The 243,793-nt window shown below is 45.8% G+C and overlaps 3 protein-coding genes and 1 pseudogene across 8 annotated transcripts in view; 2 read left to right on the plus strand and 2 right to left on the minus strand.

The window, feature by feature from the left end:
• The window catches only part of fer1l4 (fer-1 like family member 4), a 320,348-nt gene extending 219,523 nt beyond the window's left edge, over nt 1-100,825 (minus strand). Inside the window, exons 1-15 of one of the 2 annotated variants that reach the window (XM_068000123.1) lie at nt 100,337-100,825; nt 81,495-81,550; nt 61,449-61,537; nt 60,253-60,352; nt 51,393-51,484; nt 50,803-50,844; nt 49,496-49,645; nt 47,639-47,696; nt 46,402-46,533; nt 20,141-20,203; nt 19,612-19,696; nt 18,417-18,576; nt 12,892-13,075; nt 6,756-6,942; nt 2,252-2,622 (exon numbers count right to left, since the gene is read on the minus strand). In XM_068000123.1, coding sequence (XP_067856224.1) covers nt 2,252-2,622; nt 6,756-6,942; nt 12,892-13,075; nt 18,417-18,576; nt 19,612-19,696; nt 20,141-20,203; nt 46,402-46,533; nt 47,639-47,696; nt 49,496-49,645; nt 50,803-50,844; nt 51,393-51,484; nt 60,253-60,352; nt 61,449-61,537; nt 81,495-81,550; nt 100,337-100,415 — 1,848 coding nt within the window. In that variant the 5' untranslated portion in view covers nt 100,416-100,825. Of the gene's footprint in view, nt 1-2,251; nt 2,623-6,755; nt 6,943-12,891; nt 13,076-18,416; nt 18,577-19,611; nt 19,697-20,140; nt 20,204-46,401; nt 46,534-47,638; nt 47,697-49,495; nt 49,646-50,802; nt 50,845-51,392; nt 51,485-60,252; nt 60,353-61,448; nt 61,538-76,424; nt 76,501-81,494; nt 81,551-100,336 lie in introns of those variants that run through there. The other variant, XM_068000124.1, reaches the window with a different exon arrangement.
• Nucleotides 100,826-118,835: 18,010 nt separating this feature from the next.
• On the minus strand, nt 118,836-161,984 carry tubd1 (tubulin, delta 1). 5 transcript variants are annotated; one of them, XM_068000128.1, is made up of 9 exons: nt 161,876-161,982; nt 145,781-145,981; nt 143,609-143,756; nt 142,821-143,037; nt 141,133-141,364; nt 139,617-139,781; nt 126,677-126,817; nt 125,586-125,769; nt 118,836-119,195 (listed from the first exon to the last, which is right to left on the minus strand). In XM_068000128.1, the coding sequence occupies exons 2-9, from the start codon at nt 145,959-145,961 to the stop codon at nt 119,087-119,089; spliced, it is 1,377 nt and encodes a 458-aa protein (XP_067856229.1). In that variant the 5' UTR covers nt 145,962-145,981; nt 161,876-161,982; the 3' UTR covers nt 118,836-119,086. The 5 variants fall into 5 exon arrangements, with proteins under 5 accessions (XP_067856229.1, XP_067856227.1, XP_067856228.1 ...); XM_068000126.1 differs by having other exon boundaries at nt 143,609-143,759; XM_068000127.1 differs by having other exon boundaries at nt 143,609-143,759; nt 145,781-145,999; nt 161,876-161,975.
• Nucleotides 161,985-162,078: 94 nt separating this feature from the next.
• Nucleotides 162,079-243,199, plus strand: LOC137335052 (short transient receptor potential channel 4-associated protein-like). The gene is made up of 19 exons (XM_068000125.1): nt 162,079-162,230; nt 176,066-176,197; nt 185,400-185,516; nt 187,551-187,608; nt 194,636-194,691; nt 196,001-196,129; nt 199,143-199,344; nt 199,837-200,028; nt 203,035-203,177; nt 207,998-208,126; nt 211,697-211,755; nt 212,616-212,717; nt 218,391-218,474; nt 219,217-219,307; nt 222,910-223,050; nt 228,745-228,856; nt 230,133-230,245; nt 231,855-232,061; nt 238,178-243,199. Exons 1-19 carry the CDS (start codon nt 162,105-162,107, stop codon nt 238,313-238,315), a joined length of 2,331 nt encoding a protein of 776 aa, XP_067856226.1. The 5' UTR covers nt 162,079-162,104; the 3' UTR covers nt 238,316-243,199.
• LOC137335392 (zinc finger protein 436-like) lies at nt 205,934-206,817 on the plus strand (annotated as a pseudogene).
• Nucleotides 243,200-243,793: the final 594 nt, after the last annotated feature.

Raw genomic sequence — 243,793 nt, forward strand, 5'->3', positions numbered from 1 at the left:
AAAAAGTTCTTTCTCAAATCCCCTCTAAACCTCCCGCCTTTTACCTTGAATCTATGTCCCCTTGTTATAGAACCATCAACGAAGGGAAAAAGCTCCTTAGTATCCATCCTATCTGTGCCCCTCATAATTTTGTACACCTCAATCATGTCCCCTCTCAGCCTCCTCTGCTCCAAGGAAAACAAACCCAATCTTCCCAATCTCTCTTCATAGCTGAAGCGCTCCAGCCCTGGTAACATCCTGGTGAATCTCCTCTGCACCCTCTCCAAAGCGATCACATCCTTCCTGTAGTGTGGCGACCAGAACTGCACACAGTACTCCAGCTGTGGCCTAACCAGTGTTTTATACAGCTCCTATCCACTCTATCTAGGCCCCTCGTAATTTTATACCCCTCAATTAAATCACCCCTCAGCCTCCTTTGTTCCAACAAAAACAACCTCAGCCTATCCAATCATTGCTCATAGCTAAAATTCTCCAGTCCTGGCAACGTCCTCATAAATCTCCTCTGTACCCCCTCTGGTGCAATCACATCTTTCCTGTAATGTGGTGACCAGAACTGTACACAGTACTCAAGCTGTGGCCTAACCAACAGTTCTAGCATAACCTCCCTGCTCTTATATTCTATGCCTCAGCTAATAAAGGAAAGTATTCCATATGCCTTCTTAACCACCTTATCTATCTGTCCTGCTACCTTCATGGATCTGTGGACATAAACTCCATGGTCCCTTTGTTCCTCTACACCTCTCAGTATCCTCCCATTTATTGTGTGTTCCCTTGCCTTGTTTGCCCTCCCCAAATGCATTACCTCACACTTCTCCAGATTGAATTCCATTTGCCACTTTTCTGCCCACCTGTCCAGACCATTGATATCTTCCTGCAGTCGACAGCTTTCCTCCCCACTATCACCCACACGGCCAATTTTTGTATCATCTGCAAACTTCTTAATCATGCCCCCTACATTTTAGTCTAAATCATTGATTATATACCACAAAAAGCAAGGGACCTAGTACTGAGCCTTGAGGAACCCCACTGGAAGCAGCCTTCCAGTCGCAAAAACACCCGTCGACCGTTACCCTTTGCTTCCTGCCACTGAACCAATTTTGGATCCAACTTGCTACTTTCCCTTGGATCCCATGGGCTTTTACTTATTTGACCAGAAATCATATGGGCCCTGTCAAAAACCTTGCTAAAATCCATGTTGACTACACTCAAATACACTATCTTCATCAACCCTCCTTGTTACCTCCTCAAAAAATTCAGTCAGACACGACCTTCCCTTAATGAATCCGTGCCATGCTATGAGTTTCTATGACTCTAGTTCCCGAATTTGTTTCTTTTACTGTGTGTGTATTAATATTGCATTGCTGTTTGTGAGCCCACTCCTTATCACTGAAAAGGACTGAGAGCTCTAACAGCCAGGGGAAGCATTATTAAGAGCAGTGAAGGCAACTGATTTTTGGGTATTAAAAAATCAAAACCATGTAAAGCATAAAACGTTGAACTTTACATGAGATTGCTGACAGGAAGAATTATGCACCCCACCGTATTCAAGGAGCTGTCATGTGCAGCCCTCCCTGTTCCCACACCCCCTTACAAAAGCATAACCTCCAACTCACCACAAGTGACTTGTGGGGAGATCTGCTAGTTTGCCTAATGTACATTGACAGCTGATATTGCCCTCGAAAGAGTCCAGAGATGACTAACAAAGATGATTAAAGGCATAAGAAACTTATGAGGAAGGATTAAGGAAGTTGGAATTTTCTTTGGAAAGGAGGTTTTGAGACGACCTTAAAGATTTTTTTATGAAGGGAACTGACAACTTGACTATTGGTTCAGGGACACAGAACCATAGAACCATAGTAAAGATACAGCACAGAAGGTGATAATTCAGGAGTTCGGAATAAGAAGGAAGTTAGCCAGAACTTTATCAGTGAAAGGGTAATCGACTTGTGAAATAAGTTACCTGGGAAGGGACACAATATAAATGGGTTCAAGAGGCAACTAGATGGGTTTCTAGAAAGGACTGAGGGAGATAGTTAGAAGGTGGGCAGATTGGTTATTCTATGGAAAAGAGACAAGCTTGATGGGCCTAATGGCCTTCTCCTGTTCCTAAACGTTCTTGCATTTTTACTGGGTCACCCAATAGTGAATGTCAAAAAACAGACCAACCATAAACCGGTGTGAATGTAAGGCATATTAATTACATCCTTGAACAGAAAAATATCACATCAGGTTTCTTTTCTACTAAACTGACCTCTGGGACTGGGTGAATTTCTTCAACATCTATCTCCACTGCATTAGGCTGCTCTTGAGGATTAGTACCATCTTCATCTTCATTTTGACTGCTGCTCTCCTCTTTAGCCTTCGACTTGGATTTGGATTTCTTGCTTTTTTTTTTCAGTGTGAATTTGCTGAAGGCGCTCTTTCTATTTTTGCCATTTTTGTTTTGAATGGCTGAAATTGAGCTGAAAACATCCACCGTCACTGCCATAAGTATTCGTCCTCTGTAAAATATCCCCTCTCCCAGACCCTCATTCAGGTTCCTGTGAGCATCCCTTAGCACAGAGTTCTGTGGTGATCCATAGAGGTGAACCCATGCTGGGCCAAAGGTTGGATGGAATCCAGCTGAAAAATAAAGATAAATGTAACCTGGGGAGCGTGGTTATCAGTGAAGTGAATAAACTTGGTTATCAGTGAGCTCAATACACTTGGTTATCAGGGAAGTGAATACACTTGGTTATCAGGGAAGTGAATACACTTGGTTATAAGACCATAAGAGATAGGAGCAGGAGTAGGCCATTCGGCCCATCGAGCCTGCTCCACCATTTAGTGAGATCATGGCTGATTTTTACCTCAACTTCACTTTCCCGCCCTTTCCCCATATCCTTTGACTCCCTTGCTCATCAAAAATGTGTCTAACTCAGCCTTGAATGTATTCAATGACTCAGCCTCCACAGCTTTTTGGGGTAAACAATTCCAAAGATTCACGACCCTCTGGGAGAAGAAATTCCTCCTCATTTCCGTCTTAAACAGGCGACCCCTTATTCTGAGACTATGTCCCCTCGTTTTAGATTCCCCCATGAGGGGTAACATCCACTCAGCATCTACCCTATCGAGTCCCCTCAGAATCTTGTATGTTTCAATAAGATCTCCTCTCATTCTTCTAAACTCCAATGAGTAGAGACCCAACCTGTTCAATCTTTCCTCATAAGACAACCCTTCCATACCCGGAATCAACCCAGTGAACCTTCTCTGAACCGCCTCCAATGCAAGTATGTCCTTCCTTAAATAAGGGCACCAGAACTGTACGCAGTACTCCAGGTGTGGTCTCACCAGCACTCTGTACAGTTGTAGCATGACTTCCCTGCTTTTATACTCCATCCCCCTAGAAATAAAGGCCAATATTCCATTTGCCTTCCGGATTACCTGCTGCACCTGTATGTTGACTTTTTGTGTTTCATGTATGAGGACACCCAGATCCCTCTGTACCGCAGCATTTTGTAGTATTTCTCCATTCAAATAATATTTTGCTTTTTTATTTTTCCTCCCAAAGTGGGCGACTTCACATTTTCCCACATTATATTCCATCTGCCAAATTTTTGCCCATTCTCTTAACCTGTCAATATCCCTTTGCAGACACTTTGTGTCCTCATCACAACTTGCTTTTCCACCTATCTTTGAATCATCAGCAAATTTGGCCACAAGACACTCTGTTCCTTCATCCAAGTCATTGATATATATTGTAAATAGTTGAGGCCCCTGCACTGAGCCCTGCGGCACCCCACTAGTTACAGATTGCCATTTTGAAAATGACCCTTTTATCCCGACTCTTGTTTTCTGTTAGTTAGCCAATCCTCTATCCATGCCAGTATATTACCCCCAACACCATGAGCTCTTATCTTGTGCAGTAATCTTTTATGTGGCACCTTATCAAATGCCTTTTGGAAATCCAAATATACTGCATCCATTGGTTCCCCTTTATCCACCCTGCCCGTTACTTCCTCAAAGAACTCTAATAAATTTGTCAGACATGATTTCCCCTTCATAAAACCATGTTGACTCTCCTTGATTGTATTATGAGTCGCCAAATGTCCTGCTACTACTTCCTTAATAATGGATTCTAGCATTTTCCCAATGTCAGATGTTCGGCTAACTGCTCTATAGTTACCTGCTTTCTGTCTCACTCCCTTCTTGAATAGGGGTGTTACGTTTGTGGTTTTCCAATCCGCTGGGACCTTTCCAGAATCTAGTGAATTCTGGAAGATTACAATCAATGCCTCCAATAAATCTGTAGCCATTTCCTTTAAGACCCTCGGATGCAAGCCATCAGGTCCAGGGGACTTGTCAGCCTTTAAACCCATTAGTTTACCTAGTACTTTTTCTCTAGTGATAGTGATTGTTTTTAGTTCCTCCCTTCCTTTTGCCCCTTGATTTTTTCCTATTATTGGTATATTATTAGTGTCTTCTACTGTGAAGACAGGTGCAAAATATCTGTTCAATTCCTCTGCCATTTCCTTATTTTCCATTATTATTTCCCCAGTCTCATCCTCTAAGGGACCAATGTTTACTTTTGCTACCCTCTTCCTTTTTATATACTTGTCGAAGCTTTTACTGTCAGTTTTTATATTTCTTGCTAGTTTACTCTCATAATTTATTTTCTCCCTCTTTATTATTCTTTTAGTCATCCTTTGCTGGTTTTTAAAGGTTTCCCAATCTTTGGGCTTACCAGTAATCTTTGCCATGTTGTATGCTTTTTCTTTTAACCTGATACCATCCTTGACTTCCTTAGTTAGCCATGGTTGGTTCACCCTTTTTGTGGAGTCTTTCCTCCTCACAGGGATATATTTTTGTTGCGAGTCACAAAATATCTTTTTAAATGTTTGCCACTGCTTATCCACCATCATACCATCTAATCTGTTTACCCAGTCCACTTTAGCCAATTCTGCCCTCATTCCTTTATAATTGCCCTTATTTAAGTTTAATACAATAGTTTCAGACCCAAGATCCTCGGTCTCAGACTGGAAGTGAAATTCTATCATATTATGATCACTGTTTCCCAAGGGATCCTTTACTTTGAGATCGTTAATTAATCCTGTTTCGTTACCCATTACCAGATCCAAAATGGCCTGTTCCCTGGTTGGTTCCCCGACGTATTGATCTCAGAAATAGTCCCTAATACCCTCTATGAACTCCTCCTCAGGGCTATTTTTGCCAATTTGATTTGTCCAATCTATGTGAAAGTTAAAATCGCCCATGATTATTGCATTACCTTTTTTACAAGCCCCCCTTATTTCCTGATTTATATTTTGCCCTACAGTGTAGCTACTGTTAGGGGGCCTATATACTACTCCCACCAGTGATTTCTTTCCCTTGCTATTTCTTACCTCCACCCAAATTGATTCGACATCTTGATCTTCTGAGCCAAGATCATTTCTCACTATTATACCAATTTCATCCTTTATTAACAGAGCTACCCCACCTCCTTTACCGTTTCTCCTATCCTTCCGAAATGTTAAATAACCCTGAATATTTAACTCCCAACCTTGGTCACCTTGCAACCACGTCTCTGTAATGGCCACGAGATCATACCCATTTGTTTCTATTTGCGCCGTCAATTCATCTATCTTATTACGAATGCTGCGCGCATTCAGATAAAGAACCTTTAATTTTGTTTTTTTACCATTCTTTCCTACCCCGGTCCCATTTGCTAGTGCACTCTTATGTTTGTACGCTCTGTCCCTTCCTGACACATTCTGTTTATCATTACCCTCATCACTTTCCTGTACTACTTCCTTGTCTTTTCTCTTTATCAATCTAAACTTTGCCCCACCTGAGCCCTCCCCCACTCTATTTAGTTTATCAGTGAAGTGAATACACTTTACTAACAAGAAGTTGCATTGAGAATTTTTTTTCCATTGCGAAATGGAGTGAAGACCATGGTGCAAGACACCATGAAGGTTGAAAAGTGTAGGAGAGGAGGTGAGGAAAATCGAAGTGATGGTTCAGTGATGTCAAGCTTGGTTTAAAAAGCTCATAGATTGGAGAAAGGAAAGCATTCCACAGTTCAAGTCCTGGGGAACAGAGTTGGGATCAGAGATGGTACTCTGGTCTTCTTTCTAATACAGTGAGGATACAAGGAGAAGGAAGAGTGTGGAAAGCAGTGTATTTGCAGCTTACAAAGAGGAGCCTAAGAAGAATAAGAAAGGAAAGTTTAGAGGAGTAATGGCCGCAGTTTTGGTCATTTTAACCTAACCCACCATGTGGGAAACTGACAGGATTAGATCGGCTGCCCGTCCATCACCCCGCCCGTCCATCACCCCGCCCGTCCATCACCCCGCCCGTCCATCACCCCGCCCGTCCATCACCCCGCCCGTCCATCACCCCGCCCGTCCATCACCCCGCCCGTTTTATACACTGCCCAATTACTTTCCATTGAAGTCAGTGGCAGCTGATCTGATTGCATCAGTTTCCTGCCTGGCAGGTTGGGTTAAAATTACCCCCAGTATCATTTATAAAATAGAGAACGACAGGAAAATCTGGAACAAAGAGAGAGGTTGGAGGCTAGAGAAGAATCATAGAGCTTTTCTTGAATGATGCCAAGCTTTTTCTTGTATCCTCTCTAGAAACATCATAGAGGTTACAGAGAAGCTCATAATCCAGATTGTCTAATGTTCACAACCAGAAGAGGATGCACTGAGAAATTTAAGTGAATTTGGAAAACTGAATGTAGAGGGGAGAAGAAACCCCTTTGATCTCACCATTAACCCCAGGATCGGATATTTGCTGCAAATTGATGAAATGAGTTGCTATAGCAACATCATTAATGTTAGCATCATCGATGACTTGAACTTTGATACGTTGAGCAAGTGAGGGAAACATCTCAATGAAAGTGATTTGTTCATTCCATACAGGTTTGGTCGTGTTGCTTTCCACTGATGTCTCTCCCTATTAATGAAAGAAAACCATTACTTACAACAAGGGGTCAATGTCACTCAGTGTGGTGAATTTCCCAAAGAACAGACTACGTCGAACTCCCCAGGTGGCTGAGTGGGTGAATTCTTTTTTTTATTTGTTCATGGGATGTGGGCCTCGCTGGCGAGGCCAGCATTTATTGCCCATCCCTAATTACCCTTGAGAAGGTGGTGGTGAGCCGCCTTCTTGAACCGCTGCAGTCCATGTGGTGAAGGTTCTCCCACAGTGCTGTTAGGAAGGGAGTTCCAGGATTTTGACCCAGCGACGATGAAGGAACGGCGATATATTTCCAAGTCAGGATGGTGTGTGACTTGGAGGGGAACGTGCAGGTGGTGTTGTTCCTATGTGCCTGCTGCTGTTGTCCTTCTAGGTGGTAGAGGTCGCGGGTTTGGGAGGTGCTGTCGAAGAAGCCTTGGTGAGTTGCTGCAGTGCATCCTGTGGATGGTACACACTGCAGCCACGGGGCGCCGGTGGTGAAGGGAGTGAATGTTTAGGGTGGTAGATGGGGTGCCAATCAAGCGGGCTGCTTTGTCCTGGATGGTGTCGAGCTTCTTGAGTGTTGTTGGAGCTGCACTCATCCAGGCAAGTGGAGAGTATTCCATCACACTCCTGACTTGTGCCTTGTAGATGGTGGAAAGGCTTTGGGGAGTCAGGAGGTGAGTCACTCACCGCAGAATACCCAGCCTCTGACCTGCTCTTGTAGCCGCAGTATTTATATGGCTGGTCCAGTTAAGTTTCTGGTCAATGGTGACCCCCAGGATGTTGATGGTGGGGGATTCGGCGATGGTAATGCCGTTGAATGTCAAGGGGAGATGGTCAGACTCTCTCTTGTTGGAGATAGTCATTGCCCGGCACTTGTCTGGCGCGAATGTTACTTGCCACTTATGAGCTCAAGCCTGGATGTTGTCCAGGTCTTGCTGCATGCGGGCTCGGACTGCTTCATTATTTGAGGGGTTGCGAATGGAACTGAACACTGTGCAATCATCAGCGAACATCCCCATTTCTGACCTTATGATGGAGGGAAGGTCATTGATGAAGCATTGCATACTGAACGATACGGACTAGGAACCTTCATGTTCATCCACTTATTTGTACTGAGTGAGCTGATTTGGAACATCAGGTGGCTGATGCAGTTGGGCTCAGCACCTCTCGGCTAGGGAGAGCTAAAAAAATTTTCAGCCAGGATGCATCAGCCAGGATGCATCAGCCAGGGGTCATCAGCCAGGGGTCATCAGCCAGGGGTCATCAGCCAGGATGCATCAGCCAGCGGTCATCAGCCAGGATGCATCAGCCAGGGGTCATCAGCCAGGATGCATCAGCCAGGGGTCATCAGCCAGCGGTCATCAGCCAGGATGCATCAGCCAGGGGTCATCAGCCAGGGGTCATCAGCCAGGGGTCATCAGCCAGGGGTCCCGCTCCTGATTTCCATCCAGTGATCACTGTTGACTGATGTCCGTGTTTGACAGGATCAAGCTTGGCTGTGAACCCCCTGCATTGGGCAACGTACACTGTCAGGATTCAATTATGAATACTTGGGCCCCAGACCATGCAGCCATACCCCAGCATGACTCTGCACTTTCAGGAGGGGAGGAGAAAAAGGGAAGAAAGAGCAGACAGGTCAAAACAGGTTTAAAAAATTAAAAATTACAAAATGAGGGAAAGTCTGTGTTTTTTATATTTTTTAAATATAAAAATGATCTAAATGTATTTATGTGAGATTACTATTTACTAAAATCCTGGAGAAATTGTATAATGGTTCAACAATCAGTGCCCTGGTGAATAATAAATTAATCCCGTTACCGTGGAAGGGACAACACTCTCTCTCCAACCTCCCCACAGGATAATGAGTATGAAACTGTGGGGCAGGGAATGAGACACATACGGTATAAATAACAAAAAATTATTTGTACTTAGAATCAAAGAATCTTACAGCACAGGAGGCCATTCGGCCCCTCGTGCCTGCGCCGGCTCTTTGAAAGAGCGAAACAATTAGTCCCACTTCCTTGCTCTTTTCCCATATCCCTGCAAATTTTCCCTTTTCCCTTTTGAAAAGTGAATCTGCATCCACCACCCTTTCAGGCAGTGCATTCCAGATCATCACAACTCGCTGCATGAAAAAATTCTCATCTCTCTCCTGGTTCTTTTGCCAATTATCTTAAATCTGTGTCCTCTGGTTATCGACCCTCCCTATTTACTCTATCGTAATTTTGAACACTTCTATAAATTTCCCCTTAACCTTCTCTGCTCTAAGGAGAACAATCCCAGCTTTTCCAGTCTCTCCACAGAACTGAAGTCCCTCATCCCTGGTATCATTCTGGTAAATCTCCACTGCACCCTCTCCAAGGCCTTGAGACATTGTGCCCAGAATTGGAGAACAGTACTCCAGCTGAGGCCTAACTTAGTCCCCCTTTTTGGTGAATAAAACTACTTTATAACAATAGAAATTGTGGAATGAAGCAAAGTCACACACAAGGTTTTATCTGTTCAATGGAGTCAAGGCTTGTTCCCTTAGATTGGAAGGTAGCTCACATAGCTCAAAAAACAGAACAAATCAGGAGCAGGAAGCTATAGGCCCATCAGACTGACATCAATCATTGGGAAGATGCTTGAAGGGATCTTAAACCGATGCTCTTTATGATCATTGGGAAAGAGAAGGGGCCATTAGAGATACTCAACATGGCTTCCAGAAAAGGTCATGTCTTACAAACTTGCTTGAATTTTTTGAAGAAGTTAGTAAATTAGTAGATTAAGGTAATCTGGATGACACTGTCTACTTGGATTTTCAGAGAGCATTTGATAAGGTATCTCACACTAGGTTACTTCAAAAGATAGAATCTTGTGGTATTAGAAGGAATTTGATACACTGGATTAGGAATTGGCTCCAAAGCTGCAGGCAGAAAGTTGTCGTCAATGGTTGTGGATCAGCCAGGAGGCAGATTACTAACGGTGTCCACCAGGGACTCGTGTTAGGCCCATTACTTTTTCATTAACGACTTGGACAGCAGTGTTGGCATTTAACCCAGACAAATTCAGTGTGATGCATGTAGGCCAGACCAACATAGAACATACTTACCATTTACAGGGAACAGTACTGAAAGCAGTTGAGAGAGAAAAGGACCGAGGTGTTTATTGAGTTGTATTAATAGAACTATTCAATACAAGTCAAAGAACACCACTCTGTTCTTATACAGGTCCTTGGTTAGACCACATCTAGAGTACTGCACCCAGTTTCGGTCCTCTCTTAGTTACTCAGATAGACTTAGAGTTTGGTCTACTTACTTTACAGCAACGTAGACTTAGAGGTATGTAAAATAATGAAAGGGCTGGATTGCATCCCTATTGATAGATTATTCCAGTTTGACAGATTGGGGAGGACCAGGGGACATGCATTTAAACGACACAAGAGTAGAATCATAGAATCAGAGAAGTTTACAACATGGAAACAGGCCCTTCAGCCCAACATGTCCATGTCGCCCAGTTTATACCACTAAGCTAGTCCCAATTGCCTGCACTTGGCCCATATCCCTCTGTACCCATCTTACCCATGTAACTGTCCAAATGCTTTTTAAAAGACAAAATTGTACCCGCCTCTACTACTGCCTCTGGCAGCTCGTTCCAGACACTCACCACCCTTTGAGTGAAAAAATTGCCCCTCTGGACCCTTTTGTATCTCTCCCCTCTCACCTTAAATCTATGCCCCCTCGTTATAGACTCCCCTACCTTTGGGAAAAGATTTTGACTATCTACCTTATCTCTGCCCCTCATTATTTTATAGACTTCTATAAGATCACCCCTAAACCTCCTACTCTTCAGGGAAAAAAGTCTCAGTCTATCCAACCTCTCCCTGTAAGTCAAACCATCAAGTCCCGGTAGCATCCTAGTAAATCTTTTCTGCACTCTTTCTAGTTTAATAATATCCTTTCTATAATAGGGTGACCAGAACTGTACACAGTATTCCAAGTGTGGCCTTACTAATGTCTTGTACAACTTCAATAAGACATCCCAACTCCTGTATTCAATGTTCTGACCAATGAAACCAAGCATGCCGAATGCCTTCTTCACCACCCTATCCACCTGTGACTCCACTTTCAAGGAGCTATGAACCTGTACTCCTAGATCTCTTTGTTCTATAACTCTCCCCAACGCCCTACCATTAACGGAGTAGGTCCTGGCCCGATTCGATCTACCAAATGCATCACCTCACATTTATCTAAATTAAACTCCATCTGCCATTCATCGGCCCACTGGCCCAATTTATCAAGATCCCGCTGCAAGTAGGAATAGACTGGATGTTGGGCGGTTGTCTTTTCCCAGAGAGTAGTGAACCTTTAGAATGTGTTGCCGGCTGGCCTGGTGCATGCTGATTCTGCACACCTTCAAAAGGGAGCTGGACAGTTTCTTGGCAAAGGCAGAGACCACATTTTATAAAAGGCAGGTGGTTTAACAGTTGACATGCATATGGTCCACATGGTCTCCTGGAATGGTTTCCATCGCCTGAGCAGGTTGGAGAGGAATTTTCCAGATTTTTTTTCCCTTTTTGGCCCTGGGTTTCCTTTTCTGCTTTTTTACCTCTCCCAGGAGATGACATGGTTGCTGAGGGGTAGGAAGGGTCAAGTCATGTTGCTCCATGGGGCAGGCTTGATGGACCAGCTGGTCTTTTCCTGTCCAAGATTTTTATATGTTCATATCTTATGACAACGTGACAAGTAATAAGGAAAGCAGATAATAAGGCAGCCGATAGAAATCATATAAAGGTTACAGCAAGGAAGGAGGCCATTCGGTCCATCGAGTCCGTGCCAGATCTATGCAAGATCAATCCTGCTAGTCCCACTCCCCCGCCCTTTCCCCGTAGCCCTGCAATTTTTTTTCCTTTCAAATACTTATCCAGTTCCCTTTTGAAGGCCATGATTGAATCTGCCTCCACCACCCCCTCGGGCAGTGCATTCCAGATCCTAACCACTCACTGCGTAAAAAAGTTTTTCCTCATATCACCTTTGATCCTTTTGCCAATCACCTTAAATCTATGTCTTCTGGTTCTTGACCCTTCTGCCAATGAGAACAGTTTCTCTCCATCTACTCTGTCTAGACCCTTCATGATTTTGAATACATCGATCAAATCTCCTCGCAACCTTCTCTGTTCCAAGGAGAACAACCCCAGCTTCTCCAGTCTATCCACGTAACTAAAGTTCCTCATCCCTGGAATCATTCTGGTAAATCTCTTCTGCACCCTCTCTAAGGCCTTCACATCTTTCCTAAAGTGCGGTGCCCAGAACTGGACACAATACTCCAGTTGTGGCCGAACCAGTGTTTTATAAAGGTTCAGCATGACTTCCATACTTTTATACTCTATTCCTCTATTTATAAAGCCCAGGATCCCGTATGCTTTTTTAAACCGCATTCTCAACCTGCCCTGCTACCTTCAATGATTTGTGCACATATACCCCCAGATCTCTCTGTTCCTGCACCCACTTTAGAATCGTACCCTTTACTTTATATTGCTTTACTTTATATTGCTTCTCGTCGTTCTTCCTACTGAAATGTATCACTTCGCATTTTTCTGCGTTAAATTTCATCTGCCATGTGAGCACCCATTCCACCAGCCTGTCTATATCCTCTTGAAGTCTATCACTATCCTCCTCACTGTTCACTACCCTTCCCAGTTTTGTGTCATCTGCAAATTTTGAAATTGTGCCCTGTACACCCAAGTCCAAGTCATTAATATGTATCAAGAAAAGCAGTGGTCCCAGCACCGACCCCTGGGGAACACCATTGTACACCTCCCTCCAGTCTGAAAAACAACCATTCACCACTACTCTCTGTTTCCTGTCCCTTTGCCAATTCTGTATCCATAGATAACATAGTTTCTCAGAGTGGAACCTAACATTCTCATTTTTACAATAAGAATACATTTAATTTCTTTACCTGCTGTCCTGCAAAGGTGACCTGGATGTAAGGATCAATGAAAACTTTGTGCTCTCCCAGAATTTTTGAAAAACTCCCCATGATTCCTGAGTTCATGCTGGGGAGGTCCTCTGCCTTATAAACCTTGATGTAGAACTTTGCCCAAGATCTCTCAGCTGGCACTTGTTTTGGAAGCAGGAGATTCCTACAATCATAGAATCATAGAATGGTTACAACACAGGAGGCCATTCGGCCCATCAAGCCCATGCAGGCAGGAAGGAAGGGGAGGTGGGGTGGCTATGTTAATAAAGGAAGGAATCACTGTAATACAGAGAAATGATATTGGGACAAAGCATCAAGATAATGAAACAGTTTGGGTGGAGATAAGGAATAATAAGGGAAAAAAAACATTAGTGGGCGTAGTATATAGGCCTCCTAATAGTTGCAACTCTGCTGGAAGAAGTATTAATCAGGAGATAGTCGGGGCATGTAATAAGGGATATTGATAGATTAGGTGAATGGGCAAAACTGTGGCAAATGGAATTCAATGTAGACAAATGTGAGGTCATCCACTTTGGATCAAAAAAGGATAGAACAGGGTACTTTCTAAATGGTAAAAATTAAGAACAGTGGATGTCCAAAGGGACCCAGGGGTTCAGGTACATAGATCACTGAAGTGTCATGAACAGGTGCAGAAAATAATCAATAAGGCTAATGGAATGCTGGCCTTTATATCTAGAGGACTGGAGTACAAGGGGGCAGAAGTTATGCTGCAGCTATACAAAACCCTGCTTAGACCGCACCTGGAGTACTGTAAACAGTTCTGGGCACCGCACCTTCGGAAGGACATATTGGCCTTGGAGGGAGTGCAGCGTAGGTTTACTAGAATGATACCCGGACTTCAAGACTTAAGTTACAAGGAGAGATTACATAAATTGGGGTTGTATTCTCTGGAGTTTAGAAGGTTAAGGGGTGATCTGATCGAAGTTTATAAGATATTAAGGGGAACGGATAGGGTGGATAGAGAGAAACTATTTCCGCTGGTTGGGGATTTTAGGAGTAGGGGGCACAGTCTAAAAATTAGAGCCAGACCTTTCAGGAGCGAGATTAGAAAACATTTCTACACACAAAAGGTGGTAGAAGTTTGGAACTCTCTTCCGCAAATGGCAATTGATACTAGCTCAATTGCTAAATTTAAATCTGAGATAGATAGCTTTTTGGCAACCAAAGGTATTAAGGGATATGGGCCAAAGGCAGGTATATGGAGTTAGATCACAGATCAGCCATGATCTTATCAAATGGCGGAACAGGCACGAGGGGCTGAATGGCCTACTCCTGTTCCTATGTTCCTATGTTTTGGGGCACTTTTTACATTAGATGTGCCTTAAATATGTAAGTTATTGTTGCAACTAAAAAAGAGCATAATATAAAGAGGCACTACTCAAACTGCACACAGATGTCTCGCTGATCAGCAATATTTCATTGAACTGTCTGACAAAATAATCCAGTGTGAGGTAAGAGAATGTGAACAACAAGCAGACCAGTTGCTTGAGCTTATTGCCTCCTGGTTGGAAGGTAACCTTGAAGAACTCAGCTGGCAAAGAAATAGATGCCTTTAGAATGAGGATGACTTTGATTCCCAGCTGCTACCCAGGTAATTATCACAGATCCCAACTAGTAACTTCCTGTTGTACACATACAAAACTGATCTTTTAAAGATTTCACTCTCGGTTTCCGAAACATTTGCTCTGCTTGATGAGCAGTTCCACGGGTATTATATCGAGTTCCATCGAAACTACAGCACAGAAACAGGCCATTCAGCCCAACAGGTCCATGCTGGTGTTTATGCTCCACACGAGCCTCCTCCCTCCCTACTTCATCTCACCCTATCAGCATATCCTTCTATTCCTTTCGCCCTCATGTGCTTATCTCATTTCTCCTTAAATGCATCTATGCAATTCACCTCAACTACTCCTTTTGGTAGCGAGTTCCACATTCTACCTGCTGTTTGGATTAGCATCTGTCTTATGTTTATGACCTCTAGTTCTGGTCTCCCTCACAAGTGGGAACATTTTCTCTACGTCCACCCTATCAAACCTTTTCGTTACCTTAAAGAGCTCTATCAGGTCACCCCTCAGCCTTCTCTTTACTAGAGAAAAGAATCCCAGCCTGTTCAGCCTTTCCTGATAAGTATATCCTCTCAGTTCTGGTATCATCCTTATGACTCTTTTTTGCACCTTCTCCAGTGCCTCTATGGAGACCAGAACTGTGCACAGTATTCCAAGTGTGGTCTAACCAAGGTTCTATACAAGTTTATCATAACTTCTCTGCTTTTCAATTCTATGCCTCTAGAAATGAACCCCAGAGCTTGGTTTGCTTTTTTATGGCCTTTTCAACTTGCACCACTACTTTTAGTGATTTGTGTATCTGTACCCCCAGATCTCTCTGTTCCTCTACCCCATTCAGACTCTTATTATCCAAACAGTATGTGGCCTCCTTATTCTTCCTACCAAAATGCACCACCTCACACTTATCTATATTGAAATTCATTTGCCAATCACATGCCCATTCTGCAAGTTTATTAATGTCCTCCTGCATTTTGACACATTCTTCCTTTGTATTAACTACACCCCCCAATTTGGTGTCGTCCCCAAATTTTGAAATTGTACTTCCGATTCCTGAATCCAAATCGTTAATGTAAATTGTGAAAAAAGTGGACCCAGCACTGATCCCTGTGGAACACCACTTCCCACCTTTTGCCAGTCCGAGTAACTATCTTTAACCCCTAACCTCTGTTTGTGTAGCCAACTTGCTACCCATTCTGCTACCTGTCCCCTGACTCCACTTGCTCTGACCTTAGTCATGAGTCTACTCTGCGGTATGAAAATCCAAATATATTACATCTACTGCATTACCCTTGTCTACTCTTTCTGTTACTTCTTCAAAGAATTCAATAAGGTTGATCAACCATGACCTTGCCTTCTGAAATCCGTGCTGACTGTTCTTTATTATATTTTCATTCTCTAGATGTTTTTCTATTACATCTTTGGGTAAAGATTCCATTATCTTTCTTGCCACCGACATTAAGCTAATTGGTCTATAGTTCCCTGGACTGGTTCTATCTCCTTTTTAAATATAGGAATCACATTAACTGTCCACCAGGCCTCTGGCACGACTCCCTTTTCTAATGAATTTTTTATATATGTAATAGTGCTTCTGCTATCTCCTCTCTAGCTTCTTTTACTATGCACGGAAGGAATCCATCCAGACCAGGGGTTTTATCCTCTCTAAGTTTGATTAGTTTATCAATTATCTCCCCCCTTTCTATCTTAAATGTTTTTATATCTTTTTTGATCTCTTCTTCCAATGTCACGCCCACCTTGTTAGTCTCCCCGGTAAATACTGAGGCAAAGGAACTATTCAATATTTCTGCCATTTCACTGTCATAACTGAGAGTTTATCTTGTGTATCCCATAGTGGCCCTATCACTATCCCGATACTTCTTTTGTTATTTGTGTGTCTGTAGAATACTTCACTATTTCTTTTTATATTCTTTGATAATTTAATTTCATAGTTTCTCTTTGCTTTCCTAATTGTTTTTTTGACTTTTTTCCCTAACCTATTTCTAACCCTTTTGTCATCCTCTCCTTTATCGTCTACGTACTTACTGAATGCCTTTTTCTTTAGTTCCAATTTTACCCTTCTCTCTTTATTCATCCATAGTGTTTCATTATTGGTTAGTTTGTTATTGCTTTTTAGAGGAATATATTTCTCCTGATCTCTATTGTTCACCGTTTTAAATATTTCCCACTGCTCTTCGATCTCTCTGTCTGTCAAAATGTTTTTGCAGTTATTTTCCCTTGTTCCATTCTTATCCCCTTACATAAGCCTTTGTCTTACTTATGTCTTCCTCAATCATATTTTAAACCTTATTATGAGGCTATTGCCCAGATGTTCCCCTACACTTACTTCTCTTCTCTGCTCAGGTTCATTTCCCATTATTGGATCCAGCAGTGATTCCTCTCTTGTTGGGCTTCTCATATACTGGATAATAAAGGAGTCCTGTACACACTGTAAAAACTCCATTCCCTTTTCTCCTTTCTCTACCTCTTCTTGTCAGCTGATTTGGGGGGAGTTGAAATCTGCCATGATTATTATTCGATGTTTTTTACTCATTTCATAGATTTGCCGACATATTTCATCCTGCACTTTCCTTCCACTATTGGGTGGCCTGTAGACTATCCCTATTAACGTGACCGATCCCTTCTTATCATTTGTCTCAATCCATATGGATTTTGTTTCTATCTTAATGTTACTTATGTCCCTTTTCCTATTGCCATTATGTTGTCTCTAATTAGTACAGCTACCCCACCCCCCCTTCTTCCTTCCATATCCTTTCTAAATACATTATGTCCTGTAATATTTAACAGCCAATCCTGTTCTTTATGTAGCCATGTTTCAGTTATCCCGACTACATCCGACTGCTCGCAATAAATTATTGCCTTCAGTTCCCCCATTTTGTTTCAGATGCTGTGCACATTGCTGTACAGGCAATTTAGTTTGTTTTTAATAATTGTTCCCCTCACTTTATTTTTAACAGTCGTTTTGTACTCATGTTCTATAACTATATCTGTTCCCAAACTGTTTATGTTACGCTGCATTATTCCTAACCTTATTCCCAACCCTTATTCCTAACCTTGGTCTGACCTTTACTCTCATCTCCTATTTCTTTTTTCTTCAGCCGTATGTTATTTTCACCAGATCCCTCCCCGTCTTACTAGTTTAAAGTCCTATTGACAGCCCTAGTTATCCTTTCCGCTAGGACACTGGTCCCACCCCGGTTCAAGTGGAGCCCGTCCAATGGTACAGCTCCTTCCCGACCCAGTCCTGGTGCCAGTGTCCTATGAAATGAGCTGCTCTCTGCTATCTCACCCAGTCGCTGTTCTTTTGTGATACTACACATTGAATGGCAGCAATTTAAACAACTGTCCGAGACATCGCAGCAGAGCCAATCTCTTCCTGACCCAATGTGGCCACATATCCACTTTCCAACGGAGGCCACTGGATAGTGGTCAGGAGTCGTGACTCTAGCTAATTTTGCCATCGCTAGCTGTGGGGCACTGAGGCCAATTCTAGCACCGCAGTTGCTGCCCTGGCTGAGGTCAGCACAATCCATGGGGATCAGATCTGAGGAGCTCCTGGCCGTATTGTTTAGTGGGACACTGCATGGTGTTGTTAATAATCAAGCCAACAGAGGGAGCCTCATAGATTCGTCTCCAGCAGGTTCACCATGATTTGATGGGCTGTTGATTTCATAGACTCTTACAGCACAGATGGAGGTTACATGGCCCATCATGCCTGTGCCAGCTCTTTGAAAGAGCTATTCAATTAGTCCCTGCTCTGCCCCCAGAGCCCTGCAAATTTTTTCTTTTCAAGTATTTATCCAATTCCCTTTTGAAAGTTATTATTGAATCTGCTTCCACCGCCCTTTCAGGCAGTGCATTCCAGATCATAACAATTGGATTCACCTTCCAGTTTTTACTTACTTTTCAATGTCTTCTTCCTGACTGCTGATGGCACTGGGAATACTCCCCTGTAAATCTCCTTTCCCCATCACAGTAATCGTGCACTTTACAAAACCCTTGATGCCACCTTTAGTGTCTTTCGGATCAGTCAATGTTGCCCATTTTTGAAAGAACCTGTGATCTGAAAAAAGAGAGAATATTTAATAATTTTCTGATGGCATTTATTAATAAAAGAAAATAGCAGCAAAACATATGGGTTTGATGTGTGATCTGATTAACATTAAAGTGATCATTTGCCTTTCAGCGAGTGTGGGAGTGAGCAACCAAAATAATTCCAGATACCAGGAATTTAAGTTGAAAAAGTTGAGTTTGCAAAAGGGAGACTTTTTGATGACCTCATTGAAGGTTTCAAAATTATGGAATGGATTAAGAAAATGTATTGAAGTAAGCTGTTCACTGTGGTGAAGAGGAAGTTAGGAATAAGAAGCAAGAGAATGTAATGGAGATTTATAGATCGAATACTGGGTACAGAAAAGGTAAGAGAGTTTGTGGGGAAACTATATAAATATAGATATATATATCTCTATCCATATATCTCTCTCTCTCTAAATATATATGTGCAGTATGGATGATGCCAGGGGCTCCTGATAATTCAAATTCATTTCTTGCGCTAAAACAAATTAGAATTATCCAATCATTTGAATTAAGCAATGCAAATGACACAGCAAATGGGAATTTTGTGCTAAAATGGTTTATCAGATAATTTCAATTAAACAACTATGAATTAAGGGGAACATAACTGTACTACATCACTGGACTTAGACCAAGAATTGTAATATTTAACTGGCAAGACCAGAGTTATACTCCAAGCTGTGTCCAGTTGTTTGCATGTGTCCTTACACACATCTGCAGAGATCCATTCCCCAGTAGCTGTTGAGAGAAAATCAGCAGTAGTGTGTTTCCTTGTTATACCGACTCGATGTAAGTTTATGAAATGCACAGGAGGCCCAGTTACTTACAGAATTGAGTAACACTGAAAGGACATTTATAAAGAAAAAGTGATTCAATATGTGTCTGCATCTGCCAATTTTCAGGATATGAGCTAGTTTCCTGCAAATAGTGTTGGTAAAGATTGTGACATCCTAGTGTCTGAGTGTGTTGGATGAGATTAGTGAAACACTGATCACTGATGCACAGATAAGGTGAACCTAGTTACCAGGCTGCTGATAAACGGTCCCTGCATCGATCTTGAATGTTCCCAGCTGAACTCCGGTGAATGGGATTTTTTTTACATGAATAACCTGGAGGACAAATAAAATGAGGCATTTAACCAATTTGTGTTATCACCGTTTCTTATCGGAATTCATTCTTTCACAGGACCCCTAAGATGTGGAACTCCTCGCCTCCCTCCACTCCGCCTTTTGTACGATATCCTATCCATCAGATTTACTCTACTCTTAGTTTTGCAACCAATGGCCCTGGAATTGTACCCAAGTGACTGAGTCAATCCCTTTAGGGAAGGGGAGAAGGCTGGATAAACCATTGCGTAACTCCACTTTTCCAAGGTCCAAAATCAAAACTACACCAGTAGGTACCAAAGTGTGTTGAGTACAGTGGACTGTATCAGGTGACTTCCCTTTTGCAGAAATCTTAAATCAAAATCAAAAATCGAAATATTGGTTTAGTCCTTGAATAATTAAATACTATCCAAATACTTCAATTGTTAATAACAATTTCATACTTACAATAATTTCAATAATTTTATCAAACAAGACTGCTGGTGGCTCTTGGAATTCAAAGACAAAATGCTAGGAAGGAAAGAGACACAATACATTATTGTAATGTAGTTTGACGTATTCCACACCACCTTTTGTACAATATCCCATCCATCAGATTTACTCTACTCTTAGTTTTGCAACAGATGCAATCAGTTACGGTTATATGATCGATACCAATGAGAATAGCAATCACCCGTCTAGAAAACCTACTGTCACCCCCCATCCCCATCAAAGCATCCAAAAGTTTTTAAATAATTCCAGGATTTTTGTCTCCATTCCCTACCTGGAAATCCATTCCAAGAGAAGAACAGTCTCTGACTGAAGGAGGTCCTCACACAGTCCTAAATTTCCCATCCAGCTATTACACTGTGACCTATTGCGATCCTGACAGTGATATTTTCAGAACTGGTGCGACTTGAAAGGACGGGACCAAGGACACGGACCCAAGGAAGAGAATGCGGTGGAAAAAATTCTGGCCAAATTCAAATCCCAACAATACTGACAGGTACACACATCAAATCAGTGACCCCGATAATACGGTCCATTACACACCTCAAATCAGTGACCCCGATAATACGGTCCATTACACACCTCAAATCAGTGACCCCGATAATACGGTCCATTACACACCTCAAATCAGTGACCCCGATAATACGGTCCATTACACACCTCAAATCAGTGACCCTGATAATACGGTCCATTACACACCTCAAATCAGTGACCCCGATAATATGGTCCATTACACACCTCAAATCAGTGACCCTGATAATACAGTCCATTACACACCTCAAATCAGTGACCCCGATAATACGGTCCATTACACACCTCAAATCAGTGACCCTGATAATACGGTCCATTACACACCTCAAATCAGTGACCCCGATAATATGGTCCATTACACACCTCAAATCAGTGACCCTGATAATACAGTCCATTACACACCCCAAATCAGTGACCCTGATAATACGGTCCTTAACACACCCCAAATCAATGACCCCGATAATACGGTCCATTACACATCACAAATCAGTGACCCCGATAATACGGTCCTTAACACACCTCAAATCAGTGACCCCGATAATACGGTCCATTACACACCTCAAATCAGTGACCCCGATAATATGGTCCATTAGACACCTCAAATCAGTGACCCCGATAATATGGTCCATTACACACCTCAAATCAGTGACCCTGATAATACAGTCCATTACACACCTCAAATCAGTGACCCCGATAATACGGTCCATTACACACCTCAAATCAGTGACCCCGATAATATGGTCCATTACACACCTCAAATCAGTGACCCTGATAATACAGTCCATTACACACCTCAAATCAGTGACCCCGATAATACGGTCCATTACACGCCATAAATCAGTGACCCCGATAATACGGTCCATTACACGCCATAAATCAGTGATCCCGATAATACGGGCCATTAAACTCCATTTTTAGAAACGGTAATCTGGGACAGAATTAACAGTCACTTGGACGAGTGTGGATTGATTAGGGAAAGCCAGCACGGATTTGTTAAAGGCAAATCATATTTAACTAATCTGATAGAGTTTTTTTATGAGGTAACAGTGAGGGTAGATGAGGGCAATGCAGTTGATGTGGTTTATATGGACTTTCAAAAGGCATTTGATAGAGAGCCGCACGGTGGGCTTATCATCAAGATTGCGGGCCATGGAATGAAGGGGGCAGTAGCAACATGGATACAGAATTGGCTAAGTGACAGGAAACAGAGAGTAGTGGTGAACGGTTGTTTTTCGGAGTGGAGGGAGGTGTACAGTGATGTTCCCCAGGGGTCAGTGCTGGGACCACTGCTTTTCTTGATATATATTACTGACTTGGACTTGGGTGTACAGGGCACAATTTCAAAATTTGCAGATGACACAAAACTTGGAAGGGTAGTGAACAGTGAGGAGGATAGTGATAGACTTCAAGAGGATATAGACAGGCTGGTGGAATGGGTGGACACGAGGCAGATGAAATTTAACACAGCGAAGTGATATATTTCGGTAGGAAGAACGAGGAGAGGCAATATAAAGGGCACAGTTCTAAAAGGGGTACAGGAACAGAGAGACCTGGGGGTATATGTGCACAAATTGTTGAAGGTGGCAGGGCAGGTTGAGAAAGTGGTTAAAAAAGCATACGGGATCCTGGGCTTTATAAATAGGAACAAGGAACACACCCACCAGCTCAACAAACTGATCAAGACCTTCGATCCAGACCTTCAAAGCATCCTACGTGATCTCATCCCACGTACTCCCCGCGTGGGAGACTTCTACTGCCTCCCAAAGATACACAAAGCCAACACACCCGGACGTCCTATCGTATCAGGCAACGGAACCCTGTGTGAGAACCTCTCTGGATACGTCGAGGGCATCCTGAAACCCATCGTACAGGGAACCCCCAGCTTCTGTCGCGACACTACAGACTTCCTACAAAAACTCAGCACCCACGGACCAGTTGAACCAGGAACACTTCTCACCACGATGGACGTCTCGGCACTCTACACCAGTATCCCCCACGATGACGGCATCACTGCGACAGCATCAATACTCAACACCAACAACAGCCAATCTCCAGACGCCATCCTACAACTCATCCGCTTCATCCTGGATCACAATGTCTTCACCTTCGACAACCAGTTCTTTACCCAAACACACGGAACAGCCATGGGGACCAAATTCGCACCCCAATACGCGAACATTTTCATGCACAAGTTCGAGCAGAACTTCTTCACTGCACAGGACCTCCAACCAACGCTATACACCAGATACATCGACGACATTTTCTTCCTATGGACCCACGGCGAGGAATCACTAAAGAGACTACACGATAACATCAACAAGTTCCATCCCACCATCAAGCTCACCATGGACTACTCCTCAGAATCGGTTTCTTTCTTGGACACACGAATCTCCATCAAAGACGGGCACCTCAGCACCTCATCCAACCGCAAGCCCACGGACAACCTCACGATGCTCCACTTTTCCAGCTTCCACCCTAACCACGTCAAAGAGTCCATCCCCTATGGACAGGCCCTGCGAATACACAGGGTCTGCTCAGACGAGGAGGAACGCGATGGACACCTACAGACACTGAAAGACGCCCTCGTAAGAACGGGATATAACGCTCGACTCGTCGATCGACAGTTCCGACGGGCCACAGCGAAAAATCGCATAGACCTCCTCAGAAGACTAACACGGGACGCAACCAACAGAGTACCCTTCGTCGTCCAGTTCTTCCCCGGAGCGGAGAAACTACGCTATGTTCTCCGCAGCCTTCAACATGTCATCAATGACGACGAACACCTCGCTATGGCCATCCCCACACCTCCACTACTCGCCTTTAAACAGCCACCCAACCTCAAACAGACTATCGTTCGCAGCAAATTACCCAGCTTTCAGGAGAACAGCATCCATGACACCACACAACCCTGCCACGGCAACCTCTGCAAGCCATGCCAGATCATCGACACAGACACCACCATCACACGAGAGGACACGACCCACCAGGTACATGGTTCATACTCCTGTGACTCGGCCAACGTTGTCTACCTCATATGTTGCAGGAAAGGATGCCCCAGAGCATGGTACATTGGCGAGACCATGCAGACACTGCGACAACGGATGAACGGACACCGCGCAACAATCGCCAGACAGGAAGGTTCCCTCCCAGTCAGGGAACACTTCAGTAGTCAAGGACATTCAGCCACCGATCTTCGGGTAAGCGTTCTCCAAGGCGGCCTTCGAGACACACAACGCAAAATCATCGAGCAGAAATTGATAGCCAAGTTCCGCACCCATGAGGACGGCCTCAACCGGGATCTTGGTTTCATGTCACGCTACACATAACCCCACCAGTGGGAAAAAGTTATCTGTTTTTAACACAACGGGTCATTTGCTGTCTTTCTCTTCCTTTCGGATGTTTCTCTCCCTCTCTCTCTCTGTTTTGTGTTCTGGCCGTTTGTGTATTCGGTGGTCCTGTAGGTAACATCACTCTGTCTGAACACTTTGATTGCCTTGACAACGGGCAGTTGGAAAGATTATCTGTAATCACCAGGTATTGTTCTGAATATAAATGCGGTAACCTTCCATGGAATCCCACACTCGCTCACCCGACGAAGGAGAAAGCCTCCGAAAGCTTGTGATTTTTAAATAAAACAGTTGGACTATAACCTGGTGTTGGAAGATTCCTTACATTTATAAATAGAGGCATAGAGTACATAAGTATGGAAGTCATGATGAACCTTTACAAAACACTGGTTTGGCCACAACTGGAGTATTGTGTCCAGTTCTGGGCACCACACTTTAGGACAGATGTGAAGGCCTTAGAGAGGGTGCAGAAGAGATTTACTTGAATGAATCCAGGGATGAGGGGCTTTAGTTACGTGGATAGACTGGAGAAGCTGGGGTTGTTCTCCTTGGAACAGAGAAGGTTGTGAGGAGATTTGATCGAGGTATTCAAAATCATGAAGGGTCTAGACAGAGTAGATAGAGAGAAACTGTTCCCATTGGCGGAAGGTTCAAGAACCAGAGGATATAGATTTAAGGTGATTGGCAAAAGAACCAAAGGTGACATGAGGAAAAACTTTTTAACACAGCGAGTGGTTAGGATCTGGAATGCACTGCCCGAGGGGGTGGTGGAGGCAGATTCAATCGTGGCCTTCAAAAGGGAACTGGTTAAGCATTTAAAAGGAAAAAATTTTCAGGGCTATGGGGATAGGGCGGGGGAGGGCTCTTGCATCAAGCCGGTGCTGTAACCTCTCTATGATTCTATGATTAATCAGTGACCCCAACAACACTGTCCGTTAACCTCCATAAATCAGTGACCTCAATAATACTGTCCATTACACACCATGTATCAGTGACCCCAATAATACTGTCCATTAAACCCCATAAATCAGTGACCCCAATAATACTGTCCGTTAGACACCATGATTCAGAGATCCTGATAATACAATCCGTTAAACCCCATTAATCAGTGTCCCAGATAATACTGTCCATTACACAACATGAATCAGTGACCCCGATAATACTGTCCGTTACACACTGATTTATGGTGTGTAATGGGGGTTAACGGTCAGTGTTTTTGCGACTGGAAGGCTGTTTCCAGTGGGGTGCCGCAGGGCTCGGTACTCGGTCCTTTGCTTTTTGTGGTATACATTAACGATTTGGACTTAAACGTAGGGGGCATGATTAAGAAATTTGCGGATGACACAAAGATAGGCCGTGTGGTTGATAGTGAGGAGGAAAGATGTAGACTGCAGGAAGATATCCATGGACTGGTCAGATGGTTATGGGAGGTTAGGGAGGAAATTGCGGGTCCCCTAGCAGAGATATTTGAATCATCGACAGCTACAGGTGAGGTGCCTGAAGATTGGAGGGTAGCAAATGTTGTGCCTTTGTTTAAGAAGGGCGGCAGGGAAAAGCCTGGGAACTACAGACCGGTGAGCCTGACATCTGTAGTGGGTAAGTTGTTAGAGGGTATTCTGAGGGACAGGATCTACAGGCATTTGGAGAGGCAGGGACTGATTAGGAACAGTCAGCATGGTTTTGTGAGAGGAAAATCATGTCTCACGAATTTGATTGAGTTTTTTGAAGGGGTAACCAAGAAGATAGATGAGGGCTGTGCAGTAGACGTGGTCTACATGGACTTCAGCAAAGCCTTTGACAAGGTACCGCATGGTAGGTTGTTACATAAGGTTAAATCTCACGGGATCCAAGGTGAGGTAGCCAATTGGATACAAAATTGGCTTGACGACAGAAGACAGAGGGTGGTTGTAGAGGGTTGTTTTTCAAACTGGAGGCCTGTGACCAGCGGTGTGCCTCAGGGATCGGTGCTGGGTCCGCTGTTATTTGTTATTTATATTAATGATTTGGATGAGAATTTAGGAGGCATGGTTAGTAAGTTTGCAGATGACACCAAGATTGGTGGCATTGTGGACAGTGAAGAAGGTTATCTCGGATTGCAACGGGATCTTGATAAATTGGGCCAGTGGGCCGATGAATGGCAGATGGAGTTTAATTTAGATAAATGTGAGGTGATGCATTTTGGTAGATCGAATCGGGCCAGGACCTACTCCGTTAATGGTAGGGCGTTGGGGAAAGTTATAGAACAAAGAGATCTAGGAGTACAGGTTCATAGCTCCTTGAAAGTGGAGTCACAGGTGGATAGGGTGGTGAAGAAGGCATTCGGCATGCTTGGTTTCATTGGTCAGAACATTGAATACAGGAGTTGGGATGTCTTGTTGAAGTTGTACAAGACATTAGGAAGGCCACACTTGGAATACTGTGTACAGTTCTGGTCACCCTATTATCGAAAGGATATTATTAAACTAGAAAGAGTGCAGAAAAGATTTACTAGGATGCTACCGGGACTTGATGGTTTGACTTATAGGGAGAGGTTAGATAGACTGGGACTTTTTTCCCTGGAGAGTAGGAGGTTAAGGGGAGATCTTATAGAAGTCTATAAAATAATGAGGGGCATAGATAAGGTAGATAGTCAAAATCTTTTCCCAAAGGTAGGGGAGTCTATAACGAGGGGGCATAGATTTAAGGTGAGAGGGGAGAGATACAAAAGGGTCCAGAGGGGCAATTTTTTCACTCAAAGGGTGGTGAGTGTCTGGAACGAGCTGCCAGAGGCAGTAGTAGAGGCGGGTACAATTTTGTCTTTTAAAAAGCATTTGGACAGTTACATGGGTAAGGTGGATATAGAGGGATATGGGCCAAGTGCAGGCAATTGGGACTAGCTTAGTGGTATAAACTGGCGACATGGACATGTTGGGCCGAAGGGCCTGTTTCCATGTTGTAACTTCTATGATTCTATGGGCAGAAACGTGGCAAATGGAATTCATTCCGAAGAAGTGTGAGGTAATGGATTTGGGGAGAGCAAACAAGGCAAGGGAATACACAATAAATGGGAGGATACTGAGAGGTGTAGAGGGAGTGAGGGACCTTGGAGTGCATGTCCACAGATCCCTGAAGGTAGCAGGACAGGTAGATAAGGTGGTTAAGAAGGCATATGGAATGCTTTCCTTTATTAGTTGAGGCATAGAATATAAAAGCAGGGAGGTTATGCTGGAACTGTATAAAACACTCGTTAGGCGACAGCTTGAATACTGGGTACAGTTCTGGTCACCACATTACAGGAAGGATGTAATTGCACTAGAGAGGGTGCAGAGGAGATTTACGAGGATGTTGCCAAGACTAGAGAATTTTAGCTATGATGACAGATTGGATAGGCTGGGGTTGTTTTCCTTGGAACAGAGGAGGCTGAGGGGTGATTTGATTGAGGTGTACAAAATTATGAGGGGCCCAGATAGAATGGATAGGAAGGACCTATTTCCCTTAGTGGAGGGATCAATAACCAGGGGGCATAGATTTAAAATGATTGGTAGAAGGATTAGAGTGGAAATGAAGAAAGCTTTTTTCACCCAGAGGGTGGTGGGGTCTGGAACTCACTGCCTGAGAGGGTGGGAGAGGCAGAAACCCTCAACTCATTTAAAAAATACCTGGATGTGCACCTGAAGAGCCGTGACCTGCAGGGCTACGGACCAAATGTGGGAAAGTGGGATTAGGCTGGGTGGCTCGTTTCTCAGCCAGCGCAGACACGATGGGCCGAATGGCCTCCTTCTGTGCCGTAAATTTTCTCTGATTTTATGATTTTAAACCCCTTTAATCAGTGACCCCGGTAATACTGTCCGGTACACATCATAAATCAGTGACCCCGGTAATACGGTCGGTTAAACTCCGTAAATTTGTGATTTCGGCAATATTGTCTGTTACACACCATAAATCAGTGACCCCGATAATCATAGAATCATAGGGGGGGTAAACTGGGCTGTGTAGCACCCATTGTTTCGGTGTTACACGGCCTCTCCAACATCCAAGATGGCCTCTTGGATACGCACGCACGTTTCCAGGGCGACGTGCGCCAGACTCCATCTTGGTATAGGAGTTAATGCATGCGCAAATACCAAACACCTGAAGCATGTAAAGTACAGAGAAAATGGATTCCATCAGATTGCAACGCTGATTTAAAGTGATGGACACCATTTTGGGATTTAATGCTCAGCTCAACGTACAGTCTTAACCGCGACCATCTGAATGTGTCTTAGAGTGTCTGGAGGACCCCCCACCAGCGCTATTTAAAGGACCATGCAGGATTTACAGGTTAGTGGCTGAATTATTGCTTACGGCTGCCAAGACATTTGTAACTGTTTTTAGAGGTCTCCTAGACTTGAATGCTCAGGACGTGCAGGAGTGAAGTTAGGAAATGCTTCGACATGCAAAGGGTGGGAGACATTTGGAACGCTCTTCTGCAAACGGCAGTTGATGCTAGCTCACTTGTGAATTCTAAATCTGAGATTGATAGATTTAATTGAACCAAGGGTATTATGGGATATGGAGCTAAGGTGGGTATATGGAGTTAGGTCACAGGTCCATCATGATCTCATTGAATGGCAGAACAGGCTCGAGGGGCTGAATGCCACGGCCACTTGCTGCCTCCTGATATGCGCCACCTTCTCCTGCAAGAAAGCAGGACATGTGACTGGATGATGTACCTCTCATGGTTGAATAGCTGCCAGTGTGTGGCCTGTGAGTTGTGGGTGGGCAGCTTGCAACAGTGGTAAAGTATAAGGGTGAGAGGAAGCATCTGATTGGAAGAGTTGAGTACTGATGGAAAGAGTTTATTGGTATGTGGGTGATGGGGGTTGTCGTGCGTGGAGCAGTTGGTAGGAGATGCCACTTGACAGTTGACCTCACTCACCTTGACCACTCATGTCAAAGCATTGAACTTCTTCCTGCACTGAGTCCATGTTCATGATGCTGCTCCCCTGGCATTGACTTCGTCCCCCGCTGCCTCCCACTGCCTTTTGAGTATATGTCTGGAGGGCCTCTTGCCCCCCCACTCCGCCCCCCCCTCCTGGGGATATTGGATGCCCCTCCTTCTGTCCACCTCTTGCATCAAAGCCTCTAGTGCATCAGCAGAGAACCTTGGTGCATGCACTCTCACAGGCCTGGTACAACCTCAGATCGGCAGATTGGTGACGTCTGGCATGCAGATTGGAGGATGTAGGATTTAGTAGTGGGCAATCTTTATTCAAAGTTTTAACATAACTCATCAGTTTGTAAACAAAGGAATGGGAGCTGCATCTGTGCTTTACGTGTGTGATGTCTGATCTCCGTTCCAGACTCTGTGCAGACAGCAGACAGTTATTTTCAGCAAATAACAGGTACCAGCTACCTTTAAGAGATTTTTAAGAGACAGCCTGCCTTCAAGAGATTGGGGCTACCCCTGTTGGTGGAAAGTGCAAATTGCATTGAATCCTCGTGTCGACGCTAATTCGGAATGCTGCTTGCGGGTAAGTCCTCAGGCCTCATGAAAGTCTCGGGGCCATTGAGTGCAGGGAAATTGCGGATCGCGCTATCCGCACCCCTTAATAGGCCCTATCCAATCTTTCCCTCATACAATCGTAGAAAGTTACTGCATAGAAAGAGGCCATTCAGTCCATTGTGTCCGTGCCGGCGAAATAAACAGCTATCCAGCTTAATCCCACTTTCCAGCACTTGGTCCATAGCCCTGTAGGTTACAGCACTTCAAGAGCACATCCAAGTACTTTTTAAATGAGTTGAGGGTTTCTGCCTCTACCACCCTTTCAGGCAGTGAATTCCAGACCCCCACCACCCTCTGGGGAAAAAATTTCTCCTCAACTCCCCTCTCATCCTTCTGCCAATTACTTTAAATCTATGCCCCCTGGTCACTAACCCCTTTGCTAAGGGAAATAGGTCCTTCCTATCCACTCTATCTAGTCCCATCATCATTTTATACACCTCAATTAAATCTCCCTTCAGCCTCCTTTGTTCCAAAGAAAACAACCCCAGCCTATCCAATCTTTTCTCATAGCTAAACTTCTCCAGCCCTGATGACATCCTCATAAATCTCCTCTGTATCCTCTCTGGTGCAATCACATCTTTCCTGTAATGTGGTGACCAGAACTGTGCGCAGTACTCAAGCTGTGGCCTAACCAGTGTTTTATACAGTTCCAGCATAACCTCCCTGCTCTTATATTCTATGCCTTCTTAACCACCTTATCTACCTGACCTGCTACCTTCAGGGATCTGTTCCTCTACACCTCTCAGTATCCTCCCATTTATTGTGTATTCCCTTGCCTTGTTTGTCCTCCTCAAATGCATCACCTCACACTTCTCTGGATTGAACTCCATTTGCCACTTTTCTGCCCTCCTGACCAGTCCATTGATATCTTCCTGCAGTCTACAGCTTTCCTCCTCACTATCGACCACACGGCCAATTTTTATATCATCTGCAAACTTCTTGATCATGCCCCTCACATTCAAGTCCAAATCATTAATATATACCACAAAAAGCAAGGGACCGAGTACTGAGCCCTGAGGAACCCCACTGGAAACAAGTTGCAAAGTCGCAAAAACACCTGTCGACCATTACCCTTTGCTTCCTGCCACTGAGCCAATTTTGGATCCAACTTGTCACTTTCCCTTGGATCCCATGGGCTTTTACTTTTTTGACCAGTCTGCCATGTGGGACCTTGTCAAAAGCCTTGCTAAAATCCATGTAGACTACATCAAATGCACTACCCTCATCGACCCTCCTTGTTACCTCCTCAAAAAATTCAATCAAATTAGTCAGACACGACCTTCCCTTAACAAATCCATGCTGACTGTCCTTGATTACTCCGTGCCTTTCTAAATGACGATTTTGCTGTCCCTCAGAATTGATTCCAATAATTTGCCCACCACCGAGGTTAGACTGACTGGCCTGTAATTACTCGGTCTGTCCTTTTCTCCCTTTTTAAATAATGGTACAATGTTAGCAGTCCTCCAATCCTCCGGCACCACGCCTGTATCCAGTGAGGATTGGAAAATGATGGTCAGAGCCTCTGCTATTTCCTCCCTTGTTTCTTTTAACAGCCTGGGATACATTTCATCCGGCCCTGGCGATTTATCTACTTTCAAAGATGCTAATCCCCTTAATACTTCCTCTCTCACTAAGTTTATCCCATCCAATTTTTCACACTCCTCCTCCTTAACTACAACCTCTGCATCATCCCCCTCTTTTGTGAAGGCAGACGCAAAGTATTCATTAAGAACCAAACCCACATCATCCACCTCCACACACAGGTTACCTTTTTGGTCTCTAATGGGCCCTACTCTTTCCTTAGTTATCCTCTTGCTCTTAATGTATTTATAAAACATCTTTGGGTTTTCCTTAATTTTACTTGCCAGTATTTGTTTTCACAATATTGTCCTTAAACCCCATTCATCAGTGACCCCAATAATACTATCCGTAACACACCATAAATCAGTGAACCAGATAATACTGTCCGTTAAACACGATTAATCAGTGATCCCAATAATACTGTTCGTTTTGCATGATAAATCAGTGACCCCGATAATACTGTCCATTACACCCCATAAATCAGTGACCCCAATAATACTGTCCATTACACCCCATAAATCAGTGACCCCAATAATACTGTCCATTACACCCCATAAATCAGTGACCCCAATAATACTGTCCATTACACCCCATAAATCAGTGACCCCGATAATACTGTCCATTACACACCTTAAATCAATGACCCCAATAATACTGTCCATTACACCCCATAAATCAGTGACCCCAATAATACTGTCCATTACACCCCATAAATCAGTGACCCCGATAATACTGTCCATTACACACCTTAAATCAATGACCCCAATAATACTGTCCATTACACCCCATAAATCAATGACCCCAATAATACTGTCCATTACACCCCATAAATCAGTGACCCCGATAATACTGTCCATTACACACCTTAAATCAATGACCCCAATAATACTGTCCATTACACCCCATAAATCAGTGACCCCAATAATACTGTCCATTACACCCCATAAATCAGTGACCCCGATAATACTGTCCATTACACCCCATAAATCAATGACCCCAATAATACTGTCCATTACACACCTTAAATCAGTGACCCCAATAATACTGTCCATTACACCCCATAAATCAGTGACCCCAATAATACTGTCCATTACATCCCATAAATCAGTGACCCCAATAATAGAGCACGATTTTAAAAGCAACATCCGGGTGCGTTGGGGGCGGGCGGCGGAGGGGAAGGAATCCCAGCTCCAACCCACCGAAAAACGCACATAACCCAGGGTCATCTGGGCGCGCGCGCCGTTCCCGAACCTGGAGGTTCCGCTGGCAATTAAAGCTGGCGGGACGATATTTAAAGCAGCAATTCAAGTACTTAAAGTACTTGAAATGTGCATAAATGCAATTAACCATGATTTCAATACTGCCTCAAGGTATTTCCCGCGCAGTGTGAAACACGCCTTGGGAACGTCGGCGGGTTGCAGCCGGCAACCATTTGGATATTTAAATCCCTGTTTCACAGATGGGAATGAAAGGTCAGTTATTGCAGCAGGGCACTCAGTTCTCTCAGACAAACTTTTGGCTGGGCGATCTTTGTGTTTAGACTGAAAATTCTTGATTTCCACTCAGAATTGTTCTGTTTACACATATTTACCTACTTTTTGGACCCCCTCAAACCGACAACATCAGGATGGGGGGTGTGACGCCTGCATTCACCAATACATCCAAGGACGAAGAACATCACCATCCTCGCCAGGCACAGCGTGCACCTCCGCCACTTGGAGCTCCACAACACAGTGCTGCACAAGAGCATAGAGGAGAACAGAGAGAGCGATCTCACAGGAGGCACTACCCTCGTCAGAGGGTCTACAGACCGAGGCTCAGCTTCCTGGACCTCTCTGAGGAGCAGAGCATTCGGAGGCTGAGAGTAAGTCGCCAGGTGGTTGCAGACATCTGCAGCCTCCTTCATGCCGAGCTGCTCCTGGCTGGGCCTAGTGGCATCGCATTTCCCATTGCAGTTAAAGTGACTGCTGCCCTCAACTTCTTCACCTCCAGATCATTCCAGGGCGTCATCAGGGACGTCGCAGGGGCCTCTCAATGGTTTGTTTCACAGGGCGACACACTATATCAACTTCCCCATGGATGACCTCAGCCAGGCGGAGAGGGCAGTGGGTTTCCACTCTGTGGCTGGCTTCCCACGAGTACAGGGTGCAATCGATTGCACCCATATAGCAATCCGAGCACCTCCACACGAGCCAGGACTATTCATCAACAGAAAGGGCTTTCACTCCAACGTGCAGCTCATTTGTGACCACTGGAAAAAGTTTCTTCACGTGTGTGCGAGATTTCCTGGCAGCTGCCATGATTCATTCATTCTGAGGGAATCCAACATCCCGGCCCATTTCCACGCACCAAACGGCCTTAAGGGCTGGCTCCTCGGAGTCAAGGGACAAGGGCTACCCCCGGCACACGTGAGGAACCCCATCAGCGAGGTACAGCATCGATACAACAACAGTCACATCGCCACCTGGTTTGTAATTGAACATGCGATAGGACTGCTGAAGATGCGATTTCGATGCCTCGATCGTTCTGTGGGCGAGCTTCAATACACACCATCGAGAGTGGGTCGCATTATCGTCATCTGTTGTGTCCTGCACAACATGGCGCAATAGAGAGGGTTACTGGTTGATGAGGCTCCATGCCCTCATCCAGCATCCATATCTGCCATGAACATTGAGGAGCAGGAGGAGGAGGAGGAGGAGGAGGAGGAGGAGCCCATTCGCAGAGCTGCTCGTGAGGCCAGGCAGTCACTAATATTTGAACGATTCTCATAGGGAGGTCACAAAGTGAGAATAGTCCAGTCCTCAGACCACCTGGAAAGACCAGCGCCAACACCAGCCCCCCCACAGCACAAAACAGTCCTGCAATTACACATACACCCAATGTAAACTCACCCACTGGGTGGCATCAAGTGTCGCCGTTCATGATATAGCGCACGAAAGGGCGCTTTCACAAAAGGCAGTCAAGAATGGGCAAGACGTGTCAGTAGTGGTGAGAATGATAACATTTAATGTGAAGTTAACATAAACCAAATATAAATGAAAAACATGACAGTCTGTAGACACCTTGTGCATACCCTTGGTGATTACAAAACCTTTGACTTCCTCTTCCTACAACTTCTACGTGGTGCATCCCCTGTGGTTGCAGCAGATGTAGTGGCAGGTTGCTCGTGTTCATGCCCTGGCTGCTTAGATGCTTTTGGCCTATGACCTCTGGGTTCTGGAGCCCATGAGGGCCCCTCCAAAAGACTGCTCCACCTGCACCTGTGCAGGGGCAGACTCGGCCACCTGGAGAGGGGGCAGCATTGCGGGTACTGGTTGAGAGGGGGGCAATGGGTGAGACGTGGGGGCGCTTTGAGTGGCGTCCCCACTTCCATGACCCCTTTTGCCATCATCCCTCTCCTGGGCCAGGCCCACATCACTCCTACCACCCTGCTGGACAACAGTTTGGAGGACATGTGTGAGGCCTTGTAAGGGTAATGCTAGTGTATCTGTCTGCCTGTCCAAGGCAGCAGAATGTAGTTCACCCTGAGTCCGCACAGTCTTTGTCAGGACCTTAATGTGAGCCGTGCTTGAAGCTCAATGGAAGCTGCCATTCTCTCCATCACAGACATTCCCGCACTTACCTGTGTCACCAATCCACTAGCGATGGAATTGGACTCCTCCATCCTCCCGCTATAGTGGTGAGTGTGCATGGCACATTTTCTACTCCCTCGCAAAGTTGCTCTTGTACCTCTATCATTCTCCTTCTCAAGGATGGTCCCTGGGGTTCAGCATCTGTGCCAAGCTGAGCAGAGCCTGGAGAGGAGTGCTCCCACTGACACGGACTCTCCACCGCTGCCCCTGCCACCAATGTCTGCTCGTGCTCACTTGTGTGTGTTGATTTACCAGGTGACAACCCAATTAACTCTCTAACAGGACCCACCAAGGTGCGAGTATCTGCGCTGGTGCATGGCTCACCCAGATGTGATGGTGCGCCTCAGAGGCAGGGAGCTCCTCTGAGGAATCACCCTCGACCACATCTTCAGTCCGTGACGCCCCTGGACGAGAACATACAGCAATATTAATAATCAGTGCAGAAGTAACGTTGTGATGAGCATTCTGAGGTGTGCAACAGATCAATCATTGATGACGTTAATCCATGTTGTGTGTGAGGGATGTTAAAGTTCTTTTACCAGACGTTTGCGGGGTGCCAGTCTAGCATCCCTTACGGCCAGGCACTCCACCATCTAGCTTATCTGTAATGCCTCCTCCTCCTCCGCCTTTGTGAGGGTCATGATTTGTGGAGGCCACACTCCAGTCCTCATCCTCTCCCTCTGCGCTCTCTTCTCTGACAAGGGGATGTTAATTGTATCATGTGATTTATATCAATTGGTGTTAATTGTATTCAGGTGGTGTGTGTCGATTGGAGACTCTCTTGTTTCCTTTTTATATGCGAGTTTATCGAGGGTGTGGTGTGTGTGTAAGAGGTATCTCTGTGAATAAAGACCAGGCTCCAGTATTCTATCCTTCACCACCTGGCTATCAATTTATAACAGGGGAGAAAGTACAGACGTGTGAGTGAGTGAGTGAGTGAGTGAGGGTGAAGTGGTCACCTGATGGAGGCATTGCTTTGGGTCAGGATAACAATGAATGAGATGCATCAGAGGGTGACTATCAGACAGACTGATCACATTGGATCAGGATTGGGGTGAGTGGGTGAGGTGGGTGCACAAATTGGGGGGTGAGGAAGTGCACAGAAAGTGAAGGTGACTTGACACTGAGCCTTAAGTGGGTGTGAGGAGTGATGTGATGAGTGGGCGTCACAGGGCAGTGTGAAGGGTGGGTGGGTTGGTGGGTGGGTGGGTGGGTGGGTGGGTGGAATGTTCACCACAGAATGCAGGTCAATCAGTAACGGTACTCACCTTTCCTGACCTGGTTAGGTCATTAAATCTCTTTCTGCATTGCAGCCATGACCGGGGCATCATGCTTCTGATGCTGACCTGTTCTGCCACCTCCTGCCCCACCTTCTTTGTGACAGCACCTGGTTTCTTACTCCTGTGTGGTGGATAAAGCACCTCCCTCCTGCTTCTCACTGCGCCCAGCAATGTCTCCAGGGCGGCAGCGCGAACCTGGGTGCTGGCTTGGCTCGGGAATGTTGCAAAGTGACTTCAGCCTCTGTTCTCCTACAAAATGCATTGTTGGAGTGGCCCTTTAAATAGTGGGCTTTAAACGTGTCATGCGGGCGCACAGTCCGCCCGCCGTGCAGCTTGACGGCACGAAACCCGGAAATTCAGTTAAATGGCTTCAACTGAGTCGCGATCGCTCGGGAAACCGCATGATATTTTTCTCCCTGTTCCCAACCCAATTATTGAACTCCCCCCCACTAAGATCCCGCATCCTAGTTAAAATTTAGGCCCAGAAATCAATGACCTCCATAATACTGTCCGTTACACCCCATAAATCAGTGACCCCGATAATACTGTCCATTACTCCCCATTAATCAGTGACCCCGATAATACTGTCCATTACACCCCATAAATCAATGACCCCGATAATACTCTCCATTACTCCCCATTAATCAGTGACCCCGATAATACTGTCCGTTACACCCCATAAATCAGTGACCCCGATAATACTGTCCATTACTCCCCATTAATCAGTGACCCCGATAATACTGTCCATTACACCCCATGGGCACGATTTTAACATTGAAAAATGGGTGAGGTGGGGTGGGGTGGGGTGGGGTGGGGTGGGGGGGCACCCAAAATCACAACCATTTCAGACCCGCTCCCAACCCACCCCTAACCCGCCATTTCTGGTTTTCATCGGGGCGGGACAAGGGGGCAGGCGACCAACTCGCTCCCAGGAGGCAGGTTGGTCACTAAAATCTTTTAAGGAGGCTGAGGACCTCCATTTTTGCAGGTTTTACAATTTCAACCCCTGGGGGCCGGGATTCCCAGCCTCCTTCTTCACGCCAAGTGAGAGGAGACGAGAATGCCTGAAACTGCAGGTAAGTTGCTCACAGGCTCACTGTGGGCCCGGAGGAGCAGGAGTGCTTCCCCCAGGCCCAACAAGCCTACCTGCAACGACTCCCCAACGATCACAGATCCCCCCTCAACGATCGCGGACCCCTGCGGTGACCCCTGCGGTGACCCCCCCCCAACGATCGCGGACCCCTGCAGTAACCCCCCACAACGATCGCGGACCCCTGCAGTAACCCCCCACAACGATCGTGGACCCCTGCGGTGACCCCTGCGGTGACCCCCCCAACAATCGTGGACCCCCGATTCCAACACACCCCTCCGTGACTGACCCCCGATCCTTCACCCATGACTGACTCCCCCTTGTGTCCACCCATGCCTGCCCCTCCCCATCCATACAATCAAAGACTTACCTGAAGATGTCCTCTCCCTGGCTGCTCTCCCGTCCAACTGAGGCCAGCCTGTCAATCAGGCCGGCCTATTGGACGGCAAACTGACAAAAAAAAGACGCCCTTATGCCAAAATCACAAGGAGGTCCGGGAAAACCATACTTCCGGGTTTCCCAACAGGAGCTCCCCCCGTCTTCCTGGCTCCAGGTTAAATTCTGAGGGATAGTATGAATCGTCATTTAGAAAGGCACGGATTAATCAAGGACAGTCAACATGGGTTCGTGTCTGACTAACTTGATTGAATTTTTTGAGGAGGTAAGGAGGACGGTCGATGGGACTAGTGCGTTTGATGTAGTCTACATGGATTTTAGAAGGGCTTTTGACAAGGTCCCATGTGGCAGACTGGTCAGGAAAGGAAAAACCCATGGGATCCATGGGAAAATGGCAAGTTGGATCCTAAATTGGCTCAGTGGCAGGAAACAAAGGTTAATGGTCGATGGGTGTTTTTGTGACTGGAAAGCTTTTTGCAGTGGGGTTCCGCAGGGCTCAGTACTGGGTCCCTTGTTTTTTGTGGTTTCTATCCATGATTTAGACTTAAATGTAGGGGGCATGATTAAGAAGCTTGCAAATGATACAAAAATTGTCCCTGCGGTTAATAGTGAGGAGGAAAGCTGTAGGCTGCAGGAAGAGATCAATGGATATCAGGCCTGACTCATCTGAGCCACAAACTGTAGAAATACAGGGGCCTGTTGGTGCAACAGCACGAAGTGCAGCAGGAAAGAGTGAGGCAGCTGCGAGTTTGGTGAGTGTGGGAGTTCGGGGAAGTGGGGGAAGGAGGTGCTGCTTTTCCCAACTTTTTCCACAGAGCGGTGGCAGACCTGAGTGGCAGAAGACTGAGAGTCGGGATAAAAGCAGCAGCAGACCTGCAACAAGAGAAAACTACTGTGCGACATCACAGGTGAGGCAGGAGAGTCCGAGAGGTGAGCACAGTATAAAAGGAGAGACCGAGAGTGGGAGAAGAGTCTGAGAGGTGAACGCAGTGTAAATCTAAGGCAAGTCATGGCAGCACAGCTCGCACCTGTGATATGCTCCTCCTGCACTATGTGGGAAGTCATGGACACTACAGGTGTCCCTGGCGACCATGTGTGCAGGGAGTGTGTCCAGCTGCAGCTACTGGCTAACCGCATTTCGGAGCTGGAGCTGCGGGTGGATTCACTGTGGAGCATCCGCGATGCTGAGATTATCGTGGATAGCACGTTCAGTGAGGTGGTCACACCACAGGTAAAGATTACGCAGGCAGAAAGGAAATGGGTGACTGCCAGACAGAGTAAAAGGACTAGGCAGGTAGAGCAGGAGTCCCCTGGGGCCATCTCCCTCTCAAACAGATATTCTGCTTTGGATACTGTTGGGGGAGATGGCTTATCAGGGGAAAGCAGCAAGAGCCAGGTTCGGGGCACCACGGGTGGCTCTGCTGCACAGGAGGGGAGGAAGAAGAGTGGCAGGGCTATAGTGATAGGGGATTCAATTGCAAGGGGAACATATAGGCGTTTCTATGGCCGCAAACGTGACTCCAGGATGGTATGTTGCCTCCCTGGTGCTAGGGTCAAGGATGTCACGGAGCGGCTGCAGGGCATTCTGGAGGGGGAGGGTGAACAGCCAGTAGTCGTGGTCCATATCGGTACCAACGACATAGGTAAAAAAAGGGATGAGGTCCTGCAAGGTGAATTTAAGGAGTTAGGAGATAAATTAAAAAGCAGGACCTCAAAGGTAGTGATCTCAGGATTACTACCAGTGCCACGTGCTAGTGAGTATAGGAACAGGAGAATAGACAGGATGAATGCATGGCTGCAGGGATGGTGTAGGAGGGAGGGATTTAGATTCCTGGGACATTGGGACCGGTTCTGGAGAAGGTGGGACCTGTACAAGCGGGACGGGTTACACCCGAGCAGGACTGGGACCAATGTCCTCGCGGGGGTGTTTGCTAGTGCTGTTGGGGAAGGTTTAAACTAGAGTGGCAGGGGGATGGGAACCTGAGCGGGGAGTCAGAAGGGAGTAAAGTTGAGAGCAGCAAGAGAGGGGAAAACCCAGGGGAAATCTACAATACAAATAGTACAAACAGTTGTTCAAGAACAAGTGAAAGGGAAAAGCGTAGAGCAGCAGAAAGAAAGTGTACTTTAGACACTTCAGATAAAGTGAAAACTAGAAGGCGTAAGGCGATTAACCCAGCATCAAAGCTGAAGGTCAGGCTAGGGTGTGTGGCCCAACTAAGAGTTCGATATACAAATGCACGGAGTATAAGGAATAAATTAAATGAACTACAGGTACAAATTCAAATTGGAGGGTATGACATGATAGCTATTACTGAGATATGGCTGCAGGATGGTCAGGATTGGGAACTAAATATACCGGGTTATAAGGTCTACAGGAGAGATGGGGAAAATGGAAGAGGGGGAGGAGTAGCCTTCCTGATTAGAGATGAAATCACTTCAATGATAAAGGAGGATATAACGAGAGGTAAGCAGCCAATAGAGACCTTATGGGTTGAATTGAGAAATAGGAAAGGATCTAAGACTATAGTGGGAGTTGTGTATAGGAGCCCTGGCAGCAGCTCTGAAGTGCTAGATTGTATAAATGCAGAGATTAGACAAGCGTGTAAGAAAGGCATAGTGGTCTTAATGGGGGACTTTAACCTTCACATAGATTGGGAAAAGCAGACTAGCAACTGTCAGAAAGGTAGTGAATTTCTTGAGTGTGTTCGGGATAGTTTTCTACAGCAGTATGTCCTAGAGGCAACAAGGGGGCAAGCCATACCAGATTTAGTAATGAGTAATCAACCATATTTAGTTAACAGCTTAACTGTACGTGAACATCTATCCAACAGCGATCATAACATGATCGAGTTCAAGGTAGTGTTTGAAAGGGAAAAAAGTGAGTCAGCTGCTAAGATTCCAGACTTGGGTAAGGCCGACTTCAATGGGAGGAGACAGAGACTGTCCACAGTAAACTGGGCAAATCTGTTAATGGGTAAAACGACTGATGATCAGTGGGAAATGTTTAAAGAAACATTTAACGTGATACAGAATCGGTTTATACCCGAGGGGCAAGAACTCTACTTGCCAAAAAAAACAGCCATGGACAACTAAAGAGGTAAGGGACAGTATAAGACATAAGGAAAGGGCATACAAAAAGGCAAAAAATGGCACAGATCCTGGCGAATGGGAAAGATACAAAGATCAACAAAGGGTCACAAAACAGATAGTAAGAGCTACAAAAAGAGAGTATGAAAAGAAACTTGCAAGGGATATCAAAACCAATACGAAGAACTTTTATAGTTATATTAGGAAAAAGAGGGTGGTCAGGAGCAGTGTTGCCCCCTGAAAAACTGAAAGTGGGGATATTGTCATTGACAATGGGGAAATGGCGGACATGTTGAACAATTACTTTGCGTCAGTATTTACAGTCAAAAAAGAGGATAGCATGCCGGAAATCCCAAGAAAACTAATATTGAATCGGGGACAGGGACTCAATTAAATTAATATATGTAAAGCAACAGTAATGAAGAAAATAATAGCACTAAAGAGTGACAAATCCCCAGGACCAGATAGTTTCCATCCCAGGGTTTTAAAGGAAGTAGGTGAGCACATTGCAGATGCCCTAATTATAATCTTTCAAAGTTCTCTAGATTCAGGAACTGTCCCTCTGGATTGGAAAATTGCACATGTCACTCTGCTTTTTAAGAAAGGAGAGCGAGGGAAACCAGGGAATTATAGACCAGTTAGCCTAACATCTGTTGTGGGGAAAATGCTGGAGTCTATAATTAAGGATAGGGTGACTGAACACCTCGAGAATTTTCAGTTAATCAGAGAGAGCCAGCATGGATTTGTGAAAGGTAGGTCGTGCCTGACAAACCTGATTGAATTTTTTGAAGAGGTGACTAAAGTAGTGGACAGGGGAATGTCAATGGATGTTATTTATATGGACTTGCAGGAGGCATTTGATAAGGTCCCACATAAGAGACTGTTAGCTAAGATAGAAGCCCATAGAATCGAGGGAAAAGTACGGATTTGGTTAGGAAGTTGGCTGAGCGAAAGGCGACAGAGAGTAGGGATAATGGGTAGGTATTCACATTGGCAGGATGTGACTAGTGGAGTCCCGCAGGGATCTGTCTTGGGGCCTCAATTATTCACAATATTTATTAACAACTTAGATGAAGGCATAGAAAGTCTCATATCTAAGTTTGCCGATGACACAAAGTGTGGTGGCATTGTAAGCAGTGGAGATGAAAACATAAAATTACAAAGCGATATTGATAGATTAGGCGAATGGGCAAAACTGTGGCAAATGGAATTCAATGTAGACAAATGTGAGGTCATCCACTTTGGATCAAAAAAGAATAGAACAGGGTACTTTCTAAATGGTAAAAAGTTAAAAACAGTGGATGTCCAAAGAGACCTCGGGGTTCAGGTACATAGATCATTGAAGTGTCATGAACAGGTGCAGAAAATAATCAATAAGGCTAATGGAATGCTGGCCTTTATATCTAGAGGACTGGAGTACAAGGGGGCAGAAGTTATGCTGCAGCTATACAAAACCCTGGTTAGACCGCACCTGGAGTACTGTGAGCAGTTCTGGGCACCGCACCTTCGGAAGGACATATTGACCTTGGAGGGAGTGCGGCGTAGGTTTACTAGAATGATACCCGGACTTCAAGGGTTAAGTTACGAGGAGAGATTACACAAATTGGGGTTGTATTCTCTGGAGTTTCGAAGGTTAAGGGGTGATCTGATCGAAGTTTATCAGATATTAAGGGGAACGGATAGGGTGGATAGAGAGAAACTATTTCCGCTGGTTGGGGATTTTTGGAGTCGGGGGCACAGTCTAAAAATTAGAGCCAGACCTTTCAGGAGCGAGATTAGAAAACATTTCTACACACAAAAGGTGGTAGAAGTTTGGAACTCTCTTCCGCAAACGGCAATTGATACTAGCTCAATTGCTAAATTTAAATCTGAGATAGATAGCTTTTTGGCAATCAAAGGTATTAAGGGATATGGGCCAAAGGCAGGTATATGGAGTTAAATCACAGATCAGCCATGATCTTATCAAATGGCGGAGCAGGCACGAGGGGCTGAATGGCCTACTCCTGTTCCTATGTTCCTATGTTCCAATGGATTGGTCAGGTGGGCAGAAAAGTGGCAAATGAAATTCAATCCAGAGAAGTGTGAGGTGATGCATTTGGGGAGGGCAAACAAGGCAAGAGAATACACAATAAATGGGAGAATACTGAGAGGTGCAGAGGAACAGAGGGACCTTGGAGTGCATGTCCACAGATTACTGAAGATAGCAGGACAGGTAGATAAGTTGGTTTAGAGGGCATATGGGATACTTTCCTTTATTAGCCGAGGCATAGAATATAAGAGCAGGGAGGTTTATGCTAGAACTATATAAAACACTGGTTAGGCCACAGCTCGAGATTTTTTTTGTTAGTTTATGGGACGTGGGCGTCACTGGCGAGGCCGGCATTTATTGCCCATCCCTAATTGCCCTTGAGAAGGTGGTGGTGAGCCGCCTTCTTGAACCGCTGCAGTCCGTGTGGTGAAGGTTCTCCCACAGTGCTGTTCGGAAGGGAGTTCCAGGATTTTGACCCAGCGACAATGAAGGAACAGCGATATATTTCCAAGTCGGGATGGTGTGTGACTTGGAGGGGAACGTGCAGGTGGTGTTGTTCCCATGTAACTGGTCAATGATGACCCACAGGATGTTGATGGTGGGGGATTCGGTGATGGTAATGCAGTTGAATGTCAAGGGGAGGTGGTTACTCTCTCTTGTTGGAGATGTTCATTGCCTGGCACTTGTCTAGCGCGAATGTTACTTGCCACTTATCAGCCCAAGCCTAGATGTTGTCCAGGTCTTGCTGTATGCGGGCTCGGACTGCTTCATTGTTTGAGGGGTTGCGAATGGAACTGAACACTGTGCAATCATCAGCGAACATCCCCATTTCTGACCTTATGATGGAGGGAAGGTCATTGATGAAGCAGCTGAAGATGGTTGGGCCTAGGACACTGCCCTGAGAAACTCCTGCAGCAATGCCCTGGGGCTGAGATGATTGGCCTCCAACAACCACTACCATCTTCCTTTGTGCTAGGTATGACTCCAGCCACTGGAGAGTTTTCTCCCTAATTCCCATTGACTTCAATTTTACTAGGGCTCCTTGGTGCCACACTCGGTCAAATGCTGCCTTGATGTCAAGGGCAGTCACTCTCACCTCACCTCTGGAATTCAGCTCTTTTGTCCATGTTTCAACCAAGGCTGTAATGAGGTCTGGAGCCGAGTGGTCCTGGCGGAACCCAAACTGAGCATCGGTGAGCAGGTTATTGGTGAGTAAGTGCCGCTTGATAGCACTGTCGACGACACCTTCCATCACTTTGCTGATGATTGAGAGTAGACTGCTAGAGTACTGCATAAAGTTCTGGTCATCACATTACAGGAAAGATGTAATTGCACTGGAGAGGGTACAGAGGAGATTTACGAGGATGTTGCCAGGACTGGAGAATTTTAGCTTTGAGGAAAGATTGGACAGGCTGGGGTTGTTTTCTTTGGAACAGAGGAGGCTGAGGGGAGATTTAATTGAGATGTGTAAAATTATGAGGGACCTGGATAGAGTGGATAGGAAGGACCTATTCCCCTTAGCAGAGAGGTCAATAACCAGGGGGCATAGATTTAAAGTAATTGGTGGAAGGATTAGAGGGGAGCTGAGGAGAAATTTTTTCACCCAGTGGGTGGTGGGGGTCTGGAACTCACTGCCTGAGAGGGTGGGAGAGGCAGAAACCCTCAACTCATTTAAAAAGTACCTGGATGAGCACCTTGAAGTGCCGAAACCCACAGGGCTACGGACCAAGAGCTGGAGAGTGGGATTAAGCCGGATCGCTCTTTTTTCGGCCGGCACGGACACGATGGGCCGAATGGCCTCCTCTGTGCCGTAACTTTCTATGATTCTATAAAATTTCGGCCCATAAATCAGTGATCCCAATAATACTGTCCATTACACCCCACAAATCACAGGTCCCGATAATACTGTCCGTTACACCCCGTAAATCAGTGATCCCGATAATACTGTCCGTTACACCCCATAAATCACAGGTCCCGATAATACTGTCCGTTACACCCCATAAATCACAGGTCCCGATAATACTGTCCGTTACACCCCATAAATCACAGGTCCCGATAATACTGTCCGTTACACCCCGTAAATCAGTGATCCCGATAATACTGTCCGTTACACCCCATAAATCACAGGTCCCGATAATACTGTCCGTTACACCCCATAAATCACAGGTCCCGATAATACTGTCCGTTACACCCCATAAATCACAGGTCCCGATAATACTGTCCGTTACACCCCATAAATCACAGGTCCCGATAATACTGTCCGTTACACCCCATAAATCACAGGTCCTGATAATACTGTCCGTTACACCCCGTAAATCACAGGTCCCGATAATACTGTCCGTTACACCCCGTAAATCACAGGTCCTGATAATACTGTCCGTTGCACCCCGTAAATCACAGGTCCCGATAATACTGTCCGTTACACCCCATAAATCACAGGTCCCGATAATACTGTCCGTTGCACCCCATAAATCACAGGTCCCGATAATACTGTCCGTTACACCCCATAAATCACAGGTCCCGATAATACTGTCCGTTGCACCCCATAAATCACAGGTCCCGATAATACTGTCCGTTACACCCCATAAATCACAGGTCCCGATAATACTGTCCGTTACACCCCGTAAATCAGTGATCCCGATAATACTGTCCGTTACACCCCATAAATCACAGGTCCCGATAATACTGTCCGTTACACCCCATAAATCACAGGTCCCGATAATACTGTCCGTTACACCCCATAAATCACAGGTCCCGATAATACTGTCCGTTACACCCCATAAATCACAGGTCCCGATAATACTGTCCGTTACACCCCATAAATCACAGGTCCTGATAATACTGTCCGTTACACCCCGTAAATCACAGGTCCCGATAATACTGTCCGTTACACCCCGTAAATCACAGGTCCTGATAATACTGTCCGTTGCACCCCGTAAATCACAGGTCCCGATAATACTGTCCGTTACACCCCATAAATCACAGGTCCCGATAATACTGTCCGTTACACCCCATAAATCACAGGTCCCGATAATACTGTCCGTTGCACCCCATAAATCACAGGTCCCGATAATACTGTCCGTTGCACCCCGTAAATCACAGGTCCCGATAATACTGTCCGTTACACCCCATAAATCACAGGTCCCGATAATACTGTCCGTTACACCCCATAAATCACAGGTCCCGATAATACTGTCCGTTGCACCCCATAAATCACAGGTCCCGATAATACTGTCCGTTACACCCCGTAAATCACAGGTCCCGATAATACTGTCCGTTACACCCCATAAATCACAGGTCCCGATAATACTGTCCGTTACACCCCATAAATCACAGGTCCTGATAATACTGTCCGTTACACCCCATAAATCACAGGTCCTGATAATACTGTCCGTTACACCCCATAAATCACAGGTCCTGATAATACTGTCCGTTACACCCCGTAAATCACAGGTCCCGATAATACTGTCCGTTGCACCCCATACGAACATAAGAAATAGGAACAGGAGTAGGCCATCCGGCCCCTCGAGCCTGCTCCGCCATTCAACAAGATCATGGCTGATCTTCTACCTCAACGGCATTTCCCATCGATCAGCAACCCTTCTAACTCTCTCCGAGCAATGCCATGAGATGAAATATTGTTTAGCAGCAAAATGTCAGAAATGATTCTGTTGGTTGAAGAGTTATTCTACTTACTGACGGTTAGGAATTGGCGGATTTACCTCATTATAAAATGGGCAGTTGGTAGATTTCTGGGTTGCTGTGTGTTTCTTTTCATCTCCAACCTTCACATAAACGGCTGGGTCGATGTTAACTCCAATTAACTTTTGTGCCCCGAGTATGTTGACAGTTACCTGCAAGAGGTAACAAAACCATCAGTTTTTCCCTCCACATTTCTCACCTCCGTTTCAAGCTGGGGATATTTCTATGTGATTCTGCAGTTCCCCAAAGTGTCATTATTGATTAGTGAGTCTAGACAGAGTGCGTGACAAACTATTTGACCATGGGGGCCATGACAGCTGAGGCTAATTCAGTCCTCAACCAACATCGAGAACAAACATTAAGCAGCAGGAGTCGGTAAATAATGATCAGCGGAGACCCCTCGCTAATTCCAGAGCTCATGACCCCAGCTCTGATCAGCTAATTTATCCCAGACTGCAGATTGAATCCAGATCTTCCTGTTCCTGATCAGAATCCCTTTTGTTAAGTATACACTTGGCACTCAAATACAAAAACAGCACGTGGCCCATCACTAAACTCAGCTTCTAGGAGGTGTCAATTTCTTGATTATTTCAACTTAAAGTGACATTTTTCTCATGAAAAATTGCTTGTGAAGCCTTTATTTTTGTTTGAGCACCGAGAGCAAGGAGATAATTAAATAGGCTGAAATGAAGGAGGCCCTTTTGGCCTTCCACAATGCCAATACTCCATCATCTCCCATTAAAGCTCTAACCTCCACTAGAACCAAACAGGCCAACAGCACTCAGTTTAACATCTCACCCACAGAGCAGCACCTGTGAGCAGCAACTCTCCCTCGGGATTACACTGCAATCTCAGCCTCAGTTATCGACTCAACTCCTGGGCGGGATTCAAACTCACAATCTTCTGACCCAGAGGCAAGTGTGAGCCTCTCACTGGGCCCAGCTGACAACGATATTTCATTTTAATCATAATGATGTCATGCACATGTGACAGTGATGTAAATCCTGTTAAAACACATCATCGTGTCATGTATTTTAGAATAAAATTTGTCACTTTCTTGTGCTCTTTTTCACTGCCCCTTTAATACATTTGTCATATAACGTGTGGTGACAGCATGCTGAGAGCAGTAACAGGCGTGACGGAGTGGAGAACACATCATGTGATCCTGGGCTGGAGTCGGTGCTTTCTCTGTGTGACATCCCCGGTCCTGTAACCCAGCTCTAAATTGATATTTAGTCCCAGTCTATTGCTCATTACCTGGAAATTCTGTATTCTGGGTGTATCCAACTCTGCCTTGGAGAAAAACCTGCAGCGACTGTGAACAGAAATATTGAAATATTAAGTTTAGTAGTTGAGGAAGATTATTGTGGAGTAAAGTGCAAACGAGGAAAGACTAATTGAAGTCTTCAGGCACGGACACAGACTCTGAATAAGATTCTAAATCTCCTGAAGGGAGGGAAAGCTTCCACGTGAAATCTGGATTTCTCCCAGATTCTCAAGAACAAAAGCTCCAAGAATCAAATTAAAATCTCACCAATTCCAACTCGACCATCTCCCAATTACAGCCGGATAGACAGAACCAAGACTTCAAACCTTATCTCTTACAATGCAGCTCAGCTCTTTCTCACTGCTGCAAAGTAAATCAGTGACCCCGATAATACTGTCCATTACACCCCATTAATCAGTGACCCCAATAATACTCTCCATTACACCCCATAAATCAGTGACCCCGATAATACTGTCCATTACACCCCATAAATCAGTGACCCCGATAATGCTGTCCATTACACCCCATAAATCAGTGACCCCAATAATACTGTCCATTACACCCCATAAATCAGTGACCCCGATAATGCTGTACATTACACCCCATAAATCAGTGACCCCGATAATGCTGTCCATTACACCCCATAAATCAGTGACCCCGATAATGCTGTCCATTACACCCCATAAATCAGTGACCCCAATAATACTCTCCATTACACCCCATAAATCAGTGACCCCAATAATGCTGTGCATTACACCCCATAAATCAGTGACCCCGATAATACTCTCCATTACACCCCATAAATCAGTGACCCCAATAATGCTGTGCATTACACCCCATAAATCAGTGACCCCAATAATACTCTCCATTACACCCCATAAATCAGTGACCCCAATAATACTCTCCATTACACCCCATAAATCAGTGATTCCAATAATGCTGTCCATTACACCCCATAAATCAGTGACCCCAATAATACTGTCCATTACACCCCATAAATCAGTGACCCCAATAATACTGTCCATTACACACCTTAAATCAGTGACCCCGATAATACTGTCCGTTACACCCCATAAATCAGTGACCCCAATAATACTGTCCGTTACACCCCATAAATCAGTGACCTCGATAATACTGTCCATTACACACCTTAAATCAGTGACCCCGATAATACTGTCCATTACACACCTTAAATCAGTGACCCCAATAATACTGTCCGTTACACCCCATAAATCAGTGACCTCGATAATACTGTCCATTACACACCTTAAATCAGTGACCCCGATAATACTGTCCGTTACACCCCATAAATCAGTGACCCCGATAATACTGTCCGTTACACCCCATAAATCAGTGACCCCAATAATACTGTCTATTATACACCATTGCGAAAATAAGGAGCAGGAAACGAGTGCGACTCCTACACGCCGACTTCCGAGTTTCACACGGACGCATCTGGGTGCGCACACCGTTACCGAACCCGGAAGTCCCGCCGGCAATTAAAGCCGGCGGGCTGATACTTAAAACTGTCATTAAGGTACTTAAACTTGTTAAAGTAGTTCATTTTATTGTGATTTAGGCTGGGGACGTATTTTAATTCTGCTTCAGTATGTTTCCCGTGCTGTCTGAAACACTCCATGCTGTCGGAGCTGGCAGCCATTTGGATATTTAAATGGCTGTTTGACAGATGGGGATAAAAGGTCAGTTATTGCAGCAGGGACTCAGTTCTCTCAGACAAACTTTTGGCTCATTCATCTCACAGCTGTTTGTGGGACCTTTCTGTACATTAATAATCGCTGCACTACAGGAGTGATATTAATGCAAGTCTTTCTCTGCTCATCATTCACCTTTTCTGTGGAGTGAAAGACACAGAACTGATATCGACTTCAGAAATATCAATATCATCATCATCCTCGTTGTCATCATCATTCACTAACTTCCGCCCGAGCACTCTCATCTTTGTATCCAACTGTTCCGCTTTCTCCAGTTCAATAGGGCTGCAAAAAAATGAAAAACAAGCACAGTTTCTGATTAATTCAGCATTTTTATTGAATAATAGCCCAACAGTGTTGGAAATCTTTATCTGGGTGTCCCTGAAGACTTTAATTCCAGTCACTCTAAAGCAGTGGACACAGAGATGGTTACAGTAGGACAGGGATTAAACATAATGCAATAAACTGGAGAACTTAAATTGATGCAACAGTGTAAAGAACAAAGAGGGGGAGGAATTCCCAAAATGCGTGAAAGAGCCCAGAAGCCCACAGGCCTCACACCAGCCAGAGCCCAGAGCCCAGAGCCCAGAGGCCTCACACCAGCCAGAGCCCACAGGCCCACAGGCCTCACACCAGCCAGAGCCCACAGGCCCACAGGCCTCACACCAGCCAGAGCCCAGAGGCCCACAGGCCTCACACCAGCCAGAGCCCAGAGGCCCACAGGCCTCACACCAGCCAGAGCCCAGAGGCCCACAGGCCTCACACCAGCCAGAGCCCACAGGCCCACAGGCCTCACACCAGCCAGAGCCCAGGGCCCACAGGCCTCACACCAGCCAGAGCCCAGAGGCCCCATTTGTTCTCATTCTGCTTCACAATAAAGTTCTTCAGGATATTTGGATTAGATTGCCACTCTGTGGTTAATACCTCTGCCTGTAACAGGAGTCATTTAATGTGTATTTATATTCAAATTCCATAGAATAAATTATAATTTGATAATTTTTTGTAATTTACATAATATACATAAAATTGGACAGTTTTCAAGAACAGAGAGGGGAGGTTCAAAGTGTGTATAAGCATCTGCAGCCAAACAGTGCATCAGAAAGTTCTGGCCCAACTTCACAAACTCTTTCACACTGCACACGCAGATAACCATGCACACACAGTGAATGTTTTTGGAATGTTGCACAAATTAATCTTAAATGTTAGAAATCTACATTCCATTGTGAAGAGTTGCCCTTAGTCCTGAGCCCTGAGACTTGCTCCTTCCCCGACCCGCTCCCGTTCTGGAATCAGCAAAAAGTCCCCCCTCAGATCGTGTAACTGAAGTGATTTGATCTCATTCTGAGAGCAGTGCATAAATTAGAGGGTTATGTGGGAAATACTGTACTTTAGGAGATGATTTTTATACTGTTTCTTGAAAAAAGAACCAAGGAACCACTTACTCAACAGATCTGTAACCGTCATTTTGGATAATCAGAGCTTCCCTGTGAAAAGAAAAAAATCCATCAGAAGAGAAACACATTTTAATTAAGTAATAATTATCCGACATTGATAAATCTAACCTTTTTTGAAGCCAATGGCAAGGCCCACAGCACTAAACGGCCTGTAGTTCTGCGCTTATTTGAAATCCCACTCAGAGAGGGGCTGAGTAACAAACTGCCCAGGGGAGGGGGGTGAGACTAATTGGATAGGTCTTTCGAAGAGCCGTTATAGGCACAATTCTATTGGTCCCTGGTGTGGCAGGTGGAACCTCTTCTGAGTTTGATTCTGAGGCAAATTGTTACAGCAGATTAGAGTAACTGTACTTTCTGTCCGTATCTGGCTTCATGCTTTCAGAGTGGAATAAAATTCCTGTTTCCAGCTGTTCAGTCTCTCCCCTCGATAAGCACCGACGTTCATTCGAACCCCCATTCCCCCATTAAACCATAAAGAAAGAAGTAACGTTACTGGAATGGATCTGAAGGCTGAGCCCTTGGCTGTGCTTTGCCTACTCGTGAACATTCAGCAGTTTCTCATCATGTGCTTCACTGACCTGTCACTTATATCAACCACAAAGTCATTTTCTGTCCATGTTCCCACAGCTCCCTCGACCGGCTGATATCGGATCTCCAACTCCACCAATATCTGAAATCAGACAGGCGTTACATAAAAAATAATTTATTGCCTTCTACTCAGCTTGGCCCAGCTGGTGCACTTTCAGCTCAGAGTCAGAGCATGGGATTCAAACTCCACACTAGGCTGATGCTTCAGTACTGAGGAAACGCAGCAATGCCGCAGATCAGGTGAAACAAAGGACCCTCTGCCTGTTCTGGTGGATTTTAAAGGTCTCATGGCAATTCAACACTCCTCCCCCAACCTAGCCATTCAGGTTCTGCCAGAACCACTTGGCTCATCACAGCCTTGACCAGATATGGACACAAGAGCTGAATGCCACAGGAGAGGGGAGAGTAGCTGCTGTCACGTCAAGGCAGCATTTGACTCAGTGTGGCATCAAGGAGCCCAAGCAAAACGGAGCATCGTGGCAGTTGAAGAGAAAACCCTTCAGTGGTTGGACTCGGACCTGCCACAAAGGAAGATGGTTATGACGGTTGGGGGTCAATGATTGCAGTTCCTTAGGGCAGCGTGCTTGGCCCAACCATTTGTGACTCTCGATTAGGAGGGCCCAGGTTTGATCCCTGGCCTGTGCCAAGTTACAGATTCCAGAGGGAAAGCACTACAATTAGTCCCATTGGCCTTGGTCCAGGGAAGGGAAAATCACCAGTTAGTTGGAAAGTGCGTGTGTACATGCTGGATTGAGCTGCAATCCTCCACATGGGTAAACAAGGCATCGGTGCTCACTGTCAAACTCACTGATGAAGAACATCCATTTGAACAAGGAACTGGTGTCTGTCAGTGCCCATGGAACCATAACCCAGCACGCTGCAGCGTGAGGGAAAAAAAGGGCATTACATTTTGGTTGTTGACTGATTCTTTCATTAAGTTGGTGTAAAGTAGATAAGTCACCCGGTCTGGATTGCAAAGGCAGTCTGGAGGATGAGTTCATGGAATGCATTCGAGACAGTTTCCAAGAACAATACGTCATGGAACCAATCAGGGAACAGGCTATTTTGGATCTCGTATTGTGTAATGAGACAGGTTTAATTAGTAATCTCACAGTAAAGGATTCTCTGGGGAAGAGTGATCATAATATAATAGAATTGCACATTGAGTTTGAGAGTGATGTACTTAAGACCGAAACTAGAGTCTTTAACTTAAATAAAGCCAATTACATAGGTATGAGGGGTGAGTTGGCTAACATAGATTGGGAAATTAGATTAAAAGGTATGATAGTAGATAAGCAATGGCAAACATTTAAAGAAATATTTCAATATTTTCAACAAATATACATTCCACTGAGAAATAAAAACTCCACGGGAAAAGTGATTCATCCGTGGCTAACTAAAGAAGTTAAGGATAGTATGAGATTACAAGAAGAGGCCTGTAATGTTGCGAAGAAGAGTAGTAAGGCTGAGGATTGGGAGAGTTTTAGAAAGCAGAAAAGGACGAGCAAAAAATTGATAAAAAGGGAGGAAATAAAATATGAGAGTAAACCAGCAAGAAATATAAAAACAGATTGTAAGAGCTTCCACAGTATGTCAAAAGGAAGAAAGTAGCAAAAGTAAATGCTGGTCCCTTAGAGGCTGAGACAGGAGAAATTATAATGGGGAATCAGGAAATGGCAGCTGGTATCTGTCTTCACAATAAAAGGCACAAAAAGCATACCAGAAATAGTGAGGAACCAAGGGGCTAATGAGAGTGAGGAACTTAAAGTAATTAATATCAGTAGAGAAAAAATACTAGAGAAACTAATGAGACTAAAAGCTGAAAAATCCTCTGGACCTGACGGCCTACATCCTAGGGTTCTAAAAGAGGTGGCTGCAGAGATAGTGGATGCATTGGTTATGAGCTTCCAAAATTCCCTAGATTCTAGAAGATCCCAGCAGATTGGAAGGTAGCAAATGCAAAATTGGCTAAGAGGCAGGAAACAGAGAGTAGTGGTGAACGGTTGTTTTTCGGACAGGAGGGAGGTGTACAGTGGTGTTCCCCAGGGGTCAGTGCTGGGACCACTGTTTTTCTTGATATATATTAATGACTTGGACTTGGGTGTACAGGGCACAATTTCAAAATTTGCAGCTGACACAAAACCTGGAAGTGTAGTAAATAATGAGGAGGATAGTGATAGACTTCAAGAGGACATTGACAGGCTGATGGAATGGGCAGATACATGGTAGATGAAATTTAATGCAGAGAAGTGCAAAGTGATGCATTTTGGCAGGAAGAATGAAGAGAGGCAATATAAACAATTCTAAAGGGGTTGCAGGAACAGAGAGACCTGGGGGTAAATTAGCACAAATTTTTGAAGGTGGCAGGGCAGGTTGATAATGCTGTTTAAAAAGAATGGGATCCTCGGCTTTATAAATAGAGGCATAGAGTACAGAATCAAGGAAGTTGTGATGAACCTTTAAAAAACACTGGCTCGGCCACAACTGGAGTATTGTGTCCAATTCTGGACACTGCACTTTAGGAAGGAAGTGAAGGCCTTAGAGAGGGTGCAGAAGAGATTTACTAGAATGGTTCCAGGGATGAGGGACTTCAGTTATGTGGTTAGACTGAGAAGCTGGGGTTGTTCCCCTTAGAACAGAAAAGGTTGAGAGGAGATTTGATAGAAGTGTTCAAAATTATGAAGGGTTTAAATAAAGTAAATAAAGAGAAACTGTTTCCATTGGCAGAAGCATCGAGAACCAGAGGACACAGATTTAAGGTGATTGGCAAAAGAACCAAAGGCAACATGAGGAAAACTTTTTTACACAGCGAGTAGTTATGATCGGGAATACACTGCCTGAAAGGGCGGTGGAAGCAGATTCAATAGTAACGTTCAAAAGGGAATTGAATAAATACTTGAAGGGAAAAAATTTGAAGGCTACGGGAAAAGAGCGAGGGAATGAGGCACAGAGAAGGGTGTCCAGTTATTGGAGGGGATATAGAGAAGACTATTCAGTTATTTGAAGGGGTACAGAAAAGAGTATTCAATTATTGGAGGGGGACAGAGAAGGACATTCAGTTATTGGAGGGTGTACACACAAGAATATTTTGTTATTTGATGGGATATAGGGAAGGGTATTCAATTATTGGAGGGGTACAGAGAAGGACTTCAGTTATTGGAGGGGTACAGAGAAGGACATTCAGTTATTGGAGGGGTACAGAGAAGGACATTCAGTTATTGGAGGGGTACAGAGAAGGACATTCAGTTATTGGAGGGGGACAGAGAAGGGTATTCAGTTATTGGAGGGGTACAGAGAAGGCTATTCCAGGTCTGTATATTTGAGTGGATTCTCCTCCCTTATTTCCATTCCGCCCACCCCCATGATATCATGAAGTTAGGCTTCAGTGAGACTGGGAATTGGGACAACAAACTTTGTGACACTGCCCATTTATGAAAACTGGTAAAAACTGTTCAACAGCTTCAAAATAGCTGACAACCCAAAACAGCCTTGAATGTCGGCCTATCTTGTGTATCAGGGAACAGTGCATGAAATGCCTGCCTCAGCTAACAGTGCTTAAAAATGTAAAACTCAGGAGAAGGAATGGCCCTGAGACACCGTATGTACAGCCCTAAGTCCCTTCAACATACGTAAGCTTCTGCAGCAATTCAAATGCATTTTTTCTTTGAAGCATGTTGAATATGTTAATTCTGAAAGAATCTGGAAACAAGCAAAAAAATCCCAATCAGATACCTCAGCTGAACTCATTATTTGTGCTGTATTTTTAACTACTGTCATAGCAATAAGTTGCTATAACACCGCGCAACAATCGCCAAACAGGAGGGTTCCCTCCCAGTCGGGGAACACTTCAGCAGTCATGGACATTCATCCACCGACCTTCGGGTAAGCGTACTCCAAGGCCGCCTTCGAGACACACGACAACGCAAAATCGTCGAGCAGAAATTGATAGCCAAGTTCCGCACCCATGAGGACGGCCTCAACCGGGATCTTGGGTTCATGTCACGCTACACGTTACCCCACCAGCGAACAAATGTTATCTATTTTTAATATAATGGGTCATTTGCTGGCTCTCTCTGCCTTCCGGATGTTTCTGCCTCTCTCTGTGTTTTTTTCTCTGTTTTTTTTCCCTGTTTGTTTTTTTGTTGAATGTGTATTCGGGGGTTCTGCAGGTGACACCTCTCTGTCTGAACACGGTGATTGCCTTGGCAACGGGCAGTTGCAGGGGCAGTCTGTAAACACCATGTATTGTTCTATATGTATAAATGCGTAGGCTTCAAGGAGCTCTTGAAACATTTGCCTGAGGAAGGAGGAAATCTCCGAAAGCTTGTGAATTTAAAATAAAATTGCTGGACTATAACTTGGTGTTGTAAAATTGTTTACAATTGTCAACCCCAGTCCATCACCGGCATCTCCACATCATGACTACCATCGACACCACAAACTGCCGGCTCACAGTGGAAAGGATATCCAAGAAGATCGCGCATTTAGACACAGACATCAAGTTTTTACAGAGCTGCAAGAAAGCAGACAAGATCCCGAAAGGACTCCAGATCACGAACCCACTCAAGTCCACATACAACTCGGATTACGCTGAGAGACTCTGCCGCCGTACCTCTCGCACACTCCGCAACCATCTCGTACACCAACTCTACAGCAGACGCCACAACCTCGAAACCAAGATAGAGTCCATACTCTCAACCTGTACTCAGGACACAGCAGACCAGCTACGTTATACCGCCAAACAGACGAGGCAACGGAACTACGCTGCCTACATGAAAACCAAGAGCAGGAAGCTTGAGAAACTCGGCATCACCACCAGCAACGACCAAGCTTCCCCTGGTACCACGGTTGCAACCACAGGGAAGTCTATTGTCAATTTATCCGACCACACCCTTCAACCAGACGAAATCGAAGTTCTCAGCCGAGGGCTCAATTTCTGCCCCACTACCAAAATGGACCCCACTAGTCTCGCGGCGGACACAGAGGAATTCATCAGGAGAATGAGGCTCCGGGAATTCTACCACAAACCCCAAGATTTCAGCAGCGAACCCAATGAGACAATCGACGATCCGGAACAGCAGACAGAGGGATCCGCGGTACAGCAACCGAAGAGGAAAGAGTCAAACTGGACTCCTCCGGAGGGTCGCTGCCCTCAGCTGGACATGTATGCTCAAGCTGTCAGGAAATGCGTCAATGCCAGATTCATCAGCCGCACTCAGAAGACAGTCCAGAATGTCACCCGAGCACAACGCAACGCCATCAACGCTCTCAAGACCAACCGCAACATCGTCATCAAACCAGCGGACAAAGGAGGAGCCATAGTCATACAGAACAGAACAGACTATTGCAAAGAAGCATACCGACAACTGGACAACCAGGAACACTACAGACGGTTACCTGCAGATCCGACCAAAGAACACACCCACCAGCTCAACAAACTGATCAAGACCTTCGATCCAGACCTTCAAAGCATCCTACGCATTCTCATCCCACGTAATCCCCGCGTGGGAGACTTCTACTGCCTCCCAAAGATACACAAAGCCAACACACCCGGACGTCCCATCGTATCAGGCAACGGAACCCTGTGTGAGAACCTCTCTGGATACATCGAGGGCATCCTGAAACCCATCGTACAGGGAACCCCCAGCTTCTGTCGCGACACTACAGACTTCCTACAAAAACTCAGTACCCACGGACCAGTTGAACCAGGAACACTTCTCACCACGATGGACGTCTCGGCACTATACACCAGTATCCCCCACGATGACGGCATCGCTGCGACAGCATCAATACTCAACACCAACAACAGCCAATCTCCGGAAGCCATCCTACAACTCATCCGCTTCATCCTGGATCACAATGTCTTCACCTTCGATAACCAGTTCTTTACCCAAACACACGGAACAGCCATGGGGACCAAATTCGCACCCCAATACGCCAACATTTTCATGCACAAGTTCGAGCAGGACTTCTTCACTGCACAAGACCTCCAACCAACACTATACACCAGATACATCGACGACATTTTCTTTCTATGGACCCACGGCAAGGAATCACTAAAGAGACTACACGATAACATCAACAAGTTCCATCCCACCATCAAGCTCACCATGGACTACTCCTCAGAATCAGTTTCTTTCTTGGACACACGAATCTCCATCAAAGACGGGCACCTCAGCACCTCACTCTACCGCAAGCCCACAGACAACCTCACGATGCTCCACTTTTCCAGCTTCCACCCTAACCACGTCAAAGAGGCCATCCCCTATGGACAGGCCCTGCGAATACACAGGGTCTGCTCAGACGAGGAGGAACGCGATGGACACCTACAGACGCTGAAAGACGCCCTAGTAAGAACGGGATATGACGCTCGACTCATCGATCGACAGTTCCGACGGGCCACAGCAAAAAATCGCATAGACCTCCTCAGGAGACTAACACGGGACGCAACCAACAGAGTACCCTTTGTCGTCCAGTACTTCCCCGGAGCGGAGAAACTACGCCATGTTCTCCGCAGCCTTCAACATGTCATCAATGAGGACAAACACCTCGCTATGGCCATCCCCACACCTCCACTACTCGCCTTTAAACAGCCACCCAACCTCAAACAGACCATCGTTCGCAGCAAACTACCTAGCTTTCAAGAGAACAGCGTCCACGACGCCACACAACCCTGCCACGGTAACCTCTGCAAGACATGCCAGATCATCGACACAGATACCACCATCACACGAGAGGACACCACCCACCAGGTGCATGGTTCATACTCCTGTGACTCGGCCAACGTTGTCTACCTCATACGTTGCAGGAAAGGATGCCCCAGAGCATGGTACATTGGCGAGACCATGCAGACGCTGCGACAACGGATGAACGGACACCGCGCAACAATCGCCAAACAGGAGGGTTCCCTCCCAGTCGGGGAACACTTCAGCAGTCATGGACATTCATCCACCGACCTTCGGGTAAGCGTACTCCAAGGCGGCCTTCGAGACACACGACAACGCAAAATCGTCGAGCAGAAATTGATAGCCAAGTTCCGCACCCATGAGGACGGCCTCAACCGGGATCTTGGGTTCATGTCACGCTACACGTTACCCCACCAGCGAACAAATGTTATCTGTTTTTAATATAATGGGTCATTTGCTGGCTCTCTCTGCCTTCCGGATGTTTCTGCCTCTCTCTGTGTTTTTTTTCTCTGTTTTTTTTCCCTGTTTGTTTTTTTGTTGAATGTGTATTCGGGGGTTCTGCAGGTGACACCTCTCTGTCTGAACACGGTGATTGCCTTGGCAACAGGCAGTTGCAGGGGCAGTCTGTAAACACCATGTATTGTTCTATATGTATAAATGTGTAGGCTTCAAGGAGATCCTGAAACATTTGCCTGAGGAAGGAGGAAATCTCCGAAAGCTTGTGAATTTAAAATAAAATTGCTGGACTATAACTTGGTGTTGTAAAATTGTTTACAATAAGCAATAAGTTGCTAAGTGAATGTGCTTACTCATTATTGGCTGACCTTCTTAATTTTTGAGTCAAACAGGTTTTACGTACATGTGGTGTGTTTGTTTTTTTCTCAGTGCTAACGTTGCTGCTTTTTGCCAAGTCCAAAAGCCCAGACACAGGGCAGGATGGGGGTGGGATCATTGTTTGGGTCTCCATGTTTTCTTGGCTGATGATGAAAATTCATTGCAAACCTTGAATAGGTCAAGATAATGACTAACCGGGCTATAAACCAAGAGGTTCCCGTGCTCAACCTGCAGTTTGTGCAGAGTTAGTTAATCTGTGCTGCACTACAATGTGCTGGGGAGGGCGTAGAAACAGCTCTGGTTCACACAAAGAATGCCCATGTGGGCAGGACACTGGATTGTACCTGATGTCCATGGAACTGTATCCTAGTAACGAGCAAGGAGTCAGGGGTGAAGAGGTGAGGAGAAAATAAAAACTGGCAGAAAGAAAAATGGAAAGGGAATAAAAACTATAAAAAACAGAAAACATTACCAGCCATCAATAACAGAAAACATTACCAGCCATCAATAACAGAAAACATTAATAACCAACTTCCCAAGACACAAAAATAGATTGAAAACCTGAACTTCTATTTTAACAATACACTTCTCGCTTATATTTCAGAAATTTCCAGAAAACCCACTAAAAAGCTGCACTGTTGAGGAACCCTACTGCCCCGAGTGAAGGCGATGTAACACCTGCTGACCGAATTCCCATCGATTGTCAGGAAGCAGAACAATGACTCCACACCATACATAAAGGCCACAGAGAGACTACTGAAGATTCTCAGATTAAACTGCAAATTGTTTACTGTCACACTGCTTAAGGAAGTCATCTCCAAATATGATGTCACAACATTTTAAGCTCAGCAATTCCTTCATATTTCTCCATCTAGAAATATGATTTTATAGCTTTTCTGGTTCTCAGTGAGTGAGCACACAGGGTTAATCCGAGCTGCACAGACCAAGATCATCGCAAATTCAATCCCTAATCTCTGCTGTAGGGGAGCTACAATTGGCCACAGTGCCCCTGGGCTATGGAGGGGGAATTAGAGAGACCTTCCCCTCCTGCTCACTTTGCAGTCCCCTAACCATAAAGTGTATGTGTTTGGACGTTAGGCAGGGCTCAGCTGGGATGCTGCCAACCACTGAATATCCACCAGTTCTCATTCTCTGGTTCTCCATGATCATTTGGAAAAAATTGGATACAAAAATCACTATTCATCTATTCTCCTGCTCATTGCCTCAATTATTGACCATCAGACACAGACACACATACAAACACACACACACAAACACACACACACACACACACACACAAACACACAAACACACAAACACAAGTACTTACATCCGTCAGAGAATTCTTCTTGTCAACCAGAACTTCCCTGAGAACTAATCGCCCAGTTTTAGTCACTTGTTGAAGGCTGATGTGTAAGTAACCCAGCAGCCTATAAAAAGGGAAAAATTGTATGAATTAATTTGCTCTTTTACCTTGTTCATTATCTCCTCTTCTGGCTTTGATGACATTCTTTGTTTGTGTCTTTATCAAATGTTCATAAATTGCATTTTCCAGCAAGTCACTGGAAATCATTTTGGAGGTTGTGACAAGACCATTAACATTGATTTCTTTCCATATGGAAACGTTCCCCCATGGAGCAGGAAGCCTGTGCCTTTCTTCCCTGTTCTCTTAGCCCAGAGGCATGAGGAGCCCCTGCCCTGCCCTCCCCTGATAGGAAATGATCTGACTCAGGAGAAACCAAGAATTGAACCTGGAACCAATTCTGTTAAGTGTGGCTCATGACCAAATCAGCTGGTGAGTGGTGGTGAGCAAGAGCAATGGCGGAGACACTGACTGCATAACTGGCTAATAGGACAACTGTGAGACTCTTAATTCAAAGCTTGGCAGAGGTGATGTACCCCCTACATTCAGCTCTCGATTACCTTTCCATTTATCAAACGTTTTAAGAAATGCTAAAAATTCTCTCGCTTCCTTGTTTCTCAGTGAAACAAGTACATTTAAGCAATACAGTCCACTCTTATTTCAAACTTGCTTAACTTGAATTATCTGTTAATTTGAATATTTTCAAGCAACTCGTGCTGTTTTATTTAAATTGCTCAATTCAAATTACCAGATAATTCAAATATTTCACAAGTAAAAATTAACAGGAGTGGAGCATAGTAGAAAATCAATAAATCATTAACCATATTGCAAGTATTGGAAATGCTGGAACAATCTGGTTTTAAATTATATTTACAAGGTGAAATAGGCCCTTTGCCCACTCAAACTCATTGTTGCAGAATACCAACCCCACCATTCCCATTACAACATTTAACATCCTCCTCAACAAAAAGATAGGAGCTTAACTGAACAGCATTCCCTGACCAGAGTATCAGGCCTACCTAACACAACAAAATCCTGGTGCTAAGCACAAACCAAAGCCTTCCAGCTCAGAGAGAAGAGTGTGACCAACTGAGCCAAGCTGACTTCCCTCCATTTGCTGAGGACCTTCTTTCAGGTGCAGACCTTGACCTTTCTACACACACCTGTTACTGAAGAGCTTGCTGTAGTTGTAGACTTTGATCTCGAGCATCTCTTCCATAATGTCCCTTCCATAATGAGGCCAGCGGAATTCCTGCAACAGAGACGTACATTTATGTATATCTGAAACAATTTTGAATTCAGCACAGCACAATATAAAACCTAAATGTAACCAATCAATGGTTTGGGAATTTTATTTTTTATTTAATATTTCAGCGGGTACAATTTTGTCTTTTAAAAAGCATTTGGACAGTTACATGGGTAAGATGGGTATAGAGGGATATGGGCCAAGTGCAGGCAATTGGGACTAGCTTAGTGGTATAAACTGGGCAACATGGACATGTTGGGCCGAAGGGCCTGTTTCCATGTTGTAAACTTCTATGATCCTATGATTCTATGATTCTATGATTCAATGCGAAAGCAAGCCTGCCATCTTGGTTTTCTCTTGTCTCCAAGTCCTGGGTGATTACAGACCATGTGCTTCAAACTGCCTGGACGACATAGAAGTATAAGATTTTTTTACATTAGTGCATAATTTCATCTAGTTCCAGGACTGATCTCCAGGCACCATCTCCTGTTTTGCATTCGGAGTGGGGAGCCAATCTCCATAAGTGTCTGGGCTTTGCTTTTATCCTGAGCTCTACACAGAGCACATGGCAAGTATCAGCTCCTCATATTTACATTAATAAACCTGCCTGTCTCAGAACCCTGACAGCAGAACATAGGTAATAGGTCAATGATGGAGGAGTCAGTCTCATTCACCCTATGGATTTTAGCACTCGTAATTCTGAAGCTTTCCTGCTTATTGATTAATATTTTTGACTGGCCAAATATACTGATCTGTTGGAATGAGATAATATTGTTTTTGAGTTCTATCAATCCAACACTTTATAACAGCACTCCTGGTTCCTGGTCAATCTTTCACCAAGATTTACCTCAGTGTAGCTTTAAAGTCAATGCAGTCTTAACCCCACGACCCCCCAACTCTCCCAGGACACCACACAGTCACTCAATGCCCCATCTCAGCCAGTGAGCTTCAGTTGGCAATAAAAAGCTTCCAATTGGGACATGCCTCAGGTCGGTGGTTATCGTGCTGAGTTCCACAAGGTCCTGCTGCTGGCACTCACTCCCCTCCCACTGAAACTCCTATACTATGTACTGGAGGCAAAGGCCCTCCCAGACACTATCAGGCCAGCCACAATCACACCAATACGTGGAAGGATATAAATATATCTAAGTACAAAAGACCCTGCCCAGTGCTCACTCTCTAGCCCTGGGTCGCTCCTCACTGCTGACTATACTGCAATGACCAGGGACTTGGCCTCCAAGCCGGTTGCAGTCATCCTTGGGCTTGACCACAAAGACCAAACAGGCTCCATACAGGGCTATGTCTCAAGGGATACAGCAGCCGCTCGGTGTGGCAAGCACTGTAATCCCAAAACAGCAGGGGGATTCAGTCTCCCAAATTTCAGACACTATTGCTGGGCAGCTCAGACCCAAGTGTTTGGGTTGAACATAACCCAAACCTTGCATCGTAAGTCTGCAGCTCTCCCCACCCCCCCCACTTACACCCTCAGAGGAGATCATTAGCAAGCTGAAACACCCTGTCATTGCAAAACTCTCTCAGCCTGGAGACAGCCCTTTGCCTCCCCAAAGATCCCACATATATATATATATATATGTGTGGGTGTGTTTGGGGGTGTGTGTGTATATGTGTTTGCATGTGTGTGTGTGTGTGTATATGTGTTTGCATGTGTGTGTGTGTGTGTGTGTATATGTATTTGCATGTGGGGGTGTGTATGTATGTGTGTACGTGTGTGTGTGGGTGTATGTGTTTGCATGTGGGGGTGTGTATGTATGTGTGTACGTGTGTGTGTGTGGGTGTGTGTGTATATGTGTTTGCATGTGTGTGTGTGTGTATATGTATTTGCATGTGGGGGTGTGTATGTATGTGTGTACGTGTGTGTGTGTGGGTGTATGTGTTTGCATGTGGGGGTGTGTATGTATGTGTGTACGTGTGTGTGTGTGGGTGTGTGTGTATATGTGTTTGCATGTGGGTGTGTGTGTGTGTGTGTGTGTCTCTATATAAGAGTCCCCACCCAAAACACCAACTCCTCTGTTCTGTCCACAGGTGCCAGACTTGCTGAATGTTTCCAGCACTTTCTGTTTCAGTTTCAATTGTAATTTATAAATGTTGCCTTGTTTGGGTTAATTTATATTGAAAAAAATACTCTGCTTCTGGGCTGTACAAAGCGTGTTGCTCCCAAACCACAAATCGCAATTCGCTCGTGAAGCTGTTCACAGACTGATCCTAAACTGGCAGTTTGGGGAGGGGCTGAGTGTCCAGACTTTATCTCTGTTGTATCATAGTAGGTTCAACACAGAAGGAGGCCATTCGGCCCATCGTGCCTGTGCCGGCTCTTTGAAAGCTATCCAATTAATCCCACTCCCCCTGCTCTTTCTCCATTGCTCTGTAATTTTTTCACTTCAAGTATTTATCCAATTCCCTTTTGAAAGTTATTATTGAATCTGCTTCCACCGCCCTTTCAGGCAGCGCATTCCAGATCTTAACAACTCGCTGCGTAAAAAAATGTTTCCTCGTGTTGTCTCTGGTTCTTTTGCAGATCACCTTCAATTTGTATCCTCTGGTTACGGACCCTTCTGTCACTGGATACAGTTTTTCCTTACTCTATTAAAACGTGTTGTTTTGATAGAGTATGTTTATCAGCTAAGGAGGAGGAGGAGTGTGAAATATTGGACGGGATAAACACAGTGAAAGAGGAAGTATTATTAGAATCATAGAAAGGTTACATTAAGGGGTTTGGCATCTTAAAAGTAGATAAATTGCCAGGCCCGGATGAAATGTATCCCAGGCTGTTACGAGAAGCAAGGGAGGAAATAGCGGAGGCTCTGACCATCATTTTCCAATCCTCCCTGGCTACAGGCATGGTGCTGGAGGATTGGAGGACTGCTAATGTTGTACCGTTGTTTAAAAAGGAAGAAAGAGACAGTCCGAGTAATTATAGGCCAGTCAGTCTAACCTCGGTAGTGGGCAAATTATTGGAATCAATTCTGAGGGACAGTATAAATCGTCATTTAGAAAGGCACAGATTAATCAAGGACAGTCGACATGGATTTGTTAAGGAAAGGTCGTGTCTGACGAAGTTGTTTGGATTTTTTGAGGAGGTAACGAGGAGGGTTGATGAGGGTAATGCGTTTAGCGTAATGTACATGGATTTTAGCAAGGCTTTTGACAAGGTTCCACATGGCACACTGAGTCAAAAAAGTAAAAGTCCATGGGATCCAAGGGAATGTGGCAAGTTGAATCTAAAATTGGCAGGAAGCAAAGGGTAATGATCGACAGGTGTTTATGCAACTGGAAGGCTGTTTCCAGTGGGGTTCCGCAAGGCTCAGTACTCGGTCCCTTGCTTTTTGTGGCATATATTAATGATTTGGACTTGAATGTGGGGGGCTTGATCAAGCAGTTTGCAGATGATACAAAAATTGGCTGTGTGATTGATAGTGAGGAGGAAAGCTGTAGACTGCAGGAAGATATCAATGGACTGGTCAGATGGGCAGAAAAGTGGCAAATGGAGTTCAATCCGGAGAAGTGTGAGGTAATGCATTTGAGGAGGACAAACAAGGCAAGGGAATACACAATAAATGGGAGGATACTGAGAGGTGTAGAGGAACAAAGGGACATTGGAGTGCATGTCCACAGATCCTTGATGGTAGCAGGAGAGGTAGATAAGATGGTTAAAAAGGCATTTTTAAAAATTTGTTCATGGGATGTGGGCGTCACTGGCGAGGCCGGCATTTCTTGCCCATCCCTAATTACCCTCGAGAAGGTGGTGGTGAGCCGCCTTCTTGAACCGCTGTAGTCCGTGTGGTGAAGGTTCTCCCACAGTGCTGTTAGGAAGGGAGTTCCAGGATTTTGACCCAGCGACGATGAAGGAACGGCGATATATTTCCAAGTCGGGATGGTGTGAGACTTGGAGGGGAACGTGCAGGTGGTGTTGTTCCCATGTACCTGCTGCTCTTGTCCTTCTAGGTGGCAGAGGTCGTGGGTTTGGGAGGTGCTGACGAAGAAGCCTTGGTGAGTTGCTGCAGTGCATCCTGTGGATGGTACACACTGCAGCCATTGTGCACCGGTGGTGAAGGGAGTGAATGTTTAGGGTGGTGGATGGGGTGCCAATTAAGCGGGCTGCTTTGTTCTGGATGGTGTCGAGCTTCTTGAGTGTTGTTGGAGCTGCACTCATCCAGGCAAGTGCAGAGTATTCCATCACACTCCTGACTTGTGCCTTGTAGATGGTGGAAAGGCTTTGGGGAGTCAGGAGGTGAGTCACTCGCCGCAGAATACCCAGTCTCTGACCTGCTTTTGTAGCAACAGTATTTATATGGCTGGTCCAGTTAAGTTTCTGGTCAATGGTGACCTCCAGGATGTTGATGAGGGATTTGGCGATGGTAATGCCGTTGAATGTCAAGGGGAGGTGGTTAGACCCTCTCTTGTTGGAGATGTTCATTGCCTGGCACTTGTCTGGCACGAATGTTCCTTGCCACTTACAAGCCCAAGCTTGGAAGTTGTCCAGGTCTTGCTGCATGCGGGCTCGGACTGCTTCATTTTCTGAGGGGTTGCGAATGGAACTGAACACTGTGCAATCATCAGCGAACATCCCCATTTCTGACCTTATGATGGAGGGAAGGTCATTGATGAAGCAGCTGAAGATGGCTGGGCCTAGGACACTGCCCTGAGGAACTCCTGCAGCAATGTCCTGGGGCTGTGATGATAGGCCTCCAACAACCACTACCATCTTCCTTTGTGCTGGGTATGACTCCAGCCACTGGAAAGTTTTCCCCCTGATTCCCATTGACTTCAATTTTACTAGGGCTCCTTGGTGCCATACTCGGTCAAATGCTGCCTTGATGTCAAGGGCAGTCACTCTCACCTCACCTCTGGAATTCAGCTACTTTGTCCATGTTTGGACCAAGGCTGTAATGAGGTCTGGAGCCGAGTGGTCCTGGCGGAACCCAAACTGAACATCGGTGAGCAGGTTATTGGTGAGTAAATGCCACTTAATAGCACTGTCGACGACACCTTCCATCACTTTGCTGATGATTGAGAGTAGACTGATGGGGCAGTAATTGGCCGGATTGGATTTGTCCTGCTTTTTGTGGACAGGACATACCTGGGCAATTTCCCACATTGTCAGGTAGATGCCAGTGTTGTAGCTGTACTGGAACAGCTTGGCTAGAGGCGCAGCTAGTTCTGGAGCACAAGTCTTCAGCACTACAGCCGGGATGTTGTTGGGGCCCATAGCCTTTGCTGTATCCAGTGCACTCAGACGTTTCTTGATATCACGTGGAGTGAATCGAATTGGCTGAAGACTGGCTTCTGTGATGGTGGGGATATCGGGAGGAGGCTGAGATGGATCATCCACTCGGCACTTCTGGCTGAAGATGGTTGCAAACGCTTCAGCCTTGTCTTTTGCACTCACGTGCTGAACTCCGCCATCGTTGAGAATGGGGATGTTTGCAGAGCCTCCTCCTCCCGTTAGTTGTTTAACTGTCCACCACCATTCACGACTGGATGTGGCAGGACTGTGGAACTTTGATCTGATCCGTTGGTTGTGGAATCGCTGAGCTCTGTCTATAGCATGTTGCTTCCGCTGTTTAGCATGCATGTAGTCCTGAGTTGTAGCTTCACCAGGTTGGCACCTCATTTTTAGGTACGCCTGGTGCTGCTCCTGGCATGCTCTTCTACACTCCCCATTGAACCAGGGTTGATCCCCTGGCTTGTTGGTAATGGTAGAGTGAGGAATATGCCGGGCCATGAGGTTACAGATTGTGCTGGAATACAATTCTGCTGCTGTTGATGGCCCACAGCGCCTCATGGATGCTGCTAGATCTGTCCTGAATCTATCCCATTTAGCACGGTGGTAGTGCCACACAACACGTTGGATGGTGTCCTCAGTGTGAAGACGGGACTGCGTCTCCACGAGGACTGTGCGGTGGTCACTCCTACCAATACTGTCATGGACAGATGCATCTGCGACAGGTAGATTGGTGAGGACGAGGTCAAGTAGGTTTTTCCCTCTTGTTGGTTTGCTCACCACCTGCTGCAGGCCCAGTCTGGCAGCCATGTCCTTCAGGACTCGGCCAGCTCGGTCAGTAGTGGCACTACCAAGCCACTCTTGGTGATGGACACTGAAGTCCCCCACCCAGAGTATATTCTGTGCCCTTGCTACCCTCAGTGCTTCCTCCAAGTGGTGTTCAATATGGAGGAGGACTGATTCATCAGCTGAGGGAGGACGGTAGGTGGTAATCAGCAGGAGGTTTCCTTGCCCATGTTTGACCTGATGCCATAAGATTTCATGGGGTCCAGAGTCATAGAGTCATAGAGTCATACAGCACGGATAGAGGCCCTTCGGCCCATCGTGTCCGCGCCGGCCATCAGCCCTGTCTACTCTAATCCCATATTCCAGCATTTGGTCCGTAGCCTTGTATGCTATGGCATTTCAAGTGCTCATCCAAATGCTTCTTGAATGTTGTGAGGGTTCCTGCCTCCACAACCCTTTCAGGCAGTGAGTTCCAGACTCCAACCACCCTCTGGGTGAAAAAGTTCTTTCTCAAATCCCCTTTAAACCTCCCGCCTTTTACCTTGAATCTATGTCCCCTTGTTATAGAACCCTCAACGAAGGGAAAAAGCTCCTTAGTATCCATCCTATCTGTGCCCCTCATAATTTTGTACACCTCAATCATGTCCCCCCTCAGCCTCCTCTGCTCCAAGGAAAACAAACCCAATCTTCCCAGTCTCTCTTCATAGCTGAAGCGCTCCAGCCCTGGTAACATCCTGGTGAATCTCCTCTGCACCCCCTCCAAAGCGATCACATCCTTCCTGTAGTGTGGCGACCAGAACTGCACACAGTACTCCAGCTGTGGCCTAACCAGTGTTTTATACAGCTCCATCATAATCTCCTTGCTCTTATATTCTATGCCTCGGCTGAGAAAGGCAAGTATCCCATATGCCTTCTTTACCACCTTATCTACCTGTTCCGCCGCCTTCAGGGATCTGTGAACTTGCACACCAAGATCCCTCTGACACTCTGTCTTGCCTAGGGTCCTCCCATTCATTGTGTATTCCCTTGCCTTGTTAGTCCCTCCAAAGTGCATCACCTCGCACTTTTCCGGGTTAAATTCCATTTGCCACTGTTCCGCCCATCTGACCAACCCATCTATATCGTCCTGCAGACTGAGGCTATCCTCCTCACTATTTACCACCCTACCAATCTTTGTATCATCAGCGAACTTACTGATCATACCTTTTACATTCATATCCAAGTCATTAATGTAGACCACAAACAGCAAGGGACCCAGCACCGACCCCTGTGGTACCCCACTGGCCACAGGCTTCCAGTCACAAAAACAACCTTCGACCATCACCCTCAATGTTGAGAACTCCCAGGGGCACTCCCTTCTGACTGTATATCACTGTTCTGTCACCCCTGGTGGGTCTGTCCTGCCAGTGGCACAGGACATACCCAGGGATGGTGATGGAAGAGTCTGGGACGTTGGCTGAAAGGTTCGGATGGTTCTGTGATTCTGTGTGGTTCAAAAGGCATACGGAATACTTTCCTTTATTCGTCGAGGCACAGAATATAAGAGCAGGGAGGTTATGCTAGAACTGTATAAAACACTGGTTAGGCCACAACTTGAGTACTGGGTACAGTTCTGGTCACCACATTACAGGAAAGATGTGATTGCACTAGAGAGGGTACAGAGGAGATTTACGAGAATGTTGCCAGGACTGGAGAATTTTAGCGATGAGGAAAGATTGGATCGGCTGGGGTTGTTTTCTTTGGAACAGAGGAGGCTGAGGGGAGATTTAATTGAGGTGTGCAAAATTATGACGGGACTAAATAGAGTGGATAGGAAGGACCTATTTCCCTTAGCAGAGGGGTCAGTGACCAGGGGGCATAGATTTAAGGTGATTGGCAGAAGGATTAGAGGGGAGCTGAGGAGAAACTTTTTCACCCAGAGGGTGGTGGGGGTCAGGAACTCACTGCCTGAGAGGGTGGTAGAGGCAGAAACCCTCAACTCATTTAAAAAGTACTTGGATATGCTCTTGAAGCGCTGTAACCTACAGGGCTACGGACCAAGTGCTGGAAAGTGGGATTAAGCTGGATAGGTGTTTTTCGGCCGGCATGGATACGATGGGCTAAATGGCCTCCTTCTGTGCCATAACTTTCTATGATTCTATGAAAACCATTTATGGTTTTGAACACCTCTATTAAATCTCCCCATAACCTCCTCTATTCTAAGGAGAAAAACCCCAGCTTCTCCAGTCTCTCCACATAATTGAAGTCCCTCATCTCTGCTACATGCTGGTAAATCTCTTCTGCACCCTCTCTAAGGACTTGACATCTTTTCTAAAGTACAGTGCCCAGAATTGAGCACAATGCTCCGGCTGAGGCCTAACCAGTGTTTCGTAAAGGTTTAGTCTTAGTTTGTTTGTATTCTCTTTACTTTATTCCAACTGAGCCAAGCTGACACTTGCCTGTCGCTTCGCTCACACGACTGAACTCCTTAAATGTAACCCAGCCGCAGTCACCCTGACCAGCCACTGGGTGTCACAGGAGGATGAGAAGCAACTCACAGCAGATCAGAGCAGCTGAACTTTGTTTAAATAAGACGAGTGTGACTGGAGATCTCTGCTGAATGAGTGTTGTGGAAAATTCACCTGAGGAAGGAGGAAGCCTCCGAAAGCTTGTGAATTTCAAATAAAATTGTTGGACTATAACTTGGTGTTGTAAAATTGTTTACAATTGTCAACCCCAGTCCATCACCGGCATCTCCACATCATCTGCTGAATGAGGCAGGACCCTGTTCACTGCTCTGGACTGGATGTCAATTCTTTCATTAACTACGGGCATAGTTGCTGACTCCTGCTTCTGAATCCACGTGTAAATGCCTTTAAGTCTGTTGAGCAAGCTGATCTCAACTGGAATGGCAATACAGATAATTGAATGAGCTTCAGCACCCTGGGCTAGGGCGAGAATTAGGGTCAGGGCCCATGCTTGTGATCACTACCCAATGAACCTGGCTGGAAAAGTGGACCTGTGCACAGGAGCAGGCTTGACTGTGATACTCCCCTTCTCAAGGCCCAAACAAGGACTCAGTGTCTAGGCTCAGGCATTGAGTGTTCTTAATTGAACATGGTGTCAGTTGGCAGGCCCACTCCCACAGCACCTGTCAGTGAAGGCGAGTCAGGACCCCCAGGAAAGAAGGGAAGGAAATTGGGAAAATAAGAGGCTTATCACATGACATCTTCCAAGGCCCAATATACTCTTTTGAAAGTAAGGTGCTGCCACCTTAGAGTGTGACCATGACATTGATCTGAATACAGTCAAGAAAGAAAATACTTGCATTTGTCACAACCTTAGGAAGTCCTAAAAAATCATGGGGGACTTTAATCTTCATACAGACTGGACAAATCAAATTGGCAAAGGCAGTCTGGAGGACGAGTTCATGAAATGTATTCGAGACAGTTTCCTAGAACAATACGTCATGGAATCAATCAGGGAATAGGCTATTTTGGATCTCGTATTGTGTAATGAGACAGGTTTAATTAGTAATCTCACAGTAAAGAATCCTCTAGGGAAGAGTGATCATAATATGATAGAATTTCACATTGAGTTTGAGAGTGACGTACTTAAGACCAAAACTAGAGTCTGAACCTTAAATAAAGCCAATTACATAGGTATGAGGGGTGAGTTGGCTAACATAGATTGGGAAATTAGATTAAAAGGTATGATAGTAGATAAGCAATGGCAAACATTTAAAGAAATATTTCAATATTTTCAACGAATATACATTCCACTGAGAAATAAAAACTCCATTGGAAAAGTGATTCATCCGTGGCTAACTAAAGATGTTAAGGATAGAATGAGATTACAAGAAGAGGCCTGTAATGTTGCAAAAAAGAGTAGTAAGGCTGAGGATTGGGAGAGTTTTAGAAACCAGCAAAGGATGACCAAAAATTGATTAAAAGGGAGAAAATAGAAAACAAAAGTAAACTAGCAAGAAATATTAAAACGGATTGTAAGAGCTTCTACAAATATGTAAAAAGAAAGAAAGTAGCAAAAGTAAATGCTGGTCCCTTAGAGGCTGAGACAGGAGAGATTATAATGGGGAATCAGGAAATAGCAGAGACGTTAAACAAATATTTTGTATCTGTCTTCACAATAAAAGACACAAAAAGCATACCAGAAATAGTGGAGAGCCAAGGGGCTAATGAGAGCGAGGAACTTAAAGTAGTTAACATTATTGGGAAAAAGTACTAGAGAAATTAATGGGAATAAAAGCCAACAAATCCCCTGGACCTGACGGCCTACATCCTAGGGTTCTAAAATAGGTGGCTGCAGAGATAGTGGATGCATTGGTTATGAGCTTCCAAAATTCCCTAGATTCTAGAAGATCCCAGCAGATTGGAAGGTAGCAAATGCAAAATTGGCTAAGAGGCAGGAAACAGAGACTAGTGGTGAACGGTTGTTTTTCGGACTGGAGGGAGGTGTACAGTGGTGTTCCCCAGGGGTCAGTGCTGGGACCACTGCCTTTCTCGATATATATTAATGACTTGGACTTGGGTGTACAGGGCACAATTTCAAAATTTGCAGTTGACACAAAACTTGGAAGTATAGTAAACAGTGAGGAGGATAGTGATAGACTTCAAGAGGATATAGACAGGCTGGTGGAATGGGCAGACACGTGGTAGATGAAATTTAATGCACAGAAGTGCAAAGTGATGCATTTTGGCAGGAAGAATGAGGAGAGTCAATATAAACTAAATGTTACAATTCTAAAAGGTTGCAGGAACAGAGTGACCTCGGGGTATGTGTGCATAAACCTTTGAAGAGGGCAGGTTGATAATGCAGTTTAAAAAAAAACATAAGGGATCCTGGGCTTTATAAATAGAGGCATTGAGTACAAAAGCAAGGAAGTTATGATGAGCCTTTATAAAACACTGGTTCGGCCACAACTGGAGTATTGTGTCCAATTCTGGGCACCGCACTTTAGGAAGGATGTGAAGGCCTTAGAGAGGGTGCAGAAAAGATTTACTAGAATAGTTCCAGGGAAGAGGGACTTTAGTTACGTGGATAGACTGGAGAAGCTGGGGTTGTTCTCCTTAGAGCAGAGAAGGTTGAGAGGAGATTTGATAGAAATGTTCAAAATCATGAAGGGTTTAAATAAAGTAAATAAAAAGAAACTGTTCCCATTGGTGGAAGGGTCGAGAACCAGAGGGCATAGATTTAAGGTGATTGGCAAAAGAACCAAAGACAACACGAGAAAAACTTTTTTACGCAGCAAATAGTTATGATCTGGAACGCGCTGCCTGAAAAGGCGGTGGAAGCTGATTCAATCGTGGCTTTCAAAAGGGAATTGGATAAATACTTGAAGGGAAAAAAATTGCAGGGCTACGGGGAAAGAGCAGGGGGAATGGGACTAACTGGATTGCTCTTACAGAGAGCTGTCACTGGCTCGATGGGCCGAATGGCCTCCTTCTGTGCTGTAACCATTCTATGATCCTATGGTTCTATGTTGAATTGCCGTTCTATTTCTATGACTATTTCCCAGCCTGCTCATTTTCTTCAGGTGAGAGCACTTTGTGTTTGTTGATTTCTTTTAGTCGGGGGGGCCAGAAAATCCAGTTAGCAAATGGCCTCTTGATGGGGTTCTGTTAATGCTACTTGCTTGCTTGGTCTATTGGGAGCTGCCCTTGTATGGTACAGGAAGGCACTCTCGTCCTCCACCCTGTGTAGCAATGATCCATTCCTCCATGAAGCTGCTTAGCCAAGGTCAGGGAGCTCGCTCCCTCGGGACACTTGAATGCAAGAACCCGTCAGAATTGGGGTGTAAACTCAGGACACAAACGTTGGAGTCCAACACCCTCAACGCTGTAGCTAGGCTGTACCCTCAAAAAAAACAGAACCATTCTTCCATTGTCCAATATCAAGTTATTGATCAGCCATCAGTTCCTCGGCTTAATGCTGGCAAGGTTGAAGCCAGCCTGTGCGGCTCACACCAGAAACTGCACTATCTCTTTGACCACACTTTCGGTCATTTACCCTCACTCCTGCACAGGGACTGTTTTGTCTTCCCCCGTCCAAATTTGCAGAGGATATCAGATCGCGAGCAGTAGCAAATGATGAATATCAATGCACACAAATTCAAAAAGATCTCGACAAGCTCGAACAGTGGACGGAGAAATGGCAGATGCAATTTAATACAGAGAAATGTACGGTTATGAGATTTAGCAGAGGGAAGGTTATAGAATCATAGAATCATAGAAGTTTACAACATGGAAACAGGCCCTTCGGCCCAACATGTCCATGTTGCCCAGTTTATACCACTAAGCTAGTCCCAGTTGCCTGCACTTGGCCCATATCCCTCGATACCCATCTTCCCCATGTAACTGTCCAAATGCTTTTTAAAAGACAAAATTGTACCCGCCTCTACTACTGCCTCTGGCAGCTCGTTCCAGACACTCACCACCCTTTGAGTGAAAAAATTGCCCCTCTGGACCCTTTTGTATCTCTCCCCTCTCACCTTAAATGATGTGGATTATGTGCTAAATGAGAATTTACTTGAGATATGGGAGCAGGAGAGAGCTCTTGGGGTTTTAGTGGACAGGTCACTTAAACCATCATCACAATGTTCCCAGGCTGTTAGGGCAAATAGAATGTTGGGATGTATAGCTAGGGGTCTAATATGAATCCAGAGTGGTCATTTTAAAATTGTATTTGGCCCTGTGAGACCACATCTGGAGAACTGCGGCAGTTTTGGTCTCCCTGTTTCATAACGGATATTCAATTGTTGGACAGGGCAGAGATGGGTATCCAGTTATTTGAAGGGGTACAGAGAAGAGTATTCAGTTATTGGAGGGGTACAGAGAAGGACATTCAGTTATTGGAGGGTGTACACACAAGAATATTTTGTTATTTGATGGGATATAGAGAAGGATATTCAGTCATTGGAGGGGTACAGAGAAGGGTATTCAGTCATTGGAGGGGGACAGAGAAGGCTATTCCAGGTCTGTATATTTGAGTGGATTCTCCTCCCTAATTTCCATTCCGCCCACCCCCATGATATCATGAAGTTAGGCTTCAGTGAGACTGTGAATTGGGACAACAAACTTTGTGACACTGCCCATTTATGAAAACTGGTAAAAACTGTTCAACAGCTTCAAAATAGCTGACAACCCAAAACAGCCTTGAATGTCGGCCTATCTTGTGTATCAGGGAACAGTGCATGAAATGCCTGCCTCAGCTAACAGTGCTTAAAAATGTAAAGCTCAGGAGAAGGAATGGCCCTGAGACACCGTATGTACAGCCCTAAGTCCCTTCAACATACGTAAGCTTCTGCAGCAATTCAAATGCATTTTTTCTTTGAAGCATGTTGAATATGTTAATTCTGAAAGAATCTGGAAACAAGCAAAAAAATCCCAATCAGATACCTCAGCTGAACTCATTATTTGTGCTGTATTTTTAACTACTGTCATAGCAATAAGTTGCTAAGTGAATGTTGGCTGACCTTCTTAATTTTTGAGTCAAACAGGTTTTACGTACATGTGGTGTGTTTGTTTTTTTCCCAGTGCTAACGTTGCTGCTTTTTGCCAAGTCCAAAAGCCCAGACACAGGGCAGGATGGGGGTGGGATCATTGTTTGGGTCTCCATGTTTTCTTGGCTGATGATGAAAATTCATTGCAAACCTTGAATAGGTCAAGATAATGACTAACCGGGCTATAAACCAAGAGGTTCCCGTGCTCAACCTGCAGTTTGTGCAGAGTTAGTTAATCTGTGCTGCACTACAATGTGCTGGGGAGGGCGTAGAAACAGCTCTGGTTCACACAAAGAATGCCCATGTGGGCAGGACACTGGATTGTACCTGGTGTCCATGGAGCTGTATCCTAGTAACGAGCAAGGAGTCAGGGGTGAAGAGGTGAGGAGAAAATAAAAACTGGCAGAAAGAAAAATGGAAAGGGAATAAAAACTATAAAAAACAGAAAACATTACCAGCCATCAATAACAGAAAACATTAATAACCAACTTCCCAAGACACAAAAATAGATTGAAAACCTGAACTTCTATTTTAACAATACACTTCTCGCTTATATTTCAGAAATTTCCAGAAAACCCACTAAAAAGCTGCACTGTTGAGGAACCCTACTGCCCCGAGTGAAGGCGATGTAACACCTGCTGACCGAATTCCCATCGATTGTCAGGAAGCAGAACAATGACTCCACACCATACATAAAGGCCACAGAGAGACTACTGAAGATTCTCAGATTAAACTGCAAATTGTTTACTGTCACACTGCTTAAGGAAGTCATCTCCAAATATGATGTCACAACATTTTAAGCTCAGCAATTCCTTCATATTTCTCCATCTAGAAATATGATTTTATAGCTTTTCTGGTTCTCAGTGAGTGAGCACACAGGGTTAATCCGAGCTGCACAGACCAAGATCATCGCAAATTCAATCCCTAATCTCTGCTGTAGGGGAGCTACAATTGGCCACAGTGCCCCTGGGCTATGGAGGGGGAATTAGAGAGACCTTCCCCTCCTGCTCACTTTGCAGTCCCCTAACCATAAAGTGTATGTGTTTGGACGTTAGGCAGGGCTCAGCTGGGATGCTGCCAACCACTGAATATCCACCAGTTCTCATTCTCTGGTTCTCCATGATCATTTGGAAAAAATTGGATACAAAAATCACTATTCATCTATTCTCCTGCTCATTGCCTCAATTATTGACCATCAGACACAGACACACACACACACACACAAACACACACAAACACAAACACACACACATACAAACACACACACATACAAACACACACACATACAAACACACACACATACAAACACACACACATACAAACACACACACAAACAAACACACATACACACACACACAGGCACTTACATCCGTCAGAGAATTCTTCTTGTCAACCAGAACTTCCCTGAGAACTAATCGCCCAGTTTTAGTCACCTGTTGAAGACTGATGGATTTCAGTTGCATGGATAGACTGGAGAAGCTGGGGTTGTTCTCCTTAGAGCAGAGAAAGTTAGGAGATTTGATCGAGGTGTTCAAAATCATGAGGGGTCCAGACAGTAGATAGAGAGAAACTCCTGCCATTGTTGGAAGAGTTGAGAACCAGAGGTCACAGATTTAAGGTGATGGCAAAAGAACCAAAGGTGACATGAGGAAAAACGTTTTTACGCAGTGAGTGGTTAGGATCTGGAATGCACTGCCCGAGGGGGTGGTGGAGGCAGATTCAATCACGCCTTTCGAAAGGAAATTGGATAAGTAGTTGAAGGAGAAACTCTGCAGGGCTACGGGGAAAGGGCGGGGGAGTGGGACTAACTGGATTGCTCTTGCAAAGAGCCAGCGCTGGCTCGACAGGCCAAATGGCCTTCTTCTGTGCTGCAGCCATTCTATGATTCTATGTTGGCCTTTATTGCAAAGGGGTTGGAGTACAAGAGTAAGGAAGTCTTACTACAATTGTACAGGGCTTTGTTGAGACGTCACCTGGAGTACTGTGTACAGTTTTGGTCTCCTTATCTAAGGAAGGAGATACTTGCCTTAGACGCGGTGCAGCAAAAGTTCACCAGATTAATTCCTGGGATGAGAGAATTGTCCTACGAGGAGAGATTGAGTAGAATGGGCCTTTACTCTCTGGAGCTTAGAAGAATGAGAGGTGACCTCATTGAAACATATAAGATTCTGAGGGGGCTTGACAGGGTGGATGCTGAAAGGTTATTTCCCCGGCTAGAGAGTCTAGAACTGGAGGGCATAGTCTCAGGATAAGGGGTCGGCCATTTAAGACTGAGATGAGGATGAATTTTTTCACTCAGAGGGTTGTGAATCTTTGGAATTCTCCACCCCAGAGGGCTGTGGATGCTGAGTCGTTGAATATGTTCAAGGCTGAGATAGATAGATTTATGGACTCAAGGGGAATCAAGGGATATGGAGAGCGGGCGGGAAAGTGGAGTTGAGGTCGAAGATCACCCATGATCTTATTGAATGGCGGAGCAGGCTCGAGGGGTCGAATGGCCTACTCCTGCTCCTATTTCTGATGTTCTTATGTCCCAAAGCGCTTTACAGCTAGTGAATTAATTCTGAAGTGTGGTCACTGTTGTAATGTAGAGAAACATGGCAGCCAATTTGTGCACAGCAAGATCCCACAAGAGCAAATAAGATATTGATCAGTTAATCTGTTTTGGGATATTGGTAAATATTGGCCAGGACGAATAGTGCCATGGGGTCTTTGACATCCACCTGAGAAGGCAGACAGGGACTCGGTTTAACGTTTCACCCGAAAGATTGATTTTGAGCAGAAACTGTGACATTTTTAAAAATATGATTCAGTCACAGACTTTAACCTTTTCACCAGTTTTGCACAACTACACAGACATCTAATATTTGTGACGTGGTTCTCTGATACAATAGCTGATGGTTTCCACCCACTTTGCTCAAGGTGGGGCAGTCTCTACTCTGTAAACAACTGCACCAATTTAATAGCAAAACTCCCAAACTCGAGGACAAACTCTGCTCTGAGGTTCATTGCTAATTTACAGAATGAATTCTGCAGCACATTCTGCCTGTTATGACTCACTTGCTGAGCCTCTCCCTACCACACCTGCATAAAGCTCTCAACACCTCTCCCATGTTTGATTAACTGTTGGGATTTAGAGAGGTTCTAAAGGTATGTGCACAAATCCAAAATGATAAGAGAAAAAAAAGGTTAAAATACTTTTGGTGAATTTTTGAGATGTTAACACAGGAAAGTATAACACCTTCCTATTTCAGGCACCCATCAAACTTCCTCATCTGTGCCCTAATAGATGACCACAACCTTTTATATGTGTTGTTTCCATTATCCATACCTGCGCTCCGTGTGGTCGTTCTGAATGAGATTGTCAGTTTAGATCCAACTATCACCAAATCACGGAGTAGGCCACTGCCCTTCCTCATTTCACCTCGCACACGTGCAGTGAGATCCGGAACAGACTTCAACCTAAATCTTAGTGGTGACCCCACTACACTATCCAATGCCAGAAGGCTAATACGTGTTATGAGTGACTCTTTTGCTGTTGGCAGTACTCTTGCACGATGCAGAGGATACTTCACATCTGCTCTACATGATCCATGGGTTGATAACCTCTACAGTAAATCACTACTGTTAAATCAATCACTTTCTACCACACACACGTAATTTCCTTAATGAACGTAGATAGTCACTGAATTCCTATCTGTTTACACACTGATTAACTGACAATAGCATTACACCAACTGGAAGGATGGGCCCGAATTCTTCCTCATAACTAAATGCGTCATCAAAATGTCGCTTGACCGACAACATCCCAAGGGCCAGGACCTGTGGGGCCGTTGGGGGAAGCGAGGGGCAGGCCATAATTCAGCTACTTTGCTGGAGAGAGGTGGGTTAAGATGGAATTCAGATGGTGGGTTATCAATCACCCCATCCCCCACATGGCCCATGATGTTTATTTTAATTAATTCTTCTTTTGAGGGGGTGCAGGAGGGCTGTTCCATTGGCTCAGAACTTAAATGTACCACCTGATGTGTCACTAAACTGTAAAGACCAGAACGGTGGCAGGTTTAACCCCAGTAGTGATAGGCCCTCGGCTCAGGAGAAGAAAAGGACATTCCGGGTGCCCACTCCTGATCACAATCCATTCACTCACTCTTGACCACAATCCACTCACTCACTCCCGCTCCTGGTCACTGTCCAGTGACTCCCGCTCCTGGTCACTGTCCAGTGACTCCCGCTCCTGGTCACTGTCCAGTGACTCCCGCTCCTGGTCACTGTCCAGTGACTCCCGCTGGGAAATGCATTTTTGAGAATTTTAAGTTGAGCTGGGATGCTCTGCCGATACTGACAGTCTAAGCTTGCGTTCAGTGTCAGCCAGGTTCGTGCCTGAGGAGTAATGTATTAACCCACTGTGTTACCATGTCCTTCACCCAGTAGGGCAGTTGCAAGCTAGGGAGAGAGTAGGGCCTCTTAAGGATCAACAAGGTCATCTATGTGCGGAACCACAAGAGATGGGTGAGATCCTAAATGAATATTTCACATCGGTATTTACGGTTGAGAAAGGCATGGATGTTAGGGAACTTGGGGAAATAAGTAGTGATGTCTTGAGGAGTGTACATATTACAGAGAGGGAGGTGCTGGAAGTCTTAATGCGCTTCAAGGTAGATAAATCTCCGGGACCTGATGAAATGTATCCCAGGACGTTACGGGAGGTTAGGGAGGAAATTGCGGGTCCCCTAGCAGAGATATTTGAATCATCGACAGCTACAGGTGAGGTGCCTGAAGATTGGAGGGTAGCAAATGTTGTGCCTTTGTTTAAGAAGGGCGGCAGGGAAAAGCCTGGGAACTACAGACCGGTGAGCCTGACATCTGTAGTGGGTAAGTTGTTAGAGGGTATTCTGAGAGATAGGATCTACAGGCATTTGGAGAGGCAGGGACTAATTAGGAACAGTCAGCATGGTTTTGTGAGAGGAAAATCATGTCTCACGAATTTAATTGAGTTTTTTGAAGGGGTAACCAAGAAGATAGATGAGGGCTGTGCAGTAGACGTGGTCTACATGGACGTTAGCAAAGCCTTTGACAAGGTACCGCATGGTAGGTTGTTACATAAGGTTAAATCTCACGGGATCCAAGGTGAGGTAGCCAATTGGATACAAAATTGGATCGACGACAGAAGACAGAGGGTGGTTGTAGAGGGTTGTTTTTCAAACTGGAGGCCTGTGACCAGCGGTGTGCCTCAGGGATCGGTGCTGGGTCCGCTGTTATTTATTATTTATATTAATGATTTGGATGAGAATTTAGGAGGCATGGTTAGTAAGTTTGCAGATGACACCAAGATTGGTGGCATTGTGGACAGTGAAGAAGGTTATCTAGGATTGCAACGGGATCTTGATAAATTGGGCCAGTGGGCCGATGAATGGCAGATGGAGTTTAATTTAGATAAATGTGAGGTGATGCATTTTGGTAGATCGAATCGGGCCAGGACCTACTCCGTTAATGGTAGGGCGTTGGGGAGAGTTATAGAACAAAGAGATCTAGGAGTACAGGTTCATAGCTCCTTGAAAGTGGAGTCACAGGTGGATAGGGTGGTGAAGAAGGCATTCGGCATGCTTGGTTTCATTGGTCAGAACATTGAATTCAGGAGTTGGGATGTCTTGTTGAAGTTGTACAAGACATTAGTAAGGCCACACTTGGAATACTGTGTACAGTTCTGGTCACCCTATTATAGAAAGGATATTATTAAACTAGAAAGAGTGCAGAAAAGATTTACTAGGATGCTACCGGGACTTGATGGTTTGTCTTATAGGGAGAGGTTGGATAGACTGAGACTTTTTTCCCTGAAGAGTAGGAGGTTTAGGGGTGATCTTATAGAAGTCTATAAAATAATGAGGGGCAGAGATAAGGTCGATAGTCAAAATCTTTTCCCAAAGGTAGGGGAGTCTATAACAAGGGGGCATAGATTTAAGGTGAGAGGGGAGAGATACAAAAGGGTCCAGAGGGGCAATTTTTTCACTCAAAGGGTGGTGAGTGTCTGGAACGAGCTGCCAGAGGCAGTAGTAGAGGCAGGTACAATTTTGTCTTTTAAAAAGCATTTGGCAGTTACATGGGTAAGATGGGTATAGAGGGATATGGCCAAGTGCAGGCAATTGGGACTAGCTTAGTGGTATAAACTGGGCGACATGGACATGTTGGGCCGAAGGGCCTGTTTCCATGTTGTAAACTTCTATTCTATTCTAAGCTGTAGGTTTTTGTTGCATTCATTTTGTTATCCAAACAGGGCCCAAGGCAAAAGCAGTTTGGGACCATGTGATCACTCACTGTCGTGCAATAGTTGGTTGTCAGGTGGAACATACCCATGGGTTAAATGTTGTTTTACTGGAATCTGTGGGTAACATCTGTGATGGATGAAAAAGCCTTAACGTGAATGTTTAGAGTCTTACCTCATTGAAGACGGCCTCATATTCACATTGTACTTTTCTAGTCGAGTGTGTGAAACCTGATAACAGATTAAGGAAACCATTTTTACTTTCCACATCAGTAATGACAATGTTTATCCAGTCCATCAAATTAGGTTATTCTAAGAAATGAACATATATCTATCTTTATCTTATTGAAACATGGGAATTGCTCGTCGAAAAAAGACCACAGTCCGTTTAGTTTGCCTTCTACCATCTTGGTAGTCGCATGATACAATAATAATGGAGTTGTTGACTAATCATAGCTATCAATCTGTATCAATGAGTCTACAACAGATTGTGTTTAGCTAACTTGATTGAGTTTTTTGATGAGGTAACAGAGAGGGTTGATGAGGGCAATGCAGTTGATGTGCACATGGACTTTCAAAAGGCGTTTGATAAAGTGCCACATAATAGGCTTGTCAGCAAAATTGAAGCCCATGGAATAAAGGGGGCAGTGGCAGCATGGATACAAAATTGGCTAAGTGACAGGAAACAGAGAGTTGTGGTGAACGGTTGTTTTTCGGACTGGAGGGCGGTGTACAGTGGTGTTCCCCAGAGGTCGGTACTGGGACCACTGCTTTTCTTGATATATATTAATGACTTGGACTTGGGTGCACAGGGCACAATTTCAAAATTTGCAGATGACTCTGGTAGATAATGTGGTTAAGAAGGCACATGGGATACTTTCCTTTATTAGCCAAAGCACAGAATATAAGAGCAGGGAGGTTATGCTAAAACTGTATAAAACACTGGTTAGGCCACAGCTTGAGTACTGGGTACAGTTCTGGTCACCACATTACAGGAAAGATGTGATTGCACTAGGGAGGATACAGAGGAGATTTATGAGGCTGTTGCCAGGACTGGAGAATTTTAGCTATGAGGAAAGATTAGAACAGAGGAGGCTGAGGGAAGATTTAATTGAGGTATATAAAATTATGAGGGACCTAGATAGAGTGGATAGGAAGGACCTATTTCCCTTAGCAGAGAGGTCAATAACCAGGGGGCATCGATTTAAGGTAATTGGTAGAAGGATTAGAGGGGAGCTGAGGAGAATTATTTTTACCCAGAGGGTGGTGGGGGTCTGGAACTCACTGCCTGAGAGGGTGGGAGAGGCAGAAACCCTCAACTCATTTAAAAAGTACTTGGATGTGCACTTAAAGTGCCGCGACCTATAAGGCTACAGACCAAGTGCTGGAAAGTGGGATTAGGCTGCATAGCTCTTTTTCGGCCGGCACAGACACGATGGGCTGAATGGCCTCCTTCCGTGCCATAAATTTCTATGATTTTTTATGAAAACTTAGAAGTGTAGTAAACAGTGAGGAGGATAGTGATAGACTTCAAGAGGACATAGACAGGTTGGTGGAATGGGCAGACACATGGCAGAATGAGGAGAGGCAATATAAACTAAATGGTACAATTCTAAAGGGGATGCAGGGACAGAGATCTGGGGGTATATATGCAAATATCTTTGAAGGTGGCAGGACAGGCTGTGAAACTGGTTGAAAAAGCATACGGGATCCTGGGCTTTATAAATAGAAGCATCGAGTACAAAAGCAAGGAACTAATGATGAACCTTTATAAAACACTTGTTCGGCCGCAACTGGAGTATTGTGTCCAATTCTGGGCACCGCACTTTAGGATGGATGTGAAGGCCTTAGAAAGGGTGCAGAAAAGGTTTACTGGAATGGTTCCAGGGATGAGGGACTTCAGTTATGTGGATAGACTGGAGAAGCTGGGATTGTTCTCCTTGGAGCAGCGGAGGTTAAGAGATTTGATAGAAGTGTTCAAAATCATGAATTCCCATTAGCAGAGGGGTCGAGAACCAGAGGATAGAGATTTAAAGTGATTGGCAAAAGAACCAAAGGCAACATAAGGAAAAACTTTTTTAAACAGCGAGTGGTTATGATCTGGAATGCGCTGCCTGAAAGGGTGGTGAAAGCAGATTCAATCGTGGCTTTCAAAAAGGAACTGGTTAAGTACTTGAAGGGAAAAAATTTGCAGAGCTACGGGGAAAGAGCGGGGGAATGGGACTAGCTGGTTTACTCTTCCAAAGAGCCGGCATGGACTCAATGGGCCAAATGGCCTCCTTCTATGCTGTAACCATTCTGCATTCTAAACACAATTTTCCTTTAACAAATCCGTGCTGACTTTCATTTATTAGTCCATCCTTTTCCAAGTGCTAATCAATTTTGTCTCGAATTATTGTCTCTAAAAGTTTCTCCACTGTCGACATTAGGCTGACTGGCCTGTAATTGCTGGGTTTATCCCTCTCCCCTTTTTTGATCAGGGGTGTAACATTTGCAATCGCCCAGTCCTCCAGCACCGTCCCCATATCTAAGGAGGATTGGAAGATGGGCCAGAGCCTCTTCAATTTCTACCCTTACTCCCCTCAGTAACCGAGGATGCATCCCATCCGGACCGAGCGACTTTTCTACTTTGAGTACTGCCAATCTTTTAAGTACCCTCCTCTTTAACAATTTTTATCCAATCCAATATCGCTACTACCTCTTATTCTGGTTGCTCTCTTCTGTATCCTCTCAATAGCTGCAATATCCTTTTTTTACTGTGGCAACAAGAACTGTACACAGTATTCTAAATGAGGTCACACCAATAATTAATAAAGTGCAGGATTATCTCAGTATTTCAGCATAATATTTGACCTTTTAATACATCCCAAAATATCTGACTTGTTTTACTCACCAACACCGAGCATGGTTGCCATAGATCTCGTTCATTTTCCATGCACATTATTTTCTTTCAACTTAACTAATAGTCACTTCCTAGATTTTTTGTCCCCATGTGAAGCTTTTTACATTTCTCTGCACTAAATTTCATCTGCCAGCTCTCTGCCCAATTCTGAAGAGTATTCAAATCCTCCAGTAGTTTTTCCTGTTCAGTTTTCCACCAGAAGCTCTTACATCTGCACGCACTTCCTGTCTATAAAACCTACTTCTTTTTGTCACACTTTTGTGTCAATTGTTTGCACTTATAAATTGCTATGTCCACAGGTATAATGGGAACCTCCTTATAAATGCATCACCTTGTAATTGTACAATCTGGTCACTGGGTGATATTGTATTATCTTTTCCCCACAAATTGCTCAAAATGCTTTCTGAAAATTTTTCATCTGAAAATATTTGGTTTGCCATTTTTTTGTCAGAAAATGAAAGTTCTAGTGCCCAAAATAAGGGTTTAAACTAAATAAAACATTTAAAAATTATATATTTCACAATAACATGATTAAATTTACTCATTAAATTGTCTTTTGTATTTTTTAATGCCTTCATCAAAGTTTTTACTTGAAAGCCTCAGCCTCTCCCAAAAACCTGGGCTTGGACTTAATATTTTTGCCCAAATCTGCGCTGCTCTGAGTTTAACTTTGGTTGTGCAGTGTACCCAATCTCTCAGGCTACCTCAGTGCCATTCAGTCAGTTGTACTGATGGAATATTCTTCATTCGGTTTAACCAGTTTCTGCTCAATTGTTTCTCAAAATTATTTGAAGATAACCTAGGGGACAAATTCAAAAGCTTTATTTAGATAAAGTTTATGAGTGTGTTTTTTTTTGAGAGAGGCAGTGTGTGTGTTTTGTGTGTGTGAGCAAAGGAACAGGAGGCCATTCAGCCCCTCGAGTCTGCTCCACCACTCAATTCAATCATGGCTGATCTGCACCTTAACTCCATTTACCTGACTTTGCTCCAAATTCCTTGAAACCCTTACCCAACAAAAATCTATCGATCTCTCATGAAAATTTCAATTGGCCCCCAGCGTCCACAGCCTTTTATAGGAGAGTGTTCCAGATTTCCACTACCCTTTGTGTGAAAAACGCTTCCTGATTTCACGCCTAAATGGCCTGTGTGTAACAGACAGAAGGAGATACATAGCTAGAGAGGGGCCAGACACAAAGTGTGCCTTTCCTTATATTTTTTTTAAGTTTAATATTTAAAGCAAACAAAGCCTCTTTGAGGGAAACTAAAAAGGAGGAGAGGAGACAAAGGGTAGGACTGATACAGGATGAAGATGAGGAGACCTTTGGTTTCTCACTACCTGTTCATGAGAGAGCAATTGGGAGTTGGGGAAGACGATTAAGGGCGTGGTGAGTGAGAGATGAGTGGGAGGGAGAGGAGGATATAAGAACAGAGGAGATAGTTTCAAAGCGAAAGGTGGGGTAGGGATGGGAGGGAGGGGTGGAAGGGCAGGTGGTAGTACATAGAAATACATAGAAATTACAACACAGAAACAGGCCATTCGGCCCATCCAGTCTATGTTGATGTTTACCCTCCACGTAAGCAAATAATTCTAATTACATTTACCACCCTGTTCCCACATCCTCCAACCCCTTTTCCTTCATCCACCTCTCCAGTCTAATCTTGAATGATGACCTAGTTTCTGCCTCAGCCCTGGAAGTGAATTCCACGGCCTCACAACTCTCCCTGTGAAGAAGTTTCTCCTTCCCTCTGTTCTAAATCTCTTACATTTAATCTTGTACTTAAGGCCCTTCATTCTAGACCCTCAACTACTGGGAACAATCTGCTTCTATCTACTCTGACCCATCCTTTCATCATTTTAAACACTTATAGAAGCATAGAATCATACAGCACAGAAGGGGGCCATTCAGCCCATCATGCCTGTGCTGGCTCTTTGAAAGAGATATCCAATAAGTCCTACTATCCTGTTCTTTCCTCATAGCCCTGTATTTTTTTCCCTTCAAGTATTTATCCAATTCCCTTTTGAAAGTTATTATTGAATCTGCTTCCACCGCCCTTTCAGGCACTGCATTCCAGATCATAACAACTCGCTGCGTTAAAAAATTTCTCCTCATCTCCCACATGGTTCTATTGCCAATTACCTTAAATCTGTGTCCTCTGGTTACTGACACAGCTGCCAGTGGAAACTGTTTCTCCTTATTTATTCTATCAAAATTTTGAACTCTATTAAATCTCTCTTTAACCTTCTCTTCTCTAAGGAGAACAATCCCAATTTCTCCAGTCTCTCCAAATAACTGAAGTTTTTCATTCCCAGCATCATTCTAGTAAATCTCCTCTGCACCCTCTCCAAAGCCTTGACATCCTTCCTAAAGTCTGGTGCCCAGAATTGAACACAATTCTCCAGCTGAGGCCTAACCAGTGATTTATAAAGGTTTAGCATAACTTCCCTGCTTTTGTACTCTATGCCTCTATATATAAAGCTGAGGATCCCTTTTGCCACCTTCAAAGATTTGTGTGCACACACCCCCAGGACTCTCGGTTCTTGCACCCACTTTAAAATTTACCATTTAGTTTATATTGCCTCTCCTCATTCTTCCTACCAAAATGCATCTCTTCTCTGCATTAAATTTCATCTGCCATGTATCTGCCCCTTTCACCAATCTGTCTATGTCCTCCTGAAGTCTGTTACCATCCTCTGCTTTGTTTACTACATTTACCCTCTATACCCAAGTCCAGGTCATTAATATATATCAAAAAGAGCAGTGGTCCTAATACCGACACCTGGGGAACACCACTGTATACTTCCCTCCAGTCTGAAAAACAACCGTTCACCACTACTCTATTATATCGCCCCATAATCTGTTAAGCTAACGAAAAAAAAAATGTTGTCTTTCTTCATATTGGTATTTCCTCATACCGGGTAGCATCCTATAGTGTGGAGTCCAGTGTTGCACACAGTCCTCTAACTGAGTCCTTATTAAGGTTTTATACAGACTCATCGTGACCTCTTGGCTTTTATATTCTATACCTCGTGATAAAATCTAGAATGTTATTAGTTTTTTTATGGCCTTATCAACTTGAGGTGCTGCCTTTAATGTCCTGTAAACCTGTCCCCCCAAATCCCCCTGCTCTCCCACACACCGAGCCTACTCCCATTCACAGTATTATTGTAGCTTTCTTTGGCCTTCTAAAGACTTAACTACACTTCCTATTTTGGCATCATCTGAAAATTTAAACAGGCTCTCGCTGGGCCTATATCCAAATCTTTTAGTGCACAGTGACCAGAAGTGGCCCCAGAACACAGCCCTGTGGGACACCACTGCTCACTTCCAACCTCTCTGAGAAACTGCCCTTAACTCCAACACTCTGTTTTCTTGATTCTAACCAACTTTTAACCCAATTTGCTATCAACAACAACAACTTGCATTTATACAGCGTCTTTAATGTAGTAAAACTTCCCAAGTCGCTTCACAGGAGCGTTATCAAACAGGGCCTTGGTGAGACCACACCTGGAGTATTGTGTGCAGTTTTGGTCTTCTTACCTAAGAAAGGATATACTTGCCATAGAGGGAGTGCAGCGAAGGTTCACCAGACTGATCCCTGGGATGGCAGGACTGTCATATGAGGAGAGATTGGGTCGACTCGGCCTGTATTCACTAGAGTTTAGAAGAATGAGGGAGGGTCTCATTGAAACATATAAAATTCTGACAGGGCTAGACAGACTGGATGCAGCAAGGATGTTTCCCTGGCTGGAGCATCTAGAACAAGAGGTCACAGTCTCAGGATACGGGGTAGGACATTTAGGACTGAGATGAGGAGAAATTTCTTCACTCAGAGGGTGGTGAACCTGTGGAATTCTCTACCACAGAAGGCTGTGGAGGCCAAGTCACTGAATATATTTAAGAAGGAGCTAGAAAGATTTCTAGACACAAAAGGCATCAAGGGGTATGGGGAGAGAGCGGGAATATGGTATTGAGATAGAGGATCAGCCATGATCATACTGAATGGCGGAGCAGGCTCGAAGGGCCGAATGGCCTACTCCTGCTCTTAGTTTCTATGTTTCTATGCAAAATTTGACACTGAGCCACATAGGGAGATATTAGGAAAGGTGACCAAAAGCTTGGTCAAAGAGGTAGGTTTTAAGGAGTGTCTTAAAGGAGGAGAGAGAGGTGGATAGACAGAGAGGTTTAGGGAGGGAATTCCAGAGCTTAGGGCCTAGGCAGCTGAAGGCACGGCCGTCAATGGTGCAGTGATTAAAATCTTCCCCTAATTCCAAACCCCTTAATCTTTTCCAGTAATGTCCCATGTGGGAACTTGTCAAAGGCTTTCCTAAAGTCCATGTTGAAGGGTTTTGGACTTTTCAATGTGGAATTTTAAAACCAGTTTTCAAGAAAACTAAAAGGATGGGCTAGAAACCCTGGATTAGTTGCAAATAGATTTTCTATTTGGATAGAACACAGAACTGTTACAAGACAGCATGCTGGGAAGCTTGGCCAAGTTTGAAAGGTATTAGTATTACTTCAGACTATTGAAAGCTGACTGAGATGATGTACTTTTGCAGAGATAAGGAGCGAGGTTGAAGATAAGACAGCAGCCTAGCTAGGTCTTGAAAGACTGTGAGAAACTGGCATACAGATTAGCAAACTGCTTTTGCATCAGAGAAAGAGAATAGAAAACTACCAGCTGCTTGTTTTGCCACCGAGCAGCCATTTTGAGTCAGATCAGAGACAGATCAGAAAAACAACAAGAACAATGTCAACGAAGGATTAACCCCTCAGTCTCCCGCAACAGAAGAATTTGATCATTCTGAGTTTCCAGATGTACTGCTGACTAGGTTGTAAGCAAGTTTATCTGTAAAACTATTGAGTTTTTAAAAAAGTTTAAAGCCTTGGTTGATCTTATTTCTGGATTACCCTAAAGAGTAAAGAGACAGTTAAAACCCCACAATGTCCACAACATCCACAGCACTTCTACCATCTCTCTTACCTCCTCAAACAATTCTATCAAGTTTGTCAAGCACGATCGTCCCTTTTGAACTCTGACCTGACTATTTCTAACTATTTTATCTTTATTTAGATGTGTGGTAATTTTATCTTTATTGAAAGACTCTATGATTTCCCCTCCCACAGATGTTAAGCTATCTGTCCTGTAATTACCCGGAATGGCTCTGTCTCCCTTTGTATAAATGGGACTACATTGGCCTCCAGTCCTCCGACTCACATCCACACCGAGTTCAGCCTGAAATAAAAAGGCTGATTTTTACTGCTGGTGGGAGTAGGCTCGGTGTGTGGGAGAGCAGGGGGATTTGGGGGGACAAGTTCACAGGACATTAAAGGCAACACCTCAAGTTGATAAGGCCATCAAAAAAACTAATAACATTCTAGATTTTATCACACGAGGTATAGAATATAAAAGCCAGGAGGTAACGATGAGTCTGTATAAAACCTTAATAAGGGCTCAGTTAGAGGACTGTGTGCAACACTGGACTCCACACTATAGGATGCTACCCGGTATGAGGAAATACGAGGAACCCAGCGCAGGAGTTGGAGGTTCACCAGATTTTAACTGCCGGATCTCATTTGAATGCGATTGGTCAGCTGTCTGGCTGTTTAGGTATCCATGTACACGAATCACTAAAAGCTAGTGGAGAGGTACAAAAAGGCTTATTTTTCATTCGTTGATGGGATGTGGGCGTCGCTGGCGAGGCCGGCATTTATTGCCCATCCCTAATTGCCCCTTGAGAAGGTGGTGGTGAGCCGCCTTCTTGAACCGCTGCAGTCCGTGTGGTGAAGGTTCTCCCACAGTGCTGTTAGGAAGGGAGTTCCAGGATTTTGACCCAGCAACGATGAAGGAACGGCGATATATTTCCAAGTCGGGATGGTGTGTGACTTGGAGGGGAACGTGCAGGTGGTGTTGTTCCCATGTGCCTGCTGCTCTTGTCCTTCTAGGTGGTAGAGGTCGCGGGTTTGGAAGGTGCTGTCAAAGCAGCCTTGGCAAGTTGCTGCAGTACATCCTGTGGATGGTACACACTGCAGCCACTGTGCGCTGGTGGTGAAGGGAGTGAATGTTTAGGGTGGTGAATGGGGTGCCAATTAAGCGGGCTGCTTTGTCCTGGATGGTATTGAGCTTCTTGAGTGTTGCAGGAGCTGCACTCATCCAGGCAAGTGGAGAGTATTCCATCACACTCCTGACTTGTGCCTTGTAGATGGTGGAAAGGCTTTGGGGAGTCAGGAGGTGAGTCACTTGCCGCAGAATACCCTGCCTCTGGCCTGCTCTTGTAGCCACAGTATTTATGTGGCTGGTCTAGTTAAGTTTCTGGTCAATGGTGACCCCCAGGATGTTTATGGTGGGGGATTCGGCAATGGTAATGCCATTGAATGTCAAGGGGAGGTGGTTAGACTCTCTCTTGTTGGAGATGGTCATTGCCTGGCACTTATCTGGTGCGAATGTTACTTGCCACTTATGAGCCCAAGCCTGGATGTTGTCCAGGTCTTGCTGCATGCGGGCTCGGACTGCTTCATTATTTGAGGGGTTGCAAATGGAACTCAACACTGTGCAATCATCAACGAACATCCCCATTTCTGACTTATGATGGAGGGAAGGTTATTGATGAAGCAGCTGAAGATGGTTGGGCCTAGGACACTGCCCTGAGGAACTCCTGCAGCAATGTCCTGGGGCTGAGATGATTGGCCTCCAACAACCACTACCATCTTCCTTTGTGCTAGGTATGACTCCAGCCACTGGAGAGTTTTCCCCGATTCCCATTGACTTCAATTTTACTAGGGCTCCTTGGTGCCACACTCGGTCAAATGCTGCCTTGATGTCAAGGGCAGTCACTCTCACCTCACCTCTGGAATTCAGCTCTTTTGTCCATGTTTGAACCAAGGCTGTAATGAGGTCTGGAGCCGAGTGGTCCTGGCGGAACCCAAACTGAGCATCGGTGAGCAGGTTATTGGTGAGTAAGTGCCGCTTGATAGCACTGTCGACGACACCTTCCATCACTTTGCTGATGATTGAGAGTAGACTGATGGGGCGGTAATTGGCCGGATTGGATTTGTCCTGCTTTTTGTGGACAGGACATACCTGGGCAATTTTCCACATTGTCGGGTAGACAGTGTTGTAGCTGTACTGGAACAGCTTGGCTGGAGGCGCAGCTAGTTCTGGAGCACAAGTCTTCAGCACTACAGCCGGGATGTTGTTGGGGCCCATAGCCTTTGCTGTATCCAGTGCACTCAGCCGTTTCTTGATATCACGTGGAATGAATCAAATTGGCTGAAGACTGGCTTCTGTGATGGTGGGGATATCGGGAGGAGGCCGAGATGGATCATCCACTCGGCACTTCTGACTGAAGATGGTTGCAAATGCTTCAGCCTTGTCTTTTGCACTCACGTGCTGGACTCCGCCATCATTGAGGATGGGGATGTTTACAGAGCCTCCTCCTCCCGTTAGTTGTTTAATTGTCCACCACCATTCACGACTGGATGTGGCAGGACTGCAGAGCTTTGATCTGATCCGTTGGTTGTGGAATCGCTTAGCTCTGTCTATAATATGTTGCTTCCGCTGTTTAGCATGCATGTAGTCCTGAGTTGTAGCTTCACCAGGTTGGCACCTCATTTTTAGGTACACCTGGTGCTGCTCCTGGCATGCTCTTCTACACTCCTCATTGAACCATGGTTGATCTCCTGGCTTGTTGGTAATGGTAGAGTGAGGAATATGCCGGGCCATGAGGTTACAGATTGTGCTGGAATACAATTCTGCTGCTGCTGATGGCCCACAGCGCCTCATGGATGCCCAGTTTTGAGCTGCCAGATCTGTTCTGAATCTATCCCATTTAGCACGGTGGTAGTGCCACACAACACGTTGGATGGTGTCCTCAGTGCGAAGACGGGATTTCATCTCCACGAGGATTGTGCGGTGGTCACTCCTACCAATACTGTCATGAACAGATGCATTTGCGACAGGTAGGTTGGTGAGGACGAGGTCAAGTAAGTTTTTCCCTCATGTTGGTTCGCTCACCACTTGCCGCAGGCCCAGTCTGGCAGCTATGTCATTCAGGACTCGGCCAGCTCGGTCAGTAGTGGTGCTACCGAGCCACTCTTGGTGATGGACATTGAAGTCCCCCACCCAGAGTACATTCTGTGCCCTTGCTACCCTCAGTGCTTCCTCCAAGTGGTGTTCAACATGGAGGAGGACTGATTCATCAGCTGAGGGAGGACGGTAGGTGGTAATCAGCAGGAGGTTTCCTTGCCCATGTTTGACCTGATGCCATGAAGTTCAGAGTCAATGTTGAGGACTCCCAGGGCCACTCCCTCCTGACATATCACTGTACCGCCACCTCTGGTGGGTCTGTCCTGCCGGTGGGACAGGACATACCCAGGGATGGTGATGGAAGAGTCTGGGACGTTGGCTGAAAGGTATGATTCTGTGAGTATGGCTATGTCAGGCTGTTGCTTGACTAGTCTGTGGGACAGCTCTCCCAATTTTGGCACAAGTCCCCGGATGTTAGTGAGGAGGACTTTGCAGGGTCGACTGGGCTTGGTGTTTTGCCGTTGTCGTGTCCAGTGCCTAGTAATCCAATGCCGGGTGGTCCGTCCGGTTTTATTCTTATTATGACTTTTTTTAGTGAGATTTTACAACTGAGTGGCTTGCTAGGCCATTTCAGAGGGTGATTAAGAATCAACCACATTGCTGTGGGTGTGGAGTCACATATAGGCCAGACCGGGTAAGGACGGCAGGTTTCCTTCCCTAAAAGGCATTTGTGAAGCAGATGGGTTTTTACAACAATCTGGTAGTTTCACGGCCACCATTACTGATACTAGTATTTTAATTCCAGATTTTTATTTTAATTAATTGAATTAATCGGCTAATCACAGAATTTAAGAGAATGATGTGTGAGGAAAGATTGGTGATCCTGGGTCTTCCAAAATTCCATAGATTCTAGAACGGTCCCAGCAGATTGGAAGGTAGCAAATGTAACCTCACTTTTCAAGAAAGGAGGGAAAGAGAAAACAGGAAACTACAGGCCAGTTAGCCTGACATCAGTCATCTTGAAAATGCTACAATCCATTATTAAGGAAGTGGTAACAAGGTACTTAGAAAATCATAATCTGATTAGGCAGAGTCAACAAGGTCTTGTGAAAGGAAAATTGTCTTTGACAAATCTATTAGAGTTTTTTGAGGATGTAACTAGCAGGGTGGAGAAAGGGAGAAAGAGAAACCAGTGGATGTCGTATATTTGGATTTTCAAAAGGCATTCAATAAGGTGCCACATAAAAGGTTGTTACACAAGGTAAGGGCTCATGGGGTTGAGGGTGATATATTAGCATGGATAGAGGATTGGTTAATGGACAGAAAACAGAGAGTAGAGATAAACAGGTCATTTTTAGGCTGGCAGGCTGTAACTAATGGGGTGCTGCAAGGATCAGTTCTTGGGCCTCAGCTAGTTACATAAGAAACATAAGAAATAGGAGCAGGAGCAGACCATACGGCCCCTCGAGTCTGCTCTGCCATTCAATCAGATCATGGCTGATCTTCAACCTCTTAACTCCACTTTCCCCCCCCACCCCGATCCCCATATCTCTTCATTCCCTCAGAGTCCAAAAGTCTATCAAATCTCAGTCTTGAATATACTCAACGACTGACCATCCACTGGCCTCTGGGGGAGAGAATTCCAACGATTCACGACCCTGAGTGAATAAATTCCTCCTCATCTCAGTCCTAAATGTCCGACCCCTTATCCTGAGACCATGTCCCCTAGTTCTAATTAATTACAATCTATATTAGTGACTTAGATGAAGGGACTGAGTGTAATGTATCCAAGTTTGCTGATGATACAAAGCCAGGTGGGAAAGCAAGCTGTGAGGAGGACACAAAGGGCTTGATTTTCGCGTCGGGTTACCTGCGGGTTTCCAGCGGGGGGGCCCCGAAAATCCCGATATCCGGTCACGTGACCGGATCGCGCCGAAATCCCGGCCACTTCCGGGTACCGCGCTGACGTGCGGGGCTGCGCGCGCAAGCCCCGCTGGTGGGAATCCCGCAGGCAATTAAAGCCAGCGGGGTTCCACTTGAGTGTACTTAACTTGCTCGTTGAGGTCAGTTAATGAGCTGAAGCAGCTGTCAAAAGAGGAAGTGTGGGATTTTAGGTTCAAGGCAGTGAGTTTCACACACTGGGGGAAACAGTCTCTCTCCAACCAGGCGTGTTGCAGCCAGCAGCGTGTGGCAGGTGCCAAGGTGCACTCCACGGGGGAGAGCCCTCACCCACGCAGGAGGCCACCGCGTCACATAGGGCAACCCGTGCCCTCCACCACCCCCCGCAAAGCCAGAGGACAGACCGACACGAAACCGCAGCCCCAGTCCGAGGAACCACCCACCTACCCTGCACAACCCCTCAGACCAACACCTGCCAGATGGGTGGTGCGTGGACACCCTCGGAGGACGAACAGCATGACCAGCCCCAGCAGCCTCGCAGTCCACGCCGTCCGCCGCAGAGACGTGGATCCCCCCAACACGGTGTTGTTGCACGCCCACCTGCACAGCAGGAGGGAGGGCTACCGCAGAGAGAGACGCATCGCAGAGGGCACTACCCTCGCCACAGGGTCCACAGACCGAGGCGCAGCTCCCCGGACCTCTCCGAGCAGCAGTGCACAGGGAGGCGCAGATTCGCTCGACATGTAGTTGTGGAGATCTGCAGGCTCTTTCATGCCAAGCTGCTCCTGGCTGGCCACAGCACCAACTGCTTACCTGTCGCTGTCAAAGTCACCACTGCCCTCAACAACTTCTCCTCCGCATCCTTCCAGGGTGCAGCCGGCTACACCGCCGATGTCTCTCAGTCGTCTGCGCGGAAGAGCCCTGCAAATACACCTGCACCTACTCTGCAGTAACACGATGGGTGGCATCAGTGGTGGGTCCTCATAGTGATACCCAGGAGCGGGCATTATTGGACACAACGGACAGGATTCGCCGAGACATGGCAGTGGTGGTGCCAATATAATGTGTGCTGTTTGTTGCTCTGAAATTCAATATAGGTAACACCCAGGACAAACCCTCAGACACCCTTGTGCACCCCCTTCATGCTCACGACACGTTTGCCTTACGCTGCCTACTGCACATATGTGATGCATGCCCTGTGGCTGCAGCACAGGTGGTGGCAGGTTGAGTGAGGCTGGCCGTGAGGGAGATGCACGAGAGGGTGAGTATGGGATGGAGCAATGAGATTGTATGAGGATTGGGTTGCGTGTTAGTGGCAGGATGAGTACTGGCGAGGTGAGTAGGTGGAGGTAAGATGAGGATGGGGTTTGAGTGGGTATGAAGGGTGATGTGACAGAGTAGTGTTGGCGGTGCCGAAGGAGATGTGGAGTGGGGGCAGTGTTGTGGCAGACGGAGTGTAGGGGAAAGACTTCGTGTTCTCACTGTGGCTGACCTACTGCGGTCATTGCAGTGCCTCCTGCACTGTATGCAGGTGGGCGATATGTTGGTGGCGCAGGTGACCCCCTCTGCCACCTCGAGCCAGGCCTTCTTGGTGGCAGAGGCAGGCCGCTTCCTCCCGCCCGCCGGGGGGAAGATCTGTGTCCTCCCCCTCCTCCTCACCCCATCTGATGATACCTGGGGTGAGGCATCATTAAACTGGGAGCAGCCTTCCCCCTGGGCTGCTCCATGCTGCAATTTGTTCCATTGGTTGCAGCATCTGTCAGTGGAGGACTGCCCCTTTAACTAGAGAGCCTCCAGCTGACAGATCGTACTGCGCATGCGCAGCCCGCCCGACGCACAGACCAGCAGCGTGGACCCCAGGGGAGCAGGTAATTGATTCCTATTAGTGTGTTGCCTGCTACGATCGCGCGGGCAACCCACTAATTTCGCCGAGCGTGTTGACCACGCTCCCGGAGGACCACCCGCTGGGAACCCGCAGGCCTGCTAAATTCGAGCCCAAAGAGTCTGCAAAGGGATATAGACAGATTAAGTGAGTGGGCAAGAAGATGACAGATGGAATATAACGTGGGGAATTGTGAGGTTATTCACTTTGGTAGGAAGAATAGAAAAACAGAATATTTTTTAATTGTGAGAAACTATTAAATGTTGGTGTTCAGGGGGATTTGGGTGTCCTCATACAAGAAACACAGAAAGTTAGCATGCAGGTTCAGCAAGCAATTAGAAAGGCAAATGTTGTCCTTTATTGCAAGGGGGTTGGAGTACAAGAGTAAGGAAGTTTTGCTACAATTGTACAGGGCTTTGGTGATACTATACCTGCAGTACTGTGTATAGTTTTGGCCACCTTATCTAAGAAAGGATATATTTGCCTTGGAGGTGGTTCACTAAATTGATTCTTGGGATGAGAGAGTTGTCCTATGAGGAGAAATTGAGTAGAATGGGCCTATACTCTCTGGAGTTTAGAAGAATGAGAGGTGATCTCATTGAAACATATAAGATTCTGAGGGGGCTTGACAGGGTAGATGCTGAGAGCTTGTTTCCCCTGACTGGAGAGTCTAGAACTAGGGGGCATAGCCTCAGGATAAAGGGTCGGCCATTTAAGACTGAGATGAGGAGGAATTTCTTCACTCAGAGGGTTGTGAATCTTTGGAATTCTCTACCCCAGGGGGCTGTGGATGCTCAGTCATTGAGTATATTCAAGGTTGAGATCGATAGATTTTTGGACTCAAGGGGAATCAAGGGATCTGGGGATCGGGTGGGAAAGTGGAGTTGAGGTCGAAGATAGCCAAAATCTGATTGAATGGCGGAGCAGGCTCGAGGGGCCATATGGCCTACTCCTGCTCCTATTTCTTATGTTCTTATTTTTTAATTATTCGTTCATGGGATGTGGGCGTCGCTGGTGAGGCCGGCATTTATTGCCCTTGAGAAGGTCTTTTCTCTGTTGAGAAGAGAACACTGAGAGGGAATATGATAGAAGTGTTTAAAATTATGGACAAATTGGATCCCAAAAAGGTTTACTGCTTTTCTGCCATGTACAGAAATTAAGCACAAGGGGTCATATTTACAAATTATGGACAACAAAATAAAGTAGGAAATGCAGGAGGAAGTTTTTTACTGAAAGGGCGGTGAGTATGCGGAACAGATTACTGGCACGAGGTGGGGGGAGGGAGAACAAGAAACATTATTGGGTTTCAAGAAGGATTGAGGTTGGTTCTTGTCAACAAATGGAATTGAAGGTTATTAGAAATGCAGCAAGGGAACACTGCGGATAGATGGGCCAATGGTGTGCTCCTTTCTGAAAGTGTTACCAAGTAATGTAGTTTTGAAATAGAAATGTGTAAGAGAATGAGCCAGAAAGAGAAAAAACATGACAGGTTGTACTGATTAACCGTTGTAGCTTCTAATATACTGTAAACTTCAGTTAGTGCATTAAAGTGAGAGTCCGAAAGATTGTCCTTCTTCATCCCAATGAGTTATTTAAAAAACACAAATGAGTTAAATCTTGAAAGCAAACAAATTCTCTAATTATTACCTGTGTTTTGTTGATAACAGAGAGAGAAAGAATGAGAATGAGAGAGATAGACAGGCAGATAGACAGAAAGGAGAATGAGGCAGACAGAGACAGAGATAGACTGCCAGGGAGCAATCAAAAAGTGCCAAATTTAATGTTTGTAAAGTGGATGCAGATATAAACCTGCTGGTCCTGACAGCATTCACCCGGGTGCTCAGAGAGATGAGAGCTACTCTAAGTGAGCCCCTTGCTTCTATATTTAACAGCTCGCTAGGGTCAGCGATTGTTCCCAGTTATTGGAGGGAGGCTCATGTTCTGCTAATTATCAAAAAGGGAAAAAGTCCGTACTAGGAAATTAAATGCTCTTTGCTTGACTTTGATTATAGGCAACTTGCTAGAATGGGTCATTCTAGCAAGTTAGAGATAACCAGGGGAGAGTTACATTAGCATAGAACCAGGTTAGGTGTCAGGATGTTTTCCTTTCACAGAGGGCCCTGACCCTTTGGAACAAGTTGTCGGTTGGTGGTGGGTGCAGGTTCACTGCAGCTTCAAAGGGGCGTGCTGAGACTGATTTCATTGCGTGAAAACATAGGTGGGCTGTTGCATGATGTGCCTTATGATCACTGTGCTTCCTGGAACGTGTTTTGATTGCCTTGGAGAGGAATTTTCTCGAAAATGTTCCCTCCTGAATTGTCCTAGTTAATCTGGTTTGTGCCTCTCCCAGTAGATGGTGGGGGCTGGTGGGGAGAGTTGGGGCTTTTGATGCTCAGTCCCAACATGACTGGATGGGACTGACTCTGTGGACCAGCTCGTCTTTTTCCTGTCTCATTTTGATCTGTTTGTAAGTATGTCCAAGTTAATGGACAATAAATTTAAAACAAAGATAATTTAGGATTTTGTTAATTACATTTGGTAAATGTTTGGAATTATCTGTCAGGTAGGGTATTAGAGGCAAAGACATTGGGCCCATTCAAAATGCAGCTGAATTTCGAAGGGGAGAGTTAGAGTACTAGCAGGGTGGGCTTTGATGGGCCAGATGGCCTTTTTTCATCTTATACTTTTCTTTGGTTCTTCTGTCTGGCTTATTGACTTCCAGAGCCAAAAAATAAAAGGGACAAGGACAGAATGAGACACTGCAGCAACTACACAGTAAATATTAGAACAATGGCTGTTGGAGGCCAATCATCTCAGCCCCAGGACATTGCTGCAGGAGTTCCTCAGGGCAGTGTCCTAGGCACAACCATCTTCAGATGCTTCATCAATGACCTTCCCTCCATCATAAGGTCAGAAATGGGGATGTTCGCTGATGATTGCACAGTGTTGAGTTCCATTTGCAACCCCTCAGATAATGAAGCAGTCTGAGCCCACATGCAGCACGACCTGGACAACATCCAGGCTTGGGCTGATATGTGGCAAGTAACATTCGCGCCAGACAAGTGCCAGACAATGACCATCTCCAACAAGAGAGAGTCTAACCACCTCCCCTTGACATTCAATGGCATTACCATCACCGAAACCCCCACAATCAACATCCTGGGGGTCACCATTGACCAGAAACTTAACTGGACCAGCCATATAAATACTGTGGCTACAAGAGCAGGTCAGACACTGGGTATTCTCTGGACTCCCCATAGCCTTTCCACCATCTACAAGGCACAAGTCAGGAGTGTGATGGAATACTCTCCCCTTGCCTGGATGAGTGCAGCTCCTGCAACACTCAAGAAGCTCGACACCATCCAGGACAAAGCAGCCCGCTTGATTGGCACCCCATCCACCACCCTAAACATTCACTCCCTTCACCACCGGCGCACAGTGGCTGCAGTGTGTACCATCCACAGGATGCACTGCAGCAACTCGCCAAGGCTTCTTCGACAGCACCTCCCAAACCTGCGACCTCTACCACCTAGAAGGACAACAGCAGCAGGCACATGGGAACAACACCACCTGCACGTTCCCCTCCAAGTCACACACCATCCCGACTTGGAAATATATCGCCGTTCCTTCATTGTTGCTGGGTCAAAATCCTGGAACTCCCTTCCTAACAGCACTGTGGGAGAACCTTCACCACATGGACTGCAGCAGTGCAAGAAGGCGGCTCACCACCACCTTCTCAAGGGCAATTAGGGATGGGCAATAAATGCCGGCCTCGCCAGTGACGCCCACATCCCATGAATGAATTTTTAAAAATTACTGAGCTACCAAACAGTAAAGGCAGAGGATCTGTGTTTAAAGCCTTCCTTGTGCCAAGTCTGCTAGTTACAGTCAGCTATGATAGTGTTGCTGAAACTAGGGAAACTCAGGAGCCCTGCTGAAAAATGGTTGTGTTTGGATGTAAGGCGGGGCTGGATCAGGGCTCATGACCAAATAGCCGTGTGTGAGGAATAGAAGTGAATTCCCCAGGAAAAAAACCTCAAAAATTAATCTAACTTCATCCCGCAAAGAATCTTGAATAATGTCTAAAATAATGTACCTTTCCCAATCTTCTTGTGGATATAATGGTGTGTTAAAATAGATGTGCGACTGGGGCCGAGGCGGATTCACACTTTATCGAGCAGGTGCCTCGCAGCCCAGCAGTGGGGATCAGTCTGTCACCATCCCCAGATAAATCGCAGCCTCCCCAACACACAAACAACAAGCTCATCAAAACATCATTAAAAACCAGGCAGTAAGAGCAGACCCTTACCTCGGAATGTGACCTGAATATGTCTGTCATATTTCCCGCTGAGGTTAGAAATCTTCTTCAGAAACAGAGTCAGAGACATGCTGATAAACAGGTTTCAAACAAACTCCGCGGCCAGACTTTTAAAAGTTGTTATTTCTGTTCCCAAAGTGCAGATATTGTTCTTCTTCCCATTCTCAGGGAACTCCAGGATAGTTTGTGTCCCCGAATCCTGTCCCGGTCCCGAGTGCTGGGATCTGACTGGATTGGAACCTGTTGCTTTTCTGGACCGAGCTGTTCTCTTTACAACAACTTGCTCGACCAGATTTTTTTTTGATCAGTCAAAACTCCCACGCCCAATTCAACAACTTCAGAAAAACAGATGTGGCGTTTCCGCTCTTCGTCCAGAAGTGGAGAAATATTAACAAGGTAAGTGATTACATATAAATATATATATCTTAAGTTGTCATTCTTTCACATACAAAACCAGCTACACAAATAATTCTCAGTTTCAAATCTTACACATCACTAACTATTCATGCAATTACTTGAAACCATCTGACCAGAAACTATACTTAACCAACTCCTATCCAGCAGTCACCAGCTTGGTTTCCTGGTAACCAAAATATGCTGCGAATTTGGCCCAGCCCCACATGACTGCAAGCTATTGTTCCTGAATGTGAACTGCACTCAGTAAATCATTAAGTTCAGTAAAGGATGTTTATCACATTCCACCCGTACTTGCTACAGAAATGACAAAGTACTATTAAGGTGGAGATTCCTTTATCCCCATCCCTTCTATATGTTTTTAACAGCCATTTGTTTAGGAAAGTATTATGATAAATAGAAAAGATTGGGTGATGCAATGGATTTGCATAACTGCCCTTTTACCTCTGGCAGGGAGATTTAAATCCAACCTATGTTAACGGGAGTCTGGGGGTTCTAGGGGTTCGCTGCAGTCTCTGCCCAGTGTGTATGGGATCACTCCATGAAACTGGCCCCAATTTGATACAATCTGGAACCTTCATAGAATCATAGAAAGTTTTTTTTATTCGTTCATGGGATGTGGGCGTCGCTGGCGAGGCCGGCATTTATTGCCCATCCCTAATTGCCCTTGAGAAGGTGGTGGTGAGCCGCCTTCTTGCACTGCTGCAGTCCGTGTGGTGAAGGTTCTCCCACAATGCTGTTAGGAAGGGAGTTCCAGGATTTTGACCCAGCGACGATGAAGGCACAGAACGAGACCATTCGGCCCAGCATGTCCGTGCAGGCCAAAAAGAGAGCTTTCCAGCTTAATCCCACTTTCCAGCACTTCCGTCATCATGTTATACCTCGATTAAATCTCCCCATAGCCTTCTTTGATCCAAAGAAAACAAACCCAGCCTATTCAATCTTTCCTCATAGCTAAAATTCTCCAGTCCTGGCAACATCCTCATAAATCTCCTCTGTACCCTCTCTAGTGCAATCACATCTTTCCTGTAATGTGGTGACCAGAACTGTACACAGTACTCAAGCTGTGGCCTAACTAGTGTTTTATACAATTCTAGCATAACCTCCCTGCTCTTATATTCTATGCCTCGGCTAATAAAGGAAAGTATCCCGTATGCCTTTTTAACCACCTTATCTACCTGTCCTGCTACCTCCAGGGATCTGTGGACATGCACTCCAAGGTCTCTTTGCTCCTCTTAGTATCCTCCCATTTATTGTGTATTCCCTTGCCTTGTTTGCCCTCCTCAAATGCATTACCTCACACTTCTCCGGATTGAATTCCATTTGCCACTTTTCTGCCCACCTGACCAGTCCATTGATATCTTCCTGCAGTCTACAGCTTTCCTCCTCACTATCAACCACAGGGCCAATTTTCGTATCATCTGCAAACTTTTAATCATGCCCCCCACATTCAAGTCTAAATCATTAATATATACCACAAAAAGCAAGGGACCCAGTACTGAGCCCTGCGGAACCCCACTGGAAACAGTCATCCAGTCACAAAAGCACCCGTCAACCATTACCCTTTGCTTCTTGCCACTGAGCCAATTGTGGATCCAACTAGCCACTTTCTCTTGAATCCCATGGGCTTTTACTTTTTTGACCCAGTCTGCCAAGTCAAAAGCCTTGCTAAAATCCATGTAGACTACATCAAACGCGTTACCCTCATCGACCCTCCTTGTTCCCTCCTCAAAAAATTCAATCAAGTTAGTCAGACACGACCTTCCCTTCACAAATCCATGTTGACTGTCTTTGATTACTCCGTGCCTTTCTAAATAACGATTTATGCTGTCCCTCAGAATTGATTCCAATGATTTGCCCACCACCGAGGTTAGACTGATTGGCTTGTAATTACTCGGACTATCTTTTTCTCCCTTTTTAAACAACGGTGCATCGTCAATCAGAGACCAGCTGTTAACAAAAATGAGAGCGGATGGAATTGGTAGCAACCTATTGACATGGGTAGGGAATTGGTTAGGAGGTAGAGTAGGGATAATGGGTATGTACTCAAATTGGCAGGATGTGACTAGTGGTGAGCCTCAGGGGTCTGTATTGGGGCCTCAGCTTTTCACTATATTCATAAATGACTTGGATGAAGGAATAGAGAGCCATATATCTAAGTTTGCTGACGACACCAAGTTAGGTGGCAGTAAATAATGTGGATGGGAGCAGAAAGTTGCAAAGGGACATTGAAAGATTAAATGAGTGAGCAAAACTGTGGCAGATGGAGTTGAATGTGGCAAAGTGTGAGGTCATCCACTTTGGACCGAAGAAGCTTAGATCAGATGGGTCCAAGTACAGAAATCACTAAAAACTATTGGACAGATACAAAAAATAATTAAAAAGGCTAATGGAAGAGGGCTGGAAGACAAAGGAGGGAAGTAATGGTTCAGTTGTACAGAGCTCCGGTCAGGCGCCATCTGGAGATACTGCATTCAGTTCTGGGCACCGCAGCTCAGGAAGGATATATTGGCCTTGGAGGGGGTGCAACACAGATTCACCAGAATGATACCGGGGTTAACAGGGTTAAATTATGAGGACAGGTTACATAGACTAGGCTGGTATTCCGTTGAGTATAGAAGATTATGGGGTGATCAAATTGAGGTCTATAAGATGATTAAAGGAATTAATAGGGTAGATGGAGAGAAACTATTTCCTCTAATGGGGGAGTCCAGGACAAGGAGGCTTAATCTTAAAATTAGAAACCACAAGCTTTCGGAGGCTTCCTCCTTCCTCAGGTGAATGTGGAAATTCACCTAAGGAAGGAGGAAGCCTCCGAAAGCTTGTGGATTTTAAAATAAAGTTGTTGGACTATAACTTGGTGTTGTAAAATTGTTTAAAATTGTCTACCCCAGTCCATCACCGGCATCTCCACAACACACTTAAAATTAGAGCCAGGCAATTCAGGGGTGATGTCAGGAAGCACTTCTTCACACAAAGGGGAGTGGGAATCTGGAACTCTCTCCCCCAAAAAGCTGTTGAGGCTGGGGGTCAATTGAAAATTTCAAAACTGAGATCGATAGATTTTTTGTTGGGTAAGGGGATTAAGGGTTAGGGAACCAAGGCGGGTAAATGGAGTTACGGTACAGATCAACCATGACTGAACAGGCTCGAGGGGCTGAATGGCCTCTTCCTGTTCCTATGTTCCAATTGGTGCAGCAGATGCTCCTGCAAGGTTAGGCCAAGGCACAGAGGATAGCACACAGCCAACCCACGCTGTACCTGGATACAAATGTGGGAAAGTGATTACAGCACTGACATCCCTTTATTTACCACACAATGATTAAACATGTAATGAACAGATCTGTGGTGAGGAGCAGCCAGTCACCACCAGTGATTCTTCACCCCGTTCTGCTGTCTGTGGCTAGAATGGTATTTTATTAAAATATGCTGGTACTAGATAATGTTGAGTTACAAACAGTATTTCACATCCAGCTAAACTTGTGCTGCTGTTCACTCTGCTCCTTACCAGCGGCACTGTGTTTCTGTTGGAGGGAGACCAGAGGGACCAATACAGAGGCACACTGTATCGAGGCACTTTATCCAAATGGCAAATCAGATCATTAGTAAAGTGGATAAAGCCAATCAGGAGTCATTCCCTTTCCTGCATGTGACCCCAGCCCTGCGTCACAAATACCCACTCCCCCCTCCAATACATCGCATTCCCCAATACCCACTCCCCCACTAATACATCCCATTCCCCAATACCCACTCCCCCCACTAATACATCCCATTCCCAAATACCCACTCCCCCCACTAATACATCCCATTCCCAAATACCCACTCCCCCCACTAATACATCCCATTCCCAAATACCCACTCCCCCCACTAATACATCCCATTCACCAATATCCACTCCCCCACTAATACATCCCATTCCCAAATACCCACTCCCCCACTAATACATCCCATTCCCAAATACCCACTCCCCCACTAATACATCCCATTCCCAAATACCCACTCCCTCCACTAATACATCCCATTTCCCAATGCCCACTCCCCCCACTAATACATCCCATTCCCCAATACCCACTCCCCACACCAATACATCCCATTCCCCAATACCCACTCCCTGACTAATACATCCCATTCCCCAGTACCCACTTGCCCCACTAATACATCCCATTCACCAATCCCACTCCCCCCACTAATACATCCCATTCCCAAATATCCACTCCCCCACTAATAAATCCCATTCCCCAATACCCACTCCCCCACTAATACATCCCATTCCCCAACACCCACTCCCCCCACCAATACATCCCATTCCCCAATACCCACTCCCCACACCAATACATCCCATTCCCCAATACCCACTCCCCGACTAATACATCCCATTCCCCAGTACCCACTTGCCCCACTAATACATCCCATTCACCAATCCCACTCCCCCCACTAATACATCCCATTCCCAAATATCCACTCCCCCACTAATAAATCCCATTCCCCAATACCCACTCCCCCACTAATACATCCCATTCCCCAATACCCACTCCCCCCACTAATACATCCACATTCCCCAATACCCACTCCCCCCACTAATACATCCCATTCCCAAATACCCACTCCCCCCACTAATACATCCCATTCACCAATCCCACTCCCCCCACTAATACATCCCATTCCCAAATACCCACTCCCCCCACTAATACATCCCATTCACCAATCCCACTCCCCCCACTAATACATCCCATTCCCAAATACCCACTCCCCCCACTAATACATCCCATTCCCCAATATCCACTCCCCCACTAATACATCCCATTCCCAAATACCCACTCCCCCCACTAATACATCCCATTCCCCAATATCCACTCCCCCACTAATACATCCCATTCCCCAATATCCACTCCCCCACTAATACATCCCATTCCCCAATACCCACTCCCCCCACTAATACATCCCATTCCCCAATATCCACTCCCCCACTAATACATCCCATTCCCCAATACCCACTCCCCCCACTAATACATCCCATTCCCCAATATCCACTCCCCGACTAATACATCCCATTCCCCAGTACCCACTTGCCCCACTAATACATCCCATTCCCCAATACCCACTCCCTCCACTAATACATCCCATTCCCCAATACCCACTCCCCACACCAATACATCCCATTCCCCAACACCCACTCCCCCCACCAATACATCCCATTCCCCAATACCCACTCCCCCCACTAATACATCCACATTCCCCAATACCCACTCCCCCCACTAATACATCCCATTCCCAAATACTCACTCCCCCCACTAATACATCCCATTCCCAAATACCCACTCCCCCCACTAATACATCCCATTCACCAATCCCACTCCCCCCACTAATACATCCCATTCCCAAATACCCACTCCCCCCACTAATACATCCCATTCACCAATCCCACTCCCCCACTAATACATCCCATTCCCAAATACCCACTCCCCCCACTAATACATCCCATTCACCAATCCCACTCCCCCACTAATACATCCCATTCCCAAATACCCACTCCCCCCATTAATACATCCCATTCACCAATCCCACTCCCCCACTAATACATCCCATTCCCAAATACCCACTCCCCCCACTAATACATCCCATTCCCAAATACTCACTCCCCCACTAATACATCCCATTCACCAATCCCACTCCCCCACTAATACATCCCATTCCCAAATACCCACTCCCCCCACTAATACATCCCATTCACCAATCCCACTCCCCCACTAATACATCCCATTCCCAAATACCCACTCCCCCCACTAATACATCCCATTCACCAATCCCACTCCCCCACTAATACATCCCATTCCCAAATACCCACTCCCCCCACTAATACATCCCATTCCCAAATACCCACTCCCCCACTAATACATCCCATTCCCCAATATCCACTCCCCCACTAATACATCCCATTCCCCAATATCCACTCCCCCCACTAATACATCCCATTCCCCAATATCCACTCCCCCCACTAATACATCCACATTCCCCAATACCCACTCCCCCCACTAATACATCCCATTCCCCAATACCCACTCCCCACACCAATACATCCCATTCCCCAATACCCACTCCCCCCACTAATACATCCCATTCCCCAATACCCACTCCCCGACTAATACATCCCATTCCCCAGTACCCACTTGCCCCACTAATACATCCCATTCACCAATCCCACTCCCCCCACTAATACATCCCATTCCCAAATATCCACTCCCCCACTAATAAATCCCATTCCCCAATACCCACTCCCCCCACCAATACATCCCATTCCCAAATACCCACTCCCCCCACCAATACATCCCATTCCCCAATACCCACTCCCCCCACTAATACATCCCATTCCCAAATACTCACTCCCCCCACTAATACATCCCATTCACCAATCCCACTCCCCCCACTAATACATCCCATTCCCAAATACCCACTCCCCCCACTAATACATCCCATTCCCAAATACTCACTCCCCCACTAATACATCCCATTCACCAATCCCACTCCCCCACTAATACATCCCATTCCCCAATACCCACTCCCCCCACTAATACATCCCATTCCCCAATACCCACTCCCCCCACTAATACATCCCATTCCCAAATACCCACTCCCCCACTAATACATCCCATTCCCCAATATCCACTCCCCCACTAATACATCCCATTCCCCAATATCCACTCCCCCACTAATACATCCCATTCCCCAATATCCACTCCCCCCACTAATACATCCCATTCCCCAATATCCACTCCCCCACTAATACATCCCATTCCCCAATATCCACTCCCCCACTAATACATCCCATTCCCCAATATCCACTCCCCCCACTAATACATCCCATTCCCCAATACCCACTCCCTCCACCAATACATCCCATTCCCAAATACTCACTCCCCCCACTAATACATCCCATTCCCAAATACCCACTCCCCCCACTAATACATCCCATTCCCCAATATCCACTCCCCCACTAATACATCCCATTCCCCAACACCCACTCCCCCCACTAATACATCCCATTCCCAAATACCCACTCCCCCCACTAATACATCCCATTCCCAAATACCCACTCCCCCACTAATACATCCCATTCCCCAATATCCACTCCCCCCACCAATACATCCCATTCCCAAATACTCACTCCCCCCACTAATACATCCCATTCCCAAATACCCACTCCCCCCACTAATACATCCCATTCCCCAATATCCACTCCCCCCACCAATACATCCCATTCCCAAATACCCACTCCCCCCACTAATACATCCCATTCACCAATCCCACTCCCCCACTAATACATCCAATTCCCAAATACCCACTCCCCCCACTAATACATCCCATTCACCAATCCCACTCCCCCCACTAATACATCCCATTCCCAAATACCCACTCCCCCCACTAATACATCCCATTCCCAAATACCCACTCCCCCCACTAATACATCCCATTCACCAATCCCACTCCCCCACTAATACATCCCATTCCCAAATACCCACTCCCCCCACTAATACATCCCATTCCCAAATACCCACTCCCCCCACTAATACATCCCATTCACCAATCCCACTCCCCCACTAATACATCCCATTCCCCAATATCCACTCCCCCACTAATACATCCCATTCCCAAATACCCACTCCCCCCACTAATACATCCCATTCCCAAATACCCACTCCCCCCACTAATACATCCCATTCCCCAATATCCACTCCCCCACTAATACATCCCATTCCCAAATACCCACTCCCCCCACTAATACATCCCATTCCCCAATATCCACTCCCCCACCAATACATCCCATTCCCCAATATCCACTCCCCCACTAATACATCCCATTCCCCAATACCCACTCCCCCCACTAATACATCCCATTCCCCAATATCCACTCCCCCACTAATACATCCCATTCCCAAATACCCACTCCCCCCACTAATACATCCCATTCCCAAATACCCACTCCCCCCACTAATACATCCCATTCCCCAATATCCACTCCCCCACTAATACATCCCATTCCCCAATATCCACTCCCCCACTAATACATCCCATTCCCAAATACCCACTCCCCCCACTAATACATCCCATTCCCCAATACCCACTCCCTCCACCAATACATCCCATTCCCCAATATCCACTCCCCCACTAATACATCCCATTCCCCAATACCCACTCCCCCCACCAATACATCCCATTCCCCAATACCCACTCCCTCCACCAATACATCCCATTCCCCAATACCCACTCCCCCACTAATACATCCCATTCCCCAATACCCACTCCCCCACTAATACATCCCATTCCCCAATACCCACTCCCCCCACTAATACATCCCATTCCCCAATACCCACTCCCCCCACTATCAGAACCACATTCCCCAATACCTAGTGGTTATGTTGGTGGACTAGTAATCCAGAGGCCTGGATTAATAATCTGGAGTCATAAGTTCAAATCCTGCCACAGCAGCTGGGGAATTTAATTTCAGGTAATTAAATAAAACCTGGATTAAAAAGCTGGTGTCAGTAATGGTGACTATGAAACTACTGGATTGTTGTAAAAACCCATCTGGTTTATTAATGTCCTTTAGGGAAGGAAACCTGGCCCTATGTGACTCCAGATCCACAGCAATGTGGTTGATTTTTAACTGCCCTCTGAAATGGTTGAAGAAGGTGGTTCATGACCACCTTCTCAAGGGCAATTAGGGATAGGCAATAAATGCTGGCCTTGCCAGCAAGGCCCACATCCTGTGACTGAATAAAAAAAAATCATATCCCCTTGTAGCCTTTCTAATCTTTTACTCCCTCTTCATTTCTTCACTCAGCCTAAATTTCTTTTATATTATTAACCCTAGGTTTTTCATATGCCACTTTTTTTCAATCTCATTTTAATTTCTCTACACATCAAAAGGAATTCCCGCTTTGGCTGCACCTTTCCTCTGGTGGGACTAGAGAAAGAACTTGCATTTATATGGCGCTTTCCACGACCTCAGGACGTCCCAAAGAGCTTTACAGCAAATTAAAGTCAGCATGGATTTGTTAAAGGAAAACTGTATTTGACTAACTTAATTGAGTTCTTTGATGAAGTAACGGAGACGGTTGATGAGGGGAGTGCGGTTGATGTGTATATGGACTTTCTAAAGGCATTTGATAAAGTGCCATGTAATAGACTTGCAAGCAAAATTAAAGCCCACGGGATTAAAAAGGGACAGTGGCTGCATGGATTCAAAATTGGCTGGGGGAGAGAAAACTGAGTAGTGGTGAATGGTTGTTTTTCAGACTGGAGGCGACAGTGGTGTTCCCCAGGGGTCAGTATTGGGACCACTGCTCTTTTTGATATATATTAATGACCTGGACTTGGGTATACAGGACACAATTTCAAAGTTTGCAGATGACATGAAACTCGGGAATGTAGTAAACAGTGAGGAGGGCATCTCCCAGTTCTGATAAAAGGTCTTCGACCTGAAACGTTAACTTAATTTCTTTCTCCACAGATGCTGCCTCACTTGCTGAGCTTTTCCAGCATTTTCTGTTTTTATTTCGAAGACAGACAGACTGGTGAAATGAACAGATCCATGGCAGATGAAATTTAACGCTGTGAAGTGATACATTTTGGTGGGAAGAATGAGGAGAGGCAATATAAATTAAATGGTACAATTTTCAAGGGGATACAGGAAGAGAGAGACCTGGGGGTACACAAATCTTTGAAAATGGCAGGACAAGTTGATAAGGGCTGTTAAAAAAGCATATGGGATCCTGGGCTTTATTAATAGAGGCATAGAGTACAAAAGCAAGGAAGCTCTGCTAAATCTTTATAAAACACTGGTTAGGCCTTAGCTGGAGTGTTGTGTTCAAATTTGGGCACCACACTTTAGGAAGGATGTCAAAGTCTTAGAAAGCATACAGATGAGATTTACTAGAATGGTGCCAGGAATGAGGGACTTGTTTTTTTAATTCATTCATGGGATGTGGGCATCGCTGGCAAGGCCAGCATTTACTGTCTATCCCTAATTGCCCTTGAGAAAGTGGTGGTGAGTCGCCTTCTTGAACTACTGCAGTCCGTGTGGTTCAAGAAGGCGACTCGCCACCGTGTCCATAGTGCTGTTAGGCAGGGAGTTCCAGGATTTTGACCGAGTGATGATGAAGGAAGGGCGATATATTTCCAAGTCAACATGGTGGTGTTCCCATAGACCTGCTGCCTTTGTCCTTCTAGGTGGTAGAGGTCGCGGGTTTGGAAGATGCTTGGCGAGTTGCTGCAGTGCATCTTGTAGATGACTTCAGCCACTGGAGAGTTTTCCCCGTGATTCCCATTGACTTCAATTTTACTAGGGCTCCTTGATGCTCCATTCAGTCAAATGCTGCCTTGATGTCAAGGACAGTCACTCTTATGTAGTCTTAGGGCAGTTATGTGGAGAGACTGGGGTTGTTCTCCTTAGAGCAGAGAAGATTAAGAGGAGATTTGATAGGGTTAGGGTTAGGGTTAACCCTGACACGGTAGTTTTGTTAAGCAAAGTGATTACTTATTTAATGAGTCAAAGAGCACATAGCATGAAGCAACTCAATCAATACGTGGATTACTCTACCTGATAACATAATGAGTGGTTCGCAATGTTTTAATGATTTAAAAAGGGAGTACATAAGCAAGCATGAAGCAAAGTTAGCAAGTAGCACATACAACCGTTATAAAGCATCAAGACATCCATCTAGGTCTAGACAAAAGGTGTTGATCACTGTGGTAACAGGTGATGTGCTGAATGATGCGCCAGGATTCTTTAGTAACATAGGAACAGGAGTAGGCCATTCAGCCCCTCGTGCCTGCTCTGCCATTTGATAAGATCATGGCTGATCTGTGATCTAACTCCATATACCTGCCTTTGGCCCATATCCCTTAATACCTTTGGTTTCCAAAAAGCTATCTATCTCACATTTAAACTTAGCAATTGAGCTAGTATCAATTTCTGTTTGCGGAAGAGAGTTCCAAACTTCTACCACCCTTTGTGTGCAGAAATGCTTTCGAATCTCGCTCCTGAAAGGTCTGGCTCTAATTTTTAGACTGTGCCCCCTACTCCTAGAATCCCCAACCAGCGGAAATAGTTTCTCTCTATCCACCCTATCCGTTCCCCTTAATATCTTATAAACTTCGATCAGATCACCCCTTAATCTTCGAAACTCCAGAGAATACAACCCCAATTTGTGTAATCTCTCCTCGTAACTTAACCCTTGAAGTCCGGGTATCATTCTAGTAAACCTACGCCGCACTCCCTCCAAGGCCAATATGTCCTTCCAAAGGTGCGGTGCCCAGAACTGCTCACAGTACTCCAGGTGCGGTCCAACCAGGGTTTTGTATAGTTGCAGCATAACTTCTGCCCCCTTGTACTCTAGTCCTCTAGATATAAAGGCCAGCATTCCATTAGCCTTATTGATTATTTTCTGCACCTGTTCATGACACTTCAATGATCTATGTACCTGAACCCCTAAGTCCATTTGGACATCCACTGTTTATAATTTTTACCATTTAGAAAGTACCCTGTTCTATCCTTTTCTGATCCAAAGTGGATGACCTCACATGAGTAATGAACCAGATTTAGTTAACGGCTTAACACTACACGAACATCTATCCAATAGTGATCATAACATGATCGAGTTCAATGTAGTGTTTGAAAGGGAAAAAAGTGAATCAGCTGCTAAGATTCTAGACTTGGGCAAGGCCGACTTCAATGGGATGAGACAGAGACTGTCCACAGTAAACTGGGCAAATCTGTTAATGGGTAAAACGACTGATGATCAGTGGGAAATGTTTAAAGAAACATTTAACGTGATACAGAACCGGTTTATACCCCTGAGGGGCAAGAACTCTACTTGCCAAAAAAAAACAGCCATGGACAACTAAAAAGGTAAGGGACAGTATAAGACATAAGGAAAGGGCATACAAAAAGGCAAAAAATGGCACAGATCCTGGCGAATGGGAAAGATACAAAGATCAACAAAGGGTCACAAAACAGATAGTAAGAGCTACAAAAAGAGAGTATGAAACGAAACTTGCAAGGGATATCAAAACCAATACGAAGAACTTTTATAGTTATATTAGGAAAAAGAGGGTGGTCAGGAGCAGCGTTGGCCCCTTAAAAACTGAAAGTGGGGATATTGTCATTGACAATGGGGAAATGGCGGACATGTTGAACAATTACTTTGCGTCAGTATTTACAGTAGAAAAAGAGGATAGCATGCCGGAAATCCCAAGAAAACTAATATTGAATCGGGGACAGGGACTCAATAAAATTAACATAAGTAAAACAACAGTAATGAAGAAAATAATAGCACCAAAGAGTGACAAAGCCCCAGGACCAGATGGTTTCCATCCCAGGGTTTTAAAGGAAGTAGGTGAGCACATTGCAGATGCCCTAACTATAACCTTCCAAAGTTCTCTAGATTCAGGAACTGTCCCTCTAGATTGGAAAATTGCACATGTCACTCCGCTTTTTAAAAAGGAGAGAGGGGGAAACCAGGGAATTATAGACCAGTTAGCCTAACATCTGTTGTGGGGAAAATGCTAGTGTCTATAATTAAGAATAGGGTGACTAACTGAAAATTCTCGAGATGTTCAATCAGAGAAAGCCAGCATGGATTTGTGAAAGGTAGGTCGTGCCTGACAAACCTGATTGAATTTTTTGAAGAGGTGACTAAAGTAGTGGACAGGGGAATGTCAATGGATGTTATTTATATGGACTTCCAGAAGGCATTTGATAAGGTAGCACATAAGAGACTGTTAGCTAAGATAGAAGCCCATGGAATCGAGGGAAAAGTACGGACTTGGTTAGGAAATTGGCTGAGCGAAAGGCAACAGAGAGTAGGGATAATGGGAAGGTACTCACATTGGCAGGATGTGACTAGTGGAGTCCCGCAGGGATCTGTCTTGGGGCCTCAATTATTCACAATATTCATTAACAACTTAGATGAAGGCATAGAAAGTCTCATATCTAAGTTTGCCGATGACACAAAGATTGGTGGCATTGTAAGCAGTGTAGATGAAAACATAAAATTACAAAGCAATATTGATAGATTAGGTGAATGGGCAAAATTGTGGCAAATGGAATTCAATGTAGACAAATGTGAGGTCATCCACTTTGGATCAAAAAAGGATAGAACAAGGTACTTTCTAAATGGTAAAAAGTTTAAAACAGTGGATGTCCAAAGGGACTTAGGGGTTCAGGTACATAGATAATTGAAGTGTCATGAACAGGTGCAGAAAATAATCAGTAAGGCTAATGGAATGTTGTCCTTTATATCTGGAGGACTGGAGTACAAGGGGGCAGAAGTTATGCTGCAGCTATACAAAACCCTGGTTAGACCGCACCTGGAGTATTGTGAGCAGTTCTGGGCACCGCACCTTCGGAAGGACATATTGGCCTTGGAGGGAGTGCAGCGGAGGTTTACTAGAATGATTCCCGGACTTCAAGGGTTAAGTTACGAGGAGAGATTACACAAATTGGGTGAATGGGCAAAATTGTTGTATTCTCTAGAGTTTAGAAGGTTAAGGGGTGATCTGATCGAAGTTTATAAGATATTAAGGGGAACTGATAGGTTGGATAGGGAGAAACTATTTCCGCTGGTTGGGGATTCTAGGAGTAGGGGGCACAGTCTAAAAATTAGAGCCAGACCTTTCAGGAGCGAGATTAGAAAACATTTCTACACACAAAGAGTTGTAGTAGTTCGGAACTCTCTTCCGCAAACGGCAATTGATGCTCGCTCAATTGCTAAATTTAAATCTGAAAGATAGCTTTTTGGCAACCAAAGGTATTAAGGGATATGGGCCAAAGGCAGGTACATGGAGTTAGATCACACATCAGCCATGATCTTATCAAATGGCGGAGCAGGCTCGAGGGTCTGAATGGCCTACTCCTGTTCCTATTTGCCTACATTGAATTCCATTTGCCACAGTTTTGCCCATTCACCTAATCTATCAATATCGCTTTGTAATTTTATGTTTTCATCTACACTGCTTACAATGCCACCAATCTTTGTGTCATCGGCAAACTTAGATATGAGACTTTCTATGCCTTCATCTAAGTCGTTAATAAATATTGTGAATAATTGAGGCCCCAAGACAGATCCCTGCAGGACTCCATTACTCATATCCTGCCAATGTGAGTACCTACCCATTATCCCTACTCTGTCGCCTTTCGCTCAGCCAACTTCCTAACCAAGTCCGTACTTTTCCCTCGATTCCATGGCTTCTATCTTAGCTAACAGTCTCTTATGTGGGACTTTATCAAATGCCTTCTGGAAGTCCATATAAATAACATCCATTGACATTCCCCTGTCCACTACTTTCGTCATCTCTTCAAAAAATTCAATCAGGTTTGTCAGGCACGACCTACCTTTCACAAATCCATGCTGGCTCGCTCTGATTAACTGAAAATTCTCGAGGTGTTCAGTCACCCTATCCTTAATTATAGACTCCAGCATTTTCCCCACAACAGATGTTAGGCTAACTGGTCTACAATTCCCTGGTTTCCCTCTCTCTCCTTTCTTAAAAATTGTGTGACGTGCAATTTTCCAATCCAGAGGGACAGTTCCTGAATTTAGTTTGCCTCTTCGTTCCAGTTCAGTGAAGTATTGAAGTTCTGTGTTTTCTCATCAAGGTTTGTCTTTTTGTCAAAGTGCGGAAGCAAAGTATCAGAATGCTCATCGTCAGAGCAGCTCATACTGCAGTGATTGCCCATCACCAGCTCACATCGGCCCGACACTGGCCCACAGCAGCCCATCACCAGCTTGTCACTGGCTTACAATGGGCTGGAGGGGGAGTCAGTTTCACAACTGGAACAGTTTGCCAAAACCCTTCACAAAGGGGCCTGAATTAAGCAGCTGGTGATGATTAAACTCATGTGAAATTCAATGTACCTGGTAGAATGCAAACTGCCCTGTGCAGATTCTGGTATCCTGCTCAACTGTTGAAGCTTCTACAGTGTCCTATCTTTACATGGTTTTTGATGATCAGGTGTGCTCCAAGTTACGAGAAAGCCTAGTTTGGCCACTCACCCATCATAGCATTAAGATGGATGGTTGGTTGGACCACTCAAGAATCCTTTGAATCCATTGTATCTTCTTCTCCATCTGAAACCTGGTGCCTTATCAGTTGTTGTCCTTTGCATTTGTTGTGAGCATCAAGAAGCTTCTGTCTTTTGTGCTTATCAGTTGTTATTGGAAACCGCAGCTTGATGTTTCTGTACTTTGCTGCTTTTGTAGTTTAAACTGATGTCCAAATAAACTGACTGCACTTTGTGGTTGTGCATTTCTACAGTCCAAATGTCCAAAGGTAATGTCATAGGGTGAATTAACGTTTGCTTTCAAATGTACTGTCCGAGTGAATGTTCAAATCCTTAAAGGGACTAGTTAACCCTTTACGTTGAATTGTCCAGCCATTCAAAAGAGTAAAACGTCCGAAATCTTTACAGACTTGAACCCACAACCTTCTGACTCAGAGGCGAGAGTGCTACCACTGAGCCAAGGCCGACACCTCATGTCTAGTTTGGATCCTAAGCAGCTCCTGTTTGCACATTTATTTGCCAGTTTTTCCCTATTTATCTGGACTGCTTCTTTTTACATCTCATTGAAACTGGCTTTTTTCCAGTCAAGTGGCTTTATCTTTGATTCCCATCCTTTTCATAATTTTTAAATTCAACCTAATTATGTTATAGTCGCTGTTTTCTACATGTTCCCCATCCCTTACATTACCTACTTGCCCCACTTAATTTCCTAGAACAAGATCCACTGCCTCTCTATGTTTTGGACGAAAAACACACTGATCTAAAAAGCAGTCCTGGACACAATGTCGAAACCTCTCCCTCCACCGGCCCATCCACCGAGCACCGGCCCATCCACCGAGCACCGGCCCATCCACCGAGCACCGGCCCATCCACCGAGCACCGGCCCATCCACCGAGCACCGGCCCATCCACCGAGCACCGGCCCGCACCGGCCCATCCACCGAGCACCGGCCCATCCACCGAGCACCGGCCCATCCACCGAGCACCGGCCCATCCACCGAGCACCGGCCCATCCACCGAGCACCGGCCCATCCACCGAGCACCGGCCCACACTAGCCCATCACCGGCCCATCCACCGAGCACCGGCCCATCCACCGAGCACCGGCCCATCCACCGAGCACCGGCCCACACCGGCCCACACCGGCCCATCCACCGAGCACCGGCCCATCCACCGAGCACCGGCCCATCCACCGAGCACCGGCCCATCCACCGAGCACCGGCCCATCCACCGAGCACCGGCCCATCCACCGAGCACCGGCCCATCCACCGAGCACCGGCCCATCCACCGAGCACCGGCCCACACTAGCCCATCACCGGCCCATCCACCGAGCACCGGCCCATCCACCGAGCACCGGCCCATCCACTGAGCACCGGCCCATCCACTGAGCACCGGCCCACACTAGCCCATCACCGGCCCATCCACTGAGCACCGGCCCATCCACTGAGCACCGGCCCATCCAGCGAGCACCGGCCCACATTAGCCCATCACCGGCCAACACACCGAGCACCGGCCCACACTGGCCCGTCACCGGCCCATCCACTGAGCACAGGCCCACACTGGCCCGTCACCGGCCCATCCACTGAGCACAGGCCCACACTGGCCTGTCACCGGCCCACACTAGCCCGTCACCGGCCCATCCACTGAGCACCGGCCCATCCACTGAGCACTGGCTCACACTGGCCCGTCACCGGCCCATCCACTGAGCACCGGCCCACACTGGCCCGTCACCGGCCCATCCACTGAGCACTGGCTCACACTGGCCCGTCACCGGCCCATCCACTGAGCACCGGCCCACACTGGCCCGTCACCGGCCCATCCACTGAGCACCGGCCCACACTGGCCCGTCACCGGCCCACACTGGCTGGAGGGGGGAGTCAGTTTCACAACTGGCATAGTTTGCTAAAACCCTTCACAAAGGGGACTGAATTAAGCAGCTGGTGATGATTAAACTCATGTGAAATTCAAGGTGCCTGGCAGAATGCAAACTGCCCTGTGCAGATTCTGGTATCCTGCTGAAAAATCTGTCATATAGATGCGGAAACTCAAGACTTGGAACAGCAGCCGCTGAAAGACATGACTTGAATGTTGGGTAGGAGAACAAATGCTCATAGATCCAGGGCTATCATGATTGTGATGTTACTGATTACACTCCCTTTAAAGAATTCCCATAATCTATCTTCAACTTATCTTCACAACCCCAAAGCTATGCTCTCTCATCCTGTTGTCTTGATTTATTTTGAAGTATTGTTCTAGTTTTACTTTCTCTCTCACGTCAATATAGACCCTTCTGATATAGAAAGGCATTGATTACCGTTTATCTGTAGAGAAAACCATGTGACCTCATCCTATGCTTCCTTTTAGAAGGCCACTGGAGAGATTTAATTTCAAACAAAACCTCTTTTAGGGCTCCCTAAATGACTGCCCGGGGACCCACTACCAGTTGTCTACAGTGTGACTGTCCCTGTCGCTGATATGCCCAGGGTTCCACCGGGTGACATCCTGCGTTTTCTCATTCTTCCAAATGGAGGAGCACCTCTTCACTATGGAATCATCCCAGATTGGAAATGCACAGGGTGTGATTTGGGAGGGGGGGGGGGGGAGCAAAAGAGAGACAACTATTTATAATAACCTCCCATCAGTGTCACAGTGCTTCTGCTTCTTTCCCCTCATCTCAAAGGTTCTGGCTCCTCCTGCAATGTGGTTCCTCAGCTGCTGGCGACCTTCTTGTGCCACAACAGGCGATATCATCAGAGGAGCCACACAGCCAAGCTGCACCCTGTCCTCAGGCCACCTGCACACACATCACTTGCGATAACTCGATCACTGGATGGTGAACAGAACTGGGACCCTGCGGGATTGCTGGCCGTTTACCAGCTCAGCAATTCTGGGGCCATCAGCAGACTTCATTTTCTATAAAATGTCTTCTGCAAGAGTTAGGATCAGTAGCGATGTGCTGATAGGTTGCAAAACTCAAGTGGACACTTACAACAGGAAAGCATTACAGACACAAACTACAAAAGTTAAATTCTTTATATTACATTATGTTCTTTATATTATTTACACAGCTTAAATACAACATAAAGACCAATTCAAAACCCACAAGGACTTTGACTTTTGGGAATTGAAACTGCAGTTATGGGCGAGTCAAACAATTATCGGAATACTTGATCCCATCATAGGGAGCAGGCAAATGTCACAAGCTCACATGTAAAATAAATATAATTAGATACAAGTTACACCAAGGATTCAGGCCCTGTAAGGTCACTTTATAATCCAAGGTTAGAATAACTTTCAACAACCTGCTCCATGGTTGTAAAACTGTCCAGAAAATCCTCTTCTGAGATTCCGTACTTCAGGTACTGGTGCACATACGCCCTAAAAGACAAAGGGCCCGATGTTAGCAGGGCTGCGGGTTCTCGGCGGGGGGGGCGATAGGGCGCGTGGGTAAAACGCCCGGTGAAATTAGTCAGTTTCCCGCACAATTAAGGTGGTCATGGAAAAGGACAGGGAGGGGCCGGAAATAAAGGTTCTAAATTGGGGAAGGCCAATTTTAATAGGATAAGGCAGGATCTGGCCAAAATGGACTGGGATCAGCTGCTTGTAGGAAAATCCGCATCGGAGCAATGGGAGTCTTTCAGAAGGGAGATTGAGACCATACAATGGCAACATGTTCCCGTAAAGGTCAAGGGTGGTTCCAAGAACTCCAGGGAACCTTGGATGTCAGAGGATATACGAGAATGGATTAGGAAAAAAAGGAGGGCTTTTGGCAGATACAAAAGGCTAAAGACGGAGGAAGCCCTAGAGGAGTACAAAAAGTGCAGGGGGATACTTAAAAAAGAAATTAGGAGATCAAGGAGGGGCCATGAAATAACACTGGCGAGCAAAATAAAGGAAAATCCTAAGATGTTTTATAAGTATATTAAGGGTAAGAGGATGACTAGGGAAAAAATAGGGCCCATTAGGGACAAAAATGGCAATGTGTGTGTGGAGCCGGCAGATGTAGGAGGGGTTCTAAATGAATTTTTTGCATCTGTTTTCACTATGGAGAAGGACGATGTAGACATAGAAATACGGCAGGGGGACTGTGATATACTCGAACATATTAACATCGAGCGGGAGGAGGTATTGGCGGTTTTAGCAGGCCTAAAAATGGATAAATCCCCAGGCCCGGACGAAATGTATCCCAGGCTACTGTGTGAGGCAAAGGAGGAGATTGCGGGGGCTCTGACACATATATTCAGAACCTCTCTGGCCACAGGGGATATGCCAGAGGACTGGAGAACCGCTAATGTAATACCATTATTCAAGAAGGGGAGTAGGGAAAAACCGGGGAACTACAGGCCAGTGAGCCTAACATCAGTGGAAGGAAAATTATTGGAAAAAATTCTGAAGGACAAAATTAGTCTCCACTTGGAGAAGCAAGGATTAATCAGGGATAGTCAACATGGCTTTGTCAAGGGAAGATCATGTCTGACTAATTTGATTGAATTTTTTGAGGGGGTGACTAGGCGTGTGGATGAGGGTAACGCAGTGGATGTGGTATACATGGATTTCAGTAAGGCCTTCGATAAAGTCCCCCACAGGAGACTGGTCAAGAAGGTACGAGCCCATGGAATCCAGGGTGCCTTGGCACTTTGGATACAAAACTGGCTTAGTGGCAGAAGGCAGAGGGTGATGGTCGAAGGTTGTTTTTGTGACTGGAAGCCTGTGGCCAGTGGGGTACCACAGGGATCGGTGCTGGGTCCCTTGCTGTTTGTGGTCTACAGTAACGACTTGGATATGAATGTAAAAGGTATGATCAGTAAGTTCGCTAATGATACAAAGATTGGTAGGGTGGTAAATAGCGAGGAGGATAGCCTCAGTCTGCAGGACGATATAGATGGGTTGGTCAGATGGGCGGAACAGTGGCAAATGGAATTTAACCCGGAAAAGTGCGAGGTGATGCACTTTGGAGGGACTAACAAGGCAAGGGAATACACAATGAATGGGAGGATCCTAGGCAAGACAGAGGGTCAGAGGGATCTTGGTGTGCAAGTTCACAGATCCCTGAAGGTGGCGGAACAGGTAGATAAGGTGGTAAAGAAGGCATATGGGATACTTGCCTTTATTAGCCGAGGCATAGAATATAAGAGCAAGGAGGTTATGATGGAGCTGTATAAAACACTGGTTAGGCCACAGCTGGAGTACTGTGTGCAGTTCTGGTCGCCACACTACAGGAAGGATGTGATCGCTTTGGAGAGGGTGCAGAGGAGATTCACCAGGATGTTACCAGGGCTGGAGCGCTTCAGCTATGAAGAGAGACTGGGAAGATTGGGTTTGTTTTCCTTGGAGCAGAGGAGGCTGAGGGGGGACATGATTGAGGTGTACAAAATTATGAGGGGCACAGATAGGATGGATACTAAGGAGCTTTTTCCCTTCGTTGAGGGTTCTATAACAAGGGGACATAGATTCAAGGTAAAAGACGGGAGGTTTAGAGGGGATTTGAGAAAGAACTTTTTCACCCAGAGGGTGGTTGGAGTCTGGAACTCACTGCCTAAAAGGGTTGTGGAGGCAGGAACCCTCACAACATTCAAGCATTTGGATGAGCACTTGAAATGCCATAGCATACAAGGCTACGGACCAAATGCTGGAATATGGGATTAGAGTAGACAGGGCTGATGGCCGGCGCGGACACGATGGGCCGAAGGGCCTCTATCCGTGCTGTATAACTCTATGACTCTATGACAATTGTAGCATCCAATCCACTAATTGGATCCACTTACCTGCTCCTCCGGGTTCCCCGCTGCTGATCTGCGCGTCGGGCGGGCTGCGCATGCGCAGTAAGATCTGTCAGCTGGGGGAGCTCTATTTAAAGGGGCAGTCCTCCACTGACAGATGCTGCAACAAATAGCAAAAATTACAGCATGGAGCAGCCCAGGAAGAAGGCTGCTCCCAGTTTAATGATGCCTCACTCCAGGTATCAATACATGGGGTGAGGAGGAGGGGGAGGACAGAGATCTTCCTCCCGGTGGGCGGGAGGAAGCGGCCTGCCTCTGCCACCAGGAAGGCCTGGCTCGAGGTGGCAGAGGAGGTCACCAGCGCAACCAACATATCGCCCACCTGCATACAGTGCAGGAGGCGCTCCAATGACCTCAGTAGGTCAGCCAAAGTGAGTACACGTAGTCTTTCCCCTACACTCCGTCTGCCACATCACTGCCCCCACCCCACATCTCCTTCAGCACTGCCAACACAACTCTGTCACATCACCCCTCACACCCACTCAAACCTTATCCTCATCTTACCTGCACTTACTCACCTCGCCAGTACTCATCCCGCCACTGCCACTCAACCCAATCCTCATACAATCTCATGGCTCTATCTCATACTCACCCTCTCATGCATCTCTTTCACGGCCAGCCTCACTCAACCTGCCACCACCTGTGCTGCAGCCACAGGGCATGCATCACATATGTGCAGTAGGCAGCATAAGGCAAACGTGTCGTGAGCATGAAGGGGATGCACAAGGGTGTTTGAGGGTTTGTCATGGGTGTTACTCATATTGAATTTCTGACCAACTCACATTACATATATTGGCACCACTACTGCCACGTCTTTGCAAATCTTGTCTGGTTTGTGCTATAATGCCCTTTCCTGAGGATCACAATGAAGACCCACAACTGATGCCACCCATTGTGTCACTGCAGAGTGGGTGTAGGTGTATTTGCAGGGCTCTTTTGCGCAGACGACTGAGAGACGTCGGCGATGTCCCTGGTGGCACCCTGGAAGGATGCGGAGGAAAAGTTGTTGAGGGCAGTGGTGACTTTGACAGCGACAGGTAAGAAGATGGTGCTCGGGCCAGCCGGGAGCAGCTCGGCATGAAGGAGGCTGCAGATGTCCACGACTACATGTCGAGTGACTCTGAGCCTCCGTGTGCACTGCTGCTCAGAGAGGTCCAGGAAGCTGAGCCTCGGTCTGTGGACCCTGTGGCGAGGGTAGTGCCCTCTGCGACGCATCTCTCTCTGCGGTTGCCCTCCCTCCTGCTGTGCAGGTGGATGTGTCACAGCACTGTATTGTGGAGCTCCACGTGTCAGAGGTGGACGGCGTGGATGGCGAGGCTGGTGATGCTGTTCGCCCTCCGAGGAGGTCATGACTGCAGCTACAGCGGTCCCCATCCGCAAGATGTACATCTGAGGGGGTCCGCAAGGTAGGTACATGTCTCTGGACACCGGGGTAAGTGTGCAGGTTGGTGACTTTGACTGTCAGGAGGAGGGTGGTGGAGGCCAAACTTTGTCCCAAGTGACAGAGTGGCCTCCTGCAATGGGTGAGGGTCTCCCCCCACCCCCACCTGTCAAATGGACCTTTGCAGCTGCCACAGGCTGACAGCTGGAACACGTCCATTTGACCTGGGAGTGTTTCCCCCAGTGTGGGAAACAGTCCCAGTTTGCTCTAAAATCCCACATAATCCCTTAATCAGGTCAGTTAATGACCTGAAATACCTAAATAAATACCTTCAAGTGGAACCCCGCTGGCTTTAATTGCCTGCGGGATTCTCACCAGCGGGGGCTGCGCGCGCGCGCACGCTGGCGCGTCAGCGGGGAACCCGGAAGTGTGCGGGTTCGGGGTGGGCTCCGGTACCGCGCCGGGATTCTCCGATTTTCGGAGCCCCCCCACCAGGAACGCACCCGATAGCGGGTGCTAAAATGACACCCAAAGTCTCATATTCAAGAAACCCTGAACAGACTAGAACAAAGGTCTGGAAAATAAAAATGTCATTTTTAGCTAAATCTTTTGCCAAGACTTAAGTCTTAAAACTGAAATGATTTCTAGGACTGTAATGCAACACTCGTAAACATAGAAACTAGGAGCAGGAGTCGGCCATTCGGCCCTTCGAGCCTGCTCCGCCATGCAATATGATCATGGCTGATCCTCTATCTCGATACCATATTCCCGCACTTGCCCCTTAATGCCTTCTGTGTCTAGAAATCTATCTATCTCCTTCTTAAATATATTCAGTGACTTGGCCTCCACAGCCTTCTGTGGTAGAGAATTCCACAGGTTCACCACCCTCTGAGTGAAGAAATTTCTCCTCATAAGAACATAAGAAATAGGAGCAGGAGTAGGCCAATCGGCCCCTCGAGCCTGCTCCGCCATTCAATAAGATCATGGCTGATCTGATCCTAACCTCAAATCTAAATTCATGTCCAATTTCCTGCCCGCTCCCCGTAACCCCTAATTCCCTTTACTTCTAGGAAACTGTCTATTTCTGTTTTAAATTTATTTAATGATGTAGCTTCCACAGCTTCCTGGGGCAGCAAATTCCACAGACCTACTACCCTCTGAGTGAAGAAGTTTCTCCTCATCTCAGTTTTGAAAGAGCAGCCCCTATTCTAAGATTATGCCCCCTAGTTCTAGTTTCACCCATCCTTGGGAACATCCTTACCGCATCCACCCGATCAAGCCCCTTCATAATCTTATATGTTTCAATAAGATCGCCTCTCATTCTTCTGAACTCCAATGAGTAGAGTCCCAATCTACTCAACCTCTCCTCATATGTCCACCCCCTCATCCCCGGGATTAACCGAGTGAACCTTCTTTGTACTGCCTCAAGAGCAAGTATGTCTTTTCTTAAGTATGGACACCAAAACTGTATGCAGTATTCCAGGTCCGGTCTCACCAATACGAAGTCCTAAATGTCCAACCCATATCCTGAGACTGTGACCCCTCATTCTAGACACCCAGCCAGGGGAAACATCCCCCCTGCATCCAGTCTGTCCAGCCCTATCAGAATTCTATACGTTTCAATGAGATCCCCTCGCATTCTTCTAAACTCGAGTGAATACAGGCCGAGTCGACCCAATCTCTCCTCATAACGACAGTCCTGCCATCCCAGGAATCAGTCTGGTGAACCTTCGCTGCACTCCCTCTATGGCATGTTTATCCTTTCTTGGGTGAGGAGACCAAAACTGCACACAATACTCTAGGTGTGGTCTCACCAAGGCCCTGTGTATCTGTAGTAAGACATCCTTGCTCCTGTACTCAAATCCTCTTGCAATGAAGGCCAACATACCATTCGCCTTCCTAACTGCTTGCTGCACCTACATGTTTGTTTTCAGTGACTGGTGTACAAGGACACCCAGGTCCTTTTGTACATCAACATTTCCCAATCTATCACCATTTAAATAATACTCAGCCTTTCTGTTTTTCCTTCCGGAGTGGATAACTTCACATTTATCCACATTATACTGCATCTGCCATGTATTTGCCCACTCACTCAATTTGTCCAAATCGCCTTGAAGCCTCTTTGCATCCTCCTCACAACTCACAATCCCACCTAGTTTTGTGTCGTCAGCAAACTTGGAAATATTACAAGTAACAGCAGGTGGCCCAGAAAACTAAAAAAGATTAGAAAGTAAATATTCTCAAATGAAAAGGAAAGCTGGCGTCAGGCAGCACAGTAAGATGGATGCACTGAGCAATGCAGTTTCACCCACCCCATCGGGTACGTGTGTGCAGATTGGAGACTCTGGTTTCTCAAACGGCAAAGGGAGGGGTGAAAAACAATCAGTGGAAAGCCATAGCTGACTTCTTGTTGCCAGCTTCAAGGGGCATTAGCAACAGCCTGGGGTATGCTGCAAACCGCTCCTCTTAGTCACAGAACTGTCAAGCCAAGTGGACAAAGGCAATAAAATTACAGAAAAAAGGAATAAATTACCTCCATAAAAAGTAAATGAATGGTAGAAAACTGATCGTGGAACTTGTATTTCAACATCTCAATTTGATACCAACCTGGAGGCAAACATGTCCCAGGCCTTTCTCACAGCCCTGTCGAGGGGTTTCAGGAGGCACTGGCTGTTACTGACAACAGTCGCTGATTTTTCATATTTGTTGAAGGCTGTGGAGGTTCTCCATGTGCTGAGGGCAGAATCTGCAGGCATCCAGGAGGCGTACAGTACCTGCTCTTTAAAACCGCCTGAAAAAGCACATAATTGTCCCATTTGTTAATATAAAGTGCCAGACTGGGGCCAGAAGGAGAAGACTGTTTTAGGAGGAGACCAGGTCACGTTTAAATTAGAGAAACAAAAACTTGAAAAGCTGATAAATTGTTGGCATCACCTGCCAGGCAGGATAGCAGAGATTGGCATCACCTGCCAGGCAGGATAGCAGAGATGCAAGTATATGGGATGCTCCAGAGTTGGCCAGGACTGTCGGGATACGAGTAATGGGATCCAGTGCTCAATTGGTCGCTTCTCATCCTAGACTTTTCTTCTTTCGTAAGGGCACGTTTGAATGCTGGCATTTCATCCTTCCAAGGTGCATAAAATTAGTACATCGTAGGATGTAGGGGGTAAGGGAGGGGACAAAGAGGAGGAGACTGTCTAGTTTTGGGGGGGGGGGGGGGAGGGGGGGGAGAATGAAGAGGGGGAGAAAGAGGAGAATTTATAAAAAACTTGATCACATCCTCAGAACATCCCAAATTACTTTTAAAATGCAGTCACTGATGTTATTTGGCAAATTCAGCAGCCAGTTTGCACACAGCAAGGTCTCAACAGCAAATGAGATGTATGACCAGTTAATGCGTTGTTGGTGGAGTCTGTAGAACTTTGGCCAGGATTTCCTATTTTTCTTCAAATTGTGTCATAGGTTCTTTAACATCCACCTGAACCATTGAAACAAGCAGACGAGGTCTGAATTTAACGTATCAGAAAGATGGCACCTGCAATGATGTATCCCTCAGTGATACAATTAGGTGTTCAGTTCTGGGTCTTGAACTCACACCTGTCTCACTCAGGTGAATATACTACTAACTAAGTCAAGCTAGCACTCAGAAATAAACCCTGTAACTCCCATGTACGTTGAAGATGTCAGACTGTACTCACCTACGTCAGCGTCTTGCACCTCCTTCCCTCGCAATACAAGCAGGTTGGCCACAGAGGTATTGAAGTGTAGCTCCCTGTTCCGGGAAGGTTTCTCAGCCGAAGGGAGTCCTATTGGGGGCAGCTTCACTTGCCAGTCAATACCTGACAATAGGAGCAGATGTTCACATTTCACCCAGAACATATTTGTCAAAACGTAGACAAAAAATGTGCCCTTGTTTGTGCACTAACACTTTCAAACATATTTCTCATGCTGAACACAAAAATACTTACATTTATATACAGACCAGGCTTGAGGGGCTGAATGGCCTCCTCCTGTTCCTATGTAACAGGCTCGAGGGGCTGAATGGCCTCTTCGCGTTCCAATGTATAGCACGTTATCCTGTCAAAATTACTGTTAAAATGCACTGACTTTTATAAGCAAATGTAGCAGCCAGTCAAACAGCAATGGGATGAACGGCCAGTTAACCTTGTATTAGTTGATGGAAAAACGTTGGCCACAACACTGGGAGATCTCATTATTCTTCTTCAAAAGTGCCATGTTATATTGAAGACCCATCTTAACCATCACAATAAGCAGACTGAATGTAATGACAGTAAAAAGTGTTAAACGCTGTTGTACAACGTTTAAATCTCAGTTTAACGTCTCATCCGAAGGGCGATATCTCCAACAGTACAGCAGTCCCTCACTACTGCAATGGAGAGCCAACCTAGATCATGCACTCAAACTCTGATGTGGGACTTGAACCAACAACTTTCTGATGTGGCGGCACCAGTGCTACCAATGGAGCCAAACTAACCTACAAAAATGCAGAACAGTACTGCTGGTGCCCTATCAGAAACAAGTCACAAGTACCAAAACCACGTCCCTGCTTTGTGTGGCAAAAATAACCCATCTTTACTCACCTAGGTACCCCTGCCGAGATCAAGAAATTCAGAGTGCAACTAAGTGGTTACATGGAGGAAGTGCCATGGGTTTACTAAATTGGGACCATTCTCCTGGACCTCTTCGTTGCAATGCTCTCTTGTGAAAATTAAACCACCATGAATGATTGTCACATTTATTCCAAAATAGCATGAAAATGGTCAGGTGCAAAATTAAAGCCATGTTAAAAATTTTCATCAAACTCCCTATGAAAACATAGCCCCATGCAAAGCACCCTAATTTATACAACTGGCCAGTCTCTAAATGGGTAGCCTTCACTTCAATATACCTAGGCTGGAGTTTCAAACCACAGTAAATAATTTATTTCAGAATCCCTGACAATGAACTCAAGGGTGTGCAGTTATTAGTGAAAATTATCATTGGTTGAAGTAAATATTAGATAACCACTATCACTGTTAGACTGTGCACTTTTTGTTTGAATTGCATTTAATTAAAGTCCTTGGCTGAAGCAAACTCTACATTTACTCTGGATTTCAGATCATTTCTCCATCAGAAATTGTTTTTGGAGATTCTGTCTCATCTTTTAAGTTCCTTCTTTCGATGTCGATCAACCTTTCCCAGACATGCCAACTTGCCTCATCCAATACAGAGCTTCCAAGTTTTAAACTCAATTCAAAGTCGCCAAATTTGCAATGTAAAATCTTGTGTGCACAGGAGGGGGTTTGCAATGTGAGACTCGATAGTGACTGTGGTTGTGTTGCTAATCCTGTCCTTCCGTGGTGCTGTGGATGTCACTCCCCTCTGCCAAAACTGCTCAGTACTTCAGGATCATCCTGGAGAGCAAAGATAACCCCCGACTTCTTTTCTCCATTACCAACTGTCTCCTTAAATTCCTGCTCCCTCCACCCTCACCTCCAACAAGTGCAAGGAGCTCATGGACTTCTTTGTCATTAAGGTTGAGACCATCTGTTCAGCTGCTTTCCCCCTTCCCCACCAAGCCAAACCTCCCCCAGGCTCCCCACCACCCTGAACCCACGTCTCTAGTTTCTCCCCTAACTACCCTCATGCCCTCTTTGAGCTCATCTTGCTCATGAGACTCACCTCCTGCTCCCTCTACCCCATTCAACTAAACCCTGCCACATCAGCAAAAAAGCCCTAACCAAAGTAACAAATGACATCCTCTGTGACTGTGACCATGGTGCACATCCCACCTCATCCTTCTCAACCTCTCTGCACCTCCTCCAAAGTCCTTCTCAGTAGGACGGCCCTCACTTGGTTCCACTCTTATCAATCCAGTTGCAGCCAAAGCATCTCCAGCAATGACTTCTCTTCCTGCTCCGCACTGTTACCTTCGGAATCGCCCAAAGATTATCCTGGTTTCCCTCTTCCTCATCTACATGTCGTCCCTTAGCGACATAGCGCAGACATTTGGACATCTTCCACATGTACGCTGACAACACCCAGCTCAACCTCTTCACCACCAGTCTTGGTGTCTCCGTCGCCTCTGTATCAGACTGCTTGTCCAACATCCAGTCTTGGAACACCTTCTTCTGCTCCCACCACAAACTCTGAACATTTGGCATGGACTCCATCCCCCTCCCCGGCCACTGTTTCACGGCGAACCAGACTGTCCACAACATTCAACCTTGAGCTGAGCTTCCAACACATATCCTCTCCACCACAAAAACCATCTACTTCCACCTCCGTAACATCGCCTGTCTCCACCCCTGCCTCAGCTCATCTGCTGCTGAAACCCTCATTTATGCTTTTATTACCTCCAAACTTGATTTCAACACTTTTCTGGACGGCCTCCCATTCTAAACTTTAGCTCATCCAAATTGCTGCCACCTGTATCCTACCTTGCACCAAGTTCAACTCATCTGTCACTCCTGTATATTGGTTCCCAAATCCCCAACACCTGAAATTTAAAACTCTCATCCTTGTTTTTTAATCCCTTTGTGGCCTCGCCCCTCCCAATCTCTGCAACCTCCCCCAGCCCTACATTCCACCACCACCCCAACTCACCGTTCCTCTGACTCTGGCATCTTGTGCATCACTCCCACTGGCAGCCATACCATCAGCTGTCTAGGCCTCACGCTCTGGAATTCCCTCTCTAAACCTTTCCGTCTCTCCACCTCCCTCGCATCCTTAAAACCTACTTCCGACCAAGCCTTTGGTCACCCCTCCCACTGCCTCCTTCTTTGGCTCAGTGTTCATTTTTTTCATACGGCTCTGTGAAGTGCCTTGGGACGTTTTCCCGAGTTAAAGGCGCTATATAAATGCAAGTTGTTGTTGTTTGCTGTGGGGAGGACAAGGCCAGTACTTGGTTCAACCTAAAAATAATTTGATTGGCATTGTAGTAATCAATTAAATAAATAAAATAGTTATGACAGGGCAGAGGTGTGTTGCCGCTGCAATATGTGGGAGCTACCGGACAGTTTTGTCCAGGGCGACTACATCTGCAATAAGTGTCTGCAGCTCGAGGAACTTCGGCTCCGAGTTGAGGAGCTGGAGTCTGAGCTGCAGACATTGCGATGCATCAAGGAGGGGGAAAGTTACCTGGACACTTTGATCCAGGAGGCAGTCACACCCCTTAAACTAAATACTGTAGAATTGGCACGTGGTCAGGGACAGGAGGGTGTGACTGCGAGTGAGGCAGGTACGGGGATCCAGGAGGGAGCATTGCAGGAGCCTCAGCCTCTGCACTTGTCCAATGGATACGAGGTTCTTGCCGCCCTTGTGCACAAGTGCAGTGACTGCAGGGAGGATGAGCAAACTGGCCACGGCACCGTGGTTCAGGGGACCATTCAAGTGGTGGGAGTAAAAAGGAATGTGGTTGTAGTAGGCGACAGTATAGTTAGAGGGATAGACACTGTTCTCTGCAGCCAAGAGCGAGTGTCCCGAAGGCTGTGTTGCCTACCCGGTGCCAGGGTTAAGGACATCTTCTCAGGGCTGGAGAGAAACTTGGAGTGGGAGGGGGAGGATCCAGTTGTCATGGTCCAAGTAGGTACCAACGACATAGGTAGGATTAAGAAAGAGGTTCTGCTGAGGGAGTTTGAGCAGCTGGGGACTAAAGTAAAAAGCAAAACCACAAAGGTGATAATCTCCGTATTATTACCTGAGACACGAGCAAATTGGCACAGGGTAAATCAGATCAGAGAGATAAATGCGTGGCTCAAGGATTGGTGTGGGAGAAGTGGGTTTAGATTCATGGGGCACTGGCACCAGTACTGGGGAAAGAGGGAGCTGTTCTGCTGGGATGGGCTTCACGTGAACCATGCTGGGACCAGTGTTCTGGCAAACCGAGAAGGCTTTAAACTAAGTAGAGGGGGGGGGCTCAGGTGGGGCGAAGTTTAGATTAATAAAGAGAAAAGACAAGTAGTACAGGAAAGTGATGGGGGTAATGATAAACAGAGTGTGTCAGGAAGGGACAGAGCGTACAAACATAAGAGTGCACTAGCAAATGGGACCGGGGTAGGAAAGAATGGTAAAAAAAACAAAATTAAAGGTTCTTTATCTGAATGCGCGCAGCATTCGTAATAAGATAGATGAATTGACGGCACAAATAGAAACAAATGGGTATGATCTCGTGGCCATTACAGAGACGTGGTTGCAAGGTGACCAAGGTCGGGAGCTAAATATTCAGGGTTATTTAACATTTCGGAAGGATAGAAAAAAAGGTAAAGGTGGTGGGGTAGCTCTGTTAATAAAGGATGAAATTGGTATAATAGTGAGAAATGATCTCGGCTCAGAAGATCAAGATGTCGAATCAATTTGGGTGGAGGTAAGAAATAGCAAGGGAAAGAAATCACTGGTGGGAGTAGTATATAGGCCCCCAAACAGTAGCTACACTGTAGGGCAAAATATTAATCAGGAAATAAGGGGGGCTTGTAAAAAAGGTAATGCAATAATCATGGGCGATTTTAACTTTCACATAGATTGGACAAATCAAATTGGCAAAAATAGCCCTGTGGAGGAGTTCATAGAGTGTATTAGGGACTGTTTCTTAGACCAATGCGTTGGGGAACCAACCAGGGAACAGGCCATTTTGGATCTGGTAATGGGTAACGAAACAGGATTAATTAATGATCTCAAAGTAAAGGATCCCTGGGGAAGCAGTGATCATAATATGATAGAATTTCACATCCAGTTTGAGAGCGAGGATCTTGGGTCTGAAACTACTGTATTAAACTTAAATAAGGACAATTACAAAGGAATGAGGGTGGAATTGGCTAAAGTGGACTGGGTAAACAGATTAGATGGTATGATGGTGGATAAGCAGTGGCAAACATTTAAAAAGATATTTTATGACTCGCAACAAAAATATATCCCTGTGAGGAGGAAAGACTCCACAAAAAGGGTGAACCAACCATGGCTAACTAAGGAAGTCAAGCATGGTATCAGGTTAAAAGAAAAAGCATACAACATGGCAAAGATTACTGGTAAGCCCAAAGATTGGGAAAACTTTAAATACCAGCAAAGGAAGACTAAAAGAATAAAGAGGGTGAAAATAAATTATGAGAGTAAACAAGCAGGAAATATAAAAACTGACAGTAAAAGCTTCTACAAGTATATAAAAAGGAAGAGGGTAGCTAAAGTAAACATTGGTCCCTTAGAGGATGAGACTGGGGAAATAATAATGGAAAACAAGGAAATGACAGTGGAATTGAACAGATATTTTGTATCTGTCTTCACAGTAGAAGACACCAATAACATACCAATAATAGTAGAAAATCAAGGGGCAAAGGGGAGGGAGGAACTAAAAACAATCACTATCACTGGAGAAAAAGTACTGGGTAAACGAATGGGTTTAAAGGCTGACAAGTCCCCTGGACCTGATGGTTTGCATCCGAGGGTTGTATAGGAAGTAGCTACAGAGATAGTGGATGCATTGGTTGTAATCTTCCAGAATTCACTAGATTCTGGAAAGGTCCCAGCGGATTGGAAAACTACAAACGTAACACCCCTATTCAAGAAGGGAGTGAGACAGAAAGCAGGTAACTATAGACCAGTTAGCCTAACATCTGTCCTTGGGAAAATGCTAGAATCCATTATTAAGGAAGTCGTAGCAGGACATTTGGAGACTCATATTACAATCAAGGAGAGTCAACATGGTTTTATGAAGGGGAAATCGTGTCTGACAAATTTATTAGAGTTCTTTGGAGAAGTAACGGGCAGGGTGGATAAAGGGGAACCAATGGATGCAGTATATTTGAATTTCCAAAAGGCATTCGATAAGGTGCCACATAAAAGATTACTGCACTCATGGTGTTGGGGGTAATAAACTGGCACGGATAGAGGATTGGCGAACCAACAGAAAACAAAGAGTCGGGATAAAAGGGTCATTTTCAAAATGGCAAAAAAAACTAGAGGGCGTAGTATATAGGCCTCCTAATAGTTGCAACTCTGCTGGAAGAAGTATTAATCAGGAAATAGTTGGGGCATGTAATAAGGGAACAGCTATAATTATGGGGGATTTTAACTATCATATTAACTGGACAAATCAAATTGGGCAGGGCAGCCTTGAGGAAGAGTTTATTGAGTGTATTAGGGATGGATTTCTTGAGCAGTATGTAACTGATCCTACAAGGGGGCAAGCAACCTTGGACCTGTCTTGTGTAATGAGCCAGGATTAATTAATAATGTCCTAGTTAAGGATCCCCTTGGAATGAGTGACCATAACATGGTTACATTCCATATCCAATTAGAGGGTGAGAAGGTTGGTTCTCAAACAAGCGTACTGAGCTTGAATAAAGGAGACTATGATGGTATGAGAGCGGAATTGATTAAAGTGGACTGGGAAAATAGATTAAAGGGTAAGACGGTACATGAGCAGTGGTGTTCATTCAAGGAGTTATTTTACAACTTCCAAAAAATATATATTCCACGGAGGAAAAAAGGGTGTAAAAGAAATGACAGCCATCCGTGGCTAAGTAAAGAAATTAAGGACAGTATCCAACTAAAAACAAGGACATATATGGTAGCCAAACTTAGTGGGAGGATAGAAGATTGGGAAGTCTTCAAAAGACAGCAAAAAGTAACTAAAGGATTGATTAAGAAAGGGAAGATAGATTATGAAAATAAATTAGCAAAAAATATAAAAACAGATAGCAAGAGTTTCTACAGTTATATAAAAAGAAAAAGGGTGGCTAAGGCAAACGTAGGTCCCTTAGAGGATGAGACCGGGAAATTAATGGTGGGAAACATGGAGATGGCAAAAATGCTGAACAAATATTTTGTTTCAGTCTTTACGGGAGAGGACACTAAGAATATCCCAACACTGGACAAACAGGGGGCTCGAGGGGGGGAGGAGCTAAATAAGATTAAAATCACTAAGGAATTGGTACTCAGTAAAATAATGGGACTCAAGGCGGATAAATCCCCTGGACCTGATTGCTTACATCTGAGGGTCTTGAGGGAAGTGGCAGTAGGGATTGTGGATGCTTTGGTAATAATTTTCCAAAATTCTCTGGACTCGGCAAAGGTCCCGGCAGATTGGAAAACTGCTAATGTAACACCCTTATTTAAAAAGGGTAGTAGACAGAAGGCTGGAAATTATAGACCAGTTAGCCTAACATCTGTGGTGGGTAAAATTTTGGAATCTATTATTAAGGAGACAGTAGCGGAACATTTGGATCAACATAATTTAATAGGACAAAGTCAGCATGGCTTTACGAAGGGGAAGTCCTGTCTGACAAATTTGCTTGAGTTCTTTGAGGACATAACATACAGGGAGGATAAAGGGGAACCAGTGGACGTAGTGTATTTAGACTTCCAGAAGGCATTCGACAAGGTGCCACATAAAAGATTATTGCTCAAGATAAAGAATCACTGGATTGGGGGTAATATTCTGGCATGGGTGGAGGATTGGTTATCTAACAGGAAGCAGAGAGTTGGGATAAATGGTTCATTCTCGGACTGGCAACCAGCAGCCAGTGATGTTCTGCAGGGGTCGGTGCTGGGTCCCCAACTCTTTACAATCTATATTAACGATTTGGAGGAGGGGACCGAGTGTAACATATCAAAGTTTGCAGATGATACAAAGATGGGAGGGAAAGTAGAGAGTGAGGAGGACATAAAAAACCTACAAGGGGATATAGACAGGCTGGGTGAGTGGGCGGAGATTTGGCAGATGCAATACAATATTGGAAAATGTGAGGTTATGCACTTTGGCAGGAAAAATCAGAGAGCAAGTTATTATCTTAATGGCGAGAAACTGGAAAGTACTGCAGTACAAAGGGATCTGGGGGTCCTAGTGCAAGAAGATCAAAAAGTTAGTATGCAGGTGCAGCAGGTGATCAAGAAGGCCAATGGAATGTTGGCTTTTATTGCTAGGGGGATAGAATATAAAAACAGGGAGGTATTGCTGCAGTTATATAAGGTATTGGTGAGACCGCACCTGGAATACTGCATACAGTTTTGGTGTCCATACTCAAGAAAAGACATACTTGCTCTCAAGGCAGTACAAAGAAGGTTCACTCGGTTAATCCCGGGGATGAGCGGGTGGACATATGAGGAGAGGTTGAGTAGATTGGGACTCTACTCATTGGAGTTCAGAAGAATGAGAGGCGATCTTATTGAAACATATAAGATTGTGAAGGGGCTTGATCAGGTGGATGCGGTAAGGATGTTCCCAAGGATGGGTGAAACTAGAACTAGGGGGCATAATCTTAGAATAAGGGGCTGCTCTTTCAAAACTGAGATGAGGAGAAACTTCTTCACTCAGAGGGTAGTAGGTCTGTGGAATTTGCTGCCCCAGGAAGCTGTGGAAGCTACATCATTAAATAAATTTAAAACAGAAATCGACAGTTTCCGAGAAGTAAAGGGAATTAGGGGTTACGGGGAGCGGGCAGGAAATTGGACATGAATTTAGATTTGAGATTAGGATCAGATCAGCCATGATCTTATTGAATGGCGGAGCAGGCTCGAGGTGCCAATTGGCCCACTCCTGCTCCTATTTCTTATGTTCTTATGTAACTAGTGGGCGGGGTGCCACTTAAAGTACTTGAACAGGTATTTCAGGTTGTTTACAGACCTGATTAACATGATATTTTAGGAGGGATCAGATTTTGCAATTACCTGAGACTGTTTCCCGTACTGGGGGAAACACTCCCAGTTCAAATGGACATGTTGCAGCCATCAGCCCGTGGCAGCTGCAAAGGTGCATTTGACAGGTATGGGTGGGGAGACCCTCATTCATTGCAGGAGGCCACTCTGTCACTTTGGACAAAGTATGACCTCCACCACCCTCCTCCTAACAATCAAATGCATGAACTTGCACACTTAACCCGGTGTCCAGACACATTTACCTACCTTGCGGACCCCCTCAAACTTCCGGATGGGGGCCACCGTAGCTGCCGTCATGACCTCCTCGGAGGGCGAACAGCATCACCAGCCTCGCCGGCCACGCTGTCCACCTCTGACACGTGGAGCTCCACAACACAGTGCTGTGACACATCCACCTGCACAGCAGGAGGGAGGGCAACAGCAGAGAGAGATACGTCGCAGAGGGCACTACCCTCGCCACAGGGTCCACAGACTGAGGCTCAGCTTCCTGGACCTCTCTGAGCAGCAGTGCACACGGAGGCTCAGAGTCACTCGACATGTAGTCATGGACGTCTGCAGCCTCCTTCATGCCGAGCTGCTCCCGGCTGGCCCGAGCACCATCTTCTTACCTGTCACTGTCAAAGTCACCACTGCCCTCAACAACTTCTCCTCCGCATCCTTCCAGGGTGCAACCGGGGACATCGCCGACGTCTCTCAGTCGTCTGCACAAAAGAGCCCTGCAAATACACCTACACCCACTCTGCAGTGACACAATGGGTGGCATCAAGTGTGCGTGTTCATGGTGAACCCCATGAAAGGGACCTATTCCACAAGCCAGTCAAGAATGGGCAAGACGTGGCAGTAGTGGTGATAATAATATTTATTATGCATGTGAAACAAAACAAAAGAAATGAAAAACATAGTCAGACACCCTTGTGCATTCCCTTTGTGCTCACAAAACCTTCGCCTTGCGTTTCCGGGAACCCCTACGTGGTGCTACTCCTGTGGCTTCAGCAGAGGTAGTGGCAGGTTGCTCTTGTCCATGCCTTGACCGATGAGATGCTTTGGGCCGACGCCCTCTGGGTTTGGGTGCCTGTGTGGGCCCCTCCAAAGACTGCTCCACCTGCACCTGTGCAGGGGCAGACTCAGCCACCTGGAGAGGGGGCAGCATTGCGGGTACTGGTTGAGAGGGGGGTAACGGGTGAGACGTGGAAGCGCTTTGAGCGGCGTCCCCACTTCCATGTCCCCTTTCGCCATCATCCCTCTCGTGGCCCAGGCCCACATCACTCCTTCCACCCTGCTGGATGGCAGTTTGGAGGGCTTGTGTGAGGCCTTGAAAGGCCACCTGTAAAGTATCTGTCAGCCTGTTCAAGGCGGCAGAATGTTGCTCACCCTGAATCCGAACGGCCGTTGTCAGGGCCTCAATGGACTCATTGTTGAGCCGTGCTTGACGCTCGAGGGAGGCTAGCCTTTCCTCCACCGCAGACATTCCCGCACCTACCCGCGACACTATCTCAGAGATGCCTTCACGTCCCTGCGACACTATCTCGGAGATACCCTCCTGTACCTGTGCCACCATTCCCCTCGTGCAGGAGCTGGACTCCTCCATCCTCTGCGCGATTGTGGAGAGTGCGCGTGGCACCTGTTCCAGCACCTCGGCAATGTGCTGCTGCCCCTCGATGACTCTCCTTTTCATGGCTGGCCCCCAGGGTTCAGCATCTGGGTCCAGCTGAGCAGAGCCTGGAGAAGAGTGCTCCCACCGACACGGACTCTCCACGGCTGCCCCTGCCACCAGGGTCTGCTCGTGCTCACATGTGCGTGGTGACTCACCAGTTGCAAGCCCAACTAAGTGAGGACGGGGACCCACCTAGGTGTGTGTATCTGCGCTGGTGGATGCATGTCTCAGATGTGATGATGGACCCTCAGGTCCTCTGAGGAATCGCCCTCCACACTCACGGCGCTCGCAGATGGGCCTGCAAGAGAACAGAAAGCAATATTAAGCATGTGGACAGATGTTGAGGTGCTGCAGATACCAAGTGATGCTAAGATCATTCGCTATCATGAGTGCAGAGTGTTAGCTTTCTGTCACCGGCCATTTGTGCAATCCCAGCCTCGGCATCCGCCACGGACAGGCACTCCAGCGTGCGGCTGATGTCCAACGCCTGATGCTCCGCGTCCGTTAGGACCACCTGGTGTGGCGGGCCCCCTCTGGTCCGTGCCCTCTCCCGGGCATTCTGGCATCTCTTCTCCTATCAAGGCAAAACACAGAGGCGTGATTGAGTGATGGTTGCATGGTGAGCCGCTGCATGCATTGGTGTGGGTGGGGTTGAGCGTGAGGGAGATGCATGGGAGGATGCGTGTGCAACATAGCCATGATATTGTATGAGGATTGGGTTGAGTGGTAGTGTTCGAATGGGGACAGGGGCGGTGAGTACGTGCAGGCAAGGTGAGGATGATTGTTGAGTGGATGTGAGGAGTGATGCGAGAGCGCTGTGGTGGCAGTGCAGAAGGGGTTGTGTGGTGGTGGAGGTGATGTGGAAGACGGAGTGTGGGAGAATGCGTAAGTATACTCACTTTGCCTAACCTGGTTCGATCATTAAATCTCTTCCGGCACTGGACCCAGGTTCGTGCCACATTGCCGCAGCTGGTGACCTCCTCGGCCACCTCCAGCCATGCCTTCTTCGTGGTGGAGGGAGGGCACTTCCTCCCATCAGACGGGAAAAATATTTCCCTCCTCCTCCTCACCCCATCCAGCAGCAGCTGGAGTGAGGAGTCTGAAAATCTTGGGGCAGCCTTCCCTCTGGCCTGCTCCATGGTCCAGCATTGGTTGTTTGCTGCAGGAGGAGCATTGGTGGACTGCCCCTTTAAATAGAGCTCCTCCAGCTGACAGACCTTACTGCACATGCGCAGTCTGCCCGCCTGCTGCGCAGCTTACCAGCAGGAAACCCGGAAGCAAAGGTAAGTGGCTCCAATTATCCTGTAATTGCGTGCTGAGCACACTGATTTCACCGGGCGCGTTACCCACGTGCCCAGTCAACCCCCTGCTGAGAACCCGCCGCCCTGCTAATATCGAGCCCAAAGTGTCTGCAAAGGGATATTGACAGGTTAAGCGAATGGGCAAAAGTTTGGCAGATGGAATATAATGTGGGAAAATGTGAAGTCATCCACTTTGGGAGGAAAAATAAAAAAGCAAAATATTATTTGAATAGAGAAATACTACAAAATGCTGCAGTACAGAGGGATCTGGGTGTCCTCGTACATAAAACACAAAAAGTCAACATACAGGTGTGGCAGGTAATCCGGAAGGAAAACGGAATATTGGCCTTTATTTCAAGGGGGATGGAGTATAAAAACAGGGAAGTCAATAGAAGGCAGAAGTTTCATGAAGTGAAAGTATCATTTCTGTAATCATGTGTACAGGGTACTGGCGAGACCACATCTGGAGTACTGCGTACAGTTCTGGTGCCCTTATTTAAGGAAGGACATACTTGCCTTGGTGGCAGTACAGAGAAAGTTCACTGGGTTGATTCCGGGTATGGAAGGGTTGTCTTATGAGGAAAGATTGAACAGGTTGGGTCTATACTCATTGGAGTTTAGAAGAATGAGAGGAGATCTTATTGAAACATATCAGATTCTGAGGGGACTCGATAGGGTAGATACTGAAAGGATGTTACCCCTCACGGGGGAATCTAAAACTAGGGGGCATAGTCTCTGAATAAGGGGTCGCCCATTTAAGATGGAAATGAGGAGGAATTTCTTCTCCCAGAGGATCGTGAATCTTTGGCATTCTTTACCCCAAAAAGCTGTGGAGGCTGAGTCATTGAATACATTCAAGGCTGAGTTCGACAAATTTTTGATCAGCAAGGGAGTCAAAGGATATGGGGAAAGGGCGGGAAAGTGGAGTAGAGGTAAAAATCAGATCAGCCATGATCACATTAAATGGCGGAGCAGGCTTGAAGGGCCAAATGGCCTACTCCTGCTCCTATCTTTTATGGTCTTATGGTCACTAACCTTCTTCCATTTTAGTGTTGGCGATCAGCATTTGTCGCAGATGCTTCATAAGCCCTGGCCAGGAAAATGAGCTGAACAGTAGAGATGTGTCCGACATCTGTGGAATGTTCATCAGGCTCAGTAATTTGTACTCAGGATGTGTCACCAAACTCTCCATCAAATCACCTACAGACAAAGAAAAAGCAGCAAAGATCAGCAGCTAACTTTAGGATGATTGATTTATACTCTCTGGTCTGCAGTTGACTGTGATAATTCAATATTTTCTTTTAAACTGAGCAGTCTAGGTGAAAAACCAAAGCCCATAAAGGATTGAAAACCAAGGTTGAAAACAGCAAAAGGTAAATGATTAAGTGGTGATTTGACAGTGCCAACATTGGGTTTTTAAAACCTGCAGATTGTAGGAAGGAGGACTAAGGGAAGTATGGAGTTTACAGTCTGGAGAAGAAAAGGTTGTAGTAAAAGATGGCGCAATGACTGAATTTTGAAACAGTGAGTGTAGTGAGGAGGAACATCACGCAGTGTCGAAGTGAGGCACTGAGGGTGCAAATCCATGTACCAATCTCTGTGGTACCGTTCACTGATGCTCTAATGCATTGTCCAGTAGACCGCTTCATTCTCCAGAACATCTGGGCAATCTGTTCCCTAGGCGACATCATCCTAAGGCATGGGATCAGGATCCACACGTACGCTGATGACATCCAGCTCTATTTCTCCACCACCTCCCTTGCCCCATCCGTTGGCTCTGTGTTGTCAAACTGCCTGTTGGGCACCCAGTCTTGAATGAGCTGCAATTTCCTCCAGTTAAACATTGGGAGACTGAAGCCACAAATGCGGTACATTCACCACAGATCCATCCTCCTGCCCAGCCGTGGTGACAGCTTGAAGGTGACTGTGTCCCAACTACTAAACATAGCGTATTATCCCAACCTGATTTAACCCAAGCGTGAGAAAGCACGCAGGAGGACGTGTGCTCGTGCTCACTGGAAACAGAGTGCAAGGGACAAAGAGTCCACGCGTGCAAAGGAGAGCATGCAAGAGAGAATGCACGAGAGAAAGAGCGAGAGATAGTGAGCATGAGTGCACAAACATACAAAGGAAAAGAGTGCATGTGTTAGTGAGGTGCGACAGCACGTGCAAGAAAGAGTGGTACAAATTCTCATGCATGCACATGAGAGTGAGCATATTAGACAGAGACTATGTGTGCGAGTGTTATTGTTATGGGGATAGGGGTGAGTACGCCTTAAATTTCACATTAGTCACTGACTATATGTAATGTGACTAAATGCTTCAGCAATTGGCTGAAACGTTCGTTGGGACAACACACATGATTACAGAAATTATACTTTCACTTCATGAAACTTCTGCCTTCTATTGACAAATATTCTCCTTTTCCTCAGTAAATGTGGAACAGTCTGCCTCTTACTTACCTTTCGGGAAAGGGACAACAGAATCTAAAGGCCTGGGGAAAAGAATGAAAGGGAAAGAGCAGAGCGGATAAAACTGGCTTTCTTCTTACCAAGAGGATTTGTGCCATACTCTGACACATGCCATCGGGTATACACTGGCTGCAAGACACTCCCGAGCTGGTGAGCCATTACTTTATTGATGTCGGTGAAGGAGATCTGCTTTATGTTCATCAGCTGGGAGCAAATCTTGTGAACAGTATCATTCTCGTGAATGAGAAGGGCATCCGATGATTGATACAAGTGAGACAGCGTCAGCACTGTGTTATAATTCTGGACAATAACCTGACAAAGAACAAAATGCTCCTTCAGAGAAAAAGAAATGTAGGAACACGAAGAGGTCACATGGTCCCTACTGCCCTCTGCATTATCCAGGCCCAATTAAATTTCTACCATGTTCCTACTCCAAACCCATTTCTGTTTATACCAATGATACTCACAACATGGTCTGTAGGCCAGCTGCAACCCAACTCCTCATCAACTAATTCCTAGCATCAAGGATTAAGTTATGAGGAAAGATTGGAAAAACCTGAGCTTTTCAGCCTTGAAAAGGAGAGAAAGTTAAGTATAAAAGATAGCGAATGGTATAGAAAAGATATTTCTGGAACCACTAACTGACAGTAAGACAGGAGCACAGGTGCAAACCAGCAAGTTATTCTTCACACAAAGAGTGATCAACATGTGGAATAGACTTCTGGGTAGAATATTAGAGGCAAAAACCATTAAATATTTAAGACGTGGATGCTGCAATGGAGCCAGGAGGAACCTGTAGGCTTTTCTCCTTTAGTAATCTATCATTCACACCTTGTCTGGCTTTGAAATGTTTAGTTCAGAGTCAATGCTTTTTCATCTATTTCTCTTGCACTTCTACAAAAGCGACCAATGGGGAAAAAAAACTAGATAAGGAAGCAGAAAGGAGAGCAAGAGGGACAAGGAGTGAAGGAAAGGAAAAAGAACTTGCAGCTTTCACTGCCTCGGGACTTTCCAAATTGCTTCACAGCCAATGGAATACTTCTAAAGTGTAGTCACTGTTCTTCGAATAGTGCCATGCAATCTTTTACATTGGGCTTGATTTAACATCTCATCCAAAAGACGGCATTTCCGACAGTGCTACACTCCCCGAGTGCTGTCAGCCTGGATTTTGTGCTCAAGTCTCTGAAGTAGGACTTGAACCAACAATTTTCCAACTCAGAGGCGAGTGGGCTATCCACTGAGCCATGGCTAACACCTGCAATGGCTGGACAGACTCCTTCTATGCTAAATTCTGATTCTCTGGGACACGGTTAGGAGGCAGCGCAATCTGCAGGACAGCTCTATTAAAAAATAAAGGACCAATAGTATTAATAGAAATATTGAACCTACAGATCCACTCTTTTCTGTGCCATTCCCAATCCCATCTAAACACAATACGACTCATTACTGCATTGAGTGTAGTCCCTGAAACAGGACTTTGCCTGGGATTGTGGCACTGCCGAACGGAACAGGTTACCCACACTCTTGATTTTGGTTGCTGCACGGCCCAGACAGTAGAGAGAAATTTCAGACTCTCAAAAATGAATTGTAGAAAGATAAAAGAACAAATGGTTGACATCGAGTCACAGGCAGTTAATTTATCTCCGGGTGTTGCTGGAACTCGTTTGATTAAATTATTTTATTTCAGTAAATATCATTCTGCATCTATCCCAATGTAAGTGGGTCAGTGCAACTGCACATACTTATCAACACCAGATATCTATCTTACCTCTCCAGTTCCATAAGGCCAGGTGAGCTGATTCAATATGAATGAGTTTGGGTAGGTATCCCTTAAGCATCGAGTGACGTAAGTTCCCAGCCCAGATCCGGTGCCTCCAGCCAGACTCATCATTGTAAAAAAGCCACCGAGCCGGTCACACTTCTCAACTTCCTGTCGGACCAAGTTCATCACAATTTCTTCATGCCGAGGACCATGAACACAGAACCTGAGCATCAAAACACAAAGGAAACAACATTTCATGGGTGCTTAGGTGAGGGGAAAACTGAGAGTTGCCTGTTGAAACCATGCAGAGTATTTCAGACTGCTTTTAAATAATAGTCTTTATTAAAGCTAGTCTTGGGATCATGTACGTGTCAGCTTGGCTCAGTTCAGTTCTCACCTCCGGGTTAGAGAGCTGCAGATTCATACAATCAAACGAGAGGGCTGTAGGTAACTGCAGAACCCGGCATAAGCACCTTGAGGAGAGAATGGGGCTGAGGAACAGGGAAGAACTGCTGCTTAGAAAATGCCCATCTCTGATCAATGCGCCAAAGCAATGAAACAATAAGTGGCTTAGATACACGGTCAGTGTACAGACATATCCATTTATAAATACTTAAGACTGACTGACACTTCAGTAAATTACATTTTCCTTTAACAATATATTAAAAGTCACTGCATATCAGTATTATTGCGAGGGACTTTGAGTCTGTTTGGTTTCTCAATGAAAAAAAGGATCCTAAAGGAAAGGTGACAGGTCAGCGGGTGTTATGGTGGGGCCACTTATCTGTTCTTACCCATTTGCCCAGTTGTTTCCGGATCCTTGTTTCTGGCAGAAGTATGATTGATCTCCGTATCTCCACCGTCCTGATTTGGCAGCTTTGGACAAAGTGCGACCGATGACCTTTGGTTCCATGTCCACTAGTACAGCTCGAGCTACCGGCACTGCTGGAAATCACCCAACTACTTAGTTCTGGGTAAATTACAATAAAGTATTTAAAAATACACAATCCAGGTGATGAACTATGGCTGAGAAGTTTTTCACCTCAGGACCCGAGTCTGAATTGTTCAGAGTTCAAAAACCCAGGAGAAGGCTGAAGCCCCATAGCTCAAGACAACACCTTGGATGGGGGAAGCAGTGGTTAGGTGGAACTCACCCTGTACATTGTAGCAGGAAGGAAAGACTGAAGGACCCAGGAGTGGTCCTGGTAAACAATGAGCTCAAGGACAAGATGGTGCAGGGAGTCTGGAATAAAAGGGGCAGTGGCAGCATGGAAATGAAATTGGCCATGAACCATAGAAAGGTTACAGCATGGAAGGAGGCCATTCGGCCCATCGAGTCCGCGCCGGCTCTATGCAAGAGCAATCCAGCTAGTCCCACTCTCCTAGTGAAAGGAAACAGAGAGTAGTGGTGAACAGTTGTTTTCAGACTGGAGGAAGATATACAGTGGTGTTCCATGGGGTCGGTGCTGGGACCACTGCTCTTTTTGATAAATATTAATGATTTGGACTTGGGCGTACAGCGCACGATTTCAAAATATGCAGATGACACAAAACTTGGAAGTGCAGTAAACAGTGAGGACGATAATGATAGACTTCAAGAGGACATAGACAGGCTAGTGGAATGGGTAGACACGAGGCAGATGATATTTAATGCAGAGAAGTGCGAAGTGATACATTTTGGCAGGAAGAATGAGGAGAGGCAATATAAACTAAATGGTACAATTCTAAGGGAGTTGCAGGAACAGAGACCTAGGGGTATACGTATGCAAATCTTTGAAGGTGGCAGGGCAGGTTAAAGCAGTTAGAAAAGCTACAGGATTCTGGGCTTTATAAATAAAGGTATAGAGTACAAATGCAAGGAAGTTATGTTGAACCTTTATAAAACACAGGTTCGGCCACAATTTAGTAATGGTGCAAAGGCCTTAGAGAGGGTGCAGAAAGGATTTACTAGAATGGTTCCAGGGATGAGGGACTTCAGTTATGTGGATAGACTGGAGAAGCTGGGATTGTTCTCCTTAGAGCAGAGAAGGTTGAGAGGAAATTTGATAGAAATGTTCAAAATCATGAAGGGTTTAAATAAAGTAAACAAAGAGAAACTGTTCGTAGGGTTGAGAACCAGAGGAGACAGATTTAAGTTGATTGTCAAAAGAACCAAAGGCAACATGAGGAAAAACTTTTTTTACGCAGTGAGTAGTTATGATCTGGAATGGGCAGCCTGAAAAGGCGGTGGAAGCAGATTCAATCGTGGCTTTCAAAAAGAAATTGGATAAATACTTGAAGGGAAAAAATCTGCAGGGCTACGGGGAAAGAGCGGGGTAATGGGCCTAACTAATTGCTCTTATAAAGAGCCAGCATGAGCTCGATGGGCTGAATGGCCTCCTTCTGTGCTGTAACAATTCTATTCTATGGTTCTAGGAGTCTCAAATTCCAAATAAACGGTCTGTCCTACATATAAACTGCATTGCTCCTGTTTAAATAGTATATAACTCCTCCAGTGGTGGGGGGGGGGGGGGTGAAAACGCCATCACTCACTTCTGTTTCTCCACAGGTGCTGCCTGACCTGCTACGTATTCCAGCTTTCTCGGTTTTTGTTTTTATAATTCTTCCAGGATAGCTTATTTGTAAATGTTTTTTTATATAATGGGTACAGCATCTGGCTATTCCTCAATTGACTAGTTTTGTCACTAAGCTTATTTAATATATTGGTAGCAATATGTTATAGCAAAAAAAGAGAATACACTTAAATGTTGTGAACAAACTTGCTCACCTCAGATAGTTCCCAACACCAGTGGTAGATCTGCAAATCACTCACAAAGCAGGTTTAGAAACAAAATCACACTGCATTGCCAGATTTCTTTTTAGAGTTTAAGTGGACACAATTTGGAAGTTTTACAAACCATTAGACTTTACCAAAATCCAAGTGACAGCATTCGACAGTCACCAGATGTTGCAGAAATGTTCCTTACTGTTGTTGCCATTGGGTTCCTGGCTGCTGAAGAACCTCTCCTGTGAAACTGTTCGGTAACATTCGCTCTCGGGTTTTGAGCACTGACCGTGTCCACTCTGCGAATCTCTGCTGACCACTTCAAACAGTTCTTTGCCTACTTGGTTCCCACATTGGCCGAGCTGCACCACCACGACCGACATAGTGTCTGTAGCCGCCGCACCTGATCACACACAAAAAACTGGGAATCATTAAACCGATTTCTGAAATAGCTTCAGTTTCAAATATTATCCTTGTCAATTCTTTTTTATAAAGATACTGTAATACAGATTTATTTAACTCAAGCCCTCACCTTCTAGTATGATTTACAAGGCAATTAAAGTCTGGATTAAAAGTGCAAGAATTGGTGGGTATATATTTGACTAATTCTGTGCCGGCATGGTTGATGATTCAGCAAGCGTTACACTGATACCACCGTACGTGACTGGTGCAAAACTACTTCACTACCTAAACAAAGGAAATATTAACTCCAGCCACTCACTGCCCTGTCACCCATCGCAGGTGCCTTTATCATCCTGTGTAGGGCCACTTGGACATGGCTGCCAAGCACTGCCAGCAACCATGGAACCGGGCCCAAGCACTGAGCACCTTCAGGAGAGCAGGGCAGTGATGGCAAATCACCCAGTACCAGGGGCCGGGCCGCCTAGGAGATGCTCATCGATATGGAAGAGTAAAGCAGGCGGCAATCCGCCACTCGGGGACTTGCTGCAATGTTGGTGGTTCTGAGTGAAAAACAATCGTATGGAGTGATGGAGACTCACAGTCTGGGGGGGGGGGGGGGGGGGGGGGGGGGGGAGGGGGAGGGGAGGCGGTGCCTCGGTCTGCGCGCTCTCACCGGCCATGGACTCGCGCCCAGCAGCAATTCCCAGCCTGCAACGTGCTTCAAAACCGCCGCTAACTCATCTGCGCATGCGCTGGACCAGAGGACACAGCGCGCGGCGAACTCAGCCAATGGGACACTGGCACCCCCCCCCCCCATTCACAACTCCACCCCCTCCCACTCACAACTCCACCCCCTCCCACTCACAACTCCACCCCCTCCCACTCACAACTCCACCCCCTCCCACTCACAACTCCACCCCCTCCCCCTCTCTGCACTTCCCAATCCACACCCCCACCCCCACTCCACCCCCTCACCACTCCACCCCCTCCCCCCCAGCTCCCCCCACTCCCTCTCACCCACACTCACCACTCCACCCCACCATTCCCTCCCCCACTTACCCCTCCACCTCTTCTCCCACTCACCCCTCCAACCCCTCCCCCCCCCACCACTCACTACTCCACCCCTCCCCCACACTCCTTCCCCCCACTCACCCCTCCTTCCCTTCCCCACTTACCCCTTCATCCACTTACCCCCACCCCAACTCACCCCTGCCCCTCCACTCCCATCAATCCCACACCAACATGGATTGCTCTTAACTGCTCTCTAAAATGGCCTAGCGAGCCACTCAGTTGTTAGGGATGGGCAATAAATTCCAGCCTTCTCAGTGAACACCCACATCCTGAGAGTGAATAAAAACAAAGTGTGACTTATGTGCAAAGCATGTAGCGTGCCTGGGTTGTACAATAACCCCTTCTGCTCCTGATAAGATTACTGGAACTAGCACAAGGTGCCTCATACTCTCTCCAACTGATAGATAAATAACACAGATAGATGATATATCAATTATAGTAAAAGAATACTTGATTTCTCACCAGTACTTTTAGGTGTTTCAAAAATATTAAGTGTCCCAAAATATTGATATTTTTCTGACATTCATCTGCAAGGAAAAGCTCTCATGAGTGTGGAATCTCAGCATGTTTCCACTAGCCCAGCTCGTACACTGCCTGCTGAAGCAGAGACTCCTCCAACCTGGGTTATATACGTCTCAACTATTTTGACAAAAAAACACAGCAACTTGCATTTATACCACTTTTAGCGTAGATCTCCCAAGCTTTAGGCTCTAAACTCTGGAATTCCCTCCCTAAACCTCTCCACCTCTCTCTCCACCTTTAAGACGCCCCTTAAAAACTACCTTTTTGACCAAGCTTTTGGTCACCTGTCCTAATATCTCTATGTGGCTCGGTGTCAAATTTTGTCTGATTATGCTCCTATAAAGAACCTTGGGACGTTTTACTATGTTAAAGGTGCTATATAAATGCAAGTTGTTGTTGTTATCTCTGGTGGTGTAGTGTTGGTATGACTAAAGGCCTCAGTGCTCCAGGCAGAGAGGGGGAATTTCTGCTTCTGATTGCTATTCAGTGACCTCTGTTGCAACCAGCATTGGGTTCAGCTGTGATGCACTCCATGGTTGTACCACTGCAGTCCATGTAGTACTCCCATGATGGTGTTAGATAGGGAATTCCAGGATTTAGACCTAGTGACAATGAAACAACAATGGTATATGTCCAAGTCAAGATGGTGTAAGACTTGGAGGTGAACCTGCAGGTGATGGTGTTCCAATGACGTTGTTTCTCTTGTCCTTTTTCGATGGTAGAGGTCAATGAGCTGGGAGATGGTGTCAAAGTAAACTTGGAGAGTTTGTGCAGTGCATCCTGTGTGACAACTTATGAAACGTCTTTTGAAAATCCATATATATTACATCCACTGGTTCACCCTTATCTACCCTGCTAGTTACACCCTCAAAAAACTCTTAATATGATTAGGCAGAGTCAAATCTATTATGATTTTCTAAGTACCCTGTTACCACATCTTTAATAATAGATTCTGGCATTTTCCATACCACTGATGTCAAGCTAACTGACCAGAAGAGATAGGAGCAGGAGTAGGCCATTCGGCCGCTCGAGCCTGCTCCGCCATTCAATGAGATCATGGCTGATCTGATTTTTACCTCAACTCCACTTTCCCGCCCTTTCCCCATACCCTTTGACTCCCTTGCTGATCAAAAATTTGTCCAACTCAGCCTCGAATGTATTCAATGACTCAGCCTCCACACCTTTCTGGGGTAAAGAATTTCAAAGATTCACGACCCTCTGGGAGAAGAAATTCCTCCTCATTTCCGTCTTAAATGGGCAACCCTTTATTCTGAGACCATGCCCCCTAGTTTTAGACTCCCCCATGAGGGGTAACATCCTCTCAGCATCTACCCTATGGAGTCCCCTCAGAATCTTGTATGTTTCAATAAGATCTCCTCTCATTCTTCTAAACTTCATAGTATAGACCCAACCTGTTCAATCTTTCCTCATAAGACAACCCTTCCATACCCAGAATCAACCGAGTGAACCTTCTCTGAACTGCCTCCAATGCAAGTATGTCCTTCCTTAAATAAGGGCACCAGAACTGTACGCAGTACTCCAGGTGTGGTCTCACCCTGTACAGTTGTAGCATGACTTCCCTGCTTTTATACTCCATCCCCCTGGAAATAAAGGCCAATATTCCGCTCGCCTTCTGGATTACCTGCTGCACCTGTATGTTGACTTTTTGTGTTTCATGTACGAGGACACCCAGATCCCTCTGTACCGCAGCATTTTGTAGTATTTCTCCATTCAAATAATATTTTGCTTTTTTATTTTTCCTCCCAAATGTGGACGACTTCACATTTTCCCACATTATATTCCATCTGCCAAATTTTTGCCCATTCGCTTAACCTGTCAATATCCCTTTGCAGACACTTTGTGTCCTCATCACAACTTGCTTTTCCACCTATCTTTGTATCAGCAGCAAATTTGGCCACAAGACACTCTGTTCCTTCATCAAAGTCACTGATATATGTTGTAAATAGTTGAGGCCCCAGCACTGAGCCCTGCGGCACCCCACTAGTTACAGATTGCCATTTTGAAAATGACCCTTTTATCCCGACTCTTTGTTTTCTGTTAGTTAGCCAATCCTCTATCCATGCCAGTATATTACCCCCAACACCATGAGCTCTTATCTTGTGCAGTAATCTTTTATGTGGCACCTTATCAAATGCCTTTTGGAAATCCAAATATACTGCATCCATTGGTTCCCCTTTATCCACCCTGCCCATTACTTCCTCAAAGAACTCTAATAAATTTGTCAGACATGATTTCCCCTTCATAAAATCATGTTGACTCTCCTTGATTGTATTATGAGTCTCCAAATGTCCTGCTACTACTTCCTTAATAATGGATTGTAACATTTTCCCAATGACAGATGTTAGGCTAACTGGTCTATAGTTACCTGCTTTCTATCTCACTCTCTTCTTGAAAACTCCCGTTTGCGGTTTTCCAATCCGCTGGGACCTTTCCAGAATCTAGTGAATTCTGGAAGATTACAACCGATGCATCCACCATCACTGTAGCCACTTGCTTTAAGACCCTCGGATGCAAGCCATCAGGTCCAGTGGACTTGTCAGCCTTCAGACCCATTAGTTTACCTAGTACTTTTTCTCTAGTGATAGTGATTGCTTTTAGTTCCTCCCTCCCCTTTGCTCCTTGAATTCCTACTACTATTATTGGATATTATTAGTGTCTTCTACTGTGAAGACTGGCATTTGTGATGGTGGGGATCTCAGGAGGAAGCCGAGAACAATCATCCATTCGGCACTTCTGGCTGAAGATGGTTGTAAACATTTCAGCCTTGTCTTTTGCACTCAATGTGCTGGGCTCCACTGTCATTGATGGGGGCGTTCATGGAGCCTCCTCATCCTGTTAGTTGCTTCATTGCTATATTCTGGAATGCATTGTCTGAAAGGGCGGTGGAAGCTGATTCAATAATAGCTTTCAAAAAGGAATTGGATTAATACTTGAAGGGGAAAAATTTGCAGGGCTGTGGGGAAAGAGCAGGGGAGTGGGAGTTCCTCAGGGCAGTGTCCTTGGCTCAACCATCTTCAGCTGCTTCATCAATGACCTTCCCTCCATCACAAGGTCAGAAATGGGGATGTTCGCTGATGATTGCACAGTGTTCAGTTCCATTCGCAACCCCTCAAATAACGAAGCAGTCCGAGCCCATATGCAGCAAGACCTGGACAACATCCAGGCTTGGGCTCATAAGTGGCAAGTAACATTCGCGCCAGACAAGTGCCAGGCAATGACCATCTCCAACAAGAGAGAGTCTAACCACCTCCCCTTGCCATTCAACAGCATTACCATCGCCGAATCCCCCACCATCAACATCCTGGGGGTCACCATTGACCAGAAACTTAACTGGACCAGCCATATAAATACTGTGGCTACAAGAGCAGGTCAGAGGCTGGGTATTCTGCGGTGAGTGACTCACCTCCTGACTCCCCAAAGTCTTTCCACCATCTACAAGGCACAAGTCAGGAGTTTGATGGAATACTCTCCACTTGCCTGGATGAGTGCAGCTCCAACACTCAAGCAGCCCGCTTGATTGGCACCCCATCCACCACCCTAAACATTCACTCCCTTCACCGCCGGCGCACAGTGGCTGCAGTGTGTACCATCCACAGCATTACTGCAGCAACTCGCCAAGGCTTCTTCGACAGCACCTTCCAAACCCACGACCTCTACCACCTAGAAGGACAAGAGCAGCAGGTACATGGGAACAACACCACCTGCACGTTCCCCTCCAAGTCACACACCATCCCGACTTGGAAATATATCGCCATTCCTTCATCGTCGCTGGGTCAAAATCCTGGAACTCCCTTCCTAACAGCACTGTGGGAGAACCTTCACCACACGGACTGCAGCGGTTCAAGAAGGCGGCTTACCACCACCTTCTCAAGGGCAATTAGAGATGGGCAATAAATGCTGGCCTCGCCAGCGACACCCACATCCAATGAACGAATAAATGAAAAAAAATTGAAAAACTCTACCAAAGAGTCGGCACAGGCACGGTGGCCCCAATGGCCTCCTTCTGTGCTGTGTCATTCTATGATTCTATGAATTGTTCACCACCATTCACGACTGGATGTGGCTGGGCTGCAGAGCTTTGATCTGATCTGTTGGTTGTGGGATCGCTTAGCTCAGTCTATAGCCTGCTGCTTCTGCTGTTTAGCATGCATGTTATAGTTTCACCAGATACGGCTAGTGCTGCTCCTGCTTCTACACTCATCTTTGAACCAGGGTTGGTCACCTGGCCTGATAGTGATGGAGGAGTGAGGGCTTTGCCAGGCCATAAGCTTACAGAATGTGATGGTATACAATTTTGGTGCTGCTGATGGCCCACAGTGCCTTCTGGTTTTGAGCTGCTCAAAGATTTGTGAGGACGAGGTCATGTAGGTTATTCCCTCATGTTGGTTTTCTCACCAACTGCCGCAAGCCCAGTCTGGCAGCTATCCTTCAGGACTCAGCTAGATTGGTCAATAGTGGTACCAGCAAGCCACTCTTGATGATGGTCACTGAAGTTCCCCCACCCAGAGTACAGCTTCACTGTTACCTTTGCTGATATCAGCTTTTTATTTCCAGATCTTTTTTATAAACTGAATTCAAATTCTGAAATCTCCATGGTGGAATGTGAATTCACGTTCTCTGGATTTTTTGGCCGGCATAGACACGATGGGCCATAAATTTCTATGACTATGATTATTAGTCCAAACATCTAGATTACTAGTCCAGTAACATAACCACGATGCTACCCTACACATATGTACAAAAATGTCCCAAAGCACTTCACACAGGCATGAGGAAAAACTTCAGAAATAGAGACTGTCATTTTTCTACAGAAAGTATTTGAAAAAAGAGTCACTTTAAATAGTGTGTTGTAAAGCCAGTGTATATTCATCCAAGTAAAGGATAAGGGGGTATGAGATGGCAGGTCATTAAGAGGCTAGTCTTGATGTTGTTTCTTCATAGACTGTAAATAATAAGCAATGTGTTAACTTGTCTCAGCAATTGATAAATGCCTCACGTCCATTGTATGGGAAGGTTGTTGATCACTCTCCGTGTGTGAACACTCAGAAAATTAAGCAGAATCGCAGAATCTGGAAGGCAGGCTAGCTTTTTGTAAACAGTCAGGCAGCAAACGTCTGCCAGAAGAACGGAATACAGGAAGAAAGTCATTGCAAGACAAGCCAACGAGAGACAGTACCACGACAGGATGTTGGGAATTTTGAAGGAATTTCACCGTCTCCTAGAGAATGAATTGTTGCTATGACGACACCTCGACCATCTTAAGATCAAATTCTAAAGATGCTCCATTCTATTTTTAATTACATAGAATTTATAGCACAGAAACAGGCCATTCGGCCCAACGGGTCTATGTTGTGTTCACACGAGCCTCCTCCCTCCCTACTCCATCTAACCTTATCAGCATATCCTTCTATTCCTTTCTTCCTCATGTGTTTATCTAGCTTCCTCTTAAATGCATCTATGCTATTGATGCAATTTAGCCCACATAAAATCATTGCTCTATTAACACAAACCTTATATAAATGGGGAAGAGAGATTTCTAATTAAAAAGCACAGACCGAGAGACAGAGCCTGGACCAATGGAATGGCGGATCGGAATTATAACTGATGACAAATCCCCCCTCCTCGAGCCCCTCCCCTCCATATACACATCAACCGCATTGCCCTCATCAGCCCTCTCTGTTACCTCATCAAAAGTTAGTTAAAGATGATTTGCCTTTAACTTACAAAAAGCGTTTGATAAAGTGCCACATAATAGGCTTGTCAGCAAAGTTGAAGCCCATGGAATAAAAGGGGCAGTGGCAGCATGGATACAAAATTGGCTAAGTGACAGGAAACAGAGTAGTGGTGAACGGTTGTTAGTCGGACTGGAGGAAGGTATGCCCCGGGGTCGGTACTACAAACACTGCTTTTTTTGATATATATATTAATGACTTGGATGTACTGGGCAACAATTTCAAAATTTGCAGATGACACAAAACTTGGAAGTGTAGAGAACAGTGAGGGGGATAGTGATAGACTTCAAGAGGATATAGACAGGCTGGTGGCATGGGCGGACATGTGGCAGATGAAATTGAGTACAAAAGCATGGAAGTCACAATGAACCTTTTTAAAACACTGGTTTGACCACAACTGGAGTATTATGTCCAATTCTGGGCACCGCAATTTAGGAAAGATGTGAAGGCCTTAGAAAGGGTGCAGAAAAGATTTACTAGAATGATTCCAAGGATGAGGGACTTTAGTTACGTGGATAGACTGGAGAAGCTGGGATTGTTCTCCTTGGAACAGATAGGAGATTTGGTTGAGGTATTTAAAATCATGAAGGGTCTATACAGAATAGATAGAGAAACTGTTCCCATTGGCGGAAAGGTCAAGAACCAGAGGACATAGAAAGAACCAAAGGTGACATGAGGACAAACTTTTTTTTTTACGCAGCAGGTGGTTAGGAACTGGAATGCACTGCTGGGGTGGTGGAGGCAGATTCAATCATGGCCTTCAAAAGGGAACTGGATAAGTATCGGAAAGGAAAAAAATATGCAGGACTATTGGGATAGGGTGGGGAAGTGGGACTAGCTGGATTGCTCTTGCATAGAGCCGGCATGGACTCGATGGGCCGAATGGCCTCCTCCTCACTGTAACCTTTCTATGATTCTTGCACCACTCTAATTTCCCTGCAAATTTGCTCCTCTATATCCTTCCCACTAGTTGGTGGCCCATAGAATACACCCAGTAGTGTAATGGAACCTCTATTGTTTCTTAACTCTAAACCAAATAGATTCTGTCTCTGACCCCTCCAGGACATCCTCTCTCTCCAGAACTGCAATATTCTCCTTAATCAATACTGCCAGCCCCCCCAACTTTTGTTCCTTCCCTATCTTTCCAGAACACCTTGTAGCCTGGAATATTTAGTACCTAGTCCTGCTCTTTTTTGAGCCACGACATTATATTTCCATGTGTCTATTTGTGCCTGCAGCTCGCCACTTTATTTACCACGCTTCGTGCGTTTACACACATGCACTGCAAACCTTCCACCTTCCGTATTGTCCCTTAGTCTGATCCCACCTAATACTGTACTATTTCTTACTCTAGTGCTAGCTGTCTCTCCAATCCTTTGTGCACCTTGTTTCTGCTCTCTAATGCTACATCCTGGTGCCCCATCCCTCTGCCAAATTAGTTTAAACCCCCCCCAACCCCACCATTAGCGAACCTCTCCGCGAGGACATTGGTCCCAGCTCTGTTGAGGTGCAACCCATCCTTCCTGAACAGGTCCCTCCTGCCCCAGATCTGGTCCCAAGAATATGAAGCCCTCCCTCCTGCACCATTCTTCAGCCATGCAGTAACCTGTCTTATCTTACATGAGAACATAAGAAATAGGAGCAGGAGTAGGCCATCCGGCCCCTCGAGTCTGCTCCGACAATTCAACAAGATCATGGCTGATCTTCTACCTCAACGCCATTTTCCTGCACTATCCCCATATCCCTTGTTGCATTTAATATCTAGAAATCTATCGATCTCTGTTTTGAATGTACTCAATGACTGAGCCTCCACAGCCCTCTGGGGGAGAGAATTCTAAAGATTCACCACCCTCTGAATGAAGAAATTTCTCCTCATCTCAGTCCTAAATGTCCTACCCCTTATTCTGAGACTGTGACCTCTGGTTCTGGACTCCCCAGCCAGGGGAAACATCCTCCTTGCATCTACCCTGTCGAGCCCTGTAAGAATTTTGTATGTTTCGATGAGATCATCTCTCATTCTTCTAAACTCGAGAGAATATAGGCCTAGTCCACTCAATCTCTCCTCATAGGGCAATCCCGCCATCCCAGGAATCAGACTGGTGAACTTTTGTTGGACTTCCTCTATGGCAAGTATGTCCTTTCTTAGATAAGGAGACCAAAACTGTACACAATACTCCAGGTGTGGTCTCATCAAGGCCCTATATAATTGCAGGAAGACATCTTTACTCCTGTACTCAAATCCTCTTGTAATAAAGGCCAACATGCCATTTGCCTTCCTAATTGCTTGCTGCACCTGCATGTTAGCTTTCAGTGACTCATGTACAAGGACACCCAGGTCCCTTTGAACATCTACATTTCCCAATCTCTCACCATTTAAAAAATACTCCGCATTTATGTTTTTCCTACCAAAGTGGATAACTTCACATTTTTCCACATTATATTCCATCTGCCATGTTCTTGCCCACTCACTTAGCCTGTCTATATCCCCTTGAAGCCTTTTTTGCATCCTCCTCACAACTCACATTCCCACCTAGATTTGCATCATCAGCAAACTTGGAAATATTACATTTGGTCCCCTCATTCAAATCATTGATAGAGATTGTGAATAGCTGGGGCCCAAGCACCGATCCCTGCGGTACCCCACTAGTCACAGTCTGCCAACCTGAAAAAGACCCATTTATTCCTACTCTGTTTTCTGTCTGTTAACTAATTCTCAAACCATGCCAGTATATTACCTCCAATTCCATGTGCTCTAACTTTGTTCACCAACCTCCTGTGTGGGACCTTATCGAAATCCTTCTGAAAATCCAAATACACCACATCCACTGGTTCTCCCTTATCTATTCCACTAGTTACATCCTCAAAGAACTCCAATAGGTTTGTCAAACATGATTTCCCTTTCATAAATCCATGTTGACTCTGCCAGTTCCTCTTACTATTTTTTTTAAGTGTCCTGTTATCACATCCTTTATAAGAGATTAATATAAAAAAAAGTACGGTAGTATAGTGGTTATGTTATTGGACTAGTAATCCAGAGACCTGGACTAATAATCCGGAATCATGAGTTCAAATCCCGCCATGGCAGTTGGGGAATTTAAATTCAATTAATTAAATTTTAAAAATCTGGAATTAAAAAAACTAGTATCAGTAATGGTGGCCATGAAACTACTGGATTGTTGTAAAAACCCATCTGGTTCACTAACGCCCTTTAGGAAAGGAAATCTGCCGTCCTTACCCAGTCTGGCCGAGATCTGACTCCAGACCCACAGCAATTCTTAATCGCCCTTTGAAATGGCCTAGCAAGCCACTCAGTTGTATAATCTCGCTACAAAAAGTCATAATAAGAATAAAACTGGACGGACCACTAGGCACTGGACACGACAAAGGCAAACCAAGCCCTGTCGACCCTGCAAAGTCCTCCTCACTAACATCCGGGGACTTGTGCCAAAATTGGGAGAGCTGTCCCACAGACAAGTCAAGCAACAGCCTGACATAGCCATACTCACAGAATCACACCTTTCAGCCAACATCCCAGACTCTTCCATCACCATCCCTGGGTATGTCCTGTCCCACTGGCAGGACAGACCCACCAGAGGTGGCGGTACAGCGATATACAGTCAGGAAGGAGTGGCCCTGGGAGTCCTCAACATTGACTCCGGACCCCATGAAATCTCATGGCATCAGGTCAAACACGGGCAAGGAAACCTCCTGCTGATTACCACCTACCGTCCTCCCTCAGATGATGAATCAGTCCTCCTCCATGTTGAGCACCACTTGGAGGAAGCACAGAGGGTGGCAAGGGCACAGAACCTACTCTGGGTGGGGGACTTCAATGTCCATCACCAAGAGTGGCTTGGTAGTACCACTACTGACCGAACTGGCCGAGTCCTGAAGGACACAGCTGCCAGACTGGGCCTGCGGCAGGTGGTGAGGGAAAAACCTACCTGACCTCGTCCTCACCAATCTACCTTCCGCAGATGCATCTGTCCATGACAGTATTGGTAGGAGTGACCACTGCACAGTCCTCGTGGAGACGAAGTCCTGTCTTCACACTGAGGATACCATCCAACGTGTTGTGTGGCACTACCACCATGCTAAACGGGATAGATTCAGAAAAGATCTAGCAGCTCAAAACTGGGCGTCCATGAGGCGCTGTGGGCCATCAGCAGCAGCAGAATTGTATTCCAGCACAATCTGTAACCTCATGGCCCGGCATATTCCTCACTCTACCATTACCAACAAGCCAGGGGATCAACCCTGGCTCAATGAGGAGGGTAGAAGAGCATGCCAGGAGCAGCACCAGGCGTATCTAAAAATGAGATGCCAACCTGGTGAAGCTACAACATAGGACTACATGCAAGCTAAACAGCGGAAGCGACATGCTATAGACAGAGCTAAGCGATTCCACAACCAACGGATCAGATCAAAGCTCTGCAGTCCTGCCACATCCAGTCGTGAATGGTGGTGGACAGTTAAACAACTAACGGGAGGAGGAGGCTATGTAAACATCCCCATCCTCAATGATGGCGGAGTCCAGCACGGGAGTACAAAAGGCAAGGCTGAAACTTTTGCAACCATTTTCAGCCAGAAGTGCCGAGTGGATGATCCATCTCGGCCTCCTCCCAATATCCCCACCATCACAGAAGCCAGTCTTCAGCCAATTTGATTCACTCCACGTGATATCAAGAAACGGCTGAGTGTACTGGATACAGCAAAGGCTTTGGGCCCCGACAACATCCCGGCTGTAGTGCTGAAGACTTGTGCTCCAGAACTAGCCGCGCCTCTAGCCAAGCTGTTCCAGTACAGCTACAACACTGGCATCCACCCGACAATGTGGAAAATTGCCCAGGTATGTCCTATCCACAAAAAGCAGGACAAATCCAATCCAGCCAATTACCGTCACATCAGTCTACTCTCAATCAGCAAAGTGATGGAAGGTATCATCGACAGTGCTATCAAGCAGCACTTACTCACCAAATAACCTGCTCATCAATGCTCAGTTTAAGTTCCGCCAGGACCACTCGGCTCCAGACCTCATTACAGCCTTGGTCCAATCATGGACAAAGTAGCTGAATTCCAGAGGTGAGGCGAGAGTGACTGCCCTTGACATCAAGGCAGCATTTGACCGAGTGTGGCACCAAGGAGCCCCAGTAAAATTGAAGTCAATGGGAATCAGGGGGAAAACTCTCCAGTGGCTGGAGTCATACCGAGCACAAAGGAAGATGGTACTGGTTGTTGGAGACCAATCATCTCAGCCCCAGGACACTGCTGCAATGACCATCTCCAACAAGAGAGAGTCTAACCACCTCTCCTTGACATTCAAAGGCATTACCATCGCCGAATCCCCCATCAACAACATCCTGGGGGTCACCATTGACCAGAAACTTAACTGGACCAGCCACATAAATACTGTAGCTACAAGAGCAAGTCAGAGGCTGGGTATTCTGTGGCGAGTGACTCACCTCCTGACTCCCCAAAGCCTTTCCACCATCTACAAGGCACAAGTCAGGAGTGTGATGGAATACCCTCCACTTGCCTGGATGAGTGCAGCTCCAACAACGCTCAAGAAGCTCGACACCATCCAGGACAAAGCAGCCCGCTTGATTGGCACCCCATCCACCACCCTAAACGTTCACTCCCTTCACCACAGGCGCACAGTGGCTGCAGTGTGTACCATCCACAGGATGCACTGCAGCAACTCGCCAAGGCTTCTTCGACAGCACCTCCCAAACCCACGACCTCTAGAAGGACAAGGGCAGCAGGTACATGGGAACAACACCACCTGCACGTTCCCCTCCAAGTCACACACCATCCCGACTTGGAAATATATCGTTATTCCTTCATTGTCGCTGGGTCAAAATCCTGGAACACCCTTCCTAACAGCACTGTGGGAGAACCTTCACCACACAGACTGCAGCGATTCAAGAAGGCAGCTCACCACCACCTCCTCAAGGACAATTTGGGATGAGTAATAAATGCTGGCCTTGCCAGCGACGCCCACATCCCATGAACGAATTAAAAAAAATTCTAGCATTTTCCCCACTACTGATGTCAGGCTAACAGGTCTGAAATTCCCTGTTTTCTCTCTCCCTTCTTTCTTAAATAATGGGATCACAATGTAAATAATTGCCACCCTCCAATCTGCAGGAACCATTCCAGAAGCTATAGAATTTTGGAAGATGACAACCAATGCATCCACTATCTCTATAGCCACCTCTTTCAAAACCCTACGATATAGATCATCCAGTCCTTGGGATTTATCGACTTTCAGTCCCATTAATTTCTCTAGTACTATTTTTTTACTAGTACTAATTTCTTTCAGTTCCTCATTCTCACCAGACCCTTGGTTCTCTAGTATTTTTGGGAGGTTTTTTGTGTCTTCTTCCGTGAAGACAAACACAAAGTATTTGTTTAATTTCTCTGCCATTTCCTTATTCCCCAGTCTTTTCCTTTTTACATACCTATAGAAGTTTTTATGTTTCTTGCCAGTTTACTCTCATATTCTATTTTCCCTTTCTGTATCAATTTCTTGGTCCTCCTTTGCTGAATTCTAAAAATCCTCCCAATCCTCAGGCTTACTGTTTTTTCTGGCAACTTTTTATGCCTCTTCCTTTGATTTAATACTATCTTTAATTTCTCGTTAGCCACGGTTGGACCATTTTTCCTGTTGGATTTTTGTGCCTCAAAGGAATATATATTTGTTGCAACTTATATATTAATTCTTTAAATGCTAGCCATTGCCTGTCTACCATCATACCTTTTAATGTACTTCCTCAATCAACCACAGCCAACTTGCACCTCATACCTTCGTAGTTTCCTTTGTTTAGATTTATGACCCTAGTTTCGGATTGAACTACATCACTTTCAACCTTAATGAAGAATTCTATCACATTATGGTCACTCTTCCCTAAGGGCTCCTTTACAACAAGATTATTAATTAACCCTTTCGCATTGCACAATACTAGATCTAAAATAGCCTGTTCCCTAGTTGGTTCCTCAATATACTGATCTAGAAAACCATCTCGTATACATTCCAGGAATTCATCCTCCACAGTATTAGTGCTAATTTGGTTTGCCCAATCTATATGTAGATTGAAGTCTCCCATGATTACTGTATCACCCTTGTTACATGCACTTCTAATTTCCTGCATTACCACTACAGTTTGGTGGCCTATAATCAACTCCCACCAACGTTTTCTGCCCTTGCTTTTTCTTAGCTCTACCCAAACTAATTCGACATCTTGATCTTCTGAGCCAAGATCCTTTCTCACTATTGTACTGATCTCATCCTTTATTAACTTAATTCCTATTTCTGTACTCACTAGCTCATAGCACAGGGAGTAATTCACAGATTACTGCCTTTCAGATCCTCTTCCCTAGCTCCTGAAACTCTAGCCACAGGCTATGTCATTGGTAGTTATATGGGCCACAACTTCTGGCTGTCCCCCAGAATGTGCTGCACCCTCTCTGTGATGACCTTTACCCTGGCACCAGGGAGGCAACAAGCGGGACTCACATTGACAGTCATAGAAATGCCTGTCTGTCCTCCTGACTTTCGAATCCCCTATGACTACTGCATTTCTACACTTCACTATGCAGTCCTTTGCCCCACGGTGCCATGTACACGACTGCACTGCTTCAAGGTGTCATCACCTTCACTGGTAGTCAATGCTGAATATCGGTTTGAGACTGGCACACGCCCAGAAGATTCTTGCACTGCCTGCCTCTTCCTACCCTTTCAGATGGCCACCCACTTGGTATCCTGAACTCTCTCTTCATACAAACTTCCACCACCACCGCCCTCGACCTTTCCACCAACTTTGATTTGTCACTCTGCTTTTCCGACATCCGGTATTGGATGAGCAAAAATTTCCTCCATCTAAATATTGGAAAGACAGAAGCCATTGTCTTTGGTCCCTGCCATAATCTCTGTTCCCTAACCACTGACTCCATCCCACTCCATGGCCATTGTCTGAGGCTGAGCCAGACCGTTTGCAACCTTGGCGTCCTATTTGATCCAATATCTGCTCCACCACCAAGACCGCCTACTTCTACCACCGTAAAAATGCCCGTCTCCGCCCCGGCCTCAGCTCATCTGCTGCTGAAACCCTCACCCATGCCATTGTTACCTCTGACTCGACTATTCCAATACTCTCCTGCCCGGCCTCCCACCCTCCCGAAACTTGAGCTCATCCAAAACTCTGCTGCCCGAATCCTAACTCGCACCGAGTCCCGTTCTCCCATCGCCCCCCGTGCTCGCTGACCTACATCGGCTCCCCGTCCCGCAACGCTTCCCTTTTAAAATTCTCATCCTTGTTTTCAAATCCCTCCATGGCCTCGCCCCTCCCTTTCTCTACCACCTCCTCCAGCCCCACAACCTCAGAGATCTCTGCGCTCCTCCAACTCGAACCTCTCCCTCACCCCCGATCTTCCTCACTCCACCATTGGCGGCCCTGCCTTCAGCTGCTGGGCCCTAAGCTCTGGAACTCCCTCCCTAATACTCTCCACCTCTCACTCTCTCCTCCTTTAAGACCCTCCTTCAAACCTACCTCTTTACCCAGGCCCTTGGTCGCCCGGCCTACTGTCCGCCCAGGCGCCGCGGCCCGTTTCCCCGCCGGACGGCCGCTCCATTAACGCACGTACTCGGGGGCGGGCTGGACGCGGTGACGTCAGTGAGTGACAGTGCCTCTGCCCAATGGGGACGGGCGGTTGGGGCGGAGTCTGGGCCAATGGGGCCGCGCGGTCGGGGCGGGGCCTGGGTTTTCCGTTGTGAGGGTAATGGCGGCGGTACCTGGGCCTCCCGAGCCTCCGACTGCCGCGTCCCGGCCCATCCGGCCACAGAACATCGTCCCCCGGCTTCAACATGGTCGCTACACGGGACATGGGCCCACCAGAGTTTCACAGGTAGGCCCGGGGCTAATCAGATGTGCGCGGATGGGCGCTGAGGCCAGGGCCTGGATAAGCCTGGGACTCAATTTACTCGCGGAACGATGTGTTGTCTCTGATTAGAGCGCGGGGATGGAGGAAGAGCGGCCGCTGCTGTGGGCGGGGTTTGATTTAAAGGGAAATGCTGCCCGCGCTCGAGTTAGGGGCCGACCCAGCCCACCGGGCGGAGCGGGTCCCCGGTGTCACTGCCCCCCCCCCCCCGGGGTAATCGTGTCCCCGGTGTCACTGCCCCCCCCCCCCCCGGGTAATCGGGCCCCCGGTGTCACCCCCCCCCCCCCGGGTAATCGGGCCCCCGGTGTCACCCCCCCCCCCCCCCGGGTAATCGGGCCCCCGGTGTCACCCCCCCCCCCCGGGTAATCGTGTCCCCGGTGTCACTGCCCCCCCCCCCCCGGGTAATCGGGCCCCCGGTGTCACCCCCCCCCCCCCCCCGGGTAATCGGGCCCCCGGTGTCACCCCCCCCCCCCCCCCGGGTAATCGGGCCCCCGGTGTCACCCCCCCCCCCGGGTAATCGTGTCCCCGGTGTCACCCCCCCCCCCCCCCGGGTAATCGGGCCCCCGGTGTCACCCCCCCCCCCCCGGATAATCGGGCCCCCGGTGTCACCCCCCCCCCCCCCCGGATAATCGGGCCCCCGGTGTCACCCCCCCCCCCCCCGGGGTAATCGGGCCCCCGGTGTCACCCCCCCCCCCCCGGGGTAATCGGGCCCCCGGTGTGACTCAGACTGCAACTCGCGGATTGTGAAATGTCCGCACCCCGTGGACCCAGACCAAGATTAGCCGACTGTAAATAACGCCTAGGAGTAGGACATTGTACTGCTGTTCGGCCCAACCTGTCAGTGTTGGTATTTGTTCTCCACAAGATCAGTTGTCCTAATTGCATATCCCTGAGTTAGTCAAAACACTTGCTCTCTCCCACCCTGGTTATTTCACCTGGCATGGTCCCACCTTCGCTTGCTCAAATCTAAGGGGCACAGATCTGAGCAAAGCTGGAATGCAACTGGTTTAGCCATCCATTCCAATATTTGGCTGCACCACTGGCCTCGTTCTCCCCTGCCAAAACTGCTCACTACTCCAAACTCCTCCTGGACAGCAAAGATAACCCTGGATTCTTTTCTCCATTACCAACCGTCACCGTAAACCTTCTCCCCTGCCTCCTCCACCCTCAACAACGTGCAAGGAGCTTATGGACTTCTTTGTCATTTAAAGATCGACATCATCCATTAAGCTGCTTCTGCTGCATCACTCCTTCCCCTTACTCACCAAGCCAAACCACCCCCATTCTTCGCCCCAGCTCTGAACTCTATCTAGCTTTTCTCCCTCTCGCCCTCACAGCTCATCTTGCCTATGACACTCGCCTTCTGCTTTCTTAACCGTATTCTCAACAAACTGCTGACCACCCATCTTTGCTTCCTGGCCCCCTTGCTAGCCGACATTGTAAATGGTTGCCTCTTCTCAGATACTATCCTCTTCTGTTTCAAAACTGCTTTCATGTCAGCCTTGGCTCAAAGGTAGCCCTCTCGCCTCTGAGTCAGAAGGTTGTGGGTTCAAGTCCCATTCCAGAGACTTGAGGACATAATCCAGGCTGACCCTTCAGTGCAGTACTGAGGGAGAGCTGCACTGTTGGAAGTGCTGTCTTTCGGATGAAATGTTAAACCGAGGCCTTGTCTGCCCCCTCAGGTAGTTATTTGAAGAAGAGCAGGGGATGTTCTGGCCAATGTTTATCCCTCAACCAACATCACTAAAACAGATGATCCGGTCATTAATTTCATTGCTGCCGCATTTCCTACATTACAACAGTGACTACACCTCAAAAGTACTTTGTTGGCTGTAAAGCACTTGAGAGGTCCTGAGATCATTAAATGCGCTTTATAAATGGAAAAAATGCCCTCCCTTTCCTCTCCAAAGTTCTTGAATGTGTTGTCGCCTCCCAAATCTGTGCCCATCTTTCCCTCAACTCCATGTTTGAACCTCTCCAGTCAAGTTTCCACCCCTGCCACAGCACTGAAACGGCCCTAATCAAAGTCACAAATGACATCCTCTATGACTGTGACCATGTGCACTGACCCACCTCATCTTTATCGCCCTCTCTGCAGCCTTTGACACGGTGGATGACACCGTACTTCTCCAACATTTCTCCCCTATTGTCCAGCTCAGTGGGACTGCTCTCACCTGATTCCACTCTCACCTATCTAATCGTAGCCAGATCTTCTCCAGCAATGGCTTTTCCCACCCTGAGCCGTTACCTCCAGAGTCGCTCAAGGATATGTCCTTGGCCACCTCCTCTTCCTCATCCATAGGCATGGGGTCAGGTTCCATATGTATACTAACGACACCCAGTTCTACCTCTGCACTACCTCTCTCAACCCCTCCGCTGCCTCTGAAAATATGTGAAAATATCCAACTGATGTTGGAGAAAATAGCCATAAGGCTTTTGGAATCTGATTTTTTTTTAGACGTTTGTTGGATTGTTTCTGCACATCCCATTGGCCTGTGTTACTTATGCCATCGTAGAATGAATTCCCCTGCCTTGCTGTCTCCTTTACCGACACTGTAACACAGGCTGCTCGTATTAATGGCGAGAAGTACATGTGCTAAATTCAGGATGATCCTGAAAGTTAAGGAAATGAGAATACATCGGCAGTCAGTATCTGAAAGTGAAAGACAGGTTAACATTTTCATTGAGACTCCTCACCCAGTGCTGTAATAAAAGGAAAGACATTAATGTATGTGGGAGCTGATCACTGCTGTCAAACACCTTGAGGTCATTAATTACTTTTTAGTGCAAATGTGTATTCTTGGTATGCAGAAAAAAAGGAATAAATTGAATTTAAAACCTCACCAGATTTTTTGACCGTTAATGTTGTTACCTCACTGATGATCCTTGTGAAAGAGATATTTGGGCGATTGGGGTCCTTTGTGATGGAGAAATTTTAAAAATCGCTGAAGGATGATGAATTATACAATTTAGAAACATGTGTTAATAGGACATCAAGTGCGAAAAATCGAAATGGTGCAGACCTGATTCCTTCGTTGCGTAAAACTTTAAAAAGTATTCCTGTGGATTAAAGTAACTTCACTGCCAAGTGCTGGATGGTGTGGTTCCCACATTAGGCCATTTTTTAACCTCCTTTCTTAAAACTTTGGATGTAGGGGCATGATTAAGAACTTTGCAGATGACACAAAGATAGGCATGTGGTTGATGGTGAGGAGGAAAGCTGTAGACTGCAGGAAGATATCAATGGACTGGTCAGATGGGCAGAAAAGTGGCAAATGGAATTCAATCTGGAGAAGTGTGAGGTGATGCATTTGGGGAGAGCAAACAAGGCAAGGGAATACACAATAAATGGGAGGATACTGAGAGGTGTAGAGGAAGTGAGGGACCTTGGAGTGCATGTCCACAGATCCCTGAAGGTAGCAGGACAGGTAGATAGGTGGTTAAGAAGGCATATGGAATGCTTTCCTTTATTAGCTGAGGCACAGAATATTAAAGCAGGGAGGTTATGCTAGAACTGTATAAGACACTAGTTAGGCCACAGCTTGAATACTGTGCACAGTTCTGGTCACCACATTACAGGAAGGATGTAATTGCACTATAGAGGGTACAGAGGAGATTTACGAGGATGTTGTCAGGACTGGAGAATTTTAGCTATGATGACAGATTGGATAGGCTGGGGTTGTTTTCCTTGGAACAGAGGAGGCTGAGGGGTGATTTGATTGAGGTGTACAAAATTATGAGGGGCCTAGATAGAGTGGATAGAAGGACCTATTTCCCTTAGTGGAGGGGTCAATAACCATGGGGCATAGGTTAAAAGTGATTGGTAGAAGGATTAGAGCAGAAATGAGGAAAAACTTTTTCACCCAGAGTGTGGTGGGGGTCTGGAACCCTCAACTCATTTATAAAATACCTGGATGTGCACCTGAAGAGCTGTGACCTGCAGGGCTACGGACCAAATGCAGGAAAGTGGGGTTAGGCTGGATGGCTCGTTTTTCAGCCGGCGCGGACACGATAGGCCAAATGGCCTCCTTCTGTGCCGTAAATTTTCTATGGTTCTATGAACTCAAACTCTCTGCTCTGGTTGGTCCATTATGCATTTCCCACTGCTGTTCTGTTCCTCTTGTTTACAACAACAATTTGCATTTATATAATGCCGTTAACGTACCAAAACGCCCCAAGGTGCTTCACAGGAGCGTTATCAAACAAAATTTGACACCGAGCAATATAAGGAGATATTAGGGCAGGTGACCAACAGCTTGGTCAAAGAGGTCGGTTTTAAGGAGTGTCTTAAAGAAGGAGAAAGAGACAGAGAGGTTTAGGGAGGGAATTCCAGAGCTTAGGACCTGGGCAGCTGAAGGTATGGCCGCCAATGGTGGGGCGATGAAAATCAGGGATGTGCAAGAGGCCAGAATTGGCAGAGCACTGAAATCCTGGAGGGTTGTAGGGCTGGAGGGGGTTACAGAGATACAGCACACGTAGGAATTCTCTTCCGCTTGATCCTTGATTTCCACCCTAATACATTCCATTCTCGTTTATTGCTCTCTCCAACGTTCCTCTCTGCCTTGAATTATCCTTTGAGTTAGTCGTCCACAAACTCATTTTCAATATTTGATGATTCAGTAGCTCGTGCACACACTTGCACCAGCCTCAAACGACTAGTGCAGAACCCCAAGGCTAGCCCTGAGTGCATTACAGTTGTTTCAGAAAAGCCAATCCCTCCCTTTATATTATATCGAATTACATCGAAACTACAGCGCAGGAACAGGCCATTCGGCCCAACCGGTCTCTGTCGGCGTTTACGCTCCACACGAGCCTCCTCCCTCCCTACGTCATCTAACCCTATCAGGATATCCTTCTATTCCTTTTGCCCTCATGCATTTATGCTACTTGCCTCAACTACTCCTTGTGGTAGCAAGTTCCACATTCTCACCACTCTTTGGGTAAAGAAGTTTCTCCTGAATTCCCTACTGGATTTATTAGCGACTATTTTATATTTATGACCTCTAGTTTTGAACTCCCCCACAACCCTGATTTCAGCCACAGCACTAAGACAGAACGATGCTGCCACAAGAGCAGAGAACTCCCTCAGGGAGTGGGGTTCAAGTGTTCCTCTGAAGGCAGCCTTGCCACTGGTGCCATTTTGTCTGGCCTAGGCTGGATTGCGCGTTGAGCCTCCTGTAAAGGTCAGAAATGCTCTGTTTTGTCGCCCCGTCAAAAGAGAAGTTCTGGCGGTTAGAAATTAAATCATAAATAACTACTTTCAAACAATCATTCGTGCGGAATGACACCCTCTCAATTGTTTTGCTGTTGTCACTGTTGCTGTGCCATCACTGCTCATCGTGAACAGGAGTCTGAGTGGGACTGGCCTGATGGAGCAGCTGGCCTTTTCCTCCTTTTTCATATCATAGAAATTTACGGCACAGAAGGAGGTCATTTGGCTCATCGTGTCTGTGCCAGCCGAAAAAGATCTATCCAGCCTAATCCCACTTTCCAGCTCTTGGTCACTTCAAGTGCACATCCAAGTACCCTTTAAGCGTGATGAGGGTTTCTGCCTCTACCAGCCTTTCAGGCAGTGAGTTCCAGACCCCCACCACCCTCTGGGTGAAAAAAATTCTCCTCAGCTCCCCTCTATTCCTTCTACTAATCACTTTAAATCTATGCCCCCCGGTTATTGACCTCTCTGCTAAGGGAAATAGGTCCTTCCTATCCACTCTATCTAGGCCCCTTCATAAATTTATACACCTCAATTAAATCTCCCCTCAGTCTCCTCTGTTCCAAAGAAAACAACCCCAGCCTATCCAATTTTTCCTCATAGCTAAAATTCTTCAGTCCTGGCAACATCCTCGTAAATCTCCTCTGTACCCTCTCTGTGTATGTTTTGTACTAACTTGATTTCACAGTATCAGAAGCTCCACCACATCAGACAACAACTTCCAGTTGAAGCAGTTCTTTTTCACACAAGGGGTAGTGGAAATCTGGAACTCTTTCCCCCCCCCCCCCACCCAAAACGCTGTGGATCATGGGACAATTTTAATTTTCGAGACTGAGATCGCTAGATTTTTGTTAGGTAAGAGTATCGAGGGATATGGAGCAAAGGTGGGTAAATGAGGCAGCTGATTTACATGCAAAGAAGGGTCAGAAAGGAAGAACAAGAGACAGAAGGGCTTACGTAAGCAATTCCAGAATGTGGGGCCTAGGTGTCCAAAGGAAAATGTCGGCCAGTGGTGGCACAGATGGTGGGGGGATTGGGGGGGTGCGCAGGTGCGTAAGACCCGAGTCAGAACAACGTAGAATTCGGGAGGGACAGGTTGTAGGGCTGGAGGATACAGAGATAGGGTGGGGTGAGGCACTGGAGAGATTTAAATACATGAATGAGAATTTAAAGTTGAGGCACTGGGGGATGGGGAGCTAATGTAGGTGAGCAAGGCCAAGACCGATGGGCAAGCAGTACGGGGTAGGATACAAGCAGCAGATATTTGAGCAAATTGAAATTTAGGGAGCTTGGGGCATGGGAGGCCGGACAGGAAAGCATCGGAATAGTCACGTTGGAGATGAGGAAGGCATGAATGAGGGTTTGATCAGCAGATGGGCAGAGGCACACAACGTTGGAGGTGCAAGTAGGTGGTCTTTGTGATGGAGAGGATATGGGGTCAGAAGCTCAATTGGCAAAATCCAGTTTGTCACATTAAAGAAAAGGGATACAAATCAGGAATGCTCTTAACGTACACTCAGCAGCAAACGCTGAGCTACAGCTGGAATTAAAATGAGAGCACAAGATAATGTTATACCCACTGCCCATTTGCAGGAGGACTGAAAAATGGAGAACCTGCTCTCTGATTTCTTTCAGCAGCCCAGGGTGCAGCCATCAGCCCAGGGTGCAGCCATCAGCCCAGGGTGCAGCCATCAGCCCAGGGTGCAGCCATCAGCCCAGGGTGCAGCCATCAGCCCAGGGTGCAGCCATCAGCCCAGGGTGCAGCCATCAGCCCAGGGTGCAGCCATCAGGGCCTGGTAACTGATCCACCCTGAGCACTGCTCATTTTTTCAGAACCAATTTGTTTTCTACAGTTATCTCTTACTATTGTTCTATATTCTCTTCTTGTACACCTATGTTCTCACTTTCACCATAATTTGTAAAAACTGATGTGTTGGATTGCGGAGCAGGTCCCTGTAAAATTCAGCTGCTGAGCCATTCGACCAAGGATTTTCCCAGGAGTCGATATATTGCCACTTGGATCTCCTTGATTGAGACTGAGGAGTCCACTGACTCTCCTGTTGGGACAGAGGGAGGTTGTTTGTAAGGTGGCCTGGGACGCTGAAGTCTGCAAACATCTTGTTTATCTTACTGAGGTGTAAGGTGGCATCTATTCTTAATTGAGGCTGTAGCTTTGGACTGTGCTTGTTACTGAGTGTATGTGAAGAGCTTTCCTGGCTTGTCTACCTTTTCATTATTGTAGATCATTCCTGGTATTTCCCACAGAAGAGCTTTAGCATAAAATATTTAGGTGGGAGGGGGAGATTCAACAGAGTTGGGGCTAAGTGCGTATGATGGGGAACTAAAGGACAGGACACAGTCAGGTCACTAGCAGTCATCATGCAGCCCTGACTTTGGCCCCTGTCGCCATCAATTCCATGCCACTCCTTCATGCTACACTGCATTAAATTTCATCTGCCATGTGTCTACCCATTTCACATAGGCTGAAAGCAGAGAGTAGTGATAAACTTCATTCGGACTGGAGGAAAATATACATTGGTGTTCTCTAGGGGTCAGTGTTGGGACCACTGCTCTTTTTGACATATTAATGACCTGGACTTGGATATACAGGACATAATTTCAAAGTTTGCAAATGACACAAAACTTGGAAATATAGTAAACAGTGAGGAGGATAGTAACAGACTTTAGGAGGACATAGTCAGACTGGCGAATCATACTGTCCTCTCAGGTGGACGTAAAAGATCCCACGGCACTTTTTGAAGAAGAGGTGGGGAGTGTTCTGATGTCCTGGTCAAATTTTATCCCTCAACCAATATCACCAAAAACAGATTATTTTGTCATTTATCTCATTGCTGTTTGAGGAGGGGAGGGGGTGGTAGTATTGATTAAGGAGGATATTGCAGTGCTGGAGGGAGAGGATGTCCTGGAGGGGTCAAGGACAGAATCTATTTGGTTAGAGTTAAGAAATAATAGAGGTGCCATTACACTACTGAGGGTAGTCAATAGGCCACGAACTAGTGGGAAGGATATAGAGGAGCAAATTTGCAGGGAAATTACAGAGAGGTGCAAGAACCATAGAGTAGCAATAATGGGGGACATCAACTATCCTAATATTGACTGGGATATAATAATGTAAAGGGCAGAGAGGGAGAAATTTTTGAAGTGTGTTTAGGAGAACATTCTTGACCAGTATGTTTCTGGCCCAATGAAGAAGGAGGCATTGCTGGATCTGGTCCTGGGAAATGAGGTGGGCCAAGTGGAACAAGTGTCAGTGGGGGAACATTTAGGGATCAGCGATCAGAGTATCACACGGTTAAGATTAGCTATGGAAAAGGAAGAGGACCACTCTAAAGTAAAAATACTCAATTGGAAGAGGACCAATTTCAGTGGGATGAGAACGGATCTGGCCCGGGTAAATTGGAATCAAAGATTGGCAGGCAAAACTGTAATTGAACAATGGCGGCCTTTAAAGAGGAGATGGTTCAGGTACAATCTGGGTACATTCCCACAAAGGAGAAAGGTAGGGCAACTAAAACCAGATGTCCCTGGATGACAAAAGAGAGAGAGAGTAAGCTGAAGCAGAAAAAGTGGGCATATGACAGATGTCACGTTGATAATACAAGTGAGAATCAGGCTGAGTATAGGGGTACAGAGGAGAAGTGAAAAAGGAAATAAGAGGGGCAAAGAGAGAGTATGAGAATAGACTGGCAGCTAACATAAAAGGGAATCCAAAAGTCTTCTATAGGCATGTAAACAGTAAACGAGTATAAAGTTGGGACCAATTTAGGGACCAAAAAGGAGATCTACTAGGCTTTATAAATAGAGGCATAGAGTACAAAAGCAAGGAGGTTATGATGAACTTTTGTAAAACACTGGTTCGGCCACAACTGAAGTATTGTGTCCAGTTCTGGGCACCACACTTTAGGAAGGATCTGAAGGCCTTAGAAAGGGTGCAGAAGAGATTTACTAGAATGATTTCAGGGATGAGGAACTTCCGTTACATGCATAGACTGGAGAAGCTGGGGTTGTTCTCCTTAGGGCAGAGAAGGTTGAAAGGAGATTTGATAGAGGTATTCAAAATCGTGAAGAGTCTGGACAGAGAGGATCGAGAGAAACTGTTCCCATTGGCGGAAGGGTCAAGAACCAGAGGACATAGAAACATAGAAAATAAGAGCAGGACTAAGCCAGATTTAAGGTGATTGGCAAAAGAACCAAAGGGGATATGAGAATAAACTTTTTTACACAGCGAATGGTTGTGATCTGGAATGCGCTGCCAGAGGGGGTGGTGGAGGCAGATTCAGTCGTGGCTCTCAAAAGGGAATTGGATAAGTACTTGAAGGGAAAAAATTTGCAAGGCTATGGAGATAGGGCGAGGGAGCGGGACTAACTGGATTGTTCTTGCAGAGAGCTGGCACAGATTCGATGGGCCGAATGGCCTCCTTCCATGCTGTAACCATTCTATGATTCTACTTCACCCTTTGTTTGAAGTAGTGTTCCCTGACTTCTCTCCTGAATGGCCTGGCTCTGATTTTAAGGTTATGTCCCCTTGTCTTAGACTCCCCCACCAGCAGAAAAAGTTTCTCTCTATCTACCCTATCAATTCCTTTCAAAAGACTAAAATCCTCAATCAAATCACCACTTAACCTTCTGTATTCCAGGGAATACAAGCCTATCCATGTAAAAGCTCCTCATAATTTAACCCTTGGAGTCCTGGTAACAATCTTTTGAATCTGCATTGCGCTCCTCCCAAGGCCATATATCCTTTCTAAGGTACGGAGCCCCAGAACTGTACACAGTACTCTAGATGAGTCCTAACCAGGGCTTTATATAGTTGCAGTAAAACGTCTTCCCCATTACATTCTAGCTCTCTCGTTATAAAGGCTAATATTCCGTAAGCTTTTTTGATTATTTTTTTGTACCTAACTACTTCATTTTAATGATTGTGTTCATGGGCCCCTAAATCTCTTTGGACCACCACTGTTCCTAGCTTTTCACCATTTTAAAAAATATTCGGATCTATCCTTTTTTGGTTCAAAATGGATGACCTCACACTTACGTAGAACTTTATCGAATGCCTTCTGGAAGTCCATATAAACTACATTCACGGGCATTCCCTGTCTACTACTTTAGTTACTTCCTCAAACAATTTAATTCGGTTCGTTAGACATGACCTATCCTTTACAAATCCATGCTTGCTCTCTCTAATCAGCTCAAATTTCTCTAAGTGCTCAGTCATTCTGTCCTTAATTATAGATTCCAATAACTTCCCACAACAGATGTTAGACAAACAGGTCCATAATTTCCTGGTTTCTCTCTCTCACCTTTCTTAAATAATAGTTACATTTGCAATTTTCCGATCTAATGGGACAATTCCTGAATCGAGAGCGCTTTGGAAGATTATGGCTAAAGCATCTGCAATTTCCTCACCATTTCCTTTAAAACCCTGGGGTGGAAACCATCAGGTCCTGGGGATTTGTAATAAAAACAGAAAATGCTGGAGAAGCTCAGCAAGTCAGGCAGCATCTGTGGAGAAAGAAACAGAGTTTACGTTTCAGGTCGAAGACCTTTCGTCAGAAATGGAAGATGTTAAAGAGTTAAAGCTTTTAAGCAAGTACAGAACCAGGGGAGGGGAGGAAAGAACAGAAGGAAAAATCTGTGATAGGGTAGAATGATTAAATGACAAAAAGGATGATGGTGCAAGGCAAGGAGGGTGGTAATCGGATAAGCAAAGAAACAAAAGATGGGTCTGGAGGAGCTGTAATTGGCAACAGCAGAACCAAAACCAGCAGCTGCAGTCCCACAAAAAGAATAGAAGATGGGAGCAGTGATTATGGTCTGAACTTATTGAAATCCATGTTGACTCTGGAAGGTTGTAAAGTGCCTAAACGAAAGATGAGGTGCTGTTCCTCGAGCTTCTGTTGAGCTTCGTTGGAAGAGTGTAAAAGGCCGAGGTCAGAGTGGGAGTAGGACGGAGAATTAAAATGGCAAGCGACCGGCAGGTCAGGGTCACGCTTGCAGACTGAACGGAGGTGTTCAGCAAAGCGATCACCCAATCTGCATTTGGTCTCCCCAGTGTAGAGGAGACCGCATTGTGAGCAGCAAATATGGTATACTAAATCGAAAAAAGTACTAGTAATCTGCTGTTTCATCTGGAAGGAATATTTTGGGCCCTGGACGGTAGGAAGGGAAGAGGTGAAAGGGCAGGTGTTGCATCTCCTGTGCTTGCATGGGAAGGTGCTATTAGGTGGAGAGCGGGTGTTGGGGGTGATGGAAGAGTGGACCAGGGTGTCGCGGAGGGTACGGTCCCTATGGGAGGGGAGGGGAAGATGTGTTTGGTGGGATAGTGCTGGAGGTGGCGGAAATGGCGGAGGATGATGCATTGAATGTGGAGGCTGGTGGGGTGGAAGGTGAGGACAGGGGGACCTTATCGTGATTCTGGGAGGAGAAGGGGTGAGGGCAGAAGTGCTGGGAATAGGACAGACACGGTCGAGGGCCCTGTCGACTACAGTGGAGGGGAATCCTCGTTTGAGGAAAAAGGAAGACATATCGGAAGCACTGGTGTGGAAGGTGGCATGCGTCAGAACAGATGCTATGGAGACAGAGAAACGGAGACGGGAATAGATTCCTTACAGGAAGCAGGGTGGGAGTAGAGAAATTAAGATGGCCGATATCACGCTGGCAATTCGCAATGAGAAGGTAAGAGGCCAGAGGGAGGGGTCCAGGTGGAATGAGAATTCGGAAGTCTGGAGAAAGGGTCCACTGTGCAGGGGGAGGACCACTGGCCAAAGAAGTGGGCGCAAAGGCAACGGAAGAAGAGCTCAGCATCATGTCGAGCTTGAAATTCATCCTGGGGATTTGTCAGTTTTTAGTGCCTTTATTTTTTCTAATACTGTTTTCTTGCTTATGTTAACTTTAGTGAGTTCCAGTCCTTGATTCATTATTAGTTTCCTTGGAATGTCAGGTTTTTTATCCTCTTCCTCTACTGTGAAGACTGACAAAGTAATTATTCGACAAGCCTGCCATTTCCTTATTTTCATTTGCAATATTCCCCGCATCTGTTTTTAAAGGGCCCACATTACCCTTGACTGCCCTTTTTCTAATATAATTGTAAAAATTTTGTGTTAATCTTGATATCCCTCTCAAGTTCCTTTTCATACGCCCTTTTGTCTTCCTTTGCTGTTCTTTATATCTCTCATATGATCTACACTATTTTGCACTTTTGTATATTCTTTCCTTTGGTTTTCTTTCACCTCTTGTCGACCATGGCTGTTTTTTTGTTTAGTAAGTAGAGGTCTTGCCCCTTAGGGCTATATATTGGTCCTGTATTAAGCTAAATTTTTTTTTGAACACCTTCCATTGTTAATCTTTAGTTTTACCCGATAACAGTTTTGACCAGTTTGCTGTCGTCGGCCTCTGTTTCATCCCGTTAAAGTTAGCTGTACCAAAATCTAGGATCTTAGTAACTGTGTTACGTTTTTCCTTTTCAAACCTACTATTGAATTCGATCATATTATGATCACGGTTAGATAAATGTTCCCCTACTGTTAGATTATTAACTAAGTCTGGCTCATTACTCAATCTAGTATGGCCTGCCCTCTCGTTAGTTTTCTGGAGCAATGTGTTCTAGAACCATCTTGAATGCACTCAAGAAATTCACTATCTTTCTGACTTAAGCTACTCAGCTCTTCCCAATCTACATAAAAATTAAAGTCTCCCATTATAACAACTCTGCTTTTGCTACAAGCCTCTCTAATCTCTGAATTAATACATTCTGCCACTTCATTGCTGCTATCAGGAGGCCTGTAGACAACTCTCATTACAGTTTTAAGTCCTTATTCCTCAATTCTAACCCATAGACTCTCCGCTGATTGCTTTCCCTTACCTATATCCTCTCTTACTAATATTATGATAGTATCTTTAATCAATAAGGCTCCCACTCCCCCTTTTCCAGTTTCCCGATCCTTTCCTATTGCTAGAGTCCTTTTTTTTAAAAGAAAAAAACAATCTGTCACATTGAGCCACATAAAGTGGTTGGCTTGTAATGTACGAAAGTGGGCCAACTGTGTCTGGGATGCCGACGAGGGTGGCTGTAGGTGCATCAGACTGTGTGGCTATAGTGCTTTTAGCCTGCTCAGCTGTAGTCTATTTAGTTTGCCCACCTGCAAGATAGCCCTGGGCAGAGAAATAGGATATTTGAAAGAAAAACTTGATGCAATGACTGTCAACATTGAACCACAGATATGCCGTCCTCTCTTCCCCCCCCCCCCACCCACCTCCCCCTCCCTTCCGTGATGAAAGCAGTGCTCCCTTTTAGAAAGTAAATTTGGCTAACGTGAGACTCCATCCTACTGATCCCCCAGTGGGTGCAATAAGGAGTAAGACCATACTGCAGAAGGACTAAGCAAGAACAGAGGTTGTAGATCATAGGTCCGTGTCCCACTTTACAGGGAAAGATATTAAATGGATTCTGAGGAAACAGCAAGCCAAGAAAATAAAAGTGCTGATTAGTTTTTCATGTTATCGATTCTTTTTTTAAAAGGTCTGTCCAGAGTTGCACATGTTTGACTTCTAATACTATTTCTGTTTGCAGATTCCAGATTCTTTGCTCAGAGACAGAGACAAAACTGCAAAATGGAACGGAATCCCATATTTGGTGCAGAAATTATATGAGAACAGCCAACCCAATAATGATGGCCTCTTGCAGTGCCAAAGTATCTTAAAGGTAAGTACTGAAGATTGTGGTGCAGTGCACTGCGGGGTAAGGGGAGAAGGAGAGGAGAGAGAATGCAGGTTCTATCCCCACAGCCTACCTTCAGGCCTGCAGCGCACCACAGCGCCTGCAAACCTGGGACAAATGACCAAAGACACACATCATCTTTGTGTAGCGCCATGAATATTCAAATAAACTGTTTATTTTGTGCTATTAATTGTGTTTCTAATGAGAATCCATTATTGTGGCTTCTACAAATATAAATGAAGGCACTTTCTATCTGGTATGTGCTTAATTTGTTTTGGTCATATCCCTGGGTCCTTAATTGCAGGAGTGGTCACATTAATTCTCTCTCGATTTTCTTTCCTTATTCCTTCCCTTTTTTGAAGGTGATGGCTCATATTGGACCAGAAATTGCTGGAATGGTGCATCTCGCGGCGAGCGACATTAGTTGGACATTTTACCTCACCCTTCAGACTGCACTATATTTGTGCCGCTAATTGCTGGAAATGCAAATTGATAATGCGCTGCGATGTCAATCTGGGACCTCACGAAGGTTATGCCCAATGGTCTAACTCCTTAACCAATGAAAGAGAAGGATAGAGAAAGAAACAGCAAATGACAGAGAAGGAAATAGGATGAATTAGAGTCAAATTAGATACAGAAAGAGAAATAAAGAGCGGGAAAGAAAGAGCGTGGATTAAGAGGAAAAAAAAGATGGAAAGGAAAAGTAAGAAAATATTAAGAACTTCTAGCAGAAGAAGAGGACATTGTAACCCAGTTGTGTTTGGGGATTGTTGTATTGGTCCTTGAGCAGTTAGGAGTAAATGGCAGGGTAGGTGTACAAAATGTACAAACGTTCTTGACCCATGAATTATAGAACCAGTGGTCCCATCCATCAGGGACAGTGGATCTGCTCTCAGGGGAACATAGGAATTGCTAGAGGAAAAAAGACCAAGGTCCATCTAATTCGCCTTCTGCCATCCTGGTAGTTGCTCGATACAACGATAATGGAGTTGTTGACGAATCATAGCAATCAGCCTCTATCAACGAGTCTCCAACAGACCCAGACATGAGGCAAGGAAAACCCCAGTGGTGGAGAGCTTTGGGAACCATAGGTCCAAAATGACCTTTTTCCTCCCAAGCCTGCTACACTTACCACGTGTCATGTCTCAAATTACTCATATACCGCATCCCAAAATTATTTTCTGAAAGAAATCTATCTAATTTGCATTTGAGTGTCAAAACAGCTTTGCATCCTGAGAATGATTGCCTTCTGCCACTAACAGGAGCATGGATGGCAAGACGGGAATAAAAATACTGCCAAGGCAGATAAAAAGTTTAAAAAACTTATAAGAACAATTCACTACCCGCTGGAGTGAGAGTCCACTGCTTTATTGTTCTTTTCTGGGTCTCCAAGTTGAGTGTCATGTCAGGACCATAAATCACATCATTAACAAGGTCCTTGAATTACCAGCCCTAAATGGCTGTGGCGAGATCAATTTGCATAAATCCAGCAATTTCATGGCACGCAATTAATTTCACTGGAGAGGCTCACAGTGAGGTTGTAAAGTTTTTTTGGTTTTGATGAGGCTAATGGAGATGCACAAATCATCCAGCAATTTGCAGGCTGTGTCCTCTGGTTCTTCTGTTCTGGACAAGGTGAAATAGCTTGTCATGTTCGACATTATCTAATCCCTTTAGAATCCTAAAAACAGTAATCATATCTCCTCTCAACCTTCTTTTCCTGTGAGAACATGCCCAATTTAGAAAATCGCTCCTCATAATCCAACCCCTTCACCCCCTCAATCATTCTGGTTGCTCTCTTCTGTATCTTTTCAATAGCTGCAATATCCTTTTTGTACTGTGGCGACCAGAACTGTACACAGTATTCTAAGCACCAATGATTTATAAAGTGACAGGATCTGGAATGAGGATTCTCTAATCCCATACCACTCAGCGCTCCGGTAGTGACCCGCAGCACCCCTGCATATCTCATTGGAGTGTGGCCTATTATATTATGAACTGCAGTGCAGGCTACTTGCTGTCTTAAGGCAAGGACAACCTTATAATACAACAACAACTTACATTGAGATAGCGCTTTTGATGTAATAAAACGCCCCAAGGCGCTTCACAGAAGTGTAAACAAACAAAATTTCACAATGAGCTGTTAATTGTATCTGTGATTTATATCAATTAGTGTTAATTGTATTCAGGTGGTGCGTATCTACTTTTTTGTACCCATTTATATGAAAGCTTATCTAGGGTGTGGAGAGGGTAACTTGGATCTCCTGTGAATAAAGGCTTGGAAGCAACTAAAGACCAGGCTGTAGTATTCTACCCTTCACCACCTGGCTATCCAATTTATTACATGAGCCACATAAGGAGATATTAGGACAGATGACCAAAAGCTTGGTCAAAGAAGTAGGTTTTAAGGAGCGTCTTAGAGGAGAGAGAGGCGGAGGGAATTCCAGAGCTTAGGGCCTAGGCAGCTGAAGGCACGGCCGCCAATGGTGGAGCGATTAAAATCGGGGATGTGCAAGAGACAAGAATTGGAGGAGCGCAGAGATCTCGGAGGGTTGTAGGGCTGGAGGAGGTTACAGAGAAAGGGAGGAGCGAGGCCATGGAGGAATTTGCAAACAAGGATGAGAATTTTAAAATCGAGCCGTTCCCGGACCGAGAGCCAATGTAGGTCAGCGATCACAGGGGTGATGGGTGAACGGGACTTGGTGCGAGTTAGGATACAGGCAGCAAAGGGTGGTGAGTGTCTGGAACGAGCTGCCAGAGGCAGTAGTAGAGGCGGGTACAATTTTGTCTTTTAAAAAGCATTTGGACAGTTACATGGGTAAGATGGGTATAGAGGGATATGGGCCAAGTGCAGGCAATTGGGACTAGCTTAGTGGTATAAACTGGGCGACATGGACATGTTGGGCCGAAGGGCCTGTTTCCATGTTGTAACTTCTATGATTCTATGATTCTATGAAGTTTATGGAGGGTGGAAGATGGGAGGCCGGGCAAGAGGGTATTGGAATAGTCCAGTCTGGAGATAGTAAAGGCATGGATGAGGGTGTCAGCAGCAGATGAATTGAGGCAGGGGCGGAGACTGGCGATGTTACGGAGGTAATGGGAAAAGGTTCTGGTGAATTTTGATAACCAGAAGATCCTCTTTGTTCTGTCCTTTCCATGTGAAAAAAATGGGGAAATAAAAAGTAAGAACAGGGCTGCAGTAGTGGTCGTTTTTATCTTGTGTAAATATGACAGATTATTGTTATGACAAGAAATGGATGGATGCATTGGTTTTGATATCCATATCTCCTCGTGGATTGCCTGCAGTGACGCCAACCACTGCTCAAACTCCTGAAACCCGGAGCTTGAGCTCCTCCAGCTGACAACACTTCCTGCACATGTGGTCGTCCACGACACGGGAAGCGTCCTGGAGTTCCCTCGGAGCACAGGATAAGCATTCGACGGGACTGAGGGGCCCTGCCGTGCCTCGCTTTATTTACTAGCCACTAACTAAACTTACCAGAAATAAACTTAAGACTTATCCTTGATCTGGCCAAAAAAAATCAAACAAACTCACCAGCTGGTCCTTCCCTTGTGCTGACCTCACTTCAGGTGTTTCTTTATCTACCTGCCCCACCCCCCCCCCCCCCCCCCCCCCCCAGCTCCCCACCGCTGTCGCCCCCCCCCCCCCACCGCCGTCGTCGCTCTCTTTCCCCCCCCCCCCCGCCGTCGCTCTCTTCCCCCCCCCCCTCGCCGTCGCTCTCTTCCCCCCCCCCCTCGCCGTCGCTCTCTTCCCCCCCCCCCCCCCCCGCCGTCGCTCTCTTCCCCCCCCCCTCGCCGTCGCTCTCTTCCCCCCCCCCCCCCTCGCCGTCGCTCTCTTCCCCCCCCCCTCGCCGTCGCTCTCTTCCCCCCCCCCCCCTCGCCGTCGCTCTCTTCCCCCCCCCCCCTCGCCGTCGCTCTCTTCCCCCCCCCCCCCCCTCGCCGTCGCTCTCTTCCCCCCCCCCCCTCGCCGTCGCTCTCTTTCCCCCCCCCTCGCCGTCGCTCTCTTTCCCCCCCCTCGCCGTCGCTCTCTTTCCCCCCCCCCTCGCCGTCGCTCTCTTTCCCCCCCCCTCGCCGTCGCTCTCTTTCCCCCCCCCTCGCCGTCGCTCTCTTTCCCCCCCCTCGCCGTCGCTCTCTTTCCCCCCCCCTCGCCGTCGCTCTCTTCTCCCCCCCCCCCCCCCCTCGCCGTCGCTCTCTCCCCCCCCCCCCCCCCCCCCCGCCGTCGCTCTCTCCCCCCCCCCCCCCCCCGCCGTCGCTCTCTCCCCCCCCCCCCCCCCCCCGCCGTCGCTCTCTTCCCCCCCCCCCCCCCCCGCCGTCGCTCTCTTCTCCCCCCCCCCCCCCCCTCGCCGTCGCTCTCTTCTCCCCCCCCCCCCCCCGCCTCCCCGTCGCTCTCTTCCCCCCCCCCCCCCTCCCCGTCGCTCTCTTTCCCCCCCCCCCCCCCTCCCCGTCGCTCTCTTTCCCCCCCCCCCCCCCCCTCCCCGTCGCTCTCTTTCCCCCCCCCCCGCCTCGCCGCCGCTCATCTCTGAAAATTATTTTTGGTTTACTTGCACTATCCTGTTAAGTTTCTTGTACCTTGGCAACTCTTCTGAGATATCTTCACCTGCCACCAGCACTGAATCTTTTAAATTTCAATATTATAAACTTTTGAGTTTCAGCTGTTCAGAACTTCTGGAGGCAGTTCAGAGAAGTTTCACTCGGTTGATTCCGGGTATGGAAGGGTTTTCTTATGAGGAAAGATTGAACAGGTTGGGCCTATACTCACTGGAGTTTAGAAGAATGAGAGGAGATCTTATTGAAACATATAAGATTCTGAGGGGGCTTGACAGCGTAAATGCTGAGAGAATGTTTCCCCTCAGAACTAGGGAGCATAATCTCAGAATAAGGGGTTAACATAAGAACATAAGAAATAGGAGCTGGAGTAGGCCAATCGGCCCCTCGAGCCTGCTCCGCCATTCAATAAAATCATGGCTGATCTGATCCTAACCTCAAATCTAAATTCATGTCCAATTTCCTGCCCGCTCCCCATAACCCCTAATTCCCTTTACTTCTAGGAAACTGTCTATTTCTGTTTTAAATTTATTTAATGATGTAGCTTCCACAGCTTCCTGGGGCAGCAAATTCCACAGACCTACTACCCTCTGAGTGAAGAAGTTTCTCCTCATCTTAGTTTTGAAAGAGCAGCCCCTTATTCTAAGATTATGCCCCCTAGTTCTAGTTTCACCCATCCTTGGGAACATCCTTACCGCATCCACCCGATCAAGACCCTTCACAATCTTATATGTTTCAATAAGATCGCCTCTCATTCTTCTGAACTCCAATGAGTAGAGTCCCAATCTACTCAACCTCTCCTCATATGTCCACCCCCTCATCCCCGGGATTAACCGAGTGAACCTTCTTTGTACTGCCTCGAGAGCAAGTATATCTTTTAGAGTCATAGAGTTATACAGCACGGATAGAGGCCCTTCGGCCCATCGTGTCCGCGCCGGCCATCAGCCCTGTCTACTCTAATCCCATATTCCAGCATTTGGTCCGTAGCCTTGTATGCTATGGCTTTTCAAGTGCTCATCCAAATGCTTCTTGAATGTTGTGAGGGTTCCTGCCTCCACAACCCTTTCAGGCAGTGAGTTCCAGACTCCAACCACCCTCTGGGTGAAAAAGTTCTTTCTCAAATCCCCTCTAAACCTCCCGCCTTTTACCTTGAATCTATGTCCCCTTGTTATAGAACCCTCAACGAAGGGAAAAAGCTCCTTAGTATCCATCCTATCTGTGCCCCTCATAATTTTGTACACCTCAATCATGTCCCCCCTCAGCCTCCTCTGCTCCAAGGAAAACAAACCCAATCTTCCCAGTTTCTCTTCATAGCTGAAGCGCTCCAGCCCTGGTAACATCCTGGTGAATCTCCTCTGCACCCTCTCCAAAGCGATCACATCCTTCCTGTAGTGTGGCGACCAGAACTGCACACAGTACTCCAGCTGTGGCCTAACCAGTGTTTTATACAGCTCCATCATAACCTCCTTGCTCTTATATTCTATGCCTCGGCTAATAAAGGCAAGTATCCCATATGCCTTCTTTACCGCCTTATCTACCTGTTCCGCCGACTTCAGGGATCTGTGAACTTGCACACCAAGATCCCTCTGACCCTCTGTCTTGCCTAGGGTCCTCCCATTCATTGTGTATTCCCTTGCCTTGTTAGTCCCTCCAAAGTGCATCACCTCGCACTTTTCTGGGTTAAATTCCATTTGCCACTGTTCCGCCCATCTGACCAACCCATCTATATCGTCCTGCAGACTGAGGCTATCCTCCTCGCTATTTACCACCCTACCAATCTTTGTATCATCAGCGAACTTACTGATCATACCTTTTACATTCATATCCAAGTCGTTAATGTAGACCACAAACAGCAAGGGACCCAGCACCGATCCCTGTGGTACCCCACTGGCCACAGGCTTCCATTCACAAAAACAACCTTCGACCATCACCCTCTGCCTTCTGCCACTAAGCCAGTTTTGTATCCAAAGTGCCAAGGCACCCTGGATTCCATGGGCTCGTACCTTCTTGACCAGTCTCCTGTGGGGGACTTTATCGAAGGCCTTACTGAAATCCATGTATACCACATCCACTGCGTTACCCTCATCCACACGCCGAGTCACCCCCTCAAAAAATTCAATCAAATTAGTCAGACATGATCTTCCCTTGACAAAGCCATGTTGACTATCCCTGATTAATCCTTGCTTCTCCAAGTGGAGACTAATTTTGTCCTTCAGAATTTTTTCCAATAATTTTCCTACCACTGATGTTAGGCTCACTGGCCTGTAGTTCCCCGGTTTTTCCCTACTCCCCTTCTTGAATAATGGTATTACATTAGCGGTTCTCCAGTCCTCTGGCACATCCCCTGTGGCCAGAGAGGTTCTGAATATATGTGTCAGAGCCCCCGCAATCTCCTCCTTTGCCTCACACAGTAGCCTGGGATACATTTCGTCCGGGCCTGGTGATTTATCCATTTTTAGGCCTGCTAAAACCGCCAGTACCTCCTCCCGCTTGATGTTAATATGTTCGAGTATATCACAGTCCCCCTGCCGTATTTCTATGTCTACATCGTCCTTCTCCATAGTGAAAACAGATGCAAAAAATTCATTTAGAACCCCTCCTACATCTGCCGGCTCCACACACACATTGCCATTTTTGTCCCTAATGGGCCCTATTTTTTCCCTAGTCATCCTCTTACCCTTAATATACTTATAAAACATCTTAGGATTTTCCTTTATTTTGCTCGCCAGTGTTATTTCATGGCCCCTCCTTGATCTCCTAATTTCTTTTTTAAGTATCCCCCTGCACTTTTTGTACTCCTCTCGGGTTTCCTCCGTCTTTAGCCTTTTGTATCTGCCAAAAGCCCTCCTTTTTTTCCTAATCCATTCTCGTATATCCCCTGACATCCAAGGTTCCCTGGAGTTCTTGGAACCACCCTTGACCTTTACGGGAACATGTTGCCATTGTACGGTCTCAATCTCCCTTCTGAAAGACTCCCATTGCTCCGATGCGGATTTTCCTACAAGCAGCTGATCCCAGTCCATTTTGGCCAGATCCTGCCTTATCCTATTAAAATCGGCCTTCCCCCAATTTAGAACCTTTATTTCCGGCCCCTCCCTGTCCTTTTCCATGACCACCTTAAATCTCACCGAAATATGGTCACTGTCACCAAAGTGCTCACCTACTAGCACTTCTTCCACTTGGCCGGCCACATTCCCTAGAATTAGGTCCAGTACCGCCCCCTCTCTTGTAGGACTTTCTACATGCTGGCTCAAAAAGCTCTCCTGGATGCACGTTAAGAATTTTGTACCCTCTAAGCCTTTTACACTCTGAGTATCCCAGTTAATATTGGGGAAGTTGAAATCCCCCACTATTATTACCCTATTATTTGCACAATTTTCTGAGATTTGCCTACATATCTGTTCCTCTATCTCCCCCTGACTGTTTGGGGGCCTATAGTACACTCCCATCAAAGTGCTTGCCCCCTTTTTGTTTTTAAGCTCCACCCATATGGCCTCATTAGAGGAACCTGCTAATATATCATCCCTCCTTATGGCAGTAATTGATTCTTTAATTAATATTGCGACCCCCCCCTCCTCTTATACCTCCCCCTCTGTCTCGCCTGAAGATTCTGTACCCCGGAATATTGAGCTGCCAGTCTTGCCCCTCCCGCAACCATGTCTCTGTGACAGCAACAATATCATACTCCCATGTGTTTATCAACACCTTCAGTTCATCCACCTTATTCGCAAGACTCCTTGCATTAAAATAGATGCCATCCAGCCTTAAGTATGGAGACCAATGGTTGCCCGTTTAAGACAGAGATGAGGAGAAATTTCTTCTCTGAGGGTTGTGAACCTTTGGAATTTTTTGCCTCAAAGAGCAGTGGAGGCTGAGTCATTATGTATTCAAGGCTGAGTCAGACAAATTTTTGATTAGCAAGGGAGTCAAAGGATATGGGGAATAGGCAGGAAAGTGGAGTTGAGGCCAGAATCAGATCAGCCATGATCTGATTGAATGGCAGAGCAGGCTCGAAGGGCCAAATGGCCTACTCCTGCTCCTATCTCTTAGTACATAAGGACATAAGAGGTAAAGAATTCTGGTCTTCTTGGAGGACGCTCGCTACACCAGCTCTCTCTGGTAACATCTGCTCACCAACTCTGCCTCATATTCTCTCTTGGCTGCAGAGTAGCTGTTTGCTAGAATTGACTGGAGGGAGAGGATTGCTGAATAAGGAGATGAACCTCATTACGTTCCTCCATCTCCGTAAGGAAACTTTGCCTGTTGAGGCTCTTGGCCAAGCTTGGTGTTCTGTCACTTCTGGTTGGATTTCTCAACGCGTTTTTATTGTCTCTCAGTAACCCTGTAATAATGGATTATCACAGTAATCGAGAAATAAAGGTTCTGGAAATCTGAAACAAACAAAAAATGCTTGAAAAACACAATGGGTCAGTCAGAATCTGAAAGAGGAAAAACATTTTGGTCTATAAGCTGAGCAGGTATTGGGCTTTTATTAACCTGTGCAGTCCCCAGTGAGACCAAGCCATTGGGCTCATTGGGCCAGGTTGGGGTGAAGGGCCGATGCTGCTTGAGACTTGGCCTGATGAGGTGTTGATTGTTCCTTCTTCACCCCCTTGTGTAGGAGATTGCTCCGCTACTCTCAATGGAGGCAATGGCCTTTGTGACAGAGGATGGGAAAGGTGCCCAGGAGTCCAAATTCCCCAACACGCACATTTTCGATCTGTTTGGTGGAGTAGATGTAAGTACTGTACTAAAATAATTTGAAGATACATTAGGGGTTATTTAGAATGTGAAGAAAATATCTTTTCTGAAATCCTTTATCTGGGAGGGGAGAAGAGGAGGCACGGGGGTGGGGCACATCTGACTGAAAGGATGGAAATTTCGCATTGGAAGCTGAATGGGTGGCGCTGTACCTAAAATTGCAAAATGCTCCATTGCTACACAGTGCCACCTAATGTCTAGAAATGAGGTTTGTTACAACAAAGTGCAGTGCTGGAGCATAGCAAGACAAGCAACGAGGAGTTCCTCTCGCTCAAAGCAAAATCTTGAATGGTGAGAGTGGAGAGCAGAGGGATTCCATTAGTCATTAGCTACTCACCCCCCCCCCCACCCCAATAGTATTGATCAAACCTTCATTATTTTTTAAAAAGAAAGAGACAATTCCCCCTGAGTGAGTTGATTCTCTGGTTTATTCAGACCAGCGCCTAATAAATGAATGCACCTAGGATGTCTCCTTTTCCTAATTCCTTTCAAAGTTGCATTTTACAATGATATGAGGTTGAAAGTGTGACATGGATTTTAAAAGTTGAGGAGCCTGCGGTCATTCAATTGAGTCCGTTGCAAGGCTGATAACCCAGTGAGTTGAAAATTCCAGTTTGCATGAACAGTAGACCCATAGACCCCTGCTTTGCCTGGGATAAATGATGGTGTTACAGGCCTGGTAATTAACCCTATGTGCTGTCACAGGCCTGGTAATTATCCCTTATGTGCAGTTACAGGCCTGGTTATTAACCTCTGTGGGGTTACAGGCCTAGTTATTAACCCCTATGCGCTGCACTAGTAATGAGGAGTTCAAATCTGTAATCAAACACAGACAAAAATGCATTTTTATTGAGCCCTCCCTTCGCTTTTGCATGAGTTAGATAGATAGAAAGAAAGACTTGCAGTTAAACAGCGCCTTTCACAACCTCGGGACGTCCCAAAGTTCTTTACAACCAATGAAGTACATTTTGAAGTGCTGTTACTGTTATAGTATAGGAAACGTGCATGAAATTGAGGTAACAGCACAGCGCGAGCTGCCATTTTAGGAACCTTTGTACTCAAAGTAGAATTGTTTGTAAAGATGAGGACAAAATGTTCTTAGGACATGAGCTGACTGCCGAGTCTGTTGATAGTTCTTATGTTGGAAACATCTTTGTGTGTTTACAATGGTTCCTGTATTAAATTCTCAGGCTTTGTATGATAGATGTTGGATAAGTTCCTTCACATGGTTCTGACGACTCCTTATATCATGAGAGAAGGCGGAGTGTTTGAGCCCTTAGTGTTGAACTGCTGCTGGGGATTTGTTCTGCAATGTGAAGTTTTGATGTTTGCAACTTTTAATATTTTTATATATCAAAGAAGTGAAGGCTAATAATTATAGGTGGAATTAGTACTACAGCCAAGCCGTTAAATCAAATGTGCAAGACATCTGAATATGAGACCCCTGATGCTGTTTAAGAAAGATCTGAGAAATGCTTCTATAGAAGTCAGAATAACTTTTCCCCCAGTATTCACCCTCTCTCGAAGGCACTGGTTCTGGCTGGCAATAGTTCAATATGCACCAGCAGGCCTCTGGTATAACATGGCCATGTCATATGTGAGCCTGGACAGTGACTTCAGCAAACTGTTCCCAGTGGGAAGAATGTCAGGGCCGAGCTCAATGATGTCCTCTCCTGATGTGTTATCCATTTTTCTTTCTCTCTCTTTCTCCCTCGCTGCCTGCCCCCTCCCCCTCCAGTTTTCCATGTGTGTCCTTCATCCGGAAAGCTCTGAGACATTGGAACCAACTGGAGTGCTGCCGCTACTGATTTGGCCTTTATATAGCACGGTTAACCTAGCAGCATGTGCTGGATGCTGCGCAAACATCAGATGTTATAAGCAAGTCTGCTTTAATGCATGGAATACTGCTGTTAGAGGGCTATCAGTAAAAAAGGTCTTTTTTTCTCTTGACCTCTGAGAAGCTATAAAAGCCTGTGTTTTGATATGTTCCGTGCTTTTTTCACTTTTACAGCTTTTAGTTGAAATCCTTATGCGGCCAACACTTGCACCACAGAAAAAGAAGCAGAAAAGTGAGTAGCATATTAAACATTTCTTGTGCTTAATGAATTTCAGACCCAAGCATAACTAAGATGTCATGCACTAGTGGTGCGCTTGCTAAAAATTGATATCCACCATGGTTGTTGTGAGGATTCATCGAGCAAAGGCACGGTGCTCCCTTGGGGGAGGAGATGGAGGGTAGGAGGAGGAATCAGAGGAAGTTCTCACTGGGTTGTGATCACCACCTCCTGGTGGCAGATGTGAGCAATGTTGAAGATATGTGACAGCATGTTGCTCACACATCCTCAGCCACTGGATGGGCGGTGTGGCCCAGGAAGGTCTGAATAAAGGAAGAATGTCAGAAAAATTTATTTTTGTTTGAATTAGATTATGGATTTGAACTCAGCAAGTGAGGTTCGCATAGAAAATGGTCAGCCAGGTTAAGAACATAAGAAATAGAAGCAGGAGTAAGCCATGTGGCCCCTCGAACCTGCTCCGCCATTCAACAAGATCATGGCTGATCTTCTACCTCATTTTCCTGCACTATCCCCATATCCCTTGATGCCTTTAATATCTAGAAATCTGTCGATCTCTGTTTTGAATGTACTGAATGACTGAGCCTCCACAGCCCTCTGGGGTAAAGAATTCCAAAGATTCACCACCCTCTGAACAAAGAAATTTCTTCTCATCTCAGTCCTAAATGGCCTACCCCTTATTCTGAGACTGTGACCCCTGGTTCCAGGTTCCCCAGCCAGGGGAAACATCCTCCTTGCATCTACCCTATTGAGCCCAGTAAGAATTTTGTATGTTTCAATGAGATCATCTCTCATTCTTCTATACTCTAGAGAATACAGGCCTAGTCTACTCAATCTCTCCTCATACGACAATCCCGCCATCCCAGGAATCAGTCTGGTGAACCTTTGCTGCACTCCCTCCATGGCAAGTATATCCTTCCTTAGGTAAGGAGACCAAAATTGCACACAATACTCCAGGTGCAGTCTCACCAAGGTGGTACATAATTGCAGTAAGACATCTTTGCTCCTGTACTCAAATCCTCTTGTAATAAAGGCCAACATACCATTTGCCTTCCGAATTGCTTGCTGCTCCTGCATGTTAGCTTTCAGTGACTCATGTACAAGGACACCCAGGTCCCTTTGAACATCAACATTTCCCAATCTCTCACCATTTAAAAAATACTGTGCATTTCTGTTTTTCCTACCAAAGTGGATAACTTCATATTTTTCCACATTATATTCCATCTGCCATATTTTTGCCCACTCACTTAGCCTGTCTACATCCCCTTAAAGCCTCTTTGCATCCTCCTCACAACTCACATTCCCATCTAGATTTGCGTCATCAGCAAACTTGGAAATATTACATTTGGTCTCCTCATCCAAATCATTGATAGAGATTGTGAATAGCTGGGGCCCAAGCACCAATCCCTGCGGTACCCCACTAGTCACAGTCTGCCAACCTGAAAAAGACCCATTTATTCCTACTCTCTATTTTCTGTATGTTAACCAATTCTCAATCCATGCCAGTATATTGCCCCCAATTCCATGTGCTCTAACTTTGTTCACCAATCTCCTGTGTGGGACCTTAACGAAAGCCTTCTGAAAATCCAAATACACCACATCCACTGGTTCCCCCTTATCTATTCTACTAGTTACATCCTCAAAGAACTCCAATAGGTTTGTCAAACATGATTTCCCTTTCATAAATCCATGTTAACGCTACCAAATCCTATTATTATTTTCTAAATGTCCTGTTATCACATCCTCTAATAGTTTCCAGCATTTCCCTACTACTGATGTCAGGCTAACAGGTCTATAGTTCACTGATTCCTCTCTCCCTCCTTTCCTAAATAGTGGGGTTACATTTACTACCCTCCAATCTGCAGGAACCGTTCCAGGATCTATAGAATTTTGGAAGGTGACAACCAATGCATCCACTATCTCCATAGCCACCTCTTTCAAAATCCTGGGATGTAGGTCATCAGGCCCTTGGGATTTATTGACTTTCAGTCCCATTAATTTCTCTACTATTTTTTTACTAATACTAATTTCCTTCAGTTCCTCATTCTCGCCAGACCCTTGGTTCTCTAATATTTTGGGAGGCTTTTTGTGTCTTCTTCCGTGAAGACAGACACAAAGTATTTGTTTAAATTCTCTGCCATTTCCTTATTCCTCATTATAAATTCTCCCATCTCTGTCTGTAAGGGACCCACATTTGCCTTTGCCAGTCTTTTCCTTTTTACATATGTATGGAAGCTTTTACAGTCTGTTTTTATGTTTCTCGCCAGTTTACTCTCATATTCTATTTTCCCTTTCTGTATCATAGAAAACATAGAAAATAGGAGCAAGAGTAGGCCATTCGGCCCTTCGGGCCTGCTCCGCCATTCAAAATGATCATGGCTGATCGTCTAACTCAGTACCCTGTTCCCGCTTTTTCCCCATATCCCTTGATCCCTTTAGCATTAAGAAATATATCTATCTCCTTGAATATATTTAATGACTTGGCCTCCACTGCCTTCTGTGGTAGAGAATTCCACAGGTTCACCACCCTCTGAGTGAAGAAATTTCTCCTCATCTCGGTTCTAAATGGTATACCCCGTATCCTGAGACTGTGACCCCTGGTTCTGGACTCCCCAGCCATCGGGAACATCCTCACTGCATCTAGTCTATCTAGTCTTGTTAGAATTTTATATGTTTTGATGAGATCACCTCTCATTCTTCTGAACTCTAGTGAATATAGGCCTAGTCGACCCAATCTCTCCTCATACGTCAGTCCTGCCATCCCAGGAATCAGTCTGGTAAACCTTCGTTGCACTCCCTCCATGGCAAAGACATCCTTCCTCAGATAAGGAGACCAAAACTGCACACATTACTCCAGATGTGGTCTCACCAAGGCCCCGTACAACTACAGTAAGATATCTCTGCTCCTATACTCAAATCCTCTTGCAATGAAGGCCAACATACCATTTGCCTTCCTAACTGCTTGCTGCACCTGAGTGCTCGCTTTCAGTGACTGGTGTACAAGGACATCCAGGTCTCGTTGCACCTCTCCTTTTACCAATCTGTCACCATTTAGATAATAATCTGCCTTTCTGTTTTTACAACCAAAGTGGATAACCTCACATTTATCCACGTTATACTGCATCTGCCATGCTCTTGCCCACTCGCCCAACTTGTCTAAATCACATTGGAGCCTCTTTGCATCCTCCTCACAGCTCACATTCCACCCCAGCTTTGTGTCGTCTGCAAACTTGGAAATGTTACATTCAGTTCCCTCATCCAAATCATTGATATATATTGTGACTAGCTGGGGCCCAAGCACTGATCCCTGCGGTACCCCACTAATCACTGCCTGCCACCCGGAAAAAGACCCGTTTATTCCTACTCTCTGTTTCCTGTCTGTCAACCAATTCTCAATCCATGCCAGTATATTCCCCCCAATCCCATGTGCTTTAATTTTGCACACTAACCTCTTGCGTGGGACCTTATCAAAAGCCTTCTGAAAATCCAAATACACCACTGGTTCTCCCCTATCTATTCTACTAGTTACATCCTCAAAAATCAATTTCTTGGTCCTCCTTTGCTGAATTCTGAAATTCTCCCAATCCTCAGGCTTATGGCTTTTTCTGGCAACTTTATCTGCCTCTTTCTTTGATTTAATACTATCTTTAATTTCTCTTGCTAGCCACTGTTGGACCACTTTTCCTGTTGGGTTTTTGTGTCTTAAAGGAATATATATTTGTTCCAATTTATGTATTAATTCTTTAAATGCTAGCCATTGCCTGTCTACCATCATACCTTTTAATGTAGTTCCCCAATCAACCACAGCCAACTTGCGCCTCATACCTTCGTAATTTCCTTTGTTTTAAGACCCTAGTTTCGGATTGAACTACATGACTTTCAAACTTAATGAAGAATTCTATCTTATTATGGTCACTCTTCCCTAAGGGCTCCTTTACAGCAAGATTATTAATTAACCCTTTCTCATTGCACAATACTAGATCTAAAATAGCCTGTTCCCCAGTTGGTTCCTCAACATACTGATCCAGAAAACCATCTCGTACATATTCCAGGAGTTCGTCCTCCACAGTATTAGCGCTAATTTGGTTTGTCCAATCTATATGTAGGTTGAAGTCCCTCATGATTACTGTATTACCCTTGTTACATGCACTTCTAATTTCCTGTTTTATACCATCCCCTACATTACCACTACTGTTTGGTGGCCTATAAACAACTCCCACCAATGTTTTCTGCCTCTTGCTGTTTCTTAGCTCCACCCAAACTGATTCTTCATCTTGATCTTCTGAGCCAAGATCCTTCCTCACTATTTTGCTATCTCATCCTTTATTAACAGCGCTACCCCTCCTCCTTTTTCTTTTTGTCTGTCCTTCCTAAATGTTAAATATCCTTGAATATTCAGTTCCCAATCATGGTCACCCTGTAGCCACGTCTCTGTAATGGCAATTAAATCATACCCATTTACTTCTATTTGTGCCGTCAATTCATCCACCTTGTTGCGAATGCTGCGTGCATTCATATAAAGTGCCTTTAATTTTGCCTTTTTAACATTTTTTCCTATTTTGACCTTATTTGCTGCTGGCCATTGTTTCCCCTGCCTTCCATATAAAATTCAGACAGGGCTGGACAGACTGGATGCAGGGATCCAGAATGAGGAGTCACAGTCTCAGGATACGAGGTAGGACATTTAGGACTGAGATGAGGAGCAATTTCTTCACTCAGAGGGTGGTGAACCTGTGGAATTCTCTACCACAGAAGGCAGTGGAGGCCAAGTCACTGAATATATTTAAGAAGGAGCTAGATAGATTTCTAGACACAAAAGGATCATGGGGAGAGGGCAGGAACATGGTTTTGAGATAGAGGATCAGCCATGATCATATTGAATGGCGGAGCAGGCTCGAAGTGCTGAATGGCCTACTTCTGCTCCTATTTTCTATGTTTCCAATTTCACTTACTAATTTTCTGCTTTCCACTTCCAGCTTTGTTACTCTCCCTTCTGAATCTCCCCTCCCATCCCCCTGCCAAGTTCTCTGCCTCCGCTCCCGCCTGCTCCGGTTCTCTGCTCCCACTCCCGCCGGGCCCGGCTCTCGGCCGCCTCCGCCCCCGCCGGGCCCGGCTCTCGGCCGCCTCCGCCCCCGCCGGGCCCGGCTCTCGGCCGCCTCCGCCCCCGCCGGGCCCGGCTCTCGGCCACCTCCGCCCCCGCCGGGCCCGGCTCTCGGCCGCCTCCGCTGCTCCAAGTGAGTTTAGGCTTTTGAGCCTGGGGTTTTATTTCGCCCCCGCCGCCTCATTGATTGTGAAACTCAGACTAGTTGCCTTATTAGCAAAAATGAGAGAGCATGGAATTGCAGGTAACCTTAGGACATGGGTTGAAAATTGGTTGAGAGGTAGAAGACTAAACGTAGCGATAATGGACTGTTTCCACGTCGGAGTGATCGGTAACCAGAGGATACAGATTTACGTAATTGGCAAAAGGAAACAGAGGGGAGATGAGAATGTTTTTACGCAGCGAGTTGTAATCTGGAATGCACTGCCTGAAAGGGCGGTGGAAGCAGATTCAGTCATAACTTTCAAAAGGGAATTGGATAAATACTTGAAAAGGAAAAATTTGCAGAGCTATGGGAAAGAGCAGGTGAGTGGGACTAATTGGATAGCTCTACCAAAGAGCCGGCACAGGTACGATGGACTGAATGGCCTCCATCTGTGCTGTATGATTCTATGAATGTACTCTGATTGGTGGGATGTGACAAGTGGTGTTCCCCAGGGATCTACTGGGGCCTAAGCTTTTCACCATGTATATCAATGACTTGATAAAGATATTGAGAATTGGATATCCAAGTTTGCAGATGATATTAAGTTAGGATGAACAGTAAGTTGTGCCGATGAGAGCAGGAAGTTACAAAGGGACATAGATAAATCAAGAGAGTGGGCAAAATTGTTGCAGATGGAGTTTAACGTGGGGAAGTATGAGGTCATCCACTTTGGATCCAAGGAAGTTAAATCGGAATATTTTCTTAATGGTGAGGGACTAGCAACTGTGGAGGATCAAAGGGATTTTGGTGTACACAGATCACTAAAAGCTAGTGCACAGGTACAAAAAATAATCAAAAAGGCTAATGGAATGTTGGCCTTTATCTCAAGGGGGCTGGAATATAAAGGGGTGGATGTTGTGCTTCAGCTGTACAGAGCTCTGGTGAGACCCCATCTGGAGACTGTGTTCAGTTTTGGGCACCGCACCTCAGGAAGGATATATTGGCCTTGGAGAGGGTGCAGTGCAGATTCACCAGAATGAAACCGAGCTTAAATGGTTAAATTGAGGACAGGATGATAAACTTGGGTTTAGAAGATTGAGGGATGATCTGATCGAGGTGTTTAAAATGATTAAAGGATTTGATAGGGTAGATAGAAACTATTTCCTCTGGCTGGGAATCCAGAACAAAGGGACATAATCTTAAAATTAGAGCTAGGCCATTTAGTAGTGAAATCGGGAAGCATTTTTTTCCACACAAAGGGTAGTGGAAATCTGAAACTCTTTCTCTCTTCCCCCCACCCCCCAAAAAGGCTGTGTGTGCTGGGAAACTATTGAAATTTTCAGTAGATCGATAAATGTTTGTTAGGTAAGGATATCAAGGGATATAGATCAAAGTTGGGTAAATGGAGTTGAGGTACAGATCAGCCATGATCTGATTGAATGGCGGAACAGGCTGAATGGCCTACTCTTTTTATCTTTCCTAAGTTCCTAATATTTTTCCTTGTATTCTAATGGGAGCACTGCTACATTACATTACTGAGGGCTGTTTGTTTCCCTGCTCTCTTTCCATTAAAGTTTTAATGGGTTAGTTCTGGAATGTGGCAGCCTATAACTGCGGGTCCAATCTCAGAAAATGGCAGTAACACGAACAAATTAAACTTTTTGCAAGATGCTTTTTGCCTGGTTTTACGAAGGAAAGCATTTGCAAATTATTAAATGTTGCAAGTTAAAATGGAAGCTGGGTTTGCTAAATCTAATTGCGTATTTTTTGTCTTGCAGTGAGTGAAGACTTGATAAAGGATTGCCTAAGCATATTATACAACACGTGTATCTGTGTAAGTGGCAGTAGGTGTGACTTCTGTAGCTGCAACATTACAAAGAACAGCTAGTGGTCTCCTAAGGCCAGGGTTGGTCAGATGGAAATACACTAGCTTTAAAAGATGCAGATTTTTCCTTAACAAGTTCTGCCTTTTGGAATGTTGTGGATGAGCTGAATAAATATTGTAATTTGGCTTGTGTTTAAATGCACAGAGCAGTTAGGGTCCCTCTAAGTAGATCACCTACGTTTTTGGACACTCAAGGTGCTGGCTGGACACAGCAAGTTCCTCTGCAAAGAAAGAAAGACTTGTATTTCTATAGCACCTTTCATAACCTCAGGACATCCCAAAGTGCTTTACAGCCAATTAAGTACTTCTGAAGTGTAGTCACTGTTGTAATGTAGGAAACGCAGCAGCCAATATGTGCAAAGCAAGGTCCCAGAAACAGCAATGTGAAAATGACCAGATAATCTGTTTTCATGATATTGGTTGAGGGATAAATATTAACCAGGACACCGGGGAGAACGCCCCTGCTCTTCTTCGAAAAGTGCTACGGGATCTTTTACGTCCCACCTGAGGGAGCAGACAGAGCCTCGGTTTAACATCTCATCCAAAAGACGGAGCCTCCGACGGTGCAGCACTCTCTCAGTACTGCAGTGGGAGTGTCAGCCTGGATTATGTGCTCAAGTCTCTATAGTGGAACTTGAAGCCATGACCTTCTGACTCAGATTCAAGAATGCTACCGCTGAGACTATTTGTTTTTGGTGAACTCGCTTTAACTGGATTGGAGCGTTGGATGGGGGTGGGGAGGTAAATAGAAAGAGAACCAGAAGTCTAAAACGCTCCTGCCATTTTCCAGAAGGGGAAACTATTGTTGGTAAGTATATGCTTTCATGTAACAGTCCTGTAGTGAAGTGATTAGACAATGCGATGGAGATCTCATAAGCCACAGTTAGTCTTAGGTCATTTAGTTGCCTTAAGCAAATGGGGATGATTTGTCCCTCATGCACATTCTAAAGCTGTCAGGGGGTCGGTGGCAAATTTCCTATTAGTTAGGCTTAATTTTTGAGTTGGAGGGGGGCTGCTGGGATTGGGAAGGCTGTGAAAAACAGCAGGAGGCATCTAAAAGTATATTGTGAAGAGGGAGGGAGATGGTGAAACGAGAAATGTTGAAAAGAAGCCAAGATCAGTTGGGCAGCTCCAAAATTGATTTTAGGATGGGAATTGACTGTTGAGGGTGTGCGACTGAAAGGTGCGTGTAATTTATTTTCTATATATTCGGACGGTTCTGTTTGTGGTGGATGATCAACATCCTTTTTACTTTCAGACGGATGGAGTGACTAAGCGCCTCTCGGAACGGAATGACTTTGTGCTGTTCCTTTTCACGCTCATGACAAATAAAAAGACCTTTCTGCAAACTGCCACACTTATAGAGGATATCCTGGGAGTTAAAAAGGTCAGCGTGTCTTGCTCAGACCCTTTTATATTGTTTGTCCAGAGACAGCGATGCCTGCTTGTCCTTGTTAATTTTGCCACTTTGTTTCCATCTCTGTAGCCACAGTTTAGAGGTGGGACTGGGAGCACATTCTTATCTGGATGATGCCAAGCTCCATCTCCCTCCTTAGCCTGTCTCAAACCGAAAAGGATTATTTGCAACGTAACCATCCTATTCGACCCCACGTCCTCTTCATCAGAAAGACCACATACTTCCACCCCTAATATTGTAGCTTCTGTCCTTACCTCACCCCATCTACTGCGAAATCCTCATCCATGCCTTTGTCACCTCCAGACTCAAATATTCTAATCTCTCTCAGCTGGCTTGTCTTTCTCCACCCTCTGTAAACATCAGTTCACCCAAAACTCTGCTGCCCATATCATATCCTGCACCAAGTATAATGTGGGGTAATATGAAATTATCCACTTTGGCAGGTAGAATAGAAAAGCAAAATATTTTTTAAAAGGTGAGAGACTGGTATATGTTGGTATTCAGAGGGATTTGGGTGTCCTTGTACACGAATCACAGAAAGTTAACATGCAGGTACAGCAAGCAATTAGGAAGGCAAATGGTATGTTAGCCTTTATTGCAAGGGGGCTGGGATATAAGAGTAAGGAGGTCTTGCTGCAATTATGTAGAGCTTTGGTGAGACCTCACCTAGAGTACTGTGTACAGTTTTGGTCTCCTTATCTAAGGAAAGATATACTTGCCTTAGAGGGGGTGCAACGAAGGTTCACTGGATTGATTCCTGGGATGAGAGGGTTGTCCTATGAAGCGAGGTTGAGTAGAATGGGCCTATATTCTCGAGTTCAGAAAAATGAGAGGTGATCTCATTGAAACATATAAAATTGTTAGAGAGGGCTTGACAGGGTAGATGCTGAGAGGATGTTTCCCTGGAGGGATAGTCTAGAATAGAGGTCAAAGCCTCAGGATAAGGAGTCAGCCATTTAGGACTGAGATGACAAAACATTTCTTCACTCCGAGAGTTGTGAATCTTTGGAATTCTCTATCCCAGAGGGCTGTGGATGCTCAGTCATTGAGTATATTCAAGACTCAGATCGATGGATATTTGGACACTAAGAGAATCTAGGGATATGGGGATAGGGTGAGTAGGTGGAATTGAGGTAGAAGATCAGCCATGATTTTTTTTATTCGTTCATGGGATGTGGGCGTCACTGGCGAGGCCAGCATTTATTGCCCATCCTTAATTGCCCTTGAGAAGTTGGTGGTGAGCCGCCTTCTTGAACTGCTGCAGTCCGTGTGGTGAAGGTTCTCCCACAGTGCTGTTAGGAAGGGGGTTCCAGGATTTTGACCCAGCGACGATGAAGGAACGGCGATATATTTCCAAGTCGGGATGGTGTGTGACTTTGAGGGGAATGTGCAGGTGTTGTTCTCATGAATGGTGGAGCAGGCTCGAGGGGCCGTATGGCCTACTCCTGCTCTTATTTCTTATGTTAGTCCTGCTGTCCATCTCCCTGTCCTTGTTAATTGTATATAAATGAATTGCATCAATTGATGAATGATTAAGCTCAGGTGCCTGAGCAATTGGGAACTCCCTGGCTCCCATATATAAGCCAGAGTGTTATATATGGGAGCCAGGCCATTCAGCCCTTCGAGCCTGCTCCGCCATTCAATATGATCATGGCTGATCCTCTATCTCAATACCATATTCCCGCTCTTTCCCCATACCCCTTGATGCCTTTTGTGTCTAGAAATCTATCTAGCTCCTTCGTAAATGTATTCAGATAGGCTTGGGGAAAGGTTGTGGGTTTTTGTATGAGGGATGCATTGGTTGTAATGTGAATCCCAATGAATAAAGTTTATGAGCAACTAAAATTCAGCCCTTCACTGTTTGGTTGTCTATTTGTAACAGTCCTCGCTGACCTATATTGGCTCCTGGTCCCCCAAAGCCTCAAATTTAATATTCTCATCCAATGTTTAAATTCCTCCATAAACTCTCCTCTCCCCCCATCTCTAACCTTCAGAACTGAACCCCTCCCCTCCTCCCACCCCACTGAACTTTCCTTTCCTCTGATTCTGGCCTCTTGTGCATCCCTCCTTCCTTCACCCCACCATTGGCTGCCGTGCCTTCAGCGTCTAGGCCCCACGCTGCAGAACCTCCTCCCTAAACTGCTGTACCTCTGCACCTCCCTTTCCTCTTAGACCCTCCTTAAAGTCCACCTCTTTGAACAAGCTTTTGTTCACCCCTCCTAACATCTACCCTTTGGGCTTGATGTCCATTTTCCCCCCCTTATGCCTCTGAAGGGCCTTAGATGTTTTCTACATTAAATATGCTATGAATAGGCATCAAGCTCTGCCAAGTCAAGTACAGCACAGTGAGTTGAAGAGTAAAGATCTCCTCCCCTGTCCCAATAGCCTTAGCTGCAGTCTTAGAAGAACACCTGCAATACAGCAGATTGGCGCTTTTCCATTTCCCACACCAGCGAACTGTGGTTAGTTTAGTGCTATATTTAAAGCAGCTTTATGTTCTAGACCTGTGTACATTAGGAAATCTATTGGAACTGTGCAGATACATTTCTCGTAGGACTTTTTTTTATTTCATCGTGGACGTCGCTGGCAAGGCCAATATTTATTGCCCATCCTTAATTGCCCTTGAGAAGTTGGTGGTGAGCCGCCGCCTTGAACTGCTGCAGTACATGTGGTGAAGGTGCTCCCACAGTGCTGTTAGGTAGGGAATTCCACCAAGGAAAGTTCACACTAAAGCCGGTTTGTATCACAAACTATCGTGAAGTGGTTGTGATGCACATTTTAAATTTTTTTTCATGCCGATATGATTGATTTAATACTGTTGCGGTTGGACATCTAAAATGAAGTGCAGTGCCCTTTTAATATAAATTGCTCCAAAACTCCTTCAGGGCGGTCCCTATTTCTGTTATGTGCCCCAATATTTTGGGTGTGGGGAGGAATTAATGTTACTCTAGGCTCATCTTGCAATGTCCTTATTCCTTTCAAGGAGATGATCCAATTGGAGGATATCCCAAACCTTGCAAACCTGGTCGCCAGTTTTGACCAGCAGCAACTTGCTAATTTCTGTCGCATTCTGTCAGTCACCATCTCCGAGCTGGACACAGGAAATGACGACAAACACACATTGCTTGCCAAAAATGCACAACAGAAGAAGGCTGCAGGTCCTTCACGAGCTGAGATCAACCAAGGTAAGGAAGTAATGGGTTTCTGGTGCTGCTTCTCAGTGTCTTGTATCTGTAGGCTGGGGACTCACTACATTCTTTCTCAGTGACTGAATGCTTTTTTTGAGTGAGCCATTAGTTAATTTACTTCTGTTTTTCTTTCTTTCTGCTGCGCCCCCCCCCCCCCAAAAAAAAACTGGAATGAAGCAGAGTGAGACTTGAGACTCCCCTGAAGGAGCTTGCCTTTCCCCACTTTGTTCTGAAATCAGTTCGGGACTTGACACCAGATTAACACTCTGTGAAGCCAAAACTGCTTTGCCCCAATGCTAAGCTTGTATATTGCCGTTCTTTAAAATGGGTGGTCGGTGAAGCCCATGATACAGTTATCAGAATCCTGGGTGCAGCAGAGTTGATTGGCCAGATGGCCTTTTCTTGCTGCCTACTTTATTCTTACACATCTGCACCCAGGAGAATTGTAGCTCCAGCACTGATGTATGATCTCTTTTAATTCCAACTCAGTCACCCTTTTAAATATTCCTGGATTCATTGAGCGACTATGTAAGCTGGCAACACGGAAGGTCTCTGAGACAACGGGCACTTCAAACTTCTTGCAGGAACTGGAGGAGTGGTATGCATGGCTGGACAATGCACTGGTTCTTGACGCCTTAATGCACATGGCCACTGAAGAAGCTGACCAAAGCAGTAGCACAGGTACCTTGTACTATTCCTTGAGAGTGCACTCAGTTTTCGATGATGACTCTTGTGCAAGGGCACAAGTTGGGCGCAAAGATAACTTTTTCAGGAACTTAATAACTTCTGATTCAATGATCCAAAATGGTTGCTTAATTTAGCTTGGGAGTGGGAAAAGGGGGTAAATTAAAATTTGATAAGCATGCATTGTTGTATTTGATGCATTCTATGATTAGTTTACGACTCACCCTTCGCTTTCACCTACAGTCGATAAGCTGTCAAAACACAAGTCTGGCATCAACTCACCACTCCTTCTCGATTTCACTTTTTAAATCTCCTCTTATCTCCTGCATTTTTCAACCTTGATGATGCTATGGGCTTTTCAATTAGATTTATCTGAAACATATTTCTGTTAGAGGTGATGATTACCCATCATGAGAGTCAACCTTCTGTGCACTTAAATTGTACAAATTTAGAATCTGGCCTGTGCTCAACTTAAGAGGTGATAGAAATCTATAATTTGAGAATTTTTGTATTTCATAGAATCATACAGCACAGGAGGAGGCTATTCGGCCCATCATGCCTGTGCTGGCTCTTTGAAAGAGCTATCCAATTAGTCCTATTCCCTTGCTCTTTCCCCAGAGCCTTGCAGATTTTTCCCTTTCAAGTATTTATCCAAGTCTCTTTTGAAAGTTACTATTGAATCTGCTTCCACCGCCCTTCCAAATCACAACAATTCGCCGTGTAAAAAATTTTTTCTTCATGTGACCTCTGGTTCTTTTACTAATTATCTTAAATCTGTGTCCTCTGGTTACTGACCCTTCTGCCACTGGAAATAGTTTCACCGCACCCATGTAAAACGGGCTGCCGATTCACCATACATCTGTTTCGTTGTACTGCAAAAAGCAATTTCACCTCCCTATTGAGTCTGGAGGTGATGAAGTGACGGATGAGGGTTTCAGCAACAGATGGGCTGAGGTAGATATTGCACAATGATTTGGACATGAGCACAATGGGCATTGAAGTCTTCAGAAAAACTAGCCACCAGTGGGGAGTCATACCCCTCAGGACAATGAGAGCACCTGAGGTCTCCTGGTTCGTTTCTCGAGTGAACAAATTGAAATGCATTACGATTTTACATAGGGCTCGTTGAGAAACCTAGATGAAGGCCCCTTAGCACAGAGTACCAGTAAGATTGAGAAGAATAGAAGAGAAGCCCAGATCAATCTAGTAGCGGTTAGGTGATGCCAGTCTTGTGTTTTTAAAAGACCTGTGGATTGGAGGATGAAGGAAGTGAGATAACCTAGTTTTGAGGTGCTGGGTAGGAGGTGTTTGGAAGAGTCTGAGGATGCAGGGAGGAGGAAGTGTTCATAGGTCAATGCATTTGGAACTTTGGAGGAACAAAAAGGAAAGTGTTTATAGAAAGTTACGGCACAGAAGGAGACCATTTGGCCCATCGTGTCCGTGCCGGCCGAGAAAGAGCTATCCAGTTTAATCCCACTTTCCAGCACTTGGTCCGTAGCCCTATAGGTTACACCACTTCAAATTCTACCAAATACCATTGGTGTTCTGCCAAATAGTTTGAATCTAAGCCCCCTGGTCACTGACCCCTCTGTTAAGGGAAATAGGTCCTCCCTATCCACTTTATCTAGTCCCATCATAATTTTATATACCTCAATTAAATCTCCCCTCAGCCTCCTTTTTTCCGAAGAAAACAACCCCAGCCGATCCAATCTTTTTTCATAACTAAAATTCTCAAGCCCTGGCAACATCCTCGTAAATCTCCTCTACCCTCTCTAGTGCAATCACATCTTTCCTGTAATGTGACCAGAACTGTACGCAGTACTCTGGCTGTGGCCTAGCCAATGTTTTATACAGTTCTAGCATAAACTCCCTGCTCTTATATTCTATGCCTTGGCTAATAAAGGAAAATGTCCCATATGCCTTTTTAACCACCTTATCTACCTGTCCTGCGACCTTCAGGAATCTGTGGACATGCACTCCAAGGTCTCTTTGTTCCTCCACACCTCTCAATATCCTCCCATTTATTGTGTACTCCTTTGCCTTGTTTGGCCTCCCCAAATGCATTAGCTCATGCTTCTCTGGATTGAATTCCATTTGACACTTTTCTGCCCACCTGACGAGTTCATTGATATCTTCCTGCAGTTTACAGCTTTCCTCCTCGCTATCAACGACATGGCCAATTGTTGTATCATCTGCAAACTTCTTGGTCGAGCCCCCCATATTCAAGTCCAAATCATTAATATATACCACAAAAAGCAAGGGACCTAGTACTGGGATTGCGGAACCCCACTGTAAACAGCCTGACAGCCCCAAAAACACCTGTCAACCATTACCCTTTGCTTCCTGCCACTGAGCCAATTTTGGGCCCAACTAGCCACTTTCTCTTGGATCCCGTGAGCTTTTACTTTTTTGACCAGTCTACCATGTTGGGACTTTGTCAAAAGCCTTGCTAAAATCCATGTAGACTACATCAAACGCGTTACCCTCATCGACCCTCCTTGTTACCTCCTCAAAAAATTCAATCAAGTTAGTCAGACACGACCTTCCCTTAACGAATCCATGTTGACTGTCCTTGATTACTCCGTGCCTTTCTAAATGACGGTTTATACTGTCCCTCAGAATTGATTCCAATAAATTGCCCACCACCGAGGTTAGACTGACTAGCCTGTAATTACTAGGTCTATCCTTTTCTCTCTCTTCAAACAACAGTATAACGTTAGCAGTCCTCCAATCCTCCGGTACCACGCCTGTAGCCAGTGAGGATTGGAAAATGATGGTCAGAGCCTCCGCTATCTCCTCCCTTGTTTCTCTTAACAGTCCGGGATACATTTCATCCGGCCCTGGCAATTTATCTACTTTCAAAGATAGATGGAAAAGTGTTAAATATTAGCAACTTTAAACTGCAACTGCATGTTCCACAGGCCCCGAAGCAATTTAATTAGCTGTCGAGTGGATTGTGAGGCTGTTTTTAAACTGCTATCCTTGTTCCCTTTCTGCATTAAGAGTCTGCAGATGAGAGTGTGCTGGCCGCCAGCCAGTTAAGGAGCCGGCTCCCACAATCTATGAAGATCATGCATGAGATCATGTATAAAGTGGAAGTGCTGTACGTGTTGTGTGTACTGCTGATGGGAAGACAGCGGAATCAGGTTGGTGACAGACTCGTGAGGCAAATTTCAACAGAACTTGTAACGTTTGTGTCTCTGGGTCTTTTCCTTTGAGAACTAGTAGGACTTTCCAGCAGGTTTCCTTCACCATACTCTTATCCTTTCAACCTTGGCATCCTCCACGAAGGACACTGGCCTTTCCAAGATGTTATTCATTGATTAAACATCTAAACGTAAATGAGAATAAATATTGGCCCATAAGTGGCTATAATGGAGACCTAGCTTAAACATGGGCAGGAGTGGGAACTAAATATTCCTAAACCTGGGAAGGACAAAAGAAAGGGAGGGTGGGGATGGCAGCAGTATTGATCAAGGATAATATTACAGTTCTACAGAGGGACGATGTACTAGAGAGCTCAAAGACTGAATCTATTTGGTTAGAGTTAGGGACCAGAAAAGGAGCTGTTACATTGCTGGGTGTTTACTATAGACCCCCAAATAGTGAAAAGATAGAGGAGCAAATCTGTCGGCAAATTTCAGAGAAGTGTAAAAATAATGCAGCAGTAATAGTCGGGGTCTTCAATTACCCTAATATAGACTGGGGAGAAAAAAAAAGGGCTAGGAGGATGAAGAATTCCTAAAATGTGTACAGGAGGACTTTCTTAATCAGTATGTTTCTAGCCCATCGAGAAAGGAAGCAGTGCTGGATCTAATTCTGGGGAATGAAGTAGGGCAAGTGGAGTTTGTTTCAGTGGGAGAACATCTGGCCATTAGCGATCATAATATAATTAGGTTTAAAGTAGTTATGGAAAGGGACAAAGAAAAAGCAACGGTGATAATACCCAACTGGAAGACAGCCATTTTCAGTGATTTGAGAAGGGATCGAGCACAGGTGGGCTGCAAACAAAGATTGGCCAAGAAAACAGTAAATGAGCAATGGCAGGCCTTCAAAGCGGAGATGGTTCAGGTACAAACCAAACATATTCCCATAAGAGGAAAGATAGGGCATCCAAAGCTAGAGCCCCCTGGATGACAAAGGAAATAAAGGTTAAAATAAAATAGAAAAAGGAGGCTTATGACAAATGTCAAGTATTCTCATTCAGTACCTCAGTCGTGCCCTCTGCCTCCACAAGATGATTTCCTTTTTTGACCCTAATCGGCCCCACCATTCCTTTAACTATCCTTTTACTTTTTATATGTTTATAAAAGATTTTTGGGTTCCTTTTTATGTTACCTGCTAATCTTTTCTCATACTCTCTCTTTGCCCTTCTTATATCCTTGTATCTTGTATCCAAAACTTGGCAACATAGTAAATAGTGAGGAGGACTGTAGCAGACTTCAGGAAGAGATAGACAGACTGATGAAATGGGCAGACATGTGGCAGATGCAATTTAATGCGGATAAGTTTGAAGTGATGCTGTCTGGGAGGAACAACATGGAGAGGCAGTATAATCTAAATGGTACTATTCTGAGGGGGGTGCAAAAGCAGAGGGGCCTGGCGGTGCATATTCACAAATCTTTGAAGGTGGCAGAGCAAGATACGGCGGTTAAGAAAGCATTTGGGATACTTGGCTTTGCAAATAGAGGCATTGAATACAAAAACAAGTTAATCATAGACCACATCTGGAATACTGTGTGCAGTTTTGGTCTCCTTATTTAAGAAAGGACATAATTGCTTTAGAGGCGATTGAGAAGGTTTCTGGGATGAGGGGGATGAGGTTGGACAAGTTGGGCCTGTATACACTGGAGTTTAGAAGAATGAGAGGTGATCTTATTGAAACATATAATATCCTGAGGGGACTTGAAGGGGTAGATGCTGAGAGGATGTTTCCCCTTGTGGAGAGACTAGAACTAGGGGCCACAGTTTAAAAATAAGGGGTCTCCCATTTAAGATGGCGATGAGGAGAAATTTTTTCTCTGAGGGTCGTGAGTTTGTGGAACTCCCTTCCCCAGAGAGCGGTGGAGGCAGGGTCATTGAATATTTTTAAGGCTGAGTTAGATAGATTCCTGATTAACAAGGGAGTCAAAGGTTATAGTAGGTAGACAGGAAAGTAGGGTTTAGGTCACAATCAGATCAGCCACGATCTTATTAAATGGCAGAGCAGGCTCGAGGGGCCGAATGGCCTAATCCTACTCTTAATTCGTGTGTTCGTAATCATGTTAAACCTTTGCAAATCACTGGTTAGGCCTCAGCTGGAGTATTGTGTACAATTCTGTGCACCATACGTTAGGAAGGATGTCAAGGCCTTGGAGAGGGTGCAGAGGAGGTTTACCAGGATGATACCAGGGATGAGGGACTTCAGTTATATGGAGAGATTGGAGAAGCTGGGATTCTGCTTAGAGCAGAGAAGGTTAAGGGGAGACCCAATAGAGATATTCAAAATTATGGAGGGTTGTGATACAGCAAGTAGGGAGAAACTTAGATTTATCATAATTGGCAAAAGAACTAGAGGGGAAATGAGGAGAAACGTTTTTACACAGAGGGTTGTTAAGATCTGAAATGCACTTCCTGGAAGGGCGGTGGAAGCAGATTCCATAGGAACTTTCAAAAGGCAATTGGACATTCACTTGAAGAGGAGTCATTTGCAGAGTTATGGGGAAAAAGGTGGGAGAGTGGGACTAAATTGGACGGCTCTTTCAAAGAATCGGCATGGGCATGACGGGCTGAATGGCAGCCTCCTGTGCTGTAAGATTCTATGATTTGTTGATGGCTTAACCAAGATGAGGGACACCACAGCTGAGCCTGATCTTATCCATGCTCCATTGCCACACAAGCATTTTTCAGCACCTGTAGCTAGATGGCACTCAAGAGTGGGACCCCTGGCCTGTTTTCTCAAGATCTGACGGAGTCGCTCGATTTGTCAGTACCTGAGTATCATCGGCCTTTGCACGTGGAAGGAGAGAGCGCCGATCGCAGCCCGGACAAACCGCACATGTGTTCCGTGTGTGGACGGGGATCGTCCAGTCTGGTGAGGCACGAGTGCAGCCACGCCGGGGAGCGACCGTATGAATGCGGGGACTGTGGGAAGGGATTTAATAAGTGTCTCCAGCTGGAGACTCATCGACGCCTTCACACCGGGGAGAGGCTGTTCACCTGCTCCGCGTGCGGGAAGGGATTCACTCAGTCAGCCCACTTGCTGAAGCACCAGCGGGTTCACACCGGGGAGAGGTCGTTCACCTGCACCGTGTGTGAGAAGGCGTTCACCTATTCGTATCACCTGCTGAGACACCAGCGGGTCCACACCGGGGAGAGGCCGTTCACCTGCTCCGCGTGCGGGAAGGGATTCACTCAGTCGTCCCACCTGCTGACGCACCAGCGCATCCACACGGGAGAGGCAGTTCACCTGCTCCGTGTGCGGGAAGGGGTTCACGGACTCGTCCAACCTTCTGATACACCGACGCATTCACACGGGAGAGAAGCCGTTTGCCTGCTCCCTGTGCGGGAAGGGATTCACCAATTCGTCTGACCTGCTGAAGCACCAGAGGGTTCACAGCGGAGAGAGGCCGTTCACCTGCTCCGTGTGCGGGAAGGGGTTCACCCGCTCGTCGGACCTGCTAGCACATCAGCGAGTGCAAACCGGGGAGAGGCCATTCACCTGCTCCGTGTGCGGGAAGGGGTTCACCCGCTCATCCCACCTGCAGGCGCACCAGCAAGTTCACCGTTGACGGCAGTGGTCCGATTCCCAGGACCGAACCTTGCTCGTTCAGGCAGCTGGAGTTTGTTGCAGCTGATGTTAATAACCCCAAGAACTAGGCTGGATTTTAATATTCTGGACTTACATCTCTGCCTTAGAGAGGTCGCAGAAGAGATTTACTAGAATGATTCCAGGGATGAGGGACTTTAGTTACGTGGATAGACTGGAGAAGCAGGGATTGTTCTCCTTGGAACAGAGACGGTTGCGAGAAGATTTGATCGAGGTATTCAAAATCATGAAGGGTCTAGACAGAGTAGATAGAGAGAAACTGTTCCCATTGGCGGAAGGGTCAAGGACCAGAGGACACAGATTTAAGGTGATTGGCAAAAGAACCAAAGACGACATGGGGAGAAACTTTTTTATGCAGCGAGTGGTTAGGATCTGGAATGCGCTGCCCGAGAGGGTGGTGGAGGCAGATTCAATCATGGCCTTCAAAAGGGAACTGGATAAGTACTTGAAGGGAAAAAATTTGCAGGGCTATGGGGGCGGGCGGGGGAGTGAGACTAGCTGGATTGCTCTTGCAGAGAGCTGTCACGGACTCAATGGGCCAAATGGCCTCCTTTCCGTGCTGTAACCTTTCTATGATTCTATTAGTAGCCTGAGGATGCTGAGGCCATTTGAGGCACCCACTGCCACATTGATCAAGATTAACTCAGCAAAAACCATGGCCAAGATGCTAATTTGCTTTGTTTAATATCTAGACTCCAAGTAAAATCCAGCTTTCCAAATATTGGAAACTGAAAGCATTCAATCATATTTTATTGGAAACCTCTTAGTCTCCATGTTAAATATGGGATCTGGGTGAGGATTGACAGAGACCATCCCTTTCTGTGAAGGATCAGTGAGCAAGAGACAAGCATTTAAGGTGATTGGCAAAAGAACCAAAGGCGACACGAGGAAACACTTTTTTTATGCAGCGAGTAGTTATGATCTGGAATGCGTTGCCTGAAAGGGTGGTGGAAGCAGATTCAATCGCGGCTTTCAAAAAGAAATTGGATAAATACTTGAAGGGAAAAAATTTGCAGGGCTACGGGGAAAGAGCGGGGTAATAGACCAAACTGGACTGCTCTTACAAAGAGCCATCACAAGCTCGATGGGTCGAATGGCCTCCTTCTGTGCTGTAACCATTCTGTGATTTGTAAATGATTTATTCATTGGTTCTTCCAGGTTCACAAGATGTTGGCAGAATTTCGACTTATCCCTGGACTCAATAATCTGTTTGACAAACTGATATGGAGGAAACATTCGACCAATCATGTGCTGCATGGCCAGAACCAAATTTGCGACTGTAGTCCAGTGAGTATGAAACCGCTGGGACACGTGGCTGTTGCAGGAATTGATTTATCATCACTTTAAAAACTGCCATTCTCACTCCCTCTGATTTTTTAATATGACAAATGTTGGTGCTCTGTTAACAAATTCCAGAAATGTACTGGATGTGTAGGGTTGTTGTATGCACAACCACTTGCCCTAATGATCACTGACCAGTGAATTCACAGGGGTAGATCCTGGGGTGTGCTGTGCTGAGATTGGAAACACAGAAAAGATAACAGGGTAAGTTTAATGATTTTGGTGTGAATTAGCCTTATTTTTAGTATTTTAGCATCAGGCTACCTACAAAAGAAGTTATCTCCTGAAAGGATTTTCAAAAAAATGGATTGATTTTCATTGATTTCTCCTTCTGCCCCTTGCTCGTTTTGTTGATGAATCTTACTGCTGATCCTTTTGCTATTTATGTACCTGCATGCTGCTTGTTCCATACCTGTTCACTTGTGATTTGTTGCTCTTTGATGATTTGTATTTCAACCAATCGAGTATAACTGAGACACAATTTGTCACACCTGTGAAGTCTGACACTTAACTTGCGCTGGATGCATTCTAGACCAAGAATTTAACTTCCGACAACCCAGCCCAGCCCAGGGCCGAAGGGGTAGGGTCCACAGACATCCACAGTAAGCGCCCAATGTAGGTCCACAAAAGCATTCCGTGGCAACCAGCCCAATGATTCCAGCTGTGCACCAGGCAATACTGCTTGCTGATTCCGAGCACATCACCACGATACCCATGGACTCGACTCAATGTCTCCTGGTTGGAGTAGGTTCAAAGATCAGCCAGAAGCCATATTCTGATGAATAGGAATAATGCTTTTAACCTGGACAAGCACCAACAGACCCAGGACGGGTAGTTGTTTCTGTCTATTTAGATTGCCCGGACAGAAAACAAAGAGTAGGAATAAACGGGTCATTTTCGGGTTGGCAGCTTGTAACTAGTGGGGTGCCACAGGGATCAATGCTTGGGCCTCAGCAATTTACAATCTATATTAATGACTTAGATGAAGGGACCGAGTGTAATGTATCCAAGTTTGCTGACGACACGAAGCTAGGTGGGAAATTAAGCTGTGAGGAGTCTGCAAAGGGACATTGACAGGTTGAGTGAGTGGGCAAGAAGGTGGCAAATGGAGTATAATGTGGGGAAATGTGAGGTTATTCACTTTGGTAGGAAAAATAGAAAAACAGAATATTATTTAAATGGTGAGAAACTATTAAATGTTGGTGTTCAGAGGGATTTGGGTGCCCTTGTACACGAATCACAGAAAGTTAACGTGCAGGGTACAGCAAGCAATTAGAAAGACAAATGGTATGTTGACCTTTATTGCAGTGGGGTTGGTGTACAAGAGTAAGGAAGTCTTGCTGTAATTGTACAGGGCTTTGTTGAGACCGCACCTGGAGTACTGTGTACAGTTTTGATCTCCTTATCTAAGGGAGGATATACTTGCCTTAGAGGGGGTGCAACGAAGGTTCGCTAGATTGATTCCTGTGATGAGAGGGTTGTCCTCTGAGGAGAGATTGAGTCGAATGGGTTTATATTCTCTGGAGTTTAGAAGAATGAGAGGTGATCTCGTTGAAACATATATAAGATTCTGAGAGGGCTTGACAGGCAGATGCTAAGCGGCTGTGTAGCCTGACTGGAGAGCCTAGAACTAGGGGGCATAGTCTCAGGATAAGGGGTTGGCCATTCAGGACTAAGATGAGGAGGCATTTCTTCACCCGGAGGGTTGTGAATCTTTGGAATTCTCTACCCCAGAAGGTTGTGGATGCTCAGCCGTTGAGTATATTCAAGACTGAGATCGATAGATTTTTGGACTTTAAGGGAATCAAGGGATATGGGGATCGGGCGGGAAAGTAGAATTGAGGTTGAAGATCAGCCATGATCTTATTGAATGGCGGAGCAGGCACGAGGAGCTGAATGGCCTACTCCTGTTCCTATGTTCCTGTTTACACAGGCCCATATTACAATAACATTAATTTTAGGAGCTCTTTCATTGGAAATCTACAAAACTCTCAGATGAATAAATTGCATGTAAGGAGGTAAATGCACAATAGTGAGACTCGAGGTGCAGACACTGAAACCCTCACACTAGGGTACCTTAGATGATTTCCTGTTGCAGTGGTTATGCTACCTTAAAACTCCACAGACTCCTGCAGCATCACAGTTCCCATTATTGGTTGGTGAGATCCAGAGTAATGCTTTTTTGTTCAGGGGATGTTCAGGCAAAGAGTCTTTCTCTTGCAGCTTCATGAAAATAAATTCAAGAACAAAACAGTCTTGTGTTCCAGTGCCAGGAATCTCTCTTTTTTTATCAGTCATTACTTTGAAAACAAGAAGTTACTGTTCCCTGCCATTTACCTCAGAGCTGTGTTCCAACAGCTGGTTCAGTATATCTCGAATAGCATAGACTCCAAAACAGAGAAAGTTGGAAACACAGCATCTGTGGTAAGAACAGTCAGTAGGAGCTTTGGACTCGTGCTCTACTATGCTGATCATAGTGAGGTCAATTTTTCTTATTGCAATTGGGATTTAGCTAGGATTTGCACTGTTTAAATAGATTATATATTTGTACATCTAGAATCATAGAAGTTTACAACATGGAAACAGGCCCTTCGGCCCAACATGTCCATGTTGCCCAGTTTATACCACTAAGCTAGTCCCAATTGCCTGCACTTGGCCCATATCCCTCTATACCCATCTTACCCATGTAACTGTCCAAATGCTTTTTAAAAGACAAAATTGTACCCGCCTCTACTACTGCCTCAGGCTGCTCGTTCCAGACACTCACCACTGAACTTACGTGGTTAGACTGGAGAAGCTGGGATTATTCTCCTTAGAGCAGAGAAGGTTAAGAGGAAATTTGACCGAAGTGTTCAAAATCATGAAGGGTTTAGATAAAGTGAGTAAAGAGAAACTATTCCCATTGGCGGAAGGGTCGAGAACCAGAGGAGGCAGATTTAAAGTGATGGGCAAAAGAACGAAAGACAATGTGAGGAAAAACTTTTTTATGCAGTGAGTAGTTAAGATCTGGAATGCGCTGCCTAAAAGGGTGGTGGAAGCAGATTCAATCGTGGCTTTCAAAAAAGAATTAGATAAATACTTGAAGGAAAAAAGTTTGCAGGACCACGGGGAAAGAGCGGGGGAATGGGACTAACTGCATTGCTCTTACAAAGTGCCGGCATGGGCTCGTTGGGCCGAATGGCCTCCTTCTATGCTGTAACCATTCTATGATTCTAGCAAATTTGCTGCAAATGCTTTACGAATGAAAACTTTCAACCGATTGAAAATTTCACTAGTTTGGTTTGCAGAAATATTTTGCAATCTGACAAAACCATTGGTGTTCCTACACGTTATAGCGCTTGTGCCCTGTTACGAGGGCATGAGCTATTCTTAGTGACTGTCTGCTGCACTACTGGTCACACCGCAGCATATCTTTAGGACTCGGACCTAGTTGTGCAATTACTAAAACCCCTGCATTCTTAAAGTGCTCTTGTTTCAAACAGCTCTTTACCTAAAACTTTTGCCATTCCTCCACAGGAGATTTCTCTGAAAATCCAATTCCTGAGGTTGCTTCAGAGCTTCAGTGATCACCATGAGTGAGTATTTAGAAACATGCATTTCCAGCATCACCGTCTGTGTGTAGTGGCACCTAAACCACTTTCAGGGGGTCACTGCACTCTCTAAACTTCCAAAAATCTCATAGCTTTGAAAATCGAAAGCTGCTAAAAGTCATGAGAAGAAGAAGATGATTAGCTCCAGTTTCTATTCTCTAATCACCTAAGTGTACCAGCAGAGCCCACCGCGATTTGCCATTGGAAAATGCATCAAGTGCATCGGCCTTTAGAATTGATTGTGATTTCATTAGTAATAGGATTGTTTCACAAGGTCACAGTAACACGAGGCTTGTGTGAAAGCCCATTGCTTGTAAGGTGTAGGATTTTCATAATCAAGGACATTTTCAAAATTTATAAGGGGATCAAAAACAGTGCTTGCATGCAGATTTTTAAAAAATCCTTGCATGTTCTTTTAAGGCTAACGGTGCTACCAAGTTGAATTTGGTCCAAGCCCCCCCTCTCAATTTGATTTTAACACTTAGCTACCTTGTAAATATAAAATTTATTTTCCCATTGCCACCCCCTTTTCAGTTACATTTTATCAGCTCCCTCTACTCTGCCCTCAGGAGAGCACCTACACAGAATATTTTTGGTTTCTCCTATCACCTATTCAGTGGCTTGTCTGAAGATTAAACCCACGTTTTGGGATAAAAATAGTGTGACCCACTCAAGCACCCAGTCCCCATAACTAGCACGGATTTCTGAGTTAATGGCCTTTTGCATCATGTCCAATCATTATTACCCGTCACACTTTGTAATAGATTACACAATAAAAATTCTATCGGGTTTGATTCCTGAAGATTTCTCCTTTCGTGTGACAATTGTTGTTCTTGGGTTTTCAGGAATAAGTACCTGTTATTGAACAGCCAGGAGCTGAATGAACTTAGTGCGATCTCACTCAAAGCCAACATACCTGAGGTAGAAGCAGTAGTCAACACCGACAGGTAAACTGAGTATTAACTTGCTGTATGTGTGGAGATTAACAGTTGAAATGATTAAAGTAGGAAGACACATCCATCATAGAGTGTCTCCCAACAGTCATCGGTTTGTTTAATGCTACCGTAACTCTGAATTTGTGGAGCAATGCTGTTTACAGTGTGCTCAGATTTTAAAGAAAATGCAATTTAGTTTAAAATCAATCAAGCAGACTACTTTGCCCTGGATAGTGTCGAGTTTCATGAGAATTGTGGCTGCACCCATCCAGGCAAGTGGCAAGAATTCCATCAAACTCCTGATTTGAGCCGTGTAGATGGGGGAGCAGCTTTGAGGGGTCAGGAGGTACCACTCGTCACAGATACCCAGCCTCTGCTCTGCTCTGGTGGCTATGGTGTTGGTATGGCTGGTTCAGTTCTGTCTCCCCCCACCACCATGTTGATTTTGAGGGACTAGGCGATTATGGTGCCATTAAAAGTCAAGCGGAGATGAGCTTTCTCTTGTTCAAGTTGTCATTACTTGTTAGTTATGCGGCATGAATGTTACCTGGAATTGTCAGTCCAAAGACCTGGATGTTATCTAGGTCTTGCTGTAGGTTGGCATGGGTTGCTTCATTATGGGAGAAGTTATGAATGGAAGGGAGGACAACATTACCAGCAATTGGTGGGGGGCGGGGGTTGAGGAGAAGGAGGAATGCCAATTTGAACTGGGTAAAGGAAAGGAATACCAGCTGAAGCTGGGAGGAGGGGAGAAAAATGTAAAGGCGTCAGTATTTACAACAGAGGAAGAGAATAGCATGCCGGACACCCCAAGGAAACTAATTTTGAATCAGGGACGGGGATTCACCATAATTAACATAAGCAAATTAATGAAGAAAATGATGGCACTAAAGAGTGACAAATCCCCAGGACCAGATGGTTTCCATCCCAGAGTTTTCAAGGAAATAGATGAAAACATTGCAGGTGCCCTAACTATAATCTTCCAAAGTTCTCTCAATTCAAGAACTGTTCCTTTAGATTGAAAAAATGCACATGTCACTCAGCTATTTAAGAAAGGTGAGAGAGGGAAACCAGGGAATTACAGACCAGTTAGCCTAACATCTGTTGTCAGGAAATTACTAGAGTTTATAATTAAGGATAAAGTGACTGAACACCTTGAAAATTTTCAGCTGATCAGAGAGCCAGCATGAATTTTATAAAGGGTAGGTCATGCCTGACGAACCTGATTGAATTTTTTGAAGAGGTGATTAAAATAGTGGACGGGGAATTTTTTTTTATTATTCATTCATGGGATGTGGGCTTCGCTGGCAAAGCCTGCATTTATTGCCCATCCCTAATTGCCCTTGAGAAGGTGGTGAGCCGCCTTGAACTTCTGCAGCCCGTGTGGAGAAAGCCTTCAACATGTCATCGATGACGACGAACACCTCGCTAAGGCCATCCCCACACCCCCACTACTCGCCTTCAAACAGGTTTGGGAGGGGCTGTCGAAGAAGCCTGCGAGTTGCTGCAGTGCATCCTGTGGATGGTACACACTGCAGCCAATGTGCGCCGGTGGTGAAGGGAGTGAATGTTTAGGGTGGTGGATGGGCTGCCAATCAAGCGGGCTGCTTTGTCCTGGGTGGTGTCAAGCTTCTTGAGTGTTGTTGGAGCTGCACTCATCCAGGCAAGTGGAGAGTACTCCATCACACTCCTGACTTGTGCCTTGTAGATGGTGGAGAGGCTTTGGGGAGTCGGGAGGTGAGTCACTCGCCACAGAATATCCAGCCTCTGACCTGCTCTTGTAGCAACAGTATTTATGTGGCTGGTCAATGCTGTTAAGTTTCTGGTCAATGGTGACCCCCAAGATGTTGATGGTGGGGGATTTGGCAATGGACACTGCCCTGAGGAACTCCTGCAGCAATGTCCTGGGGCTGAGATGATTGGCCTCCAACAACCACTACCATCTTCCTTTGTGCTAGGTATGACTCCAGCCACTGGAGAGTTTTCCCCCTGATTCCCATTGACTTCAGTTTTACTAGGGCTCCTTGGTGCCACACTCGGTCAAATGCTGCCTTGATGTCAAGGGCAGTCACTCTTTCCTCACCTCTGGAATTCAGCTCTTTTGTCCATGTTTGGACCAAGGCTGTAATGAGGTCTGGAGCTGAGTGGTCCTGGCGGAACCGAAACTGAGCATCTGTGAGCAGGTTATTGGTGAGTAAGTGCCGCTCGATAGCACTGTCGACAACACCTTCCATCACTTTGCTGATGATTGAGAGTAGACTGATAGGACGGTAATTGGCCGGATTGGATTTGTCCTGCTTTTTGTGGAGAGGACATACCTGGGCAATTTTCCACATTGTCGGGAAGATGCCAGTGTTGTAGCTGTACTGGAACAGCTTGGCTAGAGGAGCAGCAGTTCTGGAGCACAAGTCTTCAGCACTACAGCCGGGATGTTGTCGGGCCCATAGCCTTTGCGGTATCCAGTGCACTCAGCCTTTTCTTGATATCACGTGGAGTGAATCAAATTGGCTGAAGTCTGGCTTCTGTGATGGTGGGGATATCGGGAGGAGGCCGAGATGGATCATCCACTCGGCACTTCTGGCTGAAGATGGTTGTAAATGCTTCAGCCTTGTCTTTTGCACTCCCGTGCTAGACTCCGCCATCATTGAGGATGGGGATGTTTACAGAGCCTCCACCTCCTGTTAGTTGTTTAATTGTCCACCACCATTCACGACTGGATGTGGCAGGACTGCAGAGCTTTGATCTGATCCATTGGTTGTGGAAACGCGTAGCTCTGTCTATAGCAGGTTACTTCCGCTGTTTAGCATGCATGTAGTCCTAAGTTGTAGCATCACCAGGTTGGCACCTCATTTTTAGATACGCCTGGTGCTGCTCCTGGCATGCTCTTCTACACTCCTCATTGAACCAGGGTTGAACCGCTGGCTTGTTGATAATGGTAGAGTGAGGAATATGCCGGGACATGAGGTTACAATTCTTCTGCCGCTGATGGCCCACAGCGCCTCATGGATGCCCATTTTGAGCTGCTAGATCTGTTATGAATTTATCCCATTTAGCACAGTGGTAGTGCCACACAACATGTTGGATGGTGTCCTCGGTGCGAAGACGGGACTTCATCTCCACGAGGACTGTGCGGTGGCCACTACTACCAATGCTGTCATGGACAGATACATCTGCGACAGGTAGATTGGTTAGGACGAGGTCAAGTAGGTTTTTCCCTCGTGTTGGTTCACTCACCTCCTGCCGCAGGCCCAGTCTGGCAGCTATGTCCTTCAGGACTCAGGCCAGCTCGGTCAGTATTGGTGCCACCGAGCCAATCTTGATTATGGACTTTGAAGTCCCCCACCCAGAGTGCATTCTGTGCGCTTGCTACCCTCAGTGCTTCCTGCTAGTGGTGCTCAACATGGAGAAGGACTGATTCATCAGCTGAGGGAGGATGGTAGGTGGTAATCAGCAGGAGGTTTCCTTGTCCATGTTTGACCTGATGCCATAAGATTTCATGGGGTCCAGAGTCAATGTTGAGGACTCCCAGGGCCACTCCCTCCTGACTGTATATCACTGTACCGCCACCTCTGATGGGTCTGTCCTGCTGGTGGGACAGGCCATACCCAGGGATGGTGATGGAAGAGTCTGGGACGTTGGCTGAAAGGTATGATTCTGTGAGTATGGCTATGTCAGGCTGTTGCGTGACTAGTCTATGGGACAGCTCTTCCAATTTTGGCACAAGTCCCCAGATGTTAGTGAGGAGGACTTTGCAGGGTCGACAGGGCTTGGTTTGCCGTTGTCGTGTCCGGTGCCTATTGGTCCGATGCCGGGTAGTTCGTACGGTTTTATTCTTATGACTTTTTGTCGAGAGATTGTACAACTGAGTGGCTTGCTAGGCCATTTCAGAGGGCGATTAAGAATCAACCACATTGCTGTGTCTGGAGTCACATATGGGCCAGACTGGGTAAAGTTTGATGGAGAGAAACAGTTTCTGCTGACTGGGGAGTCTAGGACTAGGGGACATAGCCTAAAAATTAGAGCCAGGACTTTCAGGAGTGGAGTTAGGAAACACTTCTACACGCAAAGGGTGGTTGAAGTTTGAAACTCACTTCTGCAAACGGCAGTTGATGCTAGCTCAGTTGTTAATTTTAAATCTGAGATTGATAGATATTTGTTAACCCAAGGTATTAAGGGATGGGAACATAGGAACAGGAGTAGGCCATTCAGCCTCTCGAGCCCACTCCGCCATTTGATAAGATCATGGCTGATCTGTGATCTAACTCCATATACCTGCCTTTGGCCCATATCCCTTAATATCTTTAGTTGCCAAAAAGCTATCTATCTCAGATTTAAAATTAGCAATTGAACTAGCATCAATTGCTGTTTGCGGAAGAGAGTTCCAAACTTCTACCGCCCTTTATGTGTAGAAGTGTTTTCTAATCTCACTCCTGAAAGGTCTGGCTCTCTAATTTTTGGACTGTGCCCCCTACTCCTAAAATCCCCAACCAGTGGAAATAGTTTCTCTCTATCCACCCTATCCATTCCCCATAATATCTTATAAACTTTGATCAGATCACCCCTTAACCTTCTAAACTCTAGAGAATACATCCCCAATTTGTGTAATCTCTCCTCGTAACTTAACCCTTGAAGTCCGGGTATCATTCTAGTAAACCTACGCTGCACTCCCTCCAAGGCCATATGTCCTTCCGAAGGTGCGGTGCCCAGAACTGCTCACAATACTCCAGGTGCGGCCTAACCAGGGTTTTGTATAGCTGCAGCATAACTTCTGCCCTCTTGTACTCTAGTCCTCTAGATATAAAGGCCAGCATTCCATTAGCCTTACTGATTATTTTCTGTACCTGTTCATGACACTTCAATGATCTATGTACCTGAACCCCTAGGTCCCTTTGGACATCCACTGTTTTTAACTTTTTACCATTTAGAAAGTACCCTGTTCTATCCTTTTTTGATCCAAAGTGGATGACCTCACATTTGTCTACATTGAATTCCATTTGGCAGTTTTGCCCATTCACCTAATCTATCAATATCGCTTTGTAATTTTATGTTTTCATCTACACTGCTTACAGTGTATGCATATGGGGCTAAGGCGGGTTTATGGAGTTAGGTCACAGATCAGCCATGATCTCATTGAATGGCGGAACAGACTCGAGGGGCTAAATGGCCTCCACCTGTTCCTATGTTCCTAAGCATCAAAAAGATGTGAAACCCATGGAGTATTCTATGATTGGGATTGGAGGGAGGGTTGGTGATGGTAGTTGTATAAATCTCTATATCCACCTGTGAGCTACATGATGAGTTACTAAGTGACCCACAAAAATAGACACCACACCCCTGGCTTGTATCCTGTGTCTCACACATTTTGACGTATGTCCAGCTCTTCTTATTAAACTTGCTCTTTTTTGGCATTCTGGCCACAAGAATCATCATGTCGTGAATGGAAGTGTTAATTGTAGATTTAGATACTCTCCTGAACTGGAATTAAGGCTTGTTGAGGTACAGGAATGGGACTTTACTCCAAATCTTTCCACTCCTGACTGTGGGAAACCTGTATTTAACCTCAAAGATCAAAATTTACTTAGAAATGAGCTATTAGTCGGCACTGAATATGGATAGTACATTATTCTGGGATACGCTCCACAGTTTCACAAACCCCTTTTCAGATTAATATTTCTGTTTTCTTAGAAGTTTGATCTGTGATGGGAAGAAAGGGCTTCTGACGAGGTTATTACAGGTGATGAAGAAAGAGCCTGCAGAATCCTCATTCAGGTAGGTTTCCTGTACATTCGATCAGAAAGTGGAATTAACACCATTGTGATTCCACTGCTAGGGACAAATGTGCAGGGATTCTATGTGCCTTTTAGCTCCTCTCTTTGAAACTTAAAAAAAATTAAAAGTGTGATTAAACACAGATCCTTTAAATTGCTATGAAGTGCTAATACACAAGTAGTATTTGAAGTACCAATCTCTAAGTTTAGTTCTTGCTAACCATGTGGTTAAGGACTGGTTTGGATTGGAGAATCACAGCTGCATTCTGTGTTTGTTGTTGACTGTGCATTCAATTTTAACCTTCATAGAACTACCTATCTGCAGCTCCTTCAGTGGCTGTGAGTTTACGCAATGAGTACTTGAGACATGCAGACCGTAAAAGTCATGGGCTCGATCCTCGTCTTGCTGAGTTAGCTTATTTCAGCTGGGTTGACAGTACATTGGTACAAGTGCATGGATCGGGAGTAGCTGTGGTGCTCTGCATACGTATGCAGCTTAATTAATCGCAGAGCACCACAGCTGCTCCCAATCCATGCGCTTGTGACAATGCACTGTCACCCCATCCCCTGAATGAATAATAAAAATATAATGGCTACGTGAGCCAGTACTGGCACAGCATGCAGTGTCTGTGGAACCATTGCCAGTGGGTAATCAACTTTCAAGTAGGGGGAGGGAGATAATTGGTGAGAAAAGAGCGAGAAAGAACTTACCTATGTATTTCTTTATCTCCCATTCCTGGCAGATTCTGGCAGGCAAGAGCAGTTGAGAGTTTTTTACGAGGAGTGACTTCTTATGCTGACCAAATGTTCCTTTTGAAACGTGGCCTGTTGGAGGTAAGGCAATGTTTAATCTAAGAAACATTGTGTAAATGGTCAAGTTAGCCAGCTATTTGTGGAGGGAGGAAAAGAATTTCCTACATGTTTCAGATTGCTTGCAAGATGTGACACTTTAATTCTACATATGGTCCATTCCTGCATGGAGTATGACTGGAAGTAGGTTCTGGGCCAGGCGGGAGTGGGTGGAGCATGGGAAATGGAGACTGAAGACCTCGCTGCTGTCCTGCAGAAGCATGTCTACTGTCAACTGATGGCCATGCAGCTTTCTTCGTGGTTGTGGAAATGTCTGCTGCCCTCCTTGAGGGGGGAGAAACATCAGCAGCGAATGGTAGGGGCAGAAGGAGAAAGATTTATAATTGTACATTTATTTTGCTGAATTTTGAGGATGTTAGTTAGAGCAGCACGTTCTAGAGCCAACCAGAGAGCAGGCTATTAATTAATGACCTCATTGCAAAGGAGCCTCTAGGTAGCAGTGATCACAATATGATTGAATTTCGCATTCAGTTTGAGGGAGAGAAGCCTAAGACTATTGCTTTAAACTTAAATAATGGCAATTATGAGGGCGTGAAGACAGGGCTAGCTAAAGTGAACTGGGAGCTTAGGTTAAAGGATAGGTCAGTAGAGATGCAGTGGCAGACATTTAATGAGATATTTCATAACACTCAGCAAAGATACATTCCAGTGAGAAAGAAAGACTCTAGGGGAAGGACGAGCAATCCGTGGCCAACTAAGGAAGTTAAAGATAGTATCAAATTGAAAGAGAAAGCATACAATTCCGCAAAAATTAGTGGCAAATCAGAAGATTGGTCAGAATATAAAAAACAGCAAAGAATATCTAAAAGAATAATAAGGTGGGAGAAATTAGAGTACGCGAGAAAGCTAGCCAAAAATATAAAAACAGATAGTAAGAGTTTCTACAGGTATTTAAGAAGGAAAAGAGTAAGTAAAGTGAGCGTTGGTCCTCTAGAGAGAGTCTGGGAAATTAATAATGGAGAATAAGGACATGGTGGATGAATTGAACAGATATTTTGCGTCCGTCTTCACTGTAGAGGATACAAATAACATGCCAGAAATAATTGAATCAAGAGGTGAAAGGGAGGGAGGAACTTAAAACATTTACAATCACCAGGGAAAGGGTTTTGAAAAAATTATTAGAACTAAAAGCTGACAAGTCCCCAGGTCCTGACGGACTTCATCCTCGGGACTTAAAAGAAGTGGCTGCGGAGATAGTAGATACATTGGTATTAATTTTCCAAAATTCCCTAGATTCTGGAAGGGTCCCATCAGAATGGAAAATAGTGAATGTAACTCCTCTATTCAAGAAAGGAGGGAGACAAAAAGCAGGAAACTACAGGCCAGTTAGCTTAACATCTGTCATAGGGAAATTGCTAGAATCTATTATTAAGGAGGTTATAGCAGGGCACTTAGAAAATCTCAATGCAATCAGGCAGAGTCAACACGGCTTTGTGAAAGGGAAATCGTGTTTGACTAATTTATTAGAGTTCTTTGAGGAAGTAACAAGCAACATGGATAAAGGGGATCCTGTGGATGTGGTGTACTTGGATTTCCAGAAGGCTTTTAACAAGGTACCACATCAAAGGCTACTACACAAAACAAGAGCCCCTGGTGTAGGGCGTAACATATTAGCATGGATAAAGGATTGGTTAGCTAACAGGAAACAGAGAGAAGGCATAAATGGGTCATTTTCAGGTTGGCAAGATGTAACGAGTGGAGTGCCACAGGGATCAGTGCTTGGGCCTCAACTATTTACAATCTATATCAATGACTTGGATGAAGGGACCGAATGCATGGCTGCTAAATTTGCTGATGACACAAAGGTAGGTAGGAAAGTAAGTTGTGACGAGGACATAAGGAGTCTGCAAAGGGATATAGATAGGTTCAGTGAGTGGGCAAAAATTTGGCAGATGGAGTATATTGTGGGAAAATGTGAACTTGTCCATTTTGGCAGGAGGAATAGAAAAGCAGTATATTATTTAAATGGAGAGAGATTGCAGAACTCAGGTACAGAGGGATCTGGGTGTCGTAGTACACGAATCACAAAAAGTTAGAATGTAGATACAGCAAGTGATTAGGAAGGCAAATGGAATGTTGTCATTTATTGCAAGGGGACTGGAATATAAAAGTAGAGATGTTTTGCTACAGTTGTTCAGGGCATTGGTGAGACCACATCTAGAATACTGTGTGCAGTTTTGGTCTCTATTTAAGAAAGGACATAATTGCTTTGGAGGCAGTTCAGAGAAGGTTCACTCGACTGATTCCTGGGATGAGGGGGTTATCTTATGAGGAAAGATTGGAAAAGTTGGGCCTGTATATACTGGAGTTTAGAAGAATGAGAGGTGATCTTATTGAAACATATAATATCCTGAGGGGACTTGAAGGGGTAGATGCTGAGGGGATGTTTCCCCTTGTGGAGAGACTAGAACTAGGGGCCACAGTTTAAAAATAAGGGGTCTCCCATTTAAGACGGAGATGAGGAGAAATTTTTTCTCTGAGGGCCGTGAGTCTGTGGAACTCCCTTCCCCAGAGAGCGGTGGAGGCAGGGTCACTGAATATTTTTAATGATGTGGAGATGCCGGTGATGGTCTGGGGTTGACAATTGTAAACAATTTTACAACACCAAGTTATAGTCCAGCAATTTTATTTTAAATTCACAAGCTTTCGGAGGCTACCTCCTTCGTTCACCTGACGAAGGAGGTAGCCTCCGAAAGCTTGTGAATTTAAAATAAAATTGCTGGACTATAACTTGGTGTTGTAAAATTGTTTACGAATATTTTTAAGGCTGAGTTAGATAGATTCCTGATTAACAAGGGAGTCAAAGGTTATAGTAGGTAGACGGGAAAGTAGTGTTGAGGTCACAATCAGATCAGCCATGATCTTATCAAAAATGGAAGAGCAGGCTCAAGGGGCCGAATGGCCTACTCCTGCTCTTAATTCGTATGTTCATATGTTAATGCAGGGGAATAGAATATTTTTCCAACTTTGGCAGGTATTGCCAATGTCGAGCACTCATGGGTCGAATATAGCACAGTTAGATGCAAAGTAAAGCTCACTCTCCCCCTGCTTCAACAACGTACCTTAATCCCAAACACAGTACTGCCCGTAGCCAGTATTATGTTCCCACTGTTTGCACTAGACATCCTTGTGGCCACAGAAGTAAGGTTGCTGAGCTGTGCAATATGTTGTGTGCTTGAGCCCAGCCCTGCGAGGAACAGGATTGAAACTGCACCATCCTCACTTCACATGAGACGGGCCCTTAGAGTGAGCAAAATGGGAGGAGACCTTCATCACATCAACTTCAGCTGATTTGTCCCGTGTCCCAGAGGTGAAAGGGCAGTGTCTAACCAGAATAGATTTTTTTTTAAAAATGTAAATGAACTTTGTAGAATACAAAATAAAGTTGGGAAATATCAGAAATAAACTTTGTTGAGATAAAAAAGCTGTTTGCAAAGTTGTGGATGAACATGTAGAATGCAGAGAGAATTGGCACAGCAGTGCGAACTCCAACACCAGATTACTATCGGGCATCGGAGGGATGTACATCTTCAAAACAAGTTGAACTCTTGTATTTTTTTTTGTAGCACATTCTGTTCTGCATTATCGACAGCGAGTGCAAGTCAAGGGATGTGTTGCAGAGTTATTTTGACCTCTTGGGTGAGCTGATGAAATTCAACATTGATGCCTTCAAGAGGTTTAATAAGTATGTAAACACAGAGGAGAAGGTAAGTTGTGGTGCAGTGAGCTGCACGGTTTAATCTACAAGTTGGCCTGATAATGAAGTTAGCATCTGCTTGATTGACATTTGCCAGTTTAAAAAGTATAGCAAGTGCCCTATTTTACTAAGAATTTTGAAAGTTCCTTGTATTTCATCTATTAGTAAAAGTGACCTTCAAGCTGTCGGATTACCGTAAAAACCCAACTGGTTCACTATGGAAACCTGCTGTCCTTACCCGGTCTGGCCTATAAGGAGCTATATGCTAGGCATGGGTATTAAGGGTTAGACAACCAAGGCATGTAGATGGAGTTAAGATACAACTCAAAGTAAAGCAGTAAAGCTCCCTCTACGCTGTCCCATCAAACGCTCCCAGGGCAGGTACAGCATGGGTTAGATACAGAATTTTTGTTAGGCAAGGATATTAAGGATTATGGAACCAAGGCGGGTAAGTGGAGTTAAGATTCAGATAAGCCACGATCCAATTGAATGGCAGAACAGGCTCGAGAGGCTGAATGGCCTCCCCTCCTCATCCCATGTTCCTATGACTCCAGTCCCACACCAGTGCGGTTGGTTCTTAATCGCCCTCTAAAGTGGCCTAGAAGGCCCAACAATGCCTCCACAGGGAAATTAGGGGTGCACAATATATGCTGACCTTGCTAGTGCCGCTATATCAGAGAATGAATAAAAAGATTCTGGATGAAGTTGACTTGATGGCTGAATGGACTTCCTCACTTAGGCTTTCCCATCCTATTCCTGCTGGTTTTCCGGTGGCTCTGCGATGGATGGGACCAGAAATGTGCTTCAGCGTGTGTTCCGCTGTATCGCCATCTCTGCTTTTTATCCCCTCCCCCCTTTCCTGGAACGTGAACTTTGTGGCCTGAGATCAAACTGTGAAGTCTACCTCTGACTGGGGACGTTTCCTGCCATTAGTCCCGATTCAAAGCTGGTTACAGGGACCACCTGTTAGGCCCCAGTGTTCAAAGGTTGGTTGAGGGACGAGAAAAGTGCATCATCACTGACCTGTGCTCCTGCTCTCCAGGCATCACTGCACAGGCCCCAGAAGATGGCAGCTCATTTTTGAAAAACTACTTTTTGCTGATAGTTCTGAGGTGGCAGAGCCCCCCCCCCAAAGCTGTGGCAGAGCCCCCCCCCAAAGCTGTGGCAGAGCCCCCCCCCCAAAGCTGTGGCAGAGCCCCCCCCCCCAAAGCTGTGGCAGAGCCCCCCCCCCAAAGCTGTGGCAGAGCCCCCCCCCCCAAAGCTGTGGCAGAGCCCCCCCCCCCCAAAGCTGTGGCAGAGCCCCCCCCCCCCAAAGCTGTGGCAGAGCCCCCCCCCCAAAGCTGTGGCAGAGCCCCCCCCCCAAAGCTGTGGCAGAGCCCCCCCCCCCAAAGCTGTGGCAGAGCCCCCCCCCCCAAAGCTGTGGCAGAGCCCCCCCCCCCAAAGCTGTGGCAGAGCCCCCCCCCCCAAAGCTGTGGCAGAGCCCCCCCCCCCAAAGCTGTGGCAGAGCCCCCCCCCCCAAAGCTGTGGCAGAGCCCCCCCCCCCAAAGCTGTGGCAGAGCCCCCCCCCCCAAAGCTGTGGCAGAGCCCCCCCCCCCAAAGCTGTGGCAGAGCCCCCCCCCCCCAAAGCTGTGGCAGAGCCCCCCCCCCCAAAGCTGTGGCAGAGCCCCCCCCCCCAAAGCTGTGGCAGAGCCCCCCCCCCCAAAGCTGTGGCAGAGCCCCCCCCCCCAAAGCTGTGGCAGAGCCCCCCCCCCCAAAGCTGTGGCAGAGCCCCCCCCCCCAAAGCTGTGGCAGAGCCCCCCCCCCCCAAAGCTGTGGCAGAGCCCCCCCCCCCCCAAAGCTGTGGCAGAGCCCCCCCCTCAAAGCTGTGGCAGAGCCCCCCCCCCAAAGCTGTGGCAGAGCCCCCCCCCCAAAGCTGTGGCAGAGCCCCCCCCCCCCAAAGCTGTGGCAGAGCCCCCCCCCCCAAAGCTGTGGCAGAGCCCCCCCCCCCAAAGCTGTGGCAGAGCCCCCCCCCCCCCCAAAGCTGTGGCAGACCCCCCCCCCCCCCCACCTCTGCCTCCAAACACAGCTGATTCTGAGGGGACTCCCTGAGATCACCCCAGGGCCAGCAACACTGCCAGTGTCGGGGGTATCTCAGGATGAGAAGAAGTCCCCCCCACCCCCCCACCCCCCCAACACCCCCACCCCACACACCCCGGGCGCCCAATCTGAAAGCTGTGTTCTTATGTCCTGAAACTGAACTTGTTACATGATTACCTGACAGGACGTGAAAGCTTGAAAAGGAATTTTAAAGGATATGAGGAGCAAGCGGGAGAGTGTGGCTTGTGGAAAATAACACTGGCACATGGTATCGTAGTAGGTACAGCACAGGAGGAGGCCATTCGGCCCATCGTGCCTGTGCCTTTGAAAGAGCTATCCAGTTAGTCCCATTCCCCTGCTCTTTCCCCATATCCCTGCAAATTTTTTCCTTTCAAGTATTTATCCAATTCCCTTTTGAAAGTTACGATTGAATCTGCTTCCACCGCCCTTTCAGGCAGCGCATTCCAGATCATAACAACTCGCTGCGTAAAATGTGTCCTCAAGACGCCCCTGGCTCTTTTGCCGATCACCTTAAACCTGTGCCCCCTGGTTACCGACCCGTCTGCCACTGGAAACAGTTTCTTCTTAACTCTATCAAAACCATTCGTGATTTTGAACACCTCGATCAAATAGAGTCATAGAGTTATACAGCACGGATAGAGGCCCTTCGGCCCATCGTGTCCGCGCCGGCCATCAGCCCTGTCTACTCTAATCCCATATTCCAGCATTTGGTCCGTAGCCTTGTATGCTATGGCATTTCAAGTGCTCATCCAAATGCTTCTTGAATGTTGTGAGGGTTCCTGCCTCCACAACCCTTTCAGGCAGTGAGTTCCAGACTCCAACCACCCTCTGGGTGAAAAAGTTCTTTCTCAAATCCCCTCTAAACCTCCCGCCTTTTACCTTGAATCTATGTCCCCTTGTTATAGAACCCTCAACGAAGGGAAAAAGCTCCTTAGTATCCATCCTATCTGTGCCCCTCATAATTTTGTACACCTCAATCATGTCCCCCCTCAGCCTCCTCTGCTCCAAGGAAAACAAACCCAATCTTCCCAGTCTCTCTTCATAGCTGAAGCGCTCCAGCCCTGGTAACATCCTGGTGAATCTCCTCTGCACCCTCTCCAAAGCGATCACATCCTTCCTGTAGTGTGGCGACCAGAACTGCACACAGTACTCCAGCTGTGGCCTAACCAGTGTTTTATACAGCTCCATCATAACCTCCTTGCTCTTATATTCTATGCCTCGGCTAATAAAGGCAAGTATCCCATATGCCTTCTTTACCACCTTATCTACCTGTTCCGCCGCCTTCAGGGATCTGTGAACTTGCACACCAAGATCCCTCTGACCCTCTGTCTTGCCTAGGGTCCTCCCATTCATTGTGTATTCCCTTGCCTTGTTAGTCCCTCCAAAGTGCATCACCTCGCACTTTTCCGGGTTAAATTCCATTTGCCACTGTTCCGCCCATCTGACCAACCCATCTATATCGTCCTGCAGACTGAGGCTATCCTCCTCGCTATTTACCACCCTACCAATCTTTGTATCATCAGCGAACTTACTGATCATACCTTTTACATTCATATCCAAGTCATTAATGTAGACCACAAACAGCAAGGGACCCAGCACCGATCCCTGTGGTACCCCACTGGCCACAGGCTTCCAGTCACAAAAACAACCTTCGACCATCACCCTCTGCCTTCTGCCACTAAGCCAGTTTTGTATCCAAAGTGCCAAGGCACCCTGGATTCCATGGGCTCGTACCTTCTTGACCAGTCTCCTGTGGGGGACTTTATCGAAGGCCTTACTGAAATCCATGTATACCACATCCACTGCGTTACCCTCATCCACACGCCTAGTCACCCCCTCAAAAAATTCAATCAAATTAGTCAGACATGATCTTCCCTTGACAAAGCCATGTTGACTATCCCTGATTAATCCTTGCTTCTCCAAGTGGAGACTAATTTTGTCCTTCAGAATTTTTTCCAATAATTTTCCTACCACTGATGTTAGGCTCACTGGCCTGTAGTTCCCCGGTTTTTCCCTACTCCCCTTCTTGAATAATGGTATTACATTAGCGGTTCTCCAGTCGTCTGGCACATCCCATGTGGCCAGAGAGGTTCTGAATATATGTGACAGAGCCCCCGCAATCTCCTCCTTTGCCTCACACAGTAGCCTGGGACACATTTCGTCCGGGCCTGGGGATTTATCCATTTTTAGGCCTGCTAAAACCGCCAATACCTCCTCCCGCTCGATGTTAATATGTTCGAGTATATCACAGTCCCCCTGCCGTATTTCTATGTCTACATCGTCCTTCTCCATAGTGAAAACAGATGCAAAAAATTCATTTAGAACCCCTCCTACATCTGCCGGCTCCACACACAGATTGCCATTTTTGTCCCTAATGGGCCCTATTTTTTCCCTAGTCATCCTCTTACCCCTTAATATACTTATAAAATCTCCCCTTAACCGTCTCTGCTCTAAGGAGAACAACCCCAACTTCTCCAGTCTCTCCACATAACTGAAGTCCCTCATCCCTGGTACCATTCTAGTAAATCTCTTCTGCGCCCTCTCTAAGGCCTTGACATCCTTCCTGAAGTGCGGTGCCCAGAATTGAACAAAATACTCCATCTGAAGTCTAACCAGTGTTTTATAAAGGTTTAGCATAACTTCCTTGCTTTTGTACTCTGCCTCTATTAATAAAGCCCAGGATCCCTTATCATTTTTTGAACAGCCTTCTCAACTTTTCCTGCCACCTTCAAAGATTTGTGTGCACCCCCAGGTCTCTCTGTTCCTGCACCCCCTTTAAAATTGTACCATTGAGTTTATATTGCCTCTCCCCAATTCTTCCCACCAAAATACATCTCTTCACACTACTCTGCATTAAATTTTATCTGCCATGTGTCTACCCATTTCACCAGTCTGTCTATGTGCTCCTGAAGTCTGTTACTATCATTCATATTGTTTACTACATTTCCGAATTTTGTCATCTGCAACTTTGAAATTATAGCCTCTATACCCAAGCCCAGGTCATTAATATATATCAAAAAGAGCAGTGGTCCTAATACCGACACCTGGGGAACACCACTGTATACTTCCCTCCAGTCTGAAAAACAACCATTCAGCACTACTCTCTGCTTTCTGTCCCTTAGCCAATTTAATATCCACAGTGCCACTATCCCTGTAATCCCATGGCTTTAATTTTGCTAACAAGTCTATTATGTGGTACTTTATCAAATGCCTTTTGAAAGTCCATATACACAACATCAACTGCACTATCCTCATCAACCATCTCTGTTACGTCATCAAAGAACATGAGGGCGAAAGGCCTGCTCCTGTGCTGCAACATTCAGTGATTTTATGGAAAGCGTTGAAACCAAGTTTAGTGTTAAAAATTGAGTTCTCTACTTTTTATCGTAGATGGAAGCAGCTGAATGATAAACAAGCTGGGCCTTGCTGCCTCAATGAGCTATTGAAGGGCAAGGCATATTCTCCCTTGTTAATTTAACAAACGGTGTACTGGGGCCTGAAACAGTCCGTAGCATTTTTAAGCTGCATTTCCAGCTAGTAGAGTGTTTTCTAAATTAATAGTATTCACCAAAATCTGGCAAATCGTGACACTTTTTATCTTGTTCAGTTTCAGATTTTTTTGAATCAGATCAACAGTTCTTTAGTGGATTCCAATATGTTGGTTCGCTGCATTGTGTTGTCTTTGGATCGATTTGAGAGCCAAACTGATGCTGTAAAAGGTATAACAAAAGTGAAATTGTCCTTTTAAAAACAATGGAGAAACTCAAGTAATTCTGCGATGGACACAGTTCATTCTTTTCTCAAAAGAAGTGTTGCAGAGAATTTAAATTTTTCAATATTCTACAAATCTGAAGGCACAGATTTTTATTGTGTTCATGAGAATTTAACATCCAGCTCAGCATCAAACAGGTCAGGTATAGCATGCAGAGTAAATCCCGAGCAGTGAGAGTAACAGCAAGGCAGCATTTGACTGAGTGTGGCACCAAGGAGCCCAAGCAAAACTGAGAATGGGAGTCAAGCAGGAAACCCTCCAGTGGCTGGAGGCAAGCCTGACGCATAGGAAAATAGTCGTGGTTATTAGAGGCCAATTGTTGTAGCCCCAGGGCATCACCTCGGGGCAGTGTCCTCAGCACAACAATCTTCCTCAATGACTCTCCCTCCATCATAAGGTTAGGAGTGAGGCCATTCACCAACAAGCCTACCATGTTCAGCTGCATTCACAACTCCTCCGATAATGAAGCAGCCCATGTCTGCTTTCATCAGGATCTACATAGCATCCAGGCTCGGGCTGACAGGTGGCAGGCAACATTCATGCCACATAAACTACAGGACTATGAACCAAGCGCTGGAAAGTGGGATTAAGCTGGATAGCTCTTTTTCATGCAGCACGGACACGATGGGCTGAATGGCCTCCTGTGCCGTAACTTTATATGATTCACATAAGTGCCAAGTAATGACCACCTCAAACAAGAGAAAGCCCAGCCATCTCCCCCTCACCTACACCGTTGCCACCATTACTGGTGCCCCCCCCCCCAAGCTGTTGATGGCGGGGGTCTGGTTGATGTAGCTTTTAATGGGGTCTTTTCATTTGCTGTATGGAAGCTGGGATAACCTTATATTCTCCTTCGGCCTTTTGGTGGAGTATGAGAACGGCATTGAATCCCAGCTTGGCCAAGTTGCTTAGTGCAGATACCGAGGCACGTGGTAGTAAGTCTGATGAAGGTGGTAGGTGATGCAAAGGTGGGGCTTAAGTGGGTCCTGGTCTTTATTGAGCGCCACTAATTTAAATAGCCTTAGTTATCATGATCTGCAGTTTAGCCGTTTACATCGAGAGTTGCTGCAAACATGTATTTCTCAGTTGACTTGATCGTTAACCAAGGTTTGCGTAATATCTCTGTTTGGTTTGTAATTTCTCCACTGATCTGTGTCAGGCGGAATGGGAATGTATTTACCTACCTCTACACTGTCATTCTGACCGCTGTGCCCTGTAATTAGTTGCAGAAGTGATTTCCCAGTGCTGCCTCCTGTCCTACATGTCCCGGGTGGAAAACCGGCTCTCATTTCTTTTCCGGCTAATCAATATTATTCAAGTACAGACGCTCACGCAGGTAAATATAATTCTTTTATGAAGTATTTACATTTTGTCAAGAGTTAAAATATTTTTTGTTTCAGCTTGCTCTCTCCGTCATCGCATTGGTACCACATTGTCTACAAATGTTTAATTGACTTATAATTTGAAGTAACAGTGCATTCTCTGACTTAACATGAGCAGCTCCACATGAGATTGTCTAGTGTGTGTGTATGTCTGAATGTCTCTCTCGTTCTCTGACAAAAATATTTTTTTCATAAGGCTATCTTAAAAGGCCGTGGGGTATTTTAAATCTAAGTTTGGTGACGGGCGTCCCATACAGGAATGTTTGCAGCTGGTGCATTGCTGGTGGTGGGGAGAATGTGCCACTGCAAGTCTGTAACTCCATTGTAAATTGTGATTTAGGACTGGTGTCAAAATCAACAATGGACAACTTGCCTGGTGATGTAATCAAGCTTGATAAGAACATAAGAAATAGGAGCAGGAGTTAGGCCATCCGGCCCCTCAAGTCTGCTCTGCCATTCAACAAGATCATGGCTGATCTTTTACCTCAACGCCATTTTCCTGCACCATCCCCAAATCCAATGATGCCTTTAATATCTAGAAATCTATCGATCTCTGTTTTGAATGTACTCAATGACTGAGCCTCCACGGCCCTCTGTGGTAGAGAATTCCAAAGATTCACCACCCTCTGAGTGAAGACATTTCTCCTCATCTCAGTCCTAAATGTCCTACCCCTTATTCTGAGACTGTGACCCCTGGTTCTAGATTACCCAGCCAGGGGAAACATCCTCCCTGCATCTACCCTGTAAGAATTTTGTATGTTTCGATGAGATCACCTCTCATTCTTCTAAACTTGAGAGAATATAGGCCTAGTCTACTCAATCTCTCCTCATAGGGCAATCCCGCCATCCCAGGAATCAGACTGGTGAACCTTCATTGCACTCCCTCTATGGCAAGTATATCCTTAGGTAAGGAGACCAAAATTGTACACAATACTCCTGGTGCAGTCTCACCAAGGCCCTGTATAATTGCAATAAGACATCTTTGCTCCAGTCCATATAGGCCATACTATCTTCAAAGAAAGTGAACTTCATAGGGGGAAATATCCTTGTAATCCGCATGGATCTTTGAGTGCCTAGTTTATTCATTTCTAATGTTACACGGGGTTGGATAGAGCTCTGTAAATATCACACCACTGGTTGAAAATACAATGCCTCTATTTCCACAAGTTTGGGATTAGGGAAAAGCCATTGGGCCAACAAATCCGTCTCTCCTTATAGTCCATCTCGCCTGCCCATATCTCACCATTCCCCTGTTTTTGGAAATTGACTTGATCCTATTTATACTGTTCATTCAGTGGCCTTACTCCACCACTCTATTTGGGAGAAAAGCAACTGCCTGATTTTCCTCACTCCCAATTTCCTCATTTTTAGCTGTGACCTCTGGTATTTGAACCCTTCAGTGCAGTGATGAATTTTGTTCATTGCTTTTATAATGTTAAAAATGGCAAGTAGATAACCCTGTGACCTCTTCCCTCTCACTCCCCACCCCCACTATTAGAGTCCAAGCTGGACACAGATTTGTTTTTTCCATCTTACTGACATTGAATGTTTCTCCTTTTTAAGGAAAATGTTAGCTGCCTGAACACAAGCCTGGTGATCTTGATGCTGGCAAGGCGAAAGGGCAAGCTGCCGTTCTATCTGAATGCCCTGCGGGAGAAGGAGCTCTCGGAGAAGTACCCAGGCTTCCTCCTCAACAATTTCCACAGCCTGCTGCGCTTCTGGCAAGAGCATTACCTCAACAAAGATAAAGACAGCACGTGTCTGGAGAATGTAAGTCTGTGCACAGTTTGTAATACATCAATCTTTAGGTTTTTCAATCATTTTAAATGAAAAATACAGGTTGAGTATTTTCTTTACATATAATTTAATTTCACTTGGTTTATTATTTTAATTTGACTTAAATATGTAACCCACCCCCCAGTCTCAAGATTGAGCAGGGGACTATCGTCTGTCCCTTTTGTCTTGGGGAATGCTGCCTGATGGGATCAGTAACTTTGAGGTGGAGAATGATAGAAAGAAAGGTTGCTTAGTGGTGAATTCAATAATGAACCATGTACACCAAGCAGGGTTCAAAGTTCATTCCCTGTGCTGAACTCCTCGACCTCAGCTGAGTGGTAACTGGGGCACTAGAGTTGTCTCGGCTCTAATCTTCACTGGAAGCGGGACAGGATCGAAGAGTGCCTGTGTGTACGGATGTTGAGACATGATTTGACTAGGCATGGCTTTCATGCACTGTATGGATGAATAGCTTGCTGACCCTTGCTCTCTGAGCTTGCAAGAATTACAATCTGAAAGGGGCTGTTTGGCCCAACTAGTCCATGTTCGTCCTTCACGTGAGCAGTATCCTAATCCCATGTGCCCCTCTGTTCCCATTTCCCTTTATCCTTCAACCACCTTTTTTTCAGTGTTAACATATGGGGCTCGAATTTAGCAGGCCTGCGGGTTCCCAGCGGGTGGTCCTCCGGGAGCGTCGAAAACGCGAACGGCGAAATTAGTGGGTTGCCCACGCGATCGTAGCAGGCAACCCACTAATAGGATCCAATTACCTGCTCCTCCGGGGTCCACGGCGCTGGCCTGCGCGTCGGGCGGGCTGCGCATGCGCAGTACGATCTGTCAGCTGGAGGCTCTCTAGTTAAAGGGGCAGTCCTCCACTGACAGATGCTGCAACCAATGGGACAAATTGCAGCATGGAGCAGCCCAGGGGGAAGGCTGCTCCCAGTTTAATGATGCCTCACCCCAGGTATCATCAGATGGGGTGAGGAGGAGGGGGAGGACACAGATCTTCCCCCCGGCGGGCGGGAGGAAGCGGCCTGCCTCTGCCACCAAGAAGGCCTGGCTCGAGGTGGCAGAGGGGGTCACCTGCGCCACCAACATATCGCCCACCTGCATACAGTGCAGGAGGCGCTGCAATGACCGCAGTAGGTCAGCCACAGTGAGAACACGAAGTCTTTCCCCTACACTCCGTCTGCCACAACACTGCCCCCACCCCAAATCTCCTTCGGCACCGCCAACACTATTCTGTCACATCACCCTTCATGCCCACTCACACCCCATCCTCATCTTACCTCCACCTACTCACCTCGCCAGTACTCATCCTGCCACTAACACGCGACCCAATCCTCATACAATCTCATGGCTCCATCCCATACTCACCCTCTCGTGCATCTCCCTCACGGCCAGCCTCACTCAACCTGCCACCACCTGTGCTGCAGCCACAGGGCATGCATCACATATGTGCAGTAGGCAGGGTAAGGCAAACGTCTCGTCAGCATGAAGGGGGTGCACAAGGGTGTCTGAGGGTTTGTCATGGGTGTTACCCATATTGAATTTCAGAGCCACAAACAGCACACATTATATTGACACCACCACTGCCATGTCTCCGCGAATCCTGTCCATTGTGTCCAATAATGCCCGCTCCTGGGTATCACTATGAGGACCCACCACTGATGCCACCCATCGTGTTACTGCAGAGTAGGTGCAGGTGTATTTGCAGGGCTCGTCCGCACAGACAACTGAGAGACATCGGCGGTGTTGCCGGCTGCACCCTGGAAGGATGCGGAGGAGAAGGTGTGGAGGGCAGTGGTGACTTTGCCAGCGACAGGTAAGCAGTTGGTGCTGGGGCCAGCCAGGAGCAGCTCGGCATGAAAGAGGCTGCAGATCTCCACGACTACATGTCGAGCGAATCTGCGCCTCCCTGTGCACTGCTGCTCGGAGAGGTCCGGGGAGCTGCGCCTCGGTCTGTGGACCCTGTGGCGAGGGTAGTGCCCTCTGCGACGCGTCTCTCTCTGCGGTAGCCCTCCCTCCTGCTGTGCAGGTGGGCGTGCAACCACACCGTGTTGGGGGGATCCACGTCTCTGCGGCGGACGGCGTGGACTGCGAGGCTGCTGGGGCTGGTCATGCTCTTCGTCCTCCGAGGGTGTCCACACACCACCCAACTGGCAGGTGTTGGTCTGAGGGGTTGTGCAGGGTAGGTGTGTGGGTCCTCGGACTGGGGCTGCGGTTTCGTGTCGGTCTGTCCTCTGGCTTGGCCGGGGGGGTGGTGGGGGGCAGGGGTTGCCCTATGTGACGCGGTGGCCTCCTGCGTGGGTGAGGGCGCTCCCCCGTGGAGCGCACCTTGGCACCTGCCACAGGCTGCTGGCTGCAACACGCCTGGTTTGAAGGGTCCTGTTTCCCCCAGTGTGGGAAACTGACTGCTTTGAACGTAAAATCCCACACTTCCTCTTTTGACAGCTGCTTCAGCTCATTAACTGACCACAACGAGCAAGTTAAGTACTCTCAAGTGGAACCCCGCTGGCTTTAATTGCCTGTGGGATTCCCACCAGCGGGGCTTGCGCGCGCAGCCCCGCACGTCAGCGCGGTACCCGGAAGTGGCCGGGATTTCGTCCGAATCCGGTCACGTGATCGGAGATCGGGATTTTCGGGGCCCCCCCGCTGGAAACCCGCAGGTAACCCGACCCTAAAATCGAGCCCATGGTCTCTGCTTCAATCACTAACTAATCCACAGCCTCTCAACCCTCTGTGTAAAAAATATTTCTCTTGCTCTCTGTTCCAAATCTCTTGTCTTTAATCTTATGTCTACATCCCCTCATTCTAGACCCTTCAACCATTGGATACATCCTCTTTCCAGCCACCTTGTCCCATCCCTTTATAATTTTAATTAGATTAAAATTAGTATTAGATTAAAAGAAGAGGCCTATAATGTTGCCAAGAAGAGTAGTAAGCCTGAGGATTGAGAGAGTTTTAGAAACCGGCAAAGGACGACCAAAAAATTGATAAAAATAGAGAAAATAGAATATGAAAGTAAACTAGCAAGAAATATAAAAACAGATTGTAAGAGCTTCTACAACCATTGCTGCAGGAGTTCCTCAGGGCAGTGTCCGAGGCCCAAACATCTTCAGCAGCTTCATCAATGACCTTCCCTCCATCATAAGGTCAGAAATGGGGATGTTCGCTGATGATTGCACAGTGTTCAGTTCCATTCGCAACACCTCAAATAATGAAGCAGTCCGAGCCCGCATGCAGCAAGACCTGGACAACATCCAGGCTTGGGCTGATAAGTGGCAAGTAACATTCATGCCAGACAAGTGCCAGGCAATGACCATCTCCAACAAGAGAGAGTCTAACCACCTCCCCTTGACATTCAACGGCATTACTATCGCCGAATCCCCCACCATCAACATCCTGGAGGTCACCATTGACCAGAAACTTAACTGGACTAGCCATATAAATACTGTGGCTACGAGAGCAGGTCAGAGACTGGGTATTCTGTGGCGACTGACTCACCTCCTGACTCCCCAATGCCTTTCCACCATGTACAAGGCACAAGTCAGGAGTTTGATGGAATACTCTCCACCAGCCTGGATGAGTGCAGCTCCAACAACACTCAAGAAGCTCAACACCATCCAGGACAAAGCAGCCTGCTTGATTGGCACCCCATCCACCACCCTAAACATTCACTCCCTTCACCACCGGCGCACAGTGGCTGCAGTGTGTACCATCCACAGGATGCACTGCAGCAACTCGCCAAGGCTTCTTCGACAGCACCTTCCAAACCCGCGACCTCTACCACCTAGAAGGACAAGAGCAGCAGTTACGTGGGAACAACACCACCACCTGCATGTTCCCCTCCAAGTCACACACCATCCCGACTTGGAAATATATCGCTGTTCCTTCATTGTCGCTGGGTCAAAATCCTGGAACTCCCTACCTAACAGCATTGTGGGAGAACCTTCACCACACGGACTGCAGCGGTTCAAGAAGGCGGCTCACCACCACCTTCTCAAGGGCAATTAGGGATGGGCAATAAATGCCGGCCTCGCCAGCGACGCCCACATCCCATGAACGAATAAAAAAAAAAGGAAGAGCGTAGCAAAAGTAAACGTTGGTCCCTTAGAGGCTGAGACAGAAGAAATTATAATGGGGAATCAGGATTCATTAAACAAATATTTTGTATCTGTCTTCATAGTAGAAGACACAAAAAACATTCCAGAAATAGTGGGGAACCAAGGGCCTAATGAGGGTGAGGAACTTAGTGATTAATATTAGTAGAGAAAAGGTACTTGAGAAACTATTGGGACAAAAAGCTGATAAATCCCCTGGACCTGATGGCCTACATCCGAGGGTTCTAAAAGAGGTGGCCGCAGAGATAGTGGATGCATTGGTTTTGATTTTCCAAAATTCCCTCGATTGTAGAACGGTCCCAGCGGATTGGAAGGTAGCAAACATGACCCCGCTATTTAAGAAAGTATTCAAGAAAGGAAGGAGAGAGGAAACAGGGAACTTCAGGCCAGTTAGCCTGACATCAGTCGTCGGGAAAATGCTTAAGGAAGTGGTAACAGGGCATTTAATAACTTGATTTAATAATATGACTAGGCAAAGTTAACATGGTTTTATGAAGAGGAGATAGTGTTTGACAAACCTACTCGAGTTTTTTGAGGATGTAACTAGCAGGGTAGATAAAGGGGAATCAGTGGATGATATATATTTGGATTTTCAAAAGGCATTCGATAAGGCGCCAGATAAGGACTCATGGGGTTGGGGGTAACATATTAGCATGGATAGAAGATTGGTTAACGGACAGAAAACAGACAGTAGGGATAAACGGGTCATTCTCAGGCTAGCAGGCTGTAACTAGTGGGGTGCCGCAAGGATCGGTGCTTGGGCCTCAGCAATTTACAATCTATATTAATGACTTAGATGAAGGGACCGAGTGTAATGTATCCAAGTTTGCTGACAATACAAAGCGAGGTGGGAAAGTAAGCTGTGAGGAGGACACAAAGAGTCTGCAAAGGGATACAGACAGGTTAAGTGAGTGGGTGAGAAGGTGGCAGATGGAGTATAATGTGGGGAAATATGAGGTTATTCACTTTGGTAGGAAGAATAGAAAAACAGAATATTATTTAAATGGTGAGAAACTATTAAATGTTGGTGTTCAGAGAGACTTGGGTGTCATCATGCAAGAAACACAAAAAGTTAGCATGCAGGTACAGCAAGCAATTAGGAAAGCAAATGGAATGTTGGCCTTTATTGCAAGGAGGTTGGAGTATAAGAGTAAGGAAGTCTTACTACAATTATACAGGGCTTTGGGGAGACCTCACCTGGAGTACAGTGTACAGTTTTGGTCTCCTTATCTAAGGAAGGATCTATTTACCTTGGAGGCAGTGCAGCGAAGGTTCACTAGATTAATTCCTGGGATGAGAGGGTTGTCCTATGAGGAGAGAGTGAGTAGAATGGGCCTTTACTCTCTGGAGTTTAGAAGAATTAGAGGTGATCCCCTGGCTGGAGAGTCTAGAACTAGGGGGCATAGTCGCAGGATAAGGGATCGGCCATTTAAGACTGAGATGGGGAGGAATTTCTTCATTGGGGGTTGTGAATCTTTGGAGTTCTCTCATCCAGAGGGCTATGGATGTTGAGTCATTGAATATATTCAAGGCTGAGATAGACAAATTTTTGGACTCTAGGGGAATCAAGGGATATGGGGATCGGCAGGAAAGTGGAGTTGAGGTTGAAGATCAGCCATGATCTGATTGAATGGCGGAGCAGGCTCGAGAGGCCATGTGGCCTACTCCTGCTCCTATTTCTTATGTTCTTACGTTAAGCACATCGATCAATCACATTGCAATATCCTCTGTTCTAACAAAAACCATCTCACACATGAGAAGAATAGTTAATTGGGTGAAGTACTGTAAGACTTCAGGAACCCAAAGGGCTGTACCCCAACATTAAGTGTCTCCTTCAAATAAAATTGTTGGACTATAACTTGGTGTTGTAAAATTGTTTACAATTGTCTCCTTTAGGACAGAGAAAGGGTGGGTGAACCTTTCAGTCGTGCTTAGTGACCTTTTATTGCAAGTTTGGTTTTGAACCTGATTCTCTTCCTCCCACAGAGCTCCTGCATTAGCTTCAGTTACTGGAAAGAGACGGTGTCACTGCTCCTGTGTCCTGACCGGACAGCCCCCTGTGCAATCATTAGCTACATTGATGAAGCATACATGAATATCGATAAAGACTTCAGTGAAGACTGATGTGCAGCTTGTGGACCAATTGGACGAATGCTTCGTACAGCTGCAGAGTAAACCCAAGACCATGGATATTCAGGCCGTATTGTCTGATGTTTGTTCGCATCCGGACTGGGAGTTGGGGAAGAACCGGTTGGTGATTGTCGCAGATGCTTTTATGTTAACCATGGACTGATGCCTTTTGTCCTCGATTTAATATCCTTTGGGTTGTCTGAACCCGTACGTTACTGGCTGGGAGGGAGGATGAGAGATGTTCCATCACTGGGTGGAAGAGTCAAAGATGCCTGAGAGAACCAGCACTGCCTTGGAATGCCTTGGGCTAACCATTCTGTGGAGCACTTTTAAAATCCCTGATTGTTTTAAAAAAAAATGTCCCTTTCTAATTTGGTATTTTAAGTGTTTACTTCTAAGGGTTTCATTTGGCATCTTCCCATCTACAGTACCTGGCCATGGGAAGATGCTAGTGGGTAACAGCAAATTTCAGTGTAATCACAGTGGCAATGTATATTGAAGTTTAAAAGTAGTTTTATTTCATTCACAGTAACTTTTTATTTTAACTACTTTGGTAAAATTGAGTTGCTGTTATCAGGGTTTCAATGAGCTGTGTTTCTCCTGGAGTCTGCTTTCCAGCATTGTACGTAAAACTTATATAACATGTACAGCTTATTAAATACTCACATAGTTTATAATATATACAGTGTACTAAATACTCTCGCAGTTTGACTTGTACAATCTACTGAATGCTCCTATAGCTTTTTGAAAAGCAAGTCTGGAAAGGTTTTATTTCTAAAGTTATCTGAGCATGTTTTTTCTTTTTCATCTATCACCTATTTTATTTTTTTCTCTCTTGCCAATTTTCTTTCTTCCCAAAGTGGTGATGCCTTACTGGGTGCAGTTCCATGGGTGCTGGTCACCCTCGGATACCTCACCCAAGTTTGATACTTCACAGTGAGTGATAATGCAGGCTATTCAACTGTGGGAGGGCACATCACAGTTGAGCCAAGTTCTGTCCTTGAACTTCCAACTGGAATTGTTGAATCCTGTTCAGGGTTGGTAACCCTGGCCAATTTCTCTCTCCCTACCCAAGGTGCTCTGAGACTTAATTACAGCAGCACCCTGGCTATGATCAGTATAGATAGTATAAAGCAGGGGATCATCCTGCTCTGTGTGGCTCTGCTACTCGCGGGATAAACTCACTGAACCACTGGGAGAGCATCTGTTGGGTTTTTAATTGAGTGCTGACTTGAGCATACATAGTGTGTAAAGCCATCAGACTTCACTAGATGAGTGAGCTGTATAAAAAGTGTAAAATAACGATTAATGGGGCTGAGAAAGTGCAGTTCATAATACTTGTGGAGAAATAGTGGAAATTAAAAACCTATCTCAGTCAGAGTGATATCAAATGACAAAATTCAATGTCACTACAATTTCAGTCAAGTGTATAGGGTGTGAAATTTATATGCTGTGTCCGCTTGCACTGTGGAAGAACAGTGCAAGTACAGATTTTGTCTTTCCAAACTTGTTTTGTGTCTGGGAAGAGTATTATGAACTATAAACACTAGGGTGAAGTACTAGTGATTGCAGGTGTGTCACTGGCGATAGAGCTGTTTGAGTCGATAAATAAAGACCATCCACAATAAAAGCTTGCACAACGTCAAGTGTATTGGCTTAAGTCTGATTTCCCTTGTAGTGTATCGGCACCAGTGCACCAAGTAAACCTGACGACGGGACTGAAATTGCATCTGAATTGCCAGATAGTTTCATCTCTTCCCTAGGACAAAACTGCAAAATAATTCTTTCCTTTTTGGAAATTTCCTACAGGTATTACAGCCCAAATCCTGTCCATCAGTGAGAAACATTTCCCTGAATAAGTGAAGCTGGCTGTGGCATTGTGCAGCTTAGGATCACCAACCTCTTCATGGCCCATTGTCTTGTAGCACCACAAAGCAGTTCACATCTGCTTTACATACTTGTGGAATCCCAAACCAATTCCCCCTACATTCTAATCTGATTGCTGAGCTTGTGCGTACTCTACCAGGGTCTAGAGGGGAGGCGTGGGGAGGGTGGCTGTCAGCTTGTTACAAGTTTTTGAAGGTTGATAAACCATTTATTTGGGGTATTTCTGATTGGGGTTTGAGTTCCTCCATTGGCCATAATTGGTGTTTCCTTCAGAAGTCTGGGGAGGACAGAGGAGTTGGTTTGTAATAGTTAGGATCTATTATATGAAAACACCCATAGTAGGTTTGCTGATTATTTCTTGGACATCTTTGTCAAATTAAATGGAGAATTGTAGCTTCAGATCTGTGAACTCATTTGAACTATAATGTGGGCAGCAATACCACAGAGCCAAGCTGAACACTGGGGCTGATTATTAAAAATGAATTTTCTGCCCCTCCTTTGAGGCCACCCCCAACCAAAGGGACATGGCTGAGAATCTACTCTCAGCCTCTCCCGATGTCTGGTGTCTCCTTAGTACCTTACCTTTCCAATCTGGCTCATACCAAGAGCTCATGGGGAATGAGGCTAATTAAAACTGAGCTAAGATATCAGCCTCTCTAGTCACTGATAGTCTTCCGTCCCTCTCCTGAGGCTTTGACTGTTGCTGGATTCTTAGTTCCACAGACCCTCATCACCTCCAGTGCCTCACCTGAATGGCCACTATTATGTGACCCTTGATGACGAGGGTCTGTCGGCTATTTACCCATTTGAGCATCGCAGCCAGACTTGATCTTCATGCAGCCTCCACACGTGCACTGCCACTAAGGGCCTGGCAGACTTCCCTTCCCTAGCCCAGCAGCACTGCTACGTGAGCTGAGATCAGATAATTCAACTCTGACTTGGAACTGAGCCTGGTCTCTGTGGCTCAGCTGCTTACCGGATGGACTCGCTGCACTATAGGGGGAGCTCCCAGACCTGTTCTTATAATCCACGCATCCAGATTTAAGGATTACTGTGATCTGCTGCAGTGGTAATGCCCAGTTTCTAACCCTGGGATTGCCAACATCTGCATCCCTTATTGGCTACTGCCTTTGATGTGGGTTCAGTACTGAGCAAATCTACGTTTCTGCCTCTGGATCTGAACATTATTGATCATGTCCTAGGCCAGTAAACAGCCCTTGGCCACTTCAGGGTGTAAGTAAACAGCTGATGCTAAACTCAAACTCTGCTCTACTGCAGCAAAGGAGTTTTGAGTCCATTGTTTTGGATGCCAATGATGAGAGATATTAACCATCAAGATCAGATAACTTGTAATCAAGTTGCAGTGCTGACTCTTGTTAAGCAGAATGAATACATCTCCCTGCTGGCATCTAGCAGCAGAAATCCTTTTGAAGATTACGTGTGCAACACATTCCTTACACACGGAAACAGGTTTGTTAATTGCTACACCTGCTGCGTGGTTAGACTGTCCAACCCGATAATTATGCCCTCGTTTTCTTTGCCCTGTCCAATGAGTTCCAACATTAGGAGGTTTAAACCTGATGAAACTCTAAAGCATGAGTATTGTCTTGCTGAAAAGACTTTGCCCTCTCCACTACCATAATTGAGTAGAATGATTTTCTCATTCATTGATTCAATCCATAGTTTATTGACTTCAGTCCCAGTTAAGCTCAAAGTTCTCAGAATGCAATCTGTTTTATGGATGTACTTGCTGTTGATTTCACCCATTTAAAAAAAATTCCAGTACAGGAGAAGGTACATAGGAACAGAAGGAGGCCATTCAGCCCCTTATGCCCGTTCCATCATTCCATTAGATCATGGCTAATCTGTACCTCAATTCCATTTACCTGCCTTTGATCCATATCCCTTTATACTCTTATCTAACAAAAAATCTATTGATCTCAGTCTTCAAAACTCCAATTGCCCCCAGCATCTACAGCCTTTCAGGCTGGTCTCAGTTTAGTATTAGCTGCACCAGTTTGCATTGGCAGTTCCTTGGATAACCAAGGACTGTTCAGGATTTTAAAAAATCAATTAAAGTTGGCAGCTACATTTGTGCTCGGTATACATTAATGTTATAATACTTTATCATTAGCAGCAGGGGTCAGTAAAGAGCTTTGCAAATGTTGTTTCAGAACTTTAGACTAATACTGTACTATCAGTGCCATTGGCTGCAAAGAGAATCAGAACTGGCCTGAGGGCCTTTAAGGCTATACTTGAAGCCTTCTCGGGAGCAAAGGTGGGTTACGATGCAGCACATTGAGGGGCCAAGAATAGCCCAGTGGGTTACGATGCAGTCCATTAAATGTCCCATTTAAATCGATTAACACCTTGCTCCATATGAATGCAGTGAGCTTAATTTCAAGGAAAAGAGATGAGTGGTAAATTAATCAGTTTTTAACAGACAGTGGCTATTTTGAAGTCATGTTCTGAGCCCAGTCTGGAGGATAATGTTATGCAAACCTAACTCCCAAGTTGCTCAACTGTTAAAATTGCCTTTTGAAATTTTTGAGAAAGGAATAGAAGGATATGCTGATAGTGTTAGATGAAGTAGGGTGGGAAGAGGGTCGTGTGGAGCATAAACACCGGCACGGACCCGTTGGGCCAAATGGCCTGTTTCTGTGCTGTAAATTACATGTAATTTTATGAAGACTTGCCCAACTCCTGAATTTTGGTGACTTTTAATGGGTTAGGAAATGGATCCATTTTGTCCCACAAAGCTCCTCATGCAATTTAAGCCTCCTTGATATTTCACCCCCTCCTCTCCAGCACACCTTTAATCACCTCCATTCCTGCAGCAAGGACCTGAACCCAGGAGAAACTGACTGTCGAGTTGCTGCCTGCTCCCAGAATGCTTCTCTGCTCTCCAGTTAAAATATATATATTTTGTTTTTATCATTGTTTATTTAATCTGTTATTGTACATGAAATAAAAATGCTTCTGATTACCTTACACTAGTGTGATATTTGGATACACTCCCACCTCCAGATAGACATTCCCTGGTTGCCTTTCAGTTGAAATAACTATATTGGCTGCATAAGGAAGTTCATTATCGCTGCCTAATCATAACTAACATTTTTTCCAAAGTTGGACTTTGAGGAATTTCTTCGGCAGGTTTCCCTGACTTTCTGGAGTTGTCTCTGTCTGACTCAGCTGGTAAAGGCCGAGCAGCCCAGCTTCAATCTGTGCTGAATGAATTAGGGCAGCGGTTGGGGCTGCGACTGACATCGGCACTTTCATGGTAGGAAGGGGAAAAAATCAATCAGGGCACCTGACCCTACTCCACTGGTGTCTACTGAAAAGCCGCCATGTATGGTTTGGGTTTGACTGTCATTAGTGCAACTGCCCGTTAACACTTGGTGTCGGGGCTGGCACAAACAGTGACCTCCTGGACAAGGTGCTGGAGCCCATGAATCAGCTCTTTCAGCAGGTGAGAGGGGACAGTTTCCCATTGAGTTGCTGGAAATCCATTGTTGCTGGTTATGGTTTGCATCTTGTGGCAAGTTGATCTAGTCATTTGATTGTGGGGAAGGGGGTGATGTGGTC

This window comes from Heptranchias perlo, chromosome 19, assembly GCF_035084215.1.
Source record: "Heptranchias perlo isolate sHepPer1 chromosome 19, sHepPer1.hap1, whole genome shotgun sequence".
Taxonomy (NCBI): domain Eukaryota; kingdom Metazoa; phylum Chordata; class Chondrichthyes; order Hexanchiformes; family Hexanchidae; genus Heptranchias; species Heptranchias perlo.

What these genes read in the sequence shown, in the direction of transcription:
- tubd1 (XM_068000126.1), bottom strand. Translation starts at nt 145,961, where the DNA reads ATGTCGGTCGTGGTGGTGCAGCTCGGCCAATGTGGGAACCAAGTAGGC. An exon ending in GGCCTTATGGAACTGGAGAG is followed by an intron (nt 141,365 to 142,820) that starts GTAAGATAGATA and finishes GTTCTTTGTCAG; the next exon opens with GTTATTGTCCAGAATTATAA. An exon ending in GTATGGCACAAATCCTCTTG is followed by an intron (nt 139,782 to 141,132) that starts GTAAGAAGAAAG and finishes CTTTGTCTGTAG; the next exon opens with GTGATTTGATGGAGAGTTTG.
- LOC137335052 (XM_068000125.1), top strand. Translation starts at nt 162,105, where the DNA reads ATGGCGGCGGTACCTGGGCCTCCCGAGCCTCCGACTGCCGCGTCCCGG. An exon ending in AGTGCCAAAGTATCTTAAAG is followed by an intron (nt 176,198 to 185,399) that starts GTAAGTACTGAA and finishes CCCCTTGTGTAG; the next exon opens with GAGATTGCTCCGCTACTCTC. An exon ending in CCTGCAGAATCCTCATTCAG is followed by an intron (nt 218,475 to 219,216) that starts GTAGGTTTCCTG and finishes CATTCCTGGCAG; the next exon opens with ATTCTGGCAGGCAAGAGCAG.